The sequence below is a fragment of the Pongo pygmaeus genome, chromosome 13 (genome assembly GCF_028885625.2).
Source record: "Pongo pygmaeus isolate AG05252 chromosome 13, NHGRI_mPonPyg2-v2.0_pri, whole genome shotgun sequence".
NCBI classification, from domain to species: domain Eukaryota; kingdom Metazoa; phylum Chordata; class Mammalia; order Primates; family Hominidae; genus Pongo; species Pongo pygmaeus.
In genome coordinates this window covers 95,842,390-96,075,882 of record NC_072386.2, presented here as the reverse complement: position 1 = coordinate 96,075,882, position 233,493 = coordinate 95,842,390, and the positions used below count along the sequence as shown (strand labels likewise).

General features: G+C 38.6%; 3 protein-coding genes and 1 long non-coding RNA gene across 19 annotated transcripts; 1 reads left to right on the top strand and 3 right to left on the bottom strand.

Annotated features, from left to right (window-relative positions):
- Positions 1-27,887: 27,887 nt before the first annotated feature.
- On the bottom strand, positions 27,888-125,892 carry FKTN (fukutin). 11 transcript variants are annotated; one of them, XM_063649780.1, is made up of 14 exons: positions 125,553-125,585; positions 125,123-125,283; positions 112,860-112,962; positions 109,957-110,048; positions 108,570-108,762; positions 93,117-93,176; positions 88,467-88,670; positions 85,340-85,617; positions 82,827-82,959; positions 75,359-75,488; positions 72,631-72,764; positions 70,913-71,040; positions 56,795-56,892; positions 28,374-28,990 (listed from the first exon to the last, which is right to left on the bottom strand). In XM_063649780.1, the coding sequence occupies exons 5-14, from the start codon at positions 108,672-108,674 to the stop codon at positions 28,977-28,979; spliced, it is 1,284 nt and encodes a 427-aa protein (XP_063505850.1). In that variant the 5' UTR covers positions 108,675-108,762; positions 109,957-110,048; positions 112,860-112,962; positions 125,123-125,283; positions 125,553-125,585; the 3' UTR covers positions 28,374-28,976. The 11 variants fall into 11 exon arrangements, with proteins under 11 accessions (XP_063505849.1, XP_063505850.1, XP_063505851.1 ...); XM_063649779.1 differs by lacking the exon at positions 125,123-125,283 and having other exon boundaries at positions 27,888-28,990; positions 125,553-125,892; XM_054500382.2 differs by lacking the exon at positions 125,553-125,585 and having other exon boundaries at positions 28,854-28,990; positions 125,123-125,546.
- TAL2 (TAL bHLH transcription factor 2) lies at positions 28,654-28,980 on the bottom strand. The gene has a single exon (XM_054500384.1). It carries the CDS (start codon positions 28,978-28,980, stop codon positions 28,654-28,656), a length of 327 nt encoding a protein of 108 aa, XP_054356359.1.
- LOC129043624 (uncharacterized) lies at positions 125,412-129,682 on the top strand. Its single transcript, XR_008504484.1, has 3 exons — positions 125,412-125,952; positions 126,546-126,607; positions 129,373-129,682. It is a non-coding gene; the product is annotated as an uncharacterized LOC129043624 (long non-coding RNA).
- Positions 129,683-132,920: 3,238 nt separating this feature from the next.
- FSD1L (fibronectin type III and SPRY domain containing 1 like) lies at positions 132,921-230,642 on the bottom strand. 6 transcript variants are annotated; one of them, XM_054500368.2, is made up of 14 exons: positions 230,572-230,642; positions 206,553-206,648; positions 202,564-202,695; positions 198,891-198,992; positions 191,515-191,537; positions 186,414-186,535; positions 171,168-171,377; positions 169,065-169,163; positions 164,847-164,976; positions 164,156-164,188; positions 151,189-151,289; positions 150,462-150,713; positions 146,413-146,501; positions 132,921-137,331 (listed from the first exon to the last, which is right to left on the bottom strand). In XM_054500368.2, the coding sequence occupies exons 1-14, from the start codon at positions 230,623-230,625 to the stop codon at positions 137,206-137,208; spliced, it is 1,569 nt and encodes a 522-aa protein (XP_054356343.1). In that variant the 5' UTR covers positions 230,626-230,642; the 3' UTR covers positions 132,921-137,205. The 6 variants fall into 6 exon arrangements, with proteins under 6 accessions (XP_054356343.1, XP_054356346.1, XP_054356344.1 ...); XM_054500371.2 differs by lacking the exon at positions 230,572-230,642 and adding an exon at positions 224,575-224,807; XM_054500369.2 differs by lacking the exon at positions 164,156-164,188 and having other exon boundaries at positions 230,572-230,628.
- Between the last annotated feature and the right edge of the window lie 2,851 nt (positions 230,643-233,493).

Sequence of the window (233,493 nt, the reverse complement as noted above, 5' to 3'; positions counted from 1 at the left end):
CTACGCTAACTGGGTTGTTTGGTGGAAGGTGAGGGAGTAGAGGTGCAACCAAGCAACAAGATTAAGAATAGATTGATGAGAAGCGACTGACAACGGAAAATCGGAGGGTATTCACTAGTCCAAGCAAAAGATAGTGGAGGCTGTGGCAGCAGAAATTGAGACCAATTGTGGGAAACATGGGTAGAAGCAGAATACCATCAGTGAGTGTCAGTCTATACAGGCGGGAAAGGAAGCATTTGTCAAATAAAATGAGGAACGGGTGAGTAGGAGGATTGTGGTTGCATTCTGATAAATAGGAAACAAGAAGGAATAGGTTTGGGTAAGAAAAAAACTAGCTTGGCACACTTTTATTTGATGTGTGAACAGATCATGCTGGCACCAGGAAACTGGAGAAACGTGATTAGCTGCTACGTAGGTGACAGCTTCACGGGAGTATGCACTGCAAAAGGAGAATTTTTTATCTGAATATTCATTAATTTTAATTCATTTAACAAAATGTTTTTTTGCATGCCTACTATATAGCCAGCATTTTGCTGGGTGTCAGAAGTACTGCCCTAAACACGAAGTGTTTAAAACGTAGGATAATTGTAGTAAATCTCTACATTTCATTACTTATCAAGAAAGAATAGACTTGTTCAAATACTTTTCACGTGTGGTTTTCTAAACAAGCACTTCCCGTAGAGAAAAGTCTTTAGACCTGTAGCACACTTTCTAGCAAAACTAAGGGGAAAAAAAACCCACCTGTGAATATTTATACTTTCCTGTTTAAGTCTGTTCTTTCCATACTTTTTACACATTCGCTTATTTTTGGAATTTTAGTTTTGCGAATTTAGGCTCAGAGTTTGGATACTATTTCTTTTTGTTGGTGGTGGTGGTGGTGGTTTTTTTTTTTTTTTTTTTGATATGTAGTCTCACTGTCGCCAGGCTGGAGTGCAGTGGCGCGATCTCGGCTCACTGCAACCCCCAACTCGCTGACTCAAGCGATTCTCCTGCCTCAGCCCCCCGAGTAGCTGGGATTACAGGCACACGCCACCACGTTTTTTTGTATTTTTAGTAGAGACAGGGTTTCACCATGTTGGCCAGGATGGTTTGGAACTCCTGACCTTGTGATCCACCCGCCTTAGCCTCCCAAAGTCCTGGGATTACAGGCGTGAGCCACCGCAGCCAGCCTGGATATTACTTCTTTAAATATTTTACATTTTAACAGTCTTAAATTTTGCAAAATATATGGTTAGTCTTTGGACTTAAAAAAAGTACTTAATATGATGTAATCTTTAAGACACCACTGAATTGTGTGTCTATACCAGTATTATTCTGGGGTACCATTAAATCCATTATTAACACCAATAGGGCAAAATGAATGACATCAGAGGTTTTTTTAAGGAAGTAAATCAAGCACTTTACTTCCTTAAACAGAATAATTCTGATAGAAAGGAATTAATTATCTCAGACTCTAAAGATAATTTGAAAATTGTTGCATTTCAAAACAGTAAGAATAAGCTTGGTCCTATCTGCCTAGAGCCTAAAGAAATTTCCTTATGAAGGTCTAGGGGAAATTAAATCCTAATCTCACAAAAAGACAAGTTCCATCTACATTTTAAATGTGCTCACCATATTTGCTTCTAGTCAGTGGTTGAGTTATTTAGTCTATTAAAATGAGCATTGTAGGAGGAAATGGAGGATGGAAAGACCCCTTTCCTTCTTACCTTTAAATTACCATGCTATTGAACTTTTTAAAGTACCTTAGAGTCCACAATTAGGAAGTTTTATATTAAATGGACCAATTGCATTTTAATCACCAATTACCTTTAAATTGGTAAGAAGGAAAGGCAAGATTTGGGAAAATTACATGTGAAGATTCAAAGTTTTCCTGACTTTTGGAAGCAGTATACAAAATTACATAATTATTGGTGATAAAAAGAATCCAAATTACAAAGTATAGCTTATTCATTAGGAAGCCAAACTGGTCTTATTGTATTAATATCCAAAAAAGAGTTTTGTGGGGTGTTTTTTCGTTTTGGTTTGTTTGCTTGTTTGAGACTGAGTTTCGCTCTTGTTGCCCAGGCTGGAGTGCAGTGGCACAATCATGGCTCACTGCAACCTCTACATCCCGGGTTCAAGCAATTCTCCTGCCTCAGCCTCCCGAGTAGCTGGGATTACAGGTGCCTGCCACCACGCCCGGCTAATTTTTTGTATTTTTAGTAGAGACAGGTTAAAACTCTACCATGTTGGCCAGGCTAGCCAGGCTGGTCGATCTCCTGAACTCAGGTGATCCACCTGCTCAGCCTCCCAAAGTGCTGGGATTACTGCATAAGCATCACTGGTACTAGATGCCAGGACCGTGTGCAAGCGCACACACACACACACACACACACACACTCCACTTGCAACAACCAAAAATGTCTTGGCTTTGCCAAATGTCTTCTGGGGCAGGGGCAGGGGTTGGGGGACACAAGATCACCCCTGGTTCACAACTACTGCTATAAATGAATAAATGCTTTCTTCAGCAATATATGCCTCTATTAATACAAGCAATATGGTCATGTCACTAATGTTCCTTATCTCTTTAATTCTAGAAAAACTATATAACCCTTCTTAGTCTCAATTTACACATCCATCTTCCTGGGTCAAACTGACAATATCCTGAAAGCCAGTATCATACATGCAATCCTAGCTGTTTCTTCCCTGCAATACTGCTTTCTACCCACTAAATGGCATGCCTTTCACTTTGGGAAATCTATAATAATAACTTTTCATTTTATTTTTTTATTAATACATTATACTTTCACATATTTATGAGGTACATGTTATATTTTGATATATACACACAACGTGTTATAATCAAATCAGGGCATTTAGCCTATCCACCACCTCAAACATTTATCATTTCTGTGTGTTGGGAACATTTCAAATCATCTTTTTTGTTTTTCTCTTTTGAATCTTAGAGGTCTATCAATCAAATCATCTCTTCTAGCCATTTTGAAATAAACAATATATTATTGTTAACTATAGTCACCCCACCATGCTATTGAACTTTTTAAAGTACCTTAGAGTCCATGATTTGGAAGTTTCATATTAAAGGGACCAATTGCACTCCTAAACCTTAGTATCTTGGTCAGGCATTTTCATTCTAAAGTTATTTTGATAAGCACTTGATAGCCACACTGTATCAAATGATAATGTATTAATATGTGACATTTAAGACAAAGTAGATGTAATTTGAACTCAACCTTTTTTAATATCCAGGATTATCAAGGAGAATTAGCTAGAGAGCACCAATTGCCCTCAAAATACCCACTGAATTCAATCAGTACAATTAGATGCCAGTGCATGAGATTTAAGTGCAACTGATTCAAGTATACACTCAACTCTTTAGACTCAGCATGTATCTAATAATAGTGCCTTTGATATTGTGTCTTGGAAAACCTGACATGGCTCACTTATTTATTGCACTGGAAACCAAAATCCTTTTCTATAATCGTCATTCATACCACTAATATAAACTAGTAAACTAAAAATGTTCTCCATGTATAACAAGTACAAACTTACCTGATTAAAAACCTGATGTTACTATGGGAATACCTCTAACTTTCTTCAGCGTAAGGACCGCTAAAACTGTAGTCACCCACCAATGCCATAGCTGTCAGTTGTCTGTGGTCATCAACACTTAAGTTCACCATATTGCTCTTCAACATCTCCGTTCAAGAGTAACAGGTACCGTTAAATCACAGAATAAATGAATTTTGGAAGTTGAATGGACCCTTTAAAAAAAATAGTAACGTGGAGTCCAAGGAATAGAAAACCATTCTGTGCAGCTTAAGCAAAATGAGTAATTTGCTGAAAGTCTACTAGGGAATCTCATGAAAGCCAAGAAAAGTTGAGCAGTCAAGACCCAAGAAAACCAAGAAGCAGAGCATTTCTGGGGCCAGCAGCAACAGGTGGGCGTGCACTTCTCTCAGTCACTGATGATACTCAATGCCAACATCTCTTAGCCTCTGGGTCCCCGTATTGAATACTGCCAGGAGAGAGACCCTGTCCTGGCCTGGGACAGCTGTACACTCCTGGTTAATCAGTTCTGATGGGAGGCTGGGTCACGTGGTTCAGATCTGAAGCATCCCTACATATCAGAGGCAATTTCCTGAAAAAGGAGGTAGCGGCTGGGCGCAGTGGTTCACACCTGTACTCCCAGGACCTTGAGAGGCCAAGGCAAGAGGATCGCTTGAGCCCAGGAGTTTGAGACCACCCCGAGCAACATAGTGAAACACTGTCTCAAAAAAAATAAAGAGAAAGGAGGGAGCTAGGCAGACATCCCAAGAGATGTCTAGTATAATCATTTTCTTTAACCCATTTATTTTATTTATTTTTTAATTTATTATTTTTTTTTATTTGAGAGCGAGTCTTGCTCTGTTGCCCAGGCTGAAGTGCAGTGGCGCGATCTCAGCTCACTGTAACCTCTGCCTCCCGGGTTCAAGCGATTCTGTCCTCCTGAGCAGCTGGGATTACAGGCACCTGCCATCAGGCCTGGCTAATTTTTGTATTTTTAGTAGAGATGGGGTTTCACCATGTTGTCCAGGCTGGTCTCCAACTCCTGACCTCAAGTGATCTGCCTGCCTCAGCCTCCCAAAGCACTAGGATTACAGGCGTGAGCCACAGCGCTCGGCCAAACCATTTATTTTAAAGTAGGAAACTAAGTGCTAGAGAGGTCACCATGGGCAGTGACAGACCAAAATTTGTTACTATTCTGTTACAATCAGTCTTCCCTATGTACTCCTCCTAGGTTTTCTCCTGTCCAACAGAACCCAAATACTTCTTTTGAAGTTTTCCTTTACAGAGAGATTCAGCATCCCTACAGCAATGAAAAGGCCACCCACCAGATAAGGGCCAGGAAGACCAATTAGTAATCATTAGTAACCCCATCCCATTCTTTGACATTATCTCAGCAGATCCCATTGCTTTGTTGTCATTTAAGATTTCTTTTTCTTTTTCTATTTCTTTTTTTTTTTTTTTAAGACAGAGTCTCGCTCTGTTGCCCTGGCTGGAGTACAGTGGTGGGATCTTGGCTCACTGCAACCTCCACCTCCCAGGTTCAAGTGATTCTCTTGCCTCAGCCTCCCAAATAGCTGGGATTATAGGTGCCTGCCGCCATTCCCAGCTAACTTAAGATATTTTTAAAATAAAATAAAAAGTCCAGTCCAGTTAAAACATCCATCTTACATGCAATATAGAACTTCTTTCCTCCCATTTGCTCGGGACTGCCTGTCTCAGAGACTTTGATGGGGCAATGGGCATGGTGGAGCCCTCCAACCTTTCTTCATCTTCTGCTCCTTTCATCTGCTATGTCTTCTAGGGTTAGGGCAGTGAGGAGGGAAATTAGAGAAAAGGAACCGAAGACTTTCTAGTTGGCAAATGTTGGTCATAGTTTTTGTTTTTTGGTTTCTTTGTCTTGGTTTGCTTTTGGCTATTGATATTCTTCTCTATGGCAGGCTCTCAATGCAGACTCATTCATGGGGTTTATTTGTGAGTTCCCCAATGATGCCATGGAGCTCACATAGCAAGATCTCCTAACCTCTACAGTTATGGCAGACACCATTGGTTGAATAACCCAGCACACATATTCAACTCTGTGTATCAGGTTAAAACATTAGATATAGTTTGTTCAGCCTCTCAGCAAGGTGTGAACTTGTGTTAGGATACTGGCAAATAAAACTTCAGGGGACCTAGGTTGACATGCTTTTGAAAACAAAGTAAGGAAAAACAAAGTTGGAGGACTGACACTGTCCAGCCTCAAGATTTACTATAAAGCAACAGTGATAATCAAGACGTACGATATTGGTGAAAAAATAGAAAAATAGATCAATGAAAATATGTGGCTTCTCTGATAAAAGGGACTATGCCCTTGATATCGGCCCTTCTCCTTGTCTTTCTGCCTAGAGCTGGGGCAGCCACGTTGTGACCATGAGAGAAAATAGCAGATCATCAAAGTTATCAACTGTCCTTCTCAGACTTCCTGTTATGTGAAAAAACAATTTCTTCTCTGTTTAAATAGAGTCTGAATTGGCTCGGGGGAAGTTAGCACCTCTTTCTTCACAGGGAGAGGAGTAGGAAAACAAAGCCTCTACCCTCTGAATTCGCTTACATGAATTTCCCTTCAAATTCTTGACCTTTTGGATTGTTGAAAGTGAAGTTCTCTGGGCCAGCTGTTATATTTTATTAAGTCCTGCATAGACAGGGCTTAACTGTCTTTTCAGAATGTAGAAGTAACATCTTTTGTCTTAGGGGATCTCATGGAATTTCACGATAAATTAGCATCTTGTTATACTAGACGACAGGCAAAGGAAGGAGATTAGAAAATGGGGTGGATGACGCCAGGTGTGGTAGTTGATGCTTACAATCCCAGCACTTTGGGAGGCCAAGGTGGGAGGATTCCTTGAGGCTAGAAGTTTGAGACCAGCCTGGGCAACATAGTGAGACCCCATCTCTACAAAATTTTTAAAAAATAGCCAGGAGTGGTGAGGTGCACCTGGTCCCAGCTACTCGGGAGGCTTAGGTGGAAGGATCACTTGAGCCCAGGAGTTTGAAGCTACAGTAAGATATGATCGTACCACTGCACACCAGTCTGGGCAACAGAACAAGACCCTTTCTCAAAAAAAGAATAAGATGGACGGGTGAGGTTTGAAAGAAAATGCACATGGCTGTGGCTGGGAACCCACAAAGTGTCAGTCATCTGTATAGATGGGTTGATCAAACCAAAACACTAGCAATGAGAACACATGTACTTGATATATGGGCAAATAAAAAGAATCGTACCTAGGGATTTATAAATGTGTCCAAATACCAAAGCATGCATGGTCAGGAGGGTCCATAGACACAGAGAGGGAAAATGCAGTTGCAGGTGGATTAACAATCACGGAGCGAAATTATTCCAACATAAGCTGTTTCCATGCGACAATTGACAATAAATACAGACTTCCTTGGTTGAGTCCAAATTTGTCTAGCTTTCATACAGAATGTGTCCACATCACATATATTTTCAGGACTATTGTTAAAGATAATGGTCAATTAGTGGAATCGTATATGTATGGATAGAATGTATAGTCCAAGCAATGTTTCAATCACTGTATGTGCCTTAAATAACTATAAATAATGTAAGATATAAAATCTGTAAAATGTAAAAATCTACCAGTATTCTATTTTTTATCCATGAAGCTGGATATTCTTATAGTTGTGCATACAAAAATTGGTAATGCCGCCTCAATCCAAAAAAAGCTAAGGAGAATATTTTTACTCTTAATAACAGCAGAGCTTTTCATAGGCATTATGATTATCTAAGAAGGGGATAATATCCCCCAGTAATTTAACCTTGGAAACAATTTTTTCCCTGCAAGTAGTTCATAAAACTGGAAATCCATCTTGGAGAACCCCATGTAAAACCTTTTCCATCTCTGCTGTTTCAACTGGACTATCAGGTTATTTATAGTGTTTATTCACTCAGTAAATATGTATCCCATCTTTCAGATAGGAACCATCAGATTATGATAGCAAAGGTTTTTCTTCCACCTCTTTTCTTTTCTCTTTTTATTTTACTTTAAGTTCTGGGATACATGTGCAGAACGTGCAGGTTTGTTACATAGGCAAAAATGTGCCATGGTGGTTTGCTGCACCTATCAACCCACCATCTAGGCTTTAAGCCCCGCTTGCATTAGGTATTTGTCCTAATGCTTTCCCTCCCCTAGCCCCCCACCCCCCGATAGGCCCCGGTGTGTGATGTTCCCCTCCCTGTGTCTATGTGTTCTCATTGTTCAACTCCCACTTATGAGTGAGAACATGCGGTGTTTGGTTTTCTGTTCCCGTGTTAGTTTGCTGAGAATGATAGCTTCCAGCTTCATCCATGTCCCTGCAAAGGACATGAACTCATTTGTTTTTATGGCTGCATCTTCCACCTCTTTAGCTATTTTTCTGTTAGGCTTAACTAGCCACTAGCAGCATATCAAATTACATCCTTGACTACATCTTGAGTTCATTTGAGAAATATTCTCATCTTGGTAGGCAGTGTAGTATGGTGGTAATATAAAACATACAGGCCTTAAAGTCGCATGCCACTCATTGTGTAACCTCATAGAAAGTAGTTGCTAGGCTGGGTGCAGTGACTGGCCGGGCGCAGTGGCTCACGCCTGTAATCCCAGCACTTTGGGAGGCCAAGGCGGGTGGATCACGAGGTCAAGAGATCAAGACCATCCTGGCCAAAAAGGTGAAACCCCGTCTCTACTAAAAATACAAAAATTAGCTGGGTGTGGTGGCACGTTCCTATAATACCAGCTACTTGGGAGGCTGAGGCAGGAGAATCGCTTGAACCCGGGAGGCAGAGGTTGCAGCGAGCTGAGATCACGCCACTGCACTCTAGCCTGGCAACAGAACAAGACTCCATCTCAAAAAAAAAAAAAAAAAAAAGTTGCTAAATCTCTATAAGCCTGTGTCTTCGTCTTTAACATAAGAATAACAGTACTTACTTCACAGTGTTGTTTTCAAAATTAAGAGATCAGGTACATAAATTGCTTTCACAAGCGCCTGCCACAGGTAAGTGCTTGATAAATTTAACTATTACTCTTGTTCTAGACTATCCAGATCTCCAGATCTCTTAGTAGGAATTTGGAAGTTCCTTTCCTACTGCTTTCTTAACTGCTAATATTGTATAGATTATACTGATTTTAGAGGCTCAGTGATTAAGACTGCAGGTGATGAGGCTAGATATCCTCAGTCAAAGCCTGGCCCTGCCAGTTGCTAGTTGAAGTACTTTAGGCAAGTTTCTTTGTACCTATTTTCTCATTCCTAGGATGACAAAAATAAAAATCTGGACTTCTTGGGTTTTTTTGTAAATATTAAATATATCGACACTTGTAAAGAACAGTGCCCAGTACCCAGAAAGCCCTCAATAAAGGTTGGTTATTTTTATTCAAAATTTATTTTCCAAATATCATAATGACTTTTTGAATAATTTTCTCTTGTCATGAATAGAATTTAATTTGGACCTAATTTCATAAAAATTACCTACTGCATAAAAGCAGTCAAATTTGTGTTCTAGTGTATTGACCTGTTTGACCTAATTGAAATGATTAACAGAATTATCAGTGTGCAATAAAAAAGGATGCTTAGGTTACAGACTTCAGGAAGTTAAGAAAAATTGTAACAGTCCAAGAAAAAAGTTTGGGAATTTTTTCTTTATTTTTCTCCCTTTTGGTTTGTGTTTTGTTTTTTAGTTTTATATCCTTTTTTTAGTGTTATACATATATAATAACATATGCCCAAGTAGAAATAACAGTAATGCTTCCTTTAATACACAAAGATGATGTTACTGCTTTGACTAAAGCCATGTTCTTGAGTTTTTCTAGTTCTGTTTTCACATCCTCCCAGCTACAAGTCCTCTATATTGAAATATACTAGTTCGTTTTGGAAAAGTCTTCAATAGGGCCTCTCTGGTCCTCTAAATTCACCTAAGCTTGAGATGCCAGAATAAAAAAGTGTTAGCCAGGACACAGTCTAAATAAAGGCTGGGAATGTTCCCTACTAGACTGAGGTTAGGACAACTGGGCTGACAGCTGCTGCAAATCCATAATCAGAAGAGAGGCTGAAGATAAAATTAGATAAAAGGAGATTGAGACTGGCTAATTAGACTGGGTGGTTGGCAAGTTTGGTCAGTCAGATCATAGTTCAGACTAAGAAATCCAACCTAAGGACAGATGAGGTGTAGTCAGCTGGCATCAATGTTACCACAGCAAAAATGTTAGGTGAGAAAAATTCAATGAAGCAAGAAGACATGTCAGGGACAGTGTGGATGACCAGCCATATAAAACTACTGATGCCAACACTGGCAGAGGCCAAACAAGGATTTCTCCCAGGCAGGTGAAGAGTTGCACCAAAAAAGATTTGCCATCCAAAAGACACCTTCTCACAAAAAGCCCTAATCAGAGAAGAAAAAAATTGATAAATAAGATTACATTAACATTGAAAACTTCCAGTTACCAAAAGACACTTTAAGAGAGTAAAAAGGGGCCTGGCGCGGTGGCTCCCTCCTGTAATCCCAGCACTTTGGGAGGCCGAGGCCGGTGGATCCCTTGAGCCCAGGAGTTCGAGACCAGCCTAAGCAACATGGCAAATCCTGGTCTCTACAAAAAATAAAAAAAATTAGCCAGGCATGGTGGTGCTTGCCTGTAATCTCAGCTACTGGAAAAGCTGAGGTGGGAGGATTGCTTGAGCCCAGGCTGTCGAGGCTGCAGTGAGCCGAGATCACGCCACTGCACTCCAGCCTGGGTGACAGAGTGAGAACGTATCTCAAAAAAAAAAAAAGAGTAAAAAGGCAAGAAAAGAAGAAGATACTTGTTATATGCACACACACATACCCAAACACACACACATATATATCTCCAACAATAGACTCTTACCAGAAAATACAAAGAACTTGTATAAGTCAATAAATGAAAGATAACTAATTTTTTAAGGAAGCTCAATAGAAAAATAGTCAAAAGCCTTTACAGGTAATTCAGGAAAGAGGATACCTAAATAATTAGTAAACTTCTGAAGAGGTGTTTGATTTCAATAGTCATCACAGAAATACTAATGAAAATGCTAAATAAACTACAGTAAGATATGCTTATCAAAGTGGCTAAAATGAAAAAAAAAAAAGAGGTAATACCAAGTGCTGGTGAGGATGCTAGGCAACTTGAATTCTCTCATACTGTTGGTGAGAACATAAATTGGTACAACCACTTTGGAAAACTAGTGATATATGCTAACAGTGAATATATACATGTCCTCAGACCCAGCAATTCCACTTCTAAAGGGGGCATATGTTCACCAAAAACATCTACACAAGTGTTCATAGCAGCAATGTTTACAATACCCCCAACCCAAATGGTCATTAAAAGTAGTACAGATGAGTAAATCTTGGTATAGACTTGCAATATATATACAATTTTCTGTACAGCAATTAGTATGAAGAAAATAATGCTACCTGCATCAAAATCAGTAAATCAGACAAACATGGTGTTAAAAGAAGCCAGAGACTTAAAAAAATACATTCTGCATGATTCCATTTATATAGAGTTCGAAAACAGGCACAAATAATTTATGAAATTAGAAGTCCAGATCATGTTGGCTGTTGGATGCAGGAAGCAAGTTCCGGAGTTTGGGTTCTGTTTTATGAGCTTGGGATGTTCACTTTGTGAAAATTCATAGAGCTGCATTTTTATGGTTTGTGTACTTTTCTGTATGTATTTCATACTTCAAAAAATTTCAATAGGCCTGGCGCGGTGGCTCATGCCTGTAATCCCAGCACTCTAGGAGGCGGAGGCAGGCAGATCATATGAGCCCAGGAGTTCAGGACCAGCCTGGGCAATATAGCAAAACCCTGTTATCTACTAAAAATACAAAAAATTAGCTAGGGGTGGTGGCACACACCTGTAATCCCAGCTACTGCAGAAGCTGAGGTGGGAGAATCATCTGAGCCCAGGAGGTTGAGGCTGCAGTGAGCACAGATCGTGCCACTGCACTCCAGCCTGGGCAACAGAGTGAGACGGTCTCAAAAAAAAAAAAAAAAAAAAAATTTCAATAAAGTGGGTAAAATGACATCTTCTAACAAACATACAAGGCAACTTGGGACCTAGTAAGCAGTCTGGCTCTGTTTAGGTTTTCTGTCTCTCCAGAGAGGCCTGGGAGTAGCATGGTGAACTAAGGGATAAGAGCCTATCCTATCCTATCCTATCCTAACTCACTTAAGTGTTTGTCAGAGGCATTGCTGTGTCATCAGCTCAGTCAGAGGTTCCTTCTGGAACCCCGAGTCATAACAGCTAAATTGTATACAATTTCCTTAATCCCATGCTTCCCTGAAGTCTGTTTCTCAAAGAATTACTTCCAGAGCAGATGAAGTTAATAACTCCAGGTTAATCATCCAAGATCATCTTTGGGTGCCAGTAATCTAAGGCCTTAAAAATGATTGGCTTTTCATGTCATTTACTTCTTTTTTTTAATTTCTTTTTTTTTTTTTTTTTTTTACATTCAGGAGCAGAGATGCTTAAAAAGCAGATAGGGTGGCACAGTCTACTATGGGTATGGGGCTTAATTATATGCCTCTGCATAGTACAAGGGCCCTCCTCTCCTTCCCGAAAGGGAAGTAATTTCACCTAAGTAGGGGTAAGATTCTTGTGTTATTGCTTGAACAAACATAATTTGGGCTCCAGACACATGCAAATTTTATGAGGCTCTTGGAGGTGCCTGGCCAGGAACTAATAATATGTGTCATCCCCCCAGAACTCAGAGCTCAGTGGCGAAGGTACCTGAAATCAGCCTCGAAATTCATTAAGCAGCTGTTCTCTACTGGCTGCTAGATCCTGAGAGTCAGTGAGGATAGAGATGAGAACACATCAGTTCCCCTAAAGACTGCCATTCAGGAGAAGTGGAATGGTGAATGCTTCATTAGTTATTTGAAAAAATGACCACAACCATCACTGCCTATGTTGGACTCTTGGAAGATATTTATGATGAAATTCCCAAAGGCTGGTCATGCATCTAATCAACTTTATGTCCAGATAAAGAATATGTCCAGGCTTTCAGGAAGCTTCACTTTAATAGCACACAAACAAATGAACAAAGATTGTATGGCATAATAAATGCTGTAACAGCAGGAAACACAGGGTATTGTGACAGCTCTTGGAGGTTGAGCTGCTAACTCAAACTAGAGAGGTTAAGAAAGTATGGGAACTAGCTGGCTGTCAAATGCTCTAGAATCATAACCTCATTTTATATACCATAGTGTTTTGTCTGCCTCCCTGAATTTAAAACAAGGAATTTCTTCAGAAGGGTCCTAGCCAATCACATGGCAGCAAATTAGGCCACTAAATAGAGGACATTCTCCCAGATCTTGAGTCACAGTGTGCCCAGCTTGAAAATTGACTAGGACTCTGGTCTCCAAGTTTGGGGTCCAAGGAGAACCCCTGAAGCTTTGCTGAAAATCACTGACATGAGGCAGAAGGCAAGTTAGAGTAATATTTTTAGGTTTTATGGCTAGCTTTGGGGAAAAGGGGTTCTGATTACTACTAATTTAACCCATCTTGGGGAAGAAGGAGTCTATTAGATTGGTGCAAAAGTAATTGTGGTTTTTGCCATTACTTGTAATACCTTCTATGGCCAGCCTCAGGGGAGAATGAGACTGAGAGACAGGAAAGCAGGAAAAGATCAAAGAAAAACTTTTGCTCTTAAGGCTGATTCTGAGGCCTTCATTTTGGGGTATTGTTTTCTGAGCCCCAACATCCACAATAGCTGTCTCCTGGAAGCCCAAATCCAAGTCCATGAACTGACGTAAAAATTTCTGTATTAAGTAGGTGGAAGAAAGGGTGTCGTGCAGGCAAGGTGGCCACCATATGATGGACTATTCCACAGAACAGTCTGCTTCTCTTGTTTCTGTTTATATATCTAACCACAAAAGCATGGGCTCAAGCACCCCAAATATCCCCTCCTCCAGCATCATATTGGGAATCTCTGAGGCCCACCGCTATATTCACTGGTATGTTGGCCCCTGATCCATGGCATGTGCATCTACCAAAGACTAGGCTCAGAAAGCAGACAAACTTTTATATTCTTCAGAATGATGAAGAAAGAGCTCAAGGACTCCCTCTGGCATCAGGGCAACTGCAGTGTTCAGTGGGTTGGGATCGGGAGCTGGGGAAAAGGTAAATGAGTGAAAATGAAAAGTTGCCCCCCACTTCTGCGATACCTCAAACATATGGCATCTTTCCACAGCCACCTTCCTGCAAAGTCCAAAGACCAGCACTACTCTGACTAGACACCTAATACAAAGTTGGGGGAAAGAATGCCATAATTGGAAGCTACTGACACACAAGTCCAGAGAGCTGTGTCGTCATAAATAATGAAGGCCAGTCACAGAGATGATACAACATGTCTTTATAAGAAGCCCAAATAAACCAAACCACTGGATCTGATAACCATCTGGTCTTTTCTGTTTGTTAACTTTCTCTGGCTTTAATCCCAGAGGTGACAGTGGACTTTGATTCTTATGTTGCATTTGCATGTGGGAATTCCAATTGTGCTACCCTAGAAACTGATCCTAGGCAAAACACCCACAGCTATTTGGACTTGGGTTTTGGCATCCTGCCTATTCTAACCTGACATATAACTCCTTTCTATTCTTCGTTTTGTCTGTATTACACTAACAGTAGCAGCAGCTCTTAGAGACTGCTCTGTACTGTATAACTGGGGTTTGGAGGATAGTTGACATAGTATTCTACATCAGGGATCAGTTAGACTCTGCCTATGGAAAGTCCTGGAATCTAAACAACACAAAAGGGAAAAAAAACTGTCAGAATCGATTCAGTAATACATTTTCTAGCATCATAATAATGTTTATTAGTAGGTCTTACCTAACCTTATACAATACAAAGATTTTCTATTCATCAGGGATTTTTTTAAATGTTAGCCAGATTTTTTTAAATCCTCTAGGTTAAAAAAATCTATATCACTACAGTTTTCACAAACTAATCATCTTATTCACAGAGCGATTTCTATGATAATTAATTTGAATGTGGTCAAGGTAGGTAGTTTGGTAAATCATCTACACTGCAGCCCATATCCACCCTAACCCTTAGTCCTTAGTCCATTATGATAATTTAACAAAAGAATGTGGATGGAGCACAAAAATCCAACAGGGAAGCATTACATCAGCAAAAGAAAGCCATCCACAGCAAAATTAACACCAAGGTTAAGGTGTTTAAATATTCATTATTGTTTAGATTGCTAGTAGTAAAAGAAAGTCTGAAATGGATCTATAATAATTAACCATCTAAGAAAATTGAGTTAAAACTATTAGTGGAAACTTTCCAGACAAAAAGCTATCCTAAGGCAATTGTGAGTTGAATAAGGATATTTTGGTGTTAAGAAATTATTTATTTAAATTTATCTGGAATCTTCCACCTCCAACCCTCTGCCCTTCCACTCCTCATCCCAAACCAGCATCTGAGGCTATGCGAATTCATGAGGATGTTCTTTAGCTTTAAAAGGGAGAGAGGGCAGGAATGAAAACAGATGAAAAGTGCCCTCCTTTTCTTCTGTTGACAGAAACTAATCATTGCTGCATATTTGTTGCAGTCTGTTTGAGCTATTTCAGTGGTGGTGGAAAGGAAGGTGTGGCAAAATGAGCATCTGACTGAGAAGGCCTCAGTAATTCATTAATTTCAGGGTAGTAAATCTTTTCAGCTGTGTAAATGGACGGTGAATTACAAGAGTCTCTCAGATCAGAAAAAGGAACTCAGTGAGAGATCCAGAGGGAATGAGTCCTCTGGATAAGAGAAAGGCGCATTCCACTGCCAGCTGTGACAGAGACGGGTGTGTGGCAGACAGTCTCCAGGGAAGATGTCTCCAACTGCTTGGGCTTCATCATCCAAAGGTACAGCCTGCTTAGAAACTAATAAGCAAAAGTACTGAGTGTCAACTACCCAGGACATCAAGAACCTCATGGGAAAGAGGGTCAGTTCTCCAATTTCACTATGCGTGAAGACTTTTTAAAGGCTATTAGTGTAAAGTTTTTAAAGTTTTGTGTACAATCCTACTCATATGCATGAGAACTGACTTGCTGACCTCGTAAGGTCCCCTCCAGCCTTATGTGAGGTAGCATGCTGAAAGGACAGGGAACAGTAGCTTTGGAATCAGAAGTCCAATTGGTAACTGGAGGATTTCTCTTGGCGGAGCCACTTAATATCTCGAAGTCTCAGTTTCAAGACTTCAGAATGGGGTTGAAAATACCAGTTTTATTTATCTCATAGTCTATTATGAAAATTACACTATATACTTATATATTTTGATAAAATGTAAAGCTTTGTATGAACATACATTATCTTTAAAATCTATCTGTGATGCTGGGTGCAGTGGCTCACACCTGCAATCCCAGCACTTCAGGAGGCCAAGGCGGGAGGATTCCTTGAGCCCAGAAGTTTGAGACCAGCCTGGGCAACACGGCAAGACCCTGTCTCTACAAAAAATAAAAATAAATTAGGTGCACTAGGTGGCACACACTTATAGTCCCAGCTATTAGGAAGGCTGAGGCAGGAGGATTGCTTGAGCCCAGGAATTGGAGGCTGCAGTGAGCCATGATTGTGCCACTGCACTCCAGCCTGGGTGGCAAAGTGAGACCTTGTCTCAAAAAAAAAAAAAAAAAAACTAAAAATAATAATCAAAACCATCTGTGGAAGATTATGGAAAATGACTAGCAGAGTCAGCCAACATGAGGCAGAAAGAATACAGGAATTGCAATCACCCCATTGAGGTGTTTTCTAATTTCTGTACCTAGAATATCTTTCCTTATCAAAGTATAAATTCTGAAGGGCAAGAACCAAGTCTTAGACAACTTTGTATCCCACAGCACCGAGTGTAGCCCTTGACAGGTAGTAGATGCCAATAAATATTTGTTGAATTGTACCAGCTGACTTCAGCTTCCAAATTTACAAATTGATTAGCCAAGAGGTGAAAGTAAGTAAACTGGGAAGAGGAAGAAGAGGGGCCTTACTTTTTCACAGGGAGAAACAGCCTTGCCATTGTGGTCTTTATTGTGCCTTCACTGTGCCGCCTTTTCTGTTCTGAACATAGACCGCTCCTGAGCACTCTAAATCGTCAAGAGCTCTGTAGGCTTCCCAGAGGAGCAGCTTTGTGTGGCTAAACACAGGACATACATTCTTTTTGCACTTTTTTGGGGGTAGGTTTACTGACAAAGTCATTGTCCCTCTCTTCCTGGCCTTAGCCCTCTGCAGATCTAGTTATGCTGTTTAGGTTCATGAAGTACAAATTAGCATAATCCGATTAGATTAGCTGCTGAGGGGCGTCTTTAGTCTGAAAAGCAGAGAAAAGAAAAAAGTGTCTCACAAAGAGGGGAGCCTGGAGGATGGAAGAGAAGGGAGGGCAATTGCTCCTGTGCTGCTGGCCTGAAAGCTTGCACCTGCACAAGCCCTCTTGTAAATAAGGACTCTTAGATGGTATTAAACAGGGGACTGAGGAGTCCGGGGGAGCTCAGGGAGGTAAGCATGGGGAAGAGAAAGGCAAGACAGCAGCTCTGCATCCCATTAATTGATTTATCTGGATTGGCAAAGCAGGGGTTGCTGACAGAAAAGAATGTCCGTTTGATTCCTACTCAGCATGGAGAGTGGGTCAGCCCCATAATCTGGTCTATCGAGATAACGTTTTAGAATCTCTGCAAGAGACTGATAAGGGGTTTACTTGCAGGGAATAATGTCCATTGGATGTTTGATTTCAGTACTTTCTGAATTGGACTTCCGTATCTTTCCTTTATTTCTGGAAAAGAAAAAGCCAGGCGATGGTAGTTGTTTTAGGCCTTTGGGTAAGGTGTACTCAAAACCACCAAAGAAAAACCCAACAATCCACTTGTTAGAATAGGTGACACAGGAACATTTTTGACTGGGTGCTATAGACAGTTTATGGGTTTGATTGAAGTTTTCATGATAAGAAAGGGACTGTATTTGTGAAGTACATATTGCCTTTCAAGCGGTAATTTCTTTTACCATTCTTAGTTGAAAAAAGACTTTTTCCCCCAACCACCCCCTGCCCCCTCAAAAAATATGAAGGAGGCCTGAGACACAGAAGTCTCTGCACTTTCTGAGGACTGAGAATGTTTCCATGATTCTCAGGGAATATAAAATATGTTTAACTCTATGGGACTGAAAGGAAGCCATAGGTTAGGCCTGATCTGTGACATGATTTACCTCTAAGGTCAGGTGCAGAAGAAACACCTCCAGCTAGAGAAGGCTTGTTTCTGTTGAGATATCTTCCTAAGTGTCATTCAACGTAATTTAAATGCTGTGAGCAACAGACATCCCCATCACTTATTTTGGATAATTTTTTCTTTATCAAAGAATTCTTCTGGATAGAAAACTCAGACCACCAACCAACTTAATCCATGCATTTTTTTTCTTTATTTCAATCATTGCCTGCCTGCAGTGAGCATTTCTTTCACAGGAATTTTCTTTCTTAGTGGCAAAAGAACATATTAAAAGAAATTTGGGCTTTGCTGAAGGCAGACATGGGCTCAGAGCCTGCCTTGCTGTTGGCTGTGTGATCTGAAGTTTGCCTCTTAAAACTTTTTTAAGCCGCAATTTCCCAAACTGTAAGCTGGAGCAAATGCCTCCATTAAATGGTTGTTAGAAGGATTAAAGATAGCTTTTATAAACTATCTGTAATAGGCACGCGATGAATATGAAACACTTCCTTGAAGTGTTTATATTTTGACTCTTTCCCCAAATAAAACTTGCCATACTCAGATACATATATGTTGTATGTACAAAAAGGTGTATCCTGATACACAAGCACAGTACAAGGTGTTTTCTAGTCCCAAGGGGTGTCTTTGCTCTGTTTCCTCTGCCGTTTTACCAGTTCATCCACCCTTCTCAACTTCTGTGATGGGGCATCTTTCCCGCTGGAGCCTAGAGCCATAAAGCCTCTTAGAGAGGGATGAAGGAGACACTGCAAGGTTGTTTTCAGAAGCTCTGGAGCCCAGGGAAGAAATTTAGTCTGGGAAGGCAGGTAGGAAAATACTTTCTTTTTTCTTGTTGGTTTTATTTTTTTTTTTTAGACGGAGTTTCGCTCTTGTTGCCCAGGCTGGAGTGAAATGGCACAATCTCGGCTCACCGCAACCTCTGCCTCCCAGGTTCAAGCGATTCTCCTGCCTCAGCCTCCCGAGCAGCTGGGACTACAGGCGTGCGCCATCATGCCCAGCTAATTTTTGTATTTTTCGTAGAGATGGGGTTTCACTGTGTTGGCCAGGATGGTTTCCTATCTGCTAGAAGCCAAGGTGAGCATTCAGAACACCTTAAGTGTAAGATGGGGATCTGGAGGCCTCATATCCAGAGGAAAGGGTAAGAAGCAGGTCAGGGGAAGACCTAGGAAGCTCATTGACTCTGACAGCCCATATCTCTCTCAAGCTGCAGGTGGACACGTGGTGTTTCATGCATCCTCTTACAGAGACAGAGTGGTGGAATGGCAATGGCATAAAAAGCAAGTGGACAAGGTATCTTTAGTCAGACACGGTGCTCTGCATATATAAATTATTTTTGTGCTTTTCCATATAGATTTTAGTAAAGGTTCATTGTGGAAACATTTGACTTTTTCAGAAATATTTTATTATCATGGTTAAGATATAGATGAGGAAGATAATTTGACTGCATATGAAAATAAAATTATACTATGGCCAAAGAAGATTTATCCAAAATGCAAGAAAATATTATATATCATATCCATCTCAATAGCTATCAGAAGAAGGTCTTCCATTAAAATTTATTACCCATCAGATAGAATGACCTTCAGCAAAAAAGAAAAAAAAAACTATTATCTGGTTCTTTTTGCGGGGAGAGGGTAGTGAAGACGCTCTGCCTGCTCTATGCCCCAAGAGGCCAACCTACATACACCCCAGCCTCCATCACTCTGGCCTCCCTGCGCTCTGGTTGGGTTCCGGTTGGTTTTGGCCAATGGAAGGCAGTGGCAGAACGGCAGGTGGGAGGAGAGAAACAGGTCAAGGGATTTATCCCCCCTTCCCATATCTACAACCACAGCTGCTATCAGACAGCCCCTCCCCCTCCCATGGCCACACCTTCCCTGGGTTCCAGTTACCCTGGGGACTAGCAGTGGGTAGCAGGAGACTCGGGCCTCACCTTTACCCAGCCATCTCACTCTGGGACCCCACTTGCCAAGCAGTTGTTGTCAACTGAAACTTTATTTTATTGTTGTTTCCTTCCTCTTTTGGATGTTCTTTTTGTTCCAATCCAAGGGTATGTGTCCTCTTAGCTCAGCCAGCTAAGGGTCAGTGTACACAGTACTAATCTATCCAGACCTAGTGGACCCAGGGTCCTCTCTCTTCCTTGTGTCAGAGTTCTAGGGAGCAGGTTTTTGAAACTCCTTTTTTTAGAGCCAAATTTAGAATGTGGTGAGGGAGTAATTTTTTTTTCGATTGGAATTTACTTTAAATACGTAATTTTAAGTTCATAAGAAGTCTTTATTAAAAGAGAGAGAATATTCAGCATCCCCTGGCCCCCTATTTCTTTCATCAGAAGCCTCAAAGATAGGACCTCACAGCACGATTTTAAACTGAATCCAGAAAGTCAAAAACCTCAGAGTAAAGGAAGACTATCTAACTATGACTCAAAATCCAGAACCATCAAATTGATTAATTGTACTACATTAAAATAAAATTTGAATATCTGGCACATACCATAAAGAAAGTCATAAGACAAATGAAATATTGGGGGAAAATATTTGTAGCCCACATCACAGAAAAAGAGTTGATCTCCTTCATATATAAAGAGCTTTTAGAAATTGGGGAAGAAAAAAAGACCAACGGCCCAGTAGAAACAAAGGGCAAAGGACATTTAAGACAGTCCGCAGAAACAGAAATACAAACAACTCACAAACGTGTTAAATCAAGTTTAGCGTAATGCTGCCCCCTTACATATTTTAAGTTCAGCCTAAAACTTTCTCTGTACATTGTGAACCATAACAAGTAAACCCACCATAGCCTAAACTTGTGCCAATCACCAGGTTTTGGCCAATCAAATGTAGCCAACTGTTCAAACCATGTTCAAATGAGGCAAACGCCCACCTGTAACCAATCCAGCTATTTCTGTACCTCACTTCCCTTTTATGTATGTCACTTTCCTTTTTCTGTCCATAAATCTTTCACCACATGGCTGTGCTGGAGACTCAGAGCCTGCTCTGGCTCAGAAGGCTGCCTGATTTGCAAATTGTTCATTGCTCAATTAAACTCCTTTACATTTTATTCGGCTGAAGTTTTTCTTTCATCACATACGATGTCAGCCTCATTCATAATAAGAAAAAGGCAAACTAAAACCACATTGAGATAACATTTTCACCTATCAGATTGGCAAGTATCCCAGCAATTGTCAACATAACATGAAGGTGAATTTGTGCAGAAACAAGAACACCCATACATGCTGCTAAGACTGCATTCATTCTACAGGTGTACCTGCACCCTTGGGAAATCACTTGTTACAGGTTATTCATTGCAGCAGCATTAGTATCAGCAAAAGACTGGAAACAACACAAATGGACATGATGTAATACATGCAGATATTAAAAAGAATGAGAAAGTCCTCTATGATTTGGGAAGATCTTTAGGTTATAGTGTTACCAGAGAAAAGCAGGCCAGGCATGGTGGCTCAGCACTTTGGGAGGCTGAGGCAGGTAGATCACTTGAGTCCAGGAGTTAGAGACCAGCCTAGCCAACATGGAAAAACCCCGTCCCTACTAAAAATACAAAAATTACCCGGGTATGGTGGTGCGCACCTGTAATCCCAGCTACTTGGGAGGCTGAGGCAGGAGAATCACTTAAGCCTGGGAGGCAGAGGTTGCAGTGAGCCGAGATCGCATCACTGCACTCCGGTCTGGTCAACAGAGTGAGACTCTGTCTCAAAAAAAAAAACAAAAAAAAGAAAGAAAAGAAAAGAAAAAAGCAAGATGGTGTGAAAAAGAGGAAGACATGAGAATATGAGAATATATAGTATACAGATACTCCTCAATTTAGGATTACATCCTAATAAACCCACTGTAAATTGAAAATATTCTAAGTTGAAAATGCATTTAATGCACTTAACCTACTAAACATCATAACTTAGCCTAGCCTGCCTAAAACATACTCAGGATACTTACAATAGTGTTGGGCAAAAATCATCTAACACAAAGCCTATTTTATAATAAAGTGTTGACTATTTATTGAATGCTGTACTGAAAGTACATGTAATTTACTTTACTATGTAATTTACTGAATACTGTACTGAAAGTGAAAAACAGAAATGTTATATGGGTCCTCAAAGTACTGTTTCTACTGAATGCATTTCACTTTCTCGCCTCAGTATGACAGTCTTTTCATGGTGTCTCATCGTGGTGTTAACTCCACCTGGTGCTTCCAAATAGGAAGCTCTTTTTTTTTTTCAGGGGTTGTGTTTGTTTACCCAATATCATTATTGGGTAATATACCTAGTTCTTGAGGTTCCATTGTGGTTAGGATCAAAAAGAATTAAAGCTATCTGTGAAAAGCAACCCTGGCTTTACAGAATGCAGTGATTTTGAGTAAAAACAACTGAGGGTCAAATTCTGGCTCTGTAGTGGAAATTTGGGCAAGTTAGATAACCTTCTACACTTCAGTTTCTTTATCTGCAAAATGGGAACAGTGATATTAATATAATACATTCATGTAATTAATATAACATAGCTCATATTATATTAATAATATAATATTATTACAAAGATTAGATGAGCTGATACACAGGAAGCTGTTGGCATAGTGTTGGCATGTAGGAAGCACTCAGCCAACCGGGTGTGGTGGCTCATGCCTATAATCCCAACAGTTTGGGAGGCCAAGGCAGGAGGATCACTTGAGGCCAGGAGTTCAAGACCAGCCTGGGCAACATAGTGAGACCCTGTTTCCAAGAACAAATAACAAGTAAAAATAAAATAAAAAAGGAAGCACTCAGCTAATCTTGACTTTACCTCTTAATATTATAATTTTATGAATGTTGTAAATAGTTGTGAAATAGATACTTATGTACATAATTCTTTGACCATAGTTCCAATTTTTTTTTCTTTTTTTTTTTTTTTTTGGAGATGGAGTCTCACTCTGTCGCTAGGCTGGAGTGCAGTGGCCCAATCTCGGTTCACTGCAACTTCTGCCTCCCAGGTTCAAGCGATTCTCCTGCCTCAGCCTCCTGAGTGGCTGGGACTACAGGCGCATGCCACCACGCCCAGCTAATTTTTGTATTTTTAGTAGAGACAGGGTTTCACCATGTTGGCCAGGATGGTCTCGATCTCTTGACCTCGTGATCCGCCCGCCTCGGCCCCCAAAGTGCTGGGATTACAGGCGTGAGCCACCACACCCAGCCCAATTATTTTTTTTGATAGGTTCCTCGAAGGATAATGACTTAGGTTCAAGTGTATGAGCATACTAACTACATTCTTTTTTTAAAGTTTACTAATAAAGACAATTCAATAGCTTGCTTCATTGGACTATCAGGGAATTCTTGGCTCTGGAAATTAAATTCTTAGAATAAATGCTAGCTGGTAGATTACAAACATAAGGTTTATCTATAAATCTAGTGCTCTTCAAAATCTCTTTGTGCTAAGCCATTAGCAATAAGGAGAAAATAAAATGGAGCGTTTCTCTGTTTACAGTAAACTCTAAACGGCGGAGAAGTGCAAGTGTGGTTCAGGAGACCTTGTCCCTGCTTTCTGTAATCCCTTAACTGCATTCATTCCTTGGCATTCCCTTCCTAACACCTGCCCTTTAAATCCTTCACTTTGCATTGCCATTGGACTTTTAGATTTCCTCCTTATCTCTGACCTTTTTATTTAAGGATGTGACTTTTGACTAACCTTTGGCCTGTGGGTCAGCAGTTAAGCTGTTCATTCTCCCAGGCTCTTTCATCTTTTGCCTTTTTAGGGACAAAGCCAGTCGTGCATAACTTATACTTATTTTGGCCATCTCAAGCCATTCTTAGGTGATGAAACCTCATAAGGCAGGTGCTGCCAGGGGTATCCTTGAATAGGAATAATGAGGAGCTAACTTTTAAGAAGAGTATTAGACTTTGGGTTTCTCAGAAAAATTCAGCCTGTTCAAGTTTCATTTCAATGTCATCTTTTAGAGAAAGCTAAAAGAGTACTCTTAACAGAGCCAGTCTTGACATAAGTTTTCACATTTTGAAAGTGGGGGTCATTTGCAGTGCTGCTGTAGAGATTAAATATTAGAAACTCTTCCTGAACTCAAGCAAATTTTAGCTTTTTAGGGGAAACAGAATACACACAGTTATCTATAACATAAGGTAGGAGAAGTAAGGATCATAAAGCATATAAGGGGATTCTAAGGAAGGAGAGATTAGATTAAGTAGTAGAAATCTAGGAGGACTTCACGTAAGAGACGGTGTTTAAGATCTCATGGGCTGGTGCAGTGGTTCATGCCTGTAGTCCCAGCACTTTGGGAGGTTGAGGCAGGAGGATTGCTTGAGCCCAAGAGGTTGAGACCAGCCTGAGCAAGATGGCAAGACCATTTCTACAAAAAAATAAAAAATAAAAAAATTAGCCGAGTGTGGTGACATGCACCTGTAGTCCCAGCTACTCAGGAGGCTGAGACAGAAGGATCCCTTGAGCCCAGGAGTTTGAGGCTGTAGTGGTGGTGCCACTGCACTCCAACCAGAAGAAAAAAGATCAGCCATGCGGAATTTGGCACAGGTGGAGGGTGAGTAGAATAAGTGAGAATGGGAGCATTAATCCAAGCATTGGTATCACAGGAGTAAAGTTAGAAGTGAAAAAGAGTGGGCATGTTTGGGGATCTTTAAGTAAAGTAGTTTCACCGGCATGTACAATACGTACAGGCATTGTGGAGGGTGAAGGGAAGGACACACTGGGGCCAGGCTGCAGAGGGCCTGGTTTGCTAGGGTACAGCATTTGTCTCAATCTGGTAGACAAGATACTGAAGGTTTTGTAGCAGAGAAGTGATATGGCTACAGCCGTGATTTGAGAAGGACCATTAGGGAGCTGTGAGAAAAGTGACATGAAGAGGAAGATTGATTTCAGGTGACGCTGGGTTTTTTTCTATGCTAAAGACCACCGGGGAGCTGGTGGGGGGTGGGGGGGACATGTCAAAGACAGGATAGTGGCTGTGAAGATGAGAGAAGGGGTGAATGTGCTTAGTAAATTTATGAAATTTTTCTTTAAATGAACAATTTCTTTTCTTAAATAATTTATTTGCAATAAATTAACAGTTAAATAACAAATTATAGTCAATGGTTAAAAACTCACAAAACATCAACAAATAAAATCTTTGGTTGATATATCTAATCACATTTTACAAAGTACAATAATTTAATTTCAGTAAAAAGACATATGAAGAAGATTACCGAATGCTATTGAAAAGAGACAAGCATAATGATAAGGTGCGTTTTCATTTTCAATCCTAAAATACTTGGTGGCTGAACAGGGCTGTAGAAAGGCTAAAAACACAGTGTCTGCAGACCTGGATCTGGGTCCTGGGTTTACACTAACTGCCCATGTGGCCTCTGGAAAGTCACTTCAAATCCCTCTAGAACCATTTTCTCCTCTGTAAAATAAGGGGCCGACATTAGCCCATCAAATGATCTATATGAATCAATGGACCTGTTTATACCTGGTTTCTAGAAGTTTCTAGTGGTGTCCATAGCAGAGTAAACACTTTTTTTTTTTTTTTTTTTTTGAGACAGAGTCTTGCTCTCTCCTGGAGTGCAGTGGTGCGATCTCAGCTCACTGCAAACACCACCTCTCAGGTTCAAGCGATTCTTCCTACTCAGCCTCCTGAGTAGCTGGGATTACAGGCACCCGCCACCACACCCAGCTAATTGTTTTAGAGATGGGGTTTCAACATGTTGGCCGGGCTGGTCTCGAACTCCTGCCCTCAGGTGATCCTCCCGCCTCGGCCTCCCAAAGTGGGGGGATTACAGGTGTGAACCACAGTGCCCACCCCCAAACACTTTTGTTTAAGTTACAGAGTAGCATAGGTTATATAATCTGTTCAAACTATTCTGTTGGGCTCAAATGATCTATAAACGGATGTACTATCCAGTGAACCATAATGTTTTTGAATCATAAATTCTTGCTACTGCCATCACCAAGCCTTAAGTATAGGACACCAGAGAAGACTCTAGAATGATTTTTGAGTTAGCTTCCAGTCTCATGGATACCTTGTCAAGGTTTTGGTCCACAATTGACTATATTTTCTTTTTGACAGACACCTTCTTTTTTTTTCTCTTTCCTTCTTTCTTTTCTTTGAGACAGGTATCACTATGTTGCTCAGGCTGGCCTCAAACTCCTAATATCAAGCAGTCCTCCCGCCTCAGCCTCCCGAGTAGCTGGGAGTACAGGCACATGCCAAGACACCTGACATAACAGTCACTTTAACCAAACATGACTTGGTGTACAAAAATGCAAGCAGGCAAAAGAAATAATTTAGGAGGTGAATTACATAAATTAATGATTTAAAGTTTCATTTATTTATTATAGGATTATTTGCAAATTTCTTTAAATAATTTCCCCCTCACATAGTTTAATGAGAACTTGATCTCATGACTTTTCAGGAGCACTCTTACATTTCAGTGGAAAGGCCCTCTTTGTCGAAGATCATGGCCCCCTTTGACACAGATCATGGCCCCAGCAGCAGAAAAGTGGACTCATCCTGGGTAGAGGGGCAAAATCCTCTATCTAGGCAAACAGATACTCTGTGCTTTCCTTGGAAACATGTTAAAACAAAGCCAATATAAAAATACCATAAAAAGTGTTATTTTGATTTAATTTCAGATGAGAGAGTAAGTGATGTTAATTGACAACTGTCATCAAAACTTTGAAATGTACTATGACCTGGTAATTTGGGGGTAAGCTTGTGTCCACATAAGCTAGTGAGAAAAAAAAAATGCACATTCAGGGAAACCATTTTGATCTCTTTGCTTATATGTTTCCCTGGACTATGCTAGGTCCGTGGGGAAGTTTACCAAATGCAGTTTAAATAAAGGGCCTAGAAGGAAATCTTACTGGTTCAAATAAATGCATTGTGTTACAAGTGCGAATGCTGTATAGAGTTTAATGACGTAATGACCTTTCTATTTCGGGGGAATGAGATTGTAAGAGTTTCATCCAGCTTTCTTCCAATCGCCAGACCAAGGAGGCTCATTTCAACCTTTCACAAGTAAAACACCTTATTTTTGAGTGGCAGGAAATTTAAATTCCTCCATTGTGTATACACTGGAAATCCCTAATCTCAAATCCATAATTTCCTACCTATGTTTCAGAAGGTTTTAAAACCAATGTGCTGTCAAGAACTTTGGGGAAAGAAAATGTCCCAGAGATAATCAAATAACATTATTTGTATTCCAGGTTCAACTACGGGATTTATCTTTGACTCCAAGTATCATCAGGGTGGCATATGGTGATGGATTCTGCCAGATCCGTGCTATTTCATTGACTTGTTGGGTACCAGCCCTCCCAGCCTAAGACTAAGCTTGATCACCCTTGATCAAATACATCTCATTTTTCAAAACCAACTTTAAAATCTGTTCTGAGGGAAGCATATGCTACTCATTCATCTGAGATCCATTATGAGAAACTTTTTTCTTTTTTGAGACGGCTAATGCGCCATAGCAAAGAAGACAAATTACAAATTCATTAGTTCATTAGAGTCTGGTATTACATTTCTATTGTTTACTCTAAATGTTTTGTTTAAACTAAGCTCTCTGTTAAATGAGTCGTTAAATGGTAATGTTTGGATTTTCATAATTATAATTGAATTTTACAGGTCTTAAATCAGCAGGAGTTCAGGCTGAGTGAAACGTTTTAATGCACGACATGTGAAACGAAGGCTTTAGCTAACTTATTTCAGCTAACTGTTTTTTGTAAGAAAACTACGAGCCCTAACACATAAATTATCCAGTTGTTTCCTCTCACAGATATAATCCACTATTTGGCTTTAGAAATCACGTATGTACAAATGGCTCAGCACAAGTAGCACCTCACACTTCCACAGAGTTGAAAGGACACAGAACTGTTCCACATATCTCTGCTGCATTCCTGTAATCCCCACACCTTAGTCGGGGGGGCGGGGGGTGTCTTTTCTCCACAGATTTTTCCCGCAAGTCTCCCAGGTTGGTTTCTGCAGGGGTTATCTTTCTATTCATCAATCTTAAGATTTATTTTGTTCACCTTTGATCAAATATATCTCATTTTTCAAAACCATCTTTAAAATCTGTTCTGAGGGAAGCATATGCTGCTACTCATTCATCTGAGATCTATTATGAGAAAACTTTTTTTGTTTTTGTTGTTTTTGAGACTGAGTCTCGCTCCGTTGCCCAAGCTGGAGTGCAGTGGCATGATCTTGGGTCACTGCAACCTCCCCCTCCCGGGTTCAAGCGATTCTCATGCCTCAGCCTCCTGAGTAGCTGGGATTACAGGTGCGCACTACCACATCTGGCTCATTTTTGTATTTTTAGTAGAGACGGAGTTTCACCATGTTGGCCAGGCTGGTCTGGAACTCCTGACCTCAGGTGATCTGCCCATCTCAGCCTCCCAAAGTGCTGGGATTACAGGCGTGAGCCACTGTGCCCGGCCCATTAATCTTAAGATTTATTTTGTTCACCCTTGATCAAATCTCATTTTTCAAAACAAACTTTAAAATATGTTCTGAAGGAAACATATTCTACTTATTCATCTGAGATCCATTATGAGAAAACTTCTTTCTTATAACTGAAGACGTTGAGTAAACAGTGATTTTCAACCTTTTTTTTTTTTTTACTTAGAATTTTTTTCTCCAAAAGTCTTATGCAGAACCTGGATTTAAAATAGGCAGAGGTAGGCCACTCTACCTGACATCCCTGGGGGGTGGTGGCCCACAAGTGACATTCCTCATGGCTTCTTTCAGCTCCCTGCAGCTGTCTCTGAGCCACCTCCCAGGAAGCTAAAATTCATGCTTCACAAGTTATCATCAAGTCAACTCTGGAACATGCAAAAGTCTGTCCGCAGGCAGTGATTTCTGAGCCAGTGCTGCCCTGGGAGATGACAGCCAGAGCCACACTAAGGAATGTGGTGGCTTGGACCAGGTGAAGAAACCTGGTAGTTCTCAAGCAGAGTTCTGTCCTCCAGGCCTGGCAGGTGGGGTCCTTGAGGGAAGAGCCCCAGAATGTTCCCCTGAGCAGCCACTCCCGTTTGTTGCAGGCTTTGCTCCCCCAAGACCTTGACCAAGAAGTTGATATACCTCATTGCCAGGCGAAGCGTTTCATTTTTGCTCAGCTTTTTGTCTGGAGGGTGAGTGGGGATGAGCTTCCTCAGCTTGGCAAAGGCGCTGTTGACATTCTGCTGCCTCCACCGCTCCCTGGTATTTGCGAAGATCTTCCTGGTCATGTCTGAGTTCCTGAGATGGAAAGAGAAAGGGCCCTCAGGGCCAATATCTTATAAGAGGCCTGATTGGTATCACATGTCCTGCCAAGAACCTGAGATGTTAGACTTTCTCGACTGAGAGCTTAGGAGATTCATTTTCTCATTTTCAGGTTTTTAAAAAAGAAAACAACCCCACAGGGACACAAACATATGCCTCTCGCCTTTTGAGGCATCAATGACGCTATGAATTATGCATAATTTCTTTTTTTAACTTAAAAACAACAGGGGAAGGTAAGAACAACACCCTTCAGCTTTTTCTCTCTGGCTGTTTTGAAGCCTTCAGTTGAAAGATTGCTTTGTCCCAATACTCCTGTTTCTTCCTTTATAACCAACTCTTCCTAATTGTTCAGCATCAGGTACAATATTGATTGAGTTTACGTATAAATGCAACATATGTTTGGCCAATAGAAAGTTTTTTTTTTGTTTGTTTTTGTGTTTTTTTTTTCTGTTTTTGAGACGGAGTCTCACTCTGTCACCCAGGCTGGAGTGCCATGGCACCATCTCAGCTCTGCAACCTCCAGCTCCCGGGTTTGAGCGATTCTTCTGCCTCAGTCTCTGGAGTAGCTGGGACTATAGGCGCCTGCCACCACGCCTAGCTAGTTTTTATATTTTTAGTAGAAACGGGGTTTCACCATGTTGGCCAGGCTGATCTTAAACTCCTGATCTCAGGTGATCCACCCGCCTCGGCCTCCCAAAGTGCTGGGATTGCAAGCGTAAGTCACCAGGCCTGGCCACCAACAGAGAGTTGAATATGAATCAACAATGCATTATCAGAATGAAGTAAAAAAAGAAAATGATTCTAGGTTTCATTAACAAAATAAAATTTGGAATAGAGAAGACAATACAGCTCTCTTGTTAGCTGGCAGACCTCACCTGGAGGATTCAGCCCCTCTCTGTAAGAACTAAAATATCCAGACTGGACTATATTTAGAGGAGCAGGGACAGAATGATGAAGGGTCTTGAAACTCTGTTGTATGAAGAACAGAAGTGGGGGTATTTAGTCTCACAAAAAATGAAAAGACAAGGCACAGGTGGGAATGGTCATTTGGCGTGGATTCTGTAGAAGATACTTGGGCCTCTTCGGGGCTGCATTGGATGACCTTTCCAAGTCTAGGAGAGTGGTTTATCATCACATACTGCCAAGCATCATGCAGGCATTTTTCACTCTTAGAGGCATGGGCCCCTTTTTTCAGGTGGCTTGGATTAACATGTGCTAACAGGAACACTTGGGAGGCACTGGCAAACAAGCCAAAGTCCAGCCCCAGGCAGTGTGATGTTCTTGGCTTACTGCTATTGGTCTGCTGCCTGCTCCACGCTCAGCTCCCCTGGACACTGGGCCCTTTCTAGTTCCTTCGAAGACTCATGAATATTCCCAACTCTACCCTTTTGCACGTTGTCATTTTCTGCTCCTTGAATTTCCTCCCCACTCTCTACTTACCTATTTCTTTAAAGAGCAGGTCAGATCTTCCATTTCCACCAAGCCCTGACTGTCTTCACATAACTCAGCCATCAGTGGAACCATATGCGTGGCGGTCAAGAGCACAGGCTCCAAGGCCAGAACCCCGCTTTGGCTGTTAGTTATACTCACCCTAGCTGTGTGACGAGTAATCTACTTAACTTCTCTGTGTTTCAAATGCCTCATAAGTAAAGATCAGTACAGGAGTACTGCATCATTGTGAGGACACATGAAATGATACACATAAAGTACCTTAGCTCAGTGTCTAGTGCATATTAAAGGCTCAATAAATATTTAATGATTGGCGAGACTCAGTGGCTCACACCTGTAATCCCAGCGCTTTAGGAGGTCAAGGGGGGGCAGATCACCTGAGGTCAGGATTTCAAGACCAGCCTGCAACATGGTGAAATTCCATCTCTACTAAAAATACAAAAATTAGCAGGGTGTGGTGGCGCACGCCTGTAGTCAGAGCCAATCAGGAGGTTGAGACAGAAGAATCACTTGAACCCAGGAGGTGGAGGTTGCAGTGAGTCAAGATCGCGCCACTGCACTCCAGCCTGGGCGACAGAGCAAGACTGTCTCAAAAAAAAAAAAAGAAAATTAATGATTGCAATTATGATCTTTAAAAATAAAACAGAGAAAAATAAATGTTGTAATTTATCATTTTCTTCCTAATGAAGAAGTTATATGCATTAGAGAAGGTCTGAGCTTTGTTTATGTGCTCTTTTGATTCACTTTACAGGAATATATGGGTGTGTGTGTGTGTGTGTGTGTGTGTGTGTGAGCTTTGTTTATGTGCTCTTTTGATTCACTTTACAGGAATATATGGGTGTGTGTGTGTTTGTGTGTGTGTGTGTGTGTGTGTGTGTGTAGAGCAAAAACCTGGAAGGATTCAGGCGAAACTGTCAACAGTGCTTCATTGGGAGAGGACAGTAGATTGGGAGAAGAGAAAAAAGGGAGACTTTTGGTGTTTTATTCTTTTTTTGATATTGTTTTATGTGTATATATATAAAATCTTTTTTTTTTTTTTTGAGACAGAGTTTCGCTCTGTCACCAGGCTGGAGTGCAGTGGCGCGATCTCAGCTCACTGCAACCTCTGCCTCCTGGGTTCAAGTGATTCTCCTGCCTCAGCCTCCCTAGTAGCTGGGACTATAGGCGCACGCCACTGGGCCCAGCTAATTTTTTTGTATTTTTAGTAGAGAAGGGTTTTCACCATGTTAGCCAGGATGGTTTCGATCTCCTGACCTCATGATCTGCCCGCCTCAGTCTCCCAAAGTGCTGGGATTACAGGCATGAGCCACCGCGCCCAGGTGTTTTATATTTTTATAAGAAATTATTCATGTATTGTTTGCTTCATAATAGAAAAAATGTTTTAAGTGCTTATGGGCTTTAGAGCAGCTTTGAATCTCTGCTCTCAATTTCCTAGTTATGTGTTAACTTCTCAAAGCCTCGGTTTTCTTCTCTGGAAAATGGAGGGAGATACAGCCATCAGCAGGACTTTTGTGAGGATTACACAAAATGCATTATAAAGTGTCTGGCACACAGGTGCTAAATAAATGCAGCAATTTCCTCCCTATACACATGGAAAGCATCATTGTTGCAAAGAAAAGCATTTTTCTTTCTTTTTGTTCTTTTTTTAAAAACTATTTTTGGTAGAGAGAGGGTCTCACTATGTTGCCCAGGCTGGCCTGGAACTCCTGGGCTCAAGCAATCCTCCTGCCTCAGCCTCCCAAAGTGCTGGGATTACAGGCGAACCACTGCGCCAACTGCATTTTTCAATCATCTTTATGCCCCCCGGGGACATTTCCCCATCCCAGTTCCTTTCTTGTTGCCCTTCCTGCTTGTGTCTGGGTTGAAGAGTCCAGTGCTGTGCTGAGAATTCATGGTGAACTGGAAGCACGGTGGCCCAAGGTCACCGCATGGCTTCCGGCTCTCCCCACTGTTCTCTTGCACCCACATCCTCTCTCCGTGGAGACATTCCTAGTTGGACCCACGAACCAATTACAATACCATGCACTCCGAGCTTTGAGACCAACATTTACTGACACTACAAGCCAGGTATTGTGCTTGCTGCTGAGTGCCGAGGAGCTGGCTGATTGTATTAACGTGTGAGGGAAGCACTGCGACTGCAGGAGCAGAGAAGCAGCAGCTAGCCAGGCATTCTAGCGGGCTCCCAGGCAGGCCAGGTCTCCTTCCAAAACTGAAAGGGGTGGGCCAGGTGATCCCCAGGACCTCATTCAACTCAGAAATGCTACAGTGCCCCGCCCATTTCCTTTTTTTTTTTTTTTTTGACGGAGTTTTGCTCCTGTCACCCAGGCCGGAGTGCAGTGGCCAATCTTGGTGCCCACTGCAACCTCTGCCTCCTGTGGCACAGTCTCAGCTCACTGCAACTTGGTCACACAGGTTCAAGTGATTCTCCTGCCTCAGCCTCCCAAGTAGCTGGGATTGCAGGTGCCCACCACCAAAGCCAGCTAATCTTTGTATTTTTAGTAGAGATGAGTTTTCACCATGTTGGCCAGGCTGGACTCAAACTCCTAACCTCAGGTGATCCACCTGCGTTGGCCTCCCAAAGTGCTGGGATTACAGGTGTGAGCCACCATGCCCGGCCCCATTGCCTTTTATCTAACCTAAGTCATTTCCGAATAATCTGACCTTTGGTTCTACAATGAAAACTTGAGTGTTGTCAGAACTATACCCAAGTATATACCTAAAATATAAAAGTTTAAACCTGAATCAAGGGGATTTTAAGGTAGAAAACTATCCAGTTTTGTCCACGCTGACACTGGATAGGATTGCGGGAGCAAAGTTACATTCATGCTTCTCTTATCAAAAGAGGGTTTAGCTCATTCACTAAGTCAACCATAGTCCCATGGGGGGTCTTTTTCAAGCTGGGAGGAAAAAAGATTAGGCGGGATAAACAAACTATGGTGTTCTTTTCTAAGAGGGCTCTATCCTATTGTACTAGAAACAGACAGGAAAAAAAACCAAAAAAAACAAAAAACAGAGAAAACTAGCTTCTAAAATGTAGTCTGCCATCCTAGGAGGTGCTTAATCATTCCTTGTTGATTTATCCTCAAGTGTGTTCCTCTCCTTCTCCACAGGGGAAATAGAAATCAGTGGTTTAACAAGCTGGAAAAGCACAAAGTAGAGGTCACTGGAAAATTACTGAAGTACTTATTAAATCAAAGGAAAACTGCATTTAGTGTTTTTCCAGTCACAAGGAGTGATTGCTGCTAATCGTGATCTCAGAGTAATGTAAGAGCTAAAAAAAATACACTAGATGCCACAGAATCAGAGAACATTTGATAGATGCCAAAACAGAGGTGAAGCATTTAGGCCACACAGGGAATCAGTGGTACTGCCTGTGTCCCAGGCCTGGATATTGATGCATTTACGTCACCAATGAGGACTCTTGCCGGGTCAGGGTTCATAACCTTTTTTGTACCATGGACCTTTTAGCAGTCTGGGGAAGCCTAGGGACAGATTTGTTTTCAGAACAATGATTTTAAATACATACAGTAAAAAGGCTTTGGTTCTCATCTCAGAATAATTATTTTAAGTCCATAAATTAAAATACATAGACACAGAAAATAACCAACTATATTTAGTAGTTATTAAAATAACTTAAAATACAATATAGCAATACATGTGCTTCATATTTAACACATTAAATAACTAGACTTATTACGATAATCTCTAAAAAGTGGTATGTAAATGATGTTTTCAAAAGATCTGCAACATCTGTGACATGAAATGCACGCATCAATGATTTCTATTGGTGACAAATTCACCGCCACGGCTACTACTACTACAGTTTATTACCCACATTCATAAATAAAGGAAATGCTATGTTTAGATGAAAGGTTAGTGGAAGTAAAGATGTAATTTTTCTCCATCCAAATTCACAGCACCCCTGAATTCTATCTCTATATTCCTGGGTGGATGGGGGTTGTGTACTCCAGGTTAAGAATGCCTAGGTTGGAGGAAAGTCAGGTAGAAACACCAGGAACATAGATGTGCATAAATTCTCTGTTTATATTGTCGCTACCGAAGGTAACACATTAGCAGAGAAAACAAGGACACACTCCCCCAATTAGGCGACCGATGCCCCTAACAGGAGCTGCTACTTTTTGTGCCAGGGGTTCCTGGACACAAAGCCTGGGTTCACCAGAGAGGGTGCAGCACAGGCTCACAGCTAACACTGGGGGGCCTGTCCCAGACATTCACTCACATACAGCTCTTTCTTCATTCCACTTTAAATTTATCCTCCTGGCATTTGGTCCGGTGCATTTGTCTCTTTTTTCACCTTTCTCTTGAAAGTCAGTGAAAATACTCGCCATGAAGGGTGGTTTATATAGTTAGATTGGGGAACAGTGCTTAACCTGCAATATGAGGCACAACTCTGCCTTTTGAAGTTATTTATAGAAGTAATACAAGCTCATTTAAGAAAAAAAAAAATCAAGCATACATATGTGCCTCAAGTAAAGAATAAAAGGCTCCCTACCTGTCTAGCTACTCAGTCTCACTCTCCAGCCACAGCCAGTTTGGTGTGTGTATCACACATACACACACGCCCCCTTTAAAATCACCATATATATTATGCAAATCACTTCTCTCACTTACACAACTCTGCATGTTGATATATTAAATCAGCAGCACACAGTATGAATACTGCTCTTCAGCGCCGTTCACAGTAGCCTCACGCTGGGGGAGCCACCTGTTCTAAGATGCACCCAACCCCTGCACCGTGCAGCCTGGACGCACCTCGAATATACTCTGCCCAAGCTTCTTCCCTTGCCCGTTTCGCTTCCAGGCCTTTCCCTTTTTCTTTTTATAACGTTTGCTCCCCCTTGCAAACCATTGCCTTGCCTAATGATTAAGTATTTAGGGAGTCCAGGAAAGCATCTCGTGGCTGAAGTTTCGAATCTGCCAGGTGTCCGGGAGTCGCTCAGGGACGCGCGAGCTCCTTGAAGGGCTCTGGGAGATGCGCTGCAGGAAGCGGTACAAGGGGGTCCCCGGCATCACGTATAAAAGCGATGCGGGCCCGCCAACACGCTAGAGAGTCGGCCTAGCACCCCCGGGGCTGAGCCACCGCCCCTGCCCCGCGGAAAGTCCCCGGGTCTTCCCACCGAATTGGCTCGGTGGCTGCTACCAAGTCTCCGCCGCACTCCTGCTCTCCCGGGTGAGTATGGCTCAGCGAGAGACCCGCAGGCCCACGAGCCCGGCCCTGGTGGCGCCCACGTCCCCCCGGAGTCCACGCACCTCCTCGCAAAGAGCCCGCGCCGTCGCCGTAGCCGTCGCCCTCGCCGGCCGTGTGCGCCCTCGCCTGGACGCCGCGCCACCGCCGCCTTTATAGGACACCGCTCTTTGTCTCGCGGGGCCCGGGGGCCCCTTCCCGACGGGGACTCCCACCGGTTCCTCCCCACTGTCCGCGCCCTGGTTTCTGGGGACCAGCCCTCTCTTGTGCCCTCGAAAGGGAGCAAGGGAGGAAGGAGAGCCCCGCCTCGTGTGAGACTTGGGGGCGGTAAGGGGGTCCTGCCACCCACCTGGGCTGGGGGAGCCGCTTACCAACCTCCTTCTCCAACACATTCAACCCTGGGAAAGTCCGTATCCGTTGTTAATTCATCAGATGTTTATTAAGCCCCAGTGAGCCTCCAACTGGAGTTCAGTAACCACTTGCTTCAGAATCACAGGTGGTGAAGGAGGATCCCAACACCCACAACCCAGACCCAGGAAACTAGGAGTTTTCGGGGTGGGGGGGGGTGTGGTCTGAAATCTGTATTTTTAAAACCTAAGTATTTCAGGAGATTAAGATGCACAGCAGAATTTAACATTCACTGTACTGGGCAGGTTCCCAAATTTATCCATTTCAGTTTCCACAATGCCCAGCACTAATATTGGTTATTTCAGTGAGGGAGGAGACTCCTAATTGGTCTTCCTGCTTCTGGACTTGCCTCCTTCTGTCTGTTCTCCAACATCATCCAGAATGATGCTATGAAAACACAAGTCAGATTCTGGTCACTTCTCTGCTCAAAACCCCTCAGTGGCTCTCCATTTCACTGAGTTAAGCTGAAGCCTTCAAAATGGGCCCAGAGATACCTTTTATCCCTCTGAGCTGTCTGTCTCTTCTCTCCCTGGGGCTCACTCAGCTCTAGCCACTCTGGTCTCTTTGTTGTTTCAGGAACTCACCAGATACTCTCCTTCCTCAGAGCCTTTTCACTGACTGTTTCCTCTGCCTTAAACACTCTTCCCCCAAGTTATCTACGATTCCCTCCCTAACCTCCTTTCATTCGTTCAACACATTATTACTGAGAGCTTACGATGAGCCAGGCCCTGTTCTAGTTTCTGGGGACACAACTTCAAACAAAACAGATACAAGTCCTTGCCCTCAAGGAGCTGACATTCTTTAGGTCTTTACTCAAATGGCACCTTCTCAGTGAAGTCTCTGACCACAATATCTAAAACTGCACCGTCTGTCTGGCATAGTGGTGAGCCTGTAATCCCACCTACTCCAGAGGCTGAGGCAAGAGAATAGCTTGAGGCCAGGAGTCTGAGGCTGCAGTGCACTATGATCGCACCTGTGAATAGCCACAACACCCCAGCCTGGTCGACATAGTGAAACCTTGTCTCTTAAAAAAAAAAAAAGTAAAATTGTTCCTACACACACACATACACACACACACACACAGTCTTCATCCTTCTGTTTGCTTTATTCTTCTTAACGCTCATCCCCACTTGAGTAATATTTACTTATTTATCTTCTCTGCCTCTTCCCCACCCCATCTACTCCCAGTGAACAGGTGTTCATCAGGTGTTGATTAATAAATGAATAAGTAATGAATTCCCAGGTACCACTCTCTCTGAAAGATCTGGTATAGGACCTGGCACAATAAATTCACAAATGAATTGCAGCTTAGTGGATAAGAGCAAAGGGCTCTGGAGTTACATTACCCAGATGGAAATTCCTTATCTATTCACTTACGTGATCCTAGGCAAATTATAGAATTTATGCTTGCCTTAGTCCCTATCTGTAAAATGGGGACAATGACAGAATTGTCAGGACTAAATGAGAAAAAAGTAGGTAAAGCATTTAGCAGTATGCCTAGCACATAGTCCGTACATTGTAAATTTTATTGTGGTCCATTGTATTATTGTTAACAACTATTGGCTCCCTTCCCTTGGAGAGGATTATATAGCCCCACTCACTGCCATGTGATTGGCAGCGCCTCCCTGTAAGTGGAGGAACTATACGTCCCTGCCCCATTGCCAGGCTTGACCATACAACTTGCATCAGCCAATAGAATGCGAGCAGCCCTAACATTGATCATGATGGAGCAGAAGCTTTACAAGGGATTGCTGGACCGGCTGCAGTGGCTCACGCCTGTAATCCCAACACTTTGGGATGCCAAGGCGGGCAGATCACTTGAGTTCAGGAGTTCAAGACCAGCCTGGCCAACATGGTAAAACCCCATCTCTACTAAAAAAAATTAAAAATTAGCCGGGCATGGTGGCACACGACTGTAATCCCAGCTACTCAGGAGGCTGAGGCAGGAGAATCACTTGAACTTGGGAAGCAGGGGTTGCAGTGAGCCGAGACTGCAACACTGCACTCCAGCCTGGGGATAGAGCAAGACTCCAGTTGGGATTGCTGGATGGGCTCAGCCATGAGAAAGTTATGTTTGGGGTTGCTCGTGCAGCCTGGACGCCGTGGAGCAAAACCACAACCAACCATATAACATGAGTGAGAAATAAACCTTTATTGTTGTAAGTCACTGAGACTTTGGGGTTGTTTGTCACACCACCACCCACCTTACCCACCTCCAAAACAAACAATACAGTTTTATTATAAATTAAAAAGGTGTTGCATAAATTGCTAGGTTATGGTGGTAGGAGGGGAGTGGGGTAGGATGGGGAGGTGGGTATGAAGGTGAGGAAAGCTCTGTATCTATTTTCAAGGCACTAACAGCTATTGGAAGGGAGAAGACATGACAACATGACTAATATAAGACAGACAGTCCTCAATGCGAGAGTGTGAAATTAGAGTTAGGGACAGAGAGGTAGAAGATTCTAGCTGGGGGATCAGAGGTTACCCATGGGACGGATGGCATTTAAACTAGGCCTTGAAGCAGGGGTGGCTCTGACATTTGTGGGAGCCAAGATAAGGGTACAAATGGAGACTCCATCCCCGTCCCCATTCTTTTCCCACCCCCTACCTCTGTCCTTTCCTGTGAAGGGCCTTGTGAAAATGATGCGAACTCCCAGCCCACATGGGCCTAGGGAATAGCCCTAACCAGGCCCTGGAAATGGGCTCATGGTCATTTGAACAGAAATTCAGGGGTCCCAGATTCCCAGAATATGTTCTAGAAGGTGGGCTATGGGAGTTGGGTGAGCACTGGAGGAGGGCCAGAGAAGGGCCATCTAAAAGCACAGTGTCCAGGGCAGGGGCTCTGACTGCTGGGTGCCTGGTGGAAGGGTGGTAAAGACTGGGTAGGAATTATAATACAAGTGCAGGGGTGGAGGAGAGGGCAGCCCAGACAAATACAACTGTGTGCTTTGAACATGGGAATAGTATGTTTAGTCACAGGTCGCAAGACTCATTCTGGTGGCAGTATAGAGGAGGGATTGGAGGGTGGATTGGGGAAAATTAGTTGGTAAAAAGGGATCTTTAGAAACATAACCGAAGGCCAGGTGTGGTGGCTCACGCTTGTAATCTCAGCACTTTGGGAGGCCGAGGTGACTGGATCGCCTGAGGTCAGGGGTTTGAGACCAACCTGGCCAACATGGTGAAACCCTATCTCTACTGAAAATACAAAAAGTAGCCAGGTGTGGTGGCACACACCTGTAATCCCAGCTACTTGGGAGGTTGAGGCATGAGAATCGCTTTGCTTGAGGCAGAGGTCGCAGTGAGCCAAGATCATGCCATTGCACTCTAACCTGGGCAACAGAGACTCCATCTCGAAAAAAAAACAACAACTACAAAAACTAATATTTGCAGTAAGCTTCTCTGATTTGCTCCTCTTTCTGCTCTTCTGTTCTCCCTATATGGCAATTCTAATACAGCAAATGTTACATTTTGAAGCAATAACCTGTATTAATCTTCACCTTAGCCAAAAACTGTAAAGTGATATATTTTTTTGAATGGCATATTTTACAGCTGAGAAAAAGAATTGTAGTAACAGGGTAGCAAGATTGGAAATGGATGATGCTAAACAAAACAATAAGCTGTCAAATAGGATCTGTGTGCGAGTGGACAAGGACTCAGAGAAAGGACAAGGGCTACAGAGAAAGGAGCCCGATTGTGTTGACATCCTGGGACCAGGGTTGATGGTTTTTTATCTTCAAAACATTCTTAAATGTTACTGTTGGTTTTATATTTTCAGAAGCAGGGGAAACAATCTTTGGCACATCATTTCACTAGCAGTGATCCTTCAGAGTGATGGGTCCTCTCCCATGCCAGTCTCCCAATGTAGAGAATTTCGGGGCTAGGACCTGCAGGGGAAGGGGTTGAAGTAGGAATTTACATAAGCCGATTATTGGGGGATTAGATTTGGGCAGCTAAACGCCTCTGTGTGCTTGAGCTAAAACCCTTACTATTCATGGCTCTCACCACCCCCTGGAGAGACTGCACCTGCGAGCTCCTGGGGAGGAAACAGAGGGCTGGGGAGGGAAGGGCAGGTCACTAGGAGAGCTTGGGCACTGTCAGGCTTTCTGGTTCTCCTGGTTTAATTGATCTGTCTGGATTAGCCTGTGAATACTGGCCTTCTAGTCCTGTATGCAGGGGTTGTCAGTTTCAGGAAAGACTAAACCTGGGATTTTTGTTTTTTATTTTATTCGTAAAAGTAGAGACGGGATTTCGCCATCTTGCCCAAGCTGATCTTGAACTCTTGGGGTCAAACAATCCTCCGGACTTGGCTTCCCAAAGTGTTGGGATTACAGGAGTCAGCCACCGCCATGGCCCAAACCTGGGGCTTTTGGAAGGGATTTCTGCCAGGCCAAGTGGGTGTGGGCCAAGATTGTTTTGGCTGGAGGTCAAGCATCAGCCTTAGCCACTCTTAAAACTCTCTTCTTCCCTCCTCCATTCTTAGCCCCTTTACCGATCACCAATTCTATGTATCGAGGCCCCTATTCATCCATCCATCTCTCCATTTATCCAGTCATTTATTCATCATTTCTTCCATCCACCATTAATTTATTAAACAGATGAATTAGCTCGTTCTTGATATTTAATACAATTTACTAGTAAATCCTTCTAGGTAGGTTTTGTTCCTTCACGTGTTCTCTCTCTTCTTAATGTTGGTACTTTGACATATAAATTTGGACCTTTTCAGATTCATTAGTAGAGTGTTATATACAGTTATTCAGTTACTTTTTAAAATCTCTGTTTTATCCCCTTTCTCATGCCTCATGTTATGTGTTTATGATTTCTCTCTCTCTCTTCTTGATCAGTGTTGCAAAAGTCTGCTCATTTTATTGCTCCTAAAAAAACTAGCTCTGGGATTCACTTATCATTTTTATGATTTTCAAATACACTTTCTACTATATCTTTATTAAATCTGTTCTTTAGTTTACATTTATTTTATTTCCTCTCCACTCTACCACTCTTGGATTGAATGCTTATTTATTTTTACTCTTTCTTGTTTAGTAAGAAAAGCACTCCAGGCTGTGAACTTTCTTCTGATAGACCTTTGGGGATATCCTGTTTCCATTTGTAGTATCATTGTCATTGGTTTCTAATGTCTGTTGCTTATTTTTCTTTTATAAAGTGTTTTTAAATTTTCTTGTTGTTGTATTTTTTTGGCAACCATGTGCTATTAGTTTCTAATTTTATTGCGGTATAGTGAAATATATGCCCTGTATGTTTTTTGCTTTGGGATATTTATTGAGAACTTTCTCTTTGATAAAACATATATTCAACTTTTATAAATGTTTCACAGGTACTAGAAAATGAGGTATATTCTCTGTTTGAATGGTAAAATGTCTTTTTACACATCCATTAAATAAATCTATATTCTTGGAAGTTTTGGTCTATTTGATCTGTTCAAGAGAGCACTGTGTGAAAATCTCCCTTTACTATTTTGTGTCTGTTCTTTTTGTTTTTCCGGGAGTGTTTGCTTTAGATCTTTACATTTTTTGATGTGTTGCTTTTGAAGCATAAAGACTCAAGGAAGTTTTTTTATTGACTCAGAGGATTGTAGCCTATATCAATATAAAATATCTTGCTTTTTGCCATGAATTTCATTTTATTATATTAATATTACAACCCCTGCTTTTAAATTTGCATTTTCCAAATTAAACTGTGCCCATTCTTTATACTTAATTTGTGGGTGCGTGGGAGTGACTCTTGGTCATAAGAAACTCTTTTTGATAAATTTCAATTATTTTAACTCTCTTTTTTTTCTTTAAAGGAGACCCCACCTTCATGTTGAATTCTTCAAAACAAATCTCATTCTAGTTTACTTGCTACATTATAAACTTCATGAGGACAAAGACTTAGCTTCCTTAATCACTAGACCTCAGGAATTGTGCTCACTGCACATAAAAGCTGCTTGATCAGATATTAGTTGAATGAATGCAAGAAAGCTCTTATTTCTACAGACAGCTGCCTCCAGCCTGCCCTGCTTTCTGTCAGCAGACACATAGCTTGCTTCTGTGAGGTAAATGTTTCCAAGGCCATAGAAGGGTTTTTTTTTTTTTTTTTTTTTTTTTTTTGAGATGGAGTCTCGCTCTGTCGCCCAGGCTGGAGTGCAGTGGTGCGATCTCAGCTCACTGCGAGCTCCACCTCCCAGGTTCACGCCATTCTCCTGCCTCAGCCTCCCGAGTAGCTGGGACTACAGGCGCCTGCCACCGCACCCGGCTAATTTGTTGTATTTTTAGTAGAGACGGGGTTTCACCGTGTTAGTCAGGATGGTCTCGATCTCCTGACCTCGTGATCTGCCCACCTCGGCCTCCCAAAGTGCTGGGATTACAGGTGTGAGCCACTGCACCCGACCTGGTTGTTTTTTAAGAAGGAGAGAATATTCTGTCTGCTACATGGAGAGGGGCAAGAGAAGAGGTGGGGTGGGGGGACTAGTTAGGATGCCATGAAAGCAATGCAGGCAAGAGGAGATGATGGCTTGACTTGAGGAGGGGGTTGACATTAAGCATCAACTCTGGCCCAGGAATTTAATCCTCTGCCCCAATTATTCAACCTTAAGTGCTAGATGTCATGGTAGGCATTTCACCCAGGTTTTCTTATTCAATACGAAAAATTATAAATATTAATTATAAAGTTACATAACAAGTTATCCTAAACAAAAAAATTATTTCTCCCAAAGAAGTCAAATACTAAAACATATACTTAAAGAAACAAGCATATAGCTGACTCAGTTTTACTAGCGATGTTTAGACAGACATCTTTCCAGAGCCTGCAGAAGCTGCAAATTCTCATGGATATTCATACTACTCCATTCACAGGGCCCACAGAGCAACTTAGTGAACAGCTCACATCCTCCCAGGCTGTTCCTGCCTCCCTCATTCCAACCTTCCTCAAACAAGAAAATTATCAAGCAAGTAGCAGCAGGTGAAAGCAGGTGACACAGGAAATCAGGGCACCTGGAAGGGAGAAACGCACTGATGTGGCCCCCATCTCTGCCTGAGCAGTGGGCAATGCACCAGCGGGGTGAGACCTTTAGGAGACGTGCTAGACTCTGTGGACCAGAGTCTCTGATACACACTGGTTTTGTGGCCCTGGACAGGTAGTGGTATCCTGCTGAGCCTGTTTCCTATAACATGGGAATAATAAATACTCATTGATTGGCTGTGGACTGAGGTAAGATATTGAAAAATGCCAAATAGCAGGCAGTTTAGTGTGGCAGCTAAGAGAAGACCTTTAACTTGGCTTTGGAGGCAGACTGGCTGGTGTTTGCATCCTTGCTTTGATTGCTCATCCTGAGCAAGTTACTTAACTTATCCCAGACTCAGTTTTCTCAGCTATAACTCAGAAATATCATCTCATGGGTTATTGTGAAGATTCAGTGAGCTAACGTATAAAAAGTTAGTGCTTTGGAATAAATACTAAAAAATGGTGCTAAGTCATCTAATGAAACCAAAGTTACTCAGTACAGAGATTTCATTTTATTTTTACTACCAAAAAACTCTATTTGAAAGCTGGATGGTGAACCTAAACACATAACTCTAATTTCTGCCAAAGGGCACTGTGAGGTTTTTTCTTTCATCTGCCCAATCCAGCATTCTGGCTCCCACCTCTCTCCTTCAAGTTACTTAGTTTCTGTGCTGCTAAGAAGTTTTTATTTTTTTCTAATATTTGAAACAGAGGCCAGGACTGGATGAGGGAGAGGCCAGAGGGGAAAGAAAAACTTCTCTTGAGCATCAGGCCTTTCTCTTACATTTAACTTCCACTCTCCAGCACCCCAGACCCAGGACCCCTTGGTAACACCCACACACCCACATTTCATCTCCAAGACACCTGGCGTTAAAGCCGTGAGGGTATTTCTGTCCAGAGCAAATGTTGACTATTGCAGGATAAAGCGGTGCACACAACTCCTTCAAGTGAGCTTCCCATAGTTACCAATTAGAGGGACACACAGCCCTGGGTGTGCCCAGCTGTCGACCTCTCAAGACCAGGCTGGCTTGGCCTTGACTCCGTAGGCCTGGAGCTGCGAGTGCTTCTGTTTTCAGCCAATAAACCCAAACGCAGTGGGGAAAGCGAGGGGAGGTGTTGGGGTGGGCAGGACCAGGTACTGGAGAAAAGAAAGGGGTGGATGGAATTCCCCTTTCCTTCTTTATTCTCTGGTCTTTGTGTAAGGGACATGACTCATCGATGGGTCTCCTAGATGAGGATTTAGATGCTCTGTGGGCAGCAGATAAGAGTGCAGCCTACTTGCAGAAAGTAAATTCATTGAATACTCCCCATAAAGTCAATACTGTCAGGCTTATCAGCTGTCCTCATTTCCCACTCAGCTCCCTGGGGACCAGACTTGAAATAAAAGGCCCCAGCTCCAGGCGCTTAGAATGAAGGTGCAGGGCTGAGCTGGGGAGGGGCCTCTGTCCCCTAGGCTGCTTTTCAGGCAAGTGGGGGAAATCTGCCAGGTCAACCTGCCCAGGGCCCTCAGCTTCCCAGCCTGACAAATCCCAAACCAAATACACACACTCGGAGGATGAGGGAGGCATCCCCTTAGTCCTCAAATCCAGCAGATGTTTCCAGGAGGCCCCACTGTGCTTAGGAAAATTAGAGGATGTCACCTCAAATGCAACCAATAAAAAAACACACAGAGGAAACCTTAATTTCCCACCACTGTTGTTACCTTTGCTTTTCCTAACAGATACTTCTGCACTACCCAGGAGCACATGCATCTTTTTAGCTGGCGGGGATATGGTTTCTTTACACACTGCCTGAACTAACTAGGTTACCAGCTGGGGTTTCAGATCTGTTTCTGAGACTTACACTGTAGCTGATGCAGACTGGTTTAATAAGATACAACCTGTGCTTGGCTCCCCTCCCACTCACTGTCCCTGTGCTCTCTGCTGGGATTATAGGCTTGCCCAGGCCTCGTGAGCCAGCGGTCCCTGCCTAAGCTGTCTTACCCAGGCAGCAGAATCTGTCTGGGTGGAAACAAGGAAGAGTGAAGACAAGATGGCCTTGTTTTTATTATGGTCCAGAAAGCCACTGGAGTCCCAAGCCTTCTCGTAGAGGTAAATGTAGGGTAGAAGGTCAGTTGTTAGCACAAACTACTCTCCTAGTACAACTAGAGCAATTACTTTTTATGCCTTGAAGCCCATAGTCTCCAGAGGTGAACAGCCAATAGGGAGATGAGGACTAAGTTAAGACCCAGAATTTAAAATCCCCACTAAGCTTATCTCCCTTCCTGACTTCTGTTCTCCCTAGCTTTCAGTTATGCCCTGTGGCATCACCATGTGAAAAGTCTATCCTGTCCTAGTTTCTAACTGAAGCGACAGGTGTAGAAATGGCTCCAGCCTCTTTCCCACATCCCTCACATTGCCTGTATTGTGGTGTCCAGGTCTAGCACTGACCATTGGTCTCCATTCCTCTGCTGTCTTCCAAAAATTGCCTTCGTGTCTTCTCCACAGCCTAGAATCTCACTGGCTCTCCTGGCCCAGTTCATCAAACTGAGCTTTTGTCTTGGCTATCAAAGGCCTATTCTAATTCCCCGGAACCCTCTGGATAAGACCCTGCCTTGTCCTATCACACTCCCTTTCTGTGGCTTGCAATGCTGCTCTTGAGCTCCACTTCCCAGACCATCTCCAAACTGTCCCCTGCTCACTTGGCCTCAAGCACGTCCTGACTCTGGACTCCTTATGCCCATGTCTAGCACTGACTGAGAATTCCTAGGAGTGACCTTACTTAAACCACCTAGGGTCCTATGCCCATCTGGCTAAGTTTCTATCCTCTGTCCCTGCAACTATCAGGTTCTAGGGTCTCTAGGATCAGTCTCGGCGAATCTGAATTCTCCTAAATCCCTGCTCTGTCCTTGAAGGGGTTTCCTGGATGTTTGTTGAACCTCACCCTTAGGACAGATCTGGTGAGTAGTAACCAGGCCAGAAGTGTTTATTGAAGACATGATGCTCCTATTCAAAACTTTTCTCTCTCATATCCAAACTTCATAGCAGAATATTCAGTCCCCTCATTTCCTGCAGTCTGTTCCTTGCCCACTTTTTCAGTTGTATTTTTCACTATTTATCCATATGGCAGATGGTCTTATTCACTGTCTCATAAAGCCTATTCTGTGAATTTACTGACTCTTCTTATTCAGAAACGTTTTCTTTCTTCATTTACTCAAAGTTTCTGTTCTACAAGTCCTAAGACTCAACTGAACCTCATTACCCAGTCCCTGTCCTCCTTCCTGGAACTTTTTCTAGCCTTGGGTGCGCAGAAGGCCATCTACAAAGTCTAGGACTTTTGTCTCCTTGCCTAAGCCTGGTCCTTGAGACTCAATTCCATTAAGTGTTATGTTTTAACCCCACATACTCTCTCCCCAAAGAACAGGCCTTGTACCTGCTCTTGAGGCCAGGGTCGCTTCTTAACACCAGTGCTCAGGATAGGGCCTCTACCCAGGAGGGATCTGAAATACCAATCTTACAGAAAAATTGTGACATGGGATTATCAGGAAAATACAAGCTGATAGGATTTATGCCAAAGGCAGATGTAAAACCATGTGAACATAATATTAACAATAGTTATCATTCACTGAGCATCTACCATGTACTGAGCAGTGTGCCAGACACTGCAGATTTCTTACCATTCTTTTAATAACCTTTAAAGGTAGGCATTAATTTTGCCTCATTAGTTGAAAAAAAATTCAGAACTCAGAAGTTGAATAGCTAGGCCAAGATCACAAAACTAGGCTGTGGAGGACTCTGAATTCCAGTCTACAAATCCAAAACCCTTGCTGATCCCATAAAACCCTCTAGATCTGCATTGTCCAATATGCTAGCTACTAGTTTTAAATTAATTAAAATTAGAGCAAACATTTAGTTATTCAGTTACACTTGCCACATTTCAAATACTCAGTAGTCACATGTGGCTAGTGGCTACAGATACATCATTTGCAGCATCACAGCATGCTCTAGATAATTCTCTGGTCTTCCACTAAGTCATAGGGAAAAAGATGGCTTCTAACAAATTACAACTGAGATGGTAAGAGAAGACATAATCCTAAAAGGAGAGCTTTTCCCTTGTTTATGAGGTCACATGCCAGAAATTTGTTTTTTTCTGCTAAGCAGGATCTGGCTGGATTAGAGGGTTGCCCAGTTTGGGCTCCAAAACAAACTCTTCCACACTCCAACTATGAGACTGTCATCTTCTTAGACATCTGAAAGACATTTGGTGGTGTAACATTTTCAGAACATTGGCCACTCAATTACCTTTCCTGCAAAATTCACTAGAAAACATCCTCCAAATTATTGAGATTAACAGAAGAAAAAATTTGAATTTAGAAGTTTTAGGTTGTAAAAGCCCTACTGATAAAGTTGCAGAGAACTATGAACAATAGTACTAGCTGCTAAAGGGCTTTACTGATAAATTTAATTAAAGAAAACTCAAAGAACACAAACAAATAATAGAGAGAAAATAAATCATAAAAAGAGGGTTATTAAAATGACAAAGTAAATCAACACAGAATTGGAGGAAAGGCAAAAACAAAAACCTAAAAACCTGTCTTCCAAAAATTCAGACAAGGTTATTCCTTTTTATTATGAAGAGTGTTACCTATTACGAATGTTTGTAAAATGTTTAAGGATACTCTTTAGTAAAATCACAGTAAAAACAACAGTGCACAGTACACATTAAAAAAGAAAATCATAAAAGAAACAACTAGCAGATTTGGTGTTATCATTATTTTTAATTTTAGCCATTCTAATAGGTATACAGTGATATCTCATGTGGTTGTAATTTGCATTTCCCTGGCTAATGATGTTGAACATCTTTTTCATATGCTTCTTAGCCATCTGTATATCCTCTTCAATGAAATGTCTGTTTATGTCTTTGCCCATTTTCAATTAGAAACAAACTGCTGAGTGTTCAGGTTCTTTATATATTCCAGGTACTAGTCCTTTGTCAGATACATAGTTTGCAAATATTTTTCTCCTAGTCTGTAGCTTGACTTTTCAGCCCCTACATGTGGGCTTTTGCAGAGCAGCAATTTTTAATTTTGATGAAGTCCAATTTATCCATTTTTCTTTTAATAGATTGTGTTTTTTGTGTCAAGTCAAAGAAAGAATGCTTTGCATAACCCTAGATCATGAAGATTTTCTATTTTCCCAAAAGGGTTTACAGTTTTATATTTTACATTTAAGCATGTGATCCATTTTAAGTACATTTTTGTACAAAGTGTGAGGTTCATTCAAGTTGAGTTTGTTTTTTGCCTATGAATGTCCAATTGCTCTAGCACCATTTGTTGAAAGGTCTATCTTGGCTGGGTGTGGAGGCTCATGCCTGCAATCTCAGCACTTTGGGAGGCCAAGGTGGAGGATAGCTTGGGGCCAGGAGTTTGAGAGCAGCCTAGGCAACATAATGAGACTCCGTGTCAACAACAAAAATAAAATAAAATAATAGCTGGGTGTGGTGGCATACACCTGTAGTCCTAGCTACTTGGGAGGCTGAAGCGGGAGGACTGCTTGAGCCCAAGGAGCTTGAGGTGATAGTGAACAATGATTGTGCCACAGCACTCCAGCCTGGGTGACACAGTGAGACCCTGTCTATAAAAGAAAAAATAAAAAAACAGACTGTCTTTCCTCCACTGAATTGCTTTTGCACTTTTGTAAAAAATCAGTTGGACATATTCATATGGGTCAATTTCTGGTTTATTTTGTTTCACTGATCTATGTGCGTATCCTTTTACCAATACCATACTGTCTTGACTACTGCATTAGATTGCTAGGGCTGCCATAACAAAGTACCACAGCTGAGTGGTTTCAACAATAGAAATCTATTTTCTCACAGTTCAGGAAACTAGAAGTCCAAGGCTAAGGTGTTGGCAGGGCTGGTTTCTTCTGAGGGATCCTCTCCTTGGCTTGTAGGTGACCATCTTCTCTCTATGTCTCTACATGGTCCTCTCCTTCTGTGCCTCTCCTTGTCCTAAGCTCTTCTAAGGACTCTAGTCACCAGTGAATTGAGAATCACCCATATGATCTCATTTTACCTTAATTAGCTGTTTAAAGGCTCTATCTCCAAACACAGTCACATTCTGAGACATTGGGGGTCAGGACGGAAACATATTAATTTTGAGGGATATAAAGGAACACAATTCAGCCCATAACAATTACTATAGCTATATAATAAACCTTAATATTGGGTAGAGCGATCCTTCTCACTTTCAGTATCAGAGGCTGGTTTTCAGTAATCATTTAAAAAAAAAAATTTTTTTTTTTTCAGATCAACAGTTAAGTAGAATTGGCAGAGTGAGTAGCCACTGGATTTCAAGTCAGAAAACAAGGATTTAAGATCTGTGTTACCTCTAAATTGCAGCTTCCTCATCTGCAAAACAAGGGGTAATAACATCTACCTTATAAGATCAGATGTGGTATCTATTGAAGTGCAAGAATGAACTTAGGTCTTCTGATGCCAAATCTTTCTGCTACTTTTTCCTTATAAAGATTACTTGAGATATTCTAGAGAAATAAACTTATCACATACATTTTAAAATAAGCTTGTCTATGTCTATTAAAAACCTTCCTGAGATTTTGATAGGAATTGCATTAAACCTATTGATCAAGTTGAGTAGAACTGACATCTTCACTGTGTTGTTTTCCAATCCATGAACATGGTATGCATCTCCATTTATTTAGATCTTTGATTTCATCAGCATTTTTAACATACAAATCTTGTATACAATTTGTTAATTTTATACCTAAGTACTTCCTTTTCTTCAGGGTGACTTTAAATAGTACTGTGTTTTTGTTTTCATGCTTGCTGTTAGAATATAGAAATGCAATTGATTTGGGGGTATTAGTCTTGATCTTGTTTTAAAGGTGTTTGCTTGTTTTAAAATACATTCCTTGATATTATCTATGTAAACAATCATGTCATCTGCAAATAAAAAGTTTTTAAAAATTTATTTCTTTCTAATCTGCATGTCTTTTATTTACTTTTTTTTTTTTAATTTTTTTTTTTTTGCCTTATTGCAGTGACTAGCACTTCTAGTATTAGGCTGAATAAGAGTGATGAAAGCAGACATCCTTGCCTTGTTCCTAATCTTAGAGGAAAAACATTCAGTTTTTTGCTATTAAGACATATAGGTTTTTGTTTGTTTGTTTGTTTGTTTTAGATGTTCTTCATCAAGTTGAGGTAATTCTCTTCTATTTTTAACTTACTGAGTTTTTCTCATGATTGAGGGTTAGATTTTGTCAGACTCTTTTTGTGTCTATTGATATGATTTTCTTTACTTTGTTGATATGGTGCATTACATTGACCGTTTTAAGGGTAAACTAGCCATTTACACCTGAAATGAATCCTACTGGTCATGGCACTGTTGGATTCAGACAAACTAGAACTTTTTACTCCATGTCCTGTGTTATTTCCACTCCACCACAGTTACTTTTAACAATTTCGACATCAGCTCAAAGCCTATAAAAGACCTTTCTAGTTCCTTCTCCCCGAAATATGTTATGATTCCCCGTGGTGGCTGTTTCCTCTTACTACAACAAGCTAATAAACCTAACTTTGTTTGATTACAGGTGTGTTCCTGGTGGTCTTTGGCTGGCAGGTTTTATCTCTGAGAACTTTTAGATACCCAGGTATATGTGTGCAGACTACTAGGGTCCCCATAGTTGAATTTTATAAATACTGTACTGGTGGCAAGATTACTATTTTACCAGATTGTTTATGAATGTTAATGTCTGTTATTTCTACTGCAAGTCTCAAAAATAAATACAAGATATCTCAAGAGATGAGAAAAATTTTATTCATCATCCCAAACTGGATTATATATTACAAATTCTGATGAAAATAATATTAAAGGTATTTTCAAGTAGTACCACAAACTATCTGTACCTGAAGATAAAACCACATAGTAAACTGGTAAGTACACATTGAATCTATTCATCTTTAAAATATCGCTTTGTTTAGAAATTCATATATATGTTTTTGTAGTTATGAAGTGGGAGGGACACACAAATAGCTACCTAAGATTTTCATTTAACAAACATATGAACTATTCCCCATGCTTTGAATGAATCATCAGAAGCCTGTAAAATCCTGTTATTTTTTTTCAAAGGTGCATGAAACAATATTTCATTTCCAATAGCAAAAATACAGTACTTCTAATTTTCCTTATACTCTCTTTCAACCCTACTGTGAGAGCTGCTTATAATTATATAGCAGCTTGTTAATGGGTCCCTACATAATCTCTGTATTAGGTTGGGTTAGAAGGTGCCAGGGGGTATTCCAGGGTAGAAGTTTTGATATTACGGAAGCAGAGATTTCTTTCTTTCCTTTTTTTTTTTTTCTGAGACAGAGTCTCGCTCTATTGCCCAGGCTGAAGTACAATGCTGCGATCTTGGCTCACTGCAGACTCTGCTTCCCAGGTTCAAGTGATTCTCCTGCCTCAGCCTCCCGAGTAGCTGGGACTATAGGCGTGCGCCACCATGCCCAGCTAATTTTTTTGTGTTTTTAGAGGAGACAGGGTTTCACTATGTTGGCCAGGCTGGTCTCGAACTCCTGGCCTCAAGTGATCCACCCGCCTTGGCTTCTCAAACTCCTGGTATTACAGGTGTAAGCCACTGCACCCAAAAGAAGCAGGGATTTCTTATTAGAAAATTTATACTTGCCTCCTTTAAGCACAGGACCTATACAAAAGGTATCGCCATTGAATTAGTCTGTTTCACTTATAAACTAATTAGGATTTCAGTCTGATGTGAAGCAGTTTAAAATGGCATTATACACCCTGCTGATTCTTGCCTAGTTGAGATAGAAACAGAAATTTGGGGGCAGAAAGTAGAGATGAGTATTTTCAATTCTCCTTTATTAACAATGACACAGGCATTCATCAGCATAGACAATTAAATGAAATTAAGTATTCCAGATTTCTTCCCTCTCCAAATCATGGCTTATATCTAATTTCACTAACAAGGAGGTAAAGATTTACGTCTAGGAAAGGCTAGAATATTGAAAAAGAAGTCCAGGGGAGAGCAGGTACCAAATCTAGGGAAGTACAGTGAACTGCTTAGGACTAGCAAACTAGGTAGCATATGGGATAATATTAGGAGACAACTGCTTAACCAAGAAAATGAAAATACAAGTTCTCGGAGGCAAACTGGTAATGTCTCTGAATTCACAAACCATATAATTTAATTTTTAATGACTTGATATAATTTTTTTTTCTTAAGCAAATTCAGTCATGCAACCTTTTGAGTAAAGGAATGTGTTCTGACCCACAGTTTCTATAATTCCATTTGAAGATTAGAAAAGAAACATGGAACTAGAAAATTGCACATTTCTTGAGTACTTACTTAATCCTAGGCCTAAGGCTAAGAACTGTATACTTCATTTAATCCCCCTAAAAACCCTCAGAAGTATGTATCATTTCCCCAGTTCATTAATGTGGAAATTGAGACTGAAAGGGCCCCCACCATAAATCCCACATGATTAAGCTGAAATTCAAATTCAGGCCTAACTCAAAAGCTTGTGGTCTTTTTATGGCAACACATTGCCTTCCCTAAGTGAGATGTTAGAGGTGATCTAACCCAGGTCTTAATGATAGCGGAAGACAAGAAGGAAAGAGGGAAAGTTGCTGGGATTTTTCTTGATAAATTCTCCTGACTGGTCGGTAACTGAAGTTTTTCCATGCATTGAAGCTATTACAACTAATAATTTTACCTGTTAGAAGGTGGGAATGTGGCACTTTCTTGACTAGGTTTTGAGGGAATATTTCTCCTAAGGATTTATAACATTTAGGATTTAAAAAACTGTTCATTTTCCAGAAGGTGAAACTAGGGGGGAAACTTAGACAAATGTGTAGCCGTAAGTTTGGGTGAGATTTTAGACTGAATCGTGGAAGCTCATTCCAAATGTGTTTTCCAGATTTAGCTCTGGTACCCAATGTATAAATTCCTGCTTACCTATGTAATATCCTGCCTATCTATGTGCCATTTGAAGTACTGTAGTCGTGTAAGAATAAAAACAATGGTTTGAGGTCACAAACTTAAAAAGGAATGAGTACAATCTATTCTTAACTACTTGCATTTATCAGAGAGTATCAATATAAATAGTTAAAAGTAGTTTAAATACTAAAAACTAGATACTCTAGTCTCCTTTCCAGCCAAGCAGATAAAAAAAATTCTGAAAACTGCAAAGTGACTCCAGTTACATCTATTATTCTTTTTTGTGAATGAGACCACTACTACCAGGGAAAGGTCCCTTAGGAAGGAAAGAGCCTCATAAAAGGTCACTTTAGGAAGGGGAGAGACTCTTCAAATACAGGCATTTAGCAGGTTGGTGCTGATGGTTCCCTTGGGAAATAGAATGGTAAAGTGGCAATGGGATGCATCTTGAGCTTAGAGAATTAGGTACCAAAGGCTGATGTCTCCAGATGTGAACTATCTTATTGTCTGGAGAGAAGGCATTTTCCAGATAAAGGTATGAAGGTTGCCTAAGAATTCTGAACAAGAAAATACTTCCTTTGACCTCTCTGTCGCCTTAGGTTCTCAACCTGAACAAAAAGATACTAAGTGGCAGAAATACCCTGAGACTTAGACTCATTGAAGCACTGGATGACTTCTCTGTTAAGCATCTCAAGCACTGTTAAAGATACTGCGTTGTGATGCAAAACAGACATTGGACTAGAAGTCATGGCAGTCTTGGGTTTTAGCCTCAGCTGTTCTTGTTCAGCTCATTCCTTTCTGTGATTATTTATTTAGTTATAAAATAAGAGGGTTTAAAAAGAATATTACATTATGGTTTCTTCTAGCTTTTAAGATTCAAAAGCAGAATGATTTTCACTTAAGTTTTAACTTGTTTTGTGGAGATACTGGCAAACATTCTGTCACCTGGTGGTCAATTTCAGGTTTTGCAGCTAGGGGATCAAAGAAATCAGCTGCCCCACCAAGCAGCTACTCTTAGGGATGCTCAATTTTAGGAACTATGGTTTTATTCCAGGGGCCAGATATCAGTAGCTGCAGTAGAGGAGAGAAGGACAAGCGCTCCCTGCTTAGAGAGGACTGGGTGACTACCTGGTTGTCCTGGTTGTCAATTAAGAGGAATCTTGCCTCTCAGGATGTCTCTGGAGACATTCATGGGTGCCTAACTACCAACAAGTTGTCAACTTCCCCAGGTAAGCCAGGTAAACTAAACCTGAAAGTGGTCAGATTAGGAGAATGACTGCTAGAATACTCAAGTGAGGAAAGAAAAGTGATCCAATGAGGTACTGAAGATGGATATACCTAACCCAAGGTCTCTGGACACTCCACAGAACCCAACTGTTAAAATACATAAGATGAAGTATGGATGAATCAGAATCAGAGGTAAGCCTGGCCTTCAGATTCTAGAAGAAGGCTTTTGTTTCCCCAAGTTAGGGTGGAACCCATGAGTTGAAGCCTGTGAAACCAGAAGACAAGAAAAGTATTTCAGCAGCCAGTGGTCTACGTAGGGAAGAATATAGAACCTCTGTCAATTGGGGCAAGATGTCTTGGATTTCAGACACTCTAAGACTTTGTACTTCAGGAAAGGATAAAAGATTAATCTGAAAAGGGATGGGTAAGATCTCCTGGCAAAGAATGGGAGTCCCAGTTGGAAATGGGGAGAAATGTGGAGTGTATGCATTTCTAAATACTGAGCACAAGCAAATGGTCCTCATCAAGTAGGGTGGATTTTGCCCAAAAATAGTATTATTATTTGTTCTATCATTTTTGAGCATGAAAAATGAATTTAGGGTCAGCTATTTAGAATTTGGGAATGCACTCTATGGGCTGATTTTCTAGCAAAGAGAAAATGGATTATGATGATGTGCCATTTTGGGACAAGTTTGCTGACAATCTTAAATGTCTCCAGAAACCTGCTCATGTTATTTATGAAAGACCCAATAATTCTGCATTGAGAATGCAAATTAGCACAGAAGGCTGTTGGTGATCATTTATCAAAGGTTTTCATGTTGCTTTAAAAATCTGGAATGGGTGGTTTAAGTTACTTTCCCTAATTTGTTTTCGAAAAAGTCTACCAGCCCATTCCCTCAGACATTCAGGTTTCCATTTTTGAGACTACTATTGTTCTCTGGTGTCAGAGGAAAATCTGCCAAGCTCCAGAAAGTAGTCCTAAATAGCACAGATAAGATATAAGATTCAACTTTCTTTCCTAGACAAAGAGAAAAATAGCAGTGCTTACTGTGCCTACATTTTCCTTTACCTCTCACTTACAATGTATCATTCAGGTGACTGGTCAAGAGATGGGGTAAACAGCATCCCAGCTGACTCAGACATCTTGAGGGGAAAAGGAAACTAAAGGGTTCCAGAGTGTGTGGTACTTGATAAAGCAGAAGTCTGAGTTCTTGCCCCATCGACATTCAACAGACTGAAAAACTGGGGAGGGAGACAAACTTTACAAACTCTATGATCTGAGGTAGGGTGAACAGTTGCCAAGTCCACCATTTAGCTTCCATTTTGGAGATCTGATATACTAGAAGAGGAGAAGAAACAGGTAGGTTTACATGCCATTTAAATTGGTATATAGACCATAAATTAAAGATATGAAGCAGTAATTGATAAATTAAGATAATAAAGAGTACGTTTTAAAAATTAGAGTATATTTTAAAAATTCTATTAATATTTTAGTGTCATTAAAATTGGGAGTGCAAGGATTATAAATTCAGAAAATATAAAATGTACATGAATTTCTCATACTTTTAACTAACAGACTGACTGAGAATAAAATAAAAATGAGTTTTGTGAAATCATGGACTCTTTCAAAATCATGTCTAGTAGCATGGTATCACTTGAATGATTTGTCAACAAGTGCCATCAGAGGTCAGTGAAAATATTCTCACAATGGATGGAAATTTAAGCATTACACAAGCATAAAGTTTCTTCTCACTTCGAATATGAAAACAGTACATGTATAGAAATTTACTTATCCTGACAAGTAATAAGCTCTGATACAAATAAGCTCTCACCTTCCCTAAGAGAATAATGCCTTGTTCTCTAATTCAATTCCACATAAGATTAGTTGAAAAATGAACCTGATATCATCTTTTCTTGATGCCACTCAAAGTCTGATCACTTGAATATTAACTCAGACTCCACAATCTTAAAAGTAGCACTAACATACCAGCTTAAATGCCCAGAAGAGGAATGGGTTATTCTTTTCAACCAGTATATCCTTCCTTAGCTTTGCCTGGTGAGCTCATCTTCCAGTTCAAATATTACTTAACATTTTAAAAACCTGTACAGAACTTGAACTCTTCAAAGGGTGGGGGAAGGTTCCCTCAAAGGAAAATTGAGTTGTTTACCAAAAGGAGGAATAGAAGAAGTAGGTATTTGTCTCATTCATCTAGGCTTCTCTGCTGTAAACTAGCATTGTATGTGGCACATGAAAATTCCTCAGTGCTAAGTGACAGAATTACATCAGATGACTCTTTCCGTGTCTTCAAACTTGTCACTTTTTTTCTTTGGTTCCCACTTTTGTTTGACAAATAGACATGTATTTTTTAAACAGTTATCTACCTTTTTTTCCAAAAGAGAAATTCTCCCATTTCAACCTACTATCTCAATATAACTGGATAACCTCATCCCACTCAGAAATAGGCCAGATTCCATTGGGTTGCACATTGTGAGGAGAGCGCTTCCAGTCCCACATCTTTACAGGAATCTTCCAGGTCTTACCATAGTTGGCTTCAATGTATTCGAGGGTTTCACAGGGTACATGGACCTTCATGTCTACAAACTCAGTCCAGCACAGTGTAAACTTCGGAAACAGGTATCTGCAGCAAAACAGAGGGATTAGGCTTCAACAGTGGAAGAAGGTCTAGCTAAGGAATCTAGCTGCTAGTGCATTATTGGCTGAAGGACAGTGCTCTCCCATTAAACAGCTTTGGGAAGAGAGTGGATATTTAATTATTTTTGACTGTCCAGAATCCCTTTCATCTTCTCCAATTTTCCTTTCCTGTTCCAAGTTCATAGGATTGAGGAGAGGCTGACCCTATCACTAAGACTCAGGCCAGTAAGTTAATGATTGAGGCAGGGATGGGAACATACCCAAGTCAGGCAAATCAAAGTCAGCCTTGGACTTTCTGTTGGAACTGTAGAGGAAAGAAGTGTCAAAGTAGAAAGTCGTCAAAAGATGAACGAAAATGATCTTTTTCTTTTCTTTCACAATCTGGATTTTCCAAGGATACAGAGTAAGCAGAACTCCAAGTTGCATTTCCAGGCTTTTCCTTTGGTTCCATAGCTTACATGATCCTACCTGTGGTTTCTGCCTTTCATCTCAAATGCTAAAGAACATCTTTAAACCAGCCCAAGGAATACTAGTTATAATGATTTTAACTATATTTATTGCAGAACTAAGTCAATTAGTAGGTAAGTTTTAGAAATTAAACCAGGCCGGTCGTGGTGGCTCCCGCCTGTAATCCCAGCTCTTTGGGAGGCTGAGGCAGGTAGATCACTTGAGGCCAGAAGTTCGAGACCAGCCCGGCCAACATGACGAAACCCCATCTCTACTAAAAATACAAAGAAATTAGCTGGGTGTGGTGACACACTCCTGTCGTCCCAGCTACTCAGGAGGCTTAGGCAGGAGAATCACTTGAACCCCGGAGGTGGAGGTTGCAGTGAGCCGAGATCACGCCACTGCACTCCAGCCTGGGTGACACAGTGAGACCCTGTCTCAAAAAAAATACAAAACAAACAGAAATTAAACCAAAACATGTTTCTTAAAGATACTCTGGATCAAGTAAACTAAATTATGTATACTAGAAAAGAAAGCTAAAACTAGCAGGTCTGTTTAAGTTTATATTATAGCTCTACTCTATATTCTGCATTTTTTTTCTGAGAAATGTTTCAATGTGGGAAGAACTTTCAGTAATGAGGTTTAAAGTGGCAATAGCAGAGATTACAGGAATTTAAAATATCAGAGGATTAAAGAAAGAACAGGGAAAAGCCAGATTTCAAAGTGTAATCATATTGTGGAAATGGGATCTAACTGGGATGTTCTCCAAGAAAAGGTCAGTTCTCATATATTCTGCCTTTGAATATCGTGTTTTACTACCAAATGAACATGACGCCATACATGAAAAGGAGAGGCTGAACAAATTCTAAAGAAAGCAACAACTCCCTTTTACTCAAACCCAGTTAATGGACAATCCCAGCTGGCTACTGTGAAAAGGCGGCCATAGAAAATCTCATAGCTGAGAAATAAGATACAGCTTAGCCCCACCATCTGCTGGTCCCAATTTTACTCTGCACACTCATGTTCACGGAATTGCTTATTTTGTCATCACACATAACAATCCATCACCAGCCTCCACCCTCTCTAATCAGATGCTGGTTAGCAGAACGTCCACCTGTCTTATCCTATCAAGTTGACAAACTGAAGTTGAATTGAGGCAGAACTCATGGTCTATCTTGTAATACAGGCCAGGAAACTTCTCTAAGTATTATCCTTTGTGGTCTCATCAAAAAGCTGAAAGAGGGAAAAATAATAATAGATACAGGATAGATAAGGTGAAAGGGAATACTACAAATTTTACAAAAGCAATGTTTTGAACAATGAAGAATTTATGAGCAAAGCCAAAACATTTTAAATATATAAATAATGTGAAAATAATTCAAAGACAATTTAACTCAAGTGTTAATTTTTGTACTTAAACAGAAACCTCTCTAAACTCTGTGTGGTTTCCTTTTCCCCAATTATTTTTCAATCCATTCAGCAAAAAGAAAATCCCAGCTTCCTAAGAGGAAAGATAAACAAACAATAAAATGTAAAAACTGATTATAAAATAGGATTGTAGGGAGGAAGTGAAGGAGAGTGAATGACACAGAACAGCACATGCCTTGTACTCTGTCCAGGCTACCAGTAAATAATGACTAAGACTAAAATACACCACGGGTCTGCAATGTTACCTCAGCTTTTAAAGCTAAGATTAAGTTTGGCTAAGCAGTTTGTACTTTAAGGTCCTGGGATTGGATCCAGCATGTGAACAGGTTTAAACGCAGACTAAGGCAACCCTAAATCAGAATATAAGTTTAAGAGATCTTATTACCACAAAAAAATCCTTCCATCCATTTTCTATTTCATACCACTTTTATTTCATATTATTTTTACATAAAACAGTAGTTAAATAGTTGGAACAGACCATTTTCTTCCCTCACAGATATCCTTAAAATCTATACAACTACTTGGTGGTAGATGGATAATTTCATCAGTTTAATTACAATAAGTTTAAGCACAACCTACGAATATAACTGCTAAATGAAAAGGAAGTTCTTCCACCATCCCAGAACCAACAGTGTTTTATTATTATTAGGCTCAGAGAGATAGAGACAACATCAACTATAACTAAACCTGACTTTTTTAAACTTAAGTTTTACATTAACTCTAGAGTTGGGGCAGTAGAGCCATTCTTGACAAGAATTTCCTGCAAAACATAAATGGTTTATTCTCACTACCAATTTTTTCTCTTCTTTTAACTTTTAATTTCTTATGTTATTCCAGTGCCTAAGCCCTCTAGCATATTGTTTAATAAAAGCAGGGCTAGCACACATGCCTAACATTTTTCTGATTTTAATGGAAAGGCTTCTAAAGTTTTATCATTAAACATGATTGCTCACTCTAGGTTTTTGTTATATTCTCTTTATTAGGTAAAAGAAATTTCAGATTCTTTTTTTTTTTTGAGACAGAGTCTCACTTTGTCACCTAGGCTGGAGTACAGTGGTGCGACCTCAGCTCACTGCAACCTCCGCCTCTCGGGTTCAAGCAGTTCTCCTGCCTCAGCCTCCGGAGTGGCTGGGATTACAGGTGCACACCACCACACCTGGCTAATTTTTCTATTTTTAGTAGAGTCAGGGTATCGCTATGTTGGCAGTCTGGTATTGACCTCCCACCTCAAGTGATCCACCCGCCTCGGCCTCCCTAAATGTTGAGATTACAGATGTGAGCCACCATGCCCAGCCCAGATTCCTTTTAATCCAAATTTGCTAAGAGGTCTCTCTCATTTTGATTAATTATAAAATTTATCAAAAAATTTTAATGTCATCTATTAAAACAATCATAGTGTTTTTGCTCCTTTAATCTTTTAATCCTTTAATACAGAGAATTACACTAATATGTACACACTACAAAATTCTATTCATTTAGCATTTTTTCACTGTATTCACTGAGATAGTAATTTCCCTTAAAAATTTTTTTTGGTATTGTCCATGTCCACTTTTGCTATCACTCTCATAAAACAGTTACTTAGTTTTCTCTTTTCCTATTGCCTGAAATAATCTGTACAATATAGGGATAATCTGTTCTGTGAAGGCACAGTAAAACTTTGCAGCAAACTTTCTAGGTTTTAGTATCCTCTGGTAGGGAAAAGAGGGAGAAAGGAGGATTTCTGATTACTAATTCAATGTCTTGAATGAATATAGGTTATCTAGATCTTTTTGAGTTGATATTGGTATTTATTTTTCTAGAAAATTTTATCATTTTCACATTTTAACTAATGATCACATTTATTGACCTAGTTATCTACCGCATTTTGTTTTGAGAGAGTTAATGTAACACAGCTGAGTATAAACTAAAGCCAGCCATCCCAGATTTTTCTTTCTTTTCTTTTTTTTTTAATTATACTTGAAGTTCTAAGGTACATGTGCACAACGTGCAGGTTTGTTACATATGTATACATGTGCCACGTTGGTGTGCTGCACCCATTAACTCATCATTTACATTAGGTATATCTCCTAATGCTATCCCTCCCCCATCCCCTGACCCCATGACAAGCCCCGGTGTGTGATGTTCCCCTTCCTGTGTCCAAGTGTTCTCATTGTTCAATTCCCACCTATGAGTGAGAACATGCAGTGTTTGGTTTTCTGTCCTTGCGATAGTTTGCTCAGAATGATGGTTTCCAGCTTCATCCACGTCCCTACAAAAGGACATGAACTCATCCATTTTTATGGCTGCATAGTATTCCATTGTGTATATGTGCCACATTTTCTTAATCCAGTCTATCATTGATGGACATTTGGGTTGGTTCCAAGTCTTTGCTATTGTGAATAGTGCCGCAATAAACATACATGTGCATGTGTCTTTATAGCAGCATGTATATATACATATACATAATGACTACATTAAAAACTATCAATTTAAAACAAGTACTAAAGTTTTCCTCAATGCCAGAGGACAAAGCCTTGGGACATAACTACATGACTTCCAAAAACTTTATAGCTCTAGATAACCACATAACTTCACAGAACTAGATCTATAGCGCTTCAACAACCAGTTAAGACTCCAGTTGTGCTTGCTTTCCTTCAGACAGTTTTTACAGGATTTCTCCTTGTATGTAATGGATAATTTTTAAAAGAATTAAATTACAGTTTCAATTTTCATACTCAATACAAAAGGCTTTTTTTACTATCAGATTACCCAATTTGTTTAATCATATGTGAAAGTCTCAAAGTTTATCATTGCAATTAGGTCTTCCCTGATCAAATTCATTGCTTTTGGTCCCATATACCCTGTTTCAACCTGTGATCTCAGACCCTTTTTCTCTTAGCATCAGTTTTCTAAGTCACAAACCGTTTTTTTTATCTTTTAAACCTTTTTTAAGTTTAGTTTTTATTTTTTTTGTAGACATGGGGTCTCCCTGTGTTGCCCAGGCTTATCTTGAACTCCTGGGCTCAAGTGATCCTCTCACCGGGTCTTCCCCAAATGCTGATGGGTTACTGTGCCTGGTCTTAAACTTTTAAGGTAACTTCTTTTGAGGTATAACTTATGTATAATGAAATGCATCTATCTTAAGTGATGAGTTTTGACAAATGTATATACCTGTGTAACCACAATAATCAAGATATAGAACCTTTCTACCAACCCCTCGTTCAAAGTTCCCTGTGCCCCTTGGCAGTCAAGCAATCAACCCACCCTGGTCCTAGGCAACCACTAATCTTATTACACTGTTGACTGGTTTTTCCTGTGCAATTTCAAATAACAGCAAACACACAGTATCTCTTCCTATCTGACTTCTTTCACTTAGCATCATGTTTTAGAAATCCATCCATGTTACTGCATTTATCAGTAGTTCATTGCTATTCATTGCTCAGTTGTAGTCCATTGTTTGAATATATCATAATTTTATAACTAGTCACTAGAAGATGGGCATTTGGGTTGCTTCCATTTCTTGCTAGTATGAGTAAGACTGCTATAAACATTGTGTACAAGTCTTTTACTGAAAATATGCTTTTATTTCTCTTAGAATACTATCCTATATAATATAGAATTATGTTCAAACAACAAACTATTCGACAGTTTTAAAAAATATAACTTACTTCACATAAATGAAAGATTTACTGCTTATTCATCTGGAGGCAATCTTCTCTTAAAAAAATAAACAAAGCTTGCTATATAAATAACTGCCACTTCTACATATTGTAAAGTATACAATTCCCATATAACATGCATTCAAAGTTCTTCCCTCAATTCCTCAATTTTGCACCTGCTACTTACTAGAGGTTTGGAGGTATAATTAAGGAGACCTAAGACATAATCTGTATGTTGTAAAATATAAAGGCATAAACAGAGCAGAAAATATGAGATCATTCATAGAAAAGTCAATGTTTTAAATACACTCATTTAAAGAAATTATTCAAATTTGCCTTTAGCTTCACAGCTGTAAGTACTAAAAAGACAAATGTGTTTCTTGGAGTTACAACTGTAGGAGCACAGTATCAATCTGTGAAGCTGAGAGAGACAATGAGTGAGGATTCAACAAATACCTCTAATCTTTTAACTTCTTGTGAAGCAGAATGATTGAAAACGACTAGGCTAACTTAACTCTATAGTTTTAATTCTCCAACCGCGTTAGGTTGGATCAAGTCATCAATCTAGTGTCACCCTATCATCTTAACAAAACAGTGTAGACTACACTTACGAGGATCTCACTTAGTTTCGTGTAGGGCTCAGGTCTCACTTAGCCAAACATGTACCAGGCCTGATTTCATCTATCACATAGAAAGGACAGACAAATCAGCAAAAGTACTCCAATAAAGCATGAGAGAGGTAAAGAAAAAGAAAATCTATAGAAATGCAGAGGAAGAGAAGATTATTTCCAGATCAAGGTACCAAGAAACTAGTTCAAACAGAGAGCAACGCAAGCCCCTTGAATGAGCAGAAGTGGGACATGCAATGATGTATGATAATCTAGTATTACTAGTGACAGGCTTAAAATCTTGCACCAAAATAAAGTTTCAAAAGGTAGAGTGTCTAAATGCAATGTGGTATCCTGGATTAGATCTTAAAACAGAAAAAGCACATTAGTAGAAAAGCTAGTGAATCCAAATAAAGTATAGAGTCTAAACTTGATCTTTACTTCATATTACATATAGAACAATAAAGTTTCTAGAAGGTAGTACAAGAGGAATAGCTTCATTACCTTGAGATAGGAAAAGATTTCTTAAACAGGACACGATAATACCAGCCATAATAGATAAACTTAACTACATTAAAATAACTTTTTATTGACCAAAAATCACTATTAAGAGAGTAAAGAAGGGCTAGCATGGCAGCTCATGCCTGTAAACCAATCACTTTAGGAGGATGAGGAGGGCAGATTACTTGAGGTCAGGGGTTTGAGACTAGCCTGAGCAACATGGTGAAACCCCATCTCTACTAAAAATACAAAAATAGCCGGGTATGATGGAACGTGCCTGTAATTCCAGCTACTTGGGAGGCTGAGGCATGAGAACTGCTTGAACCTGGGAGGTGGAGGTTGCAGTGAGCCGAGATCACACCACTGCACTCCAGCCTGGGTGACAACTCTGTCTCAAAAAAAAAAAAAGAATAAAGAAGAAAGGCACAAATTGAGAGAAGATATTTTCAAGTAAGAAAAAGACAGACAACTCAGAAAAAAAACCTGACAAGATACTCAGCAGGTAACTCACAAAAGAGGATATCCAAATGGTTAGTAAACATGAACTTGCCTTCATTAAGTCAAGGAAAAAGAAATCTAAACTACAATTTGGTAACACTACACACCTACCAAAATGGTTACAAATTAAGAAGTCTGACAACGCCAAGCGTTCGTAAAAATGTGAGGCAATGGAAAGTTCTATAACATACTGGAATATAACTTGGAATAACTTTGGAAAATTATTTGTAAACAATATGCTGAAATTGAACACATGAATACCCTATGACCAAGCAATCCCACACTTTGTGTAAACCCAATAGAAAAACATTGCTGTGGTTTCAATGTTTATGTCTCCTCAAAATTCATATGCTGAAATCCTAACCTCCGAGGTGACGGTATTAAGAGGTAAGACCTTTGGGAGGTGATTAGGTCATGAGGGTGAAACATTCATGAATGGAACCTTTATAAAAAAGGCCTAAGGGAGCTTGATTGCTCCTTTCACCATGTGAGGAGAAATCAGCAGTCTGTAACCAGGAAGAGGGCCTTCACCAGAACCTGACCATGCTGGTACTTTTATCTTGGACTTCCCATCATCCAGAACCCTGAGAAATAAATTTCTGTTTATGAGCCACCCAGTTTATGGTATTTTGCTATAGCAGCCTGAGCAAACTAAGATAAGCATGTACCAGGGCACTAAAAGACAGGTACAGAAATGTTCACTACAGCATCATTTATAGTAGCCCCAAATTGCAAACAACCCAAATATCCAACTAATATTTGGGTTAGTGGACTTAATAAATATTTGTGATATATTCATACAATTAACTACTACACAGCAAAGAAAATGACTGAAGAGCTACAACATGCAAAAATATGGATGGTTCTCACAAATACAGTGTTGAATGAATAGAAGCCAGCAACATACCATCTAGTTTATATAAAATAAAAAAACAGGTAAAACTAAACTGTAATATCAGAAGTTAGCATCGCTGTTACCTTGTGGGAAACAGGAGCTATGATCGTGAGGGAAAATGATGTGGGTTTCTGGGGTGCTGACAAATACCTATTTTTTTTTTTTTACTGGGGTGCTGGTTACACATTTGTTCATTCGATAATTCTTGGAGCCATACATTTGCTTTGTATAGTTTTTTGTATGTATGTTACACTTCAGTTAAAAATATAATAATCCACTATTTCCTAATTTTTCTCTAGCTCTAAGATTATAAACTTATATATTATTTTGGACACTTAGTTTTCTTGGACTCCCCTTGTTCATAGCCAGGCATGGTGCTAAGTCCTTTCACCATTTCTTCCAGTCACCTCCTGTTTAGCATAGGTCCTCAACCACCCAAGTCTTCCTCACTATACCAGCTTTCCATGCCTACACACACTAGCAAGAACAATATTCCTCAATAGGACTTGTGTCTTACTAGATTCTTCATTACATCCAGTCAAAAACCCTACCAAACAACAAGACTTTCTGGCAATTAACCAGTTTACCAGCATTGCCCAATATCATCTTTACATGGCCCTAAGTCTCTTTTCCTAGAAGCAACCAAATTTAACTTAATAGCAATTCCCCATTCAACAATATTCATTCAAATTGTGCTGACTCAACGCTCACTTTCAGAGAAAACTTCCAAAGAATCAGTATTCTTTGCATGTTTTTTTCCTATAAACTATATCTCTCTGCAGTTATATGTAATACAAGTTTATAATCATCTTTGTAACATTTGGTAGGCTTTAATTCACTATCATGTGATTTTTTTTCTAATTGCTACCTAGCAATGATTCTTCCTAATCAGACTTCTATGCTCTGCCTGCCTAATTTAGAATTAGCAAACAGTTGTGAATCTATTATGTGCCAAGCACTGAATCAGGTAACTACACATTATTTAATCTAAGCATTATACCCTGTGAAGTACGCAGTGTTATTCCCATTTTAAGAGAAATCTGAAGCTCAGAAGGTTATATGACACAAAAAAATAGAACTCAGATTTGAATTCAGGTCTTCTAATTCCTGGGCTCACTCAGCTAAAATCACACTTGTATAAAGCTTAAATATAAAAGTCTTTACATAATAAGTGTCTAACAAACACCTATAACAAGACATTCAAAATGCACTGTAATATTTTAAAGCTGGATTTTGAAAGGGAGACTGGGATGACAGGGAGGGGGTTAGATGTATACTAAAAGCCAGTTGATGTAAGGAATAGTTAAGAGAAAAGTAATGATTTTTTTTTCTTTTCTTGGTTTTTTTTTTTTTTTTTTCCTGGTTTTGCTCTGTCACCTAGGCTGGAGTACAGTGGTGCAAATGTGGTTCACTGCAGCCTAGATTTCCTGGGCTCAGGTGATCCTCCCGTCTCAGCCTCCCATGTAGTTGGGACCACAGACACATGCCACCATGCCTGGGTAATTTTTTTAACATTTTTATATAAAGCCAGGGTTTATTCCGTTGCCCAAGCTGGTCTCAAACTCCCATGCTCAAGCAGTTCTCTCACCTTGGCCTCCCAAAGTGCTGGGATTAAAGGCATGAGCCACTGTGCCTGGCCAGAAAGGTAATAATTGTTGGTAACTTGCTACTAATGACTGACCTGGTTTTATGATAGAAGATGCCTTGGGATAATAAAAAGAAAGTGAAAAAAAAAGTTACTCAAAGAAACTATCAGGGGAGTCATGAATGACTGTGAGTACAATGCAAAACTCAGTATGATATAGCAAACTAAGCATGCTCATTTATGTTGGTGACTGTATAAAATTTTGTATAACTTTTTAGGAATGCAACCTGGCAATATGTATCAAAACTCTTTAAAAGGCTCATATCTTTTGACTTAATAATTCTACCTTTGGGTATCTATTGAAGGAAACAACCCCTTAAAGTTTTTACTTTACGTATACAGATGCCCACAGAATTTTTTAAATTAAAAAATAGAAATAAACTAATTTAAAAATCATTAAATAAACCATTTTTAGGACTTTTTCCACATTTCTCCTAAGTCTACCTAACAAATTTCTCTACTTGTAAGCCACACTTCTTTGCCATTGTTTCTAGATATGGCTGATTTGGTACTTCAACTATAGATTATACATATTTGATTACAGTACTGCTATCAGAGTACTTTAACATGTCTCATGGTCTAGATCATGAGATCCTTAAGAGCAGAAACTAAGTTACAGTCACATCAGTATCCTTAGCACATAGCAGTTAGTAAATACATTTTACAGAAATGAAGTGATAAATTACATAGGATCCACACTTGGATGGGAGTGTGGTCCACAGAGGATGAATTTGAATTTTCTGAAGATCTATCCAATAAGCAGAAGCTGCACTATCAGAAGGTATAAGGAACCCACTACTAGCCCAAGGAGTAGATTTCCTATTAGGGGATGTAGCAGTCGTTGTATTACCCTGATAATGTTTTCATGGAAGGGGTATTAACAACATGATAGAGATCACGGTGACACTAACATAGTAAGAACACGGGCTCTGAAGTGATACACACCTAGGTCTGACTCAGGTCTGCCTAATTTGCTCATCCATAAAATAAAGGTGATGATGATAAAATCTCCTTTATAAACTTATTGTGAGGATTACATAAGATAACATATATAAAAGCTTGGCATATTGATTGGCTTATAGTAAATATTCAGTAAAGTTAACTATTATTATTACCTTTCAAACTTCTGGCTTGTACCCATACCCGTTGATTCAAAATGGGAAGGAAAGAAACAAACCAAATAAATCTAGGCAGCATCTTTAGGAAATGTGAAGTTGAATTAAAAACTTCACATTCTGGAGGCATAATTATTATATTCATCGCTTTTATTACTAGCAGATTTGGATGCTGGAGAAAAACAGAATAAAGAATCCAGTCAATATTTTTAAATGGAATTTGGATTTCAGGTAAAAGAAGGGCTTCCTATAAAGAAGTGAAAGACTGAGAACTAAAGACGGAATGAGTATCATAAGACAGAGGAAGAAAATGCCTGCCTAGAAAATTACTAATCCAATTTACCACTGTGCTGAAGGTACTATACCTTATGCCAGTGCAGCATGGTAATAATAATAACAGTAACAGTAATAATAATACAGTACTGACAGTAGCTACTACTTACACAATCCTTACAATGTGCCAGGTACTCTTCTAAATGCATTAGATGTACTAATTCACTTAACCTATTAACTCTAAGAAGAAAGCATTTAGGCTTAAGGGTCAAACAGGTCTGGCATTAAATCTTGGTCTTGCCATTAACAGTCAAAAGCCTCGAGTAAGTTACTTCACTCTGAACTTTAGTTTCCTAATATCTAACTGGAGGTGAGAATACCGAACCCACAGGGATAGTATGAGGATTAACCAGATTTTATATATATATTATATATATAAAATATATATTTTTATATATATAATACATATATTATATATATTATATAATATATGTATTATATATAATATATAATAGTTCATATATATATATATATATATATATGAACTACCTATCATAGTGCCTGATAGCTAGCAGATATCCTGGTAGCTATATATTTATTATTACTCTTAATATATTGTTAAATCTTAGGACCAAAGATATCATTCTGTAGGCCTGCAGAGTAGTTTAGAAAGAAAATCTTTTTTCTTCCTTCTTGAGTCCCTCTTCTGCCTTTAAAAAATAGGAAGCATTCTGTATTATTAAGCTTTTCTCAGAACGAACTATATATAAAATAAAAAATAGGTTATTATAAAGACAAAAAGACCTTTGGAGAAGGTGAGATGATACATTATACTGACTAGTTTCAACAATTCTAATGTGCTCCCAACTATATTTGGTATATGGTAGATATGGTTACTGATTACAAGTAATTGATTAGTTATTGATTAGTGGCAAATATTGAGCAAGTTTACCTCTCTTTATAGATAGTGCGCTTTTAAAAAATAAACCCATATTCTCAAACCATGTGGTTGAGAATATAAATTGGGGAAACACCTTTGGAGGGCAATTTGGCAATGTCTATCAAAATTGAAATATGCTTATATTCCCTTTAGCTCCAAAATTTGAGTCTAATACTTTATCCTGCACAAGGTTTCACATGTGTGCATAAAGACATATGGACAGAGATAGTGATTGCAGAACAGGGTCACAGTAAACTACTGGAAACATCCTAAATATTCATCAATAGGGAATTGGTTGAATAAATTATGGTATTGCCATACAATGGAATAAAATGCAGCTATTTCTATACACACTCATTTGGAACATTTTCCAAGATAAATAGATATGTGAGGATAAGAACATACAGACAGTGTGTAATATATTATAATACCATTTCTGTAAAGGGGGAGAGATGAACGTAAACACTATATGTATACAAGCATATGTTTGTCTCCAAAAGGATACATAAGAAATGAGTAATCATGGTTATCTCTGGAAAGGGCAACTAGAAACGAGAAAATGAAGGGCAGAGGATGGAGAAAGGTTTACTTTTCACACATATCCTTTATATTCTTTGAATATTTTAACTATGTAATATATAATCTATTCAAAAATTTAAAATACATTAAAAAGACCCTTCGACTAGCTTTAAACATTTTGTTTTCCTTCATCCCCAAGGAATAGTAGTGTTAAAAATACTACATTTTCTTAAAGTAAATAGTGCTGAAAAGAATAAAAATGGCATATGGCTGGGGGAATCTTCCAAAGAAACTACTCTACTCAGCCATCTCCTGTTCTTTTCTCTGCCTTTTAAGGTCACAGTAACATGATAGAAAATCTGGGACTCACACCATCTGTCCAGACAGTTCTATCACTGCTCATTTCTCTTGTTAAATAATCAGAACACTTCACACTTCCCAAACACTGCTACTATAAAGAGCTGTTAAAGCAGAATGAAAGAAGCTTTTTCTCTCCAGAAATGTAGTAGTTGGAAATGAACAGTTCTTTTGAGGTTTGCAGGTTTCGGATCATGTCAGTGAGAGAAAAAATTCAAGCCTTAGAAAGTAATTTAAGAATAACAGGACTCTAATACTGGCTCTAGAAATTATCTTTCTTAGAAAAAAGGTGACACTCTTATAGAAGTTCTCTAAGAATAGACATAACAGTTTAATACTGAGATAATTATACAGGTCTCTAATATGTAAATTTCTCATGAGAATAAGAAGAGAAATAGTTTCTTTACTACTACTACTACTATAGTAGTATTAGTAACAGCAGGTAATAATTACTTAGCACCCAGGACATCCTGACACTCCTCAAAGCTCTTTTGGTGTATTAATTCTTTTAATCCTTAAAACCACTCTATGTGGCAATTTCTACTACAATTTCCATTTTACAGCTGAGGAAACTTAGGCAGAGAGGTTAAATAACTTGCTTAAGGTAATATAGCTGGTAAAATAAAGAGCTGAGATTCAACAGCAATCACACTGGCTTCAGAATATCTACCTCTGAAGGTTGTTATGAGGATTAGATAGGTTAATATATGTAAAACGTTCAGAATAGTGCCTGACACACAGTAGTATTACTCAATGTAATGGATAAAATTATTACTGTTCAGAAAATCTAAAAGCCACAAATTAGGGTGGAGCTAAGGTTTCCCAGGTCAGCCTGACTCTAAAACCCATGCTCTTCAGGTTCCCATTCTCATTCTCTCTCCCAGAACTGAGAATAGACCAGTTGTATCATCAACTTGGACTGACAAACCCAGGGACACTTCCTCCTCACAAATCGTCCTTATAGGTATTCTTACTTCACAGGCATAACTGGACTCTATGGGTAAGCTAAGAAAGTGTTAGCTAATAATGGAGTCTTGAAAGAGATTTTTGGTTTTCTTTTCATTTTCAGTTACTTCTTTATTTCTACCTCCTGTAATTATTTCTATAGTGCCTTTATAAATAAGTACTTATTTGATTCATACTTGAATTTTTTTCCTGTTTTGGCCTGAGTGCCTCCATTCCACATGTGATCAGTTTCTTCATAGAAGAAAAAAATGTCAAGTTTTACATCATCTTTTCCCTGGAAGGATAGTTCCAAGCTGTCTTCTACCTATGGGGAAGATGAAAACCTTCACACACTGAAACAAAGGAAATACATTTTAAAAACCTTTTTTTTAAAAAAAAAAAATAAAGAAACTGATTCTTAAGTTTTACATACATAGAGTATTCATTCTAAGGTGCACATTTTTTCAAGTTAAGGCACCTCTGAAATTGGGATGCATCAGTCACATATCATTTAATTTCTTAACTGCATCTAAAATAATGTTTCTTACTATTGATGATAACTCAGAGTAAATGACTTATGGTAATTATCACTGCAGAAAAAAAAATAGAAACATCCTATTCCAGAGCAGCTTTCTGACTAAAAAAGGAAAAGAACCAAAGAAATATTATTTCCTTTAATAACCCAAATAAAACTATCAGGAAATAAGTCTCTCATAACAATCAATCAATAAGTACTTAAGTAAAGTGGTATTCCTCATAGTGACACACATAAATAGTTTAGATCATTATACTACACACTTGGAAAAAAGAAAAAAAATAGAAGTTAAGGTAAAAAAAAATAATTCTGAGAACATTTCCCTAAAGAAAACTTATCATACAAATAATTACGTTCCCATTGGACTTGTACATCTGTCGGCCACAGCACTCATCACAGAATAATTATTTATGCAGTCTTTCCCCCTCCCAATTAGACAGTGAGCTTCTCAAGGGTAAGAACTATCATTTATTCATCTTTGTGTCCTATCATTTATTCATCTTTGTGTCCCAGGTGCAGAGGGCAGTGCCGTACTTATAGTGAATCTTTGGTAAATGTTTGCTGAATAACTAGAGCTCTATTACTTGACTTTGGCCTCAGTAAAATATTTCATTCATATTTTTTAGTAAAATAAAATAATTATTTATGACGGAAAAAATAATTTTCTGGTGACTAAACATATTTTTACTTGCTTGTAGGATAACATCTCCAGGGGACAAGCAAATTAAGAACAAGACGATTGCAAGAGATCATGGGCTTAGGGCATAGGAATCAAATTGTCTAGAGGGAGATTTCATCTAGGCCCCAATGACCTATCCCTGATTGACGTCTGAGCAAACTGCTATAGCCTAGGACATATAAGATAAACAAGAAATTGAAGTACTTATTTGAAATGATTCTATATTTCTATCCCTTAGCAATCAATGGAATATTTTATGTTGATAATAACATCCATAAAGTAAATGACTCATGAGAAACAATGTAACTTCAGGTACGGTGGGTGGGATTCTTACTTATTATATTAATTGTATATTATATGTTATATTGATTTTATATTACATTGTTGCCTAGTATAATAGCAATACACTCACCTATGAGAGTTCAAGATCCTTCTCTTCTCATCATTATTAGTTGGTGCAAAAGTAATGGCAAAAACCACAATTACTTTTGTACCAACCCAATAGAAAGCCAGATTTTCTTGCTTTTGCCTAGATAGTGCAGAAATTACAAGTGGTAACAGGCTTCTGCTGAACTCATCCTTGTCAATACTGAGTGATAAAATTATGTATGTAGCATTCTTAACCATATCTGAGTTGCTTAATATAAACTTTACAGTTGAGATATGTTACTTATGAAATGAAGCCGACTTTTGTTACTGACCTTCCCAAATTTGTGTTTGAGCGGAAGTCCTGCATCCTGAAATGCTAAAATAATATCAGATTTGTAATCTTGTATAAAAATTCCTAGGTCGACATCTTTGCTATAAGGAATAATGTTGCATTGTCGATACCATCCTAAAAAGGAGATTAAATTTTTTTAACACAATTTAGGTTTGGAAAAAATTAGTTATTATAACAAATTATATTTGTAACAAGGATTTTTTTTCTTTTAGTTTAAAGAGACAGAGTCTCACTATATTGCCCAGGCTGTATGCAAACTCCTGGCTCAAGTGATCCTCCTGCCTTGGCCTCTCGAGTGGCTGGGGCTACAGAATGGATTTTATTTCACAGGATTAGACTTAAGGTGCTTTACCAAAATTACTTTTAAAAATTAAATCACAAACTAAATGACTTTGTTTGAGCAGTCACCTGAACCTTCTATCTATCTATGTATCTATTTTTACTGTCTGAGTATCTATGTATCTATTTTTACTGTCTGAGCACTCTCAGCTTTCTCAAAAACTTTCATGATATATTTTAGTTTCTGAATAAACCATTAGCTTTAATAATACTAAGTTGCTGGTAAGAATGTTTAATCATTAATCTCTAGTGATAGAGGGGGCTGTTAAGATATGCAAAAAATATTTAATTGTTTTGCTTAACCAGTATATTTTTCTTGAGCAATAATTTGTAGAACCTAACAGCTCTCAACAGTGACCACCTGATGGGCCATATGAAAAAGAAAAGCAGTAGCAGCTTCAATGTTCAACACACTGCCAAATGGTATTTCTAAGTGTTTACCATGTATGTGCTCTGAATTCGTTGCTATAGCACTGTTCTGAAGAAATAAAACATGTCCCTTAATATTATTAAGGACTCCTGGGTCTCCCCTATGATCTTTCCAATCATTTCATTCCAATTATTTCAAAAGTAAATAAATGAGTACAATTATCCTTATAGGCATTGCTGTTGGTTAATATTGTCTGGAATTCTAAAATAATTCTACTAAAGAATTATAAACAATTAAAAATAGAAGTTTTCTTAAATATCATCTAATACAACTCCCTCATAAGTGCCCTTAAGTCAAGAAAACCATGGGACTGAAAACTCAAAACAAATCATGTCAAGTGACTATGAATTGTCTTTGATGACACATTATAAAACAATCTTGTTTCTAAAAAATTAAACCGTAAAGCAAATATCACATAAATGTGTGAGATGTACTCTTTTTTTTTTTTTTTTTGGCCTATTCTAGAAGTAAGCTCCTTGGCAGGAAGAACCATGTAAATTTTCAACAAAGGCTAATAGATAGGATAACCATATATCCCAGTTTATGCCTGTTGTACCAACATAATTATCAATGGTGCTTCCTTTCACTCTCAAGTCTCTTGACTTGAACAATAAATTGGAGGGCAACCCTATCCCTATAAAGGCAGGAGTTGAATTAACTTCTGTACAGATACGGTTACTATAAAGAAAAAGCAAATACAGCTATAATTAACTATCATGATAATCAAGAGACAACAAATAAAAACAAAACAAAATTTAAGATTCTAAATAATTCTAAATTCCAAAGAAGTTTGATTTAATGGACAGTGGACAGAGACCCAGAAATCACTCACAGATTCTAATAGCAACTTGCTTAAGGACTGTAGAAAAGTCTGCATGTCCATGTCAGATGAACAGTGATGTCTAGTTAGTGATACTACCAATGACCTAGGAAAGGTTGATGGAAGACCTTATAACACTGCCTTTAATGTTCCTCTCATTAGAAACATTTGGTGCAATGCAAGCTGTTTGAATGGTACATAAGTAAAGAAATAGAGGGTTTTTTATAATTATAAAAAAAGGCAATAACAATCTTTGGAATAGAAATAATAAAATGCCAATAAAATGCTAATTTAAGGATTATCTGAGAATCAACTATAGCAGTCCCCCCAAATCCGTGGTTTTGCTTTTAGCACTTTCAGTTACCTGTGGACAACCATGATATGAAGATATTAAATGGTAAATTCCAGAAATAAACAATTCAGAAGTGTTAAATCAAATCTTTCAGGGCTCAGATTTAGCCTCTGTGACACATTCCTTGATTTTCCCAGGAAATTTTCAATAGTAGACTAACACTACATCACAATGCCTACATCCTTCATCTCCCTTCATCTCATCATGTAGGCATTTTATCATCTCACACCATCATAATAACAGTGAGTACAGTAAAATAAGATACTCTGAGAGACAGAGAGATCACACTCACACAATTTTTATTATAGTATTGTTAAAATTGTTCCATTTTATTATTTATTGTTGTTCATCTCTTACTGTGCCTAATTTATAAATTAAACGTCATCATAGGTATGTATGTATAGGGAAAGAGCAGCATATATAGGGTTCAGTACTATCGGAGATTTCAGGCATCCACTGGTGGTCCTGGAATGTATTGTCCATGGATAAGGGGGGACTATTGTATAGTCTACATGTTCTGATATAAATTTTATACATATTATTTATAATTATGAGTAAACACAAACATGGCCTAACATTCTTTTTTATATTTATCAAATTAATTTCTTTAAGGAAATCAATAGATCCTTGCTGCATGCACTCATGTTTATTCTGTCTATACATATGACACTTCAAATATCACTGATATTTTGTCATCTCAAGCAGTAATCCCTAAAGCCAGAGGACAAAATGACAGAAAGACAAATGGAAAGTCGTAAGAATTTTACCTAGACAAGTTCCACTGCTCAGCCAGAATGGTACTCCCAATTTGTTTAATGTTTTCGCTGCTAGTTGCAGTAATTCTTTTGCACTCTTTCGAAAGGCCACGGCTTCCACAGTGTTATCATCAAGGTACTGCTACAGATATAATAAACAGTCAGCTATTATAGCCATTTCTAAATTGCTAGGAACCTTTCTGTGGCATCTGAATTAAATTTGAAAATTAACCCCAGGCTGAGCACAGTGACTCACGCCTGTAACCCCAGAACTTTGGGAAGCCAAGGCAGGTGGATCACTTGGGGGCAGGAGTTCAAAACTAGCCTGGTTCACATGGCAAAACCCCATCTCTACTAAAAACACAAAAATTAGCTGAGAGTGGTGGCCTGAGCCTATAGTTCCAGCTACTCAAGAGGTTGAGGCAAGAGAATCACTTGAACCCGGGAGGTGGAGGTTGCAGTAAGCCAAGATCACGCCACTACACTCCAGCCTGGGCAACAGAATGAGACTGTCTCAAAAAAAAAAAAAAAAAAAAAGAAAGAAAGAAAGGAGAAAAAAAAGAAAACTAACCCCATATAATCTTTTTTCTATTATAAAAACCACATTTTATAGTTACTTGTTTGTCCCACATTAAAATGAACACTTAAGAGTAGATTCTTGGAGAGATAAATTAAAAGGGAAAGAATAGAACCAGGATTCCCAAAGGATGAGACATCCTTTTATCAGTTCCCTCCTTTACGTCGCAATTTAGTAGCTGGACAGTCAGGATAAAATAAGGCTAATTATGAGAGCTACAAACATAGCTGAAACAAAAAGAATTTAATAATGTTTTCACCATTCAGTGATTCTATTGGTCTTTAGAGACTGTGTAGTATTAGCAGAAAAAGCCTGAGATTTTGAATCAGATTATCAAATCTAGTGCACTTCTTTTTAGCTGTGACCATGTGCATATCATCCTCACTTTCTATGAGGAAAGTGAATTCATTTTATCATTATATCTCCAGTGGGTAGAGTAGTGCCTGAATATTTGCTGAATGAATGAAAGAATGTAATAAACAAATCTCTCCTGTATCTACTTTTCTCATTTGTAGTTTAAAGATAATTATTATACTTCGCAGGACTGCTGTGAAGATTGAAGGAGAAAAATGTCTTGCAAATTGTAAGGTCATATGTATCATTTACTCATCTTGGTTTTCTAATTCTCTTCATTTTTAGAGTGCTCTGGAGCTGAGGAAAGTGCTATAAATTCTATAGTGTTGCTTCACTACCTATGGGACAAAAGCTAAACTTCTTGTCCTGGTGGACGTAAACACTGTGTTCTGGTTCCTGACTACTGGGGTCCAGCCTCATCTGCACTCTCCTCACACTTCATCTTATAACCTGTAAACCCCCAAATATACCACAATAACTTGTAACTCCTCAAATATACCACAACTTTTCAAGCCTCCGCACCTGTTGTTTCTTTTGTCTGATATGGCCCTGACCAGCAAAATCTTTCAAGTCTCAGCTCCAACCTCTGCAAAACATTCCCCGATTTTCCCAGGAAGATGTATGTATTTATTCTTCCAATGTTCCTATTCAGGAAGTGTTTCTATTCAACATTTATAGAACGAAGAATTATGCTTGGTTCTAGATATACAAAGACAAATGAATTATCTTTTTCCTTAACAAGTTTATAATAGTTACCACTTGTAAATACTTTTACTATAATTCATATCATATTTAATCCTAATCATCAATTTTATTTTATATTCCCTCCACTAGACTGTAAAGATGGTTCCCTGAGGGCAAGTACTACATCTCTTCATCACTGTATCTACAAGTTTAGAATGGTGCCTGGCACATAATATCTGAAAAACACATACTGATGAATGGGCAAATGAATAAATGATTGACTAAGCCCTTCCCGGGCCTGCAACATCCTAAAATATCCCGTAATTCTTTTATAATATAGTAGGCAAGAATATAGATCCTGGATGGACTACATGAATCTTAAGCAAAAAGTACCCTACCTTCAGTAAGAAGAATTTCTTGCAGATAAGTCACTGTCTACAGAATATACAAATTATACAGGATCCCTTCAATTTGAATACATCCCTTTCCTCAAAGCCATAAGTGCTCTTACAATAAATGACTGGAATGAGAGATACATGTTATAATGCTTGTTGTAGTACGAAAAGCCTGGAGTTAAGAGGTGGAGACCTAGGATTTAGTCCATGCTCAACCAACGATGACTGTGTAACTGACATCTTGAAGCATCAATTTTCTTACCTGTTAAAAGAATCCTTGCCTTATTACACAGAGTGACTGAAAGGATTAAATAGCTAATATGAAAAATTTGTGCTCTACAAAAACATCAGGTCTGACAGTTACCTCCTGCTGGTACTGCCCCCATATGGACATATTCCCACCCGAATCTACTTTTCTTAACATGACATTCTCAGAAATTCCATTTCTTTTTTTTTTTTTCTTTTTGGAGACAGTCTCCTCGTTGTTGCCCAGGCTGGAATGCAGTGGCATGATCTCGGCTCACTGCAACCTCCACCTCCTGGGTTCAAGTGATTCTTCTACCTCAGCCTCCCAAGTAGCTGGGATTACAAGTGCACACCACCATGTCCAGCTAATTTTTGTGTTTTTTGTAGAGCCGGAGTTTTGCCATGTTGTCCAGGCTGGTCTCAAACTCCTAAGCTCAGGCAATCCACCCGCTTTTGCCTCCCAAAGTGCTAGGATTACAGGTGTGAGCCATGGCACCCAGCCAGAAATTCCATTTCTTAGAACTGATCCTTGTATGTGTTAAAGTGCATACATCCATACAGCTATATACCTTAAACATGTTATAAATTTTAAAAATTATAGTATACATACTTTTTTTTTTCATTTAAAAATATCCTGTACAAGACAGATTAAAGACTTAAATGTAAAACCCAAAACTATAAAAACCCAGGAAGACAACCCAGGCAATACCATTTAGGACACAGGCACAGGCAAAAATTTCATGAAGATGCCAACAAAAGCAAAAACTGACAAATAGGATCTAATTAAAATAAAGAGCTTCCGCACAGCAAAAGAAACCATCAACAGAGTAAACAGATAACCTACGGAATGGGAGAACATTTTTGCAAACTATGGTTTGCAAACCTTAGATATTAGGTCTAATGTCCAGAATCTATCAGGAACTTAAACAAATTTACAAGAAAAAAACCAAACAACCCCATTAAAAAGTGAGCAAAGGACATGAACAGACACTTTTCAAAAGACATACATGTGGCCAACAGTCATATGAAAAAAGTTCAACATCACTGATCATTAGAAAATGCAATAAAAAAAAGTATGATACTATCTAATACCAGTCAGAATGGCTACTATAACAAGTAAAAAATAATAATAAAATAAAATTAAAATTAAAAAACCCAGATATTGGTGAGATTGTGGAGAAAAAGGAACACTTATACACGGTTGGTGGGAGTGTAAATTAGTTCAACCATTGTGGAAGACAGTGTGGTGATTCCTCAATGACCTAAAGACAGAAATACCGTTTGATCTAGCAATTCCATTATCAGGTATATACTGAAAGGAATATAAATCATTCATTCTATTATAAAGACACATACATGTGTGTGTTCCCTGCAGCACTGTTCACAATAGCAAAGGCATGGAATCAATCTAAATGCTCATCAATGATAGACTGGATAAATAAAATGTAGTATATATACACCATGGAATACTATGCAGCCATAGAAAAGAATAAGATTATGTTCTTTGCAGGGACATGGATGGAGCTGAAGGCCATTATCTTCAGCAAACTAACACAGGAACAGAAAACCTAATACTTCATGTTCTCACTTATAAGTGGGAGCTAAATTATGAGAATACATGGATGCATAGAGGGGAACAACACACAGTGGGTCCTTTTGGAGGGTGGGAGGAGACAGAGGATCAGGAAAAATAACTAATAGGTACTAGGCTTAATACTTGGGTGGTGAAAAAATATGTACAACAAAACCCCACAACACAAGTTTACCTATGTAACAAACTTGCACTTGTACCCCTGAACTTAAAATAAAAATTAAAAATAAAATAAATAAGTAAACAAATAAAAATAAACCCCGAGTACAAATCTCAGGATTACTATACCTCTAAAAAAAGACAAAATTAACATCCTAATTTAAATATCATGTTTATTTAATTTTTCCTGTTCAGCCAATGAACGGGGACACAAAGCCCAAGAAGAATCCTGGAATCCAAAAGCACAAATCTTATATCAAAGAATAAGATGACAGAAGGTACCGACTTTTATTGTAGATGAGGAAACTAAGGCTCAGAAAATCGCCCAAAATCTTAGAGCAAATTAGTAGAAGTAAAACAAGAATGTTGCTATCTAGATATTCCTAGGCCAGGTGTACAGGTATTTCCAACTTTCCTTTTGGTTTTCCACTGATATTCAACAGGCTGGAGCTCATTAATTATCTTGTGATGGTTTTTGCTAAAACAAAATCAAATTCAGGAAAAGGTATATTATTCTAGTTTTTGAACTTCATGGTAGATTGAGAAAATAATTAAAAGTAAATAAAGTCTCCCCCTCTTCCTGAACTATTCGATACTAAAACCATTAGATGGGGCAGAGCAAGAAAGGTTTTTGTGCAAAGGGACTGCCTGATATGGGGTATCAGAGCCTGGGCAGGTTATGAGGACATCCACATGAAGAGGGTAGGAGAGTGTCCAGTGTGGGGAGTCAGAGCCCAAGCAGGGTAAGGAAAGCCTCTCTGCAGAAGAGCAGCCAGGTGTGGGAAGTCAGAGCCTGAACAGAGTAAGAAGAATGCCTCTACCTGGGTGCAGCCCAGCAGGGGATAGCAGTGCCCAGGTAGGGTGAGAAGAACAGGGGGTAGGGAGGGGAGGACATGTGTTGGAAGACAGGTTACATACAGGGAGACTGAACAACTAAGTAAACATTAAGGACAATGGGAGTCAGATTTCTCACAATTTGAAAAGGGAGTCGCAAATATGGAAATGAACTCTGTTGTTTAATTGTAACTTTTAACCAGACTGGAGATATCAATGTGAATTCAGAGGTTTCAATAGATAGATACAGAAATAAATACACACAGACATATACACCCTAACCCTGTCCACTGAGAGAAACTGTCTGCAGCAAAACCCAAATAGCAATGGGTACACCTGGCATCCAGGTCTTGGCTTCTAAAAGGAAACAGGACTTAAAGAAATGGCTGATCCCAGGGTGGAGGTACGAAAATTATAAGATGAACCCAGAATATTTTGTAGTGCCAAAAAGTAATAAAGTGTTCAAAAAACAACGGAGACAAGTCAAAAGGACACAGAAAGCATTATGAAGGAGTTTTTACTGGCCAAATATGGAACAAGCTGAAGATCAAAATAAATAATGAAAATAATGGACTATAACCCATAGGGTAAAATAGGAAACCATGAATTTATATTGATATGAACAAATAAATTGAAAATGTAATGAGGAAAACAATATTTACATAGTTTTAAAGTAACTTCTTGCCAGATGCTTATTATTATAAAAGGGAAAAACAGAAACTTCATAGTGGTAAAGATATGAAGTTTCAGACAGCACTTTAATCAGGTGAACAACGTGAATATCAACAGTAATGGGACAAATCAAAATTATGCGGTACCCAGTGAGATGTAATGAGAACACAGCACCACTTCTATACCTTCTAAAGAAGTATAACCTAAATCTAACATGAGGAACCCCTGGACAAACCCCAAATGAGGGACACTGCACAAAACATCTGGCTTGTAATCTTCAAAAGTATTAGTCATGAAACTAATAAAAGAACTGAGAAACTGTCCCAGACTGAGGAAGACTAAAGAGACAGGAAAATTAAGACAACATGTGATTCTGAATCGAATCTTTTTATTACAAAGGTTATTATTGGGACAACTGACAAAACTTGAATAGGGATTAAATGGTAAAAATGTATGTGTTAATTTCCTAACTTTCATTTTAGGACATGTAGAGAATGTTCCTATTTTTAAAAAAATACTAAATTTTTTGAAGTTGTGGTCAACATCTTACTCCCAAGTGGTTCAGAAAAAAAAAGTTATCGGTACTGTACTTGCAGCTTTTATGTATTTAAAATTGCTTTTTAAAAATTATTTTAAAAAAAGAAAGGAGGCTGCTTTATGAGGTCTATTAGATTAATTCATTGCTTTACACCAAGCATTACATTTAAGACTGTTTGGCGCCATCAAGTGTTCAAATACATGTATGTTCACTTTAATTTGAAAACTGACCCTACTGGCTCTTTTCTTTATGCCAGGTACAGGAGATACTGGGCCAACACAGGTAAATAAAAGAACACTCCTGTTTTATCAAGAAGTTCACAAAATTTGATAAGAGGACAAGACAGATATTCATAATTCACTGTGATAACTGCTGTAATAGAGATGACAACCACAGCAAACTCCCTTAGGACAGGAAGAGCGGTCAAGTTTAAGCACAAAACTCCATCTCTTCTACTTCCTGTTATTATGTGGTAGGCATATGTCAGGCAGCACTTTTCTACTAGAGTGGGCCCATCTACACATGTGGTTTTTCAGCTTTTTATTCATGAGGCTGGCTGCATAAATTTCACAGCTCCACAATGACTTAAGGAAATAGAGCTAAGAAGGCCCACTTGCGCTGTCAGGCCTAGGCTTTAGGTGCCAGTACACTGTATTAGAGAAACCTCAGATTTGTGGGTCTTGGACACTTGACAGTTATATACTTCATTTTCGTATCCCTCGTGGACACAGCTTTCTTGGCAGGGAACCCCAGAAAATAAAGGGCAAGTGAAAGAATTCGGGTACCAAAACCCCACTGTAAATTTGCCTGTTTTCACTGTATCTCTGTGTTTCATGTCATCTCTTAGAGCTGAATTTTCATGACTTTCAAAATCATCTTTATATCCCCAGGGCCAGAAGCCTGCGCAACGCAATAAATGTGTATTGCATTGAGAGCTGCAGCAAGAGAATAAAGTTTTAAAAGCACCTGGTCTTTGTGTAGCATTTATCTTCAAAAACCTTCATAAATGCAAAAAAAATTATATTCAATGCCAACTCTGAAACAAATTGTATTTTCATGAAGTCTTTTCTAAATCTACATGGTCCACCTTCTATAGTGGCTTTATCCTACTTGGACTGAGAATACACCACCTTTCACAAAGTTAATGGGCTATCTTAAGGCAGAAGCCAGTGCTAAACCTATTAAAGTTATTCAAATAAAACAATAAATAAATGTCAACCTATTGACTTAGAAAATAGTTTCTTAAGGTTAATTTTTAATCTACTTCTAAAAAAAACTGAAAGAAAACAATCTAGGAGAAAAGAGACATATCAAAAAAGGATGTTTACTTTTCTATTTTCCATAAGCCCCTTCATCTTACCACCCTCAAATATTAAAAATAATCCCAACATTTTCTTTAATTTAAAAGTACACATTTGGTTATCTCTAACCTGAAAGAATGCTCGAGCTTCTTTATACCTACACTCAATAAACCTAGAGTGTGGTACTTCTTCTACAAAGTGCATTGGATCCTTTGGAATGAGAACTTCCAGTCCATCAACAGTAACTTGCTGTAACTCTGGTCTGAAAACAAAAGTTAAGATTTATTAATGAGGGGTGGGGGAAAAGGGGAGGGAGAACATTAGGACAAATACCTAATGCATGCAGAGCTTAAAACCTAGATAACAGGTTGATAGGTGCAGCAAACTACCATGGCACATGTATACCTATGTAACAAACCTGCACGTTCAGTACATGTGTCTCACTACTTAAAGTAAAATTTAAAATAATAATAATAATAATAAAAGATTTACTAAAAGGATTTAACCCAGAATACTGGCAGCCTCTTACAAATATCAAACATTGGCAAAATACCTAAACATCAAGCATAGTTTCATCAATTATGTCAGATATCAGTTAGCAATTTTAATAAGACCTTGAAAAATCTGACATCAAACAGTTGAGTTTTAATTATTTTGGTTAATGTATTTATATATTAATATATTTGTACTTGTTCATATACACTTTGGCATTTTAAGCAGAAACAAAAATTTCATGACATAATTTTTAATTGTCAGTTTACTTATAGAGAAGTAAATGTTTTTAACACTTAAGACACACAAGTTAATTACAATGGCCTGAGAATCTCATTAATGGGTAAAATGCTAATCTGCAAATCTATCTTATGTATTTTGGATCCCATACTCTAAAAATATTATTTGAGAGTTTTCCATTCCTACTCATATAAAATTTTACAATGTAGAGATAGCTTTTATCTATTGTTACATGTTTATGTTTAATAAGTAACTGACAATTTTGAACTTTACTAAGATATTAAATTTTGAAATAAATTCACAAAGCTTTAAAAAACTAAAAGGTAATGTCTCCCTAAAGAAGGTTATTTGAAATACAGAATAAGAAAAAAATATGCAAAAAGTGGTAAGAGAACATGAGTATTAAGATTTTTTATTAAAATAAGAGAAGCCAATAATAAAAACAAGGTATTTTTCTCCATCTCTACTCATTTTTTTTGTTCATTTCATTTTGAAAATATGGCTTGGTTCAGAAAAGTTTTGACTTTTCATACACAAAAAATATAGAAGACTTCAGTTTCGAATACCTTTTTCAGTCGTTCTCAAATATGTGACTTTAAGTTAACTAATAAGAAGGCAAACTCACATGATTCCAGATAGAGAGAGAGAAAACATATATATATAATATATATATATATTTTTTTTTAAAAAAGAAGGCAAGAATAAACATACTCTTACACTTCTCAAGTGTAACAGATAAGAATTATCTCACTGGAAGTTGCTAAGAAGTTTTTAATGTGAAAATCCTTACAAATATTTACTGCTACCTTTACATCAGATTCTGCTATTCAAAGTAGACTGTAACATCATTATTGCTGATTTCAAAAGGAGAATAAAACGGACAATTCTAGGTTAGAAACTTCATACTCCAAGTATAACTTCAAGAATGTTTTTAATCCTGTAATTGTTAATATTACAAACCATAGCTAATCAAATTTTACGAGTTCCTTCAAATAACTGTTTCTCACAAGAAACATTTTTATTATTGCGATAGCCAAAGATAAATTTTTGCACATGGTTTTAAAAAATATACAGGAAAGTGCATAACATAAAGGCACAAAATAATGAATTATAAAGTAAACACCAAAGTCTCCACCACAGAAATAAAATTCTTCCAGCTTCCCTGTAGTTCTCTGTGTCCTCTCTCTAGTCTTTTTTGGTACCTCTTGCTTAGCCTTCTTAATACTTTTACTATAAGGGTATACATCCAGGAACATAATTTAGCAGGTGTTTGAACTTTTTATAAAAGTAATAATAGAATTTAGATTCTTTTGTGCCTTGTGTCATTCAGCATTGTAGGATTCATCCACAATGCGCACAGACCCGTAGTTTATTTTTCCCTGCTGTGTAATACTTCATTGTATGAATACATATATCAAAAATTATTTATTCCTTTATAGTTTTTTTTTTTTTTTGAGACACAGTCTTGCTCTGTTGCCCAGGCTAGAGTGTGGTATCACAATCTCGGCTCACTACAACCTCCACCTCCAGGGCTCAAGCAATTCTCCTGCCTCAGCCTCCCCAGTAGGTGGGATTACAGGCACCCACCACAATGCACGGATAATTTTTGTATCTTTTTGTAGAGATGAGGTTTCACCATGTTGGCCAGGCTGGTCTCGAACTCCTGACCTCAGGTGATCTGCCCACCTTGGCCTCCCAAAGTGCTGGGATTACATGCATGAGCCACAGTGCCCAGCCAATCCTTTTATTGTTGAAGGACATTTGGGTTGCTTCTAATTTGGAGTCATTAAGAACAATGTTACTATAAACACTTATATAAATTATATATTAGATTTCAATACTCAAATGTAAAAACACTGCAAGAATTATGACTGAACGACACTCATTTCACATTTTGACTCTGAACTTACCTGTCAAAAGCTCCTGGATAACGACCAAACTGTAACTTTCGGAAGGGAACAAATTTCCTGTCAATGTGTTCTTTAAGTCTCAAGTGGCCGTGCCAGAGGTAGTTGCCACTCCTCTCATGAAAGACTACCAAGTGGATCGCATGAGTGGCCAGTTTGCAGATATAGTGCAGGGGGATTTCAGTTCCAGAAAGTGAGTCTATCCCGTCTAGCCGGGGATCTTTACTCTCAATCTTTAGGCACTGAAATCCCATATTCTCAGCTATCCGAAACCAGCCTTCCTAGAACCAAAGAAGCATCAAACATCAAGAAACAGCACTTAAACATTGCATATTTAAAGCCAAATATTAGTAGCAAAACGAAAGTGATTCTTATATTGAACTTGAGCCATATTTTTGTGCTAATCTGCTCTATAAGAACATTTTTAAATGAGGGTGATGGGCAGAAGGTAGTGGTGGGAGAATAAAGGAAAGTAGCAAAAATACAAAGTATGTAGCAGGAAAGATATAGCCAAAGACTCTCTTTATAGGTTGGGCACCGTGGCTCACCCCTGTAATCCCAGTGCTTTGGGAGGCTGAGTCAGGTGGATCACTTGAGCTCAGGAGTTTGAGACTAGCCTGGGCAACATGGTGAAACTCTGTCTCTACAAAAAATACAAACAAAAATTAGCCAGGGTGTGGTGGCATGCACCTGTAGTCCCAGCTACTTGGGGGTCTGAGCCAGGAGGATCGCTTGAACCTGAGAGATCAAGGCTGCAGTGAGCCAAGATTGTGTCACTGCACTCAAGCCTGGGTGACAAAGTGAGACCCTGTCTCAAAAAAAAAAAACTCTATGAAAATTAATACAAATCCCTTCCTTGGAATGAGAATGCTCATGTTAGTGTTTTCTAGTTAGTTTCTATAAAGTAAATGTTGATTTAAGGACAGCACTTAAAATTAAACTTGTAATTCTTAATTTAACTTTTAATAACCTTTATCTTCAAAAGTACTTCAAAAAAGTAGTTCTTTCATCTCATAGTTTACATCCCAACATCTTAAAATACTACCATAATAGAACACCATCATAATGCAAATCATTAGAAATTAACAAACATACTGTAAGACAAGGTTCATTTTCCAACATCATTTGTTTCATTATCAACTGTAATATTCCCTTCTTTCCTTTTCTTTCTTGGTACACCTTAGAAGTAGAAAGCACTGACTGAGGGGGAGGGTAGCCAATTCAGAGAAAGACACTACTGAATAGAATAAAAGAAAGGCATTATCAGCTGACAAATTCAGGAAATATTTAAAAGGCCGGCCAGAACTTGAGAAGAATGTGACCTTGGGTTATAGGAGGAAAGACTGACAGACAAAATAGGCAGAATTATGATATGGTTTGCTTTCTTATAACCATCAACAAGAGAAGTAAAGAACAAAATAGTTGCTCTGATCAATTGGTGTAAAGGCCTAGGTCAAGGTTTTGCTGCAAAAGTCCACTCCCAGTAGCCTTGGCAGAGGTTTGCTCACTTTATGGTAATGGCATTAATAAAGAAAAATCACATGCAAATGAAGTCTTTCATTATTGGATCTAACAATCTGATTAGCTCCACACTGGGGGATGTTTTAGGGGGGACTATCCAAGGGCTCTTGAATCTCTTGAATAGTAGGATGTCATATGTACAAAAGGAGAAACTTTTGGGAGGCTGAGGTGGGTGGATCATTTGAGGTCAGGAGTTCAAGACCAGCCTGGCCAATATTGTGAAACCCCGTCTCTACTAAAAAAAAGATACAAAAATTAGTCACGTGTGGTGGCACACGCCTGTAATCCCAGCTACTCAGGAGGCTGAGGCAGGAGAATCCCTTGAGCCTGGGAAGCGGAGGTTGCAGTGAACAGAGATTGCACCACTGCACTCCAGCCTGGGTGACACAGCAAGACTCTGTCTCAAAAAAAAAAAACCAACACAAACAAAAACAAACGAAGAATAAACTTGAACCCATGTGCTGATTCTGGGTATGGCTGAGCTTTTGCTTCTTCCTCTGACTATGGTAGTATCAGCTTTGCCAATGGTGGCATACTCCCCTTCTTCTAAAATAGTGGTTCTCAAGGCAAGTGGGACTGTACCCAACAGACATTTTAGAAATTTGGGGGGATATTTTTGGTTTATCATAATGATAAACTGGCATTTAGAGTCCTAGGCCAAGAACATTAGACATCCCACAATCCAAAATATGAAAATCTATCCTGTGTACTATGTAATTTCAAATGTCCTGTCAGATAATCACGTAGTGAAAAACTTGTTTATAATTGTCTGAGCTTTTATTTCTCAGGAATACAATAGTCACGTCAATGAAGAGACAATTTTACTTTTTTGTTGTTGGAAACTTGCTCACTATTTTGGAAAATCATATTGCCAACAACAATATCATTCATAGTATGGGTTTATATTTGTAGCTACCACATTCTGTGATCCTACTTCTAAATACAAGCATCTGAATTACTTTATTATGTCTTCCAGTGTAGTCATTCTGGAGCATCTGCACACTACAATACATATCATTTCCTTTTATTTCTAGGTTATATTATAGTTAATACATTATATTGATTTGCGGAATTATGTATATAGGAGGGTTATAATTTCTATGAACTTCATTTGGGGAATATAAAGGGACATTATAAAATATTCTTTGTAAAAATAAGCCTTGTAGGCTTTTTCTATGAGATATCAAACAGTTCAACAGAAATGACCTAAAAATACTGATATTGAGAAGTTTCCCCCAGCAAAAAAGCAGAATCTTTCCTCTCATCTTCCTGTTGTGAACATGGATGTGATATCTGGAGCTAGGACAGCTATCCTGTGATAATGAGGTAAATGAATAAAGAATTTCAGAGACACAAGTCCTGACATCAGTGGCTAGCTAAACTAATATCAATAGCCACTAACCTTTTAACCTCTCATTATATAAGAAAAAGAAATCCCCTATTTGCCTTAGTGATTAGTTGTATTGTTATTTATAGCTGAAAATATTCCCGATACAATTTATAAAGTGTTTTAGGAAAAATTTTTAATGTTTTACATTTTAAACTACCCTAAACCCATACTATTTTGTAAAAAGAGACACATTCCATTATGTGAAAGCAAGTCACTTACCTCATTCTTCCATAGGTGATACTGCAGCGCAAATGCAGTAAAGTCTCTTGGAACACAGAAAAACTTGCATTGTGAAGTAGAGCCATGAGAAGTATTTTTGACTTGTTCAAAGTTCTTATTAATCAATTCCAATATCAAAGGATCAATAAGAAACACTGGTACATTTTGGTTGGATGTTAACATAATAAATTTTTTAACTGCACGCTGTTTGAGAGAAAAAGAATTCTCATAATTCCAGTAAGCCAACACAACAGCCTATTTTATAACATTTTAATTCATTAATTGTATAAGAATGCAGAGTATTTACCCAATAGATACCATGCTTATCATTGTGCTAAAAAATACAAATGATTAAATAGCACATATGGTCTCTGCTCTCAATAAGCAGTCTTCTAAGAAAGATGAACACTTTCAATATAAGGTGAAATATGCTATAATAAAAACATATACAACATATTATAAAAGTACAGACCAGTAAGCTACAAATTTACCATACATCAAAAGAATAAGAAATTTCACAGAGGAAGTGGTATCTGACATGAAAATGTGGTGCTTACAAAATTATTCTCTTAGTATTAGCTAAATCTTTTCAAGCAAAATTGAGAGAACTATCTGTCAGCTTTTAAAAATCAGTCTTGTTAATCTTTCAAAAACAAAAATCAGTTGTTTGTACCATTTTTCTTCATATCTGTAATGCTGCTTAATAATCTTTCTAAGCAAAAGACTCAGACCAAAATACACTGTCTGCTTGATGACTGCCATATATAATGTGCTTTTCTAATACTGCAATATTTCAAAATATAACTCTGCTGGGTAGTAAGTACGGTTCCCTACTGAAAAAAACAAAAATTCAATAGTAGAATGAAAACAGACTAAATCATACTTAGGAATAAGTAATACCTAAGAACAGCAAGGATAAACAGAATATCTGGCATACACTATTGCTTAAAAGCCTACTTCAATGAAAGCAAGACTTATAGGAATGTTTGCCTATCAAAAAGGTGCTTCATGAAATTAAGAATAAATTCTTATTCAGAAAATCTGAAGGAACTCATAAAAATATATACAAGATAAATAAATAGACAAAATATCAATTTTAAGGATAAAGGATGAGATAAAGCTAAGAATCAGTCTCATTATTTGTTTTTAGTGTAGAGTATTATGCAAATACCAAGAATACAATAATCTCTGCCTTATAGGGGTTTATTACCTCAGTGTGAGAAACAGCTAAGTAAAAAGTTAGGATAAACAACGTTACACCAAAAAATTCAACTTAGATGACGCAAATTTCTTTAAAAATACAATTTAACAAAACTGCCACAAGATGAAACAAAATCTGAATTGCCCTATACCTATTAAAGAAACTGAATTTGTTAGGGAAAAAAAAAACTGCCCTCAAAACAACAAGGAAAAACTTCAGACTTAGACAGTTCACTGGTGAATTCCATCATTTTTAAGGAAGAATACCAATTCTACAAAAACTTTCTCAGAAAATAGAGCAGGAGAAAATACTTCCTATCTGATTTTAAGAGGCCAGTGCCATACTTAATAGCAAAACTTCTCACGCCTGTAATCCCAGCACTTTGGGAGGTCAAAGCAGGTGGATCACCTGAGGTCAGGAGTTCGAGACCAGCCTGGCCAACATGGTGAAACCCTGTCTCTACTAAAAATACAAAAATTAGCCAGGCGTGGTGGCGTGTGCCTGTAGTCCCAGCAACTCGGGAGGCTGAGGCAGGAGAATCACTTGAACCCGGGAGGTGGAAGTTGCAGTGAGCCGAGATCACATGGCTGCACTCCAGCCTGGGCAACAGAAAGACTTCATCTCAAAAAAAAAAAAAAAAAAGCAAAACTTGACAAAGACATTACAAAAAAAAGTATAGTCCACCATCCCTCATGAACACAGATGCAAAAATACTTAATAAAATATTAGAAAATCAATTCCAGTAACTAAAAAAAGATAAAAAAGGAAAGCAAATATCATGACCAAGTAGTATTTATCCTAGGAATGAAAGGTTACTTTAGCATTTGAAAATCAATCAATAAAATTTGACAAATCAACAGAAAAAAGTGAAAAACTATGATAATTTCAATATAGAAAAAAGCATTTGACAAAATTCAGTATCTATTCATGATTTAAAACTTTCAGCAAACCAGGAATAAAATACGTCCTCAACTTGATGAAAGGCATGAACAAAAAATCTATTACTGAGTCGTGTGGGAGTTCTTCATATATCTTTGATACCATTCCTTTGTGAGATACATGTTTTACAAATATTTGCTACTCTGTGGCATGCTTATTCATTTTCTTAATAGCGTTTTTTGATGACTAGAAGTTTAAAATTTTAATAGTCCAATTTAGCTATTTTGTGTGTGTGTGTGTCTTTTAGGGTTATTGCTTTCTGTGCTTTATACTAGGAAAAAAACAAGAAAGAAATGGTTTTGGAAGAAAGATGAGATAACAGAACTACCACATAAAAGGTACTTTAATGTTTGTTGAATGGATCTCAGGTTGGTGTTAAATACAAATATGATGAACACACTTATAGCTTCATTACCATTATTAATATAAATACAGATTAGGTCAGGGTCAAGCAGAGGTTCTATAACTCACCTTCTAAACACCTCCTCCAAGTTGTTATCAATACAATCATTAACGCTGCTTGGAAACGTGTCCAATTGATTCTAAATCCAATTAATTCTAAATCACTATTATCATCTGACCTTCAGTAATTCATTTTGTTTATAAGAATGAAAAACATCTTGTTGAAAAGAGATTATGCTGAGACCATAATAGCCCATTCGTCTGCCTGTGTATTAAAATTTTATTAAAACCTAAAAAGTCTTGGCAGGACTTGTTCTTAGTAAAAGCCTAGTTCCTAATTATGATCATTTTCTTTTCTAAGTGCTCCCAAGTCATCTGTTTAATAACTCCATAAACATTGAGCTCTAGAATTTTACCAGGGCTCAATATCACACTATTGATGAGATTTCACCTTTTATTCCTTCTAAAAGTTTAGAAGTATGTTAGTACTTCTCCTTTCCTGTGATTTTGCAAATATAGTGATTCAGTGATCACATTTACAATTTTTTTTAGTCCCCTCAATGTAAAAGAGTATAAAGAGAACTCACTGAATGTGGTAAGCTGCTCTTCAACTTTTTGCTTGCGTACCATGGAAGTAAAGACTTTGAAAAAAATCCATTATTTTCTCCCACCTCAAGGATCATTTCTTGAATGAAAAGGATAGAGTCATGCTACTGTTTTCTATTATTTTAAGCTTTAAATTTTTCACAAATTCCATTTTAAAATGTATCAGTGAAACTGTACCTTCTCCGACTGCTCTATTTACTAAAAGGATTGGGAATGTTGTCAGAATGTTGTCGGTTAATACTGATAAAGGAAAACCTTTTATCCAACTGAAGCTACTACAGCTTTAAATTTTTTGCTGAAATTGCTTTTCAGTGTACAGATGAAGACTCCTAATAAATGGCAAACCTGAAAAATATATGTTTCTCTAAGTATCATCACATCTTATAATGTTAAAATGTATGATAGATCACCCCTGTTGCCTTTGGCTGTTAAATACTGAATTTTAAATCTCAGCAAATTACTTCAACCACAGGATGATAAATCTGGTCCAAGTATTACGTGTATGTGTTTCCTAAGGGTGGGATGGAGGTAGAGAAGGGTTACAGAGAAGTATACAAAATACCTCTTTTTAATTTAATCTAAAATCTTTATAACTGTGACTGGGTAGTATAAATTCCAAATATATCATGCTTACCTTTATCCTCAGAATACCCTAAATTCACAGAGCAAAACAATTGCTATTTTTAATAAATTAAAAGTTTACATTGATACTTATAGACTAGAGAGCTGGGGAGCCTGATAATAGGATATCCCAGACTTTACTTTTAAACAGTAGTTCAAATTCTACTCGGTGTTAGCAATGATCTAAAATGACCACTGCTTGGTGATCTGAAAATCCACTTCTAATTTAAAGTGTTCCACATCTCTAGTTATAGAGAAGCCAAAGATTGAAGTGTATCAAGAAATATCTGGTCATTCCCATAATGTATACTAACAGAATAAATGTTGTGTTTTATTAGTAACCCAGCAATGTTTTTCTTTCTAAATTTAGTTTTAAAACATAGGAAAATATATTTTATCAATGTGTAGGTTCTGAAATTTCTAAAACAAAACAAGGATATATCGTAAATATTGCTGGTTTCCCCTCATCTTATAAAGGAATATGTTGAATAGATTTTTATTGCTGATCATTACTTTTCCCTTATTCAAATAAATCTGATTCATATATTCATTCATTTAGGGAAACACCATAGCTCAGTGAATGTGGGTTTTAGAGGCAGACAGAATCTGGTCTTACCAAATTATCAGCCAACTAAGCTTAATCTCTCTAAGTGAATTGAGAGTAACAATATTTACTCACTTCTTAAAGTTTCCATAAGGACTAAATAAGACATTGCATAAAGCACTTGGTAAAGGGCCTGTCCCTTACCTGCCACTACCAACCGGCCACACACCACACAAGGTAGCTATTATTATTGCCATCATTCAACAAATACTTACGGAGTAAATGAATGAACTAAATGAACATTATAATCGAGAAATTTCTTGTTTTTTCTACATACCCACTGTGTGCTATCAAATCCAATTCGGCTTCCTTTGGATTTTGACAAACCAGCTCCATTCTAGGAAGATAACAAAAGAACTTTTTAGTAAATTCAAAGCCCAGCATGCAACATTACATTTCAGTTAGGCATGAGATTCAAAATATAATTAGCTTATAATCATTAAAAAGCATTATCCAATACCTATTTTTCATATAGTCATGAGCTAAGAATTCTACATTTTTATGATATAAAAATCCAAGATGGAAAACATCAATAGATTTGTAGTAAGTTAATTAAGTTATTAAATAATAAGGTAGACATGGTCAACATCTCTGAACCAATTAATTTCCATCAATGAATGGCAAACTCTTTGGAATTAGGGTTTGTCTGTTAAGGTCTATGTCTATACCTGCAATCTCAACATATCGCCATATATAAAATTAGTGTTTGTAGATTTTGGCAAAGTGATAAAGTATAATAATGTTTATTGAGGAGCTTGTGTGTTTGACACTTCCATATATCAATTATGTATACTCATTGATCCCTCACAACAATCCTGCAAGGTAAACATTATTATTTGTTTTGCAGATAGCACCAGTATGCACGCTTTACCTAACATACATCGTAATTTTGAATGTTGAAGTTTTTATAAAAAATATTTCAGGTCTACAGCATCAGAAGAAAGAAAATTATCATGAGTTTTCATCTGGTAGCCCCAAAATACTTTAGAGTAAGAGGAGGAAGAATGTCTGATGTTCTAGAGACAAAAGGAAGAACGTTTCAAGCGTAAAGAAGATCCAAATAAGTTTCTTATGCCTTGAGTGCATACTTTATCTATAAGCTACAGATGGGAGGATGCTGAAGAACGATTAGAGTAGTCTCACCCTAAAAATGAAATGTGCTCCAAGTTCCTAAACCTCATTTCCCCATTAAGCCTCACATTCAAGGGTAGGGACAAAGTCCAATCCATCTTTGTATCACCAGTAGTACCTAGGATAGTGCTTGATGATTTTTATAGCTTAGTAAAGGTTGGTTAATTGGAAGGAGAGGAAGGGATGGAGAGATGAATATACTAAGTAATTAAGACAGAGCCAGAATTGGTCTCTCCTCACAAGCTCTGCAACTTAGCCAATAACATTCTAATACTAAGGGATGTTTGAGAAAAAAACAACTGTAATCTTCAAACCTGAAAAGAGACTGCAAACATTGTAATACAGCTACTTGTTCACCTTAGTCCTACATTAGTTGATTAGAAATACAGCTCAGCTATATTTCTAAGCTGTTCAATTTGTTGAGTTTTGGATAAGCTAATTTCTAGTGAACTAGATGTTGTTTTTATATAGCTTTATTTTGATATAATTCACATACCATAAAATCTGCCTTTCTAAAGTGATTTTTAGTATGTTTAGAGTTGTGCAACTATTACCACTATCTAATTCCAGAATATTTTAATCACTCCAAAAAGAAACTATGTTCCTATTAACAGCCACTCCCCTTTCCTCCTCCACTCAGCCCCAATCATAACACTAATTATCTTCTCTGTGGATTTGCCCGTTATGGACACTACATAAAAATGGAATCATATATGTGGCCTTTTACATCTGGTTTTTCACTGAGCACGACGTTTTCAAAGTTCATTCATGCTGTGGCATGTATCAGTACTTCATTTCCTTTTATGGTTAATATTCCATTGTATATTCATTCATTAGTTGATGAGCATTTAGGTTATTTCCAGCTTTTGGCTATTATGAAAAATGCAATCGGAAATATTCATGTTTCATAATCATTCTCTTGTATACACTGACAACTTACCTCCATCTGACTTCATTTTATTTGCTCAGCAAAGGCCCACTTTCTACTTATTCTGCACCTGCAACTGTGCAGCTAATGTGGCTGCTGACTGATATCACTTTATTATTATTATTATTACTATTATTATTGAGACAGGGGTCTCTGTTGCCCAGGCTGGAGTGCAGTGGCGTAATCACAGCTCACTGCAGCCTCAACCTCCCAGACTCAAGTGATACTCCTACCTCAGTCTTCCTAGCAGCTGAAACTATAGAGGCATGCACTACCACGCCCAGCTAATTTTTGTATTTTTCGTAAAGACAGGTTGTCACCATATTGCCTAGGCTGATCTCAAGTGATCCACTTGCTTCCGCCTCCCAAAGTGCTGGGATTCCAGGTGTGAGACACCATACCTGGCTGATGTCACTTTAAATTCATGACTACTAATCTCAAGTGGGGCTTTAATTCTGCCCAGAAATCATTCTACATTCCCCTTGTGTATTAACTGTCTCATTCTCCTAGATGACTTTTCTCCCTTTTTTCTAACACCTCCCTATCCTATCTTTCAACTTATGGCATTGCTTGCTATTTCACTGAGAAAAAAGAAATTTGAAAATAATTTTCAAAAGCCCCCACCACATCTTCCCACCTACTGTACAAGAATTATATCCATATAATACACCTTCCCTTCTGTCATAACAGATGAATTGTCTATGTTCCTGTCTAAAGCCAGCCTCTCCACTTATGCACTAAATCCCATCCCCCCTTGACTGGACAAAGACATTGCTCCAGCAATTTTTCTTTCTCTGATGGATCATTCCCATCAGTATACAAACATGACTATTATTTATTCCATCTTAAAACACTAATAATTAAAATGAAACACAAAAACTTCTCAACTCCTCTTTTCCCAAAGAACAACTTTCTGTCCCCCATTACAGCAAAACTCCTAATGGGTTGTCTCTTCTCATTGCCTCCAATTCCTCTCCTCCCATGAACTCACTTCATTTTAAATTCACTCTGCTGAGCATCATCAAGATCACCAATGACCTGAACATTGCTAAATCCAATGGTCAATTATCAGTACTTATCTTATTTGGTATACCAAGAATTGTTGACAACCTCTGCCTCACCGAAACACTTCATTCACTTAGCTCTCTGTATCACCATATTTCTGTTTTTTCTCTGTTTCTCTCTGGCTGCTTCTTTAACTTGCCGGTTCTTCCCACTTCCCTGATGTGTTGGAGGGTCCCAAAGCTCAGATGTTGACACTTTCTCTCTTCCCCTTTAAAAATCTATATTCACTTCCTTAGTATCTCATCTAGTCATATGGCTTTAAATACCATCTATATGCTTACAACACTCAATTTGTACTTCCAACCCACTCTACCCAGACTTATACAGCCAATTGTCTATTCAACTTCTTCATTTGAATGTCAAATAGGCACCTGATGTGCTTTGGATCTGTGCCCCACCAAATCGCATACTGAATTGTAATCCCCAGTGTTGGAGGCGGTACCTGGTGGGAGGTGACTGTATCATGTAAACAGTTTCTCATGACTGATTTAGCACCATCCCTTTGGTGCTGTTCTTGTGATAATGAGTGAGTGAGTTATCCTGAGATCTAACTGTTTAAAAGACTGTAGCACCTCCTCCCTCCCTCTCTTCTTCCCGCTCCAGCCATATGAAGTGCTGGTTCCGCCTTCACCTTCTGCCATGATTCTAAGTTTCCTGAGGCCTCCACAGAAGCCAAGCAGATGCCAGTATCATGCTTCCTGTACAGCCTCTGGAACCATGAGACAATTAAACTTTTCTTTATAAATTACCCAGTCTCAGGTGTTTCTTTATAGCAATGCGAGAACAGACTAACTACAGAAAATTGGTACCAGGAGAGCAGTATTGCTGTAAGGTGTCTGAAAATGTGGAAGTAACTTTGGAACTGGGTAACAGGCAGAGGGAAAGTTTGGAGGGCTCAGAAGAAGACGGGAAGATGAGGGAAAATTTGAAACTTCCTAGAGACTTGTTGAATGGTTGTGATCAAGATGCTTATAGTGATATGGACAATGAAGTCCAGGCTAAGGAAGTCTCAGATGGAAATCAGGAACTTATTGGGAGGTGAAGCAAAAGTCACTTTTGTTATGCCTTAGCAAAGAACCTGGCTGCATTGTGCCCTGGCCCTAGAGATCTGTGAAACTCTGAACTCGAGAGTGATAGTCTAGGGTACCTGGAAGAAGAAATTTCTTTTTTTCTTTTTTTTGAGACAGAGTTTCACTCTTGTTACCCAAGCTGGAGTGCAGTGGTATGATCTTGGCTCACTGCAAACTCCGCTATCCAGTTTCAAGCAATTTTCCTGCCTCAGCCTTCCGAGTAGCTAGGATTACAGGCACCCATCACCACACCCAGCTAATTTTTGTATTTTTAGTAGAGACAGGGTTTCACCATATTGGCCAGGCTGGTCTCGAACTCCTGACCTTGTGATCCGCCCAACTCGGCCTACCAAAGTGCTGGGATTATAGGCATGAGCCACCATGCCCAACCCAGAAGAAATTTCTAAGCAGCAAAGAGTTCAAGATCTGGCCTGGCTGCTTCTAACAACCTATGCTCATACGTGTGAGCAAAGAAATGACATAAAATTGGAACTTATATTTAATAGGGAAGCAGGGCATACATGTTTGGAAAATTTGCAGCCTGGCCATGTGATAGAAAAGAAAAGTCCATTTTCAGGGGAGGAATTCAAGCAGGCTGCAGAAATTTGCATTAGCCAAGAAAATGGGGAAAAGGCTCTGAAGGCATTTCAAAGACCTTGGAGGTAGCCCCTCCCATAACAGGCCTGGAGACGTAGGAGGGAAGAATAGTTTGGTGGGCCAGGCCCAGTGCCTGCCACCCTGAGTAGCCTCAAGACACTGCTCCCTGCATTCCAGCTGCTCTAGCTCCAGCCATGGCTCAAAGGGGCACAGGTATAGCTGAGGCTGCTTCAGAGGGTGCAAGCTGTAAGCAGGTGCACACAGTGCAAGAGATGAGGCTTAAGAGCCTCTGCCTAGATTTCAGAGGATGTATGGAAAAGCCTGGATGTCCAGGCAGAAGCTTGCTGCTGATGGAGCCCTCATGGAGAACCTCTACTAGAATAGCATGGAAGGGAAATACAGGGCTGAAGCTCCCACAGAGAGTCCCCACTGGGGCACTGCCTACTGGAGCTGTGAGAAGAGGGCCACAGTCCTCCAGACCCCAGAGTGGTAGATTCACCAGTAACTTGCATGGTACACCAGGAAAAGCTACAGGCACTCAATGTCAGCCCATGAGAGCAGTTGTGCGGGCTGAACCCTGCAAAGCCACAGGGTCTGAGCTGCCCAAGGCCTTGGGAGCCTACCCCCGTGTGCCCTGGACATGAGACATGGAGTCAAATTTTGGGGTTTTAAGACTTAATGGGTAACCTGCTGGGTTTTGGGCTTCATGGGGCCTGTAGCCCCTTTCTTTTGGCCAATTTCTCCCTTTGGGAACAGGAGTATTTACCCAATGACTGTACCCCCATCGAATCTTGGGAGTAACTAACTAATTTTTTATTTTACAGGCTCATAGGTGGAAGGGACTTGCCTTGTCTCAGATGAGACTTTGAACTTTTGAGTTAATGTTGGAATAAGTTAAGACTTTGAAGGACTGTTGGGAAGGCATGATTGTATTTTGCAATATAAAAGGATCATGAGGTGTGAGGGGCCAGGGGCAGAATAATATGGTTTAGATCTGTGTCCCCACCAAATCTCATGTCAAACTGTAATCCCCAGTGTTGGAAATGGGGCCTGGTGGGAGGTAATTGGATTGTGGGGACAGTTTGTCATGAATGGTTTAGCACCATCCTCTTGGTGCTATTCTTGTGATAGGGAGTGAGTAAGTTCCCCTAAGATCTGGTTGTTTAAAAATGTGTAGCATCTCCCCACTCTCTCTTTTCCTCCTGCTCTGGCCATGTGAGGTGCGGGCTCCCCCTTCACCTGCTGCCATGATTGTAAGTTTCCTGAGGACTCCCCAGAAGTTGAGCAGATGTTAGCATCATGCTTCCTATACAGCCTGCAGAACCATGAGCCAATTAAACCTCTTTTCTTTATAAATTACCCTGCCGCAGGTATTTCTTTACAGCAATGAAAGAACAGATTAATATAGCACCTTAAACTTAACATGTACAAAAAAACTCCTGATTTTCACCATTCCTCAAACTTGCTCTTTCCAGTCTCATCCATCTCAGTAAACAGCAGTTTGCCATTACAATTACTTAGGACAAAAATACTAGAGTTATCCCTGACTTGCTTCTGTCACTCTAATACCCTACATCTAATCCATCAACAAATCCTGAAAACTATACTTTCCATTTCTCACCAACTCTACCATCAACTCTCTTGTCCAAATCATTATCATCTCTTGTGTAAATTACTAGAATAGCCTTCTAACTGGTCTCTCTGTGTATTAATCCATTTTCACGCTGCTGATAAAGACATACCTGAAACTGGGCAACTTACAAAAGAAGTTTAATGAACTCACAGTTCCAAGTGGCTGGGGAGGCCTCACAATCATGGCAGAAGGTGAAAGGTACATCTTACATGGCAGCAGACAAGAGAGAATCAGAATCAAGCAAAAGGAGAAATCATCAGATCTCCCCTTATAAAATCATCAGCTCTCATGAGACTTATTTGCTACCACAAGAACAGCATGGGGGAACCACCCCCATGATTCAATTATCTCCCACGAGGTCCCCCCACAGCACACGGGAATTATGGGAGCTACAGTTAAAGATGAGATTTGGGTGGCAACACAGCCAATCTATTCTCATCAAAGTGGCCAGACTACTTGTTTTAAAACAATAGTCAGATCATGTCCACATAGCTCAAAACCTTCCTGTTTCCCAGTCTCACTCAGGATAAAAGGTCAAAGTCCTTACAATGGCTTACAAGACCCTAAGTAACAGGAAACTCTAACCTTACCTACTATTCTCCCCATCACTCATTTGTCTACAGCCACATTGATCTCTATGCTGTTCTCAAAACTGATAGACATATTCCTGCCTCAGGACTTTTGTATTTTCTTTGTTTTCTACCTAGTATGCTTCTACTCTAGACATCAAAATACTCATTCTCTTTGAACAAGCTGTGTCTTCTATTTGTAATGACCTTTCTATCCTTCTTCACCTGAAGAACTCCTCATCCTACAAGACCAACTCAAATTATTATATCATCCATGAAATATTCAGTAATAGCCTTCCCAAGTATGTTATTCAGTAGTCTCTCTTCCCTGTAAACCTTATACTTACCTAAGCTTGTAGGGTCAAGGTTAAGGACACTGGAGGGTCTAGTTTCATAGGGCCTGTTAGTATCCCCCCAGTTTTTTTTTGAGATGGAGTCTCATTCTGTCACCCAGGCTGGAGTGCAGTGGCGTGATTTTGGCTCACTGCAACCTCTGCCTCCTGGGTTCAAGCGATTCTCATGCTTCAGCTTCCTGAATAGCTGAGATTACAGGCAGGCATACACCACCACACCCAGCTAATTTTGGTATTTGGGGTAGAGACGGGGTTTCACCATGTTAGCCAGGCTGGTCTCGAACTCCTGACCTCAGGTGATCCAACTGCCTCGGCCTCCAAAAATGCTGGGATTACAGGCATGAGCCACCATGCCCAGCCGTTGGCCCTTCTTAAGAAAGAATGTAAAAATAACTTTTGCAAATGTTACAAAAAATAAATAGCTTTGTAAAGATTCCTAAAGCCCCTGCAAGTCCCCTGCAAGTGAGGGGCCCTGAAGTTTAAATTTCATTATCTTAATGTTTAATCCGTCTCTGGAGAGCAAGGGTTATTGGCACTCAGTGGCAGCTACAGTGGCTGCAACTGTAGCTATACAGGAAGATGCAGTCACTGTCAACCAGTGACCCTACAAGTAGAGAACCAAGAAAATAAATAATCTGACCTCTCTTTCTTTCCAGTTTGCAATCTCCAGCTGTATCCCATTGGCTAAACCCAACTGGAAACCAAAGGGCAAGGGAGCTCAGCTAATATAATCCATAAAAGTCTGCCTCCCCAAGAACAGAGTATGGTAAAGAGAGAATTTGGAGAGCAAACAGAGTATATCCAGCATGCTATGCTAAGAAGTTTGGTTCTTATTCCATAGGTATACTATGCAGAGAATAACTTGGATCAGATCTGCATCTAAGAAAAATATCTCTGACAACAGTACAGAAGAAAGATTACAAAGGCTAGATACTAGAGAACAGAAAAGTTATGAAGTGTGCTTTGAAAAAAGAAGTAACATATATTGTTATTGTTTGTTTACATGTCTCTTTATGTTTCTTAACCTCTCTCCCCTTCATCCCCAAAATTTCCCAATTTGTGAGTTCCTAGACAGAAGGATTGAACTTCATTGATCATTTGTTTCATAGCCTATTACTGTGCTTGGCACATAGTAAGCTTTCAACAAATACTTGACAAATGAATGGCAGAATGTTCTGAAAGAAATGCCATATAAAGTCAACTGGTTAAAAAAAAACTGAAAATATTCTGACACACTGCCTATGGGATATTTGGAGTAAAAATTTATGGGAAATGAATAAATAAGTAAACAAATGGAATCAGATGCCAACAACAACTGGTAGAAAAAGTCTGGTAGCAACTGAACTCTAGTGATAACTGGGTCAAATAAAGATATATTATCAAAGAAAAAGCACCCAGAAAGTAGGAGGTGAAGATTTAAGAAAAAATCCTATCATTTTTGAAATGCAGTATCCAACGGTGTTTCTTATAGAAACCCTCAAACCAAATTCCTAATTAAGCATGATCATTAATTATGCTCATATAGAATCAAACAGCAGTACTTTCAGAAAAAATTAAGTCTTCAATAACTGTCTTTTTCAATTGCTTATAAGCTTGCAAACCTAAGGATCAGAAACACTGACCATTGCAAATTCCACAACCCTCCAGATAGCCTTCCACTTCTGCCTCTCAGTGTTTCTCATTTTAGTAGAAACATTTCTCTTATATTTACTCCCAAGCCACTGCAGTTCTTAGATTAGTGAATCACTCATAAATGTGACCTGAAATGGTAGAAAAGCTGTGATTCTTAATAATCAAAACTGGCCAGAAAACCTACAAACCTACACAGCCTAATGTTTGAGAATAAATGAAAAAATGGAAAGACTATAAAAACACCCTTCAATTCTAATGAAAGAAATTATATCACATTTCTCCTGGATAACAGCAGGAGTGAGACGGTGGTAGAAAAAGTGGGGCAGTAGTATTTATTAAAGTTTGCCACACTGGATCAAGCTATCAAATATAATATTCTTCCTCCAGAAATGACCTATATGTTATCCTTGAGGGCAAAATGGAAGGAGCCCAAAAGTCAAAAAAGATAAAGGGAAAATCATATTTCTTGCATAATTTTAGCAAGTAACTAACCAACTAAAAATATTCAAAAGCCTTTGTTGCACATGATCTAAATAGCTACAAGACTGATTTCCATTTCCAATAATGGCATATAAAATTGTTCACTGTGAATGACTACTGCCAAACTTGAAATCCAAACTCCCCTTTCAACTCCCTCCTCCCTCCTTCTAACCAAACATACATAGGCTACTAAATATAATGCAAAATAAGATATCTCAGCACCCAATTCTATAAGTGGGCCCCTAGATAATACAAACAGCTGATTACTGCAGGCACTGGTGCTGCTCATTGGACTAAGTCAAGAACAATAAAAAAGCTTGGATCACTCAGTGCCTAATACAAACATAGTTCATTGGCTTTGTCTTCCCTCCACATAGGCATCAATATTTGACGATTTTCTGTCGTGCTACGGCATTCCTTTAAGCCATCTCATTTCATATCTTATCACTCATTTCTTCTGAACAAATTTATATTTACATGTTGGAATAGCTGTATGAATAAATACAAGTTTTAGGACCTGACTGGCAATCTTGAACTTAAGAAACTTAACATATCTGGACCCCAGTTAACTTGGTTTATGAGAAAGCAAAAAATATAAGCTTATAGGGACACTATAATAATTTAATACAATTTTATTTGTCAAACTGCAATGTAAACCTTCAAAGTACTAGAAAATGTAAGCTACTAATAGTTATCATCTACCATGTATCAGACACTAAGTGAGACATATCACATACATTATCTCAACCAGCAATGTTGCCATTAGACCCATTTAAAGAAACTGGTGCTCAAAGTGACTTGCTGAAAGCCAAACAATTGCATGAGGACTATGTAGCCCCCAAACTCAAAAATTATTGATACTGCCATGTCTATCAAATTATGAGTTTCTTGAGTAGGGCCTGTGTTCTATTTATCTCTGTATTCCTAAGTACACTGTGTAAGACGAGTGATCAACAAATACGGATTAAATGAGCACACACAATTATCATACTATCCTGTTGGTTGCATAAAAACAGTGAACAATGAAAATTCTCTTCAGGGTCCTAGAAACATGTCCTTTCCATTCTCGTGTGAGCTGCAAGCCAATTACTTGAAAGTTGGCGCCCACAGACAATGCTCACAAGGACACTACACTAAAGCAGTTTGTATTTCCAAGACCTGAAGGGTTGTTCTGGAATCTGAAGAGTCAATTCTACCTGTCTATGAAATTTTAGCAGCCCCAATAAATATAATATACTAGTTCTTTATCTTCAATGCTAACATGATAACTGGATTATTCAGATCCCATTTGGAGGATCATAGAAAAGCTAGGCTTGTCTAACCACCTAGGACCAAGAGTAATTCTGTGCTAAGGCCCTCAAAATGGTCAAAAGGAAGTCTCCTTAAACTCAAGGTAGCAAATACTAGAGTATATTTTCCTGAAAAGGCTGAAAGTTTTGCAGTCCTTCTTACCATGGTGCTGCAGGCATTTACTGCTACTAAATTTGGGTTGGAATCAAAGATAAAATCAATTTTTCATCCCTATCTCTAACACATAATCTCAAGGGTCTCTGAAAATTACCTTGAAGTTCAAGGATGACTTAGAATCTTGGTTTTTATGTTGATGACGCTAACCTATAATTTCACACTGATCAAGACTATGATTCCATACTCTTTGGCTACCAAATCAAACATTTAATTGAACCATAAATAATTTTTACATGACTTTATTTATCTAAGCATATCCCACAAAACCCTGCTCATTGAACAACAGAGGAATGCAATTTAGATATAATCAGTAAGCAAAGTTAACAATAGTTCAGGTTATCTTCCTATGTCAGAAGAAAACCATTAGAAAACTGAAGATGCATCTATACTTCACTAAAGTTTGAGTTCAAAAACGCTGTGTATAAGTGAGATTTGTAAGTTTAACAAAACCCAAAAGCTTCAAAATTTTCCACAATGACATTGAAATAAATTTAAAAGTTGGTATCTTTAGCATCTAATTAGTCTAACTATCCTTACTATTTTTATTTTACATATGTACATATTTATTTTTTTTTGAGACAGGGTCTCCCTCTCTTGTCCATCCTGGAGTGCAGATCTTAGCTCACTGTAAACTCAAACTCCTGGGCTCAAAGGGATTCTCCCACCTCAGTCTCCCAAGTAGCTAGGACTACAGGCATGCACCACCACACCCAGCTAATTTTCTTATTTTTAGCAGAGACGAGATCTCACTATGTTGCCCAGGCTGGTCTTGAATTCCTGGGCTCAAGCGATCCTCTCGCCTCAGCCTCCCAAAGTGCTGGGATTACAGGCAGGCACCTGGTCTCCTTACTATTTTAAAATAAAGCATTTTTTTTTCCTACTGGCATAGAGAAACTGCTTGTATTCCTTACAGATAGTATCCTGTTTTCACACTATAACATACAGGAAGCATCTATACTCTCATCAGCATCTGTCCCAAATTAAATTATAAATACTGGGCAGGAAGAAACCACCTCATTGTTTCTATCGCCTTGGCAAAATACTCTACAAATTGTGACTTTTAAATAACAGTTTCTGAATTCATGAGTAAATTTAAAAATTCCATTTTAAAGGATACAATTACTGGGCTACAAATGGTTTAATATAATTTCCATATATTAAAAAAAAATTTTAAGACACGGTCTCCTGTGTCACCCAGGCTGGAGTGCAGTGGCGCAATGACAGCTCACTGCAGCCTTGAACCTCCCAAGCTCAAGTGATCCTCTCACCTCAGCCTCTTGAATAGCTGGGACTACAGGCACACACCACCATGCTGGGCTAATTTTTGTATTTTTTGTAGAAAAGGGGTTTCGCCATGGTGCCAAGGCTGGTTTCAAACTCTTGGGCTCAAGCAATCTGCACACCTCAGTGTCCCCAGATTCTGGGATTACAGGTGTCAGCCACTGCACCCACTCCATATATTTCAATAAAATAAAAATAATCTGTGATATTTTAGAACTTAGATGTTATAATGTCTACCTATTATCAAAAGTAAACATAAAAAACAAGAATCTAGTATGAATAATGAACTTTACAAAATTAATGGTATATAAAGGTTACCTGAACTTTAATTACACACCACTTCTGTTCAAAGATTATATTTTCTTTAATGAATAGGGCATTATTACTAAGGCAGTTTGTATGGTATGGACACAATACAACAAATACTATTTTTCATTATAAAATTTAAAAAAATAATAATAGCCAATTTTTACTGGTTTCTTTCTGTATAACATGCATTGTTCCAAATAGTTTATGTATATCAATTCATTTAAGCTTCACAAGTCTACGAGGTGGTACTGTTATTGCCTCTCATTTTGTAGATAAGGAAACAAAGGCATTTAGAAATCAAGTAATTAACTCAAGATCCCACAGCTAATAAGCAGTATAGATGAGGTTTAATCTCAAACTGATGTTCACGCTCTCAACAACTATGTTACATTGCCACCAAGGGAAAAGGGTCGAGACAGCAGTTCTTTATTAGAATTTAATATATAATTAAGATGGGATTTTTAAAGTAATGGGTAATTCAATAAGGGATATAGGGACAACTGGTTAATCATTGGGGAAAAATGTAAGTTAGATGTCTAATTCATACCTCATACTAAAATAAATTCAATTTAGTGAAAAAATTTAAACATTAAATAGACAAAAATACAGTTAAATATTCCCATAATCTTGGGCTAGTTATAACATAAAAAACAGATGCCCTAAGGAAAACAGATCTTGACATCTGTCTACTTATACATTAAGTACTAATTTATTGAGGGAGTACATCATGAATATAAAGTTAAAAGGCAAATTACAAGTCAGGAAAAATATTTGAAATATATATGATGAAGGTTTAATATTCTTCAAACTATAAAGAACAGCTACAGAAAAAGAAAACATCATCAGGAACATATATGAAAGACACAAATAAGAAGAAGTAAGAATACAACTAAAAAGAACCAATATACATATGGAAAGATGTTTAACCCCACTAGTAATCAAAGAAATGACCTCTAATGGAGTTGAATAGCTTTCAGTTTCTGAATATTACGAACACTAAAAATTAATGAATGAGGTTTTGGGGTAGACTCCTCAGGTTCACATTCCATCTCCCCCAGTTAATAACTATGTGATATTGGGAAAATTAGTAAGTCTCTCAAAACCTCAATGTTTTTGCTGGAAAAACAGGAAGAACAAGATCTACTCAACTTGTTTTAAGAATTAAATGTTGGTAAAGTGCTTCGCATAGGGCCTACTCAATCAAGCACATCAAAAAATGTTAGCTGCTATGGCAGGCACTATAGGTAAGCTGACCTGACACCCATTCCCAAACCCCTTCTCTTTTGCAATCTCTATTATAAAGGCTAGAAAAGCTAAATAACAATAGTAAAACCTTATTTCCCCAGATTCTCTTATATTTGGGAATCTGCTGGCCACTGTCACAAAAGTAGAAGCCTGCTAGATCACACTATTACTCCTTCTGGCCTTGACTGTAACACAGGATATACCAAGAGAATTTTAGAGGCTCTAGACTTACAGATATGGACAGATAATTCCTCTATTTGTTTAAGCTGCAATTAGCCAGCCATCTCTAACTGAAACAGATGCCATTATTATTGTTATTCCTATTTATGAAAAGATATGAGAAATCAGGCATACTGCTTATCCTTATGAAGGACAACTTTGTAATATATAACAAAAATCTAAAATGTGCATATTAGATCTAGAATTTCTACTCTAGGACTTTATCCTAAGAAAATAATCAGGAAAGGGTTGAAGATGTCACAGAAAGACATTCATTGGATAAATAGCCAAGATCGTAAGTAGAATCAGTATAGTCTTATTTTTAAAATTATATAGCCTGGAAAAAATGGAGCTAGGGACATTAGAGGTCAGCTCTACACATTAGATACTGGGTGGTTTGGATAGGTAAATTATTTCACATCTCTGTTAACAGTTTTGGTTTTCCAGGCCAGTTGCAGTGGCCCTTATCTGTAATCACAGCACTTTGGGAGCCTGAGATGACAGAACTGCCTGAGGCCAGGAGTTCAAGACCAGCTTGGGCAACACAGCGAGACCCCATCTCTACAAAAAATTTTTTTTAATTAGTCAGGCATGATGGCATGTGCCTGTAGTCCTCCTAACAACTCAGGAGATTGAGGCAGGAGTACTGCTTGAGCCCCAGAGTTCGAGGTTACAGTGAGCTATGATTATGCCACTGTACTTCAGCCTGGGTGACAGAGCGAGATCCTCTCTTAAAAAAAGAAAAGTTTCAGTTTTCTCATCTGTCAAAATTAGGTCTAATAACCCCATGTAACAATGCTGCATAATAAACTTCCCCCAGTCTTATGGCTTATAAGCACCTATTTCCTCCCTCACAAATCTGTGAGTCAGCCGGGCAGCTATGCTTTGGTCTGCTCCATACATTTTTCTCTTCTCCTATAGGTCAGGGGAGCATAAAAACTAAGTCAAATCACAACAGCCTATTTGAAGCTTCTGCACACGTCTGTTAACATTCTGCTGTTCAAGCCCAACATAAAAAAGGCAGGGGAGTATACTTCCCTCTAGTTGAGGAGGGGTGCAAAGTGATTAATTCTGATGAATAGTTCTAATTAAGAAATGAGGATAAAAACATTAAAAAAAAAAAAATTTTTTTTTCTTCCCCATGATTGCTTTTAGGATTAAACTGAGCATGGAAAGCATCTAGTACAATTCTCAGTAATGGTAGTAATTATTATAATACACCCCAGAGGGAGTGTTTGGCAACTTTTCACAATGTAACAACACCATCTCAACTTTGGAATTCCTTATCTGGTATATTCTACAGAATCTTCAGAAGCTATTGATTTCCACATCATTATTTCTACTTTATTCCTATACATACAGATAAAAGTAAGTCATACCATTACACTTCCCCAGTAGGTACTAAATTAAAATATATGCTGTACTAAAATAAACTAATTTTGACATTTTATCAAAATTATTTATCATTGAGTTCATTTAAATGAAGGATAATCTGTTTAACAAAATAATAATTTTTAAATAACTAGCTTAGGAAATTCCAATAGATTAAACATCCTTGAAACTTAGCAACTCTGTCTTTAGTGTGCTATTACAAGTATATTTAACTGAATTTTTAATTGTTTGCCACACCTCACAAAGATGCAAGAATTTGAATAACCACGATTAATATTATGTATTGCAAAGAGAAGTGTGATCAGAAAATATACAATGATAAGAAAGGAGGAATGATAAGAAAGAAGGAATAAAATTACCTTTGTTGATAAATAGTGCTTGTAGTAGTACAACTGAAACAGCAGAAATGCAGAACTTGTCAGCGTTAAAAGGGCCAAAACCACGTTCTTATTGATTCTACTCATTAGTCTGTGGTGCTCACTTGGTTGTCTTTTGAAAGTATCTCAGTCGTTTTCATCTTTTTGGATTTGGAAGGGAAGATAATTTTGTTTTCTGTGAACAAAAAAGATATTTTTAAAGAAACAAAAACCTCTTTAATTTTGTACCTGTAATAACCAACAATAGAACAAAGAAAAAATTAAATTTCCACAGGCGTTCTTTGATCTGGTCATTGTCTATGCTAAAGAAATAATCAAATATGAGACCAATGATGAAAAAACAAAAATGTTTATTATCACTTTTTTTATAACTGTAAATAACTGAAAACATAAATAGGATATTTATAAAAACTGACCAACAAGGTTGAGAGGTGCTTTTCTCCTCCAGTTTCTGATTCAGTAAATCTGGTATGAGACCTCAGAATTTTCATTTCTGACAAGTTCCCAAATGATGCTGATACTGCTGACAATGCTGAGAACCACTTCCAAAGGAGAAACTGAGACCGCTTTTAGTCAAGGAACATGGCCTGTAAGACAGCTCTTAGTTGCTTTTCAAGTTTGTGTGTGATCTAGGATGTGGTCAGTTCTTATTAATACTCCATGTATGTTTTCAGTTTTTTCAACTGTAAAGAATGCCACAATAAACATTTTGTTCTTTCATCTTAGGTCTCATCTCTGATTATTCCTTTGGGATAAGAAATTTAATACAGTTCTACTTCTTCCTACCTTGTCTCCACTGTTTGATTTTGGTTAAACACATTTAGTTCTTCAAGTGCTTACATTTATTCCTTCAATCCTTCAAATATACTGACACCTCTATTATGCTTGATATCTAAGGTTTATATGTCTTTTGTTCTCCAGCTATAAAATAAGAGACCAACAAATTTATACTACATTCTGTATTCTCTCCTCTTTCAATCTTGACTTTTATTAATTATTTCTACTTGTTATGGTTCTATTGTATTCCATAACTACAAATCTCATAGTTATTTTGGTCTTATTCCTACAATGTTCCCTGCCAATCCATTTGCTGTATCATCTCTGTTCATCTACTGGATGACTGATATTCATCTTCTTGCAGTTTATCAAAAAGAACTTAGGGATACCACTTACCTTGTGCTTTTGCCTTGTTCAAAAATAGTTGTCAATTTGGCTTTGAGGTTACACTGTCTTTCCCCAATGACTTACACACTTTGTACCATTGTCCTGTAGTGCTAAATATTCCCTTGAAAATATCTGATTTCCCAAACCAACCCCCGATAGGTAATTTAATCTTTTTATTGGGATGAGCAAAGAATGCATTCCTTACCTTTGAAATCCAATTTTTCAAAAACTAGGTTATACAAGGATGTTGATGACTGTATGTTAGTTTTTTCCTCATTCAATGTGTTTCCTTTCAATCTGCAGAATAAAGATTTTTTTTTTTTGAGACAGGGTCTCACTTTGTCGTCCAGGCTGAAGTATAATGGTGCAATCATAGCTCATTGTAACCCGAAACTCCCAGGCTTAAGTGATCTTCCTATCTCAGCTTCCTGAGTAGCCATGAGTAAAAGTATGTGCCACCATGCCCAGCTAATTTTTTAAAAATTTATTTGTAAAGACAGGGTCTTGCTATGTTGCCCAAGCTGGTCTTAAACTCCCGGCCTCAAGAGAACCTCCTGCCTTAGCCTCCCAAAGTGCTGGAATTACAGGTGTGAGCTACTACTGAGCCTGACCTAAAGATTTCTTGTCTTTGCAGAAGGTTTTCTTAAATATTTTTTCTGTTATGACATTGAATTCTCTATTTTCAGAACTACAATTAAGCATTTTTTTTTTTTTGAGACAGAGTCTCCCTCTGTCACTCAGGCTGGATGGAGTGCAGTGGCATGATCTCAGTTCACCGCAACCTTCACCTCCTGGGTTCAAGCAATTCTGTCTCAGCCTCCTGAGTAACTGGGATTACAGGTGCCTGCCACCACGCCCGGCTAATTTTTGTATTTTTAGTTTAGACGGGGTTTTTCTATGGTGGTCAGGCTGGTCACGAACTCCTCACCTCAAGCAACCCACCTGCCTCGGCCTCCCAAAGTGCTGGGATTACAGGCATGAGCCATGGCACCCAGCCCTCACCTACTTTTCTAGATGGGAATATAATTTACTACTTAACTATGGAAGAAAGAAATAAGGGTGTATTCTAGACTAAAGGGTAGTCTTTAGTATACAAGAAAACTCTTTCTGACAGAGTATTTTGTACATGTGTATATGTGAGAAAGGCAGAGAATGTGTATGAGAACAAGTGGGAAAAGCATTTAAACATTACTTCTTCCAGATGTCAGAGACAGGCAGCAAAGGACCACTCACTATCTCTCCTCTACTTTGCCTCAGCAAGAGAGTGCTTCCTGCAAAGATGGGGTATTTGTGCGCTTCCTCATTCACTCTTCCTTTCTTGCTAGTTCATGTTGCCAAACAATCCAAGGAAATTCCCATTGCCTTTCTATGCATCCTGATCCCACTGTAAACAGAAGAGGACTCTTTGCTCTGCCAGCTCTATCTGAGATCTCTTTCTACCAGCATTCTCTTTTAACCTCTTCCTGCTTACATGTGGCTGCCATTTCTCAAATATTTCAATTTGGAGTTACACGTCTTCTAGTCTCAGCAAAGATGTAATTACATCTCTTTCTCTCATTTTCCTTGTTGTTTCATGGTAATTTCAGATAGAAGAGGGCACAAATGTCTTTACCATCTTAAAATCAAGTCTTGGTTTGGGGTTTTAAAACAATCCAAATAAGCTGCCAGAGCTGATGACTATATAAAGCAAACACTAACATATATATATATATATATATATATATATATAGTCCAGAAACTACTTAAGAGAAATAATACCAATAGTGATGTGAACAATTCACCTGATCAATAGATAATGTATATTAAGCAAAGATAACCTAATAAATCATAATTACTTTCTATCTCCCAAAACTGTGAAAACAATATCAATCAACATTGATGATGGTATTAGTTTTTGTATTCAGTTAAAACCCATGGAAATACAATTACCAAATAGAGGTTTAGTATCCCTTATCCAAAATGCTTGGGACCAAAAGTATTTTGGACTTTTTAGGATTCCAGAATATTTGGGTTACACTTACCAGTTGAACATCCCAAATCCAAAATTCTGAAATGCTCCAATGAACATTCCTTTCAGCATCATATTAGCACGCAAAAGTTTCAGATTTTGGAACATTTCAGATTTTGAATTTTCAGATTTGGGATGCTCAACCTATACTCTGATAAGGGCAGCTCACAAGATTAACAAGGAGACTGCCCTTCATTTTCAAGATTTCAACTCAAGTTCTTGTACTTGTATTAAATAGTGCATTAATGTATTGTATGCTGATTCCTAGTGAAATCTAAAGTGGAACTCAGAGTAGGCCATCACTCAGCTTCTTCTAAGCCCAAATTAATAAATGGGAAAGAACAACACATAATAGGCCTATATAAGCTACTACAGGCATAAAATCTAAATTAATATCTTGTTCTTTCTTCTCTAGTTTACAACTAATTCTTACATAAAATAAACCTCCAAACTATAACATCAAAAACTTAACTACATTTTTATCATCAAGATGATATCCAATTAACTTCATTATTTATTTTCTATAAATGCCAAGGCAATTCAGTCACAAAAGAGAAAGATTCACCTATCAAAATGTTCCTTTTCACTAGCACTACCTCTTCATTAGGAATATTCAGTAACCACTTAAAAATGAATAATGTGATACTGAAAAAAAGAAGCCATAGTATGTTGATTTTACCTTTCAAATACCTCTTGCATCAATTCTTTCCTTCTTCACTGTCATTCTAAACTCTAATTGTACCTAATGTCCTAATTTTAACTGATGTCCCTGTCTCCACTTTCTCTGTATCCACAGTCTTACCTATACACTGACATATGTATCAAGTTGCTGACAGATAAATCAAGTTACACCACAGTCAAAACTTTTCAATAGTTCCCTACCACCTACAAATAGTTCAAATTACATATAATGGTATAAAGGGGTATTCACAATCTGACTGAATATAGGCAAACTTACTATAAGCTTTCTCACGCTTCACATAGCCTATGGTTTTTGCATGAGTATTCCTGGAATACATCCTACACTTTCCTGCCTCTGTGTTTTTGCCCATTACCTCTTGTCTGCAATGTTCTCATTTACTTCCATAAAACCAGTTTACCTTTCTTTTCATAGCTCCTCTCAAATGACACTTCTTCAAGGAAGTCTTCAATATTCTTCCAGGTTAGAAGTGCTCCCTCCACTTCTAACCTAGTTTTAAATTCCTGCAAGAAATAAATAGTTACTGTCTACCTTAATGGGCACAGATGCCAAAAAAAATGCTACGCACTAGAGATAAAATGACAAATAAGATACAGTTCCCTAACTTCGAAGGGCTTAAAGGTGAGTACGGAAGTTTTCAAAAAAAGAAGGGCAGTAGTGATAGTGGTGGAGAGAGTGATGTACCTGAAAAAGAATATGAGCAGATGTTTTCCAAAATGCACAAGCCCCATTCCTTACCACCCCCACATCAATTAAGAACCACTGTTCTAGTTTATGATGGACTCTATCAGAGATAAATATAGAGGCAATAACAATACAGTGTAGTTGCAATGAAGGAATAAGCACGGGTTACTATGGAAGCACAAGGAGAGGCAACTAACCTTGAGGCTTTTACTAGTTTCTATTTTGCATTATAACTGTTAGTGTATATAAATCATCTTCCCCACCAGCCTAAAACTGGCTGAATTAACATCAAGTAATAGTAAGTATGCTAAGTATACTAAAAATACTGCACAATGCTCAAGAGAACAGAAAACTATTTAAATAAAAGTTTTCTGTTCTGCAGGAACTTTTACAATAAAACAGAATTTGAAATATATAAAAAAAAGATTTTTAAAAGAGTTTAAAGCCCCTTAAACTCTCATATCTGGTTCCAACCTTCAAAAAATAAACGTTTAAAAATATAAAAAAATAACGTATGGAGAAATACGGCATAGAACTAAAACAAAAATATTGTTTCTATATATACTTCTTTTTATATGTTACATTTTAGCTATCATAATAAAAACACTAGGGAGGATAGCATTCATTTCCTTACTTACACTTAGGTAAAGTTTCCTAAAGAAGACAGCATATCATCTCTAATGGAAAAGAAAACAAAAAGTATTGCAGAGATAGTAAATTAAAATGAGGCGGTGGTTGGGAGAGAAATGGCAAATGTTTTCAGGAAAAAAAAAGATGTAATGAGGGGAGTTATGAAGTTTAAGTAGCCCAATTATCTTAAAGTTCTAATGCAAATATGAGAAGGTTAATATATAAGTATGGTATATTATGACACAGAATTCTTAGATGAAGTGGAAGCAGGGCATAACTAGTGCATGAACTGAGATCTGGCAATGAAGAAGAAAGAAATGGGCAGATCTGCTTACCAACTAAATCATGAATGGGTTATAGGTGTCAGAGTTAACAATCCTCTCAGTCTTTGGGGTAGCTAGACCCCAAGAGTAGGTCACCTCCAGCCAAGAACACATTGTTTTATCTTTCCTTTCATCTGTTTTTGGTCAAATTTACTATATGTCAAGATGTGAAAAGGCTTGGAAAAAAACTAGTAGTAGATAAAACTCATACACAACTGTGATGAAAAAAGGCACAGGATTTGGAGTTCAAGATAATTCTCGGGCTCTTTCTACAGTGAAGAGCAGCACTGCATACTCTTTTTTATTTATTTATTTACTTTTATTATTATACTTTAACCTCTAGGGTACATGTGCACAACATGCAGGTTTGTTACATATGTATACATGTGCCATGTTGGTGTGCTGCACCCATTAACTCTTCATTTACATTAGGTATACCTCCCAATGCTATCCCTCCCCCTTCCCCCAATCCCACAACAGACCCCGGTATGTGATGTCCCCCTTCCTGTGACCAAGTGTTCTCATTGTTCAGTTCCCACCTATGAGTGAGAACATGTGATGTTTGGTTTTTTGTCTCTGAGATAGTTTGCTGAGAATGATGGTTTCCATCTTCATCCATGTCCCTACAAAGGACATGAACTCATCATTTTTTATGGCTGCATAGTATTCCATGGTGTATATGTGCCACATTTTCTTAATCCACTCTATCATTGATGGACATTTGGGTTGGTTCCAGGTCTTTGCTATTGTGAATAGTGCCACAATAAACATACATGTGCATGTGTCTTTATAGCAGCATGTTTCATAATCCTTTGGGTATATACCCAGTAATGGGATGGCTGGGTCAAATGCTATTTCTAGTTCTAGATACCTGAGGAATTGCCACACTGTCTTCCACAATGGTTGAAGCAGTTTACAGTCCCACCAACAGAGTAAAAGTGTTCCTATTTCTCCACATCCTCTCCAGCACCTGTTGTTTCCTGACTTTTTAATGATCGCCATTCTAACTGGTGTGAGATGGTATTTTATCATGGTTTTGATTTGCATTTCTCTGATGGCCAGTGATGATGAGCATTTTTTTCATGTGTCTGTTGGCTGCATAAATGTCTTCTTTTGAGAAGTGTCTCTTCATATCCTTCGCCCACTCGTTGATGGGGTTGTTTTTTTCTTGTAAATTTGTTTGAGTTGTTTGTAGATTCTGGATATTAGCCCTTTGTCAGATGAGTAGATTGCAAAAATTTTCTCCCATTCTGTAGGTTGCCTGTACATTCTGATGGTAGTTTCTTTTGCTGTGCAGAAGCTCTTTAGTTTAATTAGGTCCCATTTGTCAATTTTGGCTTTTGTTGCCATTGCTTTTGGTGTTTTAGACATGAAGTCCTTGCCCATGTCTATGTCCTGAATGGTACTGCCTAGGTTTTCTTCTAGGGTTTTTATGATTTTAGGTCTAACATTTCAGTCTTTAATCCATCTTGAATTAATTTTTGTATAAGGTGTAAGGAAGGGATCCAGTTTCAGCTTTCTACATATGGCTAGCCAGTTTTCACAGCACCATTTGTTAAATAGGGAATCCTTTCCCCATTGCTTGTTTTTGTCAGGTTTGTCAAAGATCAGATAGTTGTAGATGTGTGGTATTATTCCTGAGGGCTCTGTTCTGTTCCATTGGTCTATATCTCTGTTTTGGTACCAGTACCATGCTGTTTTGGTTACCATAGCCTTGTAGTATAGTTTGAAGTTAGGTAGTGTGATGCCTCCAGCTTTGTTCTTTTGGCTTAGGATTGACTTGGCAATGCAGGCTCTTTTTCGTTTCCATATGAACTCTAAAGTAGTTTTTTCCAGTTCTGTGAAGAAAGTCATTGGTAGCTTGATGGGGATGGCACTGAATCTATAAATTACCTTGGGCAGTATGGCCATTTTCACGATATCAATTCTTCCTATCCATGAGCATGGAAGTTCTTCCATTTGTTTGTGTCCTCTTATTTCATTGAGCAGTGGTTTGTAGTTCTCCTTGAAGAGGTCCTTCACATCCCTTGTAAGTTGGATTCCCAGGTATTTTATTCTCCTTGAAGCAATTGTGAACGGGAGTTCACTCATGATTTGGCTCTCTGTCTGTTATTTGGTGTATAAGAATGCTTGTGATTTTTGCACATTGATTTTGTATCCTGAGACTTTGCTGAAGTTGCTTATCAGCTTAAGAAGGTTTTGGGCTGAGACGATGGGGTTTTCTAGATATACAATCATGTCATCTGCAAACAGGGATAATTTGACTTCCTCTTTTCCTAATTGAATACCCTTTATTTCTTTCTCCTGCCTGATTGCCCTGGCCAGAACTTCCAACACTATGTTAAATAGGCATGGTGAGAGAGGGCATCCCTGTCTTGTGCCAGTTTTCAAAGGGAATGCTTACAGTTTTTGCCCATTCAGTATGATATTGGCTGTGGGTCTGTCATAAACAGCTCTTATTATTTTGAGATATGTCCCATCAATACCTAATCTATTGAGAGGTTTTAGCATGAATTTTGTTGAATTTTGTCAAAGGCCTTTTCTGCATCTACTGAGATAATCATGTGGGTTTTGTCGTTGGTTCTGTTTACATTTTGGACTACATTTACTGATTTACGTATGCTGAACCAGCCTTGCATCCCAGGGATGAAGCCCACTTGATCATGGTGGATAAGCTTTTTGATGTGCTGCTGGATTCGGTTTGCCAGTATTTTATTGAGAATTTTTGCATCGATGTTCATCAGGGACATTGGTCTAAAATTCTCTTTTTTTGTTGTGTCTCTGCCAGGCTTTGGTATCAGGATGATGCTGGCCTCATAAAATGAGTTAGGGAGGATTCCCTCTTTTTCTATTGATTGGAATAGTTTCAGAAGGAATGGTACCAGCTCCTCCTTGTACCTCTCGTAGAATTCAGCTGTGAATCTGTCTGGTCCTGGACTTTTTTTGGTTGGTAAGCTATTAATTATTGCCTCAATTTCAGAGCCTGTTATTGGTCTATTCAGAGATTCAACTTCTTCCTGGTTTAGTCTTGGGAGAGTGTATGTGTCGAGGAATTTATCCATTTCCTCTAGATTTTCTAGTTCATTTGCGTAGAGGTGTTTATAGTATTCTCTGATGGTAATTTGTATTTCTGTGGGATTGGTGGTGATATCCCGTTTATCATTTTTTATTGCATCTATTTGATTCTTCTCTCTTTTCTTCTTTATTAGTCTTGCTAGTGGTCGATCAATTTTGTTGACCTTTTCAAAAAACCAGCTCCTGGATTCTTTGATTTTTTGAAGGGTTTTTTGTGTCTCTATCTCCTTCAGTTCTGCTCTGATCTTAGTTATTTCTTGCTTTCTGCTAGCTTTTGAATGTGTTTATTCTTGCTTCTGTAGTTCTTTTAACTGTGATGTTAGGGTATCAATTTTAGATCTTTCCTGCTTTCTCTTGTGGGCATTTACTGCTACAAATTTCCCTTTACACACTGCTTTAAATGTGTCCCAGAGATTCTGGTATGTTGTGTCTTTGTTCTCATTGGTTTCAAAGAACATCTTTATTTCTGCCTTCATTTCATTATGTACCCAGTAGTCATTCAGGAGCAGGTTGTTCAGTTTCCATGTAGTTGAGCGGTTTTGAGCGAGTTTCTTAATCCTGCGTTCTAGTTTGATTGCACTGTGGTCTGAGAAACAGTTTGTTATAATTTCTGTTCTTTTACATTTGCTGAGGAGTGCTTTACTTCCAACTATGTGGTCAACTTTGGAATAAGTGTGATGTGGTGCTGAGAAGAATGTATATTCTGTTGCTTTGGGGTGGAGATTTCTGTAGATGTCTATTAGGTCCGCTTGGTGCAGAGCTGAGTTCAATTCCTGGATATCCTTGTTAACTTTCTGTCTCATTGATCTGTCTAGTGTTGACAGTGGGGTGTTAAAGTCTCCCATTATTATTGTGTGGGAGTCTAAGTCTCTTTGTAGGTCTCTAAGGACTTGCTTTATGAATCTGGGTGCTCCTGTATTGGGTGCATATATATTTAGGATAGTTAGCTCTTCTTGTTGAATTAATCCCTTTACCATTATGTAATGGCCTTCTTTGTCTCTTTTGATCTTTGTTGGTTTAAAGTCTGTTTTATCAGAGACTAGGATTGCAACCCCTGCCTTTTTTTGTTTTCCATTTGCTTGGTAGATCTTCCTCCATCCCTTTATTTTGAGCCTATGTGTGTCTTTGCACGTGACATGGGTTTCCTGAATACAGCACACTGATGGGTCTTGATTCTTTATCCAATTTGCCAGTCTGTGTCTTTTAATTGGAGCATTTAGCCCATTTACATTTAAGGTTAATATTGTTATGTGTGAATTTGATCCTGTCATTATGATGTTAGCTGGTTATTTTGCTCATTAGTTGATGCAGTTTCTTCCTAGAATCCATGGTCTTTACAATTTGACATGTTTTTGCAGAGGCTGGTACTGGCTGTTCCTTTCCATGTTTAGTGCTTCCTTCAGGAGCTCTTGTAGGGCAGGCCTGGCGGTGACAAAATCTCTCAGCATTTGCTTGTCTGTAAAGGATTTTATTTCTCCTTCACTTATGAAGCTTAGTTTGGCTGGATAGGAAATTCTGGGTTGAAAACTCTTTTCTTTAAGAATGTTGAATATTGGCCCCCACTCTCTTCTGACTTGTAGAGTCTCTACCAAGAGATCAGCTGTTAGTCTGATGGGCTTCCCTTTGTGGGTAACCCGACCTTTCTCTCTGGCTGCCCTTAACATTTTTTCCTTCATTTCAACTTTGGTGAATCTGACAATTATGTGTTTTGGAGTTGCTCTTCTTGAGGAGTATCTTTGTGGCATTCTCTTTATTTCCTGAATTTGAATGTTGGCCTGCCTTGCTAGGTTGGAGAAGTTCTCCTGGATAATATTCTGCAAAGTGTTTTCCAACTTGGTTCCATTCTCCCCGTCACTTTCAGGTACACCAATCAGATGTAGATTTGGTCTTTTCACATAGTCCCATATTTCTTGGAGGCTTTGTTCATTTCTGTTTATTCTTTTTTCTCTAAACGTCTCTTCTCACTTCATTTCATTCATTTGATCTTCCATCACTGATACCCTTTCTTCCAGTTGATTGAATCGGCTACTGAAGCTTGTGCATTCGTCACGTAGTTCTCGTGCTATGGTTTTCAGCTCCATCAGGTCCTTTAAGGACTTCTCTGCATTGGTTATTCCAGTTAGCCATTCGTCTAATCTTTTTTCAAGGTTTTTAACTTCTTTGTGTTGGGTTCAAACTTCCTCCTTTAGCTCAGAGAAGTTTGATCATCTGAAGCCTTCTTCTCTCAACTTGTCAAAGTCATTCTCCATCCAGCTTTGTCCCATTGCTGGTGAGGAGCTGCGTTCCTTTGGAGGAGGAGAGGAGCTCTGATTTTTAGAATTTTCAGTTTTTCTGCTGTTTTTTCCCCATCTTTGTGGTTTTATCTACCTTTGGTCTTTGATGATGGTGATGTACAGATGGGGTTTTGATGTGGATGTCCTTTCTGTTTGTTAGTTTTCCTTCTAACAGTCAGGACCCTCAGCTGCAGGTCTGTTGGAGTTTGCTGGAAGTCCACTCCAGACCCTGTTTGCCTGGGTATCAGCAGAGGAGGCTGCAGAACAGTGAATAATGCTGAACAGCAAATGTTGCTGCCTGATAGTTCCTCTGGAAGTTTCATCTCAGAGGGGTACCCGGCCATGTGAGGTGTCAGTCTGCCCCTACTGTGGGGTGCCTCCCAGTTAGGCTACTCAAGGGTCAGAGACCCACTTGAGGAGGCAGTCTGTCCATTCTCAGATCTCAAGCTCCATGCTGGGAGAACCACTACTCTCTTCCAAGCTGTCAGACAGGGACATTTAAGTCTGGGGAGGTTTCTGCTGCCTTTTGTTCGGCTATGTCCTACCCCCAGAGGTGGAGTCTACAGAGGCAGGCAGGCCTCCTTGAGCTGTGGTGGGCTCCACCCAGTTCAAGCTTCCCAGACCCTTTGTTTACCTACTCAAGCCTCAGCAATGGCAGGTGCCCCTCCCCCAGCCTCGCCGCTGCGTTGCAGTTCCATCTCAGACTGCTATGCTAGCAATGAGTGAGACTCTGTGGGCATAGGACTCTCCGAGCTAGGCACGGGATATAATCTCCTGGTGTGCCATTTGCTAAGGCCGTCGGAAAAGCGCAGTATTAGGGTGGGAGTGACCTGATTTTCCAGGTGCCATTTGTCCCCCCCTTCCCTTGGCTAGGAAAGGGAATTCCCTGACCCCTTGCACTTCCTGGGCGAGGCGATCCCTCGCCCTGCTTCAGCTCACACTCGGTGCACTGCATCCACTGTCCTGCACCCACTGTCTGACAATTCCCAGTGAGATGAACCCAGTATCTCAGTTGGAAATGCAGAAATCACCCATCTTCTGCGTCGCTCACGCTGGGAGCTGTAGACTGGAGCTGTTCCTATTCAGCCATCTTGGAACCCCACTGCATATTCTTTCAGCTTCCCTTTTACATTTGCATTTGTCCTTTGAAGGTATTAGTACGAAAGACTTTTGGTAACTGGTTTACCCTGACACCTCCTCCAGCCCCAGACCCCACTCTTTTGAGAATCACCTAGGTAGGGGTCTGTTTGAACAAATGAATGAATGAATGAATGAATATCAAGAGAGATGATCCAGAAGGTAGGAGTGGGGGGAAGTGGAATCAAAAACCTTCCCTGACACCTAACTTAGGTTCATAAGATGATATGTGCTAGCCTAGCCACATCCTTATGCTGTGGGGTCCCTGACTTATTTGGGGATATTGGGGAGTAAGAGTGAGGCATGGATAGTATGAATCAGAGAGAGAAACTTCCTTCACAAAATTATGACAGCTAAGAGAAATCTGACATAGTTGATTCCATCTTGTTTCTAACCTCCAATCTGTCCTTGGTCATTTCTGGGTGCAGGCCAAGCTAACTTTGAGAGGAATTTAGTTTACAGTTTAACCTAAAGCAAGGATGATAGTAACCTTTTCCAAAACTAAACTGCCTTTGTAAAAGTAATGAAAGTCTACAAGATTAGGATTATGAGAGGGACCTGAATTCTGGTAAAATGTAGTTAAATGATAACCAGTCTTTTTTCCAAAGGACACAGGATTTATATTTTCCCTGGCTATAGAACCTAAGATGGGTCTTTTGAGATATTTTTCAGATCTTTGCATTCTGGACCAGCTGACCCTACCGAGAGGTGAACTAGTGACTCATGACCCAATCAGTCACATGGCTCCCCACCCAGAGGTGGACTCAGCACACAAGGACCATTTTTCACACCCTTACGATCGCATCCCCAGCCAACCAGCAGCCCTCATTCCCTAGTCTCCCGCCCACCAAACTAAAAACTATCCTTGAAAAACTAACCACCAAGTCTTTGGCGAGACTGATTTGAGTAATAACTCCTTTGCACAGCCAGCATCATTGTTAAGTAAGCTCTTTCTTTACTGCAGTAGCACGGTCTCAGTGAACTGGTTTCGTTTGTGCAGTGCACAGCAAGAACCCTTCAGGCAATTCATTAAAACAGAAATGACATTCAAATATGCCCTGAACAAAAAAAACAGGAGGCTGAACTACAGAGGAAAGAGAGTAGTGTAATTAGGAAAAGGTATAGTTAGAGAGAGGAGGTAGCAGATTGGCAGGCATAAAGAGAAAATGCCTCTGAAAATGTATTCAGAGGTCAGACCAAAAAAAAAAAAATCAACATTTTTCAGCTGTTCTCAAAAGCCAAAAATATCCCAGTAGCAACAGCTACTATCAAATCTTCCCTAATACTGTTGGTCTTTCTTATTGTCCATTTCTTTTCCTTTGACTGCTAACTTCTCACAACTGTCAGCAGCTTGGAAGTAAACATTAGACTGCAAAGGGTTAAGAAGTTTCTTTACCTGCTTACCATTCATGCACTTAATCCTTTGCAATATAACCTCTACCTACACATGCTGTCACTTGAAGATAAAAAGCTAATGAAATTTATAGTTTCTCCAGTAGATGCTCCAGAAAAATCATAAATACATAGTTACTTCTTTCTGAATGACTATGGTGTAAGAGGGTTTTGGAAAAAGAGTGGCTGAAATGAAAGATCTAGATAAGACAGGTTAGCAGGAAGGGAGGTGAAGACAGCAAGGATTGTCTTTGGGTTGGGAGGAGTGTAGGTGCTTTTATTTTTTTTCCTTATTTATCTTACGTGAACATCAATTGATTTTGTAATAAGAAAAAAACTACTAAGTTTTTTTAAAACTTTAAAAATTCTTCTCTCATCCTAAATGAAATGACAAATATTCATTTACTACAGCCCACATGTAATTGTGTTAATGTCTCCCCATTTTTGAAGTAACACAAGTTTTTATTTTTTTAAGAAATGGGGTCTTCTCTGTCACCCAGGTTGGAGTGCAGTGTCACAATCATAGCTCACTGCTGCCTCAAACTGCTAGTCACAAGCAATCCTCCCACCTCAGCCTCTTGGGCACCTGGAATGACTACAGGCATGAGACACTGTCCAGCTCCCAAGGTTTGCTTTTTTTTTGTTTTTGTTTTTGTTTTTGTTTTTTGAGACGGAGCCTCACTCTGTCACCAGGCTGGAGTGCAGTGGCGCAATCTCAGCTCACTGCAAACTCCACCTCCCAGATTCAAGTGATTCTCCTCCCTCAGCCTCCCGAGTAGCTGGGACTACAGGCACGTGCCACCACGCCTGGCTAATTTTTGTATTTTCAGTAGAGACAGGGTTTCATCAGGTTGGTCAGGATGGTCTCGATCTCTTGACTTCGTGATCCACCCACCTTGGCCTCCCAAAGTGCTGAGATTACAGGCGTGAGCCACTGTGCCTGGCCCCCAAATTATTTTTAAGTGACTCCCTCAAGAATGCAAGTACTTAATTGCTTAGTTCTGGACACATGGGTATTTATCTTAATAAAACCATACAGCAAATAGAATCAAACACAGGGCTTAGAGTGTGACATGTACTTAGTGCAACACTTAAATTGTCAATGTATAAACGTATGTAAAATCTGGATGAATGTTCCCAAAAATATTAATAATCGTTATTTCTGGGTAGGGAGAATTAGGAGTGATTTTTACATGGTTCTTTATACTTTTCTATATTGTTCCAATATTTGTATGAGCATATGTTATTTTCATAAGAAGTAAAAATTATTTTATCCTAAGAGAAACAGATGATGCGTAGTGGTAGTGGCTTAATAATGGCCATATTTGCTAAACAGGATCTAGATTCTTGTCACTTAAAAGTATGGTCCTAAGAACATCAGTATCACATTGGAGCTTGTTAGCAATACAGAATTTTCAGCCCCCATGTACTGATTCATAATCTACATTTTAATAAAATCTTCAGATGATTCACATGTACATTAAAATTTGAAAAGCACCGATGTAGATGCTAAGGGCTTTACATGCAGGGAGGATAAGAACAATGTCTACCTTGCTCGTCGTTATATCCCTAGAACCAGCAGTGCTTGAAACATATAAATATTTGTTGAATAAATAAATATGTAAATGATACCACTTCTGGGTAGACAATTAGGCAGTGGAGATTATATCTACTTGAATTATTTATTTTCTGCCAGAATTCCCAGAAGTAGGTGCTTATTATTTGCTGTAAATGCTGTTAAATTAGTTTAATAACAACACTGGGCCCCTGAGAATCTACAACTATATGTAACTTTTTTAAAAAGAACTCCTTCCTTGCTCTTAGCTCTGAGATCCACATGCCTCCTTCAATAATTTCTCCAACCTCCTCTCTATGGGTATGGCCTATAGTTACTCTCTCTACAATCTCTCCCTGAAAGCAAATCCATTCTCAAGATTTTAACTACCACCTGTGAGAGAAAACACTATTTAAATTACAGTCCATGAACTCTATCTTCCTATATTTTCAACTCTATTTCCTGCACCTCACCTCAAATTTAACATGTTCAAAATTAACTTTTTTTTTTTGAGACAGAGTTTCGCTCTTGTTGCCCAGACCGGAGTGCAGTGGCCTGATCTTGGCTCACTGCAACCTCTGCCTCCCAAGTTCAAGCGATTCTCCTGCCTCAGCCTCAGGAGTAGCTGGGATTACTGGCGCCCGCCACCACACCCGGCTAATTTGTTGTATTTTTAGTAGAGATAGGGTTTCACCATGTTGGCCAGGCTGGTCTCCAACTCCTGGCCTCAGGTGATCCACTCGCCTCAGCCTCCCAAAGTGCTGGGATTACAGGCGTGAGCCACTGCATCCAGCCCCAAAATTAACAATTTTATTCTCTGTCAACTATCTTCCTCTCCCCGTCCAGAAGAAAGTAACTAGCTCTCCATTCTCACAGTTTCTAGTTTTACAGGTTTTAGAGAAGAGAGATCAGCTGGCCCAACATCACCTTATGGAGAATAGGCTCTAGAAGAATTAAATGACAGCCAAGAGGCTAGTTATTGGCAACATCAGCACTCTACCATCTACATCACTTTATTCCCAGTACACTATCGCATGATGGAATTCAACAGAATTCCCATTTTTGCCAACAGCACTTAAACTTACTTTTTAGAAACGCAGATTAAAAATATCATCACCCAGATCCAAGAAATCAAGTCTTGCGTATTGTTCTTTCGGCATTTCCCCGGTTCCTTTCTTATTCCTTGTCAGAACACCCTGCACCTCCTTTCCACTAAGAGTTCTTTCATCATTCAATGCCAGCCTTCCCAAATCCTCTACCCTCACTAAACATATGTCCACAAATAGAATCGCTAAAATATAAATGCTTATTCCTGCATTTGATATCTTTGTCCATGGCCCAACAGAGATGGTTTCAAATCGTTCAACCTATTCATCCTCAGAGTCTAGCTCAAACACAGCCTTTTCTACTGGGCTTCCATCTGCCCAATTTCTAATATACTGCTCTATTATTCACTTTGTCTTTTGTTCACAGCTTGATTTTTACTGACTGGAAACGTGCTATCTTCAAAAGCATAAAGAATCTGATATATCATCTAGGTCCTTTTTTTTTTCCCACATCTGACAAAACTGAAGCCAAGAGAAATGTGGCTTACCTCATGTTAACTGAGAAATTGTAAACTTCAGGCCGGGCGCGGTGGCTCACGCCTGTAATTTCAGCACTTCGGGAGGCCAACGCGGACGGATCACCTGAGGTCAGGGGTCACTACACTAACCCGGCTACTACAAGAGTCTCGATCGTCCTCCAACCTTTCATCTGTCCGAGGATTAAGATTTTACCTGATGACACGCCCAGAAGTGCGGGAAGGACTGGTCAAGTGGAAGTCTGCCACGCTATGCTCGTGGACTGACTGAGGAGTACCCAGCCCGGAGCGCGCTCAGCCTGTGGCCGGCCTCCCCACCAAGGAGTAGGCAGGTGCCCAGAATGCTGGAGGATGCCCGCTAAGGGCACCCGAGTCACCAGCGGCACCTGTCTGAAGGCGCCCACCCATCCCCGGGTACCGACCTGAGCCTCCCATACCTTACCTCACTCAACAGCAGCTGCAGCCGCTCCGCTTTACGGCACTCACAGCAACCGCTGCAAAAGCGGCCGTCAAGTGCTGAGCGGCGGAGGCTGGCTTGGTTCCTGCTGGGGGGTTCCCAAGGTCCAGCCTCAGCCTCGGCTTTCTTGTGACTCTTGTCGCATCCTCACCGCTAGAAGTTCACTGAGCCCTGGCGATTCCTCGCTTTTATAATCTAGCCACTTAGCCAAAGCCCTCTTTTATCTCTTGCCTAATTGACAACTACAGCAGCGCCCTGAGGCAATCTGAGAGTTTAAGAAAAGTTCTCAAACGCTTTCGACAGCGGACGATGAACTGGAGGCAGCAGCTGAGCTGTTTTCCAAGCCCGTTAAATGTGAACTTCTGATAAACGAGTGATTTTTTTAGTGCGTGTGCTTTGCTAGAGGGATTCAGCATAACTCCCTGAAGTTTGGTTTGGATACAATTAGTAGAGATAGGGGATAGAGTGGAAAATAGCAGCTGCGTTCACTATTGCTCATGAAGTTGAGGTGCCTTTATGACATTCAAGATTCAGCGACCTGTTGCCCTCCAGTTTAAGGCTGGATACAATTTTGGACCTGATTAACTTTTTTCTTTTCTTTTTTTGTAGAGACGTTGGGGGCTAGCAGGGCGGGGGGTGGCGGGGTTGGGGGGGGGAGGGCGTCCTCACCATCTTGCCCAGGCTGGTCTCGAACTCGTGGCCTCAAGCGATCCTCCCACTTTGGTTCTTTTAACGGTGTAATCCAAAACATGGTTGTTAAGGCTCAGATATTAATCTTGTTATAAATTTTTGAAGACCATAAATCACTAAACCAGTTACTGTAATTATAATTTATTTCTACAAAACGGAAAATACTCCCATCATATATTTGTTTTCTAAGCTTTGTTTTTAATTCTATCAGTACAGAAAGAAAAGCAAGAAAAATCTTCCTCACTTCCTAGAGGTTGACTTTTACCAACTTTTTATTTTTCTTTCCAGAAATTTCCTATGTACATAGAAGCTTACTGTTGAAGTCCTCCCATCCAATGCACTCAGAACGGGTAGGTACTTAGTAGGTTAATAAAAAAAAGTGGAAGTTTACACCAAGAGGAAGTAAGTTATCAAAGCTTAATGGCATCATTAACACAGGTGCTAACGTGATGGGACATGGGAAAACTTGAGCATCACATACTTGCTATTGATTGAAACACATCAAATATAAAAAGTCTTGAGTTTATAATGACTCCTTAAAAAATAAAATTCAGTCGTGATTGAAGGTTGCCAGGTTGAAGATTAAATATTCTAAAACTTGATAAGGGAAAACATCAAGCATTTATCCTGCCTTTCTTGTATGAACTGAATTTTAGTGTAACCAAAATACTTACAAGAGTTCCAGCTAATAAATGGAGAATGATAAAACAATCACGATTTTGCAACTCCTAATAAAATAATCGAAAAGGCAAAATCAATAGATGATAAAATTAAGGTGAAAGGTTGATGGGGAACTTTATAATAGACTGGCACTACCTGAACCCACTGATCTTAATCTCACTAAATTTGGGACAAGCATATATTATGTACTTCCTGATGTGATAGAAAGTACACAGCCACACCTGGGTGAAGGATTCTTGCCTAAAAATTGAACCTGCATTTACTCAAAGTCTAGATCTAACACACGATATAGAGAAGCAACTAAATTCAGAAAACGGGACATCCTACCAGACAAATTCCTCAGTTTTTTTCATAAATGGCATTTAAAAGCAGAGGGAACTACTGTAAAATCAAAGATTTAAGAGATGTAACAGAGTACAATGTGTGGACCCTGTCTGGATCCTGATTTGAACAAGCTAACTGTAAAAAGGTATTTTTGAGACAACTGAAATTTTAGTATGGACTGATCCATTAGATAATAGTACAGAATTACTGTTAATTTTGCTAAGAATGTTAACAGAATGTGGCTGTTTTTAAAAGCCATCATGGAGGCATACAGCATACTTACAGGTGACATTTTAAAACAAAATAGATGGCACAAACATGGCAAAATGTTAACAATTGATTAGGTGATGAGCACAAAGCACTGGCTTTCTACTTTTCTGTATATTTGGAAATTATAATTAAAAGTAACAGGAAAAGGGAAAAATTATCAGGTTCTTAGAAATAAATACGTTTCAAGTGTATAACAAATCTAGTTCTGAATAAACCTTTTTAAAAAGGCAGTTTCAGTAGAGGGTTACAATGGCCAATCTTCTGTTTTGAACTAAGTTCATTTTAAGTATGGACCAACTGATTAGAGTATCTCACTGTTTTTCTTACAAAACCATAGACATAATGCATCATCCATCATTTGTAGTTTCTGTTTCTGTAAAATGGACCAGGAACTTAAAGATACAAGTGAAGGAATATACATTTGGAGTCCTGGAATTTATTTTTAAAAATCTTCCCCTATCACAATTACTTTGGCCACAACTAACTTTGCAACTTTTTAAACTCTTCATCTCTAATGGTTCCCCTACTTTTCTTATAAGTACCTTTTCATACTCATTTCATATTTATATTGGTTTATATATTTATATAATTGGTTTACATACTTATATGACTACAACAGTGACTACCACCTGCATAAGCAGGTTTGGGAACAAACATAACTGAAGGTAAATATACAACTCAACTGGTGGCAGTGTTACTTATCAAGCATACTGAAAGGTCAAATGTGAGCCCTCAGCTCATGGCAAACATCAGTCAGTATGCTTTAATCTGGATAGCAAATACAGTTGAAAGAGGGGGTACAATGATGCATAAAAACAGCCTCTCTTACAAGTAAATATTCATGTTCTATAAACCACTCAGCTGTGCACACATGTAAGGATCCTGGCAGACTCCTAACATTTGTAGGGTCTGGGCCAAGAATACAAATGAAAGCCAACCCTGACATATTTTCAGTGTCTAAATAGCTGAGCGTTAACCAACAAATAAAATGTTATACTCTTCTACTTTAACATATATTCTCAAGGAACAGAAATCTATGTTCAAATATGCGATTCGCAGATTCTTCAGAAGTGTACTAGAAAATGATGCTAGGTTGGCCTGCCCTTCCCTGATCCCCTGGGTCTCTTTTTACTTCTAGCTTAAGCCTGCCACAGGGGCCTATCATGCATGCATGTGGACAACTCAGTCTGCACATCCAAGCTTCATCTGTACTTCCCACAAACTGCCAGCCATAGGGGTATATACATCTGTAGTAGTCTTTTTTCAGGATGGATTTGGACAAAAGGCCCGCACATATCCTGGAAGCAAGCTTCAGGCTGATAAGGCAAGGAATCCTGGGGTTCTGGCTGATAACATAGTATAGAATTCTGTGGGTAGGAACATGGATTCCAAGTAGGCATAGTCCCTTGGCTCCTCAATTTTTCATCCCATGAAGAGAGGCACAGCAAGAGTGTGGGGAACCGGTTAGTTAGCTTACCTTAGGTAGGTAACAAGAGAAGGGTTCTGGAGAGCCCCTGGCCCATGAGTCAGTGCCTCATCCCCAGATAATATAAAAAGCAGCCTGGGAAAAAAGCTGCAGGCACCAATAAGGGAACTAGCACAGGGTGTTGTGCCTGGAGACATGCCCATGACTGCACAGATGGAAAAACCTACAGCCCATTTGGATAAAAACTTGCACAAACCTCCAGCTCACTCAGATAAGGGAACAAGGCCTGGCACAGAAATGCCTTTGTCCTTTGTATTGTCAGCAGGTTCCCAGGAAAAGTTTATTCTCCTTTTGTAGGCATGGGCACAGTGGGCTCTGTTAAGTTCCTATGGGCGCTCTACTTTCCTTTATTAGGACTGTAAGTCCAGCTGCTGTGTATCATCACCTCAGTCCGATTGGTCCTCGGCCACACCTTCACTTCAGCTTCTGATAGGTCCTGGGCCAAGCTAAGCAGCATCTATGAATCATTTAACCTCCTGACTGGTCCCGGGCCAAGCCGAGTCACGCATTCGCCAAGACAGCCCACAGACTAAGCACATTCCTTCCCCTTCCGTCCATAAAAACCTGGACCCCAGCCTCATGGTGGGCACTCTGGTTCGGGACCCCCTCTCTGCTGGCAGAGAGCTTTCTTCTTTCACCTTATTAAACTTTCACTCTAACCTCACCTTTGTGTCCGTGCTCCATCATCGTCGTGGAGGTAGGACAAGAACTCCAGGTGTTATCTCAGACAACAAAAGACTGTTTCAATAACATAGTATATAAGTGGGTAAAGAAACATGCATTCCAAGTAGGCATAATCCCTTGGCTCCTCAATTTTTCATGCCATGAAGAGAAGCACAGCAAGAGTGTGTGGTGATCAGGTCAGGGTCCCCTCTTACCCAAGTATACGTGCATGCACACACCCGTGGTATCATCATGTATATATTGCTGGATGACTTTTTTCTGTCTAATATCATGAATACACTTCCATTAACAGCATATCCTTTAACAGCTGTGTAGGATCACATAGAAATACCACAATCTAACCATCTGCTCTTGTGCTGACCTTGTGCAAAAATAAATAAATAAATACGAATACACCATGCAGTATAAATGTAAAATGGGGTTTAGTAAGGAAAAGCTTGGGCAGAATAGTAGAGCACACATAATATCCTGAGCTCTTATGCCACAGAACTCCCAGCCAGGCACAAATGAACTGGTATACCAAGGAAAAGGTTCTAGTTAAGCCAATTGTCATAATGGTCTATATAACATTTATTGGGGAGGGGAATGTGCAGAATATATAGTATCTAGACCAATACTTAATAATGGTAGTTTGCTGGTGTAGCAAGTTAGAAAAGGGGAGCCTTCAAAATTCTGTTATCACATTCTTTTGTTGAGGCAACTTGGGCCTTTTGAACCAGTTCTGTGCCTTGCTACCAAAAAAGGAAAAGGAATTTACCTCCAAGTCCATCCAAATTTGTAGGTCTTCAATTAATAATTAGGTTGCTACTATTAGCTATGGTAATGCTGCAATGAACATTGGCTTTTTCTGAGTATATATGTAAGAGAAATACTTATAAAGGAAATTAAGGAGCATGTGCATTTAAAAATCTTAACATTGCTAAAATTGTTCTCCAGAAATGCTGCACCCATTCACTCTCCATCTTCTATAGTGGTTTATCGATCAATCTTTGTCCATTCTTCTTCCTGTGACTCAAGACTATCCAGTCTCCTTTCATTCTTCTTACATAACTTCTTAGTTACAGGAGCTGCAGTCTCACTGATTTTTTTTCTTCTAAACTGTTTTCAAGTTAGAACAAGAATTTTAAAAAGGTTTAGGTTCTGATTCTGACTCTTAGTTACCATCTACCAAAATGTAACCCAACATGTGGCAAGATCCAAAGAAACCAAATTCATAAGTAATATTATAGTTACTAATGTAGCATGTTTCATTTTCCATCTGTAGGTACACTGTTCAAAACAGTGGCTATTAGCAATACGCAACTCTATGTAGTCACATATAAAGTGCTCAGTAGCTGCCTATGGCCAGTCACTACTGTATTGGACTGCACAAATAACTTTTCATAATTGCATAAAATTCTGTTGAACAGTAGTGTTCTAAAATGTTAAGCTTTTTAGGCAAAGGAACTATGACTTTTTTTATATTCTCATCCCCAACAGCATATTGTATTTATACTTAAATAAAAGTTAATAAAATCAAACAATGAAGCAAAAGAGAACAAGAAAAGAGTTTTTAAATTTTTAATGAGATATTCCAGGTGCTTCTGTAAAATCTTAACTGGGACATTCTATACAGAACACAAAATCATTTCAAAATACAAGTTACTCCACTTTGAATACCCTATTTTAAAGTGAAAAAAATTTTTTTTAAAACGCTTTGTCTTGTTTCTAAGGAAAATGAGGCCATGTGCTTCTTAAAACACTATTGTGCGGCACTGAGTGCATCATAAGTAGTTCATTAAAGGTCTTCAGCTATAACTTAAAGGCCAAACCTGAGGAATTAGAATTTTTATTATCACAACTGCACAGCAAAACCATGTCCAGATAATAGACATACTAAATCTGTAGATTCAGATAACCTGTAAACCATTTAATCCAATTTAAAGCAAAACAAATATGTCAGGAGAGATACCAAGAGATAACCAGGTTAACAAGATTTTGAAATGCTTCATCTTTTTTTAAAAATGACAATGCAACAAAGTTGTCAAATGTTCAGTGGTTACATTTTATATCATTTATCCGTGACAACAAACTTCCCAGCCATTTGGTTGTTTGGAAAGAACTGTTTAGACCAAATTCACTCTTTGCATGTGGCACTGGGCAGCCCTAACTTCGAAGTGCAAATGCCTGCATGGAAATGTAGCTTAATTCATTTATTTATGCCACTATTCTACACTGACACAACAATGCTGTGCAAGAGCTTTTACAGCTCTAGAGTAATAGGCTTGAGAAAATACAAAAAGGCCACAAGTCATGCACAAATTAAATGAATATATTAAAGAACATTTTAATTGGGGTTTTATTTTTTTTAAATCATATTTGAAATCACTGGTGATACCACTTTAAGCACACGCTTTATCAAAGTAAATGCATCTAGAATTATCCAAACACTTAAATCCATTATTAGCTAAAAAGAACACTTTACATTTACATAGCACTTTACTGTTGCTGAAGCAATTTCACATACTCCATTTCATTTTATTTTCTCACAACAGCCCTGTGAGGTAGACCAAACAACTTACACTTATTTTATAAATAAGGCAATAGAGACCCAAAGATGATAAACAATTTGTGTAGTGGTCACAGATCTAGTATATGGTAGAGCTAAGGTGATTAATGTTAAATACTTCAAAAAAGAAGCCAAAATCCTTTTTATGTCATATCCAGGGATTTTTAAGACTTGTGGCTTTTAATATAAATTATTCCAAAACTTTAGCTATTATCTGTCTTATAGTATGAATTAGTTATAAAGTTGATTTTAAAGAGTCTCCCTTAATAGGTAAATTAGACTCAGTGCTTTGGTACCTTAGGTATATAGGAAATGTTAAAAAAAAATATGCATTCTCATAGCCCTTATGTTCTCCAAAAAGTTCCAGTACTAACAAAAATGTGTTTTACCACTTACTATTTGACTTATTTTAACCCTAGTCAAAACTTAATAAGCTCCAAGCCAAAGCAAACACATTCACCTGCCTTCTGCTCTACATACTGTGAAATCCTCTACATGTCCATTCCCATGGACCAGCTTACACTGAATGGGTACCACTAAGAAAAGATACCAGTTTAAACTCACATAGCTTAAATGATTATGCATCAGAAGTCAGTACCTTATATTGACCCAGAAATAACAAATATTCTTGTATTTAATAATTGAGTCATCTGAAGAGAAAAGTGTACTCTGGCAAATTCTGGTATTTATTTATAAGTCAGTGCTAACTTTGATGTGGCATATCCAACAATATCTTTTCAATGAAGACAATATACACCAAATGTAATCCATTTAAACTCCAACTAATTCGAAATGCTTAAACTGTTTAGGTTAATCAAATACTCCAGGTAACAAAGCTATTATATGTGACATATCAGGATCACAAATAATTTCAGAACATGCATACTGTAAGATACACACAAAACTAAACTATACCGAACGTGAGGTAATCTTGCCATGATAATTAAGGAAACATTCATGATCTCTTATAATACTCCAGTGCCAACATTATGAAATGTATATTTTGGTTAAAAATAACAACTTTGTGGTTATCTGTATACCGAGTAAATATATGTTGACCATACACTTCCCTAAAAGAATGTATCTAGAGTAACTACATAATCAAAGAAGAAACTTTTTCAGACCCATTACATGTGACTATATAAAAGTGAACCATTTTATATGCAGTTAATTTGATTTTTTTTTAGCAAACTATAACACATTTTAAACTTCTGACTTATTAGCAAAACATTTTTAAGAGGCAAACTCTGTCACACTACTCAAAAGCTGCAAAACTATATGCACAGTCCGTCAAACTTCACTGGTTTTGGTTAATGTACATACAAAGTAATCACATTTTTACTGCCATATCACAAACACTCAAATATTTGCTGTATGAATTAGCCAATGAATGGAGACTGATCTTTTAAAAACAAATTATGTTTTTAAAAAAATAATTATTTTAAAATATAATCAATTTCTTAAGCCTGGAATCACATATTTTATAGTAAGAAGTCTACACTTTCCTCTTTAAATAAATATTCTTTGAAATAATCATTTTCCGTATACTTTTCCAATTGTTTCCATAAGAAACAATAAAATTACATAAACAATTATAATTTTATGGACAAAGTATATAGATAAAAATTAATCATCCTACATAAGTTATGAAATAGCATATCTTAGCCTAATTAAAAGATTCCATTACGTTTACATTTATCATTTATACTGCCAAGGATCAGCCACAAAAAAATCAAATTATACATATTATTCATGCTTTAATTTCATAAATAAGTAAATTAAAGCAAGCCAATATGTCTCTTTTCATAACACAGGGAAAAATTACTGTTTGCAGAACGGAGTAAATAGGCAAAGTCTAGCTGTACAGCAGCAGTTCACGATTTGTCAAGATGATACAGATACCATCAATGAAACTCATGTATAGACAGGTATGTCCTTAATACTTTCAGTTAGTTTACCTACACCTGGAACATTCAAAGAATTGCTGTATATTAAATTTCTGTGTGCATTAGTTATTAATGGTTGGTATCTACATATTCACCAAAATTTAAAGACATAATGACATGGTCAGCCATGAGAGTCAAAATGAATTGTAAAAAAATTCTTTTTCTAAAGTGCTTAAGGCAGCTCCTTCATTTCTATATCCAGCTTAATAAAACTGGTATGGAATTCAGTTGCTAAAAGAGAATGCCATACTAAATGCACGTTTTTATAAAACAACTGTTTTACACCTGTGATATATCCATTATAGTCAACCTCTCAAGCATTTCTTTTATAGAAAGCAATCATGTTTGACCTGTGGAAACAAAAACTAAATAAGCAACAAAAGATGTTTCAAAGGATTTAATACTTTTTACAATGTATTAAATTGAGCAAGAGCTCAATATTTTTAAATTCAAATGTAACTGAGAATATTATATAGTATAATCACGTTAATAGTTACCTTATTTTGAGACTAAATAGGCACTATATCTGATTAGTTTTCAGTTTGAAAATGAGGATGACAAACTTTCTCCAGTTTAACTTAACAACAAATAAACTAAAAACATCTTAAACAAAAAACCACATCTTGTTCTTTAGTTTTAGAGACCTTTAAGAAGGCCAGTAAGAAGAAATCCTCAGATTCTTATTTTGAAGTAATAATTGAAAATTTAATATCAAGTAATACATGTGATGAGAATTTGGACTGTGGGTTTACTGAACTTACACTATTACTACAAAACCTCTCAGAGATGAAACCTCTCCAGTGGAGAGGTTTTCCAAATGAATATTAGAAAATTTTATGTGAAGAGTTTCAAATGACAACATGAACACAAGAATCATGTACACTCCTCCAGCCCCTGATTGATATATGCATTTCCCCATGCCCCTGCAACAGAGGGCCCTCACCACTATAACAATGCTCTGTAGCTTAAACATCAGTTGACACTGCATGGGGCATGGACCAAGAGTATGCTTAGAGGAAAAAGGCACTGAATTAATGAGAAGAAAGAATTATATAAGACACCGTAGTAAAAAATTTTATACAACAGCATCTGACCTTTTCTGTGTCATATTTGCTAAAATTCACTTAAAGCAACTCAACTACTAAAAATTTCTGCTTTCAGGTTTGAGTCTATGAAGGGAATTATAAATTGCCATTTATTTAGATCCTGGAATAGGACCTCTATAGGGAACAGAACATCTGAAAATTTCTTTCAAATTCTCTCTGAGGAACAAAAACCAAAATTATAATTCTTTGGAGAATCAAAAGAGTATCTATTGGTTTACTTCATTCTCTAAACTGCCTTGCAGTCTTTAAAATTACCAACATGTCATCAGATAATAGTGCAGATATGAATGTCCTCTGGAAAAACAATATTCCAATTCAAATAAAATTCCTCATTTACATTTGTTTTATCAAGGGAACAAAACATCCTATCAGTAAACAGTAAATTTTTAGAGAGAATGAGCTACTATTAATACTATTACACAAGTCTGTATGCAGAAAGCAACTCAAATGCAGGCAGTAATGGTCACTCCTTGGAAGAAGGTTGGTTATCATAGCACAATATATTTTAAATGAGAATGAAAAAAAGTCAACAAGAGAAATGAAAAGTTTCAAAAATTAAGAAAAATACAAATTCAGACCTCTTAAAAATGCCCAAAGAATTATTAAATACTGTAATTTTAACTTAGTTTAGCTCAAAGGACGTGAGTTACAAATTATAATTGACTTTTTAAGAATAGTTATGTTCCACTTAACCATGGGTTTTACTCTAAGTTTGGGAAAGATATCTATGTCAATTTTTGTAATAATTAACATTTCTTTGAAAAGAAAGTGAATGTAGCAAAAGGACTGAGAGAAAACAAACCTCTGAATGAATGGCTGCTTGAAAAACTCATGTGCCAATTAAGTCAAAGATACGCAGATTTTTTTCAAAACAATTCCTTAAAGCATTCCATATGTTATGAAAAAGAATATATACATTATTTGAGTATTTAGGTACCTCTCTTTATAACCTATCCTTCTTAGATAAAAATTGAGTGATACACGTTTTTCAATCCTCTATGTAACTTTAACAAACTTTCATTCCTATAAGAGATGTTAAAAATCAGCATAATTATTATCAGTGCCACATTCAAGTGGGAATTTTACCAAACACAACTACTAAAGGTAGGATTAAACTAGACAACAAAATCAAAAAATATAAGGCTTTTAAAAATCTTACCCATCACCTAAAGTGATGGAATGAAAAGAACTGTAGTTAAACAAGGCAACATATAAAGAATACCCCCCTTGCCATTGTTAGTGCAGTAGGTAAAAAACTGAAAATTTGGGTGATTTTAAGGTGTTGTGTCTAGAAATTTCTTATCACAATATTTTGGAAAAAAGAAAATTATATACAATCTAGTCAATAAACAAAAGAGGATAATTTTGTAAAACTTATTTATAAAAGAGGAAAAATAAACCATTTGAAAACCTTTTTACCATTCCCAACATATGATTTCAATTTTTAGAAAACCTTAGATGACTATGTATTTTTAAAGCTTCTGTGTTAGAACTAAATAATAGATAGTAATGAGATTTTAAAAAGACAAAGTACAGAAGAAAGAAGGCAAGATTTAAAAGCTTTTCTCCCCAGGCCTTAGGGTTACCATATGTAATTAAACATTAGAAGAGTCAAAGTAATCCAAGAAATATAAAAATCAGCTTTTATGTTAATTAAACACTGCCTTTTCCCCCATTTACTCTTCAATCATCAGTTTTTTGCTTGGTATCTGCTTGCTTCTATGATACTGCACAGTAGGTTCCTGCAAATGCTTCGTACTAGGTGTTTAATGATAACAGATTCCAGGCCTCAAAGCAGAACACAGCAAACCTGATTTTCACTACTCACAAATTCCTGTGATTAGTAACTGCACAGAAAAAGCCACCCAATCAAGACGGAGGGTAAACGTATTCTGGGTGGACACTATTGAGTAACAACATTGTTCAGGCTGCTAGCTGAACCAGTCATTCCATTTTCACTTTTCTGAAGTGTTCTCACAGCACTTGGAACCTGCATCCCAGTACTCAAAGAAAGTCCACCACACCATACCTAAGAAAAGACAAAAAAACCTGTCAGATTTCAAATCAAACAGAACTTCATTCATTTTTAAATTTCCATTTCAAAGGCAAAATGCCACACATATGAACATCAATCATTCTCAAACAGATTAACTGTCATATTTCAGCTGAGGGGAAATGGAAAGACTAAATCAGAATTATTTTAGAACCACAGAGGCCAGAGGAAGTCTTGGTGGTAGCAGAACCAACTGAAGCTGCACCCAAGAGAAGGAACGCAGGGCTGCAGAAATTGAGAAACTTCATTGGCTTAATCTAGGCAAAAGGTATTACCTATCACTACTGATGCTAACTTTCACAACCAAGGGAAGCATACAAAGCACCAACTTAATTCCCACTTATGCTTTTGGTTTTGATAATGAGATATGGCCTGAGACTATAAAAATCTAACACCCCTCTGTTAACAGTAAAATCCACTGTTTTCTTCCTTACCGTGTTAACTATAAGAACTCTTATATAATTATTTAAGAAGGACTCCTGACAAAAATGCAAATCCCAATATCCAGATGTACTTCCCATGTTCTATTACTTATCATAAATGTGAATGACTTTGTGAAAGATAAAACTGCTTTGCTTAGGCTAGTTCAACATATGCAAATCAATAAACGTAATCCAGCATATAAACAGAACCAAAGACAAAAACCACATGATTATCTCAATAGATGCATAAAAGGCCTTTAACAAAATTCAACAGCCCTTCATGCTAAAAACTCTCAATAAATTAGGTATTGATGGGACATATCTCAAAATAATAGGAGCTATTTATGACAAACCCACAGCCAATATCATACTGAATGGGCAAAAACTGGAAGCATTCCCTTTGAAAACTGGCACAAGACAGGGATGCCCTCTCTCACCACTCGTATTCAACATAGTGTTGGAAGTTCTGGCCACAGCAATCAGGCAGGAGAAAGAAATAAAGGGTATTCAGTTAGGAAAAGAGGAAGTCAAATTGTCCCTGTTTGCAGATGACATGATTGTATATCTAGAAAACCCCATCATCTCAGCCCAAAATCTCCTTAAGCGATAAGCAACTTCAGCAAAGTCTCAGGATACAAAATCAATGTGCAAAAATCACAAGCATTCCTATACATGAATAACAGACAGAGAGCCAAATCATGAGTGAATTCCCATTCACAATTGCTTCAAAGAGAATAAAATACCTAGGAATACAACTTAAAGGGATGTGAAGGACCTCTTCTAAGAGAACTACAAACCACTGCTCAACGAAATAAAAGAGGACACAAACAAATGGAAGAACATTCCATGTTCATGGATAGGAAGAATCAAAATCGTGAAAATGGTCATACTGCCCAACGTAATTTATAGATTTAATGCCATCCCCATCAAGCTACCAATGACTTTCTTCACAGAATGGGAAAAAACTACTTTAAAGTTCATATGGAAACAAAAAAGAGCCCACATTGCCAAGACAATCCTAAGCAAAAAGAACAAAGCTGGAGGCATCATGCTACCTGACTTCAAACTATACTACAAGGCTACAGTAACCAAAGCAGCATGGTACTGCTACCAAAACAGAGATATAGACCAATGGGACAAAACAGAACCCTCAGAAATAATACCACACATCGACAACCATCTGATCTTTGACAAACCTGACAAAAACAAGAAATGGGGAAAGGATTCCCTATTTAATAAATGGTGCTGGGAAAACTGGCTAGCCATATGTAGAAAGCTGAAACCGGATCCCTTCCTTACACCTTATACAAAAATTAATTCAAGATGGATTAAAGATTGAAATGTTAGACCTAAAACCATAAAAACCCTAGAAGAAAACCTAGGCAATACCATTCAGGACATAGGCATGGGCAAGGACTTCATGACTAAAACACCAAAAGCAATGGCAACAAAAGCCAAAATTGACAAATGGGACCTAATTAAACTAAAGAGCTTCTGCAATAGCAAAAGAAACTACCATCAGAGTGAACAGGCAACCTACAGAATGGGAGAAAATTTTTGCAATCTACTCATCTGACAAAGGGCTAATATCCAGAATCTACAAACAACTCAAACAAATTTACAAGAAAAAAAACAACCCCAGCAAAAAGTGGGCAAAGGATACAGACAGACACTTCTCAAAAGACATTTATGCAGCCAACAGACACGTGAAAAAATGCTCATCACTGGCCATCAGAGAAATGTAAATCAAAACCACAATGAGAAACCATCTCAAACCAGTTAGAATGGCGATCATTAAAAAGTCAGGAAACAGCCCGGCTGCCCCGTCTGGGAGGTGAGGAGCGCCTCTGCCTGGCTGCCACCCCATCTGGGAGGAAGTGAGGAGCGCCTCTGCCCGGCCGCCCCATCTGGGAGGTGAGGAGCATCTCTGCCCGGCCGCCCCGTCTGGGAAGTGAGGAGCGCCTCTGCCCGGCCGCCCCGTCTGGGAAGTTAGGAGCGCCTCTGCCCGGCCGCCCCGTCTGGGAAGTGAGGAGCGCCTCTGCCCGGCCGCCCATCATCTGGGAGGTGAGGAGAGCGTCTGCCCGGCCACCTCGTCTGGGAAGTGAGGAGCGCCTCTGCCCGGCCGCCCCGTCTGGGAGGTGAGGAGTGCCTCTGCCTGGCTGCCACCCCATCTGGGAGGAAGTGAGGAGCGCCTCTGCCCGGCCGCCCCATCTGGGAAGTGAGGAGCGCCTCTGCCCGGCCGCCCCGTCTGGGAAGTGAGGAGCGCCTCTGCCCAGCCGCCCATCGTCTGGGAGGTGAGGAGCGCCTCTGCCCGGCCACCCCGTCTGGGAAGTGAGGAGCGCCTCTGCCCGGCCGCCCCATCTGGGAGGTGAGGAGCGCCTCTGCCTGGCTGCCACCCCATCTGGGAGGAAGTGAGGAGCGCCTCTGCCTGGCCGCCCCATCTGGGAGGTGAGGAGCGTCTCTGCCCGGCCGCCGCGTCTGCGAGGTGAGGAGCGCCTCTGCCTGGCCGCCCATCGTCTGGGAGGTGAGGAGCACCTCTGCCCGGCCGCCCCGTCTGGGAAGTGAGGAGCGCCTCTGCCCGGCCGCACCGTCTGGGAAGTGAGGAGCGCCTCTGCCCGGCCGCCCCCTCTGGGAAGTGAGGAGCGCCTCTGCCTGGCCACCCCATCTGGGAAGTGAGGAGCGCCTCTGCCCAGCCGCCCATCGTCTGGGAGGTGAGGAGCGCCTCTGCCCGGCCGCCCCGTCTGGGAAGTGAGGAGGACCTCTGCCCGGCCGCCCCGTCTGGGATGTGAGGAGCGCCTCTGCCCGGCCGCCCCGTCTGGGAAGTGAGGAGCGCCTCTGCCCGGCCGCCCCGTCTGGGAGGTGAGGAGCGCCTCTGCCTGGCTGCCACCCCGTCTGGGAGGAAGTGAGGAGCGCCTCTGCCCGGCCGCCCCGTCTGGGAGGTGAGGAGCGCCTCTGCCTGGCTGCCACCCCGTCTGGGAGGAAGTGAGGAGCGCCTCTGCCCGGCCGCCCCGTCTGGGAGATGAGGAGCATCTCTGCCCGGCCGCCCCGTCTGGGAGGTGAGGAGCGCCTCTGCCCGGCCACCCCGTCTGGGAAGTGAGGAGCGCCTCTGCCCGGCCGCCCTGTCTGGGAGGTGACAAGCGCCTCTGCCTGGCTGCCACCCCATCTGGGAGGAAGTGAGGAGCGCCTCTGCCCGGCCGCCCCGTCTGGGAAGTGAGGAGGACCTCTGCCCGGCCACCCTGTCTGGGAAGTGAGAAGCGCCTCTGCCCGGCCGCCCCGTCTGGGAAGTGAGGAGCACCTCTGCCCGGCGGCCCTGTCTGGGAGGTGAGGAGCGCCTCTCCCGGCCGCCCTGTCTGGGAGGTGTACCCAACAGCTCCGAAGAGACAGTGACCATCGGGAGCGGGCCATGAGGACGATGGCGGTTTTGTTGAAAAGAAGGGGAAGTGTGGGGAAAGGAAGGAGAGATCAGATTGTTGCTGTGTCTGTGTAGAAAGAGGTGGGCATAGGAGACTCCATTTTGTTCTGACTAGGAGAAATTCTTCTGCCTTGGGATGCTGTTGATCTATGGCCTTTCCCCCAGCCTCCTGCTCTCTGAAACATGCGCTGTGTCAACTCATGGTTAAATGGATTAAGGGTAGTGCAAGATGTGCTTTGTTAAACAGATGCTTGAAGGCAGCATGCTCTTTAAGAGTCATCACCACTCCCTAATCTCAAGTACCCAGGGACACAAACACTGCAGAAGGCCGCAGGGACCTCTGCCTAGGAAAACCAGAGACCTTTGTTCATGTGTTTATCTCCTGACCTTCTCTCCACTATTATCCTATGACACTGCCATATCCCCCTCTCCGAGAAACACCCAAGAACGATCAATAAATACTTAATTAAAAAAAAAAAAAAGTCAGGAAACAACAGGTGCTGGAGAGAATGTGGAGAAATAGGAACACTTTTACTCTGTTGGTGGGACTGTAAACTGCTTCAACCACTGTGGAAGACAGTGTGGCGATTCCTCAGGGATCTAGAACTAGAAATTCCATTTGACCCAGCCATCCCATTACTGGGTATATACCCAAAGGACTATAAATCATGCTGCTATAAAGACACATGCACACGTATGTTTATTGCGGCATTATTCACAACAGCAAAGACTTGGAACCAACCCAAATGTCCATCAATGATAGACTGGATTAAGAAAATGTGGCACATATACACCATGGAATCCTATGCAGCCATAAAAAAGGATGAGTTCATGTCCTTTGTAGGGACATGGATGAAGCTGAAAACCATCATTCTCAGCAAACTATCGCAGGGACAAAAAACCAAACACCGCATGTTCTCACTCATAGGTGGGAACTGAACAATGAGAACACTTGGACACAGGAAAGGGACCATCACACACCAGGGCCTGTTGTGGGGTTGAGGGAGGGGAGAGGGATAGCATTAGGAGATATACCTAAGGTAAATGACAAGTTAATGGGTGCAGCACACCAACATGGCACATGTATACATATGTAACAAAAACCTGCACGTTGTGCACATGTACCCTAGAACTTAAAGTATAATAAAAATAAAAATAAAATAAAATAAAAACTGCTTTGCTTGTGAACAGAGCAGCTATGATTCAATAAAGTGAGAAATAAGATTTGGGACACAGTCAAAAGAATTAAAATATGAAAATACAGATCATTGACATTATCATCAACTACCGTATATATTAATAGTAGACACAAGCTTAAAGCAAGGGAAATTCTAGAAGTTGTTTATCATCACGTTCAATTATACCCTTAAGTGTTCGATATCTACTAAGTAACTAGATTATTGTACCAAAGAATCTACTGAACTGTGAAATTTGTAATTATATAATTAACATTATAAATTTTCAAAACTAGCAGGCTCAGTAATGATAACTCCCAAAATACAAAAGCAACTTTCTGATTATAAAACTAGTATATTATTTTTTGGAAATTATTTAAATGATTTAGAAAAATATTTACTCAAAATATCTAACATGAAGATGCAAAGGGAAATCAAGAAGAAAACATAAAACCTTTGTGACCTTGAGTTAAGCAAAGCATTACCCATAATAGGGAAAAAAATTACTAAACTGGACTTCATATCAAAATGAAAAACTTCTCTTTGAAATGTTCAGAAAATGAAAATGCAAACCATAACCAAGAGAAAATATTTGCAAAGCATATATCTGATAAAGGATTCACATCCAAACTTATAAAGAACTCTTAAAAATAGGAAAACCAGGCAGTGGCTCATGCCTATAATCCCAGGATTTTGGGGGGCCAGCGCTGGCGGATCATTTGAGCCCAAGACTTCGAGACCAGCCTGGGCAATATGGCAAACTCCATCTGTACAAGAAACATTTTTTAAATAGCCAGGTGTGGTGGTGGGCACCTGTAATCCCAGCTACTCGGGAGGCTAAGGTGGGAGGATCACTTGAGCCCAGGCAGTTGTGACTGCAGTGAGCTGTGATCGCACCACTGTACTCTAGCGAGACCCTGTCTTAAAAATAAAGTAAAATAAAAAAATAAAAAAACAATTAAGTCCTAAAAAGTAAGCAAAGAATTTTAACAGATACTTGAAATAAATTATATGAATGGCAAATAAGCACATGAAACATCATTTGACATTAGGAAAGTACAAATAAAAACACAATGACAGACCACTACACACCTATTAAAATGGCTTAACAACAACAAAAAATCTGGTAATATCAAATAATGGCAAGGATATGACCAACTCTCATATCACTGATAGGAAGGCAAAAAATGGTACAGCCACTTTGGAAAACATTTTGGTAGTTCCCTATGAAGTTAAACATACACTTTCAATGTGATACAGCTACTCTATTACTGCTGTTAGGTATTTACCCAAGGGAAAATCCCATATGTAAATGTTTATAGTGATTTTATTCATAACTGCCCCAAACTGGGAAAAACCCAAGTGTCTTTCAACTGGTGAACGAATGAATAAACTGTGATACATACATATATGAAACACTACTCAGCAATGAAAAAGAGGAGAATACTGACACCACAACAACATGGATGAATTTCAAATGCAGCATAGTACGGAATCAAAAGGCTACATACCATATAATTCTATTTATAGGATGTTCTGGAAAAGGTACAACTATAGGGCCTACGAACTGGTTACTGATAGCTAGGGCTGGTTGTGTGGAAGGGTCCACTATAAAAGAACACAAAGGAATTTTCTAGGGTGATGGAAATGTTCTATATCTTGATTATGGTGGTGGTTATACAACTGCAGGCATTTGCTAAAAACCACAGAACTGCACCATACTATAAATTCAATAAAACTCACTTAAAAATTAATCTTGTACACAAAACATTTAATAGGCATTAACGTACTTAATAAAAGCAAGCCTTCAATGAAGGAAAAAAATTTTAACAAGCTTAAAATAATTTCTTGCAGTATCTTATGACATTTACTAATATAATTAGAGTATTATTTGGAATGAAAAACAATAAACTCAGTACAGACATACATGAGATAGATTCCAACTAAAAGTAAATCTACTATTTATAAAAGCACACCTAAGACTTGGAAAAAATTTTTCTGCATTCCACATGGTAAACAATTCATCCTTGACAGACCAGTTTGGAAAAATAGCCCAAAATGCATAATATGGCAGAGGTTTGTACAAAGTTAAAAAAAAAAAAAAAAAAAGGAAAAAGAAACAACCCTTCCAGTATCTTTATGTTTCCATGAGCAATAACTTTAGTCACTAATCACTTACTTTTAATGTAAAAATAGGTGTCCTGGTTATTAGCGTGGTTTTAAACTTAAGAGATTAAAGTATCTGGAATAAATAATTACTATGGATAATGAGATTTAAAAGCACTGTATTTTCAACCCACTCTTACTCTGAAAACTTTCTCCTTATAGTTGAGAAGTTACAGTTAGGGGTGATGACAGAAGAATATACATGAGAAATATTCCATTTGAAATATACCATCTTGATTTATAGAGGTAGCCTCCAAATTTAAGGAAAGCTCTAGCCAAAGTAATGGTAACTTTAACTGGATCCCAGAACTACCCACAGGAACCTAACCTATGAAAAGATGCAGAAGGTTACGAGTTGGAAAAAGCAATAACATTTGCTTAAATAAATTCAAAACCATGTTTTATTTTGTGCAGAGAAACATAAATTTTTCTTTTCAACCTGAAATTGAGTAGACCTGCAATTACACAGGATGTAATTGCTATGTGGTGTGCATACATATATTCAGCATAGCACACAAAGACAGTCATCTAATATTGTACAAAGATGACACTGCACTATGATCTTGTCAATAAATGGTCCTGGAATAACTGGATATCCATGGGGAATTAAAGAACGCATCTAGATCCTTACTTCATACCAAACACATCAATTCTACATTGTACTTCCATTGTAAATGCAGTCTATATCTAAGTGTACAAGGTAAAGCTTTTAGAAGACAAGAATATTTTCATGACCTTGGGGGTGCATACTGATTTCTTAAACAGAACACAAAAAGTGCTAACTGTAAATGAAAAAATTGATAAACTGAACAAAATTAACTTTTGTTTATCAAACAATACCAATAAGGAAAAAGGAAAGCCAGAGTGAAGAAGAGCCTACAAATTAACCCATAAGAAACAGGAAGACAACCTAATAGAAATACAAGCAAAAGATCTGAATAGCCAGTTCTCAAAAGAATATACCCAAATAGTCAACAAATATATAAAAAGGTGCTCAACAGCACTAGTAATCAAGGAAATGCAAATTAAAACCATAATGTAATATATCATCCACTAGAAGGACAAAAAATTTTTTAAAAGATAACACCAAGTGTTGACAAGGATTTGAAGGAACTCAAATTCTTACATACTGCTAGTTGTAAATTAGCATAACCAAGCATTTCAGAAAACCGGAAGTTTTACAGTTGATTATACATATACCATATGATCTAGCAACCCCAATCATAGGTATATACTCAATGGAAATATACACATTTATCAAAAGATATGAACAAAAGTATTCATAGCAGTTCTACTTGTATAGCCCCCAAATGGAAACCACCCACATATCCAACTAAATTAAAATTTATAAAGCAATTGATATAGTCACAGAATGGAAAACTATACAGCTATGAGAATGAATGAACTATATCCACATCGAATATGGATTACTCTCACAAGCATAACGTTGAGTCAAAAAGATACTGTATGATTCTGTTTATATAAAACTGAAAAGGAAGTAAATTTAGGGTATTAAAAGTCAATACAGTGTTAACACTGGAGAAGAGCCATTAGGGACTGGAAATGGGCACTAGAGGGGGCTTCTGAGGTTCTCGTAATGTTCTAAGTGCTAGTTACATACATGAGTGCAGTCCTATAAAAACTCATCAAACTACATGATTTGTGTACTTCATGTATTAACATTAACTTCAATAAAATATACCAAAAATATATAAAATCAATCACAGATTTGGGAGAGGGTGAATTGGGGAAACGCAGGAGAATATGAAGAAAAAATAAAATATTCTCCTTCTCCAAGTATACAGTATAGAATATTCTCCTTAAAGTTGCCAAACCAAGTAAAATATAAGTTAGGTATATATAAAATATAAAACATACTAACCATGAAACCAGGTAATACTGGCTGAGTAAATTTTGTCTTAAAGGAATATAGCAACTGTTTAGAATTTGCATCATAGAATGAAAGTTGACCTAAAAAAGAAGGAAAAAAAAGCCTAATTTATTATACAAAAACATTTAATTAATTCTAATGCATAATCATGCAAAAAGTAATAATATATAAGTTGGCATTAATTTTTGTTATAAACTATGAGGACTGGATTAATTATTCTCACTTGAAAATCAGAAGGACAAATGCTTAAGGAAAAGCCCAATCCAATTTTCTTCCCCTGGTTTTCAAGACCTCTATAATACCTCTATAATCTAGCACTATTCGACTTATTTAATACAAACTATTTCCTTATTTGATCACTACTTAACAAATGGTTTCATTAGCCCAGTGTAAACCAAGACCATTTCTTCCTCCTTATTTTTCCTATAACCAGCCTCTCTGCCCAAATCCTAATCACCATTTAAGGTTTACTCTATTAAACCTTGTCTTCTATCTACCTGATGCCATACTGATACTCCAGTCTCTAAAATCACAGTATATCTATCACTGCTTCATTTTGTTAATTTTTTTAATAGAGGCAGGGTCTTGCTATTTTGTATAAGCTGGGCTTGAACTCCTGAGCTCAAGCAATCCTCCACCTCAGTCTCCCAAAGTGCTAGGATTACAAGCATGAGCCACTATGCCTAACCTGCTTTGCTAATTTTTAAAATCACCTCACAGTATATCTTTCAATAGGATCATGCCCTAAAAAAAGCTGTCTGTCTGACCTCCTAAACTGGCCAACCAAATGGCCTCCTTACAACTGTTATCACTTCTTGAAACTCTCCCCTGATGACCATTCCCTTGGTTTGTATCATAACCCTGGGGATAACTTCACAATCTCCTCCTTTTCTTCCTGTTCTAAATGTAGCTGCTTTGTCCACACTCTCTTTTCTTTATATAATGCTTCCTTAATAAATCAACTGCCACCAAAGAGGAACATTAAAAAAACTAATATTTTTGCAGACTATTATGTAGGTTGTTTAATATTTTGAGGTAATGTATGTAAAGTACCCAGTACTTTGATCTCAAAGTTAGTAAACAGCAGAACAGTACATATGATCACAAAGTTAGTAAATAGCAGAACAATAATGCTTAAATATATTGTCCTGTACAATCTTCCATAGCAATTCTGTAATGCTGTCTCAAATATTTAACGTCAGCTCTACTTAACTGCTGAATTCTAAAACTGAATTTCAAAATGCTTGCTAAACATGCCACACGATTATCCTGCTGGCATTTCATTTCCCCCCAAGACTCTATGTTTCCTATCCTGTTGACACTGTCATCTTCTTGATCACACTGGCTGGAACTTCAAAGTCATCTTCAATTGTCTGTCCTCAGCTGATCTGTATTTAGTTACTAAGGCCTATGAATTCTACTTCTACACTGTCAAATCCATTCTTAATTCTCCACTGCTCAGTTGCTTGTTGCCAGTTACTCAACACTTATTAAGGGCTTTTATGTGAAAAGCATTAGCCAGGCAATAAGGGCTTAATAGCTAACAAGAGACTCAGTCCTGCTCTACACCGCTTGAAGACTGCTTCCCGAAAAGTCTTATGCTCGCTATGCTTTCAATCTCTTCCATCTTTAACCACTGACTCTCTAATATTTCTAAAACTCGATTATCTTATGACTATAGTGTTCTAAAACATGCAGAACCACCCCTTCCCACTACTAAAGACCAGTCCATTATTATTTTTCAAGGCTCTCAGAATCTGATCCTATTCCACAATACAACTTCCCTTTGCCATACATTATGCTCTAGACTAAAAACTGTATCTCACTACTACCTTTGTGAACTCACAGAGTATGGGAAAGGAGAGAGAAGATAAGCAAATGTTGTCTTGGTAGTTGAAAAAAAAAATGTGTGCTAATAAATTTGCCATTTATCCTGAGGAAAATGATTTAACTGATTCAAGGTGAATAAGTTAAAAAACAAAACACAGCAAAGCTAACATGTCATCACTAAAAATAAATCAAGCCGAAATTACTTTTTCTCCTTTTTTGAGTAAATTAATTGACAGCTCATGGAATTATTTGGGCAATATTACTAAAATAATAAAATTTGGTATTAGCTTAAGTGTCAACTTGGAGAAAAAACATCTAGGGAATTACTTTAGTTCAATATTATGTCATCTTCAAAATTATTATACATTAGATGACTGTAGAGAATATGCTTATGAAATAACTAATTCAATGAGCTTTAAAATTTTTTCAAAATATAAATATCAAGTAAATTTTCAGATGATTTTAAGACGGGAAATTTGGGCCAAATCTATTAAGATGAAACTAAAAAAGGATAAAAGTAATAGTCTTCATTTGCATTATATATAACATTGAGTTATTTTTAAAAACCATAAACTGGCCAGGCGTGGTGGCTCATGCCAGTAATCTCTGCACTTTGGGAGGCCCAGGCAGGTGGATCACTTGAGGTCAGGAGTTTGAGACCAGCCTGGCCAGCATGGTGAAACCCTGTCTCTACTAAAAATACAAAAATTAGCCAGGCGTGGTGGCATGCACCTGTAATCCCAGCTACTCGGGAGGCTGAGGCAGGAGAATTGCTTGGACATGGGAGGTTGCAGTGAGCTGAGATTGAGCCACTGCACTCCAGCCTGGACAACAGAGTAAGACTCTGTCTCAAAAAAAAAAAAAAAAAAAAAAAAAACCAAAACCATAAACTGCCTAATAAAAGAAAAAGACAATTTGACATAATGCCATGAAAAAAGATCTAACGGATTAGGGTAGCTACAAGCTCAATATTAGTCAGCAGTGCTAAGTCATACTATTAGAAATAGCATAGACAAATTACTGTCCTTTGCTGGTCAGAGGTCATGTGTTCCACTCTAAGAACCAACCTTTAAGAAAAACACTTACATACTAGACAGCCATAGGAGATTATAAAGACTTGGAAAAATTAAATTTTAACAGGGGCAGCTAATAACAGAATATATGGTCTGGAAAAAGAGGGCAAGAAAGTTTTTAATAAATAAGGATTATCGTGTGAACATGAGTGAGGCAACGTAATTCTGTGTTTATTCAGATGGGAAAATTTAAGAGAAACAGTTTCTGAAGTTATAGGGAGACAACGTGAGTCAACTTAAGAAAAATCTTCTAACCAAGAGCTGTCCAACAATGAAACAGGCTGCTTTCTAAGACAGTAAACTTCACATTAAAAGTTCTTCAGGCACACGAGTGGCAACTACCTGCAGAGATAGTGTAGCAAGAATTGTATACTGTGTGGCAGATGGAGTAATTCCTTTTCTTTTTTGGATTAGACTACACTGTGTTAATAATTTTGTAAGTAAAGAAATTCTGATATTGAGGGGAAACCCCTTTGGCCCCTATAAAGATATCATGAGTCATTCTGAAGAATATTTTTAAAGACAGCAACTTGAAAATTAAGAACATTCCATTCGTTTCAAGTTTGATGTGGTTTGGCACAGTAAATATATGCTGTATAGCTTATGTTTACTAGGATAGTAGAAAATATGGCTCTGGTATCTTCTTGAATTTTTTTTAAATTTTTGTAGGTACATAGTAGGTGTGTATATTTATGTGGTACATGAGATGTTTTCATATAGGCATGCAATGTGTAATAATCACATCATGTAAAATGGGGTACTCATCCTGGGTTGGGTAATTTCTAAGGTCTACTTCAACTAGAAAATTTTGACTATCACTCTTTAGAGGTAGGTAATAAAACATGGAAAGGAAGGAATTAAAATGGACAGAAGAAATGTTAGTGCTGAAGACTAAAATTAGCAAAATCTTTCAGACTTAGTATATTATAAATGAGTGCTTTTATAGGGCTCCAGGCAGACATCACATATACCATTCCAGTCAATTCTAGAACTGAGATTATGATTGTGATCAAAAGCCTACCTGATCAAAATGTCCTTACCACAATACTAATGTAAATCCTGTATAGATGATTACCAGTGAAAGGTACTCAAATGCAAGCAACTATGATGAAATAACCTATGAGAAAATAAACTTACCCCCATCGAAATCACAAAATACACCTATTTTTTCAGGAACAGTAACATCCAAAGCTTTGACTTTATTATTATGCTTTGCTGCAAATGTGTTTTGTAGCCAGTTGTTGACATGGATACACCAACTAGTGTTTGTCTTTCCCAACTGGTCAAATTTCCCCAACGTTTTGTATGCTACTCCCACACTGTAGGATTTACAATCCTTCTGGGCCTTGACCTCCCAATAATGTTGTCCACTTTCAATAGCAGTGTCTCCTACAAGAGATCAGAAAGGTAGATTTGACTCATCTCTTCCTTATGAGTCACACAGTTTTACCTATCACTCGTCCCAAAAAAAGACACAAAAATTTTTATTCAAGTACTTTTCCTATAAGAATAATCATGTTAACACACAGACATTAAATGCTGAGTACCTGCTCTAACTTTACCTTTATGTTTAGTACTATTCTTCTGAATATAAAATGCTTCAGAGGTTTCCTTCCTTACTATCCCCCCTCCTGGCTTATATATAAAGATGTGGGAACACTATGTAAGCTGAAGTAGAGTTTTAAAACTATCAATAATAATAAGACAATCTGAAAACTCCCCAAAGTAATTAGGCTTCAATTGGGAGAAATTTCTGGCAAAGATTTATTCAATATACAGGCAGTCACTTTGAGTGGAAAGTCCACCAGTGTGACTGTGATGCCTTTAATCTGAGATAATGAAAAACAATTATGTTTTGTCCTACCCAGCACCGTGTATGATTCTCCAGTAAAACGATCTCTACTGCCTCTTACTGCTGGTGGCCTGGAGCCTACAGATGTTCGTTTTGGGGATGGTGTACCACTTCTATATAAACAAAAAGAAAAAAGAAAAACAAATATTTTATACTGTAAATGTTTCATAAACTAAAACTAGAAATCATGGGAGGAACCTCTGAAAAGATTTCTAATTATGTTATAGAAATAACACCATTCAATTTGATCTGAACTATTTAATTAAAGAGCACTGTCAATTATAAACACTGAAATGTAAGAAGCTATCAATACAAAGCAGGCTGAAAACACTAATGGCATGCAGACTGAGCAAGGATTATACAAAGAATACACAGCTGAAATAAGAAACAATGCTAAAATGTGACAAGATTTACTAAAGAAAAAAAAGAACTCAAGAAAGATGGTGAGTTACAGCTTACATTTTTTTGCAGTTGAATGAAGGCAAAAATAGGTTTCTTCTTACAATCCTGACTAAATAACTCTTTTTATAAGCAGTGAGTATTTTTGCTCTGAATCTTACCTTCTTAAAAATAGAAATGGTGGCCGGGCACGGTGGCTCACACCTGTAATCCCAGCACTTTGGAAGGCGCCAAGGCGGGCGGATCACCTGAGGTCAGGAGTTCGAGACCAGCCTGACTAACATGGAGAAACCCCATCTCTACTAAAAATACAAAATTAGTAGGGCATGGTGGCACATATGCCTGTAATCCCAGCTACTCGGGAGGCTGAGGCAGGAGAATCGCTTGAACCCAGAGAGGCAGAGGTTGCGGGTGAGCCAAGATCGCACCATTGCACTCCAGCCTAGGCAACAAGAGCGAAACTCTGTCTAAAAAAAAAGGGGGCTGGGGGCTGCACGCGGTGGCTCATGCTTCTAATCCCAGCAATTTGAGAGGCCGAGACAGGCAGATCACGAAGTCTGGAGTTTGAGACCAGCCTGGGCAACACAGTGAAACACCGTTTCTACTAAAAATACAAAAATTAGCTGGGTGTGGTTGTGGGTACCTGTAATGCCAGCTACTCGGGAGGCTGAGGCAGGAGAATCGCTTGAACCCAGGAGGCAGAGGTTGTAGTGAGCCCAGATGGCGCCACTGCACTCCAGCCTGGGCAACAGGGCTAGACGCCATCTCAAAAAAAAAAAAAAGATGGAAATGGCAATTGTCCAAATCCATGCACAGGATAATATCAAGTATTATCAAGCATTTCTCCTACTCAAATAGACAAGATCCACCTTGACTTCCTCTTATATCAAATTATATGATATATGGAAAACTGGAGTATTGGGATGTTTACTAACTTTCAAAAACTCAAAATAGATTAAGTCCCAAAGATGTTTTCAAAATAACATTTTAATTATATTGAATTACTGCATTTAACAAAAGATTTTTTGGTCAAGATTATCCTAAAAGTATTTATGGGATATGGGGATAACTATATTCTCACCACTAATTAGAAATAAAACACTTTTTTCTAACATAGCACTAGAAATTTTCTTCCTAAGAAAAGATCAACTTAGTAGATTTTAATATAAGCTATCAATACTAGAATAGAAATCTCTGATGGCAAAGCAAGAATACAGATAAAACTTAAAGTCATTTCATAGGATTCATTTCATATGATTGTGACTTCATTCTGCATTATTTAAATGTCTTGCTGTCAGAAATCAGATTTATTAGACAATTTCAAAGAACTCAGGACCACTTCAACTGTCTCCTTTTTAGTGTATAATATTAAGTAGCAAAAGTGTTAAGTCTAGAACTATAACACTCACATGACTTAGTTTAATTCTTCCCAAGGAATTTCAAAGGTCCTTTGTGTAAAGATATTTCTTTAAAAAGACAACTAAAAACTGACTATAAGTTCTGTTTGAACAGATAGCATGAACAAAGCTGAATGTGGATAGGTAGATTAAAATTTCTGTGAAACTTGTGCTAAGGTAGGCAGTAGTTTCTTGCTATTGGGTAGGGGGACAGCAAAACAGAACCTGAGGGGGGAAAATTCCAGAATAGTTGTTGAGATCTCCAAAATGAAGGACAGAAACAAATAAAAATTACTAAACATTTATACTCTTTATTCTGAATAATAAAAATATATGTTTACACTTCTTCAAGGTTTGAGATGAACATGTATTCTAAGCTGATCTTATACAATACTTGTAAGAGTCATTAATTAACTAGTAAGAAAGTAAAACTGCAAACATTGTCAACTGATAACTCAGGAAAAAAGAACTGCATCATAATTTTCTTTCTGATTCATTTTATACAAGCTGATAGAGAATGTTAAAAGCCCGATTACAAAAGGTCTGTATGTTTTCAAAAGCTTTATCTTAAGCTCAGGAGAAAAGATAACATTACATTTGCCTCCAAGTTTAAAAAAATAGTACATGCAGCTCTATTTTCCTGATCTTGTGAGGGGCAAAAACTCTTGAAATCAATGGTTTTTAAACCATGTGCTGAACTCAAGGGAATCCACAGATGCCACTGAGGTACTGTGGGAAGAAGCCAGCTTTAGGGCTTCCTGCCTCCTTTAATCAGCTATACTTTTCTCTTTTTGGATTAGGCTTCTGGAAATATTTCATGAAAGAAACCATGCTGTTGCTTTTCTTTAAAAAGGTGTGAAAAAACAATGTTTTAGATGCAACATTAAAAGAAGACATGAAAAGGAAGAGGGCGAAAGTAAAATTGTTTCAACACGGTATATAAATTATAACAAAAAAGCTTTTAGGTCTCCAGAACACCTATATAATAAAAGAACTTCGTGTGGTTGACAGTTATTCTCCAAAAGTTCATGTGACATTATGTGAAATGAAAGTACATTTTCCCCTAGAAAAAATGAGTGCAGAGGTCACCAAAGATTACCCAATTCATCAAGTCACCAATTCATAAATTGACTGCATATTAATCTTCCTCCACCCAAGTTATTCAACTGCAAGTATTAGTAACTATACAAAAATGAACACAGTTTTAATTAATCATGTCAGTATTTGTGAAAAATTACTTTTGTAACTAGAGAAGGAAGATGGGATACAATAACCTGAGAACACTAGCTCTTCATTATATCTAACTTCACTTTAAAGCCCAGTGCTTTTTAGTATTGCTAGTACTATCTTACCATTAACAGTCATGACTATGGTTGCTATTCAGCTGAGAAACAGAGCAAAGAAAGTCAACAAGATTTTGTTTTGGGTAACTAGGTAAGAATGAAATGAAAGGAGATGAGAGGTTAAAGTAAATCTGTAATCAAGAGTGAGGAGGAATTAAATGAACCAAACCAGTGGTTCTTGAACCCAGCTGCACGTCAGAATCACTTGGGGGAACTTTTAAAAATGCAAATTACCAGGACTTACCGTAAACTACTAAATCAGATACTGGAGGGTAGGCTTGAGAAACACATGTCTGGTTTTTAAATTAAGAATTTCAGGATTTTGCTGTTCATCTGGGCTAGGAGCCACTGAGGTAAAACAAAGCAAAACTCCTCTATCAAGGAGCAGAGATTAAAAGGGTGATGAAAAGACAGGTTTTACACAATCTATCATACAGCACGCTTAGCGCTTGTTTGCTACGGCAAGTGAGGAACTTGGCTATGGAGTAGCTGAAGGAAGGCAACTAACTGTTGCTAGGAACCACATCTCATCTCTGTATCCTCAGTACAGAGTAGGTGTACAATATCTGACTAGAATGAGCTCAGCTGAGTAAATAGAGTATGTGATATTATCAATTAAGGACCACCTGTATCTTCCTGAGCCAAAGTACTTAATTGAAAAAACAAAGGACTTTGGCATTTTGTAATAAATCAATGATTGTCTATTGAAAAGGCACAGCAGAATCAGAAACAATCAGGAAAATTTTTCAAAATACACTGATAGTTTGCCTCCCCAACTGGTGGTCAGAGTGTCTGCTGAGAGGAAACATGCATTCTGAAAAATATTCCCCAAGTAACTCAGGGCAACAAATAGAAAGTGAACATCATACAAATAAAGAGAAAAATTTCACTTAGCACTGCTTTAAAATGTATTAAGAGCTCTTTTGATAACAGAAAAACAATTTTTAAAAATTTATAACTTACCAGTAGTAAAGAAATAAACGGAAGCATGGAGAAAAGAAAAACAGACATAACTATTGACATTGGCAGTTTAATTTCAGAGAAAAGTTAAATGAGGGAAACTCTTCCATTGCAGCATTCCAGACTTCCAATCCTAAGTCACTTTTGCAAGAAACAACTTAAAATAAGTTTTATGTCAAGCATGATCTCCTCCCATCCCCTCCCTCACCCCACGTCCCTAAAGGACACCCTGGCCACTTAACTATCTGAATTTAAGTAAGGCTCTTCAGCTACCTCTAGTCTGGATTGTTTTACCAGCTTCCCAAATAATTTCTTTACTGTCCAATTCATCTTTTTCATTATTACAAGATAAAGCTAACTCTGATTCCTCTATTTAAAAATCTTCATTTACTTCTATACTACTTAGAAACGACTTAGCATGACATTCTGGTTCTTGATTTAGTCCTAATCTGCCTTTCTAGCCTTCTAACCCCTAGAGAGCACTATATAGCTAAATATACCATCCAAAATGTTGTTTAAACTCACACCATCTGCTTCAGTGTCTTTGCTATGGCTGTTCCGCCTTTCACTGCAAGTCTAACAACCATACATTTTCCCACTTGCTCAAGGACCGGCCTAAATACCACTTCTTTAATGAAAGTCCCCCAAATTCTACCAGGCTAAATAACCTGTCTCAGGACTCCAGCTCCAGGCCCAAATGCTGTGTGTGATTTTTTTTTCTCTCTCTCTTTTTTTAATATTATTATACTTAAAGTTCTGGGGTACATGTGCAGAATGTGCAGTTTTGTTACACAGGTATATATGTGCCATGGTGGTTTGCTGCACTCATCAACCGGTCACCTACCTTAGGTATTTCTCCTAATGCTATTCCACCTCTAGGCCCCTACCCCGACAGGCCCCATGTGTGATGTTCCCCTGCCTGTGTCCATGTGTTCTCATTGTTCAACTCCCACTCATGAGTGAGAACACGTGGTGTTTGGTTTTCTGTTCTTGTGATAGTTTCTGAGAATGATGGTTTCCAGCTTCATCAATGTCCCTGCAAAGGACATGAACTCATCATTTTTTATGGCTGTGTAGTATTCCATGGTGTATATGTGCCACATTTTCTTTATCCAGTCTATCATTGATGGACATTTGAATTGGTTCCAAGTCTTTCTATTGTGAATAGTGTCCCGATAAACATATGTGTGCATGTGACTTTATAGTAGAATGATTTATAAATCCTTTGGGTATATACCCAGTAATGGGATTGCTGGGTCAAATGGTATTTCTAGTTCGAGATCCTTGAGGAATTGCCACACTGTCTTCAACAATGGTTGAACTAATTAATTTACACTCCCACCAACAGTGTAGAACAGTTCCTATTTCTCCACATCCTCTCCAGCATCTGTTGTTTCCTGACTTTTTAATGATCGCCACTCTAACTGCCGTGAGATGGTATCTCATGGTGGTTTTGATCTGCATTTCTCTAATGACCAGTGATGACGAGCATTTTTTTTTTCATATTTTTGTTAGCATATCTTTGATAAGTGTCTGTTCATATCCTTTTCCCACTTTTCGATGGGGTTGTTTTTTTCTTCTAAATTTGGTTACATTCTTTGTAGATTCTGGATATTAGCCCTTTGTCAGATGGATAGATTGCAAAAATTTTCTCCCATTCTGTAGGTTGCCTGTTCACTCTGATGATAGTTTCTTTTGCTGTGCAGAAGCTCTTTAGTTTAATTAGATTCCATTTGTCAATTCTGGCTTTTGTTGCCATTGCTTTTGGTATTTTAGACATGAAGTCTTTGCCCATGCCTATGTCCTGAATGGTACTGCCTAGGATTTCTTCTAGGATTTTTATGGTTTTAGGTCTTATGTTTAAGTCTTTAATCCATCTTGAGTAGATTTTTGTATAAAGTGTAAGGAAGGGGTCCAGTTTCAGTTTTCTGCATAGCTAGCCAGTTTTCCCAACACCATTTATTAAATATGGAATCTTTTCCCCATTGCTTGTTTGTGTAAGGTTTGTCAAAGATGAGATGGTTGTAGATGTGTGGTTTTATTTCTTAGGTCTCTGTTCTGTTCCATTGGTCTGTGTATCTGTTTTGGTACCAGTACCATGCTGTTTTGGTTACTGTAGCCTTGTAGTATAGTTTGAATTCAGGTAGCATGATGCCTCTAGCTTTGTTCTTTTTGCTTAGGATTGTCTTTGCTATGCGGGCGGCTCCATATGAAGTTTAAAGTAGCTTTTTCCAATTCTGTGAAGAAAGTCAATGGTAGCTTGATGGGAATAGCATTGAATCTATAAATTACTTTGAGCAGTATGGCCGTTTTCATTTCTATCCATGAGCATGGAATGTTTTTCCATTTGTTTGTGTCCTCCCTTATTTCGTTGAGCAGTGGTTTGTAGTTCTCTTTGAAGATGTCCTTCACATCCCTTGTAAGTTGTATTCCTACGTACTTTATTCTCTTTGCAGCAATTGTGAATGAGAGTTCACTCATGATTTGGCTCTCTGTTTGTCTGTTATTGGTGTATAGGAATGTTTGTGATTTTTGCATATTGATTTTGTATCCTGAGACTTTGCTGAAGTTGCTTATAAGCTTAAGGAGATTTTGGGCTGAAAAGATGGGGTTTTCTAAATATACAATCATGTCATCTGCAAACAGAGACAATTTGACTTCCTCTCTTCCTATTTGAATACCCCTTATTTCTTTCTCTTGCCTGATTGCCCTGGTCAGAACTTTCAATACTATGTTGAGTAGGAGTGGTAAGAGAGGGCTTCCTTGTCTTGTGCCGGTTTTCAAAGAGAATGCTTCCAGTTTTTGCCTATTCAGTATGATACTGGCTGTGGGTTTGTCATAAACAGCTCTTATTATTTTGAGATATGTCCCATCAATACCTAGTTTATTGAGAGTTTTTAGCATGAAGGGGAGTTGAATTTTGTCAAAGGCCTTTTGTGCATCTATTGAGATAATCATGTGGTTTTTGTCATTGGATCTGTTTATGTAATGGATGATATTTATTGATTTCTATATGTTGAACCAGCCTTGCATCCTAGGGATGAAGCCGACTTGATCATGGTGGATAGCTTTTTGATGTACTGCTGGGTTCGGTTTGCCAGTATTTTGTTGAGGATTTTCGCATCAATGTTCATCAGGGACATTGGCCTGAATTTTTTTTTCTTGTGTCTCTGCCAGGTTTTGGTTATCAGGATGATGCTGGCCTCATAAAATGAGTTAGGGAGGAGTCTGTCTTTTTTTATTGTTTGGAATAGTTTCAGAAGGAATGACACCAGCTCCTCTTTGTACCTCTGGTAGAACTTGGCTGTGAGTCTGTCTGGTCCTGGACTTTTTTTGGTTGCTAGGCTATTAATTACTGCCTCAATTTCAGAATTTGTTATTGGTTTATTCAGGGATTCGACTTCTTCCTGGTTTAGACTTGGGAGGGTGTATGTGTCCAGGAATTTATATCCATTCTAGATTTTCTAGTTTATTTGCATAGAGGTGTTTATAATATTCTCTGATGGTAGTTTGTATTTCTGTGGGATCAATGGTGATATCCCCTATATCATTTTTTATTGCATCTATTTGATTCTTCTCTCTTTTATTCTTTATTAGTCTGGCTAGTGGTCTATTTCGTTGATCTTTTCAAAAAACCAGCTCCTGGATTCACTGATTTTTTGAAGGGTTTTTAGTGTCTCTATCTCCTTCAGTTCTGCTCTGATCTTAGTTATTTCTTGTCTTCTGCTAGCTTTTGAATTTGTTTGCTGTTGCTTCTCTAGTTCTTTTAATTTTCATGTCAGTATGTCAATTTTAGATATTTCCTGCTTTCTCTTGTGGGCATTTAGTGCTATAAATTTCCCTCTACATACTGCTTTAAATGTGTCCCAGAAATTCTGGTACATTGTGTCTTTGTTCTCAATGGTTTCAAAGAACATCTTTATTTCTGCCTTCACTTCGTTATTTACCCAGTAGTCATTCAGGAGCAGGTTGTTCACTTTCCATGTAGTTGTGTGGTTTTAAGTGAGTTTCTTAATCTTGAGTTCTAATTTGATTGCACTGTGGTCTGAGAGACTGACTGTTATGATTTCCATTCTTTTACATTTGCTGAGGAGTGTTTTACTTCCAATTATGTGGTCAATTTTAGAATAAATGTGATGAGGTGCTGAGAAGAATGTATATTCTGTTGATTTCAGGTGGAGAGTTCTATAGATGTCTATTAGGTCTGCTTGGTCCAGAGCTGAGTTCAAGTCCTGAATATCCTTGTTAATTTTCTGTCTCATTGATCTGTCTAATATTGACAGTGGGATGTTAAAGTCTCTGACTATTACTTTGTGGGAGTCTAATTCTCTTTGTTGGTCTCTAAGAACTTGCTTTATGAATCTGGGTGCTCCTGTGTTGGGTGCATATATATTTAGGATAGTTAGCTCTTCTTGATGCATTGATCCCTTTACCATTATATAATGCCCTTCTTTGTCTCTTTTGATCTTTGTTGGTTTAAAGTCTTTTTATCAAAGATTAGGGTTGCAACTCCTGCTTTTTTCTGCTTTCCATTTGCTTCATAAATATTCTCCCATCCCTTTATTTTGAGCCTATGTTTGTCTTTGCATGTGAGATGGGTCTCCTGAACACAGCACACTGATGGGTCTTGACTCTTTATCCAGTTTGCCAGTCTGTGTCTTTTAATTGGGGCACTTAGCCCGTTTACATTTAAGGTTAATATTGTTGTGTGTGAACTTGATCCTGTCATTATAATGCTAGCTGGTTATTTTGCCTGTTAGTTGATGCAGTTTCTTCATAGTGTCGATAGTCTTTACAATTTGGTATGTTTTTGCAGTGGCTGGTACCGATGGTTCTTTCCATGTTTACTGCTTCCTTCATGAGCTCTTGTAAGGCAGGCCTGGTGCTGACAAAATCTCTCAGCATTTGCTTGTCTGTAAAGGATTTTATTTTTCTTTCACTTATGAAGCTTAGTTTGGCTGGATGTGAAATGCTGGGTTGAAAATTCTTTTCTTTAAGAATGTTGAATATTGGCCCCCACTCTCTTCTGGCTTGTAGGGTTTCTGCTGTTAGTCTGATGGGCTCCCCTTTGTGGGTAATCCAACCTTTCTCTCTGGCTGCCTTTCATTTCAACCTTGGTGAATCTGACAATTAGGTTTCTTGGGGTTGCTCTTCTTGAGGAGTATGTTTGTGGTGCTCTCTGTATTTCTTGAATTTGAATATTGGCCTGTCTTGCTAGGATGGGGAAGTTCTCCTGGATAATACCCTGAAGAGTGTTTCCAACTTGGTTCCATTCTCCCCATCACTTTCAGGTACACCAATCAGATGTAGATTTGGTCTTTTCACATAGTCCCATATTTCTTGGAGGCTTTGTTCATTCCTTTTTATTCCTTTTTCTCTAATCTTGTCTTCTCGCTTTATTTCATTAAGTTGATTTTCAATCTCTGATATCCTTTCTTCCACTTGATTGATACAGCTATTGATACTTGTGTATGCGTCTCGAAGTTCTCGTGCTGTGTTTTTCAGCTCCATCAGGTCATTTATGTTCTTCTCTAAACTGGTTATTCTAGTTAGCCATTCATCTAACCTTTTTTCAAGGTTCTTAGCTTCCTTGTATTGGGTTAGAACATGCTCCTTTAGTTCGGAGGAGTTTGTTATTACCCACCTTCTGAAGCCTACTTCTGTCAATTCGTCAAACTCATTCTCCATCCAGGTTTGTTCCCTTGTTGGCGAGGAGCTGTGATCCTTTGGAGGAGAAGAGGCATTCTGGCTTTTGGAATTTTCAGCCTTTTTGCGCTGGTTTCTCTCCATCTTTGTGGATGTGTCTACCTTTTGTATTTGATGTTGGTGACCTTCAGATGGGGTCTTTGAGTGGACGTGCTATTACTTTCTGTTTGTTAGTTTTCCTTCTAACAGTCAGGCTCCTCTGCTGCAGGTCTGCTGGAGTTTGCTGGAGGTCCACTCCAGACCCTGTTTGCCTGGGTATCACCAGCAGAGGCTGCAGAACAGCAAAGACTGCTGCCTGTTCTTTCCTCTGGAAGCTTCGTCCCAGAGGGGCACCTGCCAGATGCTAGCCAGAGCTCTCCTGTATGAGGTGTCTATCGGCCCCTACTGGGAGGTGTCTCCCAGTCAGGATTCACGGGGGTCAAGGACCCACTTGAGGAGGCAGTCTGACCCTTAGCAGAGCTTGAACGCTGTGCTTGGAGGTCCGCTGCTTTCTTCAGAGCTGTCAGGCAGGAACGTTTAAGTCACTGAAGCTGCACCCACAGCTGCCCCTTCCCCCAGGGGTTCTGTCCCAGGGAGATGGGGGTTTTATCTATAAGTCCCTGACTGAGGCTGGTGCCTTTTTTTCAGAGATGGCCTGCTCAGAGAGGAGAAATCTGGCAGTCTGGCCACAGTGGCCTTGCTGAGCTGCAGTGGGCTCCACCCAGTTGGAACTTCCCAGCAGCTTTGTTTATACTATGAGGGGAAAACCACCTACTCAAGCCTCAGCAATGGCAGACGCCCCTCCCCCCACCAAGCTAGAGTGTCCCAGGTCGATCTCAGACTGCTGCTGTGCTGGCAGCAAGAATTTCAAGCCAGTGGATTTTCCATGGGGGTGGGACCCGCCGAGCCAGACCACTTGGCTCCCTGGTTTCAGCATCCCTTTCCAAGGGTGTGAATGGTTCTGTCTCACTGGCGTTCCAGGCGCCACTGGGGTATGGAAAAAATAAAATAAAAACTTCTGCAGCTAGTTTGGTGTCTGCCTAAACGGCCACCCAGTTTTGTGCCTGAAACCCAGGGCCCTGGTGGGGTAGGCACCAGAGAGGATCTCCTCGTCTGCAGGTTGTGAAGACTGTGGGAAAAGTGCAGTATCTGAACCGGAGTGCACCGTTCCTCAGGCTCTGTCCCTCATGGTTTCCCTTGGGTAGGGGAGAAAATTCCCTGACCCCTTGCACTTCCTGGGTGAGGCAACACTCTACCCTGCTTCAGCTCGCCCTCCATGGGCTGCACCCACACTGTCCATCCAGTCCCAATGAGATGAACCAGGTACCTCAGTTGGAAATGCAGAAATCACCTGCCTTCTGCATCTATCTTGCTGGGAGCTGCAGACTGGAGCTGTTCCCATTCAGCCATCTTAAAGATCAAATCCGGCATATCTTTCTTCCTAAGAATACCTGGCGCGTTTTCTTAATTTGGCAAACTACGGTAAGCTCCACATTAGCCATAAGCTTCCAGCCAGCAGTCCTTGGGAAATTCTCCTGGAAAGAAGACAGCCGTGCCGTCTAGTGACGCGCATGTGCCCTGTGTGTGATCTTTCAGGCCCAAGCATAGGTGGGCGTTGATGAGGCAGGGTGGCGGCACAGGGTAGGGTGAGCTGCCCTCCTCACACCAGACTTGGTGCACAGCCAGTGCACTGTAGTTTTGAGAGAAAGTTGCAATTCCACTCTTCTCCCCACCATGATCATACACCGTATCTGCAATCCTACCCTAGGCACCTCTATTCAGAGGTCCCCTTACTGGAGGGAGGCCCTAGGCTGAGTTGCTTTTCAGGTGTCTCTGCGTAAAACTGCTTTAGGGCACAGGTCAGGGGAGGAGTGATGGTCTGAAAACACTTTTCTCCACTCTGTTTTAGTATCTTTCCCCCACTCTGTTTTAGTATCTTTCCCATTTTAGCCCCTCACTCCCCATCTTCTTGACTCTCAGGTCCATAAACTGGCAGGAACCTTTCGTTTGGGGCTTGCTGGCAGTGAGAAGATCCACTACTTGTGATCTGTGTTGATTTACATGACCTTCACCCAGTGCCATTCTGTTGCGAAAAACTGAACACTGGGGTAGTGAATACTCTTTCCTTTGTGGCCTCTTGCTTATACTATCACAGCAAATCAATAAAGGCTTGATTATTACCTTTAGTTTGGCTATCCTACCTAACTACCTCAACATCTGGCAGCTCTGGGCATCTTTCTTCCTCTGAATACCTTTAATCACACTTACCATTATACATATATGTCTACCTTGCATTATTGCTACTTGTATAACACATCTCATTTACATAAGTTAGGGCAAATTTCTTGAAAGCAGAGACAGTGTTTATCCCTATAAATCCTGTAACATCCAGCAGACATCCTACAGTGAACAAATATTTATGGAAAGAATATATAAATGCGTATAACATTCGACAAGTAGCCTATACGTAAAATACTCTTAAAAAGTAGGGAGAAATAATATAACCTTAAATCATAAATACGTAGTCTATTCATAGACTATTAAATTCAGCATTTTCCAATTCATAATACACTACAAAATCACTTTTACCAATAACAAGTACATAAACTGAAAATAAGAGGAAGATAATTTTGAAAAGAGAACACATTCTGGTTTCCAGTAAAGATATGTAGTATCTTCAAATAAGCACATTATTACTCATGCAAATTGAAACAATTCATCTTTCTGGAACTGTCTGGATAATTTTAGCAATGACCTTTATTTTTTATCCTTGTTGCTCCTGAAACTGCCTAATTATTATAAAATAGAGAACTCTTCAAACCTGCTGTGTGCCAAATACAAATAAAAGCGAAGCTATAATGTTAGACTAACGAATATTATTCAGTACAACAAGAAAGATGCCAGGTATGAGTAAAAGCAGAAAAATAAATCAGATAAGGGAAAAAAATTCAAGAAAGACTTTAAAGCAGAGCTTATTTTGTTACCATATACAATATAATCCAAATAATATGCAGCACACTACAATATAAATTCAAAACATAAGCTACCAATACAGTCTACACAGAGCAGTATTTTAGCTTATGAAGGCTGCCGCAATGGCTTCTGCTTATTGGTTAAAAGATAAAATTAAAGTTTTTTTAATCAGCCAAGCTAGATTATACTAAGTCCTAGAACTAGACAGACATAGATCATCACCTTGTATGTTTCTTCAGTGAAGTAACATGGACACTGTCAGATAAAAACAGGCAACTGTTAAGAAACTGTTTTACAACTTAAATTTAACAGCTTATAATGAAATCAGATTAAAGGCCTGCTGAGGAATTTTTGGGGGTTCATTATTGTAACTCACAATGGCATTTATCTCAGTTTGAGCAAAAATTTCTTCTATTAAAAAAGAGGCTCCCCTGCTTTGACTTTATTTAAATAAGTTAGTTATGACAATAACAAAAGGTCCTCGAACCTGCCTCTTAACGTTCATTGTGTTGCTGATCGGAGGCAAGACCCTAGGGTTGTACCTATTAAATGCTGTCATTTAGTGCAGACCAGACCTGCAGGTAAGATAGGTGATCTATAAGTCTAAAATTCAGGAATTATACTAGAAACTTCTTCTAAGCAATTCAAGTTGCTGTATATATAACTTTAAAGAAATGGAATACTGAAATGAAAATGTGTAAGAGGATTAGGGATGAAACTAAAAAACAGTAATAAAAAATGTTAATGACATATTAAACTACTGACAAATAGTATTATATTCTTCACTTTGGTGCTACTAATATACTATAACTCTCGTAGGTATATTGACTAAGAATTTCAATAAAAGTTATTGTTAAATAAGAACCAGTGTACAAGCATTTGTCCATATGGCAGATTTAATGGCCTAGCTTACCTGCCCTTGTTCTCTTTTCCTTTAATTTTACTTTCTTGACCTTTTCCTCCAGTGGGATCCCACTCTACACATGTATCTTCAACTTTCAGGTTCAAATGGGATGAGGAGTTATCCAAATTGAAGTTAAGTGCTATTCAAGATAATATTTAAATATATTTTTAAAATATAGCATATCTCCACTTTCTGAAACACAGCTATCACCACATTATTTTCCTACTCAATCAATTCAATACTGAATACAGAAAATAAAGTTCAAATTCATAATCCTAGCACTTAAAGTTCTCAACAATCAGGCTATAATTTATAATTCTTATCTGATTTCCCATTATTCTTCTCTATATATCCTATACTCCAACCAAATACAATGTACTTGCATGGTCACTGACATTTCTCCTGTTCATTCTACTAAAATCTCAATGAGTACACGGTAACCTAAACTTCCTGTTATTAGGATATCAGTTGACTCTTATGACTAAATAGGAAGGGGAACTGGAAGAATTAAGGAGAAGGATAAAGTTACGTAGTGTAAAAAATTATAGAACTTGGCATACACATTTTCTCTGATACTCTAATATTTAATAATTTCATACCTGAACTGTCAGTTTCAAATAAGGCAAACATGGAGAAACTGAGGCCGTGATGGCAGAACAAGGAAACTGGCCCAGCTGATAGATAATTTACATGACAAAGAGTACAGAGGGAAAAGGGACCACATAAATTAAAAAAAATAATAAAACTATGCTTTCCAGATTATTTAATATTTTGAGGAATTAACTATACTTTTCACAAGACTTACTCAGAACTGCTTTAGGAATTTAGGAAATCAGTGAAGCAAGGTATAAGCTTCCCTCCTTGGAAATTGAGGGTAAATCATTAGAATGTACTGATTCATGGCTAATCACATCATTCCTTTTATCTTAAAATATAACTCTTGGAATCTCTATCTTGCAAGGTATCAGCTATTACACAGTTACTAACTAATCTGCCTGTTAGTTCTATTTCCCTCCAAAGGTTCAAACTTCTAGTATATATTAAGAAATACAGTATCCCTTTACAAAACCCTATTTCACTTATGGATATTATTTAATTTAGCTAAGGCTTCAGTGTGTCTGAACTATGACTCTCTATACGTTTATTTGGTTTGATGATACATAACTGTTTACCTAATGAATCAATAATCCTTTTATCCCCTACTATTCTGTAAAGAGCACTTTAATTTCAACTAAGCATTGGAGCTATTGTTCATTGTTTTTATTTATGAAACAACATTCTGAATACAAATCTACTGACCACAGAGCTTCCAGTAAATGTCATACAATACAAGGAAGTTCACAGCTTTCAAAATCTGCATTTAAACAGAAATGAACTTACAGAAAAAAGAGATAATGCAGCAATAATGCAGCTTTTCAGTAAAAATAGAAATAGAATTCCTTAATAGACAGGTTACCAAAAGGTTAGGATTAAGTAAAACTGATACCCTGCATTTCCAAGAATGAACGGCCTTAATAAAGTTAACATCTATATGTGAGCTATTAGGTAATGCATGTGAGAGCATCTACATTTTTGAGAAAGAATATTGGATTTAACTCTAAGGTGCCACCAATCTCAACTGCTTGCTAAAATCCTAAGGCTGTTTTTTTAAAAAAGGAAGAAATCCTAAGGCTGTCCCCTAATGTTTGTTATGCTGGAGAGAAGGGCCACCAGCAATACGGGTGTCAAAGGTGGCAAAAAAAAAATAGATAGTACCATTGAAAACCACTTAAGACCATACTTATTAAATACCACAGCATCCAAACAAAAAGGCATGGTTTTCAAGCCTAAGGAGTGTCATATTCGTATCTCTCTTTCTTTGTGGACACTACCCCTTTATGGGACCTCAGTTAAGTTATAGAGCTCCTCTAATTTAACAGAGATAACTCTATAGTTAAAAAAAAAAAAAGACTAGCCTCAAAAGTGAGGTCCTATCTCTTGTATAAGTCCTATAATTTAACTAGATACTGGTTCCCATATCTTTAATAGTCGGTGAAAACGAAGTACCAAAAATCAGAGTACAGATATGTTTCATATGTTTAACTTGTGCCAGTGGCTGCTTTCTTGGTACTATAAAATTATATCATAGCTGCTATCAATTAAAGTTGGAGAATAATTTGTGATTTAGTAATTTAATATCATTTACCTTCACAAGAAAATAACTAATAATATACTCTAAATATTCTGGTGATAAGAACTTATATTACTCATCACTTCTGAGAATTTCAATGCCAGAAGAAATAGTGCTTCATATGTTGGAGGGCAGAAGTAAACCATGTTCACTATTTTCCGTATCAAGAACCTTAAGTGGAAGTACATGAAATTTTGGTAGGCTCAACTACTTTATCTCCACCTTTCTTCCTTTCTCTCTAGTTTTTTGTCCATACACTAATTTCTACTGGTTGGTTGAAAAAGGCTGCAACAAGCCAAATAAATTGGTAAACAACTGTTCAGTGTATCATTTGTAAAAATGTGGACTTTTCCTCTACAGCTATTACTCTCATTAGTAGCCCTACTAATGCTATGGAATAACCCTAGAAAATCTGTGACTTATGGCCATGTAGGAGTCTAACTTTATTCTGGAACTCCCTGAAGGTCAGAATCACTGTTCCATGGGTCTCAGAGTTGATTTTCAGTCTATTCCTACCGCAGAGGGTTTACTCAACAGTGAAGAAGTGCTGAAAAGGCCTAGAATCAACTTAGTTTCTCTCTACAAACCCCATGATTAAGAGTTTGACCAGTAACATCCAACCACTGCTAACAGGAGCAGCCAGCCCAGCTGGAAGAAAACCACAGGCCAGTGATTCATTTTCCTGTATCTATGAAATTTGCATAGAAATGTATAATTCACCACATTTAGGTCCAACTTTGGTCATTAAATATAAAGAGTAAATGAAAAGAAACAAAAGAAATTTTAAAAATATGATGCTCTTGAGGAAGAATAATAATAGTAATGAATTTTACTTGACGGGCTAAAAACAGTTCAAGTTATATAGAAAAGATTATCTGCCTACATATGACTATATTTTAAAATGGTAAAAACCTCTAGAGAAACCACAATAACATCTCAGTTTGATAACATGTAATACAGAGTTAACTTCATTCCTTGGCTAAGTTACCTATAGTTCTCAAATAAAAACATCTGCTAATCCAAACAAATTACTTCAGGATAGACTTTATTTCAGAGCTTTGTGATGCAAACATTTTTCTGAGTCTGTCTCACCAATAACTTATAGGCCTTATATTTTGTTTTATTATATGATTTTTTTGTCATCCTGCAAATCCAATCAAATTTCTGGCAGGTAAACCTATTCAAACGCTATATGAACTAGAGGTCAGTGGAATGCCTTAAGTCCCAAGTGCCTACAAGAATGTGTAGAGTCTGGTTCTGGAATTAAACCCAGTCAATAATCATCTCACAACTAGTAAAGTCTCCAGCATTATAACCTTCAAATTGGTAAATATCTAAAAAATCCTCTGTATTCAATTCTGCTACTCTAGGGAGTTTTCATTAAATCCCAATTGCTGTCAGAGACTAGAAGAACCTAGGTTCCAGGCTCATAGTAAGGGCTGGCACAAAACTCAGAAGCGGATTCTTATTCACGCCTTTCCAAACTAGGTCTAGGGATCATGGGAAAGTCATTTAATATATTAAAACTCTATTTTTTCATCTGCAATATGGGTATCAATAATATCTAGCATACTGATCTCTCAAGATGACTTTAATTATATAATAAAGAATTGAAAGTGTTTTGTAACCATTAATAAACTATATAAATGGTAACTGCTGCAATAAGATTCAGGAAAACAGAGAGGACTTGAACTAAACAGGTACTTCCCCAATATTGATTCATAATCCATTCTATGGGAAAACTCTGGGCAAATCTCAGTGATACTTACCTATTTACAACAAGATTGAAATTTATAAATTAAGCATCTGCCAGAGAATACAATACCATCATCTCAGTCTATTTTATCTGTATGAATACAATCATATAAGAAAAGCCAATGAAAACCACTACTGTAGTCCTATTTTCCCTTTCTTAAAATTCTTACTGTTGAGAAAGCTAGGCTAGGAGAACTAGAGAAGGAACTCAACATCACATGAAGTGCTTCCTGTTACAAAGTTATGAATAACTTCACATGTTAAGCTTTGTTTTATGCTGTATAAAGAGCTACTGATCTCACCTTTGGTCTCTAGAGTCACTGGATCAGAATACTCTCCAGCCACAGCCTTGTTACAAGCTCGCACTCTGAAATTCATATACTTTGAATCAAATTTTAAGCCTGAAAAAATGAAAACATGGTTTTCAGACATGAACAGTAAAGGACTCTATTCCCAAAAGTAAGAGTATGAGCCTTCAGACATTAAGAACTGTGTCTCTGTATTCAGTAAGAGTATGAATTTGTTAAAAGAGTGGTATGTGGGCCGGGTGCAGTGGCTCACACCTGTAATCCCAGCACTTTGGGAGGCCCAGGCGGGCAGATCACGAGGTCAGGAGATAGAGACCACCCTGACTAACACGGTGAAACCTCGTCTCTACTAAAAATACAAAAAATTAGCCAGGCGTGGTGGCGGGCGCCTGTAGTCTCAGCTACTCAGGAGGCTGAGGCAGGAGAATGGAGTGACCCCGGGAGGCGGAGCTTGCAGTTAGCCGAGATCGCGCCACTGCACACCAGCCCGGGCGACAGAGCAGGACTCTGCCTCAAAAAGAAAGAGTGATATGTGGCCGGGCACAGTGGCTCATGCCTGTAATCCCAGCACTTTGGGAGGCCAACTCCCGAACCTGAGGTCAGGAGTTTGAGACCAGCCTGACCAACATGGAGAAACCCCGTCTCTACTAAAAATACAAGATTAGCCAGGCGTGGCTACTCAAGATGCTGAGGCAGGAGAATCACTTGAACCTGGGAGGTAGAGGTTGCGGTGAGCCAAGATCGCACAATTGCACTCCAGCCTGGACAACAAGACTAAAACCCTGTTTCAAAAAAAAAAAAAAAAAAAAAAAGTGATATGTTCAAAATAAGAGGAATCATGATTTTATTATTATTTTATTCAAAAGAAACACATATACTTTATCAACTTTTATTTTAACCCAGTGATTAAAAAGTACCCTTTCAGGCCTCATTAAAAGTAGTATTTCACTCAGAGAGAGATGGTATAATTTACAATAACATATTCAATTTAAAGTGAACACCCTAAATAATTTTTATATTTATGAAACGTTTTTTATGTGAAAATGAATTTAAAGAGGAAGTAAAGCAGAGATTACTAACAAACATTTTGAAGTACAGTCTGGATTACTAAATCTCAGTTTAGAAATTACTAGCTATGGGACTGTCAACAACTTGACTGAGCCTCAGTTTTCTAGCTGTAGAACAGAAATAATAAATCCAACTTCATAATTGTTGTAAAGATAAATGAGATGTATTATGCTGATTAAATGAGATGTATATGTAATACACTTGAGCCCATCTCCTGATAAATGGTAACTGCTCAATAATGGTGCTCCTAATATTACTCCTCATGCATAATAAGCATTGGACAACTCAGGCAATATTTTGCCATTTCAAATATCCAAAGTCCACTATATATTGAGACATTCTCATAAAGGCTTTTAAAAGGTCAACACGAATTTCTGTTATTATACCAAGTCACAGGTCTTCTTTAATTACTAACATGAAGGTAATCTTAAAACAGTAAAAGCTACAGTATTTACATTATCAGTGAAATGGGTACTGAGAACATCTAAAAAACCAACAGCTTTTTAAGAGTCAGAAAACCAAGGTAAAAATTAAATGTTATTCTGAAATACTGTTTCAGAATATCCCTTCATACATATTTTACATATATTCTGTTTCACTATGTTACAAATGTCCAAAAGTAATAAAAACAAAGGTTTCCAGCCTGGCCAACATGGTGAAACCCTGTATCTACCAAAAAATACAAAAATTAGCTAAGGGTGGTGGTGCGTGCCTGTAGTCCCAGCTTCTCAGGAAGCTGAGGTGGGAGAATTACTTGAACCCAGGAGGAGGAGGTTGCAGTGGGCCAAGGTCCCGCCACTGCACTCCAGCCTGGGCGATAATAGAACAAGACCCTGTCTCAGAAAAAAAAAAGAAAAAAAAAGGGGTTTCCTTGATGTTTCAAGAGAAAATCACTTCCATAATGAATATCTAAAAAGTCAGCGTTGACTAAAGAAACTTAAAAACTTTATCCTTTAAAGTAACTCAAAATATTTTTCAAGAATACATTTATCTTCTGAGAATGAGATTCCTAAAATGCAGTCATGTTACCTGATAGTGTATATTCAGTACCCTTAATATTATCAATTATCTCCCAGCATCGCTCATCCTTTACACGTGGAAGTCCATCAAAATTAGTCTTCCTATGTTCCAGTACAAAATGGTCAATCTTATTATCTTCTTCTGGCATTCTCCAAGCTACTGTTACAGAGTTATCTGCCACCAAACACTCTACTGGATCTATCTCTGGAGCTTTGGGGACTGCAAAGAAGAAAAAAAAAAGACTCATTCATTCCTCATTTATTACAACACTAATCAAATATTGATATCACATTTATATCGTTCAAACTGCTTTTTCATTATGCTTTTAAACTGTTCAAAAGTAGATCAGATTAAGCAAAAGGATACCCCATAAATGTAAAATAACTATTTTCAAAGTACATACACTAAGGATAAGGAATCAAGAATGACTTGCTACTTCTGAACACATTATATTTTTAATCTGATATTTCAAATAGCTGTAGAATATAAATTAAATCAATATTAACAAACAGAATAAATTGCTTTGAATATAATGACAGAAATAATTCAAGAGTGTATTTTCCCTCTTAAATGTATTTTAAAATCTTGTTTCCCAACCCTGCAAAATACTTAAGGATTTTTAAATGTTTCTCCCAAGAGTTCTACAGTTCATTAAAATAAACTGAAGTAAATGAGCCACATTTAACATGTATGAATATTAATTTCTTTTCCATGAAAGACATATTTCATAGCTTTTTAACATTAATACATAATCCACTGACGTAACAAATGTAGAACATGGTCCTCCAGTGATACGAACTTGTCTGAGTCCAGCAGGTATCAGATTTAAACATTTTACTGCTAAAGAAAAGAATTCAAAAGATTTATTCCTGGTATGCAAGGCTAGTTAAACATTTGAAATCAATTAATGTATTCTATCACATAAATTGCAGAAAAATTATATAATGATATCAATAAAAAAAGAAAAATACCAATTATAAAGTAAAAAATAAAACTCTTTGTGGATGACATTACTGTCTATGTAGAAAATTCAAAGAACAGGCCAGGCGCAGTGGCTCACGCCTGTAATCCCAGCACTTTGGGAGGCCAAGGCAGGCAGATCACGAGGTCAGGAGTTCGAGACCAGCCTAATCAACATAGTGAAACCCTGTCTCTACTAAAAATACAAAAATTAGCCAGGTGTGGTGGTGGCATGCGCCAGTAATCCCAGCTACTCATGAGGCTGAGGCAGAAGAATCGCTTGAACCCAGGAGGCAGAGGTTGCAGTGAGCCAAGATCATGGCTACACTCCAGCCTGGGCAACAGAGCGAGACTCTATCTCAAAAAAAAAAAACAAAGAATAAAATTCCTGGAACTAACAAGTGATCACAGAAGGGTTGCAGGATACAAGAGATGAATAGGTGGAACAGAAAGGAATTTTAGGGCAGTGAAAATATTCTATATGGTAATATAATGGTAGATATAAGACACTATACATTTATCAGAACCCACAGAACTGTTTAACACAAAGAGTAAATGCTAATATAAAATATGAACTTTAGCTAATAATGTATCACTGTTGATTCATCAATTACATCAAATGTACCACACTAATGCAGAATAGTAATAATAGGGGAAATTGTATATGGAGGAGGTAGTGGGTTTATGGTAAGTTTCTGTACTATCATGCTCAATTCTCCACAAATATAACCCTGTTCTAAAAAACAAAGCAAAGTTGGCCCTCTGTATCCACAGATTCAATCAGCTTTGGATCAAAAAATATTTGGAAAAAATAAAAATAACAATACAACAATAAAAAAGTTTAAAACTACAGTATAACAACTATTGACATAGTGGTTACATTGTATTAGGTATTATAAGTAATCTAGAGATGACTTAAAGTATATGGGAGGATCCGCATAGGTTATATGCAAATAACCATTTTTTAGGGACTTGAGCATCTGTGGATTTTGGTAATTCTACGAAGGTGCTAGAACCAGTCCCCCACAAATACTGAGAGATGACTCTTGCTAATTTTTTTTAAAACCACAACAACAAAAGAATTACATATAAAAGTTAAGATGCAAAGCAACATGAGAGCTAACAAATAATAAACCCAGTAAAATAACACCAAGATGAAAAAAATTTGACTTAGAAAGGATGATCCATTTCCACTAACTAGGGTCTTCCCAAAGTTTAACTCTACATGTGTAATTGTACAATAAATACTTAGAATTGGATATAACTTATTAGTAAGACAACTGACAACCAAAAAAGCATTTATTATTTGTCATGACCATGAGTTTCCTTCATCTGTCTTGTAGGATTTCTGTCCTTATAATACATAATATTTGTTAGTCTCTACTACTGAAACATAAGAATTGTAGACTATTCACTGCCAAGAGAAGAGACTACAGGCATTCATGAATTTAATATGCTCTGCTATGCCTACATGTAAGGAAATGTAAAGGCCTATGGCCTGTAGCAATGTGAAAATTTTGCTGAGTCATAAATCTGCAACTGAAAGTCCTGAGAGGTTGGTATAAGAAAAGTCACTTAATTGGTGAGTAGGACTAGTTAGCACCCTGCTATCTACATCTCAATTCAGCTGCCATTCTAGTAAGACTGCACTGGCAGGCAGATTCTTCTTTCTTGTGAATAATGGTCCCCAAAAGAAAGTCAAGTGACAAAATGGAAACTGAGGTTAAAAAGAAAGAAAAAAATAAGAAAGTGGTGACACATGGGAGGGACAAAGATATTTAGATAATTTAAGAGTGGTATGTCAAATTTAGGTTGACTTGGAGCTAACATGTGGGAAGTTCACTCTAGCTTCTATATAGAAGTAAGAAAACAATTCATCAAATATGGCATACAAATTCAGGGGAAGATGAAAGATAGCGTACTTATAACATAAAAATATTACTTAGGTGGTGATGCAGAAGTCTTTGGAAGGAAAGCAATCCACACGTCTACCTACATACTTCTATAAAGCAACAGTGACGAACTAGCAATAGTGTAGAAATTAGCTGAAGAATTTACTAAATGTTTTCTCTGCATCTGAATGTAAAAGGATAAGTGGCATCAGCATTGCCAGACTTATTTTCTTAGCTCCAGAAAGGAGAAAGGATATAGAGTCAAAATTTCAATGCATAAGAAATGGCTAAGAGTAGATAATGACTTTGTAATTGTCATTGATCATCATCACTTCCACTGTTAAGACTCAGGTGTGTCCATAACTAATATTACTACATATAATGTACTGTAGGATAGGTTATAGTGGCATCTATGGAATTAATAGATATTTCTTCATTTTATAAGTTAATTTGATTCCATCTTATAGAAAATTTTTATGCTATAGAATATTAAAAATTAGAGATTTAAATGCATCCTTCATGAATTTTTAAAACCTATTACATTTTTCTGCTGGGCACAGTGGCTCATGCCTGTAATCCCAGTACTTCAAGAGGCTGAGGCAGGAGGATCACTTGAGCCCAGGAGTTTGAGACCAGCCTGGGCAACAAAGTGAGACCCCATCTCACTTTGACAAAAAAATCAGAAAAATTTAGTTGGGTATGGCGGTGCATGCCTGTGTGGTCCCAGCTACTCAGGAGGCTGAGGCAGGAGGGTTGCTTTAGCCCAAGAGGTTGAGGCTGCAGTGGTTGTGCCACTGTACTCCAGCCTGGGCGACACAGCAAGACCTTGTCTCAAAAAACAAACAAACAAAAAATCTTATTACAGTTTTCCTTCTGGACGAAACTCCTCCAGAAAAAGGTTTCTTGCTTTTTTTTTTTTAATCATACCTCATTTTGCCAAAAAGGGAAATCCTAACTGTTCATGCAATCTATTTGACTGTACAATAAGCATGGTCTTGGTCTGTTAAGCCATCATTGAAAGCCCAAAAGAAAAGAAGTAAGGTTGAAAAGACTGCATTTTAAATCTTTTTTTTTTATCAAAGTAGTTGTAGTATCTATGTGTATGTTCACTCCCTGTCAGAATTTATAAGTGATGAGAAACCTAGATAAAGAAAATGAAGATGTATACACTGGATTTTAGGGGAGAAAAGTTCTACTTACAACAGAAAACATTATGGGGAAAAAATGTTATCATTGGTATTAGTCATTCACATGAGAAAACTGAGAAGGGGGTGGAAAACAGTTAAAGCCTGAACTGCTATAAATCAACATGTAAATTCTCCAAGTATGAGTAAAAAAGTGAACTTAAGATAAATACAAAGTAAAATATGCAATTTCAAAGGCAACAATCCAACAAAGTTTTCTTCCTAAGTTAAACAGAAAAGTAAAACCGAATAATGGTAGTAACAACAATAGCTATCATTTATTGAGTGCTTTCCACATTAATCCTTACCATTACAATACCATAAACTTTATATTATCATTATCTTTATTAGGAGCTCAAAGATGTCAAAGTGACTTGCCCAAGATTGCACAGCTAGACAATTAAAGAAGAAACAGGATTTAAACATAAGCAGTTTGACTTAGAGACAACAGCCTTTACTCTTCTTAAAGAAAGGCACTCTAAGCTAAGGCCATATATGTTAGTATATAAAAATATATAAAATCGAAGAGCAGTAGCATGCAGAAAGATATCTGAATAATGATAAAAAGAAAAAAACATATATGAAAGTTGAACTATCTGGCCAGGTGGAAATGAGTGATCTACAAAACTAACACAAAGGGATGAATGATAGGAATCTAACTGACCTGGAAACCTAAAGGAACCTAAAGGCAGAATCTCTGAAAAGTTCTGAATTTGCCTTATTGATAATTTAATAACCTGGAAAGTACAGTCTGTGTTTGGTAAACTAACTTTTTTGGACCTAAGTATGACCAATAAGAAGAACACAGATGTAAACGGGGAAATGATGGCTGGGTGCAGTGGTTCACGCCTATAATCCCAGCACTTTGGGAGACTATGGCTAGAGGATGGCTTGAGACCAGGAGTTTGAGACCAGCCTGAGCAACACAGTGAAACCTCTATCTCTAAAAAAAAAAAAAAAAAAAAAAAATTAAAAATTAGCTGGGTGGCATGCACCTGTAGTCCTAGCAACTCAGGAGGCTGATGCAGAAAGACCACTTGAGCCAGGAGTTAGAGGCTACAGTGAACTATGATGATGCCACTGCACTCCAGGCTGGGTGATAGAGAAATACCCTGTCTCAAACAATAAAAAACTGTAAATGATGGGAACTTTAGAAATAAGCAACAATGTCACCTTAAAGAATTCACGAAAGCAAGAGATTGGACACAATCTGAAAAAAACTTCAAAAATTTCAAATAGAAAAAGAAGAGGACTCATACACTATCATAAACTGTTATAATTATCGTATAACTACCATACTCTGGAGGGATCCTATCATAGCAAAAAAAAAAAACCCTGCATAAAACAATTTTATTGTGTTGTATTGCTGAGCTTTTATAAATATGGCAGTGCTTCTCACCTCGAATGTGTGCAAAAATAAGCCTAAGTTACCTCAAGTCCAACACTAAGACTCTTGAATCAGAATCTGCAGTTGATTTGCATGCACTTTAAAGTTTGAGAAGCACTGGTCAATATCTTCTGATGAATGGATTCCCTTTACAACACTGGCTTCAAGTTATTGTCAAGCTTCTTATTGAATTATTTTAGTGATGGGAAGAATTACTATTTCCTAAAATTGATCTTGTCATAGTCAGTCAGTTGTGGCTATTAGAAAAGCCTTTCTGATATTATTAAGCTGAGTTTTCTCCATAAAACTACTCCATTTGGAAATGAAAGGGAAATAAACTATCTCAAATGCTTGAGATTATAATCCCTTGGCAAAATTTTTATTTAAATTTTAATTGAAATTGTACTTACTTAAGGAGTACAGCAGAATGTCTGAGACTCCAGATCCAAGGAGACCCAGTCATAGGAGTGTCCCCACACATTTGTGAATTTTACCTCCAGGAGCTTACCAGGTTCTCACCATGAATAACTAACAGAGAAAAATCCCCTTATGCTTCCACAGCAGGGGGAGGAGAAAAGGAAGTATTTTGAAATACATCAGAGCTTCTGTTCCCTTAGGAGAAACTATTTAATCATAGTCTAATCTGCTGGGGTTTTAACAGAGCCTAAGTGACCTGGGGAAAGGGAAATATCCAACTCCAATCAGCTACTCCATGTGGGCAAAGGGAAATAGCCAAACCAACCCCAGCCCACTCCAGCCATCCTGTTCCACTGAAAAATCCAGGAATGAGGAGTGGGGAAAACTGAGAAGTCCCTTGCAAAGTTCACGGTCCAGAGGCACAGGATCACCAAAAGACTGAGACCTAATTATAGTGCTACAGAATGCTTCCCCTCCCACACACCTTACTACCACATTAATAAAGGCCAGTTTACATCAGTTTCTTTAACCCAATACATGTCTGGTTATCAAGAAAAAATTACAAGACTCAGATATGGAAGAGATGCTGGAATTATCAGACCAATAATTAAAAACAGCTATAATATTCTGAGGGCTCTCATGGAGAAAGCAGAGAGCATAAAATGGAGAAAGTAGACAGCATAAAAGAACAGATGGGCAATACAAGTGGAGAGTTAGAAATTCTAAGAAAAAACCGCAAAGAAAGGCTAAAGATAAAAAGCACTGTCTCATAAATTAAGAATAATTTAATGGACTTAATAGCTGACTGGAAAGAATCTTTTGAGTTTGAGGATCTCTCAACAGAAACCTGCAAGATGAAACAGCAAAGACAAAAAAGATTGGAAGAAACCCCACAGAATAGAATATCCAAAATTTACTGTGGAAGTACAAAAGAAGTAAATATGTATAATGGAAATTACAGAAGAAGAAGACAGAAAGGAACAGAAGATATATTTGAAACAATAATGACTGAGAAAATCCCAAGTTAATGTCAAGACACCAAACTACGGATCTAGGATGCTCAGGGAACATCACCAAAATAAATGCTCCCTGCCATACACACATAAACAAAAACCATATCTAGGCATATATTCAGACCACAGAAAATCAAAGACAAGGAAAACACTTGAAAGAAGCCAGGTGGGGCGGAGAAGGGGACCTTACCTATAGAGGAACAATTCTGTATACCTTGAAATTATCCTTCAGTAGTGAAGGAGAAATAAAAACTCTCTCAGACAAATAAAAATTGAGGAAATCTGTTGCCAATAGACATGCTATGTAAGAAATGTTTTTAAAAAGTTCTTTAAAGAGAAAGAAACAAAGAGCAATGGAGAAGGATAAGTGAAGGTAAAATAAAAACTTATTTTTCTTATTCTTGACTGATCTAACCAGTTAACAGTTAATTCAAAACAATAAGGGCAACGATTTATTTGAATGTGTGTGGTGTATCTGTGCTTACACATACTGCTGCATAAGTGAAATAAATGACAACAATGATACAAGTGATGGGAGAGAGGCAGAAAATCACTAAGTACATGGTTGAACTCAACAACTCCATCAATCAACTGCATATAATTGATATCTACAGACTACTTCATCCAACAATGGCAGAATACACATTCTTCTCAAGCTCCTATAGAACATTTGCCAAGACAAAGACTACATTCTGGGCCGTAAAACACACATTAACAAATTCAAAAGCATAGAAATCATGCAATGATTAAATTAGAAATCACTTAACAGAAAAAGATATATAGCTGGAAAGTCCCAAAATACTTTGAGATTAAACAACCCACTTCTAGCGTGGGCACAGTGGCTCATGCCTGTAATCTTTGCACTTTGGAAGGGGGGCGGATCACTTGAGATGAGGAGTTCAAGACCAGCTTGGCCAACATGGCGAAACTCCATCTCTACTAAAAATATAAAAACCACACTTCTAAAAATCACATAGTCAAAGAATAAACCTCAAGAGAAATTTTAAAACATTTTGAACTAAATGAAAATGAAAACACAACTTATCAAAATTTGTTGAATGCAATGAAAATAGTGCTTAGAGGGAAACTGTAACACTGAATGCACATATGGTCATGAGCCATAAGCCATATAACAACATTTTGGTCAATGACAGACTACATATACAAAAGTAGTCCCATAAAATTACAATACCATATTTTGATTGTATTTTTTTCTAAGTTTAGATATGTTTAGATACACAAATTATTATCATTGTGTTACAACTGCTTACAGTATTCAGTACGGTAACATGCTCTACAGGTTTGTAGCCTAGGAGCAATCTGCTATATAATATAGCCTAGATGTGTAGGAGACTATACCATCTTGGTTTGTGTAAATACACTCTATGATGTTTGCACAATGACAAAATTGCCAAACATCACGTTTCTTAGAATGTACCCCCACCACTGACAAATGATTATATTAGAAAAGAAGATCTAAAACCAATAATTTAAGCTTCCACCTTGGTAAACTAAAAATAATAATAATAATAATAATAATAAAGCCAAAGCAAGCAGAAAAGAAATAATGAAAATTAGAACAAAAATCAGGTTGGGTGTGGTAGTCACACCTGTAGTCCCAGTGCTTTAGAAGGCTGAGGTGGGAAGATCACTTGAGGCCAGGGGTTTGAGACCAGCCTAGGCAACACAGTAAGACCCCATCTCTACAGAAAAAGATTTATATTAGCTGGGCATGGTAGCACATGCCTGTAGTCCTAACTACTGAGAAGCCTGTGGCAGGAAGATCCCTTGAGCCCAGGAGTTCAAGGCTGCAGTGAGCTATGATTATATAACTGCATTCCAGCCTGGGCAACACAGCAAGACTCTATCTCTAAAAACAAACAAAAAACAAGAACAGAAATCAATGAAACTGAAAACAGGGAAATCAATGGAAAAAAATCATGAAAGCAAAACCTGGTTCTTTGAAAGATCAATGGAATCAATAAACCTCTAGCCAGACTAAGGAAAGAAAGAGGATGCAAATAACTAGTATCAAAAATGAAAGAGGGGGCATCACCACAGATCCCATGGACATTAAAAAGCTAATCAAGGAATTCTATGAACAACTCTATGTCCACAAATTTGATAACCTAAATGAAAGGACCAATTCTATGAAAGACACAATCTGCCAAAACCCACAAGGAAAACAGACAATCTGAATAGGCCTATATCTATTTTAAAAATTGAATCGATATTAATAACTTTCCAAAACAGAAAGCACCAGGCACAAAAGTGTTCACTGGTGAATTCTACCATACTTTTCAGGACAAAAGTATGCTAACTCTCTACAATCTCTTGTGGAAGAGAAAAGTAGAGAGAACACTTCCTAACTCATTCTATGAGGCCAGCATTACCCTAATACCAAAACTGACAAAGATATTACTGCAAAAGGAAACTACAAACCAGTATGTCTCATAAATTAGATGCGAAAAATCCTCAGCAAAATATTAGCAAATCAAATCCAACAATTAACAAAAAGAATTATACCATTGACCAACTGGTATTTATTCCAAGTATGCAGGCTGGTTCAACATTTGAAAAATCAATGTAACCCATCACATCAACAGGGTTAAAAAGAAAAATTTCACAATCATATAAATAGATGCCAAAAAATGCATTTCACAAATTCCAACACTCATTCAAAATAAAAACTCTCAGTGAAATAGGAACAGAAAGGAACTTCCTCAACTCAACTTGTTAAGAAATAGCTACAAAAAGAATTACAACTAACACCTTACTTAATGGGAAGAAACTTAAAATGTTTCCACTAAGTTCAGGAACAAGGCAAGGATCCCCCTCTTTCTACTGCTTCCAACATAGTACTAGAAGTCCTAGGTAATGCAGTACGACAATACAAGGTAATCAGGTTGGGAAGAAAGAAATAAAACTGTCTTTGTTAACAAATAACATGATCATCTAGGTAGAAAATCCAAAAGAATCAACAAAAAACTCCTGAAACTAATAAGTGATCACAGCAAGGCTGCAGGATACAAGGCCTACAACTTTCCTGTATACCAGAAATGAACATGTGGAATTTGAAATTAAAACACAATACCATTTACATCAGCACCTCCAAAATGAAATCTTTTGATATAAATCTAACAAAATATGTTCAATGTTTACATGAGGAAAACTACAAAACTCTAATGAAAGAAATCAAAGAACTAAACTAATGTAGAGATATTCCAATGTTTATGGCTAGAAATACTCAATGTTCTTAAGATGTCAGTTCTTCCCGATTTGATCTACAGATTGAATGCAATCCCAATCATAATCCTAGTAAGCTATTTTGTGGATATCAATAAGATGACTCTAAAGTTTATATGGAAAGGCAAAGGATCCAGATAAAGGCAACACAATATTGAAAAAGATCAAAGTTGGAAGACTGAAACTAGTCAACTCTCAGACATACTATGGGAGGCGGAGCTTGCAGTGAGCAGAGATCGCGCCACTGCACTCCAGCCTGGGCGACAGAGCGGGATTCCATCACAAAAAAAAAAAAAAAAAGCTACAGTCATCAAGACGTGGCACTGGTGAAAGAAGAGACAAATAGATCAAAGGAACCAAAGGCAAGCTTCATGAAAGAAACAGTAAGATAGGCTAAACATTATTAGAATTAAAAATCTTGCTCTGTAAAAGACATCGTCAAGGGGAAAAAAAAGTCAGACAGGGAGACAATATTTGCAAAAGAAACATCTGATAAGGACGACACAGAACTCTTTTTTTTTTTTTTTTTTTAGATGGAGTCTCACTCTGTTGCCAGGCTGGAGTGCAGTGGTGCAATCTCGGCTCACTGCAAGCTCCGCCTCCCGGATTCATGCCATTCTGCCTCAGCCTCCCGAGGAGCTGGGGCTACAGGCGCCCACCATCACGCCCGGCTAATTTTTGTATTTTTAGTACAGACGAGGTTTCACCGTGTTAGCCAGGATGGTCTCAATCCCCTGACCTTGTGATCCGCCCGCCTCGGGCTCCCAAAGTGCTGGGGTTACAGGCGTGAGCCACCGTGCCCGGCCTAAAGAACTCTTAATATTCAACAATAAGAAAAGAAACAACCCAATGTAAAAAAAAATAGGCCAAAGACCTTACAGACATCTCACCAAAAAAGACATACAGACGGTAAGTATATAAAAAGATCCTTCACATAATATGTCATTAGGGAAATTGAAATTTTAAAAAACAATAAAATACCACAATACCACCAACTGGTGAAAATGTGGAGCAACAGAACTCTATTCATTGCTTGTGGGAATGCAAAATCATACAGACACTTAGAAAGACAGTTTGGTAGTTTTCTATAAAATTAAACACACTTTTACCATACCATTCAATAACTGGCATTTATCCAAAGGAGTTGAAAATTTATGTCTACACAAAAATGTGCATACAGATGTTTATAGTAGCCTTATTCATAACTGCCCAAAGTTGGAAGCCCAAGATGTGCTTCAGTGTATAAATGAATAAATAAACCATGGTGCATCTAGACAATGGACTATTATTCCATACTAAAAAGAAATGAGCTATCAGGTCATCAATATACATGGAGTAAACTTAAATGCATATTACTAAGTGAAAGAAAGCAACATGAAAAGGCTACTTACTATATGATTCCAACTATACAAGATTCTAGAAAGGGCAAAACTATGGAGAGAATAAACAGATCAGTGGTTGCCATTGACTGGGGGTAAGGAACGATGAAAATGTGGGGCACAGCAGATTTTTCGGGCAGTGAAAATACTCTGTATGATAATACAACATGGGATACGTGTCAGTATACATCTGCCCAAACCCATAAAATGTACAATACCAGGAGGGAACCCCCAATGTAAACTATAGACTTTTCGGTGATAATGATGTGTCAGTGTAGGTTCATCAATTGCAATAAATATACCACTCTGGTGGGAGACATTGATAGTGAAGAAGGCTATGCATGTGTGAAGGTATATGAGAAATCTCCATACCTTTTCATTCAACTTTACTGTAAACTTAAAACTGCTCTAAAACTAAAGTTTATTTTTAAAAAGCTACAAATATAAGAAAATATGTGTATTTTTACAATCTTGCAATAGTGAAAGTCTTTCTAAGTAAGACCTTTATAAAATCTAAGAGTCACAAAAGAAAATTGTGATGTATTTGACCGCACTAAAATTAAAAATTTTGCTAGGAAAAAAAATCACCATAAATTCAACAGGCAAATGATCAAGGTGAGCAAGGATATACACCACATAGGACAAAGGTTGACTTCCTTAATATACTAAAAGGTCCTACCCCACATATCATTAATAAAAAGACTAACAATCCCATGAAAATTTGACAAAATTCATAAATAGGGAGCTCATTTTTAAAGTGACTTATGAAAATATGACAAAAGCACAAACTCATTCATACTTAAATGAAAATTAAAACAATCATAATACATTTGTCACCTATTAGAATAGGAAAAAAAAAAAAAACCTGACAGCAGTGTTTGCAGCAGTATAACAATACAGGCATTCAAATATTTTCCAGTACATATAAACTGTTAAATCTCTTTGACAACTTAAAATCTACTCAAATTTAAAATAAACATGTACTTCCACTTCCAGGAATTTGTCCTCAAGAGATAGTGGCACCTCTCTGCAAATATACACAAGTATTTGATCATTTCAGCATTGTTTCTAATGAAAAGACTATAAACCTAAATACTCATCAAGAACTAATTACATTCCTACTATCTAGTCATGAAAAAAAAATAAAGGAGATGTACAGTGATCTGGAATGAACTCCTACATACTGTTAAGTGGCAAAGCAAAATTATATAACAATGTATATGTATGCTTCCTTTTTTGAGTTTTTGCTGTACTATATGCTTCCACCTTTTTAAAGGAGGTGAATTATATGTTAGATTTAAACACATGAAATCGCCAAAAATTACTAATTACATGATTCTGCCTATATGATGACACTTTTACAGGTATAGACTGTTTCTAGAAAGATAAGCACATGCTAGTTAACAATGGTAGGTCCTAGGGAAGAAAATTGGAAGTCTGAGATGAGAGGGCTACTTTATACTCTTTTGTACTACTTTGGCTGTTTACCACATTCATATATTCCTTTTTCCAACAAAAATACTAAAGTAACTTTAATATGTAAACAGATAAGCAGGAAAGGACAACTTTCCTCTCTAGGTTGCTGAAATTTTTCTTTGCTCTCCACTCAGATGGAAATTATATTAAGAATGTTCTATATCTGATGGCTATATGAAGAAGGGTGAAATTCTGAAGTTTTAGGGTCATACTGGTGGTAAGTAGAGACATATGGTTAATGTCACTTCTAAACTTATTTCCTATTTTCCTTTCTTAAGTAAGAAAGTTCACATTTGGAAATATATTCCCTAGTCTGAAATTTAAGTCCCTATCTCCCACAAGTGAACATAAAAGTGTTCTACTTAAAAGTAAAACCTCAGTTAACTGGTAACCTGTGCCACCTCAAATTTTCAAAACTAAAATAAAATCCAGCTTCTTACCAATGAAATTCTACATGTCAGATTGAAAAGACCAAACCATTTTAAATTATATGGTAATCAAAATAAAACTTTTAAAAATGTTTATTCCTGCTTTAATATCAGTTTTACTCTTAAGTACAGCCCTGTGAATGAAAATATAGAAATTCTGAAAGGCCAATGTTTAGGTAAATAGCCAATGACAAGTACACTTTCTTCCTCTACAACTATAGTTCCTTCTCTCATCTTTTCCTTTTATGAACTCCTCTAGAACTTCTAATCTATATCACACAAATTAGTATTTCACTTGTGCTACCCTTCCTAGTTTCCATTATAGTGTTAGAACTACTAACTTGTTTTTCCAATCATATTTTAAAGTCCCTGACCATATATTCAAGGAAAAAAGGAATGGTTCCATATAATCAACATTCTCTATCCAAAAACAGTTAGCCTCCAAAAAAAAAGTACTTGTGCTCACGCCTGTAATCCCAGCACTTTGGGAGACCGAGGCGGGCAGATCACGAGGTCAGGAGATCGAAACCATCCTGGCTAACATGGTGAAACCTCGTCTCTACTAAAAATACAAAAAAATAGCCGGGCTCAGTGGTGGGCGCCTGTAGTCCCAGCTACTTGGGAGGCTGAGGCAGGAGAATGGCGCGAACCCGGGAGGCGGAGCTTGCAGTGAGCCGAGATTGCACCACTGCAGTCCAAACTGGGTGACGGAGCGAGACTCCATCTCAAAAAAAAAAAAAGTACTTGTAAGGAAAACATGTCACTTTCAAGAAATTCCTTGATCCCTCAAATCACCATATCTAAACAGTTTATCAGCAACATGATGCAAAAAAAAAAAAAAACCTAACCAAAAGGTTGTAAGTCATATTCCTGACTTGTCCCCAGCAAACTCATGTTGAAGTTTGGTCACCAATATGGCAGTGTTGGGAAGTGGTGCCTTTAAGAGGTGATTAGGTCATTACAATGGATTAATGTCTTTCTCAAAAGACTGGGTTAGTTCTCGTGAAAAAAGGTTCTTACAAAGTGAGGTTGACTCTCTTGTTTTGCCTTTTTTGCATGTGTCTAGTTCCCCTTCTGTGCTCCATCACGTTTTGACGTAGCATGAGGCTATCACCAGAAGCTGCCAGACACTGCTGCCCAATCTTGAACTTCTCAGCCTAGAGAACCTCTTTTCTTTATATAAATTACCCAGTCTCAGGCCTTCTGTTATGGCAACACAAAACAGACTAAGATTGGTTCTTAATTGGCTCTTTTACATATGTGAATAATTTGGGGACTCAATCACAAATGGTTTTGGCTACTGCAATATCCTCATGTTAATACTTTAATAAAATAATGTTAACATATTGCTGAAGATAAAGTTCCATCTGAGCCAACAACCACAATAATAATAATGACAACACCTAACATTCACTGAATTTTAACTACGTGCAGGTACTATTACAAATATTTTAGAGGTATCAATTTATTTAATCCTTATAAACACCCTAGAAGAATAACATCACATTTTAAAGATGTTAAAAATGAAGCAAGTTAAGTAAATTGTTCAAGATTACATAGCAAGTAAGCAATAGGATTCAAACCTAAGAAGTCTGGCCTTGAGACCAACTGCGAACCATCACACCATACTGCTTCCCTCTGCCAAGCTAACAATAAGAGATCCCTTGATAGGATTCTGAAAATACAATTTTTACTACCAATAAAATCTCTAAAAATAAAAAAAACTAGCAAATTTAATTATTCCTTAGCTGAATGAAAAAAAAAAATCACACTATACTTCCTTAATATTTACATACCAATGTTCACTGCAAAAAAATCTTGTAGAAAAAAAAAAGTTTTTATACAAAACTTTACATGTAATACATGTATTTACCTGGCAAAAACTTCAAAGTTTGCAGCATCTGTCTTTCCTGTGAGAAATCCACCATTAAATGAGTCATGTTGTCACTGACCTTTGGTTTCAAAGAAAGGCGAAAGGCTGAAGCCATTGTGACTCTATGGTAAACACAAACATACTTTTTAAAACAAAGAAATAGGAAGTATCAAATCATATTTAATTTATAAAATGAAAAGACAAATTATATCACTAATAATTTCAGAGACTATAATAAAAGTAAAAAGTGAAATAGAAATTTGCTCTTAGTCTTCAAAATTAACTAAATAAAAAACTACAAAATGTCTTTTTAAAGACATTTAAGACAACTGGTTAGCAACTTTCCTCCCAGCCAATTTTTATTAAATTGCATATATACGAATAACAACAAATATCCAATAAAAATAATCTTTACCAGAGTCAACATTCATCTGAACATCTGTACACTCAATCTTACTGACTTCCTGATGCCAGCCTTACTCCTTTTCATATGCCAGACAATGAACTTAAATTCATTTATATTCATTTGAATCACACCTTGATTCAAACATTCTCCCTAGTAATAACAGCTACCCCATGTACCCTAAAATAAAAGTAGAGATAGATTGACCTAATATTGTATAGTTTGGTAGTTGCTAAAGATAGGCCATGGATAAGAAAGGAGAGAAGTGAAATCACTATCAATGAATACCATACTAGGTGTCACTCTGATCTATCAACATCAGCTGCAGGGAAGCCTACTAGAAGAAACCGCCCTGTGAAAAACTATATGCCATGGAAATAATAGGAATTCAATAAACATTTACTAGATGAATGTGGAGGGAAAAACAAAAAAAGAATGAAGCCACTTTATCCAAAGTACAGAGAATCTGTAGTCCATTAAAACTGAAGATTAAAAGAAACCCTCTTATTAATTTATAATTTTATCTCAAATTTCAATTTTTCATGCTCCAATAAATTTCCACAAGTATCACAAAGTAAGCCCCTTACTATCTTTGGTTCAAGAATGATTAGAAGTACTACAGGTGAACACTGTCCTCCTAGTACACAATTTGGAAGGGGAAGGAAACAGAGCTGGTGGGACAAGGGGGAATACTAGGCCTAGTCAATTGTATCTGCCAAATCAATTGGATCTGCCAAATCTACCCAAGAAGTCAATGAAATGAAAGATGTCAAACTTGCTATATTCACTTATTTTAGGATGAAAAATGTCAAGCTGTTTCTGTATTTAGTTATTTTACTTCATTTTAGAACTAGTAATAATTTAATAGTAACAATAAGTAAACAACAGTTGATGCGTTTATCAAGAAGAAAGTGCTATACTGAAATATAATTTACAGCAAAGGGAATTCACACTGCTTACTATACGCCAAGGATAATGCTGAGTATTTCATGCATATTACACTAAGCTGTCTCTCAAATAATACAATTTCAATAAAAAGGAACAAATACTGAGTCCTACATATGTTATTCTTTACAGCCCCAAGTATCTTGTGATTCAAGGACATCTGAAAGAGCTATAGTCAGATACGTACTTACTAAATGCTCACTGAATCAGTGAATAGGTTAGAACCTACTTGGTTAATTCAAAACCTGACTAAATATTTAAATGTTTACTGAGAAATGTTGAGAAAAAAGATCCTAAAGTATTTTAGAGAATTTTAAACCTTAAACCTGTAAGATCTGATTAAATCACCATGATGTCAAAGAAAAAGTATATGCCCCATAAATGCATTGGAAAAGCTTATCAAAGCTTTAAAAAAAAACAAGAACAACTCTTATTTTCTAGTCAATGAAAACTTAAGTTTCCATGAATCAATTTAGATGGGCAACAATGCTACAATCTTTCAGAAGACTGAACTTTAATTTTTAACTTCATGTATTTAGACATGTGCCTCAAAGCCCAAACTAAACATCTAAAATTCATTAGATAATTCTCTACACTACAGGATCCACAAGGCTAGGTATGTTTTAATTCCCCTTGATTTTCTTAGTTCATTTCTACTAGCACAAGGTAAATTCAAGGATCCTTCGCTCCTGATTTTTGCAAAGAGAAAATAACTACAAAACATAGTTTTCATTTCCTCAAACTACCTAATTAACTTGACTCTCTTTCAAGAACCAATAACTCCTGCAATATACCCTGACTAATCATATTCCAATATTATTAAGTCCCCAGAAGTACACGCTAGTAATTCTATAAAGTTATAGAGATGTGCTTTTATCTTATTTCTATCCTGAGTTTTCTCTCTTAATCCTGCTGTTCCTCTGTGTAACTTCTACCATAGCAAATGATAAATTATGAGTTTTCACAGATGTTTTCATTTTTTATATTTGATTTCTTGCTCAGATATGTTACACATTCTCCCTTAAAATCCATCTATGCCCTTATAAAAAGATAATCCTAGGGTGGGCATGGTGGCTCATATCTGTAACCCCAGCAATTCGGAAGGCTGAGGAGAGAGGGCAGCTTGAGCCCAGGAGTTTGAGACCAGCCTAGGCAACATGGCGAAACCCCATCTCCACAAAAGATACAAAAAAATTAACTGGGCATGGTGGCACGTGCCTGCCAGTCCCAGCTGCTCAGGCAGCAGAGGTGGAAGGGCCCCTTAAGCCAGGGAGGTCCAGGCTGCAGTAAGCTGTGATTGTGCCACTGCACTCCAGCCTGGGTGATGGAGCAAGACCCTGACCCCCCCCCAAAAAAAAAAAATCCTTTCTTTGCTTGGTGAAAATAGCTACAGTAGTTATTTTATTATGACTATATGTTTAAATTATTTTTATATTTTAAATGGCAATAATGGAATTCTAAAAGCTCACTTTTGGGGAGTACCAAAAACTACATCAGAGAAACCTCAACATTATAAAGCTAAACAACAAATTTTAAAAATTAAGTTGAAGGGCCGGGCACAGTGGCTCACACCTGTAATCCCAGCACTTTGGAAGGCCGAAGTGGGCAGATCACTTGAGGTCAGGGGTTCGAGACCAGCCTGGCCAACATGGTGAAACCCCATCTCTACAAAACACACACACACACAAATTAGCTGGGTGTGGTGGCAGGTGCCTATAATCCCAGCTACTTGGGAGGCTGAGGCACGAGAATCGCTTGAACCCAGGAGGCAGAGGCTGCACTGAGCCAATACTGCACCACTGCACTCCAGCCTGGGCAACAGAGCAAGACTCTGTCTCAAAAAAAAAAAAAAAATTAAGTTGAGAGTCAGAAATGTTCCTCAGTCAGGAAGTAAAAATTCTGCCCGGGACCACAAAAATGCTACATGGTTTGAACAAGCAAAAAACACACACACACACACACACACACACACACCACACACACACAGTTTGCCTGAACTCTAATTCCTGAGATCACCTGGATACTTATGAAATCAAGCCAAAAGGCTGGCTTAGAAGACGCAAAAAACCCAAGCTTCAGTGAAGAATACAGCCATTGAAATTGGTCATAAAATTAAATTCTGATAAACAAATCTGGGTAAAGACAAAGAGTTCAAGGATACAGACAAGATTCTGTGATGCAAAGAGCCATATAGAATCTTGAAAAAAGGAGAGATTTTGCAAGGTCATGATTAGGAAGTAACTTCTAATTCGGAAAATTAGGAACTAGAGAAGGATGTAGTGGGATAGGTAGCTAAACAGTAAGTATAATATACCCAGGGAGGAAGATGGATGACTCATAGCAATTTCCAGACACAACCCAAATCTACCTTATCCACAAAACTGACCTATCTAGCATCCATTCCTCACACAGCTAATATTTTTCACCTTCAAACTTTCACAATCATCTTTCTAGATCCAGGATTTATAAGAATGATCCATGTCTTTAGCTACTGCCTGATGTAAAATATACAAAAAATATAAAAATTAATATAGGACCAGGCACAATGGCTCACACCTGTAATCCCAGCACTTTGGGAGGCCAAGTTGGGCAGATAGCTTGAGCTTAGGCGTTCCAGACTGGCCTGGGCAAAATAGCAAGACCCTGTCTCTACAAAAAATACAAAAATTAGCTGGGTGTGGTGGCACATGCCTGTAGTCCCACCTACTCAGGAGGATAAGGCGGAGGATCACTTGAGCCCAGGAGGCAGAGGTTGCAGTGAGACAAGACCGCACCACTGTACTCCAGCCTGGGTGCTAGAGTGAGACTCTGCCTCAAAAAAAAAAAAAAAAAAGAGAGAAACCCAGAAGTAAAATTTTCAGCCAAGATTAACAATAGAGGCACTGTTTTTCACATAATCTATAATGAAAATTTTTGTAAATTATCTGATGAAGAATAATTTAATCTAGGATTTGGAGTGGTACTTTGAAGAGCTGTGCCTTTCAGAGAATCTCATGATCCTCAGATGAAAAAACTTGCTATAATCTCAATACAGACAATACTCAGTGACTAGACAGGCAGATCCAAACTGTTCCTTCTGCATTAACGCAATCCAAATGTTGCCAGCAACTCCTTTAGCACTCTATGTTCGTTACAAGTACTAAGTTCCTTTTCTTAAGCCTGGCTCTACCAATAAGAAAGACCTTTTAAACCAAAACCTTTAATAATTTTCTTTAATTTTCTCTTCCCACAGAATATTAACTAGATAGTGGTGGCATTAGAAATAGAAAGAGATGGCACCAGGAACAGGATGGAATGAGAATACAAGGTGTTAACAGGAGGGCAGTGAAATAGGAGAGCTTTAGTTCTTGAGGACTACTTAAAATGAGTGAGTTCACAGAAAATAAGACCCACTTATATTTAAATTTAACAACAGAAAACACATTCCAGGAATATATATTTTTAAGTTATTCAAAATAGTTCCCTCTTCATTAGTACAACTAATTAAGAACTGTTCTAAAACTAAAACTAACTATATTACTACACCAGAAATGAAATTCTTCTGAAGCACATAATTATCCACAACTATGCTTTTAAAAAAACTTATTGATACAATGGTTATTCCAAGAAAATACACAGAAGACATTTTATTTTGTACTTGGTCATTGGGTTTTTTTTATCTTAACTAACACAATTTTAATTAAGAAACTATTTCTGAATTTCATTTCTGACTTCAATATTTATACTTAAGTAAAAATGTGTTTTATACCATACCTATCCTTGATCTGTCTGGCAGCCTTGGAGCCAATCAGGGAGAAGAGAAAGAAGGCAAGTTAGTGCTTTTCATGCAAGTTTCAATGGCAGTGACATGCAAGAAAAGTTAGGATATAAACCCTGCAATAGATTAGTTCATATTCACCAAAACACAAACTACAGAAAATTTACGTGTATAGTTCACATAAGCTTTCATGTGATGTTAGAATTATAGTAGAAAATCCAGACCCCACAAAAATCACCTTTTAGGAGGAAAATTTAACACTTCAAACAAATTCCAGGTGACTATAAATGTTTTTTTCTTACCTTAAGATTATCAAAACACACCTCCACCTTCATTCAGTCTGATACTCATCAACTAGAGCAACCAATCTCCTTCATGGGACAACTTCCTTCATGGTTTTCTTGTACATGTCAAATTTACTCTCTAATTTTTCTTCAGAAATCTCTTTCACTACTTCATAATTGTTGTTCCAAGTTTTTTCTATATGCCTCTACAGGGCAAGGAATTCTGAGAGTTTGCCTGCTAACAAATACAACTAGGCTGCAATTCTATAAACCTTTACTCCAAAGAAAGTTGTAATGGCAGAAATTCAGACACAAAGAGACCAGAGAAATACTTCTAGCAATGGGGTCTTTCTCCATGATGATTTCATACATGCTACCAACTTAAACCTATATATAAGGTATCTCTTTTGTCTTTTTTTTTATGCAAGCACAAGTTTAGAAAGGGAACTCAGCTATTTACTTGAGGCTGCATGGTCACACAAAATAATAAAAAACAAGTAAAAACTGTTGTCCCTTTTATATTTACATACAATATATCCAACAAAAGTTTTTTTCTCCACAGTAACCAGTATAGTTAACAATATATCAGACATAGACAAGGCTGTTTTGCTCAACACTGTATCCCCAGTGCCTAGCAAAAATGCTTAGGACACAGTAATACTTAATAATTATTAAATTTATTTGAATGTTAATTAGATATATGTAGCAATGCTTCTGTGGCCTCTCTTCTTCAGTTCTAACGTTGTTCCTATTTATTATTGGTCATTTTTATATCCACCCTAAAACATTCTGGTCTGAGTACTCTTTCTACTCAAAAACACAGAACTCAGATTTTTTCTTTTTGAGACAGAGTCTTGTTCTGTCGCCCAGGCTGGAGTGCAGTGGCGTGATCTTGGCTCACTGCAAGCTCCGCCTCCCGGGGTCATGCCATTCTCTTGCCTCAGCCTCCTGAGTAGCTGGGACTACAGGGACCAGCCACCATGCCTGGCAAACTTTTTTGTATTTTTATTAGAGACGGGGTTTCACCATGTTAGACAGGATGGTCTTGATCTCCTGACCTCGTGATCCACCCGCCTCAGCCTCCCAAAGTGCTGGGATTACAGGCATGAGCCAGCGCGCCCAGGCAACACAGAACTGAGATTTAAGAGATCAGCATATTATACAGTCTCAGCATTACTATTAATCAGTTGAGACCTTGTATATTAATCATTCTATTTCTTTTCTAAGGAATTTTGTTCCTTAATGTTTCCAAAAATCATTCCCACATGCTACACAAACAAATTCTGTGGAATCTGTATCTTAAGTCATGAAACTACTGTAGTATCAGAGATAGAAAATGTTTAAAAAGTTAATTTAATTGATTTTTTTAATTACTGTCATTAAAGGTGGAATTACAGACAAAGATTTTAATGTAAGTGTTAAAGGAAGGAAAGAAAGGACTCTTCTCTGTACTTGATATGAAACAAGTACTACTAGGATTACTCTTTGCCTCTCCATTCCCTTATTTCTCCTAGGAAAATGATATGACTTATCTGATAATGGGTTTGAAAGGAGAAACTAGAAATGAGTAGCTCAGGACCGTCTGCTTTTTCTCACAGCTTGCTTGCCCAGGGAGAACATATATTCTGTTCTTTCCCTCTGTGCCATAACGTTCACTGAAAGAGGCTTCCCCTGCCCATCACCTGAGGCAGCCCCTGCTGATCATGCCTGGGTGAATTTGTCTGTCTAATTCTAGGTATTTAGTATTGGGAAACTTGTCCAATAACAAAAGCCATCTTTTCCAATATGCTTTTATCATTATTTGGCCTCTTATCAGTTTTGTTTTGTCTTATTTCCTAACTGGTTTCGAACTTAGAGAAATATTACCAATCACCCTCGCATAACCCAATGATATGAAGACGATCACCATTTTTTAAACTGACCACAATGATTCAATTTTGTGTCAAGTGTTACTAAATTTAATAAGGTGAAAATTTTTAGTGTGTGTGTGCACATATGCATGCATGCAAAGCTTTTATGGTATCACTTCATGTACCATGCTGTTTGTGAAAAACCAGGAAAGGAATAAATGAAAAGCCAGATAATCTAGGAAAAACTGTTGTCCATGCATTTACATAGAATATACCCAGCTAGCAAAACTGAAAACTCCCATGGCTCCACTTTCATTTAGGTTCATATTTTACTGCATATATATTGTATAAATACAAGAGAGGTTTAAGAAGTTGTTCTGAGCAATGATTAGAAGGCAGAGTTTCAAATTCTGAAGATATTTCTTTGAAAGGGCCCAATTTCAGGAAATGTCTTAAATTGGAAAATAATTTTTTTTCTAGAATTCTCTCAAAACAGAAAGGTATCCAAAAGATACACAATACTATAAAGCTTCTAAGGTTCTATTCCTCTATTTCAAGAATGGTGACTTTTGTCAATTACAAAATTGGCAGAAAGGATTTCAACAGAAGATCTAAAGAGTGATGCTGAGTAAAGTAATATAACTAAGCTTCTTGGAAGCTTTTCAATAACATACAGTACCATAACCTAAAAATAAATCTAAACATTCATTGCAGCTTCTTCATAACTCACTACATGGAATTATGTAGGCTCAAATAAATGTGTTGGCAACAGCAGTGGTAAATCTTGGAATCAGCCGGTACTAATTAAACAGATGTTTGACAAAATTCAGCCTTACAATTCTACTTAAGGAAGTTTGGTCTCAGGTGACATTTCTATGACTGATTAAAGAAATGGAATTGTAAGATTTAGTTTAAAAACAATTAACTAAGAGATGGAGGGAGGGAATGAGGGAAGAGAGAGAGAGAGGGAGAAAGGAAGTCACCATCTCTGATATGAATGCAGAGAAACTGTAATATAAGTAAAGTAGAAGCAATCGCAAACCAATCTTCATAACTGCCAACTAAATTTAAAGACGTTAAACCAGATATTTTCCCAGTCACATAGAAAAAAGTTAACAGATCTTTTCCCAATCTCTTTTGTTCTTAATCTGTAATGGGTGAATATAGAAACTATTTTCTTCTGTGAATTTATCAAGCACTTTGAAGATAAAGTATCTTATTGTTATCTTTCTTCTTTAATATCATCATTTCTCTTTTCATAGAAAGGGAGAGGGAAAAAGAGACAGCCTCAAAACATTATTTTCCTTTAGGCAAAAATATGTCTTTGGAAAAAAAAAGATTGCACACCAGTTGATCCCATACATTAGAAGTTTTGTATTTGGTAGACATATATTTATCTGTTCATAAAAGGAACTATTTTTCAAAAAGCATGATCATTTGAAAGAATCTCTCACAAAAGCCTCAGTGAATAACTTGAAATACACTTTGAAATACAGTAGTGCACGCAACTGTTTTATGATTAGGCACATTTGTACAACAGGAGATTGCATTTCTGTAAGACATAAACATCAAGAAATGAAATTAAGGTGAAAACTACAATTTGACCTATGCTTAACAAATATTTAGATCTGTTTTTTTATATTGTTCTCAAAACTGAAACATTCATGCTTTTGTTGAAGGTCCTCTCCTCTCTCCTAACATTCTTAACTTCAGCCTACAGAGGGAGCTTCTGGCAGTATTTCTGCTTACTTGAAAGTACTGAGTGAGCTTCTACCCACTCCTCTTCTTATTCACTCCTTCCAGTGGTCAGAGGCTAACACTCAATGGACAATATTCTACAGGCGAATCATTCATTACAAGTGAGATGTGGGAAATACACTAAACCCATTCTCCCTCTTCAGCTGTGATAAAATGCAGAAGACACTGTTCCCCTTTCACCTAATTCTGTACTTTTTATTCCATTATAGGGACCCCATGGATAGGAAACTATTTTCTCCCTTTTAGTCTGACAACTGGAGCATGTGTGGCACAATTGTGATGGCAAGTTAGTTACACTGACTTGGAAATTGTTCCACTGACCCAGCTCTTTCTATAGAGAGAATTCAAGGTCTAAAGTCAGGGTGGGAATAGAAATACTAATTTTGGTAAAGGGTCCAAGCAGTGTTCTGCAGGCCAGCTATTAGCAGAGAACCCACATTTGGTGGGATGTTGCCAATTTGTTAAGTCCAGGAATAAAGCTAATGATCTGGATCCCATTTGCTGGTGATCCTTCTGCATAAATTTACTAACAACCAAACTTCTAGCAGTTAAAAAAAATTAGTGAAGATATGTTCTAAAATCTTTTTGCATTTGTGCTATTTGTATTTGTTTACTTTCAGAAAGTAAAATGCTGGTAAATAGCATAGCTTCACATTCAGTTCTCATGCTGAGATACTGCAATGTGATAATTTAAATATTAGAACTTAAAATACTCTTTTTGAAGATAATGAAGTATGAAAAGACACATTGCCTCGATTTTAGCCTATGCTATTTTTTTGTCCTCATGGGCCATTCATATTAATCTCATTTAAGCACTTTAATGTGGGATATTCACAAATAGTATACCTTAAATGAATTTTTTTCCAGACATCTAACAATATACTGCTAGACTAATAATAATCTCCAAAGTCATCTCTCCCTATTCAGTCAGCAACTAGGTGTTTGAAGCAGGCCTGTAGTCCATGTAGCTGGCTAGGAAAGTGAACTTAGTTTTTTACTTGAACTCAAATTATTATCTGGATACTATTTGGACATACGAAGAAAATAATTGCAAGCAGCTCTCAGTTAAACATTTTTCCTAAATGATAAACCCAGATTTCTGGCTAGGAAACACTGACAGATATAGTAATGTGCCACATAACTACGTTTCAGTCAATAATGGACTGCATATACAATGGTGGTCCCATAAAATTATAATACTGTATTTTTACTATACCCTTTCTATGTTGAGATACACAAATACCACTGTATTGCAATTGCCTACAGTATTCAGTACAGTAACATGCTACACAGGTTTGCAGCATAAAAGCAACAGACTATACAATACAGCTGAGGTATGTAGTAGGCTATACTACCTAGGTTTGTGCCATTACACTCTAATGTTCCCACAATGATGAAATTGCCTAATGATACATTTCTTAGAAGACATCCTCGTTGTTAAGCGACACATGGTTGTAATTCATTTCACTACAACTCCAAATGGTTTAAGCTGCTAAATAGTACTATAAACTGCTGCAAGACAAGATCCAAATAGTAAGAATAAGCGAAGTGGCATATTAAACCACAATGTGACTTATTTTATCAGAACCTTTCTAATTTATAATCTGTCAGGAACAAATTATAACAGAAACAAAGCTGGAAAGAATAAAGGACAGTGAAACAGAAAAGGGTAGCATTTGGGAGAAAGAAGACAGAAGAACTCTAAAAATGTCAATAGAAAGAGAAACGTGGGAGAAATAAACTTTTATCATAGTTTTTCCAAGTATCAGTCTCTCCTTAAATCAACTGGATTCAAGGCATTTTTGTGTATTAGTGTCCACATTCTATAGTTTTCCTGTCTTCTTCCTCACTTTCAGGCTGTCAGTTGGTAATTCTTGCTACTATGACTATGCCTGTCATTAACAACTGCCCTACTCCACTAAAAGGGGAATTTGTTAACAAGTAGAAAACAGAAAGAAAAATGCTGAAAATAATAGTAGTATCAAGTACAATAGTCAACAGATTCTGAGAAATGATCTTGAATGGAGGACATTAACTATTGTCCATGAACTCTATGATGTTGATTTTGATGACTAAGACATCTTTTGCTTTCTGCATGTTTCTTAGCTATGTTCCAGACACTTAAGGTTATCACATGAATGCCCTCTAAATAAGTGAAATAGTGCTTTTTTTGTTTTGTTTTGTTTTGTTTTGAGATAGGGTCTCGCTCTGTTGCCCAGGCTAAAGTGCAGCAGTGTAATCATAGCTCAGTGCAGCCTCAACTTCCTAGGCTCAGGCAATCCTCCCATCTCAGCCTCCGAGTAGCTGGAACTACAGGTACACATCACCATGCCCGGCTAATTTTTTTGTGTATTTTGTACAGACAGGATCTCACAGCCTGGTCTCAAACTCCTGGGCTCAAGCAAACCACTCACTTTGGCTTCCCATAGTGCTGGGATTACAGGCATGAGCCACCATACCTGGCCAACACATCATACTTTTAAAGTACTTTTAAGTATAGTACATTTCCCTTGTAATTCCTTTATATAATAAGTCTACCTATATGCATTAGTAAGCTTCTTTACAACTCACCTCCAAATTTAAAGAATTAATTCATGCATTGGCTTACAGCAAAAGAACTTTTTTGATTCATGTATTTAAAAGAAGAAATCAATTAAAGTTCAATTTTAATATCCAAAGATGTAAGGTGGCAAATGTTACCTTCTCAAGGAAGCTTTTTCTACCTTCAAGTTCACAGAAAATCATAAAATGAAAACAATCACTAGGCATAAATCAATTATAAAGCTACCTTTCTAACACCAATGCAGCTCACTACATACTCCACAAAGGTGAAGTAAATAACATCAAACTCAAATTTTATCTTGATAACTACACAGTAATTTTTGCTGATTATATAGCTTAATTTCCAAATCTTTTCACATCATTTTAAAATATATTCTACATTTCTGAGTCCTGATTTGACAAAATGGTAATCATTTAAAATGACCCTACTTAAAAGAAGAATTAGAACTTACAATTTACAATCACTTAAACACCAGGATCTAAGTTAAAACATTAGCAGGCTTCTTGCTCTACTCTTTACATTTTTATACTAAACATATCCCTTAAGTAAGGATCTACATTTCCATGTTGTAATAAAACATTCAATTACTTAAATTAAGCAGTGGGGGCATTTATCTGCAATAAGAAGTTACACAGTTACAGTGCTCATGTGCATAAAGTGATGATGCTTTCCCAAGCAGCTCATAGACAGAAACACAGAAACACTTTTTAAACATATTTGCTGATGACCCTAAAGACACACACTTCTAAGTGTTTGCTTTGGAATAAATGAACAGCCAGCATTTTACTTATCAAGAAACCCCAAGCCTTTATTAGTATTAGAAATCAGTAAAGAAATCCAAAACTAAAGAAAAACAAAAACGCCTTTTTAAAAATACAACTTCTCTTGTTAAGTGTATTAATGCAGTTTTTGTGTACCTTTGAAAATTCTTCAGGTTCCTTTATATCTAATGACCTTGTTGCAAATTCTAATAGTTCTTCAGAGTTCTCCAGGGCGTTATTACATTGACTAATCTGACTCTAGGGGAAAAAAAAAAAACTAAGTCATTAAAATGAAGTTTCCTATTGCCATCAGAATCTTAAATATATATCGTTATAATGAACTTACAAATAATTTTAATAGCAACAATAGAGGAAAAACATTTCAGTGAGCTATTGTAGCAAGATAATCAAGACAAGTTTTATATATATATATAAAAAACTTGTTATATTTGTTTTATATATATATATAAAACAAATTTTAATTATCTTAATACTTTGTACCTCTTGCCATAATTTATCGAAAACAGCTTCACTGCATACAGGTAAAGATACACTCATCATTTAAAACAAAAAAGGACCTAAGCGAAGCTTAGTCCACTGTCATTAATTAAAAACTAGCAATTCAAGATACATAAAGAATATGGGACAAGTAGGAAGTATTTTTCTAAACCTAAATGGCAAGGTTCCTGCTCTAAAGATGAATGTTCGCAATTCAATTTTATCTAATAAACTGCAAGTTTTAAAAATGTTTCTATTGGCTGCTCCTAGCTCCCATATAACAATGCCAGAAGAACAAACTGTTCACATATATTCAAGCAGAAAGAAGGTCCCGACAAACAACAGACATCAATGAGGAACTAGGAACTGAGAGGTAAGTGAAAACAGAAAATATTACCAGTTGTACTGGAACATCACTCATGCCAGGGATGGCTGGGGGTTGATCAAAATGCATAATGCACACTCAGTATGCAAAAGACTTTTTGGTACTTGATGGGAAGAAGGAAAGGCAGGAGAAAAGACATGACCGATGGCCACTTTGGTGGCAAGTTTAATATGCGGTATGAGCTAGGGTGACAGAAATGTTGGCTAGTGGTAGATGAAGACAACTAGAGCTGCTCTGGTAAAGAAAAAGTACAGGGAGGGAAAAGGGAAGGTTGGAGATTAAGCAACTGGATGCTTAAAGGCCATTCAAAAGTGGTGCTGTGAAGAAGGGTCTGGGTCCAAAATAGAACAGAATTCTGCACAGGATGAGTTTTCGGTTGGAACTTCAGAAGATGCTGAGTTGTCCTTTCTTCTACAGTGTTTTGTTTTTTAAATGAATTCATTTCTTATTAGTATTTATTGAAATGTATGGAAACTTTATGAATAAACGAATTATCCTTGAATTATTTAAGTAATACATCCCCCACCCCCAAATATGAACAACAAACCTCAACCTGGGTAGTATGGACACACTTCAGAGGGTATCTGATCCTTGGAAATTGTGCATGTATGGTGTATACGTAAGAGAGAAAGACAACATGTGTTCTTCCACAGCTTTTAGGTGCTCAAAGATATCTATAACCCAAATCAACACACAAAAATTTGCATTTCTACACACCAATAATAACAATCCAAGAAGGAAAATAAGAAAAAAATCCACTTATAATAGTATCAGAAAGAACAGCATACTTTGAAATAAATTTAACCAACAAGGCATGAGACCTATACACCCAAAACTACAATACAATGCTAAAAGAAATATACAACAAAAATAAAGGGAAAGACATTCATGTTCATAGATTGGAACACTTAATATTGTTAAACTATCCATACTACCCAAAGCAATCTATAAATTCAATTTAATCACTGTCAAAATCCCAAGACATTTTTGGAGGGACAGAAAAAATATATATAAAATTCATGTAGAATCTCAAGGGACCCTGAATTGCACAATTTTGGAAGAGAAAAAAGTTGAATGCCTGAACATTCCTGATTTCAAAATACCTTACAAAACTATAGGAACCCAAACAATGTGGTACTGGCATAAAGACAGATACACAGATCAATGGAACAAAACAGACAGTCCTGAAATTACCCTTCACATATATGATCGAATGATTTCTGACATAGGTACTAAGGCCAAACAATAGGGACAGGACAGTCTCTTCAACAAATGGTGCTAGGAAAACCAAATATCCACAAGCAAAAAAAAAAGTCGGTCCCTTACTTAACACCATACGCAAAAAATTAACTAAAAATGGATTAAAGACCTAAACATAAGCTCTAAAGCTCCTAGAAGAAAACATAGAGGAAAAGCTTCATAACACTATATTTGTCAATGATTTCCTGGATATGACAATGAAAGCAAAAATAGACAAATGAGATGACATAAAACTTTAAAACTTCTCCATATCAAATGGAACAACCAACAGAGTAAAAAAGCAGCCTACAAAATGGGAAAAAAAAAAACTGTGAATCATATACCTGATAAGGAGTTAATATCCAGAATGAATAGAAAACTGCTGCAACTTAACAACCACCAAAAAACCCAAGTAACCCAATTAAAAGATGGCCAAAGAACCTGAATAGACATTTCTCTAAAGAAAATACATTGATGGCCAACAAACACATGAAAAGATGCTCAACATCACTAGTCACTAGGGAAATGCAAATCAAAACCGTAATGAAATATCATGTCATACCCATTATGATGGCCACTATCAAAAAATAAAACAGAAAATAAAAAGCACTGGCAAGCATGTGAAGAAATTGGAACCCTTCGGCTGGTAGGAATATAAAATAGTGCAGCCACTATGGAAAACATTATATAGAGGGTCCTCAGAAAACTATAAAGAGAATTACCACATGATTCAGCAATCCTACTTCGAAGTATACATATCCAAAAGAATTGAAAACAGAATCTCAAAGAGATATTTAAACTCCCACGTTCACTGCAGCATTATTCACAATAGCTAAGAGGTGTAAGCTGCCAAAATGTCCACAGACATATAAATGGATAAAGAAAATGTGGTATATACATAAGTGGAATATTATTCAGCCACAAAAAAGGAGGAAATCCTAGCACATGCTATATAACATGAATAAATCTTGAGGACATTATGCTGAGTGGAAATAAGTCACAAAAGGACAAATGCTATGATTCCACTTATATGACACATGTAGAGTAGTCATGGAAACAGAAAATAATATGATGATTGCCAGGGGCTAGTAAGAAGGGGAAATGAGTTGTTGATCAAGGGACATAAAGTTTCACTTGCACAAGATGAAAAAATTCTAGAGATCTGTTATACAAAAATGTGAATATATTTAACACCATCAATTGTACACTGTACAGTTTAAAATGGTTAAGAGAATGGGCCGGGCACGGTGGCTCACGCCTGTAATCCCAGCACTTTGGGAGGCTAAGACGGGTGGATCACCTGAGGTCAGGAGTTTGAGACCAGCCTGGCCAACATGGTGAAACCCCGTCTCTACTAAAAATACAAAAATTAGCCAGGCATGGTGGTGGGCACCTGTAATCCCAGCTACTTGGGAGGCCGAGGCAGGAGAATCGCTTGAACCCAGGAGGCAGAGGTTGCAGTGAACCAAGATCACTCCAGCCTGGGTGACAGAGTGAGACTCCGTCTCAAAAAAAAAAAAAAAATGGTTAAGAGAATAAATTGTTTTTTTAACAACAATTTTAGAATACTTATGGCCAAAACAAAAAACCATTCTTCTACAAGGTAAGGGTATAGTTATACTCAGAAATTCACTAATTTTTGCTTACCATAAATCGAGCATTAAATAGACTAAAATTATCCATATTTCGATAGTTGTATGATCTCACCTGTAACTCTTGGGATTTACGAGCTTGTTCCTGCTTAATACAGTTAATCATACTTTCTTTTACTTCATCCAGTATAGAGTATAAACTATCAAATTCTTCGTCTAACTCTGAGAGTATGTTGGACGAATTTTCCTGTTTAAAAAACAAAACAAAATAATTTTACTGAAGCGCTATCAAACATTTAAAAACTACAAGGTATGCCCAAAAGAGAGAATAAATTGATATTATAAACTATGTTGGCCTAATATAAAAATAACATAATTCTAATATTTGACTTAAGGCTTTAAAAAGAGATAAATGCAACAAACTGCCTGCTAATGCTAACAATACTGTTTCAGCTATACTATCAGTTAAGTTGTCTTTTATGGACTAGCGCATACTCTCTTCACTTTACTGTTTCCACAGGACAACATGAAAGGTTGTTTTAAAGTTCCCAACTTCGTCTCCAGACCTCAGTCTCTCAGGCAGACTCTAAGCCAGTGGTTTTCAACCTCTGGTGCATATGAGAATCACTGGTGAGGTATTCTAATAAAATATTCCAGAGATTTTAATTCAGTAATTCTGAGGAACACTTCGCACATACAGAAATGAGGCAGATTTTGTCTAAATTTTAAAATCAGGGTCTCTAAAACACTGCATTTATATAAGATAAACAGAAATTAAAAGACTAAGCAATTATTTATTGGATCCTAAGATATTTATCAAATATTGAATCATCTAATGACCAGAATTTGTAGTCAAATCCTGTATTTTATTAACTAAAATACAGATAAGTTACTTGCCCAAAGCCATACAATTAGTTACTAGTAACATGGTCAATATGGCATTTCAAGTCTCTTGAGTTCCCCATTGCTATATTTGCTGCTATTTCAACAAAAAATAACTCAAATTATTTGTAAAATCCCTAGATAAGCAATATCCACACTTGCAACAATTATATGAGATAGAAGAAATTCTCTTAAGACATTTTTCAACTTGGATGAATCATTTAATTAAGAGAAGCAAACTGGCACTGACTAAAAGAACTAATATATACAATCTACTGTAATATTATATGTCCAAACTTTTGCTTATAATGTTTTTAAAAACCAGATACCTCACAGGCACCTCACCAAAGGTGGTGGTAATTATTTTACTAGTCTATTTACAGTGGTAAGAACAACTGTAGAAGTGGAATGTGCAGTCCGGAAGGAAAAAAACCTAACTCAAATCCCACACTAGCCACTCAGTAACAGCATGACCTTATACAAGGCACTTAAATTCCTAGACCTCAGTTTATTCATTCATAAAAAAGAAACAGACTATTTTCCTCTCAATCACCAGATGGCATCTTGTTGCCTTTTGCCTACTACTAAGCTCCCATCTTCAGCAACAAGGGTGTAGTTTAATTCCCCCACTACTTTTTTTTTCTAACATTAAGGTAGAATTCTAATAATTTATCAATCAGAAGATGGTTTGAGCTAGCTATACATACAATCTCTCTTTCCAGATACCAAATGTGATGATTTGCTTGTCCACAGATCAAGAGCTTTACAGCCATGAGTTTTATGCTTACATAAAGAAAGCTGATTCACCAAGTTTCCAATAAAATAGTTCAAGATAGCTAAAATAATTCTTTTTTTTTTTGAGACAGAGTCTCACTCTATCACCCAGGCTGGAGTGCAGTAGTGTGATCTTGGCTCACTGCAACCTCCACTTCCTGGGTTCAAGCAATTCTCCTGCCTCAGCCTCCCAACTAGCTGGGATTACAGGCGCTCGCCACCACGACCAGCTAATTCTTGTATTTTTAGTAGAGATGGGGTTTCACAATGTTGGCCAGGCTGGTCTCGAACTCCTGACTTCAGGTGATCCACCCAACTCGGCCTCCCATGAATGTTCTTTTTGCTAAAGATTATTTTGGTTATTCTGGGTCTTTCGTAGTTCTATATACATTTTAGGATTTTTTCTATTTCTGTGGAAAATGACATTGGTATTTGGATAGAGATTACAATGAATCTGTAGATTACTTTGGGTAGTACAAATATTTTAACAATGTTAATTCTAATCCACAAACATGGGATATTTTTCCATTCGTCTCCTTAAATTTCTTTCATCAGTGTTTTATAGCTTTCAGTATACAGATCTTTCATTTCCTTAGGTAAATTTATTCCTATTTTTTTATGCTACAGCAAATGGAATTGTTTTCTTATTTTCTTTTTGAAATAGTTCGTTTTTCATGTATAGAAGCAATACTGATTTTTGTGTGTTGATACTGCATTCTGTAACTTTACTGAATTTATCAGTTCTAATAGTTTTTTGATAGAGTCTTTAGAGTTTTCTAAAGACTGAGGCAGGAGAATCACTTGAACCTGGGAAGCAGGAGTTTCAGTGAGCTGAGACTGCGGCATTGCACTCCAGCCTGGGTGACAGAACAAGACTGTCTCAAAAAAAAAAAGTGGTGAGAGTAAACATCTTTGTCTTGTTCCTGACTTTACAGAAAAAGCTTTTGACTTCTCATCTTTGATAAGATGGTAGCTGTGAGATTGCTATTATACATATGGCCTTTACTGTGTTGTGGTACATTCCTTCTACACCTAATTTGTTGAGAGTTTTTATCATGAAAGGATGTTGAATTCTGTCAAATTCTTTTTCTGCATCTACTGAGATAACCATACACTTTTTTTTTTGTCTTCAGTTTTGTTAATATGGTGTATCACATTTATTGACTTCTGTTGAACCATCCTTGCATCCCAGGCATAAATCCTACTGGGTCATGGTAAATCATCTTTTAATGTGCTACTGAATTCAGTTTGCTAATACTTTATTGAGGATTTTTGCATCTATGTTGATTAGGAATACTGGCCTGTAGTTTTCTCTTTTGTAGTATCCCTGGTTTGGCTTTGTTATTGGGATAATGTTGAATTTGTAAAAATGGATTTGGAAGTACTCTCTCCTCTTTGATTTTTTTGGAAGAGGCTGAGAAGAACTGATATTAGTTCTTTAAATATTTGGTAGAATTCAGTGGTAAAACCATCAGGTTGCAGGCTTTTCTTTGATGGGAGACTTTATTGCGGATTCAATTTCCTTATTCATTATTGACCTATTCAGATTTTCTATTTCTTTCTGATTCAGTCTTGGTAGATTGTACGTTTCTAGCAACTAGATTATCTTGAGTTCTCTCTTCCACAATCAGTATGTCACTACTTACAATATAGATTATCTCCCCAAACTTGGAACTATTTCTTAAGTATTCCTCTCCCTTCTCAATGGGCACTTTACCTTTTATTTTTATGTTACTTTCATCTACTTCTACAAGTAGACCCCTTACCAATAACATTTTCTTTTCTGAGACACAGTCTCGTTCAATTACCCAGGCTGGAGTGCAGTGGTACAATCACTGCTCACTGCAGCCTCGACCCCCTGGGCTCAAATGATCCTCCTACCTCAGCCTTCTGGGTAGCTGGGACTACGTGTGTATGCCACCACACCCAGGTAATTTTTGTATATATATATATTTTTTTTTTTTTTTTGGTAGAGATGAGGTCTTGCCATGTTGCCCAAGCTGGTTTCAAACTCCTGGGCTCAACCCATCAACCTGCATCAGCCTCCCAAAATGCTGGGATTACAGGCATAAGCCACCACACGTGGCCAACATTTTTCTTCCATTGTTTATTGTAAAAGAAACGTTTTACTTGCCAGCACTTTTGAAAAAGTACAAATTGCTCTTAATTTATATTAGAAAAAATGTCAAATGGAAAAGGACTAAGTGAGCACTCTGGTATTCCCTAACAACTACTATTCCAGAGTTTTCCTTTTCCCTTACTATTTTGATTTTTCCATGGACAAAACAGGAATTGCAACGAAAACATTTTTACTTTATCTGCTATTTTAAAACCCCACTCTCACCTCCATTAGTTTATAACCCAAAATTCATAGAGTATATTTGTACTTCAGATATGACTCATTAATTGTGACATATTTACACAAAATTTTTCATAAAACAATCATACCTGAACTCCTTTTAGTGTATGATGTAACGTATCAACAAAGTTCTGAATTTCATCATTTTTATTTGCCAGAGTTGAAATGATCCTCTGTAGAGCTTCCTAGAATTAAGAAAAGCATTAAAATACTATATTTCAATGAAAGAGTTATAAAACTCATTAACAAGCATTTTCTAAACAAACTTTATGTAAGAGTATATTGTATAACAAATAGGAGCAATGTAAAATTTCTCATTGTTCAAAACTTCCAAAAGCTTATAATCAGAAAAGATGGGGTATATATTTGTACTGTATTAAGCCCTCTTATTCCTAATATGCAACTTAATCACCATGATACTTTTCAGATTGAAAATGATATGTTTAACTTAATATCAATAGAATTATTTTAGGTCATCGGCCATGACAATGGAATAGAGCAAAATCTTTAAATGCTGTAAAAACAAATGGAAACGGAATACAACATCAGGATCCAAGGAATAAAAGTGAGGAGACACAAATTCATCAACATTTTATTTATTTACAAAAATAAACATATTTTAGAGATATGAAACTAGATAATACATGTGCATTTAGAATGACAACATTCATTCCAATATTTACAGACGCTGTAGAACTATAATAAATAAAGCAATTTTAGTAGCAAATAGCTCAGACTTTGATAATGCTTCCTATTTAAATAAAACATTTGGTTAATTTTCTCTCTGGTTCAGTGCTATCCAATAAAATTTTCCACTGTGATGGAAATGTTCTATAAATTTGCTGCCCAATATGGTAGCCACTAGCCACACACAGTTAAAGAAGTCTTGAAATGTGACTAGAACTGAGGAACTAAATTTAATTTTTCCAACATTAATTAATTAAATTTATATAGCCAAATGTAACCAATGCTATCATATTGAACAGCACAAGTCTAGTTGCAGTAACTCCTCATTGGTAGCAACAGCAAAAACCAAACAAGGTTATTTATAGTCTCAGAAAAAAATCAAATGCAAGTACTTTAATACTTTGTAATTTTCTCAGAAGCATAGGACGTTTTTCTGTAAGCACCTATGAGCTTAAATATTTTAATAAAGCCTATAAGACTTTGTGGAATAAAAGTTCTCCTAAAAAATATAATCAGATATCGATAAAGGGTTATACACAAGGAGCCCAGGAAATAGTCTGAAGGGAGATAACATTTTTTTTTTTAAGTTTTTTTCTCGAGACGGAGTTTTTGGCTCTTGTCTCCCAGGTTGGAGTGCAATGGCGTGATCTCGGCCCACTGCAACCTCCACCTCCCGGGTTCAAGCAATTCTCCTGCCTCAGCCTCCCGAGTAGCTGGAATTACAGGTGCCCGCCACCACGCCCAGCTAATTTTTGCATTTTTAGTAGAGACGGGGTTTCACCATGTTGGCCAGGCTGGTCTCAAACTCTTGACCTCAGGAGATCCACCTGCCTCAGCCTCCCAAAGTGCTGGGAATGCAGGTGTAAGCTACCATACCTGGTAACATTTTATACAAATGTTCATAAAGCATTGTAGTAGTGAAAAAAAAATTCTTTTTTTGAGAGGAAGTTTCACTCTTGTTGCCCAGGCTGGAGTGCAATGGCGGGATCTTGGCTCAATGCAACCTCCGCCTCCCAGGTTCAAGCGATTCTCCTGCCTCAGCCTCCCAAGCAGTTGGGATTACAGGTGTGCACCACCATGCCCAGCTAATTTTTGTATTTTTAGTAGAGACGGGGTTTCACCATGTTGGCCAGGTTGGTTTTGAACTCCTGACCTCAGGTGATCCAACTGCCTCGGCCTCCCAAAGTGCTGGCATTACAGGCATGAGCCACCACACCTGGCTGAACATTTTTAACAGTAACAGTTTTCTTTTGAGTCTCACAATTCCTGGAGATAAGTAGGTTATTATTATCATCCCTGGGGCTGCCTAAGGGCTCTCTGTTGTATTCACTTACATTATTTCTTCCCATTGTCACTACTGTTGGTATTTTAATATAATAACATAATGAAATTCTACTATGAAAGAAGACCAGCGACACCAAGAATTAAGTGTTTATCCTGCCAATGCTCTTCCCAAGAACTGGTGCACCAAGACTTAGGGGAGGGGTGGACACAGTTGGAGAAGCAATGGAGGTAATACAGAAATGGAGAAGAGATTAAAGGACTTAAATCTTCCAAGTACTCACCGAAGATAGGCTCAGTACTTTTTTCTTTTTTTTTTTTTTGTTTGTTTTTTTGAGACAGTCTCGCTCTGTCACCCAGGCTGGAGTGCAGTGGCGCGATCTCAGTTCCCTGCAACCTCACATACCAGGTTCAAGCAATTCTCCTGCTTCCATCTTCTGAGTAGCTGGGATTACAAGCATGTGCCACCACCCCTGGCTAATTTTTATATTTTTAGTAGAGACAGGGTTTTGCCATTGTTAACCAGGCTGGTCTTGAACTCCTGGACTCAAGTAATCTGCCTGCCTCAGCTTCCCAAAGTGCTGGGATTACAGGCACCACCGCATCCAGCCTCAATACATATTTATTATTTTATTTTTATTTTTTTTCTTTTTTGAGATGGAGTCTCACTCTGTCGCCCAGGCTGGAGTGCAATGGCGCCATCTTGGCTCACTGCAACCTCCGCCCATGGGTTGAAGTGATTCTCCTGTCTCAGCCTCCCGAGTAGCTGGGATTACAGACATGAGCCATCATGCCCAGCTAATTTTTGTATTTTTAGTAGAGACAGGGTTTTGCCATGTTGGCCAGGCTGGTCTCAAACTCCTGACCTCAGGTGATCCACCCGCCTCGGCCTCCCAAGTGCTGAGATTACAGCCTTGAGCCACCATGCCCAGCTCAACACATATTTAAAAGCAACACAATGGAATAGTAAAAACAGCTCTGTACAATACTCAGACTTTATAGTAGGTTTCAGTTAATAAGACTGGGCTCTTTCTGGCTAATGAACTGAATCTGCCTCCCCTTCTATCCCTCAAAATGGCAGAGTTACATCCATATTGTGCAGATGAGAAAATGGAGATTCAAAGTAACACTGCTAGTAAGGTAAAAATTATCTATGTCCAAAGCCCATGGTCTTAACTACTTTGGGATACTGCCTCTAAATCCAATCGATTAGCCCATCACATGGTATACTCATAAGATAAAGCACATATTCTTTAAACATCTTATTTGCCAAGAGTTTTCAATGACAGAGAACTGCTGGAATTTTCATAGTAGAGAATCACACCTTGATTCACTGGGAGGTATATCTAATGAACTTCAGAGAAAAGTTGATAATATTCTGCCAGAACACGAATAGAAGAATCTTCTGAAAAAGATCACCTTCTATGAAAAAGAGGAGCCAGGCCCAATGAATTCAACCCAGCAACAAAATTTCAATCATCATGAAATATGTGAGTTCAATAAAAGCTGAAAAAAGGCCAGGCACAGTGGCGCACGCCTGTAATCCCAACACTTTGAGAAGCTAAGGCAGGCAGATCACTTGAGGTCAGGAGTTCGAGACCAGTCTGGCCAACACAGTGAAACCCCTACTAAAATTATAAAAATTAGCCAGGTGTGGTGGCATGCACCTGTAATCCCAGCTACTCAGGAGGCTGAGGCAGGAGAATCACTTGAACCTCGGAGGTGGAGGCTGCAGTGAGCCGAGATCTCACCACTGCACTCCGGCCTAGGCAACAGAGCAAGATTCTGTCTCAAAAAAAAAAAAAAAAACTGCCAGTCACGGTGGCTCATGCCTGTAATCCCAGCACTTTGGGATGCTGAGGCGGGTGGATCACCAGAGGTCAGAAGTTCAAAACCAGCCTGGCCAACATGGCGAAACCCTGTCTCTACTAAAAATACAAAAATTAGGTAGGCGTGGTGGTGGGCGCCTGCAATCCCAGCTCAGCTACTTGGGAGGTTGAGTCAAGAAAACTGCTTGAACCCAGGAGGAGAAGGTTGCAGTAAGCCGAGATCACACCACTACATTCCAGCCTGGGTGACAGAGCAAGATTCTGCCTCCAAAAAAAAAAAAAAAAAACTTAAAAAAACTTTCCACCAAAAAAATTATAAAACATTGGTACCAAAAAAAAAAGGCAGATACAGTTCAGAGCAAAAAAATAAAATCTCCTTAGCATAAAATAGCTTCCCATTTATGTATTTTTTTTGGTCTAAGTTTAGTAGCAAGCTCTGCATTTCAGAAATTACATAGGAAAAATCTGGAGATAGCTGTAGCTTATTGCCCCAACTAGGTAAGACCTGAGCTCCAAAGATTTTAATGAGAAGCCTTTTTTTTTTTTTTTTTTTGGAGGCTCTGTCACACAGGTGGGAGTGCAGTGACACAATCGTAGCTCACTGCAGCCTCAACCTCTTGGGCTCAAGTCATATCCACCTGCCTCATTATTTGATTTTTTGTAGAGACGAGGTCTCACTATGTTGCCCAGGCTGGTCTCAAACTTCTGGGCTCCAGCAATCCTCCCACCTCAGCTTCCCAAAGTGTTGGGATTACAGGCATGATCCTTGCTCCCAGCTAAAGACTACCTTTTTAATGTTCCTGTTTTTTACTGAGTATAGTCAAAGACATCTAAATGCTCTAATTTTGAATCAGATCTTCAAGTTAAATCCTCTGCTCCTTTAAGAGCTACCAACCTGTTGCAAGTTAATAGACTCTGGTCCAATAGTAATGTTAGAGATCAGAAAACAGGCTTTATCAACTGTAACGTTTTCATTCTCCCCTTAAAGCAGTACTGTCCAATATAAATATAGTAGGAGCCAATAGCAGCCACATCAAAAAAGTAAAGGAAAAACAGGAGAAATTAATTTTAATATTTTATTCAATAGATTCAAAATATATTATCATTTCAACATGTAGTCAATATTTAACAATTAATGAGTTTTTCTTTTTTTTGGTACTGAGGGTTCAAAATTCAGTTTGTATTTTACACTTATGCATATCTCAATTCAAACTGGCCACATTTCAAGTGCTCAAAAACCACATTATGGCTAGAAGCTACCATCCTGGATAATACAGACTTAAGAGGTCTATGTCATCCAAACAGACCATATATTTCTAAGAGTGGAAATAGGGCAGAGATGCTCTATTAATCTTATTAATTTGCAATTAAAAATAAATGACCTAAAAGCTTTCTGAACTTTTTTGGAATTTTGGAAGACCAGAATTTCTTTATGTGCTTATGTTATGCCATTCTTGAATTATAATAGCTATATGTGGATACAAGTTAAAATGTTACAACCAACTTCCTTTACCAGAATTTCACTAATTTCTCAGTTTTTATTTACATAAATATTAACTCTAGAAGGTGAAAGACATTTTAAAATTACCAACTCTCAAAAGAAATTGGTGCATAAGTAACATCACTTTGGGGTCCAATACCATAACAGAAGAAACAAATACACTCCTCTCTCCTGTGAAATTTACACTGTTCACTCATGTTTTGGGTTAGAGAAGACTTCTTGGGATCACAGAAAGTGCAAATGTCCACGTCAAAGTTGGCAGCTAACAAAAACAAGACTGCACCTGAGGACAACTGACATATAGGTTAGACAAATTCAAAGAATCATCAGAATAATACCTTCCATTTTCTATGATACTATCCCATACCTCCAAAAAAATACCACCCTTAGATTACAGTCAATCTTTTTTTTTTTTTTTTTTTTTTTTTTTTGAGATGGAGTCTCACTCTGTCACCCAGGCTGGAGTGCAGTGGTGCAATATCGGCTCACTGCAACCTCCCCCTCCCAGGTTCAAGCAATTCTCCTGCCTCAGCCTCTCGAGTAGCTGGGATTACAGGTGCAAGCTACCATACCTGGCTAATTTTTTGTATTTTTTGGTAGAGACGGGGTTTCACCATGCTGGCCAGGCTGGTCTCGAACTCCTGACCTTGTGATTCACCCACTTCGGCTTCCCAAGTGCAAGGATTACAGGCATGAGCCTCCGCGCCCAGCAATTACAGTTAATCTTATCTTTACCATTCCCCTTAAATTCATTCAAAATTCTATTACCACAGATGAAAGACCCTTTTCAACTGTATTGGCCTAAGATGTATTAATAGCCATACTTCTGGAAAGAAACTCTACAATCTGTGTTAAAGCCTTTAGGGGAATGATATCCTATATGAATTGCCTCAGGCTGTAAAAATACTGTACTTCCCCAGAAAGTGGATGAGAAAGAAGGTCTTTAAAGGCTGATATAGTATTTCTGAGAAACATGGTCTCATTCTTTGAAGAGAGAGCACTCTACAGCTCTTGAATTTAACAAGGAGGTTCCAGTACAGCATGAGAGTCTGTAATACACACCTAGATAAAGGGTCCACATTCTGAGAAAAGTTACTTTACCCTAATGCCAAAACTGCAAAGACTAAAGGCCTAGATTATTTTCAGAGGATGCACTGCAATCTTTAGATGGGGAGGGCTTCAGAGCCTTGGCTATAATACACCACTGAGATGCTATCAGAATGGACAAGCCAGCTGTAGAGGACTCTGGAACCCCAGCATTTAAGATCATCTATATTTTCAAAGCTACCAAATACATTAGTAAACCTGGCTGCAGAAGAAGCAACCATTCAGATCATAAAGAGAAAGTCATAACAACCAATGTGACCTTGTTAGCTAATACAGATAAAATGCTGTCTCTCTGTTAAGCTTTTCTAAGCTTAAAGGAGGAAGGAAATATCCGCAAAGTTCCCCAAGAGCAGACTACTGAAACAAAGGCTCCAGAAGCTCTGATCCACTTGCCCTTTAATCTGCAACTGCTGTGGAGAGGATGAGCAAATGAAAAAGACTGTAATCCAGGGCTCAAATTTAGCATTCTAAAATAGTAAAAGTTTATCAGGGAGAGGGCCAAGGCTTCCACCTTTCTGACCCTCACAAGAATGGAGACTGGCTGGAACTAAGTGGAAATGGCATAAAGATAAAAAGCACTATGGAACCTGGTGCTCAGTAGAACTGGAAAACAAGTCACAAGGAATCAGAATATTTAAGACAAAACTACCACCAGCACCAAAACATATGAAAACTAAAGAATCAGGATTACATGTGCTGAGTTCTGAAACTTGACCCTAGCTTCCATATGTGACATAAAGCTAAAATTTTCTCTACGGTTGTAGGAGTCAAGTAAAAGGTGTATATAAGGATAGTATGTGCCTAATCTAGGAGGTATACAACGGGAGGCTGGCTGAACAGGCATCAAATCCAGCAGTTTTTAAAAAGTGTTTTCTAGATATGGTAGGCAATATGCCAGGGCAGAGAAAGAGAGCAGAAAAGATCTAAAATATATCATAATTCAATGAGTTTTCTACCCCAGTCTATCCCTCCAGGACCTCCAAATTTAATCAAGAGCAAAGACAGAAAGCTAGGCCATCATCACTATCTCCTCTCCTCTAATTTGTGCTCTACATGAAGTCACAAAGTTCTATAGATTTTACCTCCTTAATGGTTCTAGTGATAGCAGCAGGAGGCAGACCTAGTCCTAGGCAGATAGGGGTGGGTCCCTGGTGAAACCTGACCTTCAGGCCAAAGACAGCCTGAAGCCTGAAAACTGGGCTCCCAGTTCCTGATGGAATCCACAACCCTGAATGAGAATTTCCTTTATGCCGTTCAGTCAAACAAATGGTGCTTTTTCCAGGCCCACCCACGGACCAATCAGCACATACTTCCTCCTGCCCATGGGCCAATCACCATGCACTTCCCCACTTTGAGCCCATAAAAACCCTGGACTCAGCCATATATCAGGACCACCCATTTCAGGACTCCTCTCCACTGAGAGCTGTTCCGTCACTCAGTAAAACTCTCCACTGCCTTGCTCACCATCCAGTTGTCCATGCAACCTCATTCTTCCTGGACGCAGGACAAGAACTCAGGAACTGCCAAAAGGCAGGCACGGAAAGGGCTGTAACACTTTTCTGGCCCACTTGCCAAGCTGCAGACAGGGGCAAAAGGGGCTGTAACATGTTCCTGGCCAGCTCACCAAGCTGCAGACAGTGACATGAACTGCAGGAGTGAAGAGTGGCAACACTTCTAAGGGCCTAGACCTCGGGATTCCCTGAGCCAGAGCTGTAACACTATAGCCCTCCTACCTTCCACCAGCATCAGGTGACTGCCCCACATGACAGCAAGTGACAACGGGATTGGGCCAGCCTGGGAGCCACAGGCCCAAGCAGGGTGGCGGGACTGAACAGGCTGAAACATGCCCCGCTGCTCCCACTGGCCAAGCTGCAGGTGGCAGGAACAAGAGAGGTGTAGCACCCCTGCCCCCGACCCCTTGGGGCTCCGCAGTTACTGGCATCTCTGAGTTTTCAGGCACCACTGCGTTCACTTCATCCAGACGCAGGCACCCACAGAGGAAGCCACTTGCAGTATGCTTGGTCCAGCTGCAGCCTTGCATGGAGCCGGTGACTATGCCAGTGCCTGGAGCTGCCCGCATTGCCACAGCAGCCAGTGTGCTAGGCTGTGCACGGTGGCCGGACCCCACACTCACTCGCTCGCTCACACACCCCTCACTGCTCCATGCCTGGATCGCCCTCGGCAGGTGTGGGATCCAGGCCAGTAGCATGAGCTGAGCACAGCCTGCTGGGCCAAGTGGGCAGAACGAGCCCAGCAGGCATAAGTGAAACTCAAGGAGAGACACTGCCAGCTACAGAGGTTTCTAGCTGGTTAAGAAACATCCAAAGTATCCTGTGACATTAGAATTATTACTACTATCTTAGTAAAAGTTACTATCATATCTCAACCTATATCTCAACCTTCACTGTAGCAAAATTTTTCTTAATCAGACTCTGATAACAACCCTTCTCCCCAATAATCAGTTCTCTATATACTTCAGCTAGGGTAATGATAGCATCACTCTTCCTGATCAGTATTCTTCAATGGCTTCCCACCATACCTTGGATAAAACTGAAAATCTTTAACATGACCTGTAAGATCTCAAATGATCTGTCCACTGCCTGCCTCACCTGCTTCATCTCCCCAGACTTCCTCTCCCTTGTTACGCTCCAGCTGCATAGCCTGCTATGAATTTATCTAATCTGACTTGCTTTCTACCTAGGATTCCTCTCACTTATCAGTTTCTCTACCTATAACCTCTGTCCTAAAACATATACACAATGTACTGATAAAACAAATTCCAAAAATGTACTTATAGAATGAGCCCATGTTACATATATTCATTTCATTTTTTTTTTAATCAAAGCCTTATGGGTGAAGAAGGGCAAAGACAACTTTCATCTGCTCCATGGGATTCTATCAACCTTAAAGGATGCCTACGAAGGTCTCAGATTTTTATATCAGATCTCAAGCCTCCCATTACCTTCCAAACACTGATGGATAAAGTAATAGATAAACAGAGATGAATAAAGGCAATATAAATTATCTGAAGCTTATCTAGAAAATTATATTTATAAGATTCATGTGGTGACAACCAAAAGTTCTAGGTGACACAGGTCTGAAGACACGCTTTGACAAATGTCAATTCTGCTAGATCATAGTAAAATATATGAGATAAGTCTCCATAGGAAGTCTGCACAGGCAATCTCAGCAAATGTCTTTTGGTGATGTAGCACAATTACCAGGCCCTCATAACAACAACAAAAAAATACAATGATGTGACTATGGATTTAGACTAAGGCAACTGCTACACCAACAAGAAAAAGCATTATATATACCCTAGCCAAGCACAACTGCAACCACTGTCATGGAATGAATCAAAGTAATCTAAGATGTACAAGACATAAGTTACTCTCTTCAACGCAGCACAGCTTAAAGTTATGTTTATAATCATTATCAATCAAGTAAAAGGATAATCAATAGACTGAGCAAAAGAGCACTTTGGTACTCTTAAGTGCCAAGTACTATCTTAAGCTCTATACATATTATTAATTCATTTAATCCTTTCAAGAATCCTATGAAGTAAGATACTATTATTATCCTCATTTTCCAATGAGGAAGCTGACGCACGGAGAAGTTAAGCAGCTTGCCTAGAATATCAAAGCTAATATGTCACACAGCCAGGATTCAAATTAAGACAGTTTGATTCCTGAGTCTATGCTCTTAAAGGACTACACTGTACTACCTGATAAAATAGAGATTAGAGGTTCATGAAAAGGTCAGAACGGCTAAAGGCATCCAAAGGACTAAGATTTTACTTCAAGATTAGAAATCTGGAACTGATCAACAATCTGGAAACCTGGAACTGATCAACAGCTTATAACCCCAAATCAGAGGGCATCAGCATCCATGTGGTCATAATTAGAGAAATGCTGACATATAGGTTTCCCACCAGCATCTTCTCAGATGAGGAGAAGACTTCTGCGTCAAATTCTACAGTAGTATTCCAAAAAATCAAGATGCAAAAATCTAGAGCCTCTGCAAATACCACAAATAGATCTATAATTTAAGGGGGTCAAACTATTATTATAGCCAAGTTAGTCAGTATTTCATTAAGCACCTTCTATGTGCCAGGCACTGTGCTACTAACATGGAGTATCTTTTTAATCATCAAATCTGATAAAAAAGTAGTATGAGTCTTCACATTTTATGGTTGGAAAAAGGAAAGATTCGAGATGTTAAGAAATTTGTTTTAGGTCACACAGCTATCAACTGGCAGTCATGATTCAAATCCAGGAGGTTGTCCCCAGAACCTCTGCTTTTCAAATCCAGGAGGTTGCCTCCAGAGCCTATCCCCTAGGCTGCCTAAACTGTTGGGGATTATATGAAATAATCATAGGGTTCCTGCAACCAGAGGAAAGGGATTGATCAAACCAGCATGTAACATTCCTGGAAAATGCCCAAATGCCACCAGAAATGATGCCACTTGCATCATCCCACACATAGACCTGTCCTTTGAATTAGGTGACTTCATGCTGAACCCCTCCATCGACTCCAATGGGGATGGCACCAGGTTCAAGAGGCTGAAGAAACCCACAGCCACCAAATGAGACATGGTATTTTATTGAGGGATTACATACAAGGGAGAGAGTCCAGTGGTGGCAGGCTGGGCAGGAGAACTGCCTTATATACAGAAAAGGTCCAGTGGCAGTGGGCTGGACAAGATAACTACACAGCCCAGTGAAGCTCAGAAGACACATTCAGGTGAGTCTGCCATACAAGATCATTCTAATAGTATGCTTAAACTATTGCTATTAGGTAGGTTTACCATACAGTGATAAAGAGCTGAATCAAGAAAGCGCTATCCAGCTGTTAGCTAGATAATCAGAATCTCACCAGTTATTTTAACAAAAGTATCATGCTTAGATGTGATGCAAGAAGGTGAAAAAAAGAGAACTGGGAAATTCAGGAATCTAATCATAATATACCTAAATGATGGAAGGCTACACCCTCTCTAACAGTGAAACAGTTGAGAACACTACCTGTACACAGATGTAACTGAGACAGCCTACAATCAATTCTGATTGTCTAGCTTACCAGCTGAGAAAAAGTCTAAATGCTAGTAAAAGAACTGGCTGGGGAATGCTGCCTTTGTGCCCTGAACCCAGTTTAAGATATCACAGCATATGAGGAGGTAATCTCCCATCTAGGATTTGAGGGAAATAAAGCACACCAGAGGATAAAGAAGCCTTAACCATGTTCAGTGGCCTTTGAACTGGCTGTTTTACCCAGTAAAGTGAAAGAGGCTCATAGTCGGCCAAAGAAACCGGAGGTCCTACCATTTAATGAAAGAAGGTGGCATTGGAGTGGAGATGGGAGTATTAGTATAAACTAACAACCCTTCTCAAGGGCAACTTGACAATATGTATCAAATAAAATTTTTGAAGTAGATATACACTGACTCAGTAATTCCACTTCTAATTTATTGTAAGTGAATAATTAAGGGTGTAAGCAGAGACTTGGCTACAAGGATGCTTATCTGTGATATTTATAACATTAAAAGGTTGGGATCAACAAAAAGGTACAACAAAAGGGTACTGTAAAACATGCATACAAAAGAATTCTGTTGAATCATTAAAAGTATTGTAGAATGATTAATATGGAAAAATATCCATAATTTATTATGTGAAATGCAAATTACAGAGCAGCATATATAGCATCATACCATAATTTTAGAAAAGTTTTTATATGCATATCAAAAAACTAGATGGTGACATAAATGTTGAAGAGGTTATCTCTGGGTGGCAGAATTGAGTGGTTTTTATTTTATTTTCATTTTATTTATATTCTTATTTTCCTACAATAAACTTGTATTACCTATATTTATAATGCAATAGAAATGCAAAAGCTGGCTATGTTAATACTTTTTTAATAAATTAGTTCAAAATTCAATTAATAGCAATCAATAAGCATCAATAACTGAAATCAGATTCTATCAGAACCTTGTGGCTGGGAAGAAGTGCCAACAAAGAGTGGAAAACATATTTTTAAAAGTCTGGAGATAAAATCCACCAACTTTAAAATATTTTCCACCCTAAGAGTAGAATATCTAGCACTACAGCAAACATTCAATATGTGTTTACTGTATGAATAATCCTGCTTACATTCAGCCAAGCATTGAAAACAAGTACTATGTTAAAATTTTTTTAAAATAAGGTCTGCTTCACTATGTTTCTAATTTTTAAAAACTGCCAAGTTCAATTGAAAAATGAATGTATCTGTATTATATATAGTGGTCATAAGTATGTCAATATGGTGTTCATTTCTACTTTCTTGCTCACAGTTCTACCATAGATAGCTAAGACATTCCCTCAAAAGAGTTGAAAAAAGGGGAAAGATACGTACAGACAGACATGCACACACACGTGCACACACACACACACAAAATAAAAATAGTGATTTTAGGCCGGGCGCAGTGTCTCCTGCCTGTAATCCCAGCACTTTGGGAGGATCATCTGAGGTCAGGCAGTTCAAGACCACCCTGGCCAACATGGCAAAACCCCATCTCCACTAAAAATTTAAAAAATTAGCTGGGTGTGGTAGCAGGCGCCTATAATCCCAGCTACGAGGGAGGCTGAGACACAAGAATCTCTTGAACCCAGGAAGCAGAGGTTGCAGTAAACCGAGATTGTACCGCTGTACTCTAGCCTGGGTGACAGAGCAAGACTCTGTCTCAAAAAAAATAAAAATTAAAATTAAAATAGTGATTTTTATTTGGGGCAACGAGACCAAATTCCAGGTTTTTACCTAAATCATGTTCTTTATCATCTATCAACTATTTTCACTACACTTAACTAGTTTCTTAACAAAAAAAAAAAAAAACTTTAGGTCAGACATGATGGCTCATACCTATAATCCCAGCACTTTAGGAGGCCAAGGCGGGCCAACCATTTGAGCCCAAGAGTTCAAGACTAGCCTGGACAACATGGCAAAACCCTGTCTCTACAAAAAACACAAAAATTAGCCAGGCATATGGTGGCATGCACCTGTAGTCCCAGCTGCTCAGGAGGCTGAGCTGGGAGGATAGCTTGAGCACAGAAAGCAGAGGTTGCCGTGGTGAGCCATCAGCCTGAGCAAGACAGCAAGACTCTGAGGAAGAAAAGAAAAGAAAAAGAGAGGAGAGGAGAGAGGAGGACAGGAGAGGAGGAAAGAAGGAGAGGAGGAAAGAAGGGAAGGAAGGAGGGAAGGAAGGAAGGAAGGAAGGAGGGAAGGAAGGAAGGCAGGCAGGAAGGCAGGCAGGCAGGCAGGCGAGCGAGCGCCCATAGGAGGGAGGGAGGGAGGGAACCCTGCTTTATAGGGGCTTATCCCTGTTACATTTTAAGTTTCAATTACTTTAATCATACCACCATTGAAATGCAAAGAATTCAGGCAAGAAGGGTGGTAATGAAAAAACTATGGGTTGTAAAGAAAAACTTAGCTTGAATCCAGACTACTATTTGTTAGCTGTGTGACTGTGAACAAGACACTTAACCTCTCTGGGCTTCATTTTCCCTAACAGTGCAACAGGAATAAGAACTGTTGTGACAGTCCGACACAATACTGGATGCAGAACAATAGTCAAATTTCATTTCTCTTTCCTCAGGAAACAATTTTTTTTTAACTGAGGCGTAATTTTGGAACATGGAACAGTTGGTTGGTTATGGATGTGGTGGGGTTCTCGGAACTAGTATGGTACAATATGAAGGCAAAGAATAGCACATAGCTTGGAGCAGGAAACTGGGATAAGGAAGCCAAGTGTAGATATGCTGCTTGTTGCAGGTTGTCATGTTTAAAACTCCTCCTGCTCAGTTCAATCTCCCCAATCTAGTTTTGTCCAGTCAAGCCTCACCTGTCACTCACTACCCCTTTCCAAGTAGGAAGAATATGCAGGAAAAATAATGAGGAAAAGCAAACAAGTGACAATATATGCTCTTGGTGACTTCCTTCCTCTGGGCTCTCATCTCCCTTCCTCTCCACCCTTTCTTATTCCTACAGTAAGTACCTTTCTTAGAAAGAGTGATCCCTATGTATGTGAATAATCTGTACAAAAATTTAACTTAAACTATAAAATTCCAAGCTCCAAGATTCTAAAAAGTTACAAATGTCTTATTTGTTTCAATGTTTTCTTTGAACGTGCACATTTCATCCGGTAAAGAAACCTTTGGGATTTTATCTTAAAACCGTTTAAAGACATAATCAAAAGGTTTAAGTATCAAACAAAAGTCACCTATCCATAACACATCCTGTTCACAAAAGCATCCCAGAAACTCGATATAAACAAAATCCCTCTGTTTATTTCCAGGAGTTAATACTGTGGTTTTCTGTATACAACAGTATGCCTACATGCCCGGGGTTATTATGTTTTCTTCCTCTACTCAAACAGAGCATCTGCTGCTAACATTAACACTGAAGTCCAAGTTATTTTCACAGACAAAAAAGCAGCTGGTCAAGCTAATCCATTTGTTGACTAGCCACCATGAAGCTTCTGTAAGACCGTCTAGTTAAGTTAACCTCTACTGTCAGACTGCATGAGTCAGAACTTCCAATCCTCTTTCTATTAGAATGTAACAACTCTTCTCTGGCACTACCATGTGAATCGTTTCTTACAGATATAATAGCAGAAAATATGCTTTAAAAGTAAAAATGTCGGGCCGGGCGCGGTGGCTCACGCCTGTAATCCCAGCACTTTGGGAGGCCGAGGCGGGCAGATCACGGGGTCAGAAGATAGAGACCATCCTAGCTAACAAGAAGAAACTCCGTCTCTACTAAAAATACAAACAATTAGCCGGGCGTGGTGGCGGACGCCTGTAGTCCCAGCTACTCGGGAGGCTGAGGCAGGAGAATGGCGTGAACCTGGGAGGTGGAGCTTGCAGTGAGCCGAGATCGCGCCACTGCACTCCAGCTTGGGCCACAGAGCGAGACTTCGTCTCAAAAAAAAAAAAAAGGAAAAATGTTTACACTTAATTTTAAAAGGAGAAAGTTACTTTGAAGTTAGGATTATTAAATTAATAACAGTAGCTAACAGTATTTTTGTATGCTAGGCACTGTTAAGTGGGTTTTAAAAATGAACGCAAGACCAGGCACGGTGGCTCAAGCCTGTAATCGCAGCGCTTTGTGAGGCCAAGGCTGGCGGATCACCTGAGTGAGGTTAGGAGTTTGACACCAGCTGGCCATCATGGTAAAATCCCGTCTCTACTAAAAATACAAAAATTAGCCAGGTGTGGTGGCGGGCGCCTGCAATCCCAGCTACTCAGGAGGCTGAGGCAGGAGAATCTCTTGAACCCAGGAGGCAGAAGTTGCAGTGAGCCAAGATTGCACCGTTGCACTCCAGCCTGGGCGACAAGAGCAAAACTCCGTCTCAAAAAAAAAAGAACACAATCCTCACAATAATCCTGTGACAGAATTACAATTATTGTTATCTCTATTTTACAGATGAAGAAATGGAGACACAGAGCAAACTGTCCCAGCTCATACAGCTTATAAATAGTGGAACTGGAGACCTGGCTCCAGAGCCACCCTCTTACTAATGTAAAGCCCAAATCCCAATGCCTAACAAACATTCAGGTATATATTCAGGCCTTCCTCACACTTTGCAGTACCTATTTTTCTTATACTCTACTGACTGAGGTACTACCCCTACTACTATTTTCAATGTACATTCCATAACAGAAAATAGTATCTAAAAATCATGTCTGGGGTGTACTACTGTCTTATTTAAAGAGAACAATATCCAGGTTAGATTTAAGCTTACTATTTGAGCTTGTGATTCAATATCCAGCTTACTATTTGAGGCTTGTGATTCTGCAGTAATTCACATGAGAAAAGGAAGCTCAGGTTCAGATCACTGAACTGGTTATGCACATTAATCCCGGACATTCTTTTTACAGCTATAAACCAAACGGTGTTTGTTTGTTTGTTTGTTTTTTCATTAGAAGGATTTGGTACCATCAATGAAATTCAACATATTTTCTAATATTGAGAAGCTTATTCTCAAAGATATCACAAATAAGATACATTACTACTACTAAGAAAGAGAAGCTAATTCTTTGCTACCTCTCAGGAAACTGCACGTGGTAACCTGTAGGTACCCTAACACATCATTCGAAATGAGAACAAATAGGTTCCAATCTTAGCCTTAGGGCTAGTAGCATGACCTTCCAGCAGTCACAACTCCATGTCTTGATTCCTCATTAAAGTGAGGAATAATGCATCCCTGATAAAGTATGATGATCAATATTAAAACACTTTTTTTTGTATTTTATGCGACACAGTATTTTAGTGCTCATACTTTGTAAATTTTAAAATACTGTGTTTTCAGCACAAACTATTTTATCAGATTTTTACTATGACACTATAAAATACTCTTACTTCTACTGCACAGATGAGGCAACAGATTAATCACAGTTAAGTGACTTGCTCCTTATCACAGAGCTAGTAAACAGCATCCTGGAACCCATGTCTCCGGACTTTGCTCCTTCACTTGACTTCTGCTAATGTCCATTCAAATATCATGACTTTTACTTTTATCTAATAAGCTGAGAGATCCTTTACATTTAAAAATGTAATTTTTAAAAAATGTCTTAAGAACAGTCATGCATTCCAAGGTGAGTTTCAAGACCAACACATACAATGAAATCCTATGCATATTTGTTAAATACTATCATAGTCAATGCTCAACACATCATTATTGTCTCATGCCCTCAGTGAAGTGATCCTCAAGGTGAATCTAGACAAAATTGTAGAAAACGTTGTTCTAAGTCTTTCCCGTGCTTTCTAATAATAGAAAAGAATAGTCTCTTAGATATGTCTTTGTTTTCCCTGCTACATTATTAATACTTCTTGTTTTTTCTTCCCTACCCTGTACTATATTTCAATTACGTTATAGTCTAACAAAGAGAACAGGGTGGTTATTTTCATATGGAGATTATGACTGAATAACTCACTTCTAACTGTATTCAAGACATTGGCTTTGTTCTCCAAATATTTCTGAATCGAACCTTTACGATTATATAACCTTTCCACAACTGTTCGGAAAGTATAAAACATTCCACAACGACCCCTAAGTAACTGTGCCCAGCAACACCAACTGGTCAGAGAGTGGGACGGCTGCCGTAACAAATGAAGTCTTTTCCCTCCATTCAACGAACACTAAGATCTACTTAGGAAAAGTCATGGGAAGGGGAGCGGGTGGGCGGTACAAAGGAGATTCGGTCCCTGACCTAAAGAGCGTAGTGCTGAGACGAGACTTGGTCGAGGAAAAAGCCCCAGCTTTCGGCGTCAGCAGGGAGACACCAAACAAGGCTGTGCCTCGGTTTCCTCATCTGCTGAGGAGTGATACACCCCCACCAGCACGCTCTCAGGCTGCTGGCATGAAAACCGGCCTAAAGCGTTGCAGAGTGGCTGATTTTAAAAGGGGGATGGCTCCCTGTTTCTCCTCAAGAGTCAGGGCCCCGGACAGCGCGCAGGGCAGAGGCCAGCCCGAGTCACCAGGCGCGGTCCCCGCATCCGTGTGGGCGCCTCTTCGCTCCCGCCCAGAGAGCGGCCGGGCGGTCTTGCCCTCCGCAGCAGCAGCCCGGACGCCCGGCCAGGCCCACCCCGCGCACCCACAGCCCACGGGCCCAGGCGCCCCGCCCACCCTGTGCCGGCCCGGCTTGTCTCGGTAGCCCCGGGCTCCCCTCCCCCGCTTACTTTCTGGGAGTCCATGGCGAGTGGCTAAGCCCACTAGGCTCGAACCCGAGACGACGAACCGTGGGAGGACGCTCAGCGAGATCGCACACCCCAAGACCGCTACTCACTCCACTGCCCCAGTCCGCACCGGCACCGCCCGGCCCCACCCGTCCGCGCCCAGCCCGCGCGCGCCGTCGTCGCGCCGCGGTTGCCAGGGTGAAAGGGCGGCCCGCAGAAGGGAGGGGCTGAGGAGCTCCCCGCGCCTGCGCGCAGCGGCCGACTGCACCCGGAAAGTGGCCGTGGAGGGTGGGGAGCGCCGCCCGTCCGTCTACCGCTAGTGCTTCTGCAGCCTGCACTCCCTTCCCCCATCCTTTTTCCTCCAGCGATAGCGGTCTCTGCGGCCGTGAAATAGGCCACTGGGCATCCAGCAGCCGGCCGGTGGGGAGGGCCCGGGAAGGAAAGAGTATCTGGTGCTGGAGACGGATTAGCCCACCCTCCACCCAGCGCGCATCTGAAGCCCCTCCCCACACTATCCTTAGAGGGGCAGCCAGGCTTGAGCGGACCCAGCGGTCCAAAGGGAGGAAAAGGGCTGGAGTAGAGATGTAGCGAAAACGTGGGAAAAGGCCTTTAGGGGATGTGGTGGAAACGTGGGAGGGGGGATATAGGGATGAGAGTGGCGGAAACGTGGGAGGTGGGGATATAGGGATGAGAGTGGCGGAAACGTGGGTATGGGATTAATATGAGCTTTCGGGCCTGGCACAGTTTTCCCGGGGACCCACCCATCCTCCCCGGCACCTCGCTACCTGTATGATTTTGAGCAAGTCACTCTCCCTGAGCCTGTTTCATCTGTAAAATTAGAGAAATAATGCGGACTTTGCAGAGGATTGTGAGGATGAAATAACGTATGGTACATAATTAGTACTGAATAAATTACAGTCATTCTTCTTCTCTCTTTTTTTTTTTTTTTGGAGTTGGAGTCTCAGTCTGTCACCGAGGCTGGAGTGCAGTGGTGCCATCTTGGCCTTCTGCAACCTCTGCCTCCCGGGTTCCAGGAATTCTCTTGCCTCAGCCTACTGAGTAGCTGGGATCACAGGCGCCCCCACCACACCTGGCTATTTTTTTGTACTTTTAGTAGAGACTGGTTCTAGACTTGTTGCCTAGGATGGTCTCGAACTCCTAAGCTCAGGCAGTCCGCCCACCTCAGCCTCCCAAATTGCTAGGATTACAGGTGTGGGTTACAGGGCGTGTGCCAGGCCCATTACAGTCATTCTTAGTGGGGAGTTAGAACCTGCTCGGTGTGGCCTGAGGCGTCAGTGAAGATTTTAGAAAGCTTGGAATTTAGTAGGCTTGAGAAAGTTCTTCCTCAAGCAGACAGGCCTCATCTTCCATTTGGATGACTCTGGAGAGGCTCACAAAAGTTCAGCTGGACAGTCATTTATGATGAGTGAATAAAAGGGAAATACATATTGAGTACCTATTCTGTACCAGTTCTACAAACAAAATTCAGTAGTGGGCAAGGCCCTGTTTGTCTCACAGAGCTTACAATCTAGTATAGGAGACCAACCAAAAAAAAAAAATATTAACGTGCTAGACGGTTATAGGTGCTAAAATTAAAAATTAGGCCAGGCATGGTGGCTCACATCTGTAATTCCAACACTTTGGGAGGCCCAATGAGTGGATCGCTTGAGTCCAGGAGTTCGAGACCAGCCTGGGCAACATGGCAAAACCCCATCTCTACAGAAATTTAAAAAAAAAAAATATTAGCCAGACGTGGTGCTGCAAGCCTGTAGCCAGAGCCAATCAGGAGGCTGAAGCAGGAGGATCACTTGAGTCCTGGAGGCGGAGGTTGCAGTGAGCCTAGATCACACCACTGCACTCCAGCCTGGGCAACAGAGTGAGACCCCAGCTCCTAAATAAATAAATAAGGCAAATGGATTCAGAGAATTGGGAGGGTTTAATTTTCCATAGAAATGTCAGGGAAGATCTCTCTTGGAAATGACCTGAGTATAAAGTGAGAAGATGAATTGTACAAGGATCTAGGGAAGAACGTTCTAGAAAGTAGGAACAACAAATACAAAGGCCTTGTGGAGGGAAGGAGCTCTGTGTTTGAGAAACAGCATTTATTCTACAATGTTGTCATTACATCTCCGCATGGATCCCCCTGATTTTACTGTGATTTTTTTTTTTTGAGGGCTGAATTTCTTTTACCCCATATCTGTATCCCCAGCTCAGAGTCTGCCACATAGTATGCACTTAATACATCCTTTTTTAACTGGACAGAGATGTACAAGAAATGAAATGAAAGTTACAAAAGGGAAAAGAAGAGCTTGGCTAAGGCTGGGTGGGTAGTGCTTAAAGAGCCAGGGTCCAGGGTGGGCCTATGTGTGCCAGCTGAAAGGAGTAGTGGCATGCAGTCCTTCAAAGAGATGCCCATCTCTTAGTACCAAGGGAAGAGAGCCTCTTATTCAACCTTTCCCAACTCTGTGAGGAACAACAAGTGCAGCCAGGCGCCCAGCCATTAGCCCACTGCTGCACCACGAAGGTCGTTCCTCCACACTGTGTACTGCAGTTGAGTCAGTTTCCCATGAGGGAGAAATGCAGCCTGGGGATTGGAGAACATCTAAAGTCTAATCACCAGACTGCGTGCTTCCTGGCTCTGCCCCTGCTTACCACTATGGGACCCACGACTAAGCGGAGGAAACAGGGCTTGGCGACGTCCTCACTTCTCTTGCTGCAAGGACTTAACCTCATTACTGTCAGAGGGCAATTCCTAGGCACTTTATGACTGACAGGCACCACCAGAGAAAGAAGAAAGAGGCTTTTGGGGACAGTGAGTTGCAGCTGAAATGTGATCACCAGACTCTGTCACAGTCCCACACCCCAGGAGCTTACTCCTGGCTCCTTGCCTCCAGCTTCCCAAGTTCTTTCCCTGTAGCCCAGCCAGCAGACTGCAGCTTTTGACAACATCTCTACCCCATTTGGCTTCTGCCCTCACCCGATCTCTGTCTCTGGCCAGTCTGGCTCTCCTGCCCAGCTCATCCTGGGTCTTTTGCTTCCCCTCGTTCCCATCTGGGAACAGCTAGTTCCTTCTGACTGTGACTTCTGTCTTCCCCAGTTTGTACAAGTTCTCCCATCACACCACTTACCGAGCTGGGCTCTAAGTCTCCCACCCAATCCCTCCCAGTACCTCTGGCCTATAGGCAAGTCCTTTGCCTTTTCTGTACTTATTTTTTCACAGCCAAATCCATTTAGAAATTTTCAAAAGTAGTTTTACAAATAAAATAAAGCATTTTTCTTAAATGTGATCCCTGGACCAGCTGAATCCACATCACCTCATAACTTCTATGAAGTACAAATTGTCCAGCCTTATCCCTGGACCTACTGAGTCAGGAACTCTTGGAGTAGAGTCCAAAAATCTGTGTTTTAACATTTCCTCTGGGTGATTCTGATGAACGCTAAGCTTGAGAGCCATTGAACTGAGAGAAAGCAAATTGTTTACAAAAAAAAAGGGGTCGGGGAGAGGACTACAGAGGCATAAAAATATCACTTCAAAACCTAGGTTTCTGATTCTTAAAAAGCCTATCTAGTCATAGACGTTTATCCTATTGAGGTCTCTGGGCCTCCAGGAACCTCTTTCTGAGGAAACCTCAAGTTAGGATAGCCTCATAGAGAGGCTGATGTAGAGAGTCTGGCAAAACTGTCTCTCCCAGAACCAGGTTCTGTATCCTCCCTGAGTGGTGCCAGGCATTGTCTGCAGCCCTGGGTTACCTCATATATTCTGAAACTCCCCCATCTCTTAGGAGAGAAATTTCCTTCCTTTCAGTGTTGCCAGCAGTCTATCCCTTTGGGAGTCAGTACAGGGCCATCAGCATGGAGTCAGCAGTCTGAATTTAAATCCAGATGCTGCTGCTTACCAGCAGCGTAGCCTTCGGTGAGTCACTTAACCTTGCTAAACCTCAATTTCCTCATCTGTAACATACCAATCAGAATAGTAGTAATTCCCTTTTAGGGTTGCTGTGAGGATTAAAGGGGATTATGTAGGTCAAATGCTGGCTAGTATTATTTAACAAGCAGTAGCTGTTACTAATCATTACTCTCTTACTTATCATGTCCTTCTGTTTTACCCTTGCACAGCTCTTTTTCCTTCTGGATCTTTGGGGCCTTAAAAGACCTATTCTCACCACAACTCCCCCTTTCCCTGTTATACCTGTTTTTTCTTGAGCATAATCACTAGTCAAATGCTGCCCTTTGTTGAAGCCCAAAATCTTTGCCCGTTGCTCCCTGCTACTATATCTGGCCTGAGTCTTAGCATTTGCCACCCAGCCTGGGAAGACTCCAAGCCCTCTCTAAGCCTCAGTTTCTTTAGCTCTGAAATAGGGATCATAAAAGTAGCACCTATAAGGGTTGTCGAGTGGTAAATGATATAATTCATATTAAATTTTGAGCACAGTGTCTGGCATGTAGTGAGCATTCGAAAAAATATTAGCTATTATCATCTATTCCCAACCATAGAAACCTAATTAATTCTGATTTTTTTTAACAGAGACATGGTCTTGCTGTGTTGGTCAGGGTGATTTTGAACTCCTGGCCTCAAGCAGTCCTCCCACCTTCGCCTCCCAAAGTGCTGGGAATACAGGCATGAGCCACCATGCCCGGTCTTGTTTTTCCTGCCCTTTTCTGAGTAAAAACCAAACTCACCCAAAATCCCTGCAACCCCTTGGAAGTCAGAGCAAAAATTTCTGATCCTGGGCACTCATTATAGACAGAGTCTCCCAGGAGGGTGATATGGTTTGGCTGTGTCCCCACCCAAATCTCATCTTGAACTGCAGCTCCCACAATTCCCATGTGTCATGGGAGGGACCTGGTGAGAGGTAATTGAATCATGGGGGCAGGTATTTTCTGTGTTGTTCTCATGATAGTGAATAAGCCTCATGAGATCTGATGGTTTTATGAAAGCAAGTTTCCCTGCACAAGCTCTCTTTCACCTGCTGCCAATGTAGGATGTGCCTTTCGCCTTCTGCCATGATTGTGGGGCCTCTGCAGCCACATGGAACTGTGAGTCCATTAAACTTCTTTTTCATTATAAATTACCCAGTCTCGAGTATGTCTTTATCAACGGCATGAGAACAGACTAATGCAGACGGAAAGAATGGTTCTGCCCTGATGTGGGCTGGTGCTCTCTACTTGAAGAGCTCTAAGCCAAGTGGTAAGCAGTCAGTGGACACAAACCTGACTAGTGAAGCCACGTGAGAAGAGACACAACTAAAACACCTGTTGTGAGTATTTAGCCTGAAAGGAAAAACTCAGAGTGGATATGATCATTGACTTCAAATTTCTGTAGGGCTATTGTATGGAAGATGAAGCTAACTTGTTCTCTAGCATCCCATAGGTATAATTAGACACAATTGGTGGAAGCTACAGGAAGACGGATTTCCATTCAACAAAATGTCCAACTTTCTAACAGAGCCATAGAGAGCTGGAATAGACTGTTTGGTAGTGAAACCCCATTAGTGCAGGTATGTAAGCAGCGGCTGGACATTTGCTTAGCAGAGCATTCATAGGGGGATTCAGGCACTGGAAGGGTACCTGGTAGAAATAACTTTTTTTTTTTTTTTTTGAGGCAGGCTCAGACTCTGTCACCCAGGCTGGAGTGCAATGGTGCAATCTTGGCTCACTGCAACCTCCGCCTCCCAGGCTCAAGCCATCTTCCCACCTCAGCCTGCCGAGTAGCTGGTACCACAGGCACATGCCACCATGCCCAGCTAATTTTTTTTTTTTTTTTTTTTATGTTTTGTAGAGATGGGTTTTCGCCATGTTGTCCAGGCTGGTCTTAAACTCCTGAGCTCAAGCAATCTGCCCACCTTGACCTCCCAAACTTCTGGGATTACAGGCGTGAGCCACCGTGCCCAGCAGAGATGACTTTTAACAACTTCCTGAACTGTAAGGTTATATCATTCTCTAAACTGGAGGGCAAAACCATTCATTTCCTTTCTGACTCAGTTTTGTAATTATACTCACGTTTGGAAGGCTCTCTGAATCTCCTCTCCCCACCCTCACTCCCATGTAGTCCATTGCAAGAAGCCCCACTCCTTCCTGGGAGAAGGCCTGGGAGGGATAGTTAATTAAACCCTAGCCATTATGATGTGATTGTGTCACAATACCTTCTCCATGTGTAATGGCCTACTTTATGCTGGCACTAGGGACACCGAAATGATTAAGGCCTAGAAGGCACAAGTGCTTTCAGTCTACCCTGCCATGGCTCTGGTCATGCCTCTGAACTCGTCATATTCAGAGAATGATCAAGGACAAAGCAAATTTATCTGCCTACCAATCTCCTCATTGTGAAAGCATGGTGGCCCCCAGCCAGGTTGCTCTAACACAGAGGAATAGACTCAGTGTTCCTAGGAAGAACACTGCACAGCAGCCCCTATCCCTCTGCATATACTCTGAAAATGTTAAGGGCTGCATTGAGACTGGGGAGATAAAGAGCCATCGCAAATTCACTGCACTTATATTTCATTGGCTAAGCACCCAGACTCTGGTGCCAGACTGTCTGAATTCAAATCCCAAGTTTTGCCAGTTGTGTCTTTGGGCAATTTCTTATCCTTTCTGTACCTCAATTTTCTCATTTCTAAAATAAGAGTATTAACAATATCCACTTGATAGGTTTGTTATGAAGATAAATGACTTAATGTATATAAGATGCTTAGAATAATGGCAGACATATAGAAAATACATAATATATGTGAGCTATCTATTAGCATTTTCTAAAACAAACTGTTCTTCTAAGCACAGCACCAGGAAATAGTAGTGTCTGTGAGCCCTTTGGTACTGCAATGCCATTGCTGCTGGTGAAGATGGTACTGTGTCAGCACTTCCGGGGAAAAAAAGCCTCTTGAAATCCATCCTTCATTATGAAGGTCAATCTGTACTTTTCCATAACAAAGAGTTTGAGGGAGAAAGGTGATAGGACTTATGCTAGAAGGGAAGGACTTAAGACAAGGAGATAGAAAGGGAAGATTGGATCCTTTCTAAGCCAAAGAAACAGCCTGAGCAACGATGGGCAACAATGGAAGAACAATCCCAAGAAATGGAGGTAGGGGATGAAATGAGTGGAAAGTGCAACCTTCGGTGCCCAAATATTGGGAAGCATTAGGAGGACTTTAGAACATACAGGAGATGAAATGTTCTACAGCCATGAAAAGTATTTTTAAGAAAAATACATAGTAGTGAGAGAGTTTATAATATTACAAATTTTTTAAATAGCTAGAATAATTTTTCTTTTTCTTTTGAGACAGAGTCTCGCTCTGTCACCCAGGCTGGAGTGCAATGGCGTGGTCTTAGCTCACTGCAACCTCCGCCTTGCAGGTTCAAGCAATTCTCCTGCCTCAGCCTCCCGTGTAGCTGGGATTACAGGTGGCTGCCACCATGCCTGGCAAATTTTTTTTTGTATTTTTAGTAGAGACAGGGTTTCACCATGTTGGCCAGGCTGGTCTCGAACTGCTGACCTCATGATTTGCCCACCTCGGCCTCCCAAAGTGCTGGGATTACAGGCATGAGCCACCACACCCGGCCGAAAAATACCTAGAATAATTTTTCTAAATACAATTGGATAATGCCTACTATAGAAAAGTAACCAATGCATTTATAAGTTTTTATTTTGTTTATACCTTTTAGCTCAGGTGAAGTGACATCATATATGAAAGCTCAGCCTGGCTTCCTGTGATCAAATACAACACTGTTTTTTTTGTGTTGTTTTTGTTTTGAGATGGAGTCTTTCTCTGTCGCCCAGGGTTGGGGTGCAATGGTGTGATCTTGGCTCACTGCAACCTCTGGCTCCCAGGTTCAAGTGATTCTCCCCCGTCTCAGCCTCCTGAGTAGCTAGGAATACAGGTGCCCACCACCACACCCAGCTAATTTTTGTATTTTTAGTAGAGACGGGGTTTCGCCATATTGGCCAGGATGGTCTTGAACTCCTGACCTCAAGTGATCTGCCCACCTCAGCCTCCCAAAGTGCTGGGATTACAGGCGTGAGCCACCGCGCTTGGCCACAACACTGTTTCGGTTCAAATGTTTGGGTCTCCACAAAATCCATTTGTTGAAATCTTAACCCCCAAGATGATAATAATAGGAAGTGGGGCCTTTGGAAAGTGATTAGGTCAGAGGCAGAGCCCTCATGAATGGCATGAATGGAAGAGTCCTGAGAGAAACCCCTCAGTCCTTCCACCAGGTGGGGATGCATGCAGTGAGAAGGTTCCATCTGTGAACCAGGAGGCAGCCCTTTACAAGACGCTGAATCTGCCAGCACCTTGATCTTGAACTTCCCAGCCTCCAGACCTGTGAGAAATAAATTTCTGTTTTTTCTAAGCCACCCAGTCTGTGGTATTTTGTTACAGCCACCAAAAAGGACTAAAACAAACACCTACAAGTAGTATATGTTTATTTTTCTGCTACATAAAAGTGAATCAAAGACAAGCAAATTGGCTTTGATATATAAACTCAAATTTGGCATGATTTCCTCATGATGAAAAAAGAAGGAAAAGGGAAAAAGTGGGTGGAGAGAGAGATTAATAGGGGTCAAACTGTAATGGTCTCTGAATTCCAGGCCAAGGTGTTGGTTTCTGAGCATGTTGTGTGGGGGAAGCCACTTGCATGTTTATGAGCAATGAGTTATTTTAGGACAGTTGATTTGGCAGGAGAAATAGGAAGGACATGAGTGGGAGGAGTCTGGGGTGAGGAGTTGACTGAGGATCCAGAGGCCCAGCCCTCTCCTATTCCCTGCCGCTTCCCTTTCCTGGTTAGATCCCTACAGCCCCGCTCACCTCCCACTCCGTCACCACAACCACCACCACCACCACCATTAGAATGCAGTAGTTACCTTAGCATTATAAATCTTTAAGTACTTTTTCAGTCAAATGGAAAAAATAATACATTGGCCTG

Excerpts from the sequence above, each read along its gene's own strand:
- TAL2 (XM_054500384.1), bottom strand. The coding sequence starts at position 28,980 with ATGACCAGGAAGATCTTCGCAAATACCAGGGAGCGGTGGAGGCAGCAG.
- FSD1L (XM_054500368.2), bottom strand. The coding sequence starts at position 230,625 with ATGGACTACATGGGAGTGAGGGTGGGGAGAGGAGATTCAGAGAGCCTT. Across the intron at positions 202,696-206,552 it reads ATACACTAAAAGGAGTTCAG|GAAAATTCGTCCAACATACT; the intron begins GTATGATTGTTT and ends TTTTTTAAACAG. Across the intron at positions 150,714-151,188 it reads AGAATCATACACGGTGCTGG|GAGACACTGCTATTGAAAGT; the intron begins GTAGGACAAAAC and ends GATCTCTTGTAG.
- FKTN (XM_054500376.2), bottom strand. The coding sequence starts at position 108,674 with ATGAGTAGAATCAATAAGAACGTGGTTTTGGCCCTTTTAACGCTGACA. Across the intron at positions 88,671-93,116 it reads GATTTGATAGCACACAGTGG|CGTGCAGTTAAAAAATTTAT; the intron begins GTATGTAGAAAA and ends TCTCTCAAACAG. Across the intron at positions 75,489-82,826 it reads AAGCTCGAGCATTCTTTCAG|CAGTACCTTGATGATAACAC; the intron begins GTTAGAGATAAC and ends TTATATCTGTAG.